At 43.3% G+C, this 273,980-nt stretch overlaps 2 protein-coding genes and 2 long non-coding RNA genes across 7 annotated transcripts; 2 read left to right on the forward strand and 2 right to left on the reverse strand.

Annotated features, from left to right (window-relative positions):
- Positions 1-43,908: 43,908 nt before the first annotated feature.
- On the reverse strand, positions 43,909-64,061 carry LOC140849640 (uncharacterized). The gene is made up of 3 exons (XR_012131768.1): positions 63,776-64,061; positions 44,355-44,380; positions 43,909-43,966 (listed from the first exon to the last, which is right to left on the reverse strand). It is a non-coding gene; the product is annotated as an uncharacterized lncRNA (long non-coding RNA).
- Positions 64,062-64,234: 173 nt separating this feature from the next.
- On the forward strand, positions 64,235-200,588 carry ANKH (ANKH inorganic pyrophosphate transport regulator). Of its 2 annotated transcripts, XM_017669359.3 has the most exons (12): positions 64,242-64,594; positions 144,442-144,658; positions 154,920-155,038; positions 158,043-158,126; positions 164,042-164,212; positions 165,940-166,074; positions 168,256-168,348; positions 172,180-172,275; positions 193,842-193,971; positions 196,215-196,338; positions 196,887-196,986; positions 198,648-200,039. In XM_017669359.3, exons 1-12 carry the CDS (start codon positions 64,499-64,501, stop codon positions 198,759-198,761), a joined length of 1,479 nt encoding a protein of 492 aa, XP_017524848.3. In that variant the 5' UTR covers positions 64,242-64,498; the 3' UTR covers positions 198,762-200,039. The 2 variants fall into 2 exon arrangements, with proteins under 2 accessions (XP_017524859.3, XP_017524848.3); XM_017669370.3 differs by lacking the exon at positions 164,042-164,212 and having other exon boundaries at positions 64,235-64,594; positions 198,648-200,588.
- LOC118973680 (uncharacterized) lies at positions 64,604-109,943 on the forward strand. Of its 2 annotated transcripts, none has more exons than XR_012131763.1 (3): positions 64,604-81,109; positions 100,288-100,398; positions 101,617-109,943. It is a non-coding gene; the product is annotated as an uncharacterized lncRNA (long non-coding RNA). The 2 variants fall into 2 exon arrangements; XR_005063176.2 differs by lacking the exon at positions 64,604-81,109 and adding an exon at positions 82,209-96,226.
- An 11,033-nt stretch (positions 200,589-211,621) lies between the features above and the next one.
- OTULIN (OTU deubiquitinase with linear linkage specificity) lies at positions 211,622-243,437 on the reverse strand. 2 transcript variants are annotated; one of them, XM_073237731.1, is made up of 7 exons: positions 243,097-243,435; positions 236,331-236,407; positions 230,810-230,904; positions 227,809-227,952; positions 221,948-222,073; positions 219,394-219,663; positions 211,622-216,955 (listed from the first exon to the last, which is right to left on the reverse strand). In XM_073237731.1, exons 1-7 carry the CDS (start codon positions 243,270-243,272, stop codon positions 216,761-216,763), a joined length of 1,083 nt encoding a protein of 360 aa, XP_073093832.1. In that variant the 5' UTR covers positions 243,273-243,435; the 3' UTR covers positions 211,622-216,760. The 2 variants fall into 2 exon arrangements, with proteins under 2 accessions (XP_073093832.1, XP_073093835.1); XM_073237734.1 differs by lacking the exon at positions 227,809-227,952 and having other exon boundaries at positions 243,097-243,437.
- Between the last annotated feature and the right edge of the window lie 30,543 nt (positions 243,438-273,980).

Below are 273,980 nucleotides of genomic sequence, written 5' to 3' on the forward strand. Positions count from 1 at the left end.
AATTAGAACCTGCCAACAACTCACAAAGTACCCAACCAAAGGCACCTCCACAGAAACCATTCTGAGAAGTGTTTGTGGGCTGAATGAGGAAAAGAAACATCACTTTTCCCATCTTTTGCACGTAAGTACAGAGGAGAGAACCGGAGAACACTAAAATAATTTTTCTGAAAAGTCATGATACAAGTGTGCTTGAGACAGAACCTTCTTGATAACTCTTTTTATGTGCTTTATACCATGAAAAGCATTTTCAAAGTAATTTCACATGTATCACACTTGATGTTCACCACCAACACCCAGGGATTCAAGTGGGACCTGTATTAACCTCCTTTAACAAATTAGGAAATTTTGATTCAGAGAGATCACATTACTTGCCCTTGTTACAGATACATCTGTGACTAGGGCTCAGGTCCCCTGATTTGTATCTCAATGCTTTTTCCATTGTCTACAGTACCTGTGGACTGGGGCTCAGTACGGCAGAGTGGAAAGGTGATGAGCTCTCAAACTACTTGTGCTTAGTACATAATAGATGTTCACAGATGATTCACATTCCTTTTGCCATTTTTCTAATAGCCATCCTTATCCTCTGTCTTCATCACAGGAATACGCAAACTCACAATCACATTGGAGAGAGATTACTAAATGTAAGGTCCTGCTGAAATCAGACAAGTCACTTTTACCAAGTTTAGCTAAACTAAATCGTTTCTGATTTTTAATCATTACCTTCAGCCTTTGACATCATAAATGACATTTGCATGATTAAGTATGTTAATATAATAGCTTTTATTATTGTGGTGATTGCCTTGCTGGGAAATTTACTCATTAGCAAAACGGCAATGAGTAAAACTATTCCAGTGAGAAGAGTTATCGTGCTCATTTGCTGCTAATCAGGAAAACAAATCTAGTTACAGCCGAATCTTAGGACTTTCCTACGTTGTGTGAGTCCTGGTGACACTGAGGTGGTCCCAGGCTGCCTTGCCTTGGAATGAAGTCTGAGGGGCCACAGAATGGTCAAAGAATCTTGGCTGAAGCCAGTTCCCCTTCACCCTGATCTCTGCATAGAGCTAGTCCACCAGGGAGCTAAGTCTTAGCCACATGTAGGAGCTAAGTCAAATAGATTTGGGCTGACTTCAGTTTAGACTCACATCACCAGGAGAGAGAAGCATATAGAAAATTTGGCTTATAGCTCTAAGGAATAAATATTTCTCTCACTACTAATTTTTTGCCATGCTAAATCAACAGTAAGAATGAGACTAAAAACACAAGTGTTCCTAATGGTTTTAGTTAGAATGACCAGCCATCTCATTTTACCCAATGCAACTCTGGTTTACACCTGTTGTCCTGGCACAATTAATAGTGCATCCCTTTCTCTAAAGGTTCCTGGTTTAGACATTAACTTATGTGGTCCCCCAAGATTTAGCTGCTTAAGAAATGGCTACCTGTTAATCAGTCTAAATATTCACTGGTAGAGCTGTAGTCAAAAAACCCACATGAAGGCTCTTGCAGAAAAAAAATAATCAAGTCCATTTTCACAGGAATGAGTTACTTTCTCTAACTCCTCCATCAGAAGTACGTGAGAGAACTCGTATCTCTCTCAAATTAGAGAGTCCCTAAATTTTATTGATAAAACCTAAAATTGTTTTATCATTTCATATAATGACTAATTTCTGTGGCACTGATGAGGAATGAGATATATAATATAAATATAAAATCCATGAAATTGAACCTATCCCTCTTTAATTTTGTGTTTAGAGAACTTTTTGTTAAATGTACTGAATGAGTTACACCAAATATAATTTTGTCTTTCATTGCTAACTAAAGGTCATAATAAAAGGGATTGATTGCATTGTGGAGGTGATGTGGTCACTGAAGTAATTAGTATTTAGCTTGACCTTTCACTGAATTCCTTCTAACTCTGTTTTTCTTCTACATTCTCCCTTGCTATTAATTGTCATTCTTTCAGGAGTCAAATGTTGGCAGTTCCCTACTCTCCTCCAACACTTTTAATTCATTATATGTTATAAACTAGGAAGAACTACAGGTTTCCAAGTACAACCCCAAGCTTACTAAATCAGTAGCTCTAATTTTAGAAATGATTCTGAGTAAATGGGCTCTCATCAGAAAGTAGATCTAGTCAAGTAAGACATACAGGTTTGTGATAGTCATTGTCTTTCTCCTAAGAGGAATGCTCCAATATTTCTGTGTTCTTAGGTATGCGCTAGATAACAAATTTTCCAGAACACCTAACCTCAGAAAAATTTGAGCATTATTAAACTTTAGTTTTATATTATGTTTTATGAATTCTAATAAATGAAAAATATTCTGCAAAATCCTTTCCCTTGAGTAGAATGTTGAATAACCATGGTGAAAATGGGCATCCTTGTCCTGTGCCCATTTTCACCACTCTTATTCAATATTATACTGGAAATCCTAGCCAAAGTAACTTGGCAAGAAAAAATAATAATAAAAGGCATCCAAATTGGAAAGGAAGAATTAAAACTGTATTTTTTAGCAGATGGTATGATTGTATATATAGAAAATCCCAAAGAATCCACCAATAAAATACAAGTGCTAATAAACAAATTCATCAAAGTTGCAGGGTACAAATGCAACAAACAAAATCTTCTATGTCTGTATACATCAGCAATGAAAAATTCAAAAGGAAAATTAAGGAAACAATTCTATTTAAGATAATGCAAAAAAAATAGAACGTAGCAATAAAGTTAACCTTGGAGGTGAAAGACTTGTACACTGAAAACTGTAAAATATACTGAAAGAAGTAAAGAAAACCTAGATAAATGAAAAGACATCCAGTGCTCAAGAATAGGAAGACAATATTGTTAACATGGCAACACACCCCAAAGCCATCTACATATTAAATGCAATCCCTATTAAAACTCCAATGGCCTTTTTTGGAGAAATGGAAAAGCCATCCTCAAATCTATATGGAATGTCAAGTGGCTCTGAAAAGCCAAAATAATAATGAAAAAGGAAAAAATAAGTTGGAAGGCTCACACATCTTGATTTCAAAACTAACTACAAAGCTACAGTAATCAAAACAGTGTAGTACTGGCATAAAGATCAGCATATAGACCAATGGAATATAATTAGTAGTCCAGAAATAAACCCAAACATCTATGGCTAACTGCTTTTTGACCAGGGTGCCAAGATCATTCAATAGAAAAAGAATAGTCTCTTCAGTAAATGACTCTGGAAAAAGTGTATAAACATCATGCAAAGAATTAAAGTTGTATGCTTACCTCACTGTATAATCAAAAATTAACTCAAAGTGGATCAATGATCTAAACGTAAAAACTAAAAATATGAGACTTTTAGAAGAAAATACAGGGGTAAATCTTCATAAGCTCAGATTTGCCAATGGATTCTTAGATCCAACAGCAAAACATGAGAAATACAAGAAAAAATAGATAAACTGCACTTCATAAACATTAGAACATTTTGTGCATCAATGGACATCATCAAGAAAGTAAAAAGACAACCTACAGAATGGGAGAAAATATTTGCAAATTATAAATCTGATTAAAGGCTTAGTATGCAGAATGTATGCAACTGTTACAACTCAACAAAAAAGACAAACCAATTAAAAACTGGGCAAAAAAACACTTAAATAAACTTTTCTCCAAACAAGGTATACAAATGGCCAACAACACATGAAATGATTTTCAACATCATTGGTTATTAAGGAAATATAAATCAAAACCACAAGGAGATACTAGTTCACACCTGCTAGGATGGCTATAATCACATAAATGAAAAATAATCACTATTGGTGAGGATGTGGAGAAACAGGACATAGGTTGCTGGTGGGATCTGAATATGTTGCTGCCACTATGAAAAAACTGTTTGGTGGCTCTTCAATAAGTAAAACACAAAATTACCATATGAATCAGCAATTCCACTCCTGAGTATATACCCTCCCCCCAAAAAAACCTGGTATTCAAATAAAAACTTGTTCACAAATGTTCATAGCAGCACTATCTGCAATAGCCAAAATGTGAAAACAACCCGACTGTCCTTGAAAGGCTCAATGGAGGAACAAATGGTGGCATATCCTTACAATGGATTATGGTTATGGTCAACCATAAAAAGGAATGAAGTGCTGGTACATACTTCAATGTAGATGGAACTTGTAAACATGCTACATGAAAAAAGCCAAGCTCAAAAGGTTACATGGTGTATGATTCTGTTTATATAAAATATCTAAAACAGGGAAATCCATAGAAGCTGAAAGTAAATCAGTGGTTCCTGGGGGTTGGCATAGAAAGGAGATGGGGACTGATTGCTTAATAGACCAGCTGTTCCTCTGAAGTGATGAAAAAGTTTTGAAACTAGAGAGATGTCATGATTACATGACATTGTAAATGCACTAAGTACCAATGAATTGTGCACTTTAAAATATCTGATTATATGGTTTGTGAATTTCACTTCAATTTTAAAAAGCATTACTTTGTTGGTAAATAATAGCATATTTCTTAACTTCTATTCCAGAGTTCCAAGTACTCATATTCTCCCACATTACATATCAACCACACTGGCTCTTTTAAAAAATCACTTTTAGGGTCAAAAAGTTTAAAAAGTGGCAAACATGTCTTTTTTAAAGTTGATGGTAAATTGTCAAAAAATGTGGACTAAAAACTGATGACAGAGACAATTCCATGCTGTTATTTTAAGAAGAAAGTTATGTTCATGATACACATATTGGCATGAGTCCAAACATGGAAAACTCTTTATTGGAGCCTAATATGCCTACTGAGTGTTTATAAGGACTAGATTGTCTCAGTCCAACAGAGAAACAAACTGTCACCCACCCCCAGCTCTCAGTGCCACCAAAGGGATGTTCTTCCATATTCTAGGAGAGCCTGAAAAGCAAGCAACGGCTGAGGTGAAACACAAAGAGGGAGGGGGAAAAAAAGAGAAATGAAGAAAGCATGAACAGGAGGTGTCCACTGGGAACTGGGTTACTTCACAGCACCTCACCTAAACTACAGATTTCTTGTCTTTGACCAAAATGCCTTTCAACTGAGTCTGGTCCAGGAAATTAAGCCAAAAAAACACCTGACACAGTTCATTGAAAAGAGGCTCCTCATAGCTTAATAGGAAATAATTTGCCCAAAAGCATTTCGGGGAGACGGGTACTGGATCAAGAGGGTAAATTATTTGAAAGTACATCTTCTTTTGAATGTTTTTCTTGTATTTGTATTTCAGGGGAACCATGGAGCAATTTGATATTTTTTTCATTGTGGTAAATACATGTAACATAAAATATTACCATTTTAAAGTGTACAATTCAGTGTCCTTTAGAACATTCATAATGTTGCACAACCATTACGACTGTCAAGTTCTTGACACTGAGTTTTTGAGCTTCATCCCCTCAAAGGAAACCCCCTACTCATGAAGCAATGACTCCCTTCCTGCTTCCTCTCAGGCCTGAGCAGCTGCAAATCTGCTTTCTGTCTCTATAGATTTGCCTGTTTGGAATAGTTCTTACTAATGGAATCATATAATGTGTGAACTTTTGTGTCTGGCTTCTCTCAGCAGAACATCATGTTTTCAAGGTGCCTCTATGCTGTAGCATGTCAGCTCAGCCTTCCTTTTCAAGAGCTAAATAATATTCCGTGGTATAGATACACCACCATCTGTGATTCTTTTACGAACTTTTGGGTTATTCCCACCTTCTGGCTATTGTGAATAGTACTACTCTGAACATTTATGTACAACTTTCTGTTTAAACATCTGCTTCCAATTTGGCAGACTATATACCTAGGAGTGGAATTGCTCATGCGGTAATTCCATGTATAACTCATTAAGGAGCCACCACAATGTTTTCCACAGTAGCTGAACCATTTTGCATTGCCATTAGCAATATATGAGTCACACTTTAATGTTTAAATTTCAGAGTCTATTTTATAGTCATTTAGAAAGGGTGTACAACCAACATGATTTTCAAATTTTGTTTTCTACCACTTACGCATGTTCTGAAACATATCATACAAAAAAATGGCAAGCAACTTACATGTTCAACTCTATGAGACTATTTAAATCAAGTATAGTATATAATGACATAGAAAACTCATTTTCATTCTTCTTATTACTGTATTTAGTTACTTTTAAATCTTAATGGAGATAAATGACAGTTTATCTCACCACTTCACAAGATCATTTGACCAATAAACACTCTTAAATCCTAACAGAAGCTAAGATAAAAAAAACTGGTTTGAGTTGCTACAAAAAATGGACCCAAATTTAATTGAGACTTGTAAACTTTTTTGGTTTTTTTAGGAAAGCAGGTGAGAGACTTTTATTTAGAGATAAAGCATAAAGTGAGAGGACAGAGCTCCTGGCTCACACCAGGAGGAGACAGCAGAGTTCCCTGTAAACTTTTTTAATAAAGAAGAAAAGAAATTGGGAAGTTCAACTTTTTGATTTTGTGGTGTGCTGCCAGAAGGAAGAATAATGTTGCTAAATCCAACCCTGATGCAAGAAGCAGCATAAATAGAAACTAATAGAAAGAGATCTCCAGGCCATTCACTCCACCCCAAACAGCGCCCTCAAACACTTTGCATTTCACCCTCAAACCCATTTTTGGAGTTATCCGCTACTGAATTTTTCATTCTGTGAATGAGAAAACCAAAGCTAAGGGAGGTCAGAGAACTTCCTCACAGTGAGAGTAAGTAGCTGGAGTCTGGATTTTAACTTACTTCATTAAACTAAATCCCAGGATCTCAATGACTATGCAGTATTCCAAGTTTGACTTGTTTTCTATGCAGTATTAAAATATGAAAACTTTAATTTCTTAGAGTTAGGTATGCTGTAACAAAGGGAGAGATGTGAACTGCTGTTGCTATAATATTTGAGTAATCATGAATTAGAGTGATTTACAATGTATAGTTTATCTTGAATAATTTTTGTAGACACCAGACTGTGATTATTAATATTTTATTTAAAGTATTCCTGTTTCAGCTCATTTATAGAAGACATAGTTTGAGTACTGCAGCATCTCACTTTTTTGCTTAAACTTCCTGTCAGTTATAAGTCTTAGAAAGTGGGTGTGAGTCATGTAATTGTTTAGTACCCGAAATGCATGGAATAACTTGACCAATATACATTGAAACTGAAAGAAAGGAGAAATGGTGCAGATCAGTGACAGTCAAAGAGAATATGCAGGTCAATATTAAGCCAATAAAAGGCTGTCTCTGTGTTACTGATGGATGGAATGTCACATGTGCTGAATTGTCATGTTCCTACATCTAATTTTTAAATACAGTTTAGAGGGTAATAAAAACATGACTAACATTTCCTTTTAGATAATAACCTATGGCATCTTCTAGAATCCAACAGGGAAATTTTGAAAGTAATCTGATTGGAGATTGATTCAGGATCCTTACAGTCCTCGCAGCATGAGAAGACATTAGCAGATGATGTGGCCGGAAAGAGTGCTCAGATGCTGCCTCTGGTTAAGGCTGGCTTTCATCTTTCATTAAACATAGTGGCTAATTCTCACACTGTAAGTGCGATTAATGGCTCTAAACTTCTGAAAGTCCTTTATTTCATTCACTACCTGCACCTTGTGGCCCCCTCTAGCAGAGTTTTCTTTGGGAAGCTCAGGAGAAGAAGGTAAGAATGTAGCTTACTTTCTGATCTTTTGGAGTAAAGAAAAAGCATGGGAAAGTGGCTTAGGCCTATTCAGAATTTAAACTAGTTATACAGAAACTTAATTCCACCTAAGTCCTGATGGAGTTGTCACAAATTGACATTATCCAGAACTAGAAGTCAATTTTCCTTCCTCCAGGTAATGAAAATACTGCAGGACAAGAGAGCCTAAAAGGAGCTGAGCAGCTCATATGGCTGGAAGAATTGACAGCCAAAAAGTACCAGTAATAATATTTTGTTTCCATGGAGCAGCTCGCAGCCAAGGAGCTCAAAGCTGAATGTAGTCAGAGATAACAGAGCCCCTCGGTGTTCTTGAGATTCATTCAAGATAGCATTTCAGGCAGCGGAAGCTCAGGGCAAGTACTGGTGTTAGGGCAGATTTGGAGGGAAGAATGCATAGAAGAAACAGTGACACGGGCCAAGGGACAGCTTGCAGCTTGCCCCCTGTGCTCTCAGCAGTGCCTCAGCCAGTGCCTCATGCCCAGAGGAAATCTTGTCACCTTATTCAACAAAAGCCCCACACCCTCGGCTCCCTCATTTAGACCATCTTCCCTAACAAGGTGGGTGTCTGACAATTTTGCACTCAGTTTGGTCAAGATGGCACTTCTCCCAAGTGTGATTGACTTGAATAGGACTTAAGGACTCCAAAGGAGGGGGTCTTCAGGAGAATCATAGCTAAGGAGGGGAGTGAGCCCAGGGGGTGGAAAGGACACAGGTGTGGAGGACAGGAAATGTGTACCCACTTAGGACTTGACTGCAAGATAGTCCATCTCCTTGGGTCAATTCCATCACCAGCAAAACAAAGAGGATGAGGGACGGCCACTAAATTCTGTTCTAATTCTAGCATCCGAAGACCCCAGGAAGATTTGACTCCTGCCCAATACTGGTGAGCCTGTGGGACACATAATGCAAAGACAGGGGATATGACTCGGTTACGAGCACAGGGTGAGTCAGCCTGGAGGTTAGGAAAGGCTGAATGGCAGGAACTCAGCCCACACTGGGTAAGGATGTGTGGGAGTAGAGAATGCTCTCTCTCACCAAACTTCTCACCGCCTGCTTTCACCTTCTTGCCATCCTCAGAGATGAGATGTAACAGCAGATAAACATTCCCAAGCTGAAGGCAGTGAGTAAGCCCTGCTCTCACAAAGGGGGCCCTATCACTCTCTCCAGGCCATCAGCTTCACCTGAGCTTCAATTTCTCTTTTATTTATTTAAGCCATTTGACTGTTTAAGGAAGCCCTGACTTCCATCCAGAGTCAAATGACTGATACACTTAAGAGGACAGGGGGCAGATTCTCAGGTAATTCTGGTTCTACTTCCTGCAAAGAAGAAAGTAAATTTTTATTTAAAAACTCAGCCTTATAGAAGCCACAGGGCATAAATCTGCAAAGAAGTAAAAAGCTAACCTTTTCAAACAATATGGCTTCTCTCTCACTTACCAACTTTACATCTCCCTGTATGTCCCCGGAAGATGACTGGTTAGCCAGAGATGGGTAAGATTCCTCAAGGGGGGAACAACCTAAGACAGGCACAGTTGCAGGGGGGCCATCAGGTGAGAAATTGGGGATCAACAGTGGTGAGGCTTAGAACCTCACACCCCGTTTTGAGAGAAATCTTCTGCATCCGGGGATGTTTTAATGCCCTTGTCTAGCTTGGATTAACACATAGTCTACAGGCACACACCTTATCATCTACAATTGCTCTCTTACAACACTAAACTATGTTTTCTACCTTTATCTTGCATCTACCTACCACTTCAGCATTTTATTAAAAAGAATAATAATAATAATAATAAAGGGAGAAATGTGGGATCCACATATAAATCAAGTATAAAAATCAAACGAATATTCATATTTGACCTGATTGTTTATAATTCATAATGCGTGATCAAAACCGAAAGTTTCTGTGATGAATGCCCTTGTACTGTTCACCATGTAAGAACTTATTCACTATGTAAGAATTCGTTCACCATGTAAGAACTTGTTCGTTATGCTTCAGAAGATTGGAGACTGACGAGAATTAGGCTTGAGATGGATTAATGATTGTGCATTGAGCACTGACCCCCCCCCATACAGAATTTTATTGTTGTTAACAACCATCTGATCAATAAATATGAGAGATGCCCTCTCAAAAAATAAAAAATAAAAAAAATAAAAACTCAGCCTTATCCATCATATACTACACACTGTCCATATGACTGAAATTTGTGTCCAACATTAGCAAAGCTCTTTGTCCTCACACCTGGTTTTAAATCCTAACTTACCAGCTAGAAGTTTATTATGTGCTTGTTTTTAATAGTCAAAGTTTATGTCAGTGGGTGAGTGTGTTTCATGATTTTTGTTCATGATAGAAGCCACAATTAGACAATTAAAGCAAGTTCAATGGGCTAACAACCTCTCCATCCTATGGTAAAATGATAGGAAGTGATTTATGTATAAACAGTCATTAATGTTAACTCAGCTAAGCAATATTGGCTCTTATCTCATTTGGTGGGCATAATTTAAAAGTCTTGACAAACTGAAATAAAAAATATAATCTCTATCTACTGTCAAACAATGAGATTTGTTTGGCCCAAAAAAGTCAAAAAATATTAAATGGGGGATTAGATATGTATATCCTTTCAAAAGATATATAACAAAGAGTTACCTCAGGTAGGTATTGGTGGCCTATGACTCAAATCTTTAGGGCATAAGCTAATTGCTAGAGAGATCAAGAAGAGCTTGACAGTAAGAAGCTAATGTTATTTTACTAATCTCTAAAAATCAGATACAGCCTACACCTGAATGCAAAACAGCCTAGCCAACAATAGCAATGAAAATTTCAATGAAACTGTAAAAATCTTACTGCCCATTTTCCAACAATTGGTTAATTCAAAGAGAAGTCACCATCTTCTTGATTTTGGCCCTGCTTTAATCCTTTCATAGAAATCCCTCTCACAAATGCTATTAGAGAATTTTGTGGCAAACCGCTAATTAAAGTGAGGTTTGTATCTTACACTAGAGGTTCTCAATTGTTCATTAATTGTCCTACGAGTCTACTCCATACCACCCTTCATTAACCAAGAAGTATTGTCTTTGCCCTGAAATAGAGTAACATATTTGAATGCCATTAGAAAAAAGTGGGTAAAAGATCATGTAATATTAACATAATCACATTAATGAAACTTAGTTGCTAAACTTATTTGAAATATAGAACATAAAATCAGCTTTCAAATGATAGTGGTCAAATAGCCACTGAAAGGAAAGGAGCGACACACAGCAGCAATTCACCGGAGAATTCCGCTTTATTAGGGAAAGGTGCTGGGTTATATAGGAAGGGGCATGAGCTGATTGAGGTGTCACTTCTACGGGGCTGGTGGCTATTGGCTAGGTGCTGGGATTGGGGGGGGAGGGGTAGGTTCGCCATCTTATGGGTGGGGGCCCTTCATTCCCCCCTTTCTCCTCTATGGGGTTGTGGACGTTGCTTTCTCTCTGACTGCTTCCTGCTGAACAGGGGCGGAGAAGGGAATGAGGGCTTGAGGATTGGGAGGAAAGGGTTGATAGGACTCCCCACAGTAAGGACAAGTAGATGTGGACTTCTTCAGGTTGGAAATCAATGAAGGTTCCCTGTAGCCATAAGTCGAGGACTTGTTGATTCTAATGGTGGTGCCAAGAGGATACGGGTGCCAGAAGCCAGGCGTCTGCGGCCATTGTTTTCAGGAACAGTTTCCAGGGGAGAGAGGGGTCCATCTCAGCGTGTGGTGAGGAGGTTACGTGAGGGTGAGGGATCTTCTGTGGCTAAAAGCTGGTCATTCCTGAGTAAAAGCTGGTTGAAAGTTTGATTAGAGATTTTTCCGACTTGGGATTTTGATGAACTTTATTATACAGGGTAAGAAGAGACAGGTGAGAAGAATAATTATTATGGGGCCTGCAATGGGCCAGACCCAGGTAAGGAGGGGGTTAGTTAGTATTGAAGAGAATGGGTTGGAATTGGAAGCAGAGTGGAGGCTGGAGGCAAGGTCAGTGAGTCTGGTAATGTCAGTTTCTACAATGCCGGATTCGTTGATGTAATAGCAGCACTCTTCTTGAAGGAAGATGCAGGTGCCGCCCTTTTCAGCTGTAAGCAGATCTAAGGCCCGCCGGTTTTGAAGGGTGACCTTAGCTAGCGAAGTGACCTGTCTTTGGAGAGAGGCCAGGGAATTGGCAGTGGATGTCAGGGCTCTCTCAAGTTTGGCGCTGAGATCTCTAATTGCCTATAGAGAGTGACCCAAGGCTCCCCTTGAAAATCTTGCCCCAATGGCTGAGGTGGCTAGGGAAATACCAACTATAATGGGAAGGAAAGCAGCCCTTCTTGTGCACAAGGGCAAAGGAGGTTGAAGCTCAAGGAATTCTGCCATGCTGTAAAGTGTAAGCTGTGGGATTACGGTGACAAGAATGCAGGGTGTGCTGGAGTTGGGAGGCAGTGAGTTGAAAAGACTGCCATTACACTAAAAGAAGTGTCCTGGTTGCGTAAAAGTCTTAGAGCCGGAGGTAGGGGTGTAGATAGAGAGGCAGTGAAGTGCACTGGAGGGGGTGGAGTTGGGCCTACACAGTGGTGGATGGTGAGATTATCTGCATATTCTGGTTCCCATAGGGGTATGTCTGCCAGGGGGCAGAGGGGTTGTCCTTCTGCATGGAAGGAGTAGTTGGAAATATTGAGGGACACGGCAGCCAGCAGTGGGCGTTATAGTGATGCGCAAAGGAAACAATTGGTGGTGTTGAGGGTGTGGTTGAGAAAGATGGTGGTGTCTTGAATGAGCTGTAACCAAGAGTAGGAGAAATTGGAAGAGGGGCAGGGATAAGAAGATGAAGAGGCGCCATCAAGAGTTTGGATAATGACTTTTTTGGAATGTCTGATATCTGATGCAACTTGAGAGATCTGGGAATGAGAGGGAACATACTTTTGAGAGTTATGAAGGGTACCGTGGGGTGTCGAGGACCCCCCCGTAGTAAACTGAGGCTGTGACTCCGGCGGCCCATTGAGAGTCCCAGGGATCTGGGATTGATAAGGAGAATGAGCCGTTGGGATATTTCATGAAACGGTTGAAGGAGTAATACTGTGGGTACCGGGAGTACCTGTGTAGTGAATGGTGCAAGACCAGTAGGGACATCCCCCATAGGTGTCTGGCCATCGCCTGCAATAGGCTTGTTTTTGGTCATAAAGGAAGCAGAGGTAGGGAGAATAAAGGTAGCTGCTAGTGGACACTTTGGTGGAGGGAGGAAAGTGGAGGTATAAAGGCTCAGAGCAGCCTTTCAGAGGGCAGTCTGATGTGGCAATGAGGGCAGTAACTTTTGTTTGATGCTGTGTGTAAGTCTGTCTGACTTTGAATCGCTATACAAAGGAGGCTGGGGTGGCAGGGAAGACAACAGGAATGAGGGAAAAAAGCGAGAGAGCAGTAAAGGAGGAAAAAGTCATGATTCGGGTATGGATGGCAAAGGGGGTGAACGGGAGATGCGGAGTTTCAAGGGGTGATTTGGTTAAGTAGGGTTTTGTCTTCAGGAGAGAGAAAAAAAGGATTGTAAAAAATGGATCAAGGATTGGGGGCTGGGATGGAACAGGTTGTGTAAGAAGCGGAAGAGAGACCCTTTGTCCTGGGAACAGAGGGTGTCTTGTGATAAGGCTAAAACCACAAGGGCAGACAGATTGTTGTCTGGTGTGTCTTCTGATAGGGCAACTGACCCGGCTACTCTGTAGGCTTTGTTGTTACCTCTTGCAATGGGGGAGTCATCCTTTTGATGTGATTTGCAGTGGACTATGCCTAGTCAGTGTGGGAGTTGTGAAGCCTCTAGAAGTTTAGTAATTAAGGCTGAATTAGTGATGGAATTTCCTTTTGAGGTGAGGAGGCCTCGTTCTTTCCATACTGCCACGTGAGACAAGAGAATGTGGAATACATATTTGGAGTCAGTGTACAGTGTGAGAGACGTGTCCTGGGCCAGAGTGCAAGCTCTGGTGGCTGCAATGAGTTCGGCCTGTTGATTGGTTGTACCGGGGGGTAGGGCTCGTGCCTCAATGACGTCTTCGAGTGAGACTACTTCGTATCCTGCGTAGTGGGTGCCCTCATGTTTAAAGGAGGACCCATCAGTAAACCAGATGAGGTCAGAGTGTGAGAAGGCTCCTTCAGAGATCGTGGAGTGGCACAGAAGGAAGTTGTGAAGGGCTTCCAGGCAATCATGTGAGGGAGTATGAGGAGAGTAGGGTAGAGGAAGAAGAGTGGCCAGATTCAGGGGCAGGCAAGGGAGGAAAGAAATGTATGGATTTTGGAGGAAAGAGTAGGACTCCTAGAGCTTGACTGGACCTCTCATGAATGCATAATGAGAAGGGCTTCGACAAATCAGGATGATGGAGAGCTGGGGCTTCCACAAGGGCTTGACGGAGCTTAATGAAGGAGTGTCGGGGTGAGGATGATAATGGTTCTTCAGGGGGGCCCTTGCTGAGGTCATACAGGGGTCTTGCCAACAGGGAGAAGTTAGGGATCCACGCTCTAAAATACCCAGCCAGGCCTAGAAAGGAAAGGATTTCTGTCTTGGTTTTGGGAATGGGCAGGTCAGAGAGGAGCCATTTTCTGTCTAAGGTAATGGACTTTCTTTGTTGAGATAGAAGGAATCCGAGGTAAGTGACAGGAGGGGAAGAGATTTGAGCTTTGACTGGGGATACCCAGTAACCTCTGGAAGCTAGAAGGTTAAGTAGGGAGGCAGTGTCAAGGTGAGACTGTTCCCACGAGGGACTTCAGAGTAGAAGATTGTCCACATATGGTAATAAGGTGGACTCGGAGTGATCATGATGAAACTGTTTGAGGTCCTGAGCTAGGATCTGTCCAAAAATATGGGGACTATCTCAGAAGACTTGTGGCAAAACTGTCCAAGTGAGTTGTTCAGAATGTCTTGTGTATGGGTCCGTCCAGGTGAAGGTGAAAAAATCTTGGGAGGAGGGGTCCAGAGGAATAGAAAAAAATGTGTCCTTGAGATCTAAGACTGAGAAGTGGGATGCCAAGGCAGGGATCTGTGATAAAAGGGTGTATGGATTTGGAACTAAGGGATGGATAGGGACAACGGCCATGTTAATGAGGCGAAGGTCTTGGACAAGGCAGAAAGATCTATTGGTTTTTTTTTTTAACAGCTAATATGGGGGTATTAAACAGGGAGTGAGTGGGTCTGAGGTAATTTTTGTTTAAGAGATCTTGGATGATGGGTTGGAGGCTTATGAGGGCTGAAGTGGTTAGGGGGTATTGGGCCTGACAGATATACTGAGAGGGGTCACGTAATTTGATAGAGGCAGGAGGACATAGAGCCACAGAGGGGCTTGTAATGTCCCAAACTTTGTGATTTACAGGGTGTATGAGGGCAGAACCGGAGCTTTCATTGGGTAGAGGGGGGTCGTCGGCTATGAGGGCCATCAGAAAGGGAGTACTGGGGGCTGTGGGAGTGGATATAGTTATGGAAACATGGAGGAGAGAAAGGATGTCCCATCCTAGTAAAGGGATGGGACACTGGGGCATAACCAGGAAGGAGTGGGAGAAAGGTATGGGATTGTCTTGGATTATGCATAAAAGAGGTGGGGGTATTTAATGGGAAAATCTGTTTACCTCCTACCCTGACTATAGGAGTAATGGCAAGCATGGTAGGGCCCCGGTATTCTCACAAGACTAAGAAGGTGGCTCCTGTATCTAGGAGGAAGGAGATGGGGCAACCGTCTACTATTAAAGTAACCCTGGGCTCCTGTTTGGTGATGGAAATGGTCGGGCAAGAAGCCCCCGGGTCCTGTCAATCTTCTTCTGCCAGCCCCACTATGGCAGGCTTAGGATGGGAGTTGTTCATCCAGCCTCCCCTTCGGGTGGTTGGGCAATCAGACCCCCAGTGGCCCTTTTTGTGGCATCTGGGGCATGGGGTGGTAGGAGATCTGGGGGAGGGGCACGCCCTTGACCATGTCCCTCTTTTCCCCACTTGAAACAAGCTCCTGGGGGGGGGGGCTTGTTTGTAGAGGGGCGCCCAGGTTGTGGTTTTATCAGCTGGGCCAACATTTGGAAATTGGCCTGATCAGCCTTTTGTTTACGGCGTTCTTTCTCCTCCTCCTGGTTATGGAAGACTTTAAAGGCCACTGTTAGGATCTCAGTCTGTGGGGTAGCAGGGCCCTGTTCTAACTTTTTGAGTTTAGCTTTAATGTCAGGGTAGCTTTGAGCTAGGAAGTATGTCATAAGGACATGTCTTCCATCAGGTGTTTCTGGGTCCAGGCTGGTATACTGCAATAGGGCTTGAGTGAGTCTGTCTAAGAACTCGGAGGGGGTTTCGTCTCTCTTTTGAATTATGTCTTGGAGCTTTTGAAAATTGACTACTTTACGAGCTGCCTTTTTCAGACCTGCTATTAAGCAGGAGGCAAAAATATCTTGAAAGCGGAGACCCACGGCAGTGTTATAATCCCAGTGTGGGTCTTGTTCGGGGACAGCAGTGGGGCCAGCAGGATAGGTGGGGTCAGTCTTGTGGGTTTCAGTAGCGTGCGTTTGGGTGAAGTTCCAAACTCGTCTATGCTCTTCAGGGAGGAGAGTATTGGCCAGGAGCATGAAAAATGTCATGATGTGTGAGGCTGTAAGACTGGAGGGTCCATTGAAATTCCCTGATGTATGTCGTGGGATCAGTGGAAAAGGAACCTAGGCATTTCTCTAGTTGGGCTAAATCTCCTAAGGAGAAAAGGACGTGCACGCTCATGATGCCTTTGGATCCTGCTACCTCCCGGAGGGGGGCGATAATTTTGGGAGGCCCTCGGGACCGAGTCTGAGAGGGACTGAAGGGTTCTGGCTCAGTCTATGGGGGAGAAACAGGTGATGAGGGCAAAGACGGAGGAGGCCTGGGGACCTAGTTAAAGGGGGGCTGAAAGGCTCAGGCTCAATCTGCGGGGGAGGGGCAGGTGAGGGGGATGAAGGTGGAGGAGGTGAGATGGGGGAGAAGATGGTGGGGGAGGAAGGGAGAAGGGCTGTTGTAGGAGAAGAAGGGGAAGGGAGTGAAGGGGAGGCTTCTGCGGGGGTGGAGGCAGCTGCCACTGGCGGGGTGGTGGTGGAGGAAGGGGGAGGGGCTGTTGTAGGAGAGGAGTGGGAAGGAGGTGGGCGGGAGGCTTCTGCGGGAGTGAGGGCTTGCAGGCTAGGAGAACTTGGGGAGAGGCGGAGGGGCGGGAGGAGGTGGCGGAAAGCTTCGATATAGGGAATCTCCTTCCATTTTTTCAGGCGCTGGCAGTAGTTAAAGAGATCGTGAGTGATGTTAGGACCAAGAGTTCCCCCTGCAGGCCATTGTCTAGGGGGTATGTCGGCCAATCTTGGGACCAGTATTTACGGAGAAGTTTTGGTTTTATATCAGGTGTCAGGGAGAGGGTAGTTAGATGCTTGAGCAGGCATTCAAGAGGTGAATCCTTAGGGAGGGATGAGGAGCCTCCCATGGCTAAAGGACAGAGAAAGAGACAAACAGGGGAAGATGGATGGAGATCTTCGGACTGGGAGCAGACCGCAAGGAGACAAAGGGCGTCCCCGATGATCCTTGGTGGTCTGCGGAAACTCGTATACGAGTCTGAATTTCTTAGGAAGTGTGGGTCGTCACCCAGACTTCTCTAAGAAGGCAGAGTGCCGGAGTCACGAGGTACCTAGTACTAGGAATTTTCGGCGGACGGAACAGATTTCGGAGGACGGAACGAAAGGAGGAGGGGGGAATAAAGGGAGCGTTCTCATCCGCAAAGGAGTCACCTCGTTTATGGCTGTTGGAGGAGGGGCCTGAGGGTCTGCCGCAGCCGTGAAGGCCTGAGGCGGGGAGAGTTCCCTCCTCGTCCCTGAGCGTCAGGGCCTTGCCGGACGATCACGGTCAATGGCGCTGTGATAGCTCGGGGAAAAGCGGCCCGCTCCAGGGGGAAAACTTACCCAAAGGCCAAAGAGGAGTGGTGAGTGTGAGGAGCACCAGCGCCGGAAAAAGAGGACAAGGCAAGCTGCTGCTGGTGTACGGGGAAGACGGGGCCCAGTTGGGGTGTCCCGTCTCCCAGGTTTCAGCACCAAAGAAAGGAAAGGAGCGACACACAACAGCAATTCACTGGAGAATTCCGCTTTATTAGGGAAAGGTGCTGGGTTATATAGGAAGGGGCATGAGCTGATTGAGGTGTCACTTCTATGGGGCTGGTGGCTATTGGCTAGGTGCTGGGATTGGGGGGGGCGAGAGGTGAGTTCGCCATCTTATGGGTGGGGGCCCTTTAGCCACCATCTTTAAGCATCAGGAAAAAAAGATGTTGAAAAATATAGCAGATGGATAAATGAATTATAATATGACAGCACTGTAGTGTATTACAGAATGAATTGGAGATATGCCAGCTGACTAGGAGGTGTAGTAAGTTCAAAAGATAAAATGCAGAAATGTGCTCTTAGTAGGATCCCATCACAAAAAAAAGGAAGAGAAAACTTGTAAATATGTTTACATATGTATGTGTCTAAATGTTTGTATGCATGTATATGATGTATACATGTCTACATGCACATTCATATATATTTGCATGTAGTTATATGGAAAAAAGTACCAAAGTATACACACCAGGTTGTTAGCAGTTTACCTAGGGAAGTAGACAGAAGGGGCAACACAGAGGGAGGGGAAAGGGTAGAAAGAAAAAGAAAGAGTAGACTGAACCAAAACAGCATGATTCTGTTGGGGTAAAATTTTACATATGTGTTCACACACTTATGAAAAAGAGATGTCTGTAGACTTAGAGGGTCAGCTTTGGAATATTTAAAGCAAAATTGCAGAGCAAAGTGCCCAGTATGATTCACTTTTGTTATTTATTTTTCAAGATGGTCTTATTTTTTTTTTAGAATAATAATACTTTCGTATCAAAATATATTAAAGAGTAGAGAAGCAGAAGGGGATAAATCAAGATTATCTATAACCCAACAATCAGCACTATGGCCATCAAGTTCTTAAAGCATATCTTCCCTGGTTTTGTTATAAAGGAAAACGTGATCATGTGTACTATACTATAATCTTCCTTCATTGGGTCAAAATGAATCATCAGTGACACTTGGTCAGGTGTATCCTCCTCGCTGGCTGTCCTTGGATCCCTGGAGGCTAGGAATCTCAAGCACTTTCTCCTTCAGCTCCTATTCTCCATGGTCCTTCCCCAGCCTCTGCTGGAAGCCCGCCTCCCCCTCACTAGGCGAGACCTGGGCTGACAGGCTGGCCTGAAACTCAGCTACTTTTTGTGTCTCCCACCCAGCCCCTAGCCCCGGGAGCAGCAAGGAAATTTTAGGCCTCATTCATGTCCCTCCAGAAGCACGATCAACTCAGCAAATGAAATCTGGGCCCACTGTGTCTCCTAGTTTACACAGGGGTGCCCCCAGGTTCATGAGGGAGCAGCTTGCAAGAGAATCTCTCCAGAGCTCCAAACGTAAACTTGGAGCAAAAGCCTCACGCTCTCAGCATCTCCTCAACTTCTCCGACACCTCTCCTTCCTCTGGATTCTCTCCAGGTGTGATCAATATGCTACAGAGAAAAGGGAGCCCTGTGCCCTCTTGGTGGGAATGTATTCTGGTGCAGCCACTATGGAAAACAGTATGGAGGTTCCACACAAAATTAAAAATAGAGCTACCATACGATCCAGCAATTCCACTTCTGAGTATATACCTCAGGGAAACGAAATCACTGTCCCAAAGAGATGTCCGTATCCCCGTGTTCAGTGCAGCATTGTTCATAATAGCCAAGATATGGAGACAACCTAAATGCCCATTGGCTGATGAATGGATAAAGAAAATGTGGTATATACATAAAATGGAATATTCTTTAGTTTTAAAAAAGAAGAAAATCCTGCCTTTTGTGACAATATGGATGACTCTAGTGAAATAAGCCAGATGCAGAAAATCAAATACTGCATGATCTCACTCACATGTGAAATCTAAAATAGAGTGGAATGGTGGTTGCCAAGAGCTGGGGAAGGGAGAAATGGGGAGGTGTTGGTCAAGGGGTACAGAGTTTAAATTATGCAAGATGAATAGGTTCTGGAGATCAAATGTACAACAATGTGACTAGTTAAAAATACTGTATTGCATATTTGAAATTTGCTAGGAGGGTAGATCTTAAATGGTCTCACCACACCCACACAAAAAGAAATTATGTGAAGTGATGGATGTGTTAATTACCTTGACTGTGATGATCATTTCACAATGTATGCATATCAAATAATCAGTTGTATGTCTTAAATATATACAAATTTTAATTGTCAATTATTCCTCAATAAAGCTAGGGGTGGGGACATGATACATATCTTATTCCCATCCTCTTCGGGCCTTTCTTCTCCCTCTTCTCCTCACAACCACTCAGGAACAAAAGGGCTCCGTTTCTAACCTTAATATGTCAGTTTGGGAATCCTCTCTCGGCAAAATCCAGCTTTCAAGCCTGTGGTTTGACATCAAGAACCTATTTTGAATGTCAGAAGGTGCAGAAGAAGAAGCACATTATTTTTATGCCCTAATATTACTTCCATTTCACAAAGAAATAGCCTTTCAGTCATGGCTAATACCTTTAACTTTCTCTAAACTTATTATCGGTTGTATTACAACCTAACAGGTAACATGGGCTACACTACAAAGTGTTATAAGCAGAAAAATAACTTCTGCCCTCCAAGAGAGAACATAGAAAGTTCCAAGTAGGCAGATACACTCCCTAAACACAGATCAGTGGGTAGAAGTTAAATCTAAAAGATGTAATCAAAGTGGTCAGGGTCATTGAATGACATTTCTGGATAAGCTGTATTTTCAAAATGATGACGGATGGGCCAATGGCTTCACAGCCACGAAGGGGCATGAAGTGGGGCAGGACAGGACCGGCAGGGGAAGGGCAGTGGCAAGCTGAAGGCCCAGGTCACCACACACGCCAGGGAGCCCAGAGCAGGCTCCAAACTGGAGCGTGGCACCCAGAGGCCTGAGCTGAGCAGTGAGGGGTAGGTCTGAACTTGGATAAGCTGAGGCCAGAAAGTCAACAGCCAAGAGTCCTAGTTAAGCAGGGTGGCAGAGGTCAGCAGAGTACATGAGGTTGGAACCGAGCACGGAGAACTGGTAAACACAAGAAGGCAGGCCCACAGTGCCCAGCACAAGGTGGGCCCTCTAAGGTGGACTGACTGTGGTCTATCCTTTACCTTGTTCAATACAACCTTCCCAGTCTGGGCTGACAAGGGCTGAGAGGCAGGTGTTACACACCATACCAAGGACAGGCCCTCAAGCTGTTAGCAACTGAAGCAAATCTCTGGTGAAATTGCTAATCTCTGGGGAAGGTTCCAGTAAGGAACTAGAGAATTCACAGGAGAGTCACAGGAACAAGTGAGAATCTGCCTTTGAAATGACATGGGGCCGGACACCAGAGATGCCCTATCCCTGCCAGAGCCTTCCTCTCCGGCAACCGTATGGATCAGGAGCAAGGGAATCATGACTGCATTTGAAGGGTCCCTCTGAGCTACAAAAGCTTTCCCTTCCTGGGACTAGAAACAAAGTTAGAGGGTAGAATGTTCCTGCAATGCAATGCTAGGGTAGTGAGAAAAGGTACAGTGATGTCACAGGTGCAAAGATTCTGAATTAAATGCCATTCCAACAGGTCTCTACTAAGTATGGAAAGAAACACACTGTAGAACCAGATGGTACTCAGAAATTCTAAGCCAGTGAATATAATGGCCATTCTAAAAAAGCTAGTTCCTAGCAATAGCTGGTGTCTGGCCAACATTCTCAGCTGGAAATTATAAACTCAATTTATTTGGAGACATCTAAGGCCTCAGGGCAGAATATGATGAGTCCAATCAGTGCTGAGATCCGTGCTACAATTATTTCCAGAATACATCACCTCCAGGCCGTTCTCACCACCTGGGCTTGCATGCAAGCCCTAAGGACCTTACCTGAGTCACTACAACAGCTCCCACATAGCCTGGCTGTGCAGAGCTCATGCCTCCACCCCCCTCTCCAGATGGGTGCCACAATGCACTCTTTGTTAATACTCCAGGAGCCACTCTGACATAGGGAACTGAACAATGGATTTGCTGGGGATTCGCTCTCCTTGTATGTCCTGGAAGCCCCTGTTGGTCCCATGTGGGTGGATCTATGTCCAAGTACTAATGCCCACCAGGGGGAGAAGGAGATGGAGAAATGCACAGAGTTTTATAGAAAACCAGATCACTTACACACCCTGCTTTGGCCTGTTGCTAACTGCCCTGGAGCTCACATTTGGCCCCAGTCAGGAGGAGAGTGTTGCAGGGGGTGTTCATTAAAGTTCCTCCCTCCCCTCCTTCATCATGCAAAAAGTTATTCATTATTTCATCCCTCTATACCTGCATCCATCCATTCACATAATAAACTCAGTGAGCACCAAATATGGTGCTGGCCCCAACCCAGAAGCTGAAGATAGAACAGTGAGTAAATACTGGAGAAACTGAATTTAACTTCAGGTCACATGACCTACACATTTCTCAGCAGAGCAAATCTCTAAACACTTTAAACACAAAAAATGTTGGAAATAGAAGGAAAGAATATTTCATACTTGACCTGCATCAAAGCCTCATATCTGCAGAATTCTCTTGAGCGAGACGTGCTGAGGGGTCTGGTTTTCAATATTGACTCTTGCCTTTGACATCACAAACTTGTCCCTGGTTTCCCCTGGTCTAACATCAGGGTCCCCTGGGAGAACCCAGGATGGGGGCCACTCACACCCTCCAGCTCTCTTGGGCAGGTCCTGGGGTTGCCTGCTCCAGAGCATTCCCTTGTTACACACAAAGTATCACCCCGGGGTCACAGCTGAGTATCACCAACTTCTACACCAGTCCTCCTGCCCCAAGGAGAGGAAAGAGCTTTGGACTTGAGCAGACCTGGGTTCTGGTCCCCATTCAGTCACTCACCAGCTGGGTGGCTTTAGATAAGTTGATTCTCATTGTTGAACCTCTGAAAAGAGCATTTAAAAAATTGTCCCTAACACATACAGTTTACCCTGCGCAAAGCACGACCTAACTTCCTCACACACATGACCTGACTCCAGGCTCACAGCAACCCCTCGAGGTGCGTGCACTTGCTGTCACCACTTTGCAGGCCAGGAGAGAGCTAAGTGGCAGGGTCAGGATGGAAACCCAGGCAGTCTTTCTCCAGAACCCTTGCTCTCACAAACTCTGATTCACTGGTGTGTCGACCAACACCAGGCTTCAGGTAAAGGACGCAAAGATACCCACCAGCATGCCTGTTTCTTGCATGCTGTCCTCTTCCGCCGCCTGCTACAGCCAGCTGACTAGCCCAAATTAACTTTCCAGGTCTGGGTCACCCTTCAGGATCAAACACATACCCAGATGTGAGTCTGAGGCACAAAATTATTGACAAATATGCCTTTATTCTTAACTTCAAACACAGAGCTTATTGCCTCTTTTATGGGACATGAAAAATAAAGATGGCCTCTTTGCCTGCTGAGTGTATTCTACTACTTTGAGACAGGTATTCAAAAGTAAGTAAAAATTATTGCTTTCATTATAAGTATTCCCTCCAGCTCCTAAACTCTATGATTCAATGCTGAGCATTGTACATGAGTGCCAGAAAGAATGGCTTCTTGCCATTTCCCCGGGTGAAAAGTTCAGTCCTAGGATCTCCCGGGGTTGTGACTGCCAGCCATTGCCGTGAAGGATTGCCTTGCAGGCTAATGTTGGCGCATTATGCCATGGCAGTGGGTAATGACACACAGTCACGCCTGAATCAGGAGAATCAGTTCCTTCAAGAAAAAAGAAACAAAAAGAGAATCAGTGGCTGCAATTGCCAGCTCAGATGAACCTCTTTAGGGTCACTCAAAATCAGGAGAGCTCAGAAAAGCCAAACGGTGAATTCTTGTATTTCCATTCAACAATCCTCTAAATGGTAGTTAGTCTACTGAGAGAGGATGGACTTTGGAATCAAAGAGAGTGGCCTCTACTCCAGGCTTTGCCCCTTACCAGGTATGAGATCCTAGGCTGGTCATTTACCTTCTCCAAGCCTGTTTCCTCATCTACAAAGTGAATATAATAAAACCCAATTCTTTGGGTTGCTGTGAGGATGAAAGGAAATAGGGTAAACGGACTACAATCGTGTCTGGAATATAGAAGACAATTGAAAGATATTTCTGAGTTTATTTAGAAAGTATAAAGCCTATCTCATGGGGTCATTTTTCTGAGTCTCTATCTTACTGGGAAATTAGCAGTGTTCAAAAGGAATTTTTATAGTAGGCACATACAGATGATTATACCCAGAGTGTAGAAAATTCGGCTGTCTGGTTTTCTATTAACCAGACTTTCCACAGATCTTTAGTAAAATTATAATTGTTACTCATAACCATGGCTCTTGAGACACAGCTGCTGACTGAAGTATATTCTGAATCATCAGAAAACAGATGGGATTATGTTTTAAATGGCACTTTTTCAAGTGCATTTTACTGTGTTAAGTTTTTAGATCCACATTTGCCAAGGAAGAGATATTCTTTACTTTCATTTGAAGAGAGTGAAAACCACCCATTTCTTGTGAATCTCTAATTAGTCAAGGATAACTCTAACAGGCAATAATGAGTTTCCCATTTATTCACCTAGTGCAGGTTGGAAAATACACAAACCTTCAGGGGAAGTTGTTTGGCCATCAGGATCACAGCAGGACACAGGTGGCACCACACACAAAACGAGAATAGTAAAGGTGTGAGCACCCACCTCCCTCCACCCGCCCTCCTGTTCTCTCCTTTGCGCCTCACTGGCTGGACCCAGCAGGAGGCCAGATGGCAGGAGAGTCATGATTCATGCAGCCCGATGAAGCCAGACTGTCGGGGCACAGAACAGGGTGGAGAAGGGAGGAGAGGATTCAGAGGGAGCAAAGAAAGATAGCACAGTGCCGTCATGCCATCATCCAGTGATATGCTGCCACCATGGGAGGAAGTCAGTTTTCTCAATTAGTTACAACATAAGAGCTTTAAATCTTCCCTGACATAAACAGACAGAAAAAAAATAAGTAATCATACCAGTATGTGGATAAGTCACTTAATGTTCTTTATTTGTTCTGTAAGTCTTTTTTCGGGTCTACTTGAAAACAGACACTGACATTTCTGCTAGATTGCAACACACACATAGCAGAACACACCTCACATTCTCAAAAATCACCCACTAATGACAGAGTTTATGTGAAAACAGGGCAGGGCAGGCAGCTCCAGTGCTACAAAACTCTGCAAAGGGAATCCTCACCAAATGGTGGGTTCCTGAGAGGTAACACCGACAGAGCAGTCAGCAGCTCAACCTGGCTGCAGGCTGCCACTGGGCTATTAAAATGGCCAGAAACAGCAGAGGGGATTGTTAGCAACACTCCAGTTAACACAGAGCTGCAGGGGGCGGATGGGCAGGGAGCGCTGAGCCGGAGAGGCCGAGGGCCATGGGCCTGGGAGGCAGCACAGTCAGACCCAGCCCAGAGCACAGAGCCTGCCTGGGTTGTCAAGGGAGGCGCCCCAGACACAGGCACTCAGTTTAATTCTCTTAAAATGCAGCCAGAGAGCTCTTGCTGCTCGGGCAGCAGCTGAGAGGAAGGCTTTCTGCCTACCTGATGAAGGTCATAATTCCATTATCCATGCTGGCGTTCCTCGCGTAGGAAAAATCACATATGAACGAGAATGTCTTCCGTATTACTACCCTGGCATTGTCTTCGCTGACTTCCTGAGAAAACAGAGTACCAAGGCCAAGCATGCCAGAGTGGAGGGAAGGGACACGAAGCTCAGAAGAAGGAACAAACGCAAGGTCGTTACCGAGAGGGCCACAGCTTCCGAAAGACGCCCTGCTCTGAGCCACTGAGAGCCAGCACACTTTGGGAGAGATGCAGAGGGGGGCTGATTTCCTCGCCAACCTCCTTGTGTCTCCTGCCCTTCATTGGTAAAGCTTACATCCCGGTGCACCGATGCCACCAGACCAGGCTGTGTCACCTCCCACCACCAGCCCGGGCAGCATCAGGGTCCAGCTGGGCAGAGTGGGCCTTGCAGCTGCCCCAGACCCGAACTCCACCCCAGGGGACCTGGGAGAAAGAGGAAGAGGAGGGGGCTGAGCAGATATGGAAAGATTCAGTACTGATATCAAAAACAAGTTTGCTGGGAGCTCATTTTTGCCCTAGAAGCTCACTTCACAGTAAAACAGACTGGACTATGATAAAAAGAACACACACCTGTCCTCCAGAAGCCATGTTTTATTAAATACATAAAACAGACACCCCCCAAGCATACCAAGACTTAGTCTCACCTGAATGACTGAGAGCCCCCCCACCACTCATCTGTGCTTCAGTGGGCACTGAAACGATTTCGGTGTGCATCTTTTCCTATCCCTCCCTGCCTAAAAGCCTTTAGTACTTCTCCAGGTCCTCATGATGGGTAAAATGCATGTGCCCTAATTTCGCACACAGGTCTTCTTTCTGGAGATTGTCCTTGTCAAGGGAATCTTTTCCTAAGCAAGGCCTGGCTGCCCTCAGTCATCTGCTCCGCACCTCTCTCTGCTCTCTGCTGCCTCGGCTCTCTCCAATGCCCCCTTCTACCCTCGAGGACCAGGGATGATGTCTGAGGTTGGGTTAAAGGAGAAAGTGGATGATACTTGTGGTGAAGAGAACCATCTCAATGTGATAATCATCTGAGGATTACCTGGAGAAATTTAACATTTGGTTTCATATAAAGGTACACAGCTTGACAGTTTCCTGTGATCCACTTAGGCTTGTCACATTCCTGCATGTAGATTTCAGGAACTTCTATCAAATAATATCATATTTTGTACAGATTCAATGTAACCCTTATCAAAAGAGCAACAGCTTTTTTTCAATGAACTAGAACAAGTGATACCGTATTTCCATGCCTTTCTGCACTCAGACACTTACTCATCAAGTGTTCCAGGATGATAGGATTAAAGATGCACCCTTATTTCTCTGAGTTAAAAAAGAAATCATACACCTATGAATATGCAAAGGGAAAAAAACAGTGACTGTGTTGTTTCCTTTTACTTCTGATTTTCTGTTTGTGTCTTTCCCAGGTGGTGATTTGTGTTACTGATGATGACAATGGCAAGAGCACCTGGTATTTAACATCTTAGCTGTTGGGTGTGAAATCCCAGGCAGGGGACTCTCCTTACGCGCTGGTGGTGGCAGCCATCTGTCCTCTGACTACTACCTTTTGCTTAACCAAGCATTTCATCAGGCAATGAGGCAAAACTGGCAGTGTGGTCCCCTCCCCATTAGGTAGGGCTTAGACATTACCGAGCATATCCTGGATTTTGAAGGACACACTCCTGCCCCATGCTTTCTCCCACAGAACTGACAGTAAGCACCCAACAAATCAGACACATAAATACCCACTTAGGCAACTAGAGTCAGTTAATGAAGCCAGTTAATGAAGGTGATATCATCAACTTAATCCCCAAAGGAGCCAGTTGCTTAAATAGAAACCATTCTGTAGACCAGCTTTTTGCCTGATTCTGTTTCTCTAAACACTAGTGTGTGACAAGACGGTAATAAGTTTTCACAGGAAAAAAAAAATGCAGGGGGGTGTCCCATGAGCAAGTAACTTTGGGAAACACAAGGCTATGCAAATAAGGAAAGGCATCTTCACTGCAGGACTTCTCAGGGCCTTATGTTACTATGTATTGTGATTCTTCCTCCATAAAGGGACTATAACATGCTGTGCTCCCTCCCTCCAGTTTTTTGTTGTTGTTTTTTTTTTTTGCTAGTGTGATGGTTAGCTTGGGGGACATTTTGGATGAAATTAACATTTAAATCAGTGAACTTTGAGTAAGGCAGATTGCCCTCCATAATATGGGTGGGCCTCATCAGGTCAGTTGAAGGCCTGAAGAAGACTGGCCTCCCAGAGCAAGAGAACATTCTCCAGCAGAAGGCCTTCAGACTTCATCTGCACCACTGGCTTTCCTCAGCTTCTAGCCTCCAGACTGGAACTGTGTCATCTGTTCTCCTGACTCTCAAGCCTGCCAGCCCACACTGAAAATACTGGACTTGTCAGCCTCCATAGTTTCATGAGCCAATTTCTTATAATAAATCTATGTGTGTGTGTGTGTGTGTGTGTGTGTGTGTGTGTGTGTGTGTGTGTGTGTGTCCTATCCGTTGTATTTCTCTGGAGAACACAAATACAGATTTGGGTACCAGAAGTGAAATGATAAGCCAGCTACCAGGTGGCAGGTGGATTACATAGGGCCACGTCTGCCATGGAAGGGGTAGCATTTTGTCCTTATTCAAATAACACTTACCCTGAATATGGATTTGCCTTCGCTGCATGCAATGCTTTTGCCAAAATTGCCATGCATGAACTTACAGAGCACCTTACCCACCATCAAGGTGTCCCACACAGCATCACCTCTGAGCAAGAACCTCGCTTGATGGCACATGTAGTACAGAAATAGGTCTGTGGTGTGTAATTAACTGGTCTTGCCATGTTCACCATCATCTTGAAACAGCTGGCTCAATGGAGTAGCAGAATGCCCTTTTGAAGTTACAGTGCCAAATAGGTGACAATACCTTGCAAGGCTGGGACAAGGTTCTCCAGGAGCTTGTATATGCTCTGCATTAGTTCCCAACATATGGCACTGTTTCTCTGATAGCCAGAAGTCACTATCCAGAAATCAAGGGGTGGAAATGGGAGTGGCCCTACTCACTATTACCCCTAGTGACCCACTTGAGAAATGTTGCTCCCTGTTCCCAGAACCTTATACTCCAGGCTTAGAGATCTTAGTTCCAAAGGGAGAACTGTTTGCACCAGGGACACAACAATAATTCCATTGAACTGGAAGTTAAGAGGGCTACTTGGTCATCTGGGGTCCCTCATGTCTCTAAATCAACAGACAAAGAAGGGAGTTCCTGACTGTAAGGGAAAAATTGGGCTGCTCTGCCACATGGAGCAAAGGAAGAGTGTGGCTCAGATACAGGAGATACCTGGCGAGTCTCTTAGTATTACTGTGCCCTTTAACTAAGGTCATTGGAAAACTGCAGGAGCCCAACCAGACAGGATGACTAATAGCCAGATCCTTCAGGAATGAGGGTTTGGGTCACCCCACCAGGTAAAGAACCATGGACAGCTGAGGTGCCTGTTGAACTGAAGGCAGAAAAAATAGAGAATGAGTGGTGGGAAAATGTAGCTATGAACACCAAGGACTACCATACAGCCAGTTACAGAAACTGGGCTGTCATTGTCTTGAGTATTTCCTCCTCATGTTGATAGGAATATGTTTGTGCATGGGTGAATTAAGTGGATATTTCTGTCTTCTCCCCCATTTATCTCTTATCAGGTAGCATGAGACATACTGACTTTATATCACAGTACGTAAATATTGCTAACTGGACATCACAGTATTTAAGTGACAGGATATCAAGAAGAGTGAACATGATCCCAGGGCTTTGTAGCCTCTTCCGGAGAAAGGGTTAGTGTGTTTGGGGTTGTACACTGAGGAGTTGTATCATGTTAGGTGAATGTATGACCTTGTCATTTTTTTAATTTGGAGATTAAGTATAGTTGAAAGAGATGCATATGGACGCCATACGGACAGGGGTGGACTTGTGATGGTTAATTTTATTTGTCTACTTGCAGGGTGATTTTTTGATGTGATTAATGTTTAAATCAGTAAATTTTTAATAAAGTAGATCCTCTCCATAATGTGGGTGAGCCTTATGCAATCAGTTGAAAGCCTGAATAGAACCAAAAGTCCAGCCTTCCCCCAGCATGAGGAAATTGTCCAGCAGAATGCCTTCAGATTTCATTTCACCATTAGCTGTCCTGGGTCTGGAGCTTGCTGGCCTACACAGCAGATTACGGACTTGCCAGCCTCCATAATTATCTGAGCCAATTCCTTACAATAAATCTCTTTCTATTTTTATAAACATCCTATCACATCTGTTCTCTGGAAAATGCTGATTAATACAGCCAGGAAAATTCTCTTTTTTGTAAAACAATGAGTATTTTGTGAGACACTGGAGTTCCAAGAATAAGCAGATAAGGAAATGCCTTCTTAGACCACAGACTTCTAGAAGATCTGCTGTTGACAAATGCAGAATACTAGGAAGAAAGGGATCTGAATAAAAGTGAAGAAACCTAGAGTAATATCACCATTGGTTGGCAAGCTTTCATATTAATGATTCATTTGCTGGATAATTTTTTATGTAACTAGTTGACTATTCAGTGACATGCCTTAAAAGAAGAAATTGCTATACAAATATAAATATGATCTCGGGAATTTTTTTAAGATTATCTTTCTGTCTGACATGCCTATATTCCATTATGTGCTTGTCACTGTTTTTCTTTAAGCATTAATTTTCAGAAATGTCAGCACCACCATCTATGATGCAATTAATGCTGACAGACATTCCATGTCAGTTCCACATGGCTGGCATGATGCATATTTGCATTCCGCACTCCTATCCCTCCTCGTGCTGAAAGATAACTTGCAAAGGAATTTTAAGATGTTCTCCTGGTTCCACTAACAACCAATTATCTCGTCAGCAGGGCAAAACATGTACCAGTTGGATAGCAATACTAAGATGAATGGGAATCTTTTGCTAAAATGCATGATAACATAAAGGACTCTGGGCATTTTCATAACACAGTTGCCATTAACTTTATTTTAATCTTAAGCAATCAGTTTTTCTGTCTAATAAAAAAGAAAACCTGTGTTTTGCCACAGCTGGGGGAAATTTTCCTTATCTATTGAAATGCGTTACTTCATTTCCCAATGCTGATATCTCAGGAAGCAAATAATTATGCATGCCTAAAATATTATTAAAATACTGGAAATCTTGCCCATGGAGGGGGAGGGGAAAATCTAATCATCGACTATTTAAAGTAAATATATATATATATTATTATTATTATTAAGTAAAAATATATCAGTTCTAGAAAGGTCCATTTTGCTTTTAATTTTAATTAAAATTTTTAAAGTTGTTATGGCAAGCCCTTACAGAAATTCCTTTCTATCTACATAGCTAATACTCTCATAGACCAGGTAGTTTTCTCACTTTACAGGTAAGACTAAAAAATGACTCACTACAAAACAGTTTTAGATATTTTAAATAAAAGATGCTAAAATTCTACAAAGTGTTATTCTGAATGATGGCGGCATTTTTGCCCAGCTAGAGTGCTATGCAAAGCATGAGTCTCCGTAGGCCTTCAGATTGCTGCCAAGGTTGGACATTCTGATGGATTAAGCAGACCTATGAACAGATAAGGTTGCAACCCTTCAAAGATGAGCTTTGCAATCTAGGTCTGTCCCCTAGATTGGGTTAAGATGCAACACGCCACCAGAGATTATGTGAGATATACCCTAAAGCTAGTGTCTTTCATGTAAGTGAAAGAAAACGGCAAATGAGAAAATGCGGCGTAAGAAACATTATCCCCACAGAGCCGAACTGAAGGAGGGGTACCTTTCAGAGAAGATAGAAAGCCTGGTCATGTTTTTATAATCTATTAGGCAGCATATGATGCTCTTCATTGGGATGCCTTTGCCTCTCCAGTTCCAGCCGGAGTAAGTATACAGCATTTCTGAAAAAGCGCTATGATAGTATCAAGATACAGGATCCTTTTTTTCTTATTACATCTGGATTTTATTAATATGGAAGCAAGGTTTAAAATAGTGGCTGTTTAACACTATATGTGAACTTGACAATGATGAAAATGGTCCTTGAATAGGAGTCTAAAATATTTTCTAAGTGTTTTGAGTCTCCAGCAATGAAAGTAACTACATAATGAGACATGTATTATTTCAATTGAAAGTCTTTTATAGGAAAGTAATGAGTTTAGAAAAATCCTTAGGGCAAATAACTTTATTCTCACAAAAATGACAAGACTCTGACAGACCTGGAGAATGACATTTCTCGTTGAACAGTTTCTACCTAAGAAATATCTCAAAGCTTGATGAGCGGTCACTCACCCATCAATTTCTATCAGCATCTGGTTAAAATAATGCAAGAAAAATTAGACTTGGGAGCACCTTGCCCTAAAACCTCATGCCCTGAAGGACTTCTGTGGTTGACCATCACCCAGGAGGCCAGCATGTGCAGGGCACCTACTCCATGGTGCTGTGGACCTGTTCGTGGCTGGCAGGGGACAGGGTGACATGGATATGCACAGACACAATGACCACTCAGATGATGTGTGTCATTGAAAACAAGGGCATTTTTGCAGTGCCTAAAAATGAAGGTGATCATGCAGAGAAGGAGGGAAAGTGGAATGATTTTATAGACTAGTTATGACAGATGAACAACTTGTCACCTGTCACTGAGATGCAAAGTTTTCATAAGGCATCAACACAGAACTAACAGCACCTAAAAACATCTTAAGCTTGTAACTTAATTCAAACATACACATGACCTTGTCATCTACAGATATTTTTCCACACATTATCTTACTTACTTCCCATCTTTGGCATAGGGAAAGACAACCATTTTTGTTTCTGCTCCGTAGCTGGAGAGACAGATAGTAAGAGCACAAAATAACTTCTTAAGATCACCACATTCAGTCAACTCCAGACTGAGGCTGGAACCCGTATTCCCTGACCTCTGAGCCTGGTCTAGTATTTACTGGGGATTTTGGCCTTTTTTGTGGAGGGGTGGTTAATTCAGAATTGCTATTTTGACTTTTCAGTAATTACAAGAAACCTGCAAATCATCCATCACTCAGTAAGACCATATTGTTGACTTCCTTGTTTAATGCCTGTTGGCACTTTGAAACACATCTGCCACAAGATAGATATGAATACAATTAAGTCATTGGAAAAGAAAAAGAACTAGATTTAGAAATCGTATCTGTACCTAATTTTTAAATATGCAAAAAATCATTTTCAAAAGAACACCTAAAACTCCAGGGAGCCATAAAACATAATATGGAAAACCCAATAGGCTATGTTGCACACAGAATTATTTTGTTAGAGGCACCCTAAAATACCAGGAAATTCCACTTTTAGGTATCACAAGGTCGTTGGCTTAGAATAATTCTCTATGACATCTATTTTTCTTGAATGCTTATAGAATCAGCCCAGCCCTCCATTAAGAATGAGAATGTTCAGTGGCTCCTCTGTGGCCCAGGAACTGCAGCTAAAAAGAAGGTGGATCTGAGGAGGGATGGCCTCACCCAACTATCCCCTAAGTCCAGGGGCTGATCCCATCTTCAATGCCTGGTGCTCACATTCCAAATTCAAGGCACTCTTCATGCAGTGAAACACCAGCTTTGATGCATACTGGCTGTGCACAGTGTATACTGGCAGCATGCTGAGCATCGGGTACACACACCAATGGATGCTTACCTAAAACAGCCTATCTGTCAGCATATGCATCTCTCTTCTGACAGAGAAAAGAAAAGCCCCTTTGTACCATTAAATTGGTTCAAAGGAAGACAAAACAAAAAATGACTATTACAAAAGCCCCTCACCCGGCACTTTTTTCTATCATGATTTCATTTATATGACATATAATGGATGTATAGTCACTGTTCCTTTTGATGTTTCCATAACCAAAGAGGAATTTCTCCATTCTACATGTATTGCACATAAAAACTGCAATATAAAGATGAACAGGATGGAGTCCCTGCTTTCAAGGAGTTTGCGGTCTCCAAGGGAAACCAGCTGTGTGCATTTCTGTCTGCAATCCAACTTGGACACATGGAATCTAGTGTTGGAGGACAAACCTGGACGTTGTGCTAAGCGAGGGCAGAGTGGAGGAGATTATTCTAGAAAGTGGAGGGGACTGAGGCTTGACTGAATAGGTAAAATTGGCAGTGAGTCAGGAACAAACCAAAAGGAAGGCTGGGAAGTTAAAATGGGATCTGACTTGGGAAAGCCTCATACCCCAGACTAAGAGGGTTGACTTTATTCTTACATGTTAACAAGAATAATGTTTTAAATGGTGATAATCCAAAGACTTAGCCAGACACTCAAAAGAGTGGGAAGAACACATATGTGACTTAGATGGATGACTCCAGTGACAGCACCTTGCTCATTTGCATTGAATCGATTTAAATTGGCCTGCTTGCAAGGAGGGAAGTGTGGTCTGTAGGAGGTGACTGCATGGGGCAAGCAAGAATGAAGGCCCAGGCCAGGGGGCAGCAGCCCTACAGTGATCTCTTAGAATAAACATGCTCCCTTGTTATTTGGTGTAAACAAAGAAAAGACAACAATAACATCCTGACCACAACAGAGAGACAGCCAAAGCAGGCCCACCAAACAGGGACTCTTCTGTAGAAAAGGAGCTGGATATTGAGTGTCAATCACCTAAGGGAGACCAGAGGCTCCCTTTCATCAGGACCACGCAGGAGACAGGGTCCCAAGCAGCTCTGGCCTCCCTGGTTTGAATTCCTCAGTTCATCTATACTATTGATGCCCATCTCATGTTCATACCATTGGGGAGGAAGAAATTTCCTCTACCTTTCGAGGTTCTAGCTAGTTTAAAAATCAAACTGACATGAGTTAAATTAACAGAAGAACAAAACAGAGTTTAATTATGTACATATGGGGAAAAATAGACATGGGTCCCAAAGACAGTCAGGGACAAGAAGGTCTGTATGTCATCCTGAACCAAGGAGAGAGGGATAGGGGTCTGAGACTTCAAAGGAAAAATGAAGCAATTCATAGGAATGTGAGAGTAAATGTTTGATAAAGTATTGATGGGCCACACAGAAACAATGAAGCACAGAGAAATTTTAACAGACTTAGCCACATCCTCCCTGTCTACCACATCTAATTTACATTGTAATATAGCTATCTCCTGTGAGAGATCTCCTCCTAGAGCAGTTCTTCCATTTAAATTCTTTTTATGCAGTTGGGGGAGTGGGGTTAAGGTGTCTTCCCAAGTCTTTCCAGCCTTGATGGTTTTTAGCTCAAAATAATCTGCATGCCACAATGGCACATCTCAGTGTGGCCTCCCCTTAGGCCCTACAACTCTATCTTAGTAATACTAGGGAGATTGAATTTATAAAGTAATTCAATGGGCCCTTTAATACCACTGGAGATATAAAATCCATAGGCTAAAATCAAGTTAACCATCTCAAAGAAAAATGATAATAATAATTGTGATATATTTAATATTAAATAAGCACCGTTTTATTGAACAATTTAGGTACCAGGCACTTAGCAATATACTTAACAGGCATTCATCTCTTTTAATACTCATAGTCATCCTTTGTGGTAGGGACTCCCAAATTTTGTCTAAATTCTAAGATGTTCTTTTTAAATTTTTTACACGTTAATATGACCAGAAATTAGATGTGTTATACAATTAATTCATGTATTCAAGGTGGAAGCAATGCTGATTTTCTTTTTTTTTATGGTTAAGTTTTTCCCACTAAAAAGTTATTTTTAAATGAAGGTCATTTTAAAGTCATTGGTGACTTAGGATAGAGGAAATGTGAAGACATTCCCATTTTTAAATCAGACTGAGGCAAAGGTAGAAACAAAGTCCCATCCTAAGCAGAAGAGAAAACCTGCCCACCTGTTTTAAAGCTTCTACTGTGAGTGACACTCTTCTGTGGCATAAGACATAGTTCATCCCCTTGCAAGAAAATTATATGCACGGATAGTCAACTACTGCACTAACCCAGCCAAATGATTAGCTGTATTATATCAGTATCCATTTATTCATTCATCAAGCACTGTTTCCGTATTTATCTGGCCCACATTGTGCTGGCAGCCACGTTATGGCAATAAGAGAAGCAGTCCCTTCCTGCATGGAGCTCCAAGCACCTAGAGCTCCAATGGGAGAGAAAGATATCAAACATTGGTCACATAGATAAATATGGAATTGCAAACTACAAAACGCCACAAGCAAAAACACAACGTGATCTGGCAACATACATCAGAGAGTCTGGAGGTAATCTGGGCCAGTGGGGACAGCCTTTCCTGAGGATGGATATTGAACTCATCTAAAAGATTCCACTAATACTGGACAAGGGATGGTCCTGGAATGGGATCTGCTGGGTCAGAAATAATTTGCATGAGCAGTCAGACTATTTCAGGCAATGGAAATGGCATGTGCAAAGGTCCTGAGGCCAGAGGGAACATGCTGTGTTTGAGTCTAGAAAGAAAGTCGAAGAGGTTTGAGATGGAGAGTTTCCACGGAACGAGACCAGACAGGCTTCTGCCTCGTGGAAAGGGTGTGGCTATTTATCCTAAAAGCACTAGGAGGCAGCTACTGTTTTACTTTAAAATGTTGAATGGATGGAAATCTTAATGGTGACAGTTGGTTATGCAAATAATTTCTGCTTTATATCGATGTAAGTTTAAAGGAATTAAGTATCACAAACCAGAAAGCTCTTTCAAAAATAGTTGGGGATTATGTGTACAAATACCCTAGAAGTAAATATGTGAGCTATAACAAACATACATTACATGTCAATTAATATGCCAGGACTAAACCTCTGGTTAGTTCTATGGAACCATATGGCACTCATGAATACCCTGTCAACTGGAATCAATTCAGATAGGGAGAGGTGTGCCCATATGAAAAGGACTTTTGCCAGTCATGGTGAACATTAGGGTTGGATTGTCGTGTTTAGAAAGGGACAGTCATTTCAGTTAAATCAGTGTTTCTGATGAGAATATTGTATCAGCTTCCTATTGATATAAAACAGCAACTACTACAAAATGGCAGGCTGTCTTTCACACGAAGGACATCTGTAGTGCATGTGCTGGCCACGGAGCAGGAGATGGTGAGCAGTAATAAGACTTCCCCAATCTAATGACAAAGTGACTGAATTCATCAGAGGAAAGAGATTGACGCTGAGGTTCCTGCAGGAGCACACATTAGGCTCTGAGGTTCTCACACCCACCTGCCCTGTCTTTCATCCAAAGCCACTCCCTTCCTGAGGTCTGAACGAACCACTGTTAGAGGAAATCCAAAAGAAAATGAGCCTGGGAGACTAGGAAAAACAAATTTTCAATAGAAGTACAATGAGTTTAGGTGTCTTATTATCTAATTAAAAGACCCTAAAATCAGCGAGCATCCCATACAGTACTAGTGGGAGTGTCAATCAGTCCAACCTTTTGGAAAACCGATTTGGCAGTGTGTGTCAATAGCCATAAAAACGCTCATACGTTTTGAACCCAAAATTCTGTTCCCAGGAATTTATCTTAAGTATATAATCAGAAATATATAATGCCCATGTCCTCATTATTTACAGCAACAAAAAGTGAGCAATGCTTAATGTATCTAGTTATGGAAAATGATAGAATAAATTGCAGTGTGTGCAGAGCTAATTTGCAGCCACTGAGCATCATGTGTTAAAACACAAAAGGCAACCAAGTAAATGTGAAGGTCTAATTGGCTTGATTAAACCATTCATAAATAGGGCAGCATCCCATCTAGTAAGTAGAAGGGAGCTCCAAAGACCTGTACAAAATGGGAAGATCTTAGGCAGAAATGAGGCCCATCAGCAAAAGAAAGGATCGTTTCAGGCAAGATCACCTTCCTTTAGAGGGAAGGAAAAGGGGTCTTACTAGACAGATTACCTCATCTTCCCTTGGAGGGGAGAGAGGGCCCACCACAGATTATCACAGGTGCTGACCAGAAGATTCTGGACTGACCAGTTAAGACTGCATTTCTGGGGGAGGTTGAAACTATAATTAAGTTAGACACTAAGCTCAAGTCTGGTGACATAGCCTAGTATAAGTGACTCCGTTTTGAGTCTGTGGTTTTCTTTTTAGCAAGTGTTTTTGAAGAATATTTAACAACATAGGAAAATGCAGTTTAAAACCAGTTTACAAAACTGAACATACAGTACAAATTTCAAATACACTTCTCCACACACATGGAAATAGCACAAAATGATGGTAAGGATTACATCTGAATGATACTTAACTTGCATCTTCTATACTTTATTTTCTAAATTTTCTACAACGGGCATGAAAAGTTTTTTTAAGAACAGGAGAAAGTACAGGGAAGTAATGGACTATGCACTCAGAGTTAACATCTGTTTTTGCTTTGGATACTTAATGAAGGACTAGAATGTGCTAGATGGAGTTCGAGTCCACTGTGCTCCTAGTCCCAGGCCTCCTCTTCCTGAGTATACATCCGTCTAGTCTCTGTCTGTATACTCTTCTGTATATTGTGCTTTCATAAACATACACATGTTTTGTTACACTGCAACTCACTATTTCACGAACATTAGATTTTGAGAGCCATTCAGGTGTCTGAGTCATTGACCCAATTCATTTATTTTAACTGCCATCAAGTATCATCAAACATATTATAATTAATTAATTCTTTCCCTTATTAATAGACATTTAGATTGCTTCCAATTTTTAGCTATTCCAACTAATGCTGCCATATAGACCCTTCATAATCAGAAAATTTTCATTAAGCATAAACAGTAGAGAAAAGACGATGGAAATATTGCTGAGCCTAGCAACAAAAAGGGTGCTCTGATTTCCATACTCCAGCATCTCACCCAGCACCCTGGAGTCCTGCAAAGACCCCCTGCCTCGGGGTTCTCTGATGCTATGAAGATGGTGCAAAGGCCCAGAGGTCCATGACTAGGCACCCTCTGTCCTAACCTGTACCTTTGCACCAGCACTTTCCACCGCTTAGACCTCTACAACCAGAACAGCTTCTCTGACATGCCTCCTCCCAGAAGTCGCAAATTGAGGAATAGTGTGTCAGGAACACCACAATCTTACCAACTTGTTTAATTCTTACAACAATTTTACAACCTAGAGCCAATGTTATTCCCATTCTTTAGTTGGGGGAAAGAGGCACAGAGAGGTTAAGTAACTTGCCCAAGATCACACAGCTAGTAAGAGGGGAAGCTGGATTCAAACTCAGGCAGTGTGACTCCAAAGTCCATGATCTTAACCTCAGTACTCCACAGCTTCCTGTAATTTTCCAAAGGGCCCACTCGTTATCTCATTCCTCTTTTTACAGCCTCACCTCTCCCATCTTTCAAGGGAGAAAAGCAAGGCGGTGCTGCTTCCCTGCAGCTGGACTCCGACTCCTCCCCTCAGTCATTACCCACACTGGTTCCCGTGCTCACAATGCTTGGCTTCATGAACTGACCCCCACCACTCCCACTCCCACCCCTGGCCAGACAAGTCTCTGTGCTTATAATTCTGGTCTTATCATCATTCATATATTTCTTGAGCCTCTCAAACCCTAAGTGTCCTGGCCCCTTTCTTCCTCCTCTGGCACTAATGTTCTGCTGCCAAAGCCCTGGGATTTAGGAAATAAACCAGTAAGGGTGCAAGCTATTCCTACTCTATCTTTATAGCGTGTCTGCATAACTAGTACAAGGAGGAACTGCCCTAACAATAAATAAACTAAAAACCGCCATCACTTGGCAAGACACCCATGCTGTGGGTTGGTTGCCCTTGTTGAGCTTGGTGCTCAAGTCAAGTTGGTAAACTTGTGTTCCTCGAATATTGTCTTATATGTAGTGATTTTTTTATCCTGCTTATTCAATCTGTTTCTGAGAGATGTATGTTGTTAAACCATATTATTGCAAAACTGGACAGCTACATGCAAGAGAATGAAAGTGGATTATTGGCTATCCCCATACACAAAAGTAAACCCGAAATGGATCAAACACCTGAATGTAAGTCATGAAACCATAAAAATCTTAGAAGAAAACATAGGCAAAAATCTCCTGAATATAAACATGAGCAACTTTTTCCTAAACACATCTCCTCGAGTGAGGGAAATGAAAGCAAAAATGAACACATGGGACTACATCAAACTAAAAAGTTTCTGTACAGCAAAGGACACCATCAACAGAACAAAAAGGCATCCTACAGTATGGGAGAATATATTTGTAAACGACATATCCGACAAGGGTTGAACATCCAAAATATGTAAAGAACTCACAATGCCTCAACAACCAAAAAGCAAATAACCCAATTAAAAAATGGGTGGGGTATATGAACAGACAGTCCTCCAAGGAAGAAATTCAGATGGCCAACAGGCACATGAAAAGATGCTCCACATCACTAATTATCAGAGAAATGCAAATAAAAACCACAGTGAGATATCACCTCACACCAGTTAGGATGGCCAGTATAGAGAAGACTAAGAACAACAAATGTTGGCAGGGATGCGTAGAAAGGGGAACCCTCCTACACTGCTGGTAGGAATGTAAGCTAGTTCAACCATTATGGAAAGCAATATGGAGGTTCCTCAAAAAACTAAAAATAGAAGCACCATTTGACCTGGGAATTCTACTCCTAGGAATTTACCCAAAGAATATAATTTCTCAGATTCAGTAACACATATGCACCCCTATATTTATTGCAGCACTACTTACAATAGCCATGATATGGAAGCAACCTAAGTGTCCATCAGTAGATGAATGGATAAAGAAGATGTGGTACATATACACAATGGAATATTACTCAGCCATATGAAAGAAACAAAATCTACCATTTGCAACAACATGGATGGAGCTGCAGGATGTTATGCTCAGTGAAAGAAATAAGCCAGGTGGAGAAAGACAAGTGCCAAATGATTTCCCTCATTTGTGGAGCATAACAATGAACCAAAACTGAAGGAACAAAACAGCAACAGACTCACAGACTCCAAGAAGGGACTAGTGATTACCAAAGGGGAGGGGTGTGGGAGGGCAGGTGGGGAGGGAGGGAGAAGGGGATCGAGGGGTATTATGGTTAATACACATTGTGTGGGTTGGGGTTCACAGGGAAGACAGTGTAGCACAGAGAAGGCAAGTAGTGACTCTGTGGCATCTTACTACACTGATGGACAGTTACTGCAATGGGGTATGGGGGGGACACAATAATATGGGTAAATGTAGTAACTACATTGTTTTTTTCACGTGAAACCTTCATTAAAGTGTATATCAATAATACCTTAACAATAAAAAAAAACATACTATTGGCTGTACACAATTAAAGACTGTTACGTGTTTCTGTTGACTAGCTTACTTTATCAGTAAGAAATGTCCCTCTTTTTTTCTGGTAGACCTTAACTGGTTTGATAGTAATAGAGCTACAACAGCCTTCTATTGGCTAGTGTTTGTCTGCTATATTATTCTACATTTTTTTACATTCAATCATTCTGTCTTTTTATGTAAAGTTTGTCTCTTATAAATAGCATATAAGTTGTCTCTCACCCAGCACAACAATGTTGGTCTATGTGTAGTTTCCTGGGACTGTAGTCACAAATTACTGCAAACCAGATGACTTAAAAGTAACAGAAATGTCTTTTCTCAAGGGTCTGGATACTAGAAATCCAAAATAAAGGTGTCAGCAGGGTCACACTTCCTTGGAAATTTTGGGGAAGAATCTTGTCTTGCCTCAGCCAACTTCTGATGGTTGTGGCCATTCTTGATGTTATGGCACATGAGTAACACCAGTCTCAGCCTCCCTTGGCCTCTGCCTCACACGGCCTGCTTCCCTACGGGTCTCCTCCGTCTCTGGGTCCAAATCCCCCCTTCTTCTAAAGACACCAGTTATTGGATCTAAGGGCCACCCCAATCCAGTGTGACCTCATCTTAACATTTTTTTCATTTCAGTTTTATTGAGATATAACTGGCAAACAGCACTGTACAAGTTTAAGGGGCACAGCAAAATGGCTCGATGTACATAAACTGTGAAAAGATTACCACAATAAGTTAACAGCATAATCTCATATAGACAACAAAGGAAAAATGAAAAGGAAGAAAGATTTTTTCTTTGCCATGGGAACTCTTGGGATTTCTTTTCTTAGATTTCACCTTAACTTGATTGCATCTGTGAAGACCCTGTTTCCAAATGATGTTGCATTTGCAGGTCCTGCGGGTTAGGCCTTCAACCCACTACAGTCTGTCTATGTTTCACATAATTACTGATACTGTAGGGGGGCAGGGAGAGGGTGGGAAGGCCTGCCAAGAGCACAGGTCAGAGCACACGGGGAGAGCCTTCTGGTGGCCGCTCTCCTTGGTTGGTACAGATCATACAGTTCTGTGGAGGAATTCAGCTGCCCGCTAGGATGAAGCAAATCAAAATAAATTGTGTTGTTATCATCCCAGAGTTGTTAGGAAGTTATCACCCTTCCAGTATTTCGTGAAGTGACATCTGTACATTTTTATATTCTAGAAGGTTTTCAGGTGTGCCCTGTTGCTTCAACACCTCACAGCCTCCACTTTGTCTTTTTGTCTCACGTCTTTCTCCCTCCTCCCCACTTTCCACCCTCCCTCTGAGTTTGTGCAAATAAAGGACTGATCAGCTCAAGCCTCATTCCTCTGGTCAAACACCTACAAAACCATTTTATGAACACCGTTGGTCTATAAAATGCAAAGTTTATGCTCAGTGTGGCTCTGTTTGCAAACAGAAAAAAAGAGTCGGTAATACCTGCCGGGTTGGCAAACAATAGTGTCAGTCTACAGCAATCCCATACAGAATAAAAACCAAACACTTCAGTCTGGTTTTCAAAGCTCTGCCATGTAGGCCCACGTTGTCTTCCAACCTGAATGTCCTCTGCTCATGGTCAGGGGCCTGCACTCCACTGCCCCAGACCACCCCCAGTGGAATAAGCCCTGTGCCCCCTACTCATGCTGTTTTGTCTTTCAGGAATACACTTGCCTGCCTACATCTTGATGTGCCCTTATCTTAATTATCAAAATATCAAATCTTTTTAAGTCCTCTTCCTAGACCCCATCCTGAAGGTGCAATGCAAATGCTCCACGGTCTCTCTGAAGCTGCCCTCCGCACCCCAGCCTGGAGGCATCTCTCCCTTCCCGCTTGTCTGTGTCTCTCTCCAGCAGGTCATCATTGTCCACCTTTGTGCACACACACACCTCATGTTCCGTTTAGGTTGTGACCTAAGAGCTGAGGCTCTACCTTACATGTCATCATGTGCCAAACCCCAGTCACTTCCCTGGGATCAGTTGTTGAGGGTATTGCCTGGACCTTTCAACAGAAAGAGCCACCCACATTCAAAAACAACCAACATATAAATCCCACCCTCGCCCACGGATCAATGAAGACATAATATATGCTTACACTCAATGTTGGGGTCATGGCTCTCATAGTGAAGAAATATTCCTGGACCACTCTTTCCGTTGCCAGCCAGAAGTCCTTGTCTCCTTATAATTATTGAAAAATTTGCAGATGTGAAATAGCACCAGATTTGATTCTTGACCACCATTAATTTCAACATTACCTGGTTCAGGGAAAAGCACTTGTACATCTGACACAATAAATCCATTACATGGCAAGAAAGTCCATTTGTTCTGATCACATCCAATCTCTCTGATGTTGCTCTAATGCTTGTTGCCTCATAAAGGTGGCTTTTTAACATTGAGCTACTCGGCAATGAGGGGTAATTTTACAATCAGGATGGTGACTTCTGTTCACTCAGAAAATATATCAGGAGTTTATTGGGTGCAGTGATTTATGACTCACCAAGCTGACAATAAAAATGAGGTCCATCACACACCAAGCCCTTTCTGGGGTCATGGTACATGCTTAACTGTGTCTTCCACTTTGTGATCTATGTTTTTTTACAGTCATAGTCTTTTTGTAGTTGTAAGGTACCCAGTAGATGCTGTTGGGTAGGGCTGAGTGTTGTGAAATACGGTAAGGGAAGGATTTTAATTACCTATATTTATCCTGCAGTCATTTTAATCTCCAGACAATGATATGCACACTGTGAAAGGGATCACCCATGAGTCTATTCTTCCTGAAACAGAGAAACTATAAGAATTCCACCAGCTCATCTGGTGCTTCCATGTGGAAACTGGCCTGTTTCTGATGATATCATGAGATTTTTGGTTTTTTGTGTTTGATTTGGGTTTTTTCTTTGAGGTAGATTAACAAGTGAACTTTGACCTCCACATTCCTGCATCTTCTCTCTGCGCTTGTTCAACATTGCTCTGGGTGTGCCCATTATTTAACGCTTGCTCAATAGCCCTATTTCCCCAATCAAACACCCCTGGCCCTCCTGGGCAGGGTCCTGCTCCCCTCTCTCTCCTCACCTCTCCTCCACCCCCTGCCCAGAAAGTCTAGCTGCCTTGATCCCAGTCTTTATTCGCCCAGGCACCATGAAGAGTGACCGTTTGGACAGAACTCTTTAAAAGAGAAAGCTTGCAACCATTTTGCTCAAATGAAAGGGTACTCCTTTCATGCACCAATCTTATTATCAAAGGCTGCTCAGAATCAGCTGAGCATTGTGGGAGAGAGGATATTTATGAGCAGGAATTTTTACTGTAATCTCAAAATCACCACTAAAGACACCTGCCTAATTGCCCTCAAACAGGGGCTCTGCTGTTGACTGCTTCTTAACATCCTCTACAGCAGTCACTCCCAGGCATTGGGATTTCACAGGACTCTAAAAAAGAAAAGAGAAAAGATTCTAACTCAGTATGGTCAGTCTATTATGCCAAGTAAGAATGTTAAAAAAAAATAACAACAACTACCAATTATTATCCCCATTGTTTTGTGAAATGAAGGTCACTTGAATATCAGAAAAGAATGGACATGATTTCATCATGAAGGCAGTTCTTTAATTGAGTAAATTTATTTCTATGTTCATATAGTCCTCAAATCAAAGGTTGTTGAGCCTTTGGTCCTGAGCTGGTGCTGGCCCATGAACCAGCATTTGGGAACCAATGCCCTGGATGTTCCGTCAGAGCAACGATCAGAACACACCTTCATTCAAGGCTTCAAGGCCCACCTCTATTACTTGACAAGTGGGTGACCTTCCGTAAGTCACTTACCTTTCTAAAAGCTTCTGTTGCTGCATCTGCAAATTAAGACACAACAAAAATTCACTGAATTGTTTGAGGATTAAGTGAGAATTAGCAAAGGGTCTTTGTTTCAACAAACTTCCTTTATATCCATAACTGTTACAAAAACGAAAGTGCCTAGTAACATGCCAGACATCATCCGAGACTTGTAAGACACAGAATTGAGAGTCATCATCTTTTCCTTCAAGGAAAACCAGGCTAAAGGAGACCCATAAAAGGGTGGCCAGATACAGTGACACCAGTGTTAGGGCGGAGGCACAGAGGAGGCCATGCAGGCATGTAGAGAGTTGAGAGCGAGGGACAGAAATGAGAACACGGTGAGGCCTCATAGGAAATGGAATCAGAGTAAAATGTTAAGGGACGACAAATTAAAACCAAACAAAGGAGAAAAAGAATTGTCGATTAGGGTTTTTGCTGAAAATTAGACTGACTTGTAGAGCTATTATCTTAAATGTGCGGATTAAAGTCTGGCAGACTAAAGTCCCTCCTGTCATCCTGGGTCAGCATGCTAAAGGATTGAGGAAGTGGCTGTCATCAAAGCGATAGTTTTCCTCGGCCTTGCTGCCTCCATGCTATTTGGGTTGCCCTGAGAAATGTCTCCTCTGCCAGTTGACTTAAAGAAGACGAGTTTTCAGTGAAAAAGGAAAGAGAAGTTAGGCTTATGGTTTTCAGGAAGCCCAGAGTGTAGATCTTTTGAGAAAACCAGAGTTTTTGTGTGACTAAATTTGGGGTATTACCTTGCCCTTTACTATTTAAAGTGTGGCCCTTCACCCAGCAGTGTGGGCAACACCTGGGAACTTTCGAGAATTTCAGGGCCTAGAGAAGAGCAGCTGAACAAAAAGTTTCACAAGATCCCCAGGGAGTTAGCAAGTACTTTAAGGTGTGAGCCCTGACCCGACCCTAACTCTTGGTAAACAATGACATCCACTGCCCCAGAAGTGACCAGCATTGAAGCCCCTCCTCCTGACCTGGCTTGACCTTACCTGGGTTTCATGGCACTCATTGCGCATCTACATACATTTAAGAGTAGTAGTTTTGGAACAGAGAGGACTCTGCCCCAAGGTGTGTGGCTTATAACTGCCCTATTATGTTACTTGCATAATACATTGAAGTTAATAACATTTACTTGCATTTACGCCCATAATCTTATTTATATTCCCAAACAACCTATAACTTCTGGGGTTTTTTTTGCACTATTGAAAACAAGTTCAGAGACAATTTGTGGGATTCACCCAGAGGTCCTCAGGTTCCAAGCCCACAGCTCCTTCCTTAAGCCAAGCAGCCAACCTTCTGTCGCAGCTCAGAAGATGGTCCTACGTGGACCAACCCCAGGGCCTGTTGCCCCTGTCTCCAGACTCTCAATCTTCATTCCCATGAGCAGCATCCCCATTCAGTCCACAGTTTCTGAACTGCCAGCCAAGCTGAGCAAGTGTTCACTGTTTTTTGCCCACAGGCAGCCACTGGAAGCCTAGCTCTGGGTCCCCACGTCAGCTAGCTCAGAAATATTTGAAAAAGTCACCAGGGCCCAATCCTGTGGGCCAGGACTACTGGATTCATCAGTGTATTCCTCCAAGCCTACTCGGAGCCTTTTGGAACTGAACTGAGTAGCTGAGATTGAACACCAGGCTTCCTAATGAACAGATGAGAAAAGCTACTCTGTTTCTGGGCAGGAGACAAAGGCAGTGAAAGAGAAAGACTGAATGAGAGAGTTGGACATGTCTTGTGGGAACAAGGAGCCTGAACAGAGGCTCAGGCTGGCAGAGGTAAGATACGAGGACCCAGGCCAGGCCCTGGGAACCCCAAGAGTACAAACTGACTGCTCAGGGATTCAGCCGTCCTGGCTCTGCATGGGGACAAGGGGACACTGACATTTATAGGATTGTCTAGGCATTGTGCTGGGGGCTTTACATGTGGCACATTTTTGATCTTCCAAGTGACACTCCAAGGTCAGTTCTATAACTCACATTTCATAAATGAAGGGACTGAAGCCAAGCTCAGTATATGGCCAAGGTCACACAGCCAGCGACTTGGCAGAGTCAGTTTCAATCCAAGTGGGTCTGATTCAGAGCACATTGTCTTCCTGTGGGACTTAGACACCTACAAGGAGGGACGGCAGTGAGCCAGCTCCTCTTCTCTCATTTGTTTCTGTAAACCACTCACATGCATTTGTTTTGTTCTCTAGAACATGGTGTTGTGCACAGACTTACAAAAGTGGACATCAGACAAAAGACTGTACCATGGGCCTCTGATTCATTCCTACCATGTTAGGGCATAACACTATTTAGAGGGTAGAAATAGTGGCCCCAAAAATCGATGTCCAAATCCTAAACCCCAGAACCTGTGACTATGACTGTCTAGGGAGAAAAGGGTCTTTGCAAACACAATTAAGAATCACAAGTTGAGGTCATCCTGGATTCAAGGACGGGGTCCTTATCAGAGAAAGGCAGAGGAACATTTGAGATACAGAGATTCGTGGAGAAGACAAAGGCAGAGATTAGATTTTTGCAGCCACAAGCCTGGGAATGCCTGTAGCCACCAGAAGCTGGAGAGGCATGGAAGGATCCCCCCCAGCACTTTCGGAGGGAGTGTGGCCCTGCTGATGCCTTGATTTCAGATGTCAGGCCTCCAGAGCCATGAGACAATAACTTGCTGCTGTTGTTTTAAGCCATCCAGTCTGTGGCAATTTGTCCTGGACAGCCCTAACATGAAACAAATTCACACTGCAATTAAGAATCTTTCATTTTGTTACTATCATCTAAAAACTGTATTGACATCTAAAGCCTATAAAACTTACCTACTCTAAACCCAGTAGATTTCTGGACTGGAAAACCCAGCTTTGAAAAATTTGTGCTCAGAGTAATATTAATTTTAAGAATATACTGTCAGAGAAAATATTAGACACCAGATAGAGCAGTGCATTATCTGCTTTTCTTTCTCAAGAAAAAAACATGTCTTTTCACCCAAAATATTTTACAGTCAATAGATATTCTTTAGGGATGAAGGTTACTTAGGCTATTCCTGTAGTGTCTTGATTAGCTTTTGTTTAATGGGCATTAGGCATAAAATAGAGAAAATGGGCTCAGACCTCCCCCGTGGACCGGTTTTGCAGCCTGCACATCTCCTACTCCACGTTTTGATATAAACACCTTTTATTTTAAACCCCTTTTCTCTCTCTCTCTCTCTCTCTCTCTCTCTCTCTCTCTCTCTCTCTCTCTAGTGCCTATAAGAAATGCTTAAAGCAATCACAAGCTTAAACCAAGGGTACGCAGTGAGGAAGCTTCCCTTAAATGCTCAACACTGTCCTCCCATGGCCTGAGTTTTGAATCATTCTCTGAGAAGATTCTGCAGTAATCTGTCCATCTCCACTTGGAGTTGCGATACGCTTCCTTCTCGGAGCACCGGTACTGTTTACCTGGGAAGTGAAGTAAAAAGCTCAGAACTCATAAACTGAAGGTAAGAAGGGGCATGTGTCTCTAGGTCCCCTGGGCACAGGGCAAGGAGCCTTGGCGTGGACCCCTTGACTCCACTCCCGACTGGGTGAGCCCAGCAAAGGTACTGAGCCTCTCTGCAGCTTCTGGCTTCCTCCTTCATGAAGTGTGGGTAATAACAGTGCCTACCACATACAGTTTTGAGATGAATGTGTTAGAGAGGAAGAAATTGCCCCTACCCCTCGAGGTTCTTCTAGCTGGTCTAAGAATCAAAGTGACATGAGACATAGTAACATAATAACAGGAGAAATAACCAAAGTTTAATTAAGTGCATACGGGGAGGCCACAGACATGCACTCCAAGGACGTGAGGGAGAAGGAGATATATATGTCTTCTTGAAACAAGGAGAAGGGCGTCAGGTCCGAGGTTTTAAAGGAAAGGGGAAGGAATTCAAAGAAATATGAAAAGAGTAAATGTTTGGTACATAAAATACTTGATGCACCACACCAAAACAATGAAGGGGCACAGAGGGGAATTTTAACAGACTCAGCCTCATCCCTCCCTGTCCACCACACCTAGTTCACATTGTCATATATCTGCCTAAGGTGAGAGCTCTCCTCTGGGAGCAGGTCCTCTATTTAAATTCTTTTTATGCAGTTGTGGGGTGGGGGGAGGTCAAAGTATTCTCCTGAATCTTTTGGGTCTTGATGGTTGTCAGTCCAAAATAATCTGCATGTCACAATGGCACATCTTGGGGGCAGCCTGCCCAGGGTCCCTACAAACAAAATACATGTTGCTGAACCCTGTGGCCACCGCCATCTTCCTCTGACCCAGCTTCTTAGTGCACTTGACAGAGTTGGCCATTGTCTTAATTTACTGCCAAAATACTCACGCTTCCCTGTTTCTTCTTCCACCTCCTGAACTGCCCCCGAGGCTGAAATGTCTTGAACCTCTATCTTCCTACTCCCTGGAAGATCTGTCTCATCAGAGGCCTGTGACCTCACATAGCACCTGCTGGCTGAGGACCCCCAAATCTGCATCTCTGGCCTCCCCTCCAAGCTACAAACTAACTGCACCACTCTGTGCTCTCTCTGACATCTCCACCTAATGTCTAATGAGCATCACGAAATTGGCATGTCCACACAGACCCCTGACCGTATCTCCAGGTGTCTTCCTCCTCCCGTGCTGCCCAAGTCTGTACATGGTCCTGCTAGTTTGGGCTACTAAAAAGAAAAACAGCCCCAACAGAGGGTCACTTCTGCTACTCCAAGTCAATAGGGCTTAATTCCTATTAACTGCAGTTTCAACCTCCCCCAGAAATGCAGTCAGTCAGAAATTTTTCAGTCATCATTGAGAGATAATGTTACTCTGCCCTCTCCATGCCACAAAGGAATTCACCAGTGAGACCCTTTTGTCCCCAGTGAAGGTGACTATGCAAAATAATCCTTTTTTCTGTTGATGACTTCCTTGCTCTGCCTTTAAAAACCTTTCTGTAGCCAGCCCTTCAGAGCATCTCTCTGCTTGGTAGAGGGGCTCCATCCCATTCATGAGTCACTTTATAAAGCCAATTAGGTCTTCAAATTTACTTGGATGGAATTTTCTTTTATAACAGGGTTCAAGTCAAACATGCCTCCTTTCTTGCTCTCACACCCAAATCCATCAGCAAATACTGCTATCATGAGTATTTCCAGAATCCACCACTTGTCCCCTCTTCCAGTTTCAGCCCACCGCTTCAGGCTATCACTGTCTCCTGTCCCAGACAATTGCAGGAGCCTCACAACTGGCCTCCCAGCTCCGACCCTTACCCCCAACCCCACCTTTTCACCACTAAGCAAGCACTGAGATTCCTTTAAAACCTGTGTCAAAGCACTTCTCTGCTCAGTAATGCCCCATGGCTTCCCCATTTCACATGGATCCCTACCTCTAGCATGGACCTAGCCTCCAACCACTCTACCCCTTGATCTTCCACATGCCAAGCCCTGCTCAGGCTCAGGGTGCTGCTAGTCCCTCTGCCTGGAAAGAAGATGCCTACTCAACAGAGCAACCTCCTTTAGCCACCCTCCGGCCCCCCTACTCCTGCGCAGATTTATTTTTCTTCTTAGCATTTGCCTACATTGCATTCTATACGCATCTGTTTGTTGCTCACTTGCTAGAAAGTGAACTGTGTGACAGCAATTACTTTGTCAAATTCATTGCTGTGGCCTTAGCACATGGAACACTGTGCTGGGGAGCAAGAAATTTCCTTTACTCCTCGAGGTTCTAGCTGGTCTAAGAATCAAATTGACATAAGACAGATGAACAGGAGAAAAAAAACTAGTTTAATTATGTATGTATGAGGAAGCTGTAGACATGGACTCCAAAGACAGTCAGGGACAATGAGGTATATATGTCATCCTGAACCAAGGAGAAGGGGGTGGGGGTCTGAGACTTCAAAGGAAAAGGGAAGCAATTCATGGGAATATGAAAGAGTAAATGTTTGATAACAATATACTTGATGGGCCACACAGAAGCAATGAGGGGCACAGACTCAGCCACATCCCTTCCCATCTACCACACCTAGTTTACATTATAATTTAGCTTCTCTGGTGACAGCTCTCCTCCAGCAAGGGCTCCTCCACTTAAATTCTTTTTATGCAGTTGTGGGGTGGGAGGCCAAAGTTTCTCTTTTGGGCCTTGATGGTTCTCAACTCTGAAATAATCTGCATGTCACAATGGCACATCTTGAGGTGGCCTGCCTTTGACCTCTACAACTGCTTGGCATGTTAATAACTATTGAACAATTGAACAAAGGCAGGCATATGCAGGCATGAATGAATGAGGGAGGTTCTCTCTATAGGTGCCAAGCCCCGTATGGCATATAACATGTGACTAATAAGTATTACCAACTGCTTGCGTGTTCTTCTTGCTATTAATTATTATTTGTCTAGATGTTTACACACGCTGTCTCTCCTCCTGGCCCTTCATCTATTTATCCCTCCCACGGCCCCACCTAGACCTCTCCGCTGGTGCCTACAGTAGTAAGAGGAGAGAAATGCAGACTGCTTCAGCCAGAAAGAAAATGCCACTGGCTAACCCTCTCCTATTGCCACAGAGTTTGGGTTGGCCAGATGCACGCAAACAGGATAGCTGGACTACACTGTCTCCAGGTATAGCCATCAAATGCCCTAGATGTGTTTTGGACTACCTGAATTCCAATAAGTGTTGTCATTTTTATATACCAGCTAAAACTTAAATATTTCTGCCTCCAAAGCACACCTCCCAGACTGACTTTGAAAAGTAGCCAGAATAGTATTTGGAGTTCAGAAAATACAAGTAATCTTACTTTTAATGACTGAGCTTTTTTAAAGACCATACAAATTTAAAGATATGGAATAGGGGTGTTGTCGGGCAGCTGAATCTGGGAGGCCTCTCCCTGTGCACTGGAGAGGTTTCTTGACTCTGAATGAGAAAGAATTCTCGAGCAGGTTGGACAAGTATAGGCAAGGAAGGAATTCATTAGAGCAAAAGTAGCAGGGAAAGGCAGCAGTCGTGCAGGCAGCAGAGAGCAAGGAAGGACGGGAGGAAAGGGAAGCTCAATGAACTCCTGCTAGGCATGAGACAAACCCCTTGCAAAATCCTAAAGCCAGGGTCACCTGGCATCCAGTGTCCACTTGAATCTGCATGGCATGGGAACTGAGTCCCTACCACCCCAGGATTTGGGGGAGCCACAGAGCATTGGATGTAGTGAGATTATGTCCTGAGAGCTTCCCAAAGGCCAAGAAAGGACATTTTCAGGCAGGCTACTAAAGAGCATGATTGTACAGCTGCAGTCCTGTCCAGGTCACCCAGGTGACAGGAACCTGCAAGCCCAAATCAGAGATCTTAACAGCCCTTCCCTACTTGTCTGAAGTAGAACAGAGTGAAGACTTGTGCTTAGGTCTAGAAAATAGAATCAAAAAGCAAAGTAACAAAGAAGGTTACCACTGGAAGAGTGCAGAGACCAAATGCATAAGTTGAGCAGTGAGAAGTCTTTATTTAAGGCAAGAACACACTCCAAGAAAGGGGAGTGTGGGCAACCTCAGAGGAGGTGTGCCTGAAGGGCTTGGGATTCTGTCTTTTAAGGCTTTCAAGAATGGGGCAAAGGGCTGTGGGGGGGTGGATGTAGGCTTGACATGGGATCTCATGATGTCTTTCTCCACTGAGAGACATTATGTCACCACCCACAGTCAGTGCTCTAGATAATTCTGTAACATAAACTTAACACAAGGAATTTATTGATCCTGTTCTCCAAGATAGTGTTTTCCCTCAAACACTGGGAACATATCAGGTAAGACTGCTTGTCTGGCCTTAAGATAGGTTGTTGGCTGATTACTAAAGAATATGTTAGGAATCTTAACCTCCTAACTCCCTGGTTTATGAAATGGAATCTTAGCCTTAAGATAGAGTCCCTTCTGTTCTTGCTATACTGTTTGTATCTTGGCATTTTTTATCATACTGCTTGTCCCATGTCCCTTCCTACCTCAGCGGGGAGGGAGAAGCTAGGTAAATTCTGGAAAAACCAACCAAATAAACTTGCACTATAATTTGCTTTGGAAACTGTTACAATAGGTCTACTTCAAATCTAACTTGTTATTGATCTACACATTTTTTTTTTTGAGCTTTTGGCTCCATGTTCTGCATGGACATGCCTAGAAGTGAGCACAGATACAACACACCATTGTAAACATGCCTTAAAAACTCATAGCAGAGTCCACGGGAACCACCAGGACAAGGGCAAGATGCTTTCCTTTCCTGCTGGGATGGAGCCTCCTCTGGCCTGGTGGGCAGACAAGCCACCCTGAGATAAGGCCTGCCATGGATGCCTGTTCTGTGCAGACACCCTGGTGATGGTCCTGATGGCGTTAGTTAGCATCAGGCTCAGGTTAGACACTCATCTTTGGCCCCAGTGCCAGGAGGGACCTGGAAAATTCCTGACCCAAAGTCACAGAGGATTTGGTCTTAGTCCAGAGCCACTTGAGCCTCCATCCACCCTAAGGGTGTAACACCCTCTTAGAGACAAACTGGCAGGATTCTTAGACATAAAGAGACAAAAATCACTGACTCAGGAAAACCAGACCCTCTCTGGAGGGGCTAAGCCTTTTAAGCCATGACCAGAACATTCTTGGGTGGGGCAGTTCACCAAAAAACAAACAATTTAGCAGTTCACATCCATCCAAAACAAGCCTGTGAGCTGCTCCAGCCACTACCTCCTGCTTGAGCCAGGCCACTCAGCTTCCTGAAACGCCAGTCTCTACCTCCGCCGTGGGGACCGCACCCTGCTATGTCCCAATTCCTGACCTGCCACAGATCCCAGCCCTAACTCACTGCAATCTGGGGCTGCCTTCGTAAGCAATCCCCAGCTCGGTCCACCTCAGGCAGCAACCCGGCACAAACCCTACATGAATATAGTCAAGCCAGAAAGAGCAGAAAAAGATAGCATCTGGGAGAACTGACTTTGGAATCAGAGACCTAAAACTCTATGTCCACCATTTTCAGGTGTGCAGACAAGCAGGCCTGCCTGATGAACAACTTTGGGTGTGTTCATGCATTTCCGTACTTGGAAGCAAGGTGGCAGGTCCATGTACCCGGTCCCGCCAAGCCACCGCTGACACTACACACAGAGAAAGGGGATGCGCCTGAATTCAACTTCCAGTGGAACAAGGAGCCCTCCAGGTCTCCAGGTGCCAGACCAGTGGCCTTTCCCAGCCATCCTCCAGCAGCTGGCACCTCAGCTCAGTGCTCCGAGGATTCTCATTGCTCTGGGCAAAGCCACCATTCCACTTCCCGGGTGTGTTCCTCTGCTGGAGCACGACCCCAGGGTGTGTGCCACTGTGCCCCAGCCCAAGAACTGCTCTCCAGCAGATTCGGAAAGAACAGGGAGCCTGGGCACACACACTGGATGTGGCAAAATTAGTAGGAAAAAAGAATGTAAAATATCTCTTTGACATTTTTACATCAATTACATGTCATAATAGTAAAATTTTGGCTACTTTCAGTTAAACAAAATATATTATTAAAATTAACTGTACTCTTCAGTTTACTTTTTTTAGTGAAGGTATATGTTGTAGGCTAAATAATGGCATCTGAGCATATATACTCCCTGGAACCTGACCTATGGCAAAAGGGTGAATACTGCCTTATATAGCACAAGGTGAGATTACCTATGAACCAAGGACCTCAGTTCTACAGAGAGTGGTTGGACATGACCTTGAGTCGTCTTCTGTTTTGGAAAGAGAATATGCATTTGCAGTTGTAACTGGAATAGTTGGACCTTGTTAGGCAGAGGCATCATTTAGAAATCGTACATATGGGGTGATGTGTGTGTATGTTGCATGGCCAAGGGGCAGGAGGCCATGTGGTAGACTCCTATCTAATTGTCTGCCAGCCCCTCCTTTCTGGGGCTCCCAGCACTCATTGTGGACAACAAGACCCCATCCCCTGACTCACTTGATTGAACCAAGGAAGGCATGTGACCCAGCCTGGCCCACTCTGGGTCTCTTTGTTGAAATATAGACCTGGGAGCAAATGGGACCTATTATGTAAGCTCAGAAGTTATGGCTGGTTATTTTTTACCCACTATCTGGACCAGAAAGGTAGACGATGACAGAAAGAGGGGTGGTGGGGCAGGGAAAGAGAGAGAGAAAGAAAGAAAAGAAAGGAAAGAAAAAAAGAAAGAAGGAGAGAGAGAGAGAGAGAGAGAGAGAGAGAGAGAGAGAGAGAGAGAGAGAGAGAAAGAAAGAAAGAAAAAAAGAAAGAAAGAAAGAAAGAAAAAAAGAAAGAAAGAAAAAAAAAAAAAAAGAAAGAAAGAAAGAAAGAAAGAAAGAAAGAAAGAAAGCAGGGAAACAGAGAAAGAAAGAAGAGAAAGAGAGAGAAGGAAAGAAAGAAAGAAAGAAGGAAAGAAAGAGAAAGAGAAAGAGAAAAAGAAAGAGAGAGAGAGAGAGAGAGAGAGAGAGAACGAAAGAGAGAAAGAGAGAGAGAGAGAGAAGAGAAAAAGTGGTTAGAGATGCAGAGAGAAGCCTAACAATAGCCTTAGACTAGTTTAAGTTTATTTCTCTTACACTCAACCAGAGGACTCAACTAATATACCGTCTCATAGATTAGTTTCAAGAAGTGAGGGAAATTTACATGAGAAGCACTCTGCACATGACACAGCACCTTAGGGAGACTAGTTGTGCAATTGTTAGGGAATCCCCAAATCCAACTGACCATGCCCAGTAAGAGAACCACCAGATTTGAATCTCTGAGTCACTAGGTTTGAAGCAGAGAAAACTTACTCTCAGAAGGGCAATGCAAGGAGGAGGCAGGGGCGTTTTCCCAAATCTGCCTTATCAGAGCCGCCAGGGGATATATACTCCTGGCAAAGGAATGTGGGGATTAGGGCAGAAACTGGAAGGGCTGTGCAGCTTTGCAGAATCATGCGCCAATCCCATCTTCCTGGAGCTGCCTGGGTGGTCTTGGCGTGGTTCATGTCAACTCCATGCTATCAACTAACGTAACCCCTGGCTCTGTAACCAGCTTCAGGGAAAAGGACAACAGTAATGATCCCCAAACAGATCCCTACACTTCCCGGTGTCTCCCTAGCCTGTGACCCAAGCCTCACTCCCACGCCGTCCCTCGCTTCCCCATCTCTGAGAACCACCACCTCCGCTGCTCTCTCTCCAGGCCCATTGCCCTTTCCTGTCTCTTTTTAAAGTAAAGCACAAGCTACACAAGTTGGACTGAATAATCTCTAAACTTCCTTGCCACCCTCCTGTTTTGTGATTCTGAGTGCCTTCTGTGGTCCTCCTGTACTGACCATGCAGCCTGGGGTAGGCGCATCATAACCCCCTGGGGTGTTACCCTTATGTTTGCATCTGACCCAGTCTCCAGGATGGGGCTGAGGTGGCATGGTAAGGGCACTATGTTTAAGAAGCCCTGGTATGGGGTAACTTTGAAGTCAGGTGTATCTGGGTTGAGTACCAACCTTGCTGCTTACTAGTCATGAGACCTTGGACAATTTGCTTAACCTTTGTATTTACGCTTCCATTGCAAAATATATAAGTAAGTGTGCATGATGGGTAATACTAGCCAATTCATAGAATTACTTTGAGGACTAAATGAATTGATGTATAAAGAATTTAGGGCAGCATCTGGCTACAGAAAAATTGCAATGAATATTAGCTATTATTAATAATACAGCAAATAGAAGACTGTACCAAATTCTAAAGCAAATTAACTGGTTTGACTTAATATTCAAACCTAAATTGCAAACTTCCTTTTCCAGTCGTTCTTTGTGATTGGAGATGGCCAGCTGTACTGTTGAATACAGTATGCAATTGCATATGTGTGTGCTTATTTAATGTCCGCTCCATGAAGAAATGGATTATGTTCTATTTTGTTTTAATATGCTTTTATTTCAAACAGGCTTATTGGAAGATATAATTTACATACATTAAAATTCAGTCTTTTTAGGTGGACAGTTCTGTGAGTTGTTTAACTATAACCACAGCCAAAATGTAGACTGTTTCCATCACCTCAAAAAGTTCCCTTATACCACTTTGCAGTCAGTCTTTTCAGTTCTTCCACCTCACCCCAGCCAGTGACACCCACTGGTCCACTTTTTGTCCCTGCAATTTTGTGTTCCCCATAATGTCATATAAATAGGGTCACGCAATGACTCAGCTTCTCTGGCTTAGAATAATGCATTTGAGATTCATTCATATTGTTGCACGTATCAGCAGTTTGTTCTTTTATTGTCTGAGTGGTATTCCACAGTAGGGTTATAACATGATTTGTTTAACCACTCACCAGCTCATGGTCTTCAGAGTTGCTTTCAATTTGGGGTCATTATGTATAAAGCTGTTATAAACATTCACATGCAGATCTTTTTGTGGATATATGTTTTTATTTCTCTTGGGTAAACACCAAGGAGTGGGATTGCTGGATTTTTTGGTAAGTGTATATTTAAGTTTACAAGAAACCATCAAACCATTTTCCAAAGTGACTGTACCACTTTGCATTCCCAACATAATGTATGAGACTCCCATTTACTCTATATCCTCACCAGCACTTGATAATGTTAGGTATTTTGCCTTTTAAGAATTTTTAGCCATTCTAATAGGTGTTTAGTGGTTTTAATACACACAAATCCCTAATAACCAATGAGGCTGAGAGTCTTTCCATGTGTTTATTAGCCTTCCTTACATCTGCTCTGGTGAAATTTTTTTTTCAAAACTTTTGCCTATGGTTTAATTGGGTTATTTGTATTTCTATCATTATGTTTTGAGACGCTATAAATATTGATATATATATATTTATATCCTTATATTCACCTATATAGTCTTGATATAAATCCTTTGTCAGATATGTATTTTGTAAATATTTCTTCCCAGTCCATGGGTAGTCTTTTAATTTCTTAACAATAGTTTTGGAAGAGTGGAGGTTTTTAATTGTGAAGTTCAATATATGATTTTGTTCTTTTTGTATGTGAGTTGTGTCTTTGATGTTATATTGAAGAAATTTCCGCCTAACCTAAGGTCAAAAAAATTTTCCCCTATGTTTTTGTCTATAAGTGCTATAATTATTACATTAAATCTATGGTCTATTTTGGGGTAATTTGTATATATGGCATGATCTATGGCTTGAGGGTCATTATTTTGTATAGAAGGATATCCAATTGTCCCACATCATTTGTTGAAAATATTATTCTTTCTCCATTTAATTACCTTGGCATTTTTGTGAAAAATCAAGTGACCATCATCTGTGAGGGTCCATTCATCACTCTGTATTCTATTTCATTGATTTGCATGTCTATTTCACCAGAGTCACATAGTGGTGATTACAGTAGCTTTTTAATAAGTCTTGAAATCTGGAAGTCTGAATCCTCCAGTTTTGTTATTTTTCAGAATTGTTTTGGCTGACCTCAGTCCTGTAGGTTTTCTCTATCCAAAGGATTTTGATTGGGATCCTATTTCATCTGTACACCGATTTGGAGAGAATTGCTATCTTAACAATATTGAGGCTTTTGATCCATTAACATATCACACCTCTCCATTTATTTAGATCTTGGAACTCCAGATGTTCTCAGTTCTCAACATGTAAGTTTGCACATTTTGTTAGATCTTTCCCTAAGCATTTCATGGCCTTTAACCCTAATGTAAATAACAGTTTTAAATTTCAATTTCTAAGTTCATATATTAGTTCTGGTAGCTTTCTTAGAGAGTCTCTCAGATTTTCTACATAAACTATATCATCATCTGTGAATGAAACACTATTTTTTCTTTCTTTTACTTGCCTGATTGCATTGACTAGAATCTCCAGTATGTTGTTGACTAAAAGTGGTGAGAGAACACATTGTTCCCAGTCTTGAGAGGATTATGTTTGTTTTGTTCTATACTGTATACCCAGTGCTTGCACCAAGCCTGGAACACAGTAGGCACTCAAAAGAAGTTGCTGAATGAATAACTCAAAGTTAGCTTATCTATATAGAGATTAAAATGACATTGGCTTCATTAACACTTTGGCCAACCAATCAATCCATTGAGTCACAGGTAAAACAATGTAATAAGTAGCAGGATACCATCTTGAAATCAGGAACATTTTAAAATATAAATATGCTCTGGTGGGGATATGAGAATGTAGGGATAAGCTATATGCTCAATGTGAAGGTCACACTGTACTGCATATTTGTCTGATGAACTAATACCTTCTCTAATTTTATTAGTAACACTGAAAAGGGAAAATAGATTTCATAAAAATGCAATAACACTAGAACTATTGTTTGTCTACCTCTTCTCTGCCATAGTAAAGCTGGAGAAGCTATAGAATCTGATTTCTGTATACTTTCAAAATGCTGAAGATGTCCAGTCATTATTAACTGTATAATGGAAAAGATAACTTGGATATTAAACATCAAAAAAATTATGGAAAATTCAATTCAAAACATGTTATTTTGTGTCTATGATTGTCCTAAGACTAGAGGTGAGAAGTGGGTGTGAAAGGAGATGGATTAGTATTTTTAATAGTTCCCAACCTCCAGAAATATAATATTTTGCAGTAGAAATCAGAGTTACATAGTAGAAATAGATTAATTCAGCTCTCAGTCTGATTGCCAAAATATAAAATGGAATAGAAAATATCAAAGTCAGCTAGAATTACACAGGAAATCTTTGTGAAACATATTTTAAAAGGGCCTTCTAAAAAAATAGACCTTGAACAGGTAGCAAGAAAAAATTTCAAGCTTTATTATTTACTTATTTTTAATTACAGGCATCTTATGTTATTCTGGTCATTAAAAAAAAAAAAGCAAAAGGAATGGTAATGGTAATGGAAGGCAGCTACATTTTAATCTCAGTTCCATCCTCCATTCCATTCCATTCATTAAAAATTGCCAGACATAAGGTTTGCAGAGCTAGGATGAATTACATATATACTTACCTGCTGTGTTTCACCTTAATGAGCCAAATAAAAGTCAGCAAATCATCAAATGTTCACCTATGCAAAGTATATCACTTCTGGAATCCTGAAAGTCAGGTGATGCTAGTGTTTCGGAGTGGCATGAGCAGAACCCATCCCAAAACTTATTTTTGTTTTTTAGGTCACTTTTCAGATATAAGAGTAAGTTAATAATTACTAATACACACTGCCATCAGGTAACATAACTGACCTGGCAAGAGGCTCCCTAAATGTTTCATTCTCTAGCAATTACAGAAAAATCAAAATTCATCCAAGTGGATAAGCCATCTATCTGTGCTCTGATTAAAGCTGTCTCAAGTTATTTTCTTAGAATAAAAGAGGAGTAAACAAGAAAAAAAATGCATGACATTTATGTCTACTGTTCATAACTTTAGATTTGATTAGATTTTGTTTTCGACATGTAAACCATTAATGTTTCCAAAGCCAAAATCAGATAACAAGGTGCATTCAGAGAAGTCCTTCTTCCGTCCCTATTCCACCCTGCTCTTTTCTTCCCCCATAGGCTGCATATCTGAATAATTTCTGGTTTATACTTCCAGTGCATCTTTTCACAAATATAAGCAAATACACAGATGCACACACCATCATATTCACATTTCTCTCCCTTTCTACCCCCAAAATGACATACCGCTGCAGAGTCTGGCACCTTGCATTCTATACTTAACAAAATATTCTGCAGATCAGCATGTAGAAGTTTCCCCCTATTCCTTTGGAAAGTACATTTTGAAAGCATCTGTGTGGTCCCTTTAAAACTATTATTAAAGAAGTCCTTAAAAGTGAGAACTGTAACTCTTGGCAGAATTTAACCAGTTCTAGTCGATCTATTGCAAATGTTCCACTGGAGGATAATTTACCTGTGTGACTCATCTTCCACTGCTGACTATTGGGATGTCCTGAGAGGGCAAAAACTGGCTTTGGTGATTAGCACAGGCAAATGGTAATATGGCTTTGAGTTGGAATGACACATTGTATTTGTATAAGAATTACTTTATAGAGTAATTCTCAGACCTGCATTGGGGGAAAAGAAACAATTTCTCTTTCTGTTCTCCAGAAGCTTGGATATGGGAAGAAGTCATGACTTCATCAAATAGAACAATATTTATGTGAACACAATTAAATTGTCTAGAATCAAAGGTTTCCCTTTACCACGTCCCCTGTGAACCATGTAGTAAAATGGCACTAAGCCCAGATGTAGACCTATTAGGTTTCTAGTCTACTCTATTTTAGGGGGCTCAATACTCATTTAAAAACTAGACAGCAACATCCAGGACTAATTCTTTCATCAAAATGATCTGTTAAATAAGTTGGTTATACCAAATACATGATTGAGGATAATTATGTGTGACCAATGTACATAACTCCATAAAGTAATTCTTATACAAATCTTTATGGCATTTGCCTCAGACCATGTCCGTTGCTACAGTTCCAATTGCTGCTATCAGCTCTTCAAATCAAGGGAATGTGAGTTAAACAGTTCTAGAACTGGATGATCTCAAACATGACCTTTTATTCTGCCCTGTGCAGCAGATGATCCCTGGAGGCGACTTGAACATATTCACTTAAGATCAATTCCACACACATATGTAACTTTTAGTTTCTTCTTCTTTTTTTTTTTTTGCATAACTTCTTCAAAAATTGGAATTAATGATTTTAAGCATCACAATAATAGTATATTGCTAGTCACTTATCAAATTATCTTGGGGAAAAGTAACTTTTCCTGTGCTCTGAAATTAATGCTAAACTTCTGAGAAGTTTTGTAAATATTTTTGTAACTTTTTCTTTCTATAAACATATATGTGCATTGTGTTAAATACAAGTATAAAAGGAAAGTAATAATCCTACACAGCTATAACTAATCACTGTTAATAGTTGAGCGTATTTTCTTCCAGTATCGTTCCTCATATGTACAGATGCTTTTTTTTTTACACAGTTTCATGTGGAGTCTGTAAATCTTGTAATGTCCTTTGGCTAAAAGCAATCAAATCTAACCTAAAGACTTTGTAAATTGAAGATAAATCTCTACCCTCCAGAAGATAACCCTTCTTAAACCTAACTTAAATGACTTTGTGATCTCTTCCTGGGTTCCAGGCAATTTAGAAAACTTCCTATTCATTATCATCACTTGTAGTCTGGCATTCTCTCTTCTAACAACTACTAAGTTAAAAAGAGGAAGAGAGAGAGAGGAACCAAAATCTCCTTTTGATATCTATTATCTGATTTTGACTATCTGACAGAAAAGAATAATTAAATGTCCCATTCACTTCCACGTTGCCATAGTGTAATTGGAATTCAGAAGCCTTTCGAATCTACATGGTGCTCTTTGACAAAATCAAAGATGACACCATTAAATCACTCATTAAAAAAATACACTTTCAAATACTCAAACAAGAATGATGACCTTTCATTGATTCACTAGAACTTTCTCACCATTCCTCCTTAAGACAGAAGGTGTGTTTGCATCAATCAGCAGCCGCAGTTTGGCGGGTCCTTGTCCAGGGACCAACCAAAGCAAGCTGGACTTCATCAGGATTGACTGAGGACCTCATCAGTCCCACCCCGGAGGCCAAGGCCAGTGTAATTAGATGGCCTTACATAAAATAAGCCCACAGAAACCTAGACTGACAGAATGGATAAACCCTGAGGTGATATTTGTTTTAGAAAAAAACTCCTTCCAAGAGAATTCCTTAAAATAACAAGCTCTCTGAGTATACTTAAAATAAGATTTGACTGGATTAAAACACACCTTTCAGGAACCTGCTTTCAGGAACCTCCTATACACAAGAACTTCCTGTTTTGCTGGCAAGTCTTTTAAATAATATTCTTTTGACACATTTAACACAAATAATTACCAAAATTTCATTTTAATTATAGGGGAATGTGATTTGAGGTTACTTCAAAGCTACTAGAGAAATGAGCTTCCGATTTCTCAAGGCCTTTTTCAGACTGTGGAATTTAAAAATGTCTCTTAAAGGGCATAAAGTATGGAAAACAATTAATAGTTTCAAATAAATTGTGAAATACTTGAAACCAGGAGCTTGAGGTCTCAAGGTCACTATTAACACAAGCTTTACAAAGCTAACTGTGAAGTAATAGGCTGATCCCTAGGTGGAAAATTATTACTTTTAATAATAAATTACTTTAATTCATTATGTTAATTAAACTTTAAAAGATGCATGTGGACTGAGGTGTACAAAGTAAGATGAGCAGGATGAGCTACATAATTTGCCACGTCCCTCCTTTGACACATCAAGAACTCTAGAGACCGTGAGATCTCCGAACTAAAGATTTTTACTGAACCTTTACAGATACAGCCAGAATAAGGATTGAGTCCTGGGACAGGAAGTTTTTGCTTCGCCAGCAGCAAGGCCAGTTCACAGACATTATTTGTCTGCCAGACTCAAGGAACAGGGCACATTTATGAGGGGTCTCAAGGAAAGAAAATTTGTTGAAATAATTCCATCCAGGCAGGTGGAGTTCCTGGTTAGGTATGGCTCATGGCTGTTGACTGATGATCTTCCCTTTTCTCTCTCCCTCATTCTCCAGCCCTTATGACATTTACTTTCGGACACTTCAGAATTTTTCCTTATCAACTTCAAAAATCACGAATTTCAAGAGGGAGACAGCAGAGCATTAAACAAACACAGGTACTTCTAAGTGCTGAGACCTTTGCCACGACTATGCACCCATGGCCCCTGCACATGAGAGTCCCTTTTTCTCTCTCTTAATAAGACTATTGTAGTTTAGAGTAGTTCTTGGTTTAGGGCACAACTGAGCAAAAGGCACATAGATTTCCCATATACCCCCTGCTTCCCAGAGCCGCTTTTCATTCACGGAGGCTGCAGCCCTTCTGTCCTAGTGCCCTGGGTGCAGAAATGGATGCTGGCTTTGCTATCACACTGTTCTTAAGTTTTAGGTAAAACACAGCACAGCTATTATTTACCTGCAGTTACGAGAGCACAGTATTATAAGGTGGAATTTTCTTTCCTTCTTTCCCCTTGTTTATTTAAGAGACTTCTCGAGTCCTTGGTTTTTCGCTTTTTATTTTTTTAATCACTGTGGTGCACTGAGGAGAATCCCAGCTCACTACTAGCACACTGCGCTGCGGGCAGGTCTGAGCCACCCAAGGGGCAGCCAGCCCAGCCAGAGCACCTGCAGGGATTGGTCCCTGAGACCTTCTGAGCATTATCCCCGAGGGACGCGCATCATCGTCGCCCCTGGACACCCTGAGTTCTGCTCCCTTTGCGACCACCTTTTCTCCATCTCTCGCGCCCGTCCAGGGAGGGGCCTCCAGCTCTCCCGGGCCCCTAGTTCCCCAGGTGCGCCAGACATAGGCCCCCAGCTCCGGGCCGGAGCTGCCCCCTCCGCAACTCCACCTGCCTTGAGGCGGCCACCAGGGGATGGGGTCCGAGCTGCCCCGCGGGGGCCTCCACACTCTCTCCCTTCGGGTCCCTGCGCGCCCGGTCCCTCCTCGTGCGTCCGCGCTCACGTCACCTGCGCCGGCTGCCACTCTTCCCCACGCCCCGGCCCTCCCCGGACTGCGCGGGGACACAGCCCCGGGTCTTCCAGGTGCCGCGAGTCACCCCACGGTTGCGCGCTGCGCATCGCCACCCAGGGCCGGCCGGGGAACCGCGGCGAGTCCCACCCAGCGCGCCCCGGGCGCGACAGGGCCGACGGCCGGCGGCCCGCAGCCCGTGCGAGCGCAGCGCCCCCGGCGGCCAGGCGGAGAGGAAGGCGCCGCCCGCCCTGCCGGCCCGGCCCCGCCCCCGCGTCGGGCCGCCGGCGGTGTCCGCGCCTCCGCGCCCGCCCCTGATTTCCTCCGCACGGCGGCGGTGGCGGCGGCGGCGGCGGCGGCGCCTCGTGCGCGCGGTTATTTATTTATTTCCGGCCCCAGAGCGCTTATAATGGAGCCGCTGTCAGCAGAACCTTCTGCCGCCGCCGCCGCCGCCGCCGCCGCCGTCCCCGTCCCTCCTCTTTTTTTTCCCGGCAGATCTCTGTTGTGTGGGAGGGCAGCGGGGATGGACTTGAGCTTGCGGAGCTCCTGCTAGAGCAGCGCGCTCGGAGAGGGCGCCCCGCCGCGAGGATCCGTCGCCGCCGCCCCAGGCCCCGCCGCCCGGCCTCCGCCCGCCCGCGCCCTGCTGGGCCCCCGCGCCCGCGCCCCCGGGAGAGTGTCCTCGCCGCGGCAGATGTGTGTGGGGTCGGCCCACGGCGGGGACTATGGTGAAATTCCCGGCGCTCACACACTACTGGCCCCTGATCCGGTTCCTCGTGCCCCTGGGCATCACCAACATAGCCATCGACTTCGGGGAGCAGGTAAGTCCCGGCCGCGCCCCCTCCCGGCCCCGGCAGCGCCGCCCCGCACCCCGAAGCCCCCGCCCGGCTCGCTCTGCCTGCGGCCTTAGACGCCCGGGCGCCAGGGATGGGGGCAGAGGGGAGTCACCTGCTCTGAGCCCCTTTTTGTCCTGGAACCTTTGGTTGGGTTTGTAGCCTGTCAAGGATGACTTTTCCAGCACTCTTATTTCCCCCTTCCCGCAATTATTCAGCAGACTTTTCCAGCTCTCTCTAGCAAATGGTAAAAGACCGAGGGTTTGAAGCCTCACCTATAGAAGGGGATTTTTGTGCACCGCAGGAGTATTATGTAATTTGTTGTTATTATTATGTAAACCTCAGGTCTGTGAGTAAAATGTAGTTTCGAATCGCTCAAGTGCTGGTTTTTTTTTTATTTGGAGGTGATGGTAATGGTGTTGGGGATGATGGGGAGATTTTGAATTGCAGTATGTCCAAGTTGATTTCCCAGGTACTTCTAATTTTTTTAAACCAGGAATGGATTGGGGTGTCCAAATGTGTCCCGGTAAGCCGACCATTGGGCTATCTCTGGTTTGGGGGTTCTTTTTTTCCTCTTGGACACACTAAAGAAGGGGACTGCATTTTTTTTTTTCTGCCTTTTCGTCCTTGTTTTCTTTTTCATGTTTTCCCGTATTTCTCACCATGTGGCGTCATTGCAAATCTAGCGCTGCAAAACTGTCCAGCAGCAGCGGAGCAGTGGTGCTCTGCACTTTGCCACTGGGGACCGTTTTTGCAGGGCATGCAGCGGGATGCAGTTGCATTTTAAAGCCAGGAAGAGGATGGGGGCAGGCAACGTCATGCCACCTGGTTGGGCAGGTGTGGGAACCGGCTAGAGCCTGTGATGAGCAATACTCCCGTGTTGTAGTTACCTTGTTTCTTTTCTTTTCCTTTAAGTCAAGAGATGCGTGTGTATATAGGAAATGTACCTATTTTGGTACATTTTTAGTTTTAAAATCCCAAACCGTTTTTCAGAGAGGGTTTGCTTAACTCTTCCATTTGCTGAGTATCTGCTTGAATTTGTCTCCCTCTGCCCAGAACTTTTGACTGATTGCCACTCTGTAGGCTCCCTAATACTTAGCCCACATTGTAAGCTACTTTCTACTTGAATTTTATTGGCTCTAAGTGTTCACAATGTAATGTAACAGGGTCTCTAGAGACCTCTATTTGTAAGCCGAATTTCCTTGGATGAAATAATGCCGTTTCTGTTGACGCTTTGCCCTGCTGGTACCTCACCAGCGTCCCCCATGTTTGCTTGTAGGAACCTTTCCTTTTGGTCCACCTTGTTCCCTTTTTGCATAATTAACTGGTGATTTCGAGTATTTCCTACAATCGGAAAGGCTCTTGACCTGAATATACTATATTGCACATTTTAGATGAAAGTGCCCTGTGTTCACCCAAACCTTCACTTTTAAGGCTTATCTTCTTGGACCTGTCGCAAAGGTTGTCAAAAAGCCCAGGCCACTCTCCTGATCACTACACAGGATTGCTTCACAGTTGCCTTGACTTAATACAAGGGTGATATAACTAAGAATTTGATTTTAGTGTAAGAGAAGGGATGTCCCGTGCTTACAAAAGGGAGGCTAGACATAAAATGCAACTATACAGATGCTTTCCTAGTGGGTCTAATAATTCAAATGTATCCTTAAACACTACTAACCTAATTATCATAGCTGACATAAACAAAATACCTGAAGAGTTGTCTTTTTGCCCAGAGGCAAGTTTTATCAACAGTTGTTTGAGGTCCTTATCCCATAAGTACCAGTGTATTTTTGAGGTTATAGGCTGCCTGGTGGTAGAGATACTTTATTAAAGTTAGGGTGGAGAGATGGGGGAGGAAATTGATAGGTTTCCAAAACCTTGTTTTGCCTTCTGATATCAGGTGGTTATTATTTTTTAAAATAGTACAGAGTGAGGAGGACAGAGCTTACTTTTTCTTAGTTTTAAATTGGAGGAAAAGAATTACCGTATGAGCTAAAGAGTGACCTTGTCATATATATGGAATGAAGTGACTTCTGAAAATATGCAGCTTTTGCAAACTGAGTTATATATCAGATTCTAGTCAGATGGACACGAGGTAGGCCTCTGCCGTTGTTCTTTAGAGAGTGGCAGGCATATCACACCTTGCCAGAGTGAACAATGCTTCCTTTTCCAGTAATTTACTAATCCTAAAGTAGGGAGTACGAATGTCAAAGCAGCCTCTGGTTTGCAAGCTTCAAGATGATTAAGAAATGGAAATTTTTTTAATGCGAAATATTAACATTGCAGTCTCTGACTTGTCAAGAACAAATGATAGTAAAGTCACTGAAAATGTTTCTTAGGTGAGTTTTTTTTTAATGATTATAAACGTTTCAGTTTGTGGTTTCTATAGAAAACGTGGACAGAACTTTTAAAATGAAAATCCAGACATATGAAACATTCCACCGAAAGTTGAATAAGTGGCACCTGTGAGGCTGTGAAAGAATTACAATTTCATTAATTATCTCAGAGTGTTAGTGTGGGTCTGGGAGGGGCTATGAAGAGGCCTATAACAATCCATTCAGGGCCTCCTGATAGTTTCTGTGAACATGAACTATTCTATATGGATTGCCTTGGAATTTTATATATAGCTCAGTCAGGGAGGAAACCTGAATATTATGGAATATTTATTCTAACAAGACTATCAAAACCTATTATCACTTTCACAATTTTGGTGGTGGCAGTTAATTTGGCATATGAGAGAAGGCTGAATTCTATACTGGGGATGATAAAAAAGCTACATGGAATAGAATGACCTGCTTTTCAGTATTAACAAAAGCACCATAGAAAAGAATGAGAATAAATCCAGTATTGCAGAAATCAAAATGATGTTTGTAGAACCTTGTAAGTGTATAGAACACTTTATAATAATTACAGTACAGCTAGAATTATCATTTTATCTCTATTTTTACAGACCGAGAGTCAAAAGTATTAATTGCTTTCACACACTGAGCGCTTAGTAGGTACTTACATCTCAGCCCATGTTATATATGAGGAAAGAATGAGAAGCCTTGGTGTGTTAGGCTGCTTCTCCAAGATCATACAGGCACTGAAGGGCAGGGCCAGGGTTCAAGCCCATATCCTCCAAGTCCTTAACCGTTCTGCTCTCTGCCTCCTCCAGCCAAGCTCACTCACTGAAATAAGCCCAGTTCTTAGAAATTTAGGAATAAATACTGGCTTTTCAGCCTAGGTTTAAATTTAATCTTAGCTGTCATATTTTGAATTTTAAAGACTCAACAGATGTAGGACAATCCTAACAAGGACTCTCGGGAAAGGGAGATTGTGACCAAGAAGTTCACATAAGAAGAGCCAAATTATCCAGATAATTAATGAAGTCAACACTGTATCTTACTTTGACAAGTTTGGCAAGCCTTTGGTTGAAAAGGAGGAACAAAGAAGTAACTTATACTTCAGAAAAAAATTATTTAGAAATCACTCAATCTTCATCATTCGAGCAGTACAGATTGCTAAGGAAGAAGAGGATGCATAAATTTTGAATGGTATATTTCTTCAGAAATATCTGCAAATGTCCATTTGGTTTGCAGTGTCCTTTGAAGGACTCATTTCTGTTTAAAACAAAACTTGGTATAAAGTCCCTTAATTCCTTAAAAATCAAGTTTACCAAATTATGTAGAACAAGTCAGTGAACTTTTTTTTTTCATGGTATTTAACAAAACAAATAGTGAAGGACAACTCTTCTATGAAGACTTTGAAAAAGAAAAGAAAGTTGAAATTGTTCTTCCTTAAGAAGAAATGTGTACTGTCTTTGGTGTGAGATAATCTACCCTTTCACACTCAAATGATAACTTCAGGTGTTTCAGATTGCCTTATATGAGTCGCTGAGTTTAATGGGGTCCAATATGATAAATCAAAGACCCAAGTTTATCTGTGAGTGGAGAGTTTTGCAATATGGATCATTAAAATTACTGTAGTAAGATGTGTAGTAGGAGTGTTGTTTCCCCAACCCCCTTTTTCTAATTTAGGAAAGCCCTTTCTAACTTAGAAATCTAGTTTAGAATTTCTAGTTAATATAAGAGGGTCCCAAATGACTAATGTCACAAAAAGGGGAAAAAAGAGTAGCCAAGGAAAAAAAAGATTCCTGAATGTTCTTGCTGTCTACTAAAGAAACACACCCACCCCAGCACCCCTATCCCTATCCCTGGGGACCAGGAGGTACAGGACCAGACCGTAGAAGGTAAATGTCCTGTATGCCATGGCCCCTCCTAGGAAGGGGATTCTTCATCCAAGGTCAGTAAGTAATGGAAGAGACCTTCCCAGGCCGAATTTGCCTTAATAACAGAAGGGTCGATGGTATGGCCCACTTTCCAAAGTTCTTACAGACAGAAATGTAAATCTCAAGCTAAGTTTCTAAGTAACTGTAGAGGGGAAACTTTTTTCCCTCCAGTCTATTCTATGTGAATAGAAAAAATTTCAAAATAACATCATTTTTTTTCAAATTCTAAATATATGCTGTTTAAAATATGGTTAAGTATTACAAAATGGAGGAAAAAAGGTAAGAATAGCTCTAATTCCACTCCAAGGAGAAAAATCTCCTTTAACACTTTGGGTATCTCCTGCCAATTTTTTTTTCAACATAAGTTAGGATATATGTATATATTTTTATATTCTTCACAGAACACCAAGGCATTTTCCCATATCATGTAAAAGTATTTAGGTACGATTTTAAATGGCACCATTATATTTGATAATATGAGCATGCCCTTGTTCCCCATGCTATATATTCCCCTGTTGTTTAAATGCTGAGGTTTTGCATTTTTTTTTTGCAATATTGAGTTCCAGTGAGCATCTGTGTAATAAGTAGAGAATGTGTCTTCTCTGACTGGCATGATTTGGTGCCTACTGCAGTTTCTCATTCATACGTAGAGTAGAAGGGTCCTCTTTTCTGGCAGTCCATATTTAGTCAAGTACACTGTGACCAACCGCCTTAGCCAAATTAATACTCACCTCTCCAACATTCTTCCCCATTTCTTCTTAAATGTACATCTTCATTTAGAGTACTTTTCTTTCATTGCACTTAAGTAAGTAAATTATTTCTAGAGCCACAAAGGTATAATCCTGCATTGGTGTCTTTACTCATTTATTTATTGGGGTGGTTTGATGACCAGCCTAAATACTGCTTTGTCAGACTACTTTCCAAGCGTATCCTTCAGAGGATGATCAAATGCTTCATACATCAAGACAATATCTAAACCTCTAGTAACACATCAAATTATTTTTAAAAGCAGTTAAAGTGTGCTGAGTAATATCGTTTATGGTACTGTCTCACTTTTTAAGATGTGATGAGCCCAAGGTCAGTAATTTGGTTTCTGTGTCTCTTCACTCTTGCTTGTCTGATGTGGGGCAGTGGGGCAGGTTGTGTTGGGATGCAAGGATCAGAGATCATGGGTGGAAAATCATTCTTTTGATATCCTATGTGAGTTGGAATAAGTAAACCTTTTTAAACTCACACCAGCATGACTTGGGTGATGTCTACGTTTAAAAAAACCAGTGTGGTATTTTTTTTACATCTGTGACTTTGTTAGTCACTGTGCAAATGAAATAGAAATTCCATCTGCTTTCTGCAGTATTATCTAGCCACGAGCTACCTACATGAATGCATTTTTTTGATAACTGAAGCTTTTCCTTTAAAATGCAAATCATTTGTTTGCCTTTTTTTTTTTTACTGTGAGAATTGTTGCTAGAAATCTGTATTGCACATTTTCCTACCTTATTAGTATGCAAAATATAATGTAGCATTTTTTGGTGGCTTCTGAATCTCTGTTGTGCTGGACAGTTGGGGATATCCCCTGACAGGTGATATTCAGAATATTTAACAAAGAGTTTGGCACTGTTGAATAAAATAAAAATAATAAGCTAATCATTAATAAAGGTAGCCAATAAATGTTGAATATTTACTTTTTAATTTTCTGCTTTGAATGTACTCTGGACCCCAGAAACTAAAATTCATTAGAATTCCATGAAAAAATGAAGAATAAATCGTTTTGGAGGCCTCCTTTGGGAAAAGACATACATACTCTGTGGCACTTGCTTACCCATCCTGCACTGATTTTCAGTCATATAAAGATTCTAGGGTCAGTGTCAAGTAAGATAAGTGACCTTTGAACAGGGGAAGTGTTGCCATATTGTACATGGCCCCTGCCCTCACATTGTTTAGATCCTGGTACAAAAAAACATACATGAAACATTTTCACAATCAGAGCAGCACAGAGCAAAATGTCTAATTGCACAGTGCAGTTTATGATAGCACATGGCAAGGTGCTCAGTAATTTTAGGAGGGCAGCCAGTCTCTGGTCATGGCAGCGAAACAGCAAGCTGCTTCAAAGTAGTTCTTCTCATCTGGATGTTGTATCCCCTGCCCCCTCCTCTGAATGCTCTTGTCACCAAAGCAGATAGCACCCATCTACAGAGATGAAAATAGTCACAAGATAGGTACATTAGCAGACTTCATGTTAAGCCGAACAGTCCCAGGTTTTGTTTTCACTTGTTTTTGCTGCTTCCATAGTTTGGAGATCATTCAGCTGCTATTCCAACCACCATATACCTACCCTTCATGATGCTGAGAACAAATAGGCTTACAATGGCAGCGGTGACAGTAACTCACTCAACTAGAAGCCTTATGCATCACAGTTCCCTGGGTCGCCTATATATATGCTTGCTTCATCATACAAAAATGTTTTGAAGTTCATTCTGGGAAGGAGAATAACTTGGTTGTCAGGACAAAGTAGGTATTTATTCACCTAAAAAGTTATTAGAAAAACAGCCTATACATGTGGTTCAAGAACTGCATGGGGTCCCTAGTGATGGACACTCTTGGTTTTTAGTTGGGGGAGTCCATTTAGGTTTGGGTTAGCTCACAGGTCCTAGCTGGTCTTCACTTAACTTTTCTGTATCCCTGCTCAGTTTTTTAAAAATAGGACATTAAGTCTTGGGAAGTACTTGAGTCGTTGACTGTCATTTTCTACTTAACAGTTCGGCTTAGGTGTGACTGTCTTATATTTTCAAAGCTGCTTTTAAGATGCTTCCTAATGATAGGAAGTTTGTATGCTCTTGAATGCTTCTCTGTAAACAACTCAGAGAGCTCTGTTGTGCACTGGGTCATGCATTTTAATAGAGGGGAATAGTAGTGTGGAGAATCTAAAATAGCAGATTACAAAAAAAAAAGAAATTTGACATCTTGAGTGCTTTAAATGGTTTGGCAGGAAGTTCACGGTGGCTGGGACACTAAGGCCTCCCACAGTGTGTGGCCTGAACTTGACATTTTATAAAGACAAACTTTGCAGAGCAGAGTAACAAATAATCATGCTTAATAAGAATGAGGTAACTTTCACCTTTTCATGATGCTCCCTGAAACCAAGGAAGAAGCAACCAGGAAGACATCTTGCATCCAGCCTGATCCAAAATGCGGGCGTCAAAGTGTCTCTCCTCGGCTCCAGGCCTCACAGCGAACTGTGGTTCCCTCGTGCTCTCTCAGACACGTTGCTTTTGCTTTAGGAAGGGTTATGGTTCTTAACTTTTCAGATACAGTGCTGCATCCCCTGGAGCGGGTGTGCAGCCAGGACTTGCTTCCCTCCGACGCCCACACAGAGGCACACCTCTCGGTATGACTTAACCACCTGGGCCTCACACCTGTTGGGCTGCTTACCAGACTCGGGCAGATTCCCTGGCATTGTCGGTAGTCAGTCCATCACCTGTCTGCCAGACTCCCCTACATGAGTCAGTGGTTCAGCGCTGAAGAGAAAGGCAGCTTCCAGAGACAATAAAGGCCAAGGGGCAGTGCACATCGGCTGAGCTGCAGAACCACCTTTGTTTTTCTAAAATTCTTTTTTACTAGAGTTTCTTTTAGGCTTAACGTGCTTCTTTCAGAGCGGAGCTGGCAAGCTGGCTTTTCGTTCCTTTTTAAACATCGAGGTATAATTTACATACAGTGAAATGTACAAATGTTATGCATACAGGTCTGTGAGTTTTGACAAATGACAAACGCAAGCCAGTGTATAATCCACACCCCAATCAAGCTGTGGAACATTTCCATCAGCCCAGAAGGTTTCCTGGTAACCCCTTCCCCAGAGGTAGTCACTATTCTGATTGCTGTGGTAAGCCTATTTAATTGCTCATGCAAAATGATAAGTGCATTTGGCCCCAGATAACTGAGTTTGAGGTCATTGATTGTTGTTATAGTGTGTAGTCCTGTTCTTCCTGCTGCAAATTCTGGCTCAGGGTTGTGGATTTTAGTGGATTTTAGGGAGATGGAGAGTTTTTTCTTTTTGTGTAAAAATAACTTTTCCCCTTAATGTGTACTATTTGGGTGTTTTTAATTCTAATGATTAGACCTCCTTCAGTTATATGAACTGCTGACCAGTACTTAAAAATTAACATGTGCTTAAAAACTAACGTCATAACACAAAACACGGTATATACATACAATGGACTGTTATTATTCAGCCTTAAAAAGGTATGAAATGATGATGTATGCTACAACACAGATGGACCTTGAAGATTCTAAGCTAAATGAAATAAGCCAGACACCAAAGGACAAGTATAGCATGATTCCACTTACATGAGGTCAAATTAGAGTAGTCAGATTCATAGAGACAGAAAGTGAATAGAGGTTGCCAGTGTGGTGTAGCGGGAGGGAGGAATGGGAGTTCGTATGTAATGGTTGCAGAGCTTCAGTTTGGTTGACAGTGTTCTGGAGATGGATGGCGGGGATGGCTGCAAAATAACAGGAATGGACTTAGTGCCACTGAACTGTACACTTAAAAATGATAAAAATGATAAATTTTATGTTATGTATATTTTATTAAAATAAAAAATTTTAACTAACATCTTAAGTGTCTAGGAAAACCTGTGGCTTTTGTAGAGGATCCTTTTGAAAAACAACGTTTATTTTATTGTTATAGATACTCATTTTCATTGTAGAAAAGGAAGAAAGTATCCAGAAGGAAGTAAGAATCATACGTAAACCCACCACCTAGAGATAAGGGCTGTATCTTATTTTAGGGCATGCTCTTCTCATCTCTTTTCTATGCACATATTTTAAAACAAAATTGTAACGTCTTTCCATTTTATGTCATAGGCAGTGTCCCTTGATTTTAAGTATTATCTAAAATGTGATGACTAATGGCTTCCTAGCATTCTCTCACATAGATATACCATAATTTATTTACTCCTGTGGTTAGATGTTCAAGTTGTTGCTGTTTCATTCTATTATAAGTAATGCTCAAAGCATTTTTGTACAGAAATCTTTATGCAAATCTGATTACTTCCCTGGATTAAGAGTAGAAATACTTCCGCACATGTGCACCTCTTCCAGCCTTGTGTTGTGTGGCACCACACATCTGTAGGAAGTTGGATGAGTCTGTGTCTCTGCCCCAAAGTGGGCATTGCCTCCCATGATGCAATTTTTTTTCCCCAGTGACATCTGCCACCAAGAGTCTGCATTCTAGTTCTTGCAAAGCCACAAGGTGCTGAATTCCTCACAAGTTTATTTTTTATGAAAAAGCACTTTTTTAATGCTGAGAGGTCAATTCAGTTTTTTATCATGTAATACTTTTTAAATGTTTGAGGACTTTTATTCTTTTCAATAAGTATATTTTGGATATACACCAAGTGCAGTTAGGCATAAGAACAGAGAGGAAAAGGATGGTGTTGGTTTTACTTGCATATGTCTAGTTTCTGCAGGTTTCATGGCAGTGGAAAGTGCTTTCTTAGGTGAGTTCAGTGATGCTCAAGAAGTTTGCGTCCCAAAACTTCCCAGTGAACATGTGGGGGAAGAGGAGAAATTTACTGACCCTCTTAGGTGTGAGGCCCTGCCCTGGGCACAGAGCATGCTCCGGGGCTCACCTTCCCCACTTTAAAAATGAATGGTTTGAGTAGCTGTGCCATGACCGTCAGCCTGTCAGCAGAGCAGCCATGCTCTTCTGACTGATGGCTCACTTTCACTCTCATAGGAGAATATTTGGTGTTGACTGTGTGTTCTAGAGAAATGCACAGCTAGAGGTATTTAGGGAACCTGGAAGAGAAAATGTTCTCTCTTTCCTACCATGCTACCAGGACTACTGCTATTTAACCTGGTATTACTATTTTGAGTCCACCTTGGAGAGTGGAAAGAGGAAATGGTTGGCACTTGTGCAGAGGTGCACTGAATTCCTGCGGCCCCTCTCTACTCCACTACTACCTCTTCACGGTCGTTTCTAGTAGTGCTGCAGGCTTACTTCTTACTGCATGGTTGAGAGGAAGACACTCACTCTGGACAGTCAGGACTCCTGGATTTGACCTCCGTTCCTTCCTCCACTGGCTCTATGACCTTGAGCAAAGAAGTTGGCCTCTGTGGGCTTCAGCTTTCCCAACTGTCATATGGGAATAAAGCGTTTACATACCCTCTTCGGGAGGTGTAGACCAGAGTGGGTACACATGCTTTGATTTGTGAAGTGCTGCGTGCATGTCAGATAGTGTTGCTAAGACTTTGCACCTCAGTTCCTGCTGTTATACACCCATTTAGTTTTACACTTTCTTGACTAGCTGACTTTCTTGCTTTGTATTGATTGATTCATTGGCTTAGAATAAGGGGATTTCTTAAATGAAAGCCAGCTGGGCTGAGTGCAAGCAGAAGCATGCATGCTAAAGGACAGATGCTGGAAACACTTGGAGTTTACAGCATGTGTGTCAGCAACACTGCTGCTGCTGTTCCTTTTTTTTTTTTTTTCCTTGCACTTTGGGGGAAAGATGTTTAAGGTTGGATTTTCTCAATAGTGTTTTTTTTTTTTTTGAGTTATCAGGATTTAGGTAATGTCCTTTTGAAACAATAGGTTAAATTTAATTTTGTTTTCATTTAGGCGGCTCTTTGACATAGGGTTGTGGGGGGGCTACATATACTACTGACCCCTTTTCCAGTCTAGATATACAAATGGAACCACGCCTTTCTCAGTTTTGTTGACAATTCTGGCAGTAACACACCAGGGTCACTAAGTTAGCAAAGTATGGTAACTGCATAATGATCTGAAAGTTGTGAACTCATTTCCCCAGGTGCTTACTGTACTATTTTGGAGTGTTTTCGCCATTAAATAATAGGGAATGTGGAACATAGAGGGCAGGAGTGTCTTCATGAATGTGTTCATTCAACAAATGCTTCTCAGACACCTGTTATGGCCCAGGTATGTTACTGGTCACTGCAGATGGGACAGATGGGAGAACTGATGCAGGCCTTGTGTGGGCAGCAGATTCCCTAGTAGTCAAGCAGACAGGCAGGCACTTCACCAAAGAATGTGTTCAGGACTGAGATAGAGGAAGAACAGGATATCTACTCTGGCATCTCCTAAGAGGAACCTTTAGCCCATCCAAGGGTCAGGGAGGCTTCCTGTCCAAGCTGAACCTAAAGGGAATAGTGTGTCCCTGTCTGGAAAGCACGTGAGTTCCAGATGAGGAATGACAGATACTTAGCATGACTTGAACAGGGAACAAGAGCAGGAAGAGTGCAGGGGAGGCAGGGCAGCAGAACCCAGGCAGACAGGATAGGTGGTTTGGCCTTGATCCTGATGGCAGTGGGGAACTGGGAAGGGTTCTGAGGAGGGGTGTGGTATGCTTGGATTTGCATATTTGAAAGATAATTTTGGTTTGAGTGGGGCTAATGAATTAGAGGCAGGAGAGAGTAGGGGCAGGGAAACTAGTTCAGAGGCTCCCATGGTAACAGGCAGAGAAGTAGCCTAGATAAGGTGCATAGAGCAGGAGAGCTGAAACAGGAAAATCATCTAGGGACCAGTGGACATGGCCACCGATCAGATGGGCGTAACGAGGATGCCACCAAACCTTAAAAGAGCTGGTTTGTAGTGAAGAGGATGAGTCCTACTTCAGTCATGTTTATTCATTAAGAGATTTAACGAAATGTTTTAAACTGCTTGCCTGAGAGAGAATACAAATTATGCTTAACAGTGGGAGCTGCAGTAAATACACAGTCATCTGGATAGCCTGCCCCCGCCTCCCTGGGTCTCCCTCGCCCCCTCTGTCCCTCCCCTTCCCTACCTGGGGCAACTTCATTGCGTTCTTTGTACAGGGGAACTTTTTGCATTTGTACCTAAATGCTAATGCTATGAATATTCATTTTTTCCTTCAAAATGCGAAAATGCTTTATTATAATATAGTCAGTTCTCAGCCGTTTTGCCTTAATGAAATAGTGATACAGAAAATTCAAAATGACTCATGAATATTTGCCATTGGACCACACTAGCACTTGGGAAGGAGCAAATTGATCTGCATCATTGTGTTCTGCTAAGGATAAAATTACCCTTGTACCAGGTGCCTGGTGACAGCAGAGAGATGCCGTCTGGAGCTAAATGCAATGAGGTTGCCCGGTTGGCTCTTTCTGTACATAAAATGTTGACTGTGTAGACGGTAGGATGAGCACAGACTTAGAGGAGTTCCTTTCATGGCTTAATGTTTGCCTACTTGATTTTTAGCCATGTCTAGAATATGGTTGTAACTCATAAAATTCATTTAGGATACATTTTGCTGTAGAAACAATATAAATTGTGGTTAGAATTCAAGGTTGAAGTTCTCTAACCCCTAATGTTATTAAAATGTCATTTGTCTGCAAAGAGGAGTAGTAAAAAACTATGCTGTTAGAATAGTAGGGATTGGGAAAAGCAGTAACAGTGAAAAATACTAATTTGTCTTAATTAACTTTAAGAACAGTTGGTTTAATAATAATGTAGGGAAGGTGATGGCAGTTGGGAGAGGAAGAGGTTGGTACCACAGACCTTAGAGATTGGATTCGTGTAAAATCACAGAGTGGGAATACAGTCAATAATACTGTTTTAACTTTGTATGGTGACAGCTTGTGATCAGTTTACAATGTATGCAAATGTCAAATGCATATCACTATGCTGTATACATGAAACTAATAGAATATTGTATGGCAGTTATACTTCAGTAAATAAATAAAATCAAAGTAACTTCTGTTGCATGTGACTCATCTGCTATGATTACTGTAATTTGAGGACTTGTATATGGGAGTGTGTCCCACCATGGTTGAGGGGATAGCTTGGCAAGACCTGGGAGAGAGAAGGATGGATGTGGAAGAGATCCCCTGGGCTGGGATTAACGGGTTGGATTGGAGTGAACGCTCCTGGGTGGACAGTGGGAGACCAAGAGACAGGGAGACGGGAGGCCCATGGCTCTGCAGACTGTAGACCCAGGACTGCTGGTGGGCTGGGGGAGGGGCTGGGGCTGGAGGAGATTCCTGTGCCTACAGCCACCTGCAAAGCAGTCACTGCCTGTGACCTGCTCCAGTCTACAGGAGAGAAGTGGTGAGCTTTCTGCTGTGGTGTGACATGAAAGGGAGTTTTCAGTGTTTCCACATGGAAAATAACCGATTTCCTTATGGGTGGAGAAATACTGTTACTGCTCGTCACAGGTAGTAGCTACCTGGACTTTAAAATTCATCTCTCCTGCCCTGTAATTTATTGTGACCTAATTGCATCTTTGTGTCCAGCTAATTTCCGGGAGCCCTGCCCCTTCCATATCATGTTTCCTTTTCCCTAATTAGTCCTTAAGCAACATTCGAATCCTATTTTAAGTGTATTATTGCTGTGTTTTCTAGTGGGTAGATTTAAAAACACTCACCTGTCTCTATTGCCTTAGGCTTACCTGTGCCTCCATCCCATTGATATCTTCTTGAAAACATAATGCAAAAAGCAGGATTTAATAATAAGAGACGCATCAGCTACAGGAAAATCAGGATTTAGATGAGAATTTGGGGAAGGGAAATGAAAATATTTTCTGTAATTGGACCATATCCATAGTGTAAAAGGAATATCTTTACTATGTCCAAACACTTTTTTTTTTTGAGAAGCAGCCATGTCACCCCTAATATAAGACAATACCTTAGACTGAGTGGGTATGGAAAACTAATACTTAACCTATTGTTTTTCTTCTAAGTTGAGCAGAAATGGCCAACCTTATTTCAGGATGCCCTTTCCCTTGCTGGCGCCCATTTCATATTCGCAGAGTTCTTCACAATTAGTAAAATATATTTTCATTAAATGTAATAGCTGTTTCATAATCCAGAGGCATGTAGGGAACCCTTGCCCAGAAGGACAGGGTGGTGCCACCAGCAGACCTCTGCAGAGGACATTCCTGGACATGGGAGCCCACCCACCTGCTGCCCTTCTCTGCCTCCTCCAAGGTGAGGTTCACATGCCTTCCGTGCCCTGGGAAGTACTTCATAGACGGGTGCCCTCAGAGTTCAGAGTATCAAGGCCAGTCTTGCAGTTACAGAAGAGTGACGTGGGGAGCAGAGAGATGGAAGGGCTTGGAGCTGCCGGAAGTCTGCCATCCAACTTGGCTCACAGAACCATAGCCAGAGGCCAGTCTGCCCTTCTCTGGGGTTCTGGGTCCTGAGCCTCGTCCCCTTCGCTGTTGGGGGCCACTCTCTGTAATGAAGAGGGCCTCTCTGTCCAGCATGGAGGTGGCCCACAGCACAGCGTGGAGGGGCTCTGTGTCACTGAAGGTTCGCTGCAGTCCTGAAATTCTGTCCTCTTGTGTGTAGCTCTCTTCTAACTTAACATTCCTGACTTCGGGCTCTGCCTTCCCAAACTCACCCTGCCCCGCCCTGCTCTCTTCTGAACTAGCCCCAGTGCCTCGAAGCCCCCTCTCCTTATCTAAGCAGCAGAGTATTGCTTTCTCAAAAATCTAATCATCAGGTGAAAAACGATCCTCAGTGTGGGCCCTGGGCTTTAATGGGCTCTGCCTTCTGGCAGACATTGCATTTTCCTTTGCTTTTCAGCACCTTTTCATTAATCAGGTATCTCTTTATAAAGATTTTTTATTCCTTCCAAGCATTCATTAATTTCAGGTTAGGTTGCCAGGGTTTCTGCTGCCGTGAGTTTCTTGCCTCCTCAAGCCAGCTGCTCCAGTAGAGGGAGCATTGCCTTCACCCGGGGTCCTGGGGGCTCCGGGGCAGCCACTGCCCCACTGTCTTCCTGCAGTGAAGCGCCTGACTACCCCCTTCCTGCCAGCCCCGGGGGCAGCACTGGGATGTGACTCCACCACCCTGCAGGCTCCAGCACTCAGTACCTTGGGGGAGGCTCAGAAGGGCTGCCATGAGATAAACGCACCCATACCTGAACGTATAGGGCACGTGACAAAAGGGACTTGATCCAGGTTGGTGCAGTTGTGCCATGTGTTTTATCAGCTGTGAAACACACCTGTCCCTCTGAATGGAGGGACAACAAGCGGCGTTCACTAGATGTCTTCTAATCACATGACCTTGTACACTGCTCGGCTCAGGGTGTGAGGCAGGCAGATGGCAGCATCTTAATGTGCAACCGAGGGGCCTCCCTGCCCCCAGAGGGTAGCAGCTCCCCTCAAATGTTGCACCTGACACCATTTCAGGTTGGGAGCTGCTAGTGCAGAGCACCTGCTATTTGGGATCATCAGCTGGTCGATTCTTCTTGTGTTTGGTTGTGACGCATTTTCTGGTGAAAGAAAACATGCCTAACATGCCTTTGTGTGAGAGGTTTTCACCTGAGGGGCAAACAGGGTGATTTGAGCACGACTCGGTGCTCCCTTGTGCAGAGGAGGTCTTGCCACTGGCAGAGCAGACGGCTCAGAGAGCTCTCATGGCAAAGGATACGGGCAGGCCCCACTGCTGGGCCTGGTTAATGGCCCTCTCCCTCAGCCCTGGGAGTCCCCAGAGAAGACCAGCTTCTCTTCAGTGCACATCCAAATGACTGTTACTGTATCTTAAACGATGACAGCCTTGTTTGATTGACAAGTAGGTAACTTCATCCATGGCAGAGGAATCACCCCATACAGCTGTGCTTAGAATCAGACTGAATAGACTCGGATAGGAAGAGCAACATTCGTGAGAGCTGTTCTGGTATTAGGTGTCACCCACCAGTAAAGAGCGTTCTGCACTTTGCTGCACTTTTGAGCATCAGAGTAGACTGTGGCCAAACCAGAAAGCCTTAATGTGCCACATTATATGTCGTAGCAATGGCAATATTACATGTCATTGCATTAGATCCAAATGGAATAACAACACTGAAGTAACAGCAATCCAATAGCTGGCAAACAGTATTGATGTTAAGCCAACCTTCCGTCCCTCCCTTCATCTAACAAGTAGCCTAGTAACTTGTAGTAATTTTCTGCATAAATAATTTCATTTATTTCAATAAATAACTTTATGGGCTATCTATATATATTTAATGTTATAAGAGAGGAAGTCCTTTGCTTTTGGATTCTGACCTTGTTACATCACATTACACAAAGGGAGAGAATACGGCCAAAAAAGAACTAGAATGTTTTTCCTCTCCAAAATCCAAATGAGAAGATGGAAGAGAAAGTGCATGTGGGACTACCTGCTGTACCAAGTTCACAATGAAGAAATCTAACCTGGAGCCTCTGCCAGTTCCTTAGCAACTGAGGTTGAGAAGTAAAGTCCAAAGGGAAAAGGTTAGAAATAAGAGTGATATGTTTTTAAAACACAACACTGCTTTGTAAACTAAAACCCTGTCCTCCTTAACCCAGCACCATGCTATGTACTTGTTTGCAAATATTTCCCTTTTGAGGTTATTAAATCATTGATTACATAACCTTGGCAACATTTTGAAGTTTTATGTTGTTTGAGGTTTCCCTTCGCATGATATGAAATATTTACAGGTTGGTTGAAATGAGCAGGATTTTTTTTTTTAATTGTATGGAGATCAGTTTAAAAGGAAAGAGAAAATTCTAGAAAGCAAAACAAGGATTTGCCAAAAAGCCGATGATTGGGCTTTGAAAATAAAGCTTCAACCCAAGAAGAATGTAGTACAATTAATCTTTTAGTGACTTCAGGCTTCAGTTTACAAATCATTGTGGTTTCCAAAAATGCAGAAATAACCTTTATATACATGTGCTGTTGTTTTTTTTCCCAGGAAGGGACAACTCTTAGGCATAAAAGCGTTTTTCTTCTTTTATCTCCATTTTGAGGTGTTTTTGCTTGTATGCTTTTTGGGGTTTTTTGGTGGGGAAAGAGGTGGGATGTGGAGGAGAATGAAGGGAGGTAAATCACTGTATTTCTTGCAATAGATCATTAAAAGTAATTTGTAACTTACCTCTCCTTACAGGAAAATACTATTTTCTTCCCTATAATTACTACTGCGCTATTGCCCATTATGCATAACAACACTTGAAGTTTTCTTCTTCATAGAACAGAGGGTAAACGTTGAAAAAGCAAATTAAAAATCCTTGAATTTTCACCTGTCATTTTCCATGGGGTCTCAGAATGAACAGTTGTTATTTGAAAGCATATAGGTCCTCCCACACTGAGTAGGAGAACCCCTCTTAAGATTGTCAGAAAGGTTGAGTCCTATCTGTAGGCACGACATAAACAGGCTCTTACACTGCCAGTCCATATTGCTTAGCAGCTTGAGCAATAGATTGTCCCTCAGCTGACACAGCCCCAAGCAGTTGTGTTTCCAAAGGACAGCTGAGATGAAAGGCTCAGCCCTGTGCAGAGGGGCTTCACAGGAATCCAGAGAAAGCCCTTGATGCACCAGCCTTGATTACCACCCTTGATTACCACCCTTTTGTTCACTTAGCTGTGAACTCACTGCTTCTCTTTGCTGAAGCAGTCAGGCTCCAGAGGACTCCAGGGCACCTGTCTTTGTTCCAGTCCGGGCGTCCCTGGGCTCAGCCGTTACACAAAGCCCTGCAGCAGCAGCCTCAGGCAAGGCGATCTCATTTCAAAACCAGTAGCAGCCCTTTATTTTCTCGATGATCTCTGTTTTCTTTTCTGGCCCTATAATCATTCATTTTCAGGTGCCTACTTTTTCTTCTATTGTCCCCCCCAGTATGAATGAAAATAATACAATAAAGATTTTGCTCTTTCCAACTAGCACTGTGCCTCCAGTGGTTCACTGGCCTGCTGCCACTCCCTGAGAGCAGTATACTGCTTCTGAGGAAGAGCCCTTTATTTTATAAGACAACCTGCAAGACTCAGTTTGAAAAGCACCAAACTTGTCTTTCTGTAGGCTAAGGACCTCTTCTAAAGTGAAGTTGGCTGCTTTTGAGCCAGTAGCCAAGAAGGTTGGCACAAGCACTGAAATATAATACATGTAGTTAGAAACACCTTAGGCCAAAAGTAAGGCCAGGGAAACTTGGCACATGAAGCCTAATTTTGAGTTTAGGAAATCAGCAAGCCTGTTTGCTTATCGTGTAGAGAAAGAATGTTCTATAGATAGAAGCATAAGACATCAGAGTTGTCCCAAGATTGCCAACCTTGGGGATATTAAAATTTTTTTAAAAGCTTTTATGTTCTACCAAAATTCAGGGGAACTAAGGCATGAGGCAGAGAGAAACAAATCCCCCAGCCCAGCTAGTAAGGTTGTTCTGGGGCCAAGAGATTCATTCACTCTACTGTGAATGTGAACTTGACTCCAGATCAGAATCTTGTGGATGATGCAAGAACATTCTGTTCATCCCTGCTTGGAGTCACAGGAGTAAGAGAGAAGTATGATGTCCATTATGAAAAGGTCACATTCAGGTATCTGAAAGAGATCATAGTTCTCTTTGGTTACGTGAGCATGCAAAATGGTGCCCGCTGCATGGGTGGTGCTGCCTGGTGGTCAGTGTGGAAGTCGGGATTTCATCAATTGCTGGTTACCTTTACTCCTCCTCTTACATGTGCATTCCTGGGTGATAGCTCACCCTTCCCCACCCACAGCACACACCAGGAGCCACGGCACACCGAAGGGGCAATGGAGGATGTCAGGATAAGGCAGAGGAGAAGCCACCTTACTTCTGAGCTTCGTTGGGTTCAGTGTGCAGCCCAGGCCTGTCAGTCTGCTCTTGTTCAGGGTTGCCTCGTTCACCTCTTCGCTCCTGTCAGATGGGCTCTTTTTGTCCCTTTTGTGCAAACCCCAGGACTTGCTGGAGGAGTGCTCATTTGTTGGGGTCTAGTGTGTTACAGAAAAATGAGAATTCACTTGGGGAACTGGGTAATCCAGGAGACAGACTCTCTGCTGCTTGGATGTAGGCAGTTACCATGCACAGAAAGCAGTATCTGAGTGTTCTAATCACCCCAGTGCTCTGGCCACAACTTAGAAGCCCCACTTGCCTTGAAGCTTCAACAAGACTTTGCTGGCTACAGTGGAACCGCCCCGAGAACAACATGCTGAGCACAGGAGACAGTTGGAAGAACAGGCGTTCTGACTAGGCATTCTCATGTGTTCTGCCTTGCATGTCCAGAACATTCTGCTCTAGGCACTGTTGCTGAGAGAAGAAAGGGAGGGAAATCACCATCCAGTGGCAACATGGCTGCTCAGTCATGGCTCACGAGCACTTGGTGAATGGAGGAGACACTCCATTGTCCAGCATGCAGACTTGGGCTAGACAGATGGGAACCTACATGCCTGCCCTGCCAGCTCTGTCTGTTTCAAGTCCAGCCTGAGCAACTTAGCTGCGGGTTTTCTCAGGATGCTGCAAACTAAAGGCATTAACACTTTGCAGGCCTGGACGATCAGTTCATTTTAGTTACCCCCATGTTTTATGCAGAGTGACATACGTAGCTGGTTCCCAAGGAAGGCCTGGGAGGGGCGGAAGTATCTATGTGACCTATAGGCCGAGCTGTGCCAGCCAAGACCAGAACTGCCCAGGACTCCATAGGACATTGCTGAGCTGTCATGGACATTCCAGGCCCATCTCTGTGCATTGTTGTCTGGTCAGAGCTTGTCTCTGTCCTTGGCCTTCATATCTGCCCGTGAGCTGAGCTTTAGATGGGGCTCACTTCTGCCTGAAACACAGCATCTTAAGGCCTGGCAGGTGAAGAAACAGTGGGCAAGACCGTTAGCCCAGTAAGAAATCACATCCCCACCCTCACACAGCTTCAGGTGACATCAGTATTATACAGAGGACACCAGTTAGCTGTCTACCATCTCTACCTTAAACAAAGGAAGCTGCGATGATATTTTAAATTTCCTCTTAGTAAATAGCTTCCTATGTATCTATTGCCGAGGAATTCATCTAATTTTAGTGGTGGCATGTATCTAGCCTTTTGCTATCTTCTAGGAGTAGAAATTGCTCAAAATTTATTATCCCTTTGTAAAGCTCTAATGCATCTTATTTCTCTTAAACTCCTTAGACCTTCAGAACTGACACCTAATTCTGGGATTTTGGGTAAAGTAAATTATCGTAAATTGACACATGCTACAACATTATGCTAAGTGAAAAAAAACGGAAAGAACAAATAATATATGACCCCACTCAAATGAGGTATTTAAAAGTAGTCAAATTTGTAGGGACCGAAAGTAGAATGGTGGGTCCCAGGGCTGAGGGAAGGAGAGAGTGAGGAGTCAGAGTATAATTTTCAGTCTTGCAAGGTGAGAAATGTTCTGGAGATGGATGGTGGTGATGGGTGCACAACACTGTGAATGTACTTAATGCCACTGAACTGTGAACACTTAGAAACGGCTAAAAATGGTGCTGGTGCATTTTACCACAATTAAAAAATAAAGTTTAAAGAAGAAGAAAAATTTTCACACATTCTATACTTTGTTTTCCCTGGGGTCCCTCGTTTGTCCAAACTGAAGAGGTCTTAAGTTTTTTCTTTGTTTTTTAACAAAACTGTGTATGTTAGCTCTTCATCCCTCTAGACCTTGTGTTTGCCCAGTTCTACCTAAGGAATGCAAAACCAGTAGTGACAGTGAATATCTTTATGCATCTCAATCATATGCATTCCCTTTCAAAACTTCTAGGACAGTTCCGGACTGTCGGGTAAGGAAGAAAACGATCGTGATTAAGTTATTAGCCTATCAAGTTATATAAAACCAACAGGCATACTGATTTGGAGCAGCTGTGAGTTCTTTTTCTGAGGCACCACTCCATAAGAACGTCCCTGTTTTCTGCTCATTTTCCATGGCCACTGACACCCTTGGAATCACCTCCCAGGATGCCTCTCGGCTGTCTCTGGTTAAATCCTAGCAGACTCTAAGTGAGGCTGCCTGGGCATCACCAGAAACCCAGAGGGAGCTTATTTAATCTGATAAATCAGTAGAATTTTGAAGCGCATTGGAAAACACAGTGGAAAACGCAGTGCTCACTGAATCAAATCATTTGTCCTTTCTAGAAACCATATTATGCAGCAAACTCATAAGGATCTATTTTTGCTTGAAACTGGCATCTACGGCAACCAACAGAATAAATGCCACTATGATAATCATACTGTGCTGTGTATGTCAATGTTGCTAAGAGTAGATCCTAAAAGTTCTCACCACAAGAAAAAGTTGGTAACTGTGTGGTGATGGGTGTTAATAAGCTTACTGTGGTAATCATTTTGCAATATATACATATATCAAGTCATTATATTGTACACCTAACACTAATATAATGTTATATGTCAGTTATGTCTCAAATTTTTTTAAGGTAATAGAAAACTTTCGGGATGCTGGATAAATTTATTATTTTGATGGTGGTGATGGCTTTGTAGTCATATATATGTCAAAACATCAAAACACTTATACGTGGTAGCTATACCTCAATAAACTTTTTAAAAAATATATTTTAAATTTAAAAAAGGAAAAGAAGCAGTGGTACATAATTTAAAAGAATAGTTGTCACAGATCAAGAAAATGCACACACAGAAAAGAAAGTACAGAGCTCAATTTGTAAGTAAACTTTAAATAAATAGAATATTAGATTCCAGTTGTAATAAATTGAGAATTTGGTTAATGTCTGAATCCAGGAAAGAATAATCCATACTTGTGATTTTTTTATTCGTGTTTAAAGGTCCCTCCTTCTAGAAAATTATAGCAGATATAACTTTCTTAATGTGGTTCTCTTAGGACAAAACAGACAATGGTGAAAACTATTCCTTGCTGGAAAAATATAATCTTCCTTCTTAAGAACCTTTGAACCATATCTTGGATACAGAAAGAGGAAAAAATAACCTACTATAAAAAAGTGTTGGGGGAATTCCTTCCCCTGGTCAGATGCTCCACTTGTTGAGAATGAAAGTGTCAGAGTCTGTCTATGAGCAAACCTGTTTCTAGGAGGTGTGCTTGGAGTGAAAGCTAGGTGTTACCACCCATCAGTTACATGGTTCAAGTTCCCCTTTGAAAGCATTTAAAAACTTCTCATATATTCTCTCCTTTATTCTCAAAAGGTTCCTGTGACATTTGTAGAGGGGTGTGGCTTAGTGTCTTGGACAGCAGAGCCAGCCTGGACATTGATTAGGTCACATCACAAAAAGGTAGATGCTGGTCATTTTCTCTGGTTCAACCCTTTGGTTACATGGTGCTTGGCAGCCAAGGCAGAGTTCCTATCTCGATGGCAAATGCTCCGTCTCCACATTCCTTCACAGGTCAAAGTAAACATGGTCTCCCAGGCATCCATGACATGCACAAAGTGTCTTATTGCATGTAAAATTAGAATATGGAGAATGAAAGGCGAAAAAGTGAGTGCTTTGGGGACTTTAATGCCTTTGTCCAATGTCTAGTATCTTCTAGGAAAATGAAAATCTAGGCCTTGGTGTTTTCTAGTCTTGATTTCAGCCTGAAGGTAATATGAGTTAGAGACTGATCAAGATCTAGCTAGACTTGAAAACAAACCCAAACAAAAGCTCTTTTTTATATGAACAAGTTTTTAAAAGAAGAATCTCTCTGGCATTTGTTCTTATCTAATAACACTCTTAAGAATTGAGGTTAGATGCTTAACCTTGACAGAACACGCTGGTATGCTGTGCTTTAAGAGGACCAGGTCAGCCAGTAAGCCAAAACCGTGTGTGTTGTCAAGTCGCAAAGTTTGGACTTATCTGTGTTAGCATCTTCTTTTTGCCTGTCTTCACCAATCTCTCTGTTAAGAATTAGAATGAAATAGCATAATCCTTTCTTTTCCAGAAATGAAAAATAAGTCTCTTCCCCCACTCAGCCCCTAGATCTAAACCTAAGTCAGGAACTGAAAACCATGAGTGCTTTGGTCGCTATGGCGGCTCCCTCATACAACTCCTGCGGGACTTTCAGGACCTCCTCCTCCTGCTGACTTGACCTGGCACTAGCTGAAAGTGCTAGAAGTGAAATCAAGAGCTCTTTGATTAACTAGGTCAAAGATCACTTTAAGGATCTTTGTTCAGATGTTTATAAAGCATTTTTCACTTGGCTTATTGTTCAGAGAGATGCTCACGTTGGTTTCCGACAGTGCTCAGACCTCTGGTGCTCCTTGTCTTCACATGGATAAGGATTCTGTTCCAGGGCCTTTCCACGTGCACTGGAGGGCCGGCAGGGATTGGCTGGGGGTTGCCTTGGGCACACCTGCGGTTTGTATACACTGGCAGAAAAATTCACACCATGGAGGGTTTTGTTATGTTCATTAAGTGATTAAAAAAATAAACTGTTTCTAAACTTTCCTTTATCAGAAAGTGTGCAAAGAGTCATCTGCCAAATAACATAATCCCATTGGAATTAAGCAAACAGCCGCCCCGGGACCAGCTGTTTGTGCTGGAGCTTCTCTGCCTTTCTCCTGCCCATCACCCTGGCCGGGCCTCCGTCCCTCCCGCCCCCTGCAGCAGAGCCAACTCGGCCTTGCCCGTGGGCACTTGTGGTTGTCTGGAGATGGACAGGACTACCCCGGGTGTCATTCTGTCAGGAGACAAAGAAGGTGACTGGTTAAGCAGAAAGACAAACAGGCAAAGTGTAGTTCGTAGCCAGCAGGAGCGTCGGCCAGAATCTTACAAGCCAAAAATGCATAGTAACACTGTATTTTTGTTTCTGGAAATTCCAAAGGCTGTAAGTGGTGTTAAGCAGGATGCGATGCCTGTTAGGATAGTGTTTTTTTATTTTCAAATTCAAAAAATGCTGGACCTGAGAAGCATTTCAACATGTGCGAAGCCAGCTGTGGGCACTGACAGCCAGGTCTTTCTGTTTACTTTTACAACGGGACAGATTCCTCCCAGAGACAAATTATTTTAACCATTAACCAGAGGTGTATGTGCATCTCTTTCATCAGTATTAAGCTCTTTTTGCCTCAAAAAAATTAAAAATACATATGGAAGCACTTTAAAGTTTGACAAGCTGTGTACAGATCCAGAATTATATATATATTTTTACAAACCTTATGAAGATATCACCATTAAAATTAAAGTTAATTGTACTAGCATCAAAAGTAATGATTAATCCTGCTTGATTCATTAATGTGAGTTAAATAAACAAGCCTTTGTTTCCTACTTTGGGTAACAACTGTGCTTTAGTCTTAATGATGGTAATATTAACAGATAGTTATGTAGCTCTGACTAGTTTCAGACCTGCTGTCAGTGCTTTATGTATATTAGCTCATCAACCTACTAAAGTAACCCTACGAAGCAGCTACAATCCTGATTCTTTTTCTCCAAATGAGGAAACTGAGGAGATGGGTAAGGGACTAAGACCACACAAGACCTTTGCATAATTTTTTTTAAGAATCTCAGGAAATCCTCTAGTAAGCTAGCAGTATATACTGTTCCCTGAAGAGTATTGTTTTCTCTCTATTCTTGGAGCATGCTTGCCTTCACTGTAATTAGCAGTAGTAATCAAAATAGCCTGTACTACTGATGGAAGGCTTATTACTCTAGACCATGCACAGACCGAGCATTTTAAACAGGTGCTTCCCCTGTGACATGCTTCTGTTACTACTCCACTTTACAGATGGGGACACAGAAGTCGCAGGCTGCAGATAACTCGTCCAGGGTCAGACGGCAGGACTGTTGTCTGTGCCGCCAGGCCAGCAGTAGAACTCACATTCTTTGCCCTGTCGTCATCCCTTCTGTTCTTGCATCTAAAAGTGTATATAAAATTACCATAGTCGGTCTCCACACTTGAAAGATGTTTGTAAACTTTGTGGAAGGGGTGCCCGCTCTGAGGCTGGGTCGGTGCACATGGGAATGCGTGTCAGCAGGAGCCACTTGCACAGCCACCCCACGCTGCTGGTGTCAGTCACCTACTTCCTTCCTGCTGTCAGCTCAGGTGGCATGTTACTGAAAAGAGTTCAAGGTAGAAGTTGTTGGAAGACTGCAGAGCCCTGCTGTCAGCTCAGGTGGCATGTTACTGAAAAGAGTTTAAGGTAGAATATTGTTGGAAGACTGCAGAGCCCACAGTAGTTCTTTGCATGTAAATAATTCTGTTCCATGAACCCAGGAATGATCCACCAGAAGATGTAATTGTGCACCAGCTCTTTTCTTCTTGCATAATTTGATGAGCTGGGTGGGGCCAGGGTCAGTGTGGCTCATTCCCCTCAAGCTCAACAGAGGCCTGCCCCCAAAGGGTAGTATCTTGGTATTTTTAAAGTTTTCTGTCAAGTTTCACCATTTGCTTTTAAGGTTGTGCCAGAGGCTTTTTGATCCTGAGTGATTTAAGGTGATCCTCGCCCTTTTTTTACTCCTGTAGCCTTGGGAATCAATCCCTGGACCACACCCACACCAGGAAAAGAGCAAGCAGGAATCTTGTTTCAGCCTCTCTCCCTCCAGGTTTTTCTGACAGCCCAGCAAGCCATTAGGGTTGGTAGGTGAGAGCTTTGGCTAGTCTGTTACCCATTACCATGTGGAGCTACACCCTCCTCTGTGCATGATCCCTTTTTGAGACCTGAGCTTTCAAGAGCAGAGCCTGTCAGATATCAAGACAGAGAGCTCATTTTTAATGAGCATAGCAAGCTAATGCTTATTTTAGTCCTCTTTCTCTGGTAGAGCTTCCCATATACATGGCTACACTATGATTTAGGTACAGAGTGAGTATTTAGCTGCCTCTGGGACATCTGAAGATATAACCCATCCTGAATCTTAACATGAGTGGGAGGAAAGCCAGTGACCTTGTGGTGGCTCTGCTTGCTGCCTGACTGATCCATCTGAAATGCAGGGACAAAAATGCAGGGGCTGGAGCCTCTCCACCAACTTGGCCAACAGGGGCCCGCGAAAGCATCCGCATGGTTGCATCGAGAGATTGAAAACATTACGCACCAGAAATTGTCTTGGCTACTCATTTATTTGCTTGTAGGTGAATGTTTTAATTGTCAGTTGAAAGTAGGCTGGGCATAATTTTTGTGAATCAGTTCAACTTCTCCTCATTTCAGAAAGGTTAGGTAGATGTTGGTGTGGTTTCCAGTATCTCAATAGTCATATTCTTCCCAGATTTTTCATAGAACAGTAGAAATTTGTTCTGGGAGAATAGAGATCCTTATCCCCTTTTTAAACCTATGAAACCAAAGCACAAATAGTAAGTAAATTTACTTTAACCTTTGTTGGAAACTGACCTTCTCCAACCAACTCCTCTTGCAGCAGTTTTAAATAAATATTAGAATTTATTTTTAATTCTCATGCTGTCTTTAGATGACTTGAACAGTTCTGTAAACCTGCTTGCTTACTGCATATCGTCTGTTTATTTTGACTTTTCCCCTGTGATTAGAATCATTAACTAGCAAATTGATAATTGACTTTGCTTATTGAGTTTTTTAGAAGGGATACTGCCTGTTTATAAACCTAGAAATTTATTTTTCCTCATTTCAACTATTTTAGTACCTTATAACAAAGTGCAATAGGGAAAATAATATTTACTTACATGTGGAAAGCTGTCAGAATTTCCAGTGAGACAATAAATTTATGCCTGTGGCAGCCACCTTTTAATAACTTGAAATACTTTTTGTAATGTTTTTAGTTGTTGAGTGATGTTCTGTTTTGAAAAGGTAACTGCTTAAAGACTGACTTCTTAGAGTGGTTTTTAGACCAGGAAATATGTTTTTTAAACCTGTATTTGGAGATTATTCATCTAAAAATTGCTTTACTTGTAAGGAGGCTACCAGGAAATTCATTACATTTTGAGTGGAGATGTGGACCCCTGGTATTATGAGCTATTGAGAAATACTAGTAGGGAATTGGATATTTCACTGGGCAAGGATTTTTCCCCTCAAAATTTAGGGTTATTTTAAAAGGCAAAATATCATTTATAAGCTATTAAGCTTTGCCCCTTAAAAGTTAACCTTCTTCCTTATCTGTCATAATAATTTAATTTGGTGATGAAAAAGATTAGACTGTGGAAACTAGTCTATAGTTTGGTAACTGCTTTCCCTCAATTAGCAAGATTAATATGCTAGTTGCATAAAAGATACTGTTTGTTTTCAATTCTGTTCAATTTCTGTTGAGTAAATTTCAAAATATGCTGCAGGATAATAACAAGTCTCAGGGAAAATTGGACCCTATAGTTAAGTACATTTGGGCACTGTTGGTTGACTGTAATAAGATAGCTTCCTAAAGTGTAGGCTTTCTCAGGAGAGGATGGCATGCCGGGCTGGCCTCAGGCATTTGACCCTAGACCCCCTGTGCATCTTGGTAAGCATGGCTATACAGACTGTGAAGGCGTTCTGAATGGGAGAGGGGATTGTGGAAATGTCTTAGAGACACACTTTGGCTTTTGTCGTTCTAGTGCCTTGGGTCGGCAGTGAGTGAGCTCAACCTCACCGAAATGTGGAGATAGAAGAAGCAAGAAAAGTCATTTTTTATTCGACATCTATGTACATCATACTTAGGGGCTGTGATACCAGTCATGGCAAATGAGGGTATCTTTAGGCAGCTTTTCATTTAATTAGCTACTCATACAAATGTTCATGATTGAATATGCACTGAAATCTTAAACTTTTAAAACCCTCCCATGAACAGTGCTGTTCCAGAGGATTGGTCACCAGTCAGACTCTGGCACTGGGTAGTTGTCACTCTCCTTTGGAGCTCCCCCTGTCTTTGCAAGGTCTCCGACTTGGGCATCACAGCCCCAGCCTGGTGGAAAGCTGTGCTTTCAGCCCAGCCAGGAACTGTGCAGGAGGAACTAACTTCGTCCCATTCCCCCAAACCCAAGAGGAAGCATGTCCAGGTGGGGATCTCACTTTGGAACTGAAATATTTTCAAAGATTGTTTGCCGATCCCTGGCCTTTGCAAATGATTAGCGTATGTTTAAACACCCTTTGAAAGAAGTAGGCCTCTATGACATTTTCAAAATCAGCAATAATGATAAAGCCTCACACTGTGTCTCCAGAAGCCCAAAGAAGTAGATTGAAAGTGGAGTGAAAGTTCTATGTTGCTAGATAGTAACCACACAAGGGGGTGAGCATTTAATCAGGTGGGGTAACTGTTGCACCACTGTGCTGTACATTTGAAACCAACATAAGATTGTATATCAACAATACTTGAATTTAAAAAAAAAAAAAGAAAGCGGAGTGAGGAACACCATCAGACAGGAAGCCTGCTGGGGACAGTGAGCACCCAGTGTGGCAACCCCCGGATGCTGCAGCATCCCAGCACTTGGCTGTGACATGGGCCACGCCGTTGGCCAACCAGATCTAGGAGGCTGTGCCCTGTACCTTTTCCTGCCCCCACTACTGGAGTCTTGATCATTGAGCGTTTGCCTCTCCCTTGAGAGAGCAAGTGAAGCAAATTGGAAGTTGGCATTTTATGGAGGAGAATGGAGAAGGGACAGAGACAAAGATTGATAAAAGGAAATGGGATTGGGGTTTAGCCGTGGGTTCTGCTGGCCCCTCTCGTCCCCTTGCTGGGAGCAGAGTTCCACCTGGGAGGCTACAGCCTGGCTCAGAGGCTTCCCAGTCCTTTGTAACTACACCTTGTAAAACTGTGTGTAAATTTGAGTTGAAAGAACATTGCTTTGAAATATACCATCAGTAATACTATTAAATAGTATATCTTAAGCAAAATACACAAGCGATTGCCTTATATGACTTTAAAAACAGCCTTTTGTATGTTTGAATTTATTGCCTTATGTGTGGTCCAGCATTTGGGATAGTCAAAATTGCAGTTTCTATTGAGTTATATTCTATTTATCAGCAAACAGTCACTTCACCTGAAAGTATGTCCTTCAAAAGAAAAAAATAGATACACTTGCACCACCTGTCCATTAGGCATACTGAGAAACAGATGCAACAGGAGATACCATCCAAGTGACGAGCTGGCCCAGTTTGCCCAGGACCAAGGGCTTCCCAGGGACCCGAGACTGTCAGTGTCAAACCAGGTGAGTCCCAGGCAAACCACAACGGCTGGTGCCTTCTGGGTGCCGGGTGCCAGGTCAGAGGTAGGACGAAGTGGTGAGTCATATCCTGGTCTTTATAGGCAGGGCCATCCTTCCTGGACAGAGTTTGTGAAAATGGTCAGTGGGGAGGCAGTTTGGGAAATAGACCTACAGCCTTGGGCTCACTAACGTACCTGCAGTCATGGGGCAGCGCTTCCCTACTTGCCTATTCGTGCTGCCAGCACCTTGGATTACCATGGCGCCTGCAGTGTGCCCAGGCAGAGGCAGCACCAGCCCTGGGGGTGAGCCACCTTGCTACTACCTCTCAGTGCAGTGCTGCGGTGAGCCCAGCACAGAGGTTCTGAGGGTTTAGAAGGGCAGCTTCCAGTGCAGAAGACTCCCATCTAACAATTTGCTTACGACATCCACTTTTACAATCATGTTTAGTAGTTGTCTGTATTTATGTATTCAGCCTGTCATGGTGATTTTAGTGTGTCATTTAATAAGGTGTTTTTCAACTTGACACACTGTACTTTCCCAACCTTAATTCATCCTTCCATTCATCTTAAGGTAAAAAATAGATGGGTAACAAATTCCAAAATTGCAAAACCAGGATCAAGCATTAATAAGTCCCTTATTTATATATATGGTGTTAATATTGTAAGGGACCATTTTAGAGGCTAGGTAGATGTTTTCCTTGCTGAAATTATTGTTCAGGTCAGAAGGAATTGATGACCTTTGATGAAGACACAGGACTTATGTATGTAGTACATCTTTAAATATGCTAAGGATGCGGAAAACAACCTGTATATGTCTTGGGTCGCTGCCTAAAACACAAGATATGTGCAACAACTCTTTTAAGGTGACTTGATTTTATGAGGAGGTTTTTTCAAAGATTGATGCTTACGATGCATATGATGTGTAATGGTTGAGTAGCAGTGGGCTGGCAGAAGTGAGTTCTAGATCACATGTTGGGCATTCTTGTTTGATTTGCCTGTTTGAGAACAGGCAACGTGCCCAAATGCATTCTTCCTAAGCATTTGGTATTTATTTATAAAGTAGGGATTTGACACTTTCCTCTTGTACTTCTGAGAGGAGGCTGTATTATTTGTAGAACTTTGATGTTTTCTGGTAGACCTGAATTCTGACCATATTGTTTGTTGAGCTTCTGATTGATTGATCAGGTTATTTCTAGAAATCTGACCACCAAGACTGAGGAAGAACAGTTACCTCAGGCATCTGTATATCAAAACTAAGTGTTTCTGGTAACATACAGTATGGGAGTGGTCAGAAATACCCATGAATTAAACCAAGTTCAAGTACTGGCGTTGCCACTTACTAATGATATGACCTTGGTTAAGTCACTGAACCCCTCCCAGCCTGCTGACTTCTCTGTAAAAAGCTGATAGTATACAACGTATTTCATAAGGTCATAAATAAAACATGGAGTGCTCAGCACAGACCCTGATGCTAAATAAGTTCCAAGTTCTATTATTTCTCTTCTTTATTACGTGCAATAAGAATCATCGATTAACTAGCGCTGTAATAAAGGGCTATACTTTGAAATTGTTTCTTCTGAATGATTTCCCTATAAGAATTCCCTTGGGTAATTCAGATGTCTGACTTGGGCAAAGTATTTGCTAGCTTGTTCTTCTACCTCTGACTTAAGTACAGTACAAGGGGGTATACCTTCTTTTGATGAACTGATGTTTTCCTATATCATGGCTAGAGTCAGGCTATGAAATACTTTCACAAGTAAATTTCTCCTATAATTAGATCCTTGTTAGAGGGCATATTACTGGTGGGTTTTATTCCATGGTACAGGCCCAAAAATTGCACTGCAGTAAAAACAAGCTTGTTTTTAATGATAGAAGATATCTTTGGATGGTACCCAAGCCAACCTGTCATGGACAGCTTTATGTATGACTGTATGGTGAGATTACCATGGTTCCTTTTTTAAAATAGCATCAAATAGATGGTAGTGCTTACAGTAGGAGGGTTTTGCAGCCACAGCCTAGAAACAAGAGGACAGGTCTTAACGGTTTGTCTGTAGTTAATGTGCTTTATCCTGTGTTAGTATGGGCACCACATGGTATGATCTGGGTTGCCCCTTTATTCAACAGATATGACTCCCACACCACCTGGAGATGTCAGAAACTGTCAGCAACCAAATGACGCTTTCAGATGACGGCATTGTCCCTTGAAGACCTCTGTTGAAATCTTTGTTGCCTTGAAAAGATAATGTGAGGGAAGGAGAACACTGACTAATGTATCAAATTGCAGAGAGATTAACTCTTGGTGACCAAGATCCCAAGAGAAGTCAGTCTTAGGACAGAGCAGTTTTGATATAAGGAAAGAGAAAACAAAGGTCAGAGAATTTATGGGATGTGCCCTGATAGGATCCTTAAGTTGGGAGCCCTGAGAAGCCGAAGGAATGATGAGACACCCACTTTACTGAGGAAGTGGGGTGTGCTATGAAAGAGTGCTTCAGGACCTTCCCTGACAACCAGCCTCCTCCTCAGCTGTGCCTGGACTCACCCTGTGTGATACCAGGTGAATAATCCCAAAGGTGTGTGTATTATGTGTGTGCATTTACACTTAAAAGGCGGTGTAGACTAGGGGTTGAGGATACTGACTCTAGGGCTGGACTGCTGTTTGCACCCATCCATCATCCTACCTTGGCTGTTTATCTTATGTAAATTATTAACTCTTCATGCTTCACTCTGCTTATCTGAAAAAAAAAGCCTGGCCTTTATGGTCACTGAGAGAATTTAAAGGCTAATGTGTTTGAAGCATTTAGAACAGTGGTTGGTACATGGTAGAAGTATTAGCTGTTATTGTTACTGAAATATGTTAGAGTCATGCCTTCCACATGGAAGGAAAATTCGTGGATTAGGGCTACTAACTGCCTGACCAAGCAAGCCTGATGTCTCTGGCACGTGGCATATGAAAGTTTCTTTCTTGTTTGTGCCACAACCCATGTCAATGAGGTGGCTCTGCTCCATGCAGACATTCAGGAATCTAGGTTCCTTGTACATAACAGTGTTGCCATATTCTAGGGCCTCTGAGTTCTTCATGGATTTTCAGCATGCAACTGGCAGGTAAGGGAAGAGAAGGATTTTGCTAAGAGCATGAAGGGGCCAGACCTTGTCCCACATCCCACACCTCCCACATTATATTTGACACATGACCTTGTCTAACTACAGAGGAAACTGGGAAATATAGTTTAGTTGTGTGCCCAGGCAGCAGAGAAGAACATGGATATTGATTCAAACATGGGTAAATCAATAGCATATGGATGATTTTGACTTTGGCTTATGGTTTCCTTATGACACACAGCATTATTTGGTTTAAGTTTAAGAATTAATGGGAAAATCTACCCACCTGTTTGTCATGGAACACTTAAATTCTATAGTTCATGCAGAAAGTCAACTATGTTACCATTTCGGAATAAAATAGTAAGAACTAACATCGATGGAGAATTTAGAGTGGATACCAAGATACCAAACACTTTATATGTCTATTTTTCCTTATTTAATGAAATGAAATTAATCCCCACCACAGCCTTTATGAGGTAAGTACCAGAATTGCCCACATTTGATGTGCAAAGCAACAATTACAGAGAAGCCATTAATCCAAGTGAAAAAATATGTACATCTATGAAGAGATAAAGAATCACAGGATTAATAGAGATTGACAAAATTGCTAGTGTGTCTTTTCCTCTATCCCTTTAATCTATAACCTGACAAAATTTGGTAGATAGTGAACTTGTAGTTATTAACTTAGGAAGTTAATAACTTTCTACTTAGGGAGACCAAATCCAGATACACAGCAGAAGAGACTTTATCCAATATGGGGTGTTCACTCTACCTGATACAGCATCCATTAATTTGTCATGAGCTGGATGGCTTGTCAAGAAAACCTAATACATGTGTGCGTGGAAAAACACACATCAGCTTATGCTTTATCCTTTGGTTTACTTTATTTGCTTAGCTAAACGTGCTGGTTAAACCATGCATGCACTGCATTAGTCTGGAAAAGTTCCATGAGGGTCTGAACCTCTGATATCTGTGCAGATACTCCTTGAAATATCAGTTAGGTTCCTGAATTGTGTTTTATCTGTAGGCAATATTTTAATCAAAGAGGGTAAATAACCTAATGTCACTGGTGTGTGCTTTAGTGTTTTGAGCATGACATCACAGAGAAAAAAGATAAAAATACCATTCTGTCCACCCCTATAGGGGACAGTGTAAAGACCAATCTTTGTGTAAGGCACTTATTATTCTTACAAGATTCTACATGATCAGTTAAAATGAGTCAGCTCATTGCCATCTTTATCAATTCCAGAGACTTCAAGTCCCTCTGTGGAGCTAACAAGTTTATAAAAGCCCTGAGAAGTTGAGACTTAAACAGATGTCAGATGGAAACAGCAGATGTGTAATAGCACAAAGGGGTTTGATAGGCCGTGGAATAGCTGAGTAATTAGAATGTCTGTGTGCTGGCATATCTACTTACACACTCTTGGCCAAGCTACAAGATAGTTGGATGTTTGCCCACTTGCTTGTGGCCTCATCTGCCTTTTGAAAAGTGTCAGCTTGGCAGCCAGACGAGGAAAGCACCTACTCCTGAATATTGGGCTCTGTTGCCGTGGGCTTTTTCTTTTACATGGTGCCTTGTTTTGGTTTTACAAAACGAGGAGATAATTGAGGATAACCATCAATCTGTGCGTTACTAACAGGTGAGAGTCCAATGCTTTTCACCTCTAGATTTCAAAGTATTTTCCACTGTGCAAAGTTATAATATTCCTTATCACATTTGTTCTTAAAAGTAATTTTCATTGAGTTGAGAAAGTGACACTTGCTCACCTTACAGGGTGTGTGACCAGAGCCATGGGTCACTGAGGTGACAGCTCAAGTCAGGGGCCAGGCAGAAAACGGAAGTATCCAGGGCCAACTTCTTGGGCTGTTACACTGGTGATTTAGACGGGACTCTGGACTTGGGGCCTCATTCTTGAGGGCCAGGGACTCTTTATAATATGTCAGGAAGCGAGTGCTGGCAATCGCTCCTATCAGCTGATTAAATGATCTCACACACTGCAGGACTCTCATTGTATTTATAGCTGGCATAGTTTGGAAATGACTGCCTATTTTTATTTGGAATAACATAACATGGTTTTCTCATTCCCTGAGCTCTTATTGAGGGTATTTGGGGTTCTGGCCACATTGGCCTGCTGTGTATGGAGTTCATGACCATGGCCATATGCATTATCATTCTTTTCCTGATCCAATCACAGCTCCATTTTAACATTAAAAAAGAAACCACTTCTTAGTTTATCTGTTATTCAAGGACAAATCACTCAGTCACTATTGCCACTTCTCCAATTTGGGCTTTGATTTCTAAACAAGAATAGGTCGTGTGCAGTGGATGAATCATATGTAGGCTAAATCTGTTTGGCTTTAGTTCTTCCCCCCTAAGAAATCTGGAGGGAAAAATCAATTTTCCATCACTTTTTTTTTCCTGTTTGTATTTCACCAGATCCTATTTATTTCCTCTTTCAAGGATCCTGTTTATTTCCATCTGGAAATAGATGGTTTCAGCCTTTATATTTGTGTAGGCAAAATGTAATGGAGATGGTGTTTTTCTTCAGTCAAGGCTGTCTGAGATTCTGCAGACTCTTCGTCAGTATAAGATATTCTTGATACCACCTACTTGTTCAGTGGTTTCTGTCTGCTGCCTGTTTATCTGGGCAACAGCACCACAGGAAGAAAGGAAATTTTAAATGTGGAAATGACTTGTTATGCGTCAGAGGCTGTGAACTTGAAAGTCATTTATTAGTTTTGATCTCTAGTTGGCTTGAAAACAGCCCACTTTTTCTCTCTCTGTCTCCCAGTATTGAATTGTCAGAGGATCACCCACTTAAACTCCATGCTATGATTTAAAAACATGAAACATTATAAATTGTTTATTTCCACAGCACATTGTTCATTTCATAAGCCGTATCTCTCTTCTTTTCTAAAATTTTATTTTTTCATTATTGCTGTTGTTATTCCTGATATTCTGAGAGACATAGTGACATTTAAATGAAATAGTTCAAAGCACCCAGGACCAATAAAATAAGTTAACTAAAGTTATTTTCTTATAATATAGGTATAAAATAGTATGCATTCAGCTCTGAATCTCTGAAGTTCATACTTTGCCCTTTGCAACACATAGAGTCAATGTCAGATGTGTAGTTGGAAGTTTGGTTTCATTTAGTGTTGTAAAATTTCCTAATGGAATATCACCAAGCTCACATAACCTCAAATTAATACAGTATTAGTGGTCTTTAATGGAAGATACATAGGGCACAAGAAAAGGGCAAAAGTGGTTTTCATGTATTTCTTGGATTTGCAGATTTGTAGTCATGAAATTTCTGTTATGTACTGACAGAGTTTTACTATTGTGGTTAGCATTGCTTCTGAATACATACTGTATATCATGAAAAGTGAAAGCCACTCCCTTTTTATTTATAGTAAAAGAGGTTATATAACAGAGTTAAAATAGTATCCGCAGATGGGCCCATTGTAGGGTCATTATGTGATTTTGCTGGTGTGCTATTTCTGAAGTGTGAAATATTCATTCTGTTCCAAGGACTAGGAAACACAGCGTCCCCCAAAGCACGGTCGATGCAGCCCTGTCCAACACAAATGTAACAGGAGTCGCACATGCAATTTAAAATCTTCTCATAGCTGCATTTAAAAGGTAAAAACAAAAGTAGGTGAAAATAATTTTTGTTCTCTATTTTATTTAACCTAATATACTCCAATTTTTCTCATTTCAACATGTAATTAAAATAAAATAATTAATGAACTGTGATTCTCATTTTGTACTAAATCTTTGAAATGTGGTATGTATTTTACACTTACAGCACATCTCACTCCAGACTGGCCACCTTTCAAAAACTCAGTAGCCAGTGTGGCCAGCAGTTGCCACACTGGACAGCCCAGGTCTGGTGTTTTCATGAAGTAAATCTATTATTAATGGTTTGATGGCAGCTTCAAGTCAGAAGAAGAAAGGATCATGTGAAATGTCTGCTCATTGGCAGAAAGTGAAATGTCAGTTCTCAAAAAGGAAAATGTTGACAAGACTTTCTGGAAAATATAACTTTATTTTTGAATTGTTTTAATACAGGTCGAATGCTGCTCGATAGCAGAATGGACTTTATTTTCATGGTAGAAACAAAGAAACAAACAAAATCCCAGATCTAATGTTAGTCATTTCTTAAAGGAAATTAAAATTCAACATCATAGAGCCTTAATGTAAAGGATCCTTTTTTCACTCATTTATCTGGGTCTGCTGTTGCCGTGATTACATGGATGTAATACAGTCGAAGTTAAAGATTCCAGTTATAGTCAAAGTGCTTTATTTAGTTATTATATTATTTTCAACTGATGGCTGCTCTTATTATATTGGGTTTCCTGCCTCTCACAGCAGCTAACCAAAACCAGTTTGTTTTAACTCAAAACTAGAAGCAGTCAGAGAGCATTATTTGTGGTGAATTTCCTCCCTTGGTGCGTCCTCTGGAGCGCGGGCTGTTTTACTCCATTCCGTTTTCAGAGTGAAAGAGCTGTTACTATAATCCTGTGAGGTGATAACATGCTCTTGGTGGCCAATTAAAAGAGTTCTTGCCAACCAGATGGCCCTCCTTCTGAAGAAGCTCTGACCTTTGAGCTTATTACTGTTGATTGGCGATAGAGGTTTTGTTAGATGATTACCCTCAAGGGATTAGTAATGGAAGCATGTGCTTGGAATGAACTTGGAGTGTCTCTGCAAACCCACGAATCTATCATCCTCTTGATGTTGGCTACCATATGGTCTTTGCACATTTTTGAAGTTTAATAACTTACATTTTTTGTATGGTAGAAATTGACCACGATTCCTCTCCTTAACCAAATTTTTGTTAACCTTCTTGTCTACCAGGCTCCAGCCTTAGCCTTATCAGGCCTGCCTTTAGCAAGAATCCTGCTGTCAGTTTGGAGAGAATTTCTCACCCTCAAGATACCTAATCACCCTTGATAACTTCTCACATTCCCCACCCACCACCCTTGATGTATAAGTTGTTAGCCTGCCATTAGCAAGAATCTCCCTCCCCTTAATGTCTCCTCTTAGTAACTTTTCAGCCGCTGACCCCCTCACTCTGCTCACTGACAATAGAAAGCCCCACTCGTCCTTGGTGTATTCGGAGTTGAGCTTGATTTCTTTCTTACCATTTTGATCGTGTTGACTCCCTATTGCCAAAGTCCTAAATAAAATCTTCCTTACTGCTTTAACAAGCATCAGAATCGTTTTTTCTTTAAGAAAATAATAAATTGCATAAAAAGGCCATGTATTAAAACTTAAGACAATTTTATTTTATAATGATACATAGTAAATTCTTACTTCATCCCTACTGAAAAAAAACACTAGGCAGTCTGTGGTTAGAGTTGAAGTTCATATTTATTCAGATAATTTATCGTTCATTACCATTAGTGGATATTTTATTTCACCTTATAACCAAAGTGTAAAATCTGGCCTAAAACCTTATAAAAAGCTTATTTATAAAATATTGGATTTCTGTGCTCTTAACTGTTTCTATAGGGCTCAGGTGTTCTTAATTGATACCAGTGTTTGGCCCAAAATACATGGGAATGTCTCTGCCAGCAGTGTTCTCTCCTGAATTGCGAAGGTTACAGATAGGTTTAATTTATTTATGTTAACCCATTTGCAAGAGATCAATGAAAAAGTCACATGGGAAAGAGACTCTTTCTATGGCAAAAATAAGTATACTGAAGTGAAGGTGATCAAGAATCACATTGTAACTTCAGAACAGATTTCACTGCAGAGAGAAGTCCGTGTATAAATGCTGGTCCCCACTGGGAGGGCTTTTTCATTAGCAAGTCCACATCCCTGTTCCAGGCTTTCCTGATGGCATTCCATCCAGGTAGCCCATGGAAGATATGGAGGCAGAAGTTTGTGTATCTATCCATTTCCTGCCAGAATGTCATTCCTCCATGTTTAATTACAAGTTATGCAAAAGAAAAAGGAAGACAGCAGAGTAATAGGTAGTTTCATTTCATTTTTCTGAAGATAAGTGTGGAAACTCCCCAAAGAGTTACTTTTCAGGAGTAGATTATCTCTTCCAGGGCACCGGCCTGCAGTTCCCCCTGTGACAGACAAGCTCATGACAGCAGCCTGACCATTAATGCCCTAGTCAGAGTTGAGCCTCAGAGTGAAACCGCTTTCAGTCTCTTTGTTAAAACCTCAGTAAACTTCTGTTTGTGTTTAGAATAATGCATTTCATGATTTTTTTTAAACTTGGCTTTTTTCAAAAGTAGCTCTTTAGAAGCAGTGAAATGTAAGTTCTTTGGGAAGGCTTCCCTAAATGTCCACTGTGTGCATGTTTCAAAAAGTCATAGACTGGACCCATAGCACTTCAGTGAAGCTTTTACTTCTTTGTGAAAGGAGACAGGGCAGAATTCCTACTTTCCCACTTGAAAAGAGGCAACTGTGAGCCTTGGAGGGCTGGGGAGTGGGTAGCCTGGTGGCAGATGGAAGCCACTTGTTTAGAGGCAAGTACCCACATGAATATGATCCTTTTCTGCTTCTGCCTTATTAAAGAAAAAAAAAAAAAGAAGAGCTGAAACAGCCCCGGGAGGAGTAGGTTGTCATGGTCAGAGAGGCCAACTTTCTCCCCCTGATGGTTCTCCTCCAGAACAGCAGTGACCTAAAACATGGAGTGTGGACAAAACCTGGGCTTCCGTGTGGAATAAAGTAGGTGAGAGAGAAAAGCTAAAGGTTTCATCAGGGTACATGATGAATCATTACAGTTATGGGGAGATTAATTGGATAGGTTAACAAAATGTGCCTAGCTATTGGTTTCTTTAAATCTTGCCCTTTTTGCATCTACTTATTTTAAAAAATTTTAAATTTTCCTGCTTTTATTTCAACAAACTTTATTTTTTACAGTGGAAGTGTGGACGTCACTTTGATCCAGGTAGAGCCCACCTTATGCTGAATGCTGGTGTTACAGATGTGCAGCCATGTCTGAGATGTGGTTGCCACCTGGAAACGATTCTCTAGACAAAACACCCTAAGGAAATTAGCAGCTTTTGTATTCCTCGAACCTGTGAACCTAAACACAGAGAGTGAAGGCAGGTGTCACACTTCCTAAAGCCAAGTCTGTCCCCTTGACTGTTTTTACGTGGGATAATTACAGTGGGAAGGTAGAGGAGCAAGAAGAAGGCTGGTTGGTTATTCCATCCGGTGGTAGTTTGGAAATATCTATGCTCTTTCTTAGGTTCATGTGGCTCTTTGTTTTTTCGTTCATTCCCATTTTCCTCTTGTTTCCGTCCTTGAGTTTCACCCACTTCCCTTGTGTTGAACAGTTTGCATCATTTCTTCCTGCTTCTTAGCATCACACACAGAATTTTACACCATCCATCATGCAGCATCATGCAGGCAGACAGCCTTCGACACATGCATTCCAGGCTGCCGGAATGCACAGCCAAACAGAATCCTTAAGCTTTGATTCATCATTTCTACCCGACGGTGTCCAATCCTAGATTCTTACATAATGCATCCTTTCCATCTGCCTATTTGGCAAAAACAACAGAAAAATGAGAGCCCATGTCTGAAGGAATTGAAGGATTTTATCCAGTGAAATATTCAAATGTAGGAAATACCATGCCATAGAATCATCAAAGCAGAGTTTATGTGGTTTCTTAACTAAAAAAAGAAAAAAAAATGTATCCAACAGAAATGCAAGGTCCATAGAAAGATAAAAGCACGTGTTCCTGGCGTGTGGCCCATTCTTGTTTTACATCCCAAACGAGTGTTTTTCTTTTCCCTGTGGGAGAGTTTGTTTTGCCATCACATTGAATATTGGCCAAAGCTAGTGGCTGGTAGTGTTGTCTGCCCTGCCTCTTGGTTGGGTGAATTTTTGAGAAGCTTTTCTTGGTGCCAGACCAGCCTGCTACAGAGGCGCCACTGAGGAATAGCCAGGTGTACTTGACATTCATGTTCCAAGAAAGACGTTGGTACCTCATGAAAATATTGACACATGCATAAAAACCTTTTGTGAGAGGGTAGACCTAGAGAAACGAGTCATCGCCTAGTCTCCCACACCCCTGGTGAGATGGTTGTGACTTGTTCTCACTTCTCAGTGGGACAGGTTCACATCTGAGCCATTCCCTCCCTGTCGTGCTGGGTCCTGTTCCTTTCTCATGCTGCAAATCCCTCTCTGGATTGCAGTCAGATGGTTGGGAGGGAAAGCATTGTGAGAAAAAAAATCACCAGAGCAGCTATTCCAGGTTTAGAAGAAATAAACTTAGACCCATTTAAAGTAACTCCTTTCTTTTTTTTTTTTTACATAGAAGGAAACTGAGGCCCAAAGAGGAGATTTGTCCAAGGTAACGTGCTCGAGTAGGAAAGACCAAGAAGTTAGAATGTCCTCTCCTCAGATCACCACCTCCTTTTTAACAGTTTTAGGTCAACCAAGTAAAATGTTTTTAGGTTGGGAAAAGAAAGATACTCGGCATCGTATGCTCTCCACGTTAGTGTAACAACCTGGGGACATTTTGTAAGTCAGGACTACTTTTTTGCCAGCTTATCTTTAGTGCTTTGTGAAACTGGTTTGCCAAAAATACCTTTAGCTGGAAACTAGCTTTGGGGAGTCAAATGAATGCATATGTGAACAGAACAATGTTGGGACCAGAACTTAGAATTGGCCATTTGCAACAAAAACCCATCCACTTTGGACCGCGACTAGCTTCCTGGCTGGAGCCCTTGATCTTTACCTTAAGAGTCTGAGCAAATTGGTATTTTGAGTCATTCAACTCAAGCAGGCAACACTCTGAATACTTTCCATCTTTTAGCACTGTGTCTGTGTGGTGCCTGTGTTCTTTGACACTCTGGCCATGGTTTCTGTCTGCCTTTTGGCCCCTGTCTCTGTATATACATTTGGTGTTCCTCTTTCTGTTTGTCTGGAATGGCCAGACTGTGGTCATTATCTTATAAAGAATACTCCTTGATAGGGGCTAATAATACTTTGGCATCTGTAAGAATGAGTCAGGCACAAGAAACCAAGAATTGGAACTTCTCTAGGAAAATGTGGAACCCTGGAAATCATATGGACTGGGAGTCATATGGAAAATCAAAGTCTTTCCTGTTTTTATAATGATCCATGGGAGGAAAGGAAGGACATAGTGAAATAGGTAAGACTACAAATGGCAAGAATGACCATCAGTGAGACATTTCAAGGCTGTGGCAGTGTTCTTATTATACATCTGCATGTGCACATATACATACATGCATACAGATGAGCTTCAGTCTGGGCACCTATGAACTAGTGACTCTGGGAGGGTTGGGGGACCCCTTTGATTACATCCCAGTGGACATCAATTTCTGAATCTGCTTATGCAGGGCTACCCAGGAGATTTGTAATCTCTCTTGAACACAGCAGCCTAGAGGTCCTGCTACAGCTCAGCCTTAATATCATTAAGTGGAGGATCTTGTCTAGGAAGCAACAGACCTAGATGACTGAGCATAGTTCATGTAGAATTATAGAATTTCCAGAAAGAGCCAAGTGAAATGTTCAAAAGGATAGCATCGAGGAGCTGGAGTGTAGGAGCATGCCTCAAACCTGAGGATTCTTCAGACCGGAGTGGCAAAAAGCTCTGTTAGATACCCCAACTCTGTTTTTAAGTATGAGTAGAGCAAAAATGGCCTTGTTTAGTAAACACTGGCATTCTGGTCTTAGAGCTCCCCTACCCACCTAGTGAAATTTGAAGGAACTTAAATTTTATTTAGGGAGGAAGAGAAAGAACAAGAGTGGGTGACTATTAGTGAACTTAATGACCCAGGAGATGTAGGTTGAAAATACAAGCTGTTCAGATAAATTCTTAGATGGGTAGGTCTGAGGTGTAGCCTTGAGTCTGAGTCAAGGAATGCCATTAAAATGCACCCTGACGTGGGAAACAGACCACTAAGCTTTAAAAAAGGATCTGACTTAATCCATCCACTTGGGGGTCCATTCCTTTACATTTTTAGGTACCTGATCTTTGCCAGAAGCTGGGCCCAGAACACTAACTGCCCACTCATACACACACACACATGCAGTCTTGTGCCCTCATGTCATATATGATCTAGGCGAGCAGGCAAGCATGTAAGTAACTAACTTTACAAAGCTACAGAGGAATGAAATAAATATCATGCAGGGACTAACAATTGGCTGTGGAAACAACACTGAAAACGGTTGACTGTGCTGTGAGAAATGGGAGTGGCATCTCAAGAACCTTAGCACCTGAGCTGTAGGCCACATTTGTGGGGCTGGGGTAAGGGGGGAATGGAAAAGGCGGGGTGTCTGGCCTAAGGAATCAATCCAAGTGAGGCAGAGGGCCAGCATGATGCCCAGGGACCCATGAGAGCTGCGTCATGGCACGCAGGGAAGACGTGGGAAGAGAAGCAGGGGGTCTATCTTCAGGATCAAATGATTAGAGGTCTCTAGTTGAGAATTTTATAGAGAGAAACATTTGGAGAGAAGGAAGACAGGACTATTAGGGGACCAAGAACTGAACTAGAAAAACATCACTTTCTACATTCAAACTTGATAAAGAGCTTCAAAAGAGCCACAGTGAAGCCATGTACTTTTCCTGTTGGTCTCAGACCTGAAGGACTAAGAATTGAAGAAGAAATTGAGTAGGACAGAGAACATCAAGCACAGACGCTTTATGAAAAACCAAATGAGATATTCTGGCCTGAGGGTCTTGTTGCCATGGGCTGATTTCATTATTTAATGTGGAAATGGGTTCTTTGCAGTCAAGAACTTATTTAGCAGAAAGAGGAACTTAACAGAACGTAGTAAATATTCCTCTGAGTTAGACCATCAGAGTACACAGTAAACTAAAAATTCAGTGGGTTGAAAATCAAAGTTTCAATATTCTTTTTATTGTTGTTTTATCACATAGGGTTAATTGTTTGCTTGCATTTGGGGATAGTGTGCAGCCTAATCAGAATGCCCCTAAGCTATTAGTTCCAACAGCACACACCCACAAAGCAATTCAGAAGGACCTACAATGTACTGGGGCTTTGGTGAGCTGAAACCAGCAGTCCTGCCTCCCACTGACCGCAGTTGCACATGGGAGCTGCTGCTTCTAGAAGGTGCAGTGTGTCAGTCTGACTGGCCAGTGGAACAGTCAGAAGAGTCCGAGCACCTAAGTCTGCAGGTTTCTTCTATTTTTCCCTTCCCTGTCTCTGGGCTGTAGCAACTGGTCAGCCCTGTCCTTTTCTTTTGTATGAGTAAGGACATGAGGTGTTTGAGCTAATTTCATCGGCAGAGCTGAGACTTCTGAAAGCTGAGTACCTGTTTTGTAACCAGCCCAAGTAGAGTGTTCAGAATGCAGTGTGTGGGCTCTGGCAATGGGAATTCACTCATGCAGGTGGCTGTGTGAGCTCTGCTGGAGGGAACATGAGCTATATATGCAGGAACATGATTTATCTTTTGCTTTTAATAGTCCATTCATATCCCACCTACTTTCTTCACCCCACACCCCACAGTGCTCTGTTGAAGTCATAATTCTCTGTTAAATGACATTTTGTCCCATGGAAATGATACCATCCTATAGTCTAGGTACAGAAGAGGTAAAAGATGACCTGGACAGTGAGTCACAGGGTTTGATCTCCAGTAAATCTTTTTTTCTTTTGCTGACTTGTTAATTTAGAAACAAAAAGTTCACCATGGAATAAGTCAGGGAGCCAAGGATGAGTAGTGGCTTCTCAGGGCACAGAAAGTAGAAGTTAAACAGCAAAGCAGTTGAATTAAACAATTGTCTCTTCAGTTTCTTAATGTTGCAAGAGAGTCCTGAGACCTAAAAATGCTGGAATAAATGGCCAGGCACTGAATTCATGGTTAATGTAATTAGTCATGTCACTTGGGTACTTTAAACTTAAAATCAGTGGAAGCTAACCCTGGACTGACCTATCAGTGCAAATGAGCATGAACATGGTCATCAGTATTCCGCATAATATTTTAAAAGTTAATAGTGTGCGTGCTTTCATAAGGTACTCTCCTCTCTCATCAAACTCAGAATTGCATCTTGCATCTTCCCAGCCTTGAGTGGGATTCAGTTGCTGTTGGGGGATGCACAGCCCCTGAGAAGTCAGGATAACTGGCAGCAAGCCAGCAGAGGACGAAACCCAAGCCCACGGCGGTGGCTGCAATTCGGCTGGCCCCAGACACTAGCTTCCTGTTTAGGCTCCTTTGTGAGCAGCAGCTTGGTTTCAGATCTTAATTCTGTCTTGGCTTCAGGAGCCCAGTGCCCACTCTAGGATCACACTGAGGCTGGGCTGACTCAGAGGAAGAAGCCCTCCTGGTGAGTCATCCGCCCTACTTCCTGTGGGGCCAGAGTTTTCTTTGGAGTTTTCTCATCCAAGTGGTCCCTGGCCTCAGCCTGGAAGGTCCGGGAAGCTCAGGAGGAGGAGAACTGAACTTCTGCAGGTCTTACTCCTGCATTTCATCACTAATGAAAGGCCTCATGTCATTCCATGAACAGTTTATTTCAAGGAAAAACAGGAAACTGGTGGGTAGAGAATCAGAGTTTTCTGTTGTGAATACACATCTCATCAAAGCACTCAAACGCTCCCCCTCATCTGTGTTACTTTGGGGGCATATAGACTTACTGTAGGGGACACAGTGCCTCTGTTTCAGAGATTTATAATCTAAAACACATGACCCTAGTCCAGATTGTATGTGTGTGTGTAAAGACACATAGACAAAAACTGGAAATATTGTAATAGGCTTACCTTTCTCCTTGCTGGCTCAGGTTAAGATTGGTACCTAAGGAAACGATGCTCAAGAAGTTTTACAATCTTTAACTCATGAACTCAGTGTGTGGACTCAATAACACAGGAAGGACTAGCCTGGCATACCCTGAAGGGTAACTGTTAAATAATGCTGAGCTAGGAAGAAAGAGGCACAAGAAACATTTCATCACATGAAAAAGGAAAATAAGAGATGAGTTTTTTTGTTTTTTTTTTTCAAGTTTTTACTATCTGGCTTTTTTTTTTTTTTTTTTTGAGAGGGCATCTCTCATATTTATTGATCAAATGGTTGTTAACAACAATAAAATTCAGTATAGGGGGGTCAACGCTCAATGTACAATCATTAATCCATCTCAAGCCTAATTCTCGTCAGTCTCCAATCTTCTGAAGCATAACAAACAAGTTCTTACATGGTGAATGAATTCTTACATAGTGAATAAATTCTTACATGGTGAACAGTACAAGGGCATTCATCACAGAAACTTTCGGTTTTGATCATGCATTATGACCTATAAACAATCAGGTCAAATATGAATATTCGTTTGATTTTTGTACTTGATTTATATGTTGATCCCACATTTCTCCTATTATTATTATTATTTTTATTTTTAATAAAATGCTGAAGTGGTAGGTAGATGCAAGATAAAGGTAGAAAACATAGTTTAGTGCTGTAAGAAGGCAAATGTAGATGATCAGATGATCAGGTGTGTGCCTATGGACTAAGTATTAATCCAGGCTAGACAAGGGCAGCAAGACATCCACGGATGCAGAAGATTTCTCTCAAAGCAGGGGGGGTGAGGTTCTGAGCCTCACCTCTGTTGATCCCCAATTTCTCACCTGATAGTCCCCCTGCGACTGTGCCTGTCTTAGGTTGTTCCTCCCTTGAGGAATCTTACCCGTCTCTGGCTAACCAGTCATCTTCCGGAGCCATACAGGGAAATGTAAAGTTGGTAAGTGAGAGAGAAGCCATATTGTTTGCAAAGGTTAGCTTTTTACTTCTTTGCAGATTTATGCCCTGTGGCTTCTATGCCCAGCACTTGTCTCGAGGTATCTTTACCACCTGGAGGAATTATGATACTCGGTAAATTCGATATGAGGCACGAATTCTATTTAAGGGTTGTAATTAGGAAGGAAGAAGAAAAGCTATAGATGTAGCATATGAAGGAAACATGGGAGGATTATTTCTTTGACATATCTTCTTGTATAGTACCTTAAGTATGTATAGGTTTTAAACTACTAACTAATTTGCACACACATATTAACATAATAGGAATACGGTGACATAAACAAAGCAAATCTATAATTACCATCCAAGGAGATGAGTTTTTTAAGAAGAACTGTATTTTTTGAACTCCCGACAACCAGTATTATACAGAATTTTATATCCACAGTAGCACGGGCTTCCTAAAGTGGAGAATTCAGCAGTGCAGGGGTACCTGAGGCCATGTTTCTTTCCTTTGTCACGTTATCAGGTATCAGCTCAGGGATTCACTGTCTCCCGCATTTCCTTTTTATACTTAACAAGAAGTCACAGGAGGACAGTTAACACTGATGATGCTCACAGATAGAGCCCATCTGAGAGAAGAGCTGCCTCAGCCCCGCCATTAGAAGGACCTCCAAGAACAGCATACAGAGGACCTGCCCTGCTGTCCCTGCATCTACTGAGTCTTCCCTGCCTTCCCAGCAGGAGGTCGACCTTCCCCCACTGACACAGATACTTCCCCCACCTCCTAAGAGAAGCATTCGTAGCATGAATGTCAATAAAATAGCAAACGCTCATGAGATACTGCCAGACAGGGAGGGTCCTAGTGGGCTCCAAGGTAATAATTATTAAATGGTAATTATTACAATATGGTTTGCATTCCACTTAAAACATTAAAGTCTCTTGTTTTAACCCTTTTCAAGTAATAGGCTTATGTAGATGGGTTTTTTTTTTCCTCACCCAAATATATTTTATGGTAGGATGTTTAGTGTTTGGTGTTTTGGGGGAAGTTGGAGTGGGGTGGGGGGAAAGGGGGCTACAAGAGGGATACAGGCTGGGGAGCCTGCCAGCCTCTGCAGTGTGACCAGCTCAGCCCACCTGATTAATGAATTTATTTTTTTTAACAACTGTTGAATTAAGGAGCTTGTACCTTTAGAGGTTTCCAAACGTGTTGAAAGGGCAGAAGTGTGGAAGAATTGAAGCTTACAAACTACACAGGTACTTGTATAAGTTTTGTAAATTTACCTCATCTCCCCACCTAGATTGTAAACAAGTCAGAAAATAGCTATTAATTGTGTTATGTGTCTTCTCAAAACCCCTAGCCCAGGGCTGGTCAGAACTCTTAGAAGCACAGACCTTCGGAACTAGAAGGCGGTCATAGCCACCCCTGGTCAGGGAGGGAGCCAGTTTTGCCTACCTAAGCAGCAAGGAGCAGGTGCTGTCCAGGGACAGGCTGTCTGAACTTCCTGTGGGAAGGGAAGCGGAATATTTTTGCATTTGTTTGGAACCATCTGCAAAGTTGTTACACATTCAACTTGATAAACGTATGTCACCTAATCGAATACGAGCTGTCGAGTACAGAAAAGAAATGTGTGGATTAGGTCTTTAGGCAACAATGAGGTAATTAATTAAGGTCAAGCCGGCTCCATGCCAACTATATACCCCAGAATAAATACCTAAAGCAAGAAGGCTGAACTAACTTTCAAAAGAGTTGAATCTGGGTAATGTTCAACGTCATGGGCTATCAGACATATATATTGGGAATCACACAGTTGGAGGACTTCAGAGGCCATCAGATCACACAGTGTGTCCCAGTGACTTCGCCACCATCCCAGAGCCAGTTTTGCCAGAGAAGGAACTAGAGCCTAGTAAACCTGCTGATTCTCCACCTACTCTTCCTCATAGCATCACCTTCTTTGAACCATCACTGAGCACAGATGAGTTTTTATTTTCCTTTTCCAAAACCATCCTATACTATTTATTTCCTCTACTGTATGTGCACATCTAGCAAGAGTGTATCATATTTAGAAAAATCAGCAGTGTGACTGCATCTCAGAAACCGGGCTCTGTGGGCAAAAACATTTGGTAAACTCGCTATGCATTGTCTCTTGGAGATTTAGAACACACATTGGCATAGAAGGTCTTTGAGAATTTTGCAGTTTAAAAAAAGTTTAACTTTGTATCAAATTATTTGCATGCCTCATGCTTCTTAATACATAGTATCTATTAACATCTGGAAGAAACCACACTCCTAGGACATATTCAGAAACACCAGTGAGCTCATTAATTTCCAAACCTCGGATATTTCAGAGCAAGCGTTGGTAATCACCGGGTTAAATATGGAGAGGGTGGAAGCAGTGGTATTTGTTTGGGGAGGGTCATAGAGAATTGAAAGATTTAAAGAAGGCATCTCATAGAATTCTATATAAAGAAAGATAGGAGGTAAATGAAACAACCTTTTTTTAAAAAAAAGAAAACCTTTTATTCTAGTAATTCTGTTAAATCAGTTAATGTGTGTGCATTAGATTGTACTCAGAAGTCACATAAAAATTTCTTTGTAAAAATACCACAAGGAGATTAAAGATGGTGGCATGAGAGAGTGTATATCAAATGATACCTTAATAAAAAAATTTTTTTTAAAAGATGGTGTCATGGAAGTGAGACAGAAACCTCCTCCCAAAACCGCATATAATACAAAAATACAGCACATACAACTTACCCTGAAATTGTGACTGGAAAGAAGCCTGTGACAGACTGCTTACATCTGGGGAAAACAGAAGACCTCCCGGAAAAAGAAAAGCAACAGCCAATGCTCAGATTCACTTGGAACTGCAAGGGCCCCAAGTAGACAAAACAATCTTGAAAAAGAAGAAAGTTGAAGGACTCATACTCCTCATTTGAAAACTTACTATAAACCTGCAATGACTAAAGCGGTTTGGTACTGGCATTAAGGACGGACATATAGACCAATGGAATGGGACTGAGAGTCCAGAAATAAACCTTCAGCTATGTAACTGAGTTTTGACAAGCTTGCCAAGTCCACTCAATGGGGGAAAGGTAAGTCATTTTAACAGATGGTGCTGGAATAACTGGATTGTCACGTGCAAAAGAATGGAGTCGGATACCTAACCCGCTATTTACAAAAATTTACTCAAAATGGATTAACACCTAAATATAAGAGCTACAACCATAAAACTCTTAGAAGAAAATGTAGGGCAAATCTTTACAAGCTTGGATTTGCAATGGATCTTAGATACGACATCAAAAGCTTGTTCAACAAAAGAAAAAAACTGTATTTCATCAAAATTAAAAATTTTTTGTATATAAAAGAACATTGCCAAGAAAGTGAAAAGAAAAACTATAGCAGGAGAGAAAATACAGCCAATCTCATAACTGGCAGTAGTTATGTTCTTTTATGGATGCTCTTTGTGTATAAAGTCACCAAACACTGAATTAGTGATACTGAACAAATGCTCCTAGGATTAAGATTCTGGAAGCTTCTGGTTGTAACATTTTCATCAATTGATCAGTTGTTTAATAATTATAAAATGATTATGATTATAAAGCCATAAAAAATTGATTAAATATTTAAGCTGCATTATGAAAAAAAAATACCACAACAGAAAGATAGAATTTTTTCCGCTTTGATCCACCCCAACAATCTGAAAGATGTGTCTGATAGAATGTTAACTATAAAAGGCTTCAAGGAACAGAGCACTAATAAGGTGTCACGTTGCAAAAGGAATAATTAACCAGTCCCCCCACAGTCTCTGGGATCATCTCAGGATATTTGCTTTTATATATTTTGTGCTACAGTCTCCTTTTTCAACATTCTTTATACAGTTCTCATTAGAAAAAGGTGAGAGCTTGCTTAAAAAAATCCAACATTGTCCTTCTTGGGTTTTTCTTATCTCCTTAATCAATCTCACGTGATTCTGGACTTATTTTCACTTAAAGTGAGTTTAAGAACCACAAAGTATTGCTAAGGGATTTCTTCTGGTTTAGGAGAAAAGCTATGTCTGGTTTTGTTTTGTTTTGTTTTCAAATGCAGAATATACTGCCTGTTCAAATAGTGAACAAGGCAGTTGAGTAGGATTTTACTATCATTAAAGATTGATTTTTTCCACCCTCTGATTGCTGACTGCATTTTGATATTTGATGATAGAGGCTCCAAATTAGTGACCAGATTTTGTAGTACCATTAGCATGTCACAGAGGAAATCATAAATGTTTTGTGCACAAATATGAAAAATCCAGCTTCAGAGAAGAGTACCTGCTTACAGTGCATGTGATGAGTGAGGGGCGGGGGTGGCTGAGATTTGGACCAGACGTGGGTCCAGGCACTTGTGTATCACAGAGCACATCTTGTTTCTGTATGCCACGTTCCAGTTCCATTACCTCAGAAAATATACAGCAGGTGACAAAGGACGACTCAAGTGTGAACCTCCTATGGCACAAAAGGAATCTGTCTCCTATTGCCTCAATTTGTACTGAAGCGAATGCAGTTTGTATTTCTTCGAAGTCGTAGGACAATATAGTGCTTAATGCAACCTTAACCCAATTCCAAGAAAAGAGGACCAGTCAGTTCCAAACTGTGGTGTACAAATCTTATGGCCAGGGCTGTTAAAAAGCAAGCTTATTATATGATTTGTAGCAAGCTCTACTATTTGGGGATTATGTCGATCACCTCCCTGGGAAAAGCAATTAAACTGTACCTCAAGGAGAGATCTGCCTGTGGGGGTCAGCTTTTAACCACAGCCCATTTACAAATTCCAGCAGTTAGCAAACCTGGGAAAATTTATCTTTAAACTGATCTAACAAGTAAGCAAAGGGATTTTCTGCAGGAGGAGAACTATTAAGTAATTAAGGTGTGAAAGAAAGGAGAGGGACAAAAAAAGCTTTTAATTGGAACATCCCCCAAAGCCTGAAGCTGTCTCCTGTGCTGCACTGGCTGGCTCTAGTTGGTTGGAAGGGCCAGTCTCTGCAACTCCACCTGCTCTTTTCTGTGTATCTCCACTGCAGCTACACCTCCGATTCAGAGCAGGGGTGGGGTGGGGGCGCACAGAAAGCTAGCTGCAGGTTACACTTCCAGCCTGAAGAATTCCACTTTTTCCAGATCTCCACTGAGCTAAAATAAGAATCCTTTGAAAATGGGCTCAGGTGCCTCAGAACAGGCTGGTTTTGCCAGCATACATCCTGGCAATGCTTTCCTGCCCCAAACTGCCAGGACTTCCCAGACTCCACACACTGTGTTCTCCTGTGCTTAAGAGAATAGAGCTCTGCAATCGCATTCACTCCCTGTGCACCCCGTGGGATTTGGATTTGGTTCACACCAGGGTAAACAGATCCCAGTGATGTTTTTGTTTATCCCAACAGAAGTTTGCCATCAGATAAGTCTTAGTTTAGCAAACACATTTGCTTTGCAGACCCAGTGCTCACTGGTTAGCATGGCTTCTTGCACTTAGAGACACATTTTCCCCGCTTTGGGCCGTTAACCCACTCATTATTCAGCCGTCAGCAGCAAAGAAGAGCAATGATCACGAAGGAAGAGGCCAAGCACCTACGGCGCCACTTGAGAGGAAACAGGCTGGGAAACTGCACCTGCCAGGGTCTTGCCTGCTGCCCTCCTGAGCCACTAGCTGAGCCACTAGGTCTCTCTGCAAACTTACAGGGTAAAACCCTCAGGGGACTGGGTTTCTCAATAAGGAGCTGAAGGCCCGAGAAGCAATGGGGTCCCTTCTTGTCACCTGTCCTGCCATCCTACTGTGTCCCCCAGTCCTGCGAAGCTCCTAGTCCAGGCTGCCTGGCCCTTTGCCTGTTTATTCTGCCTCTTCATGCACCATGCGTCTTAGACCACCTGCCTGCTGTGTCTTTGGGATTTGTGCTGCTGGCTGTCTGGTGGTCTCACTGGCCCCCATGCCCTACAGTCCTTACAGGCTGCCAGTTCCGTGTGGACACAACCCTAAGGACTGAAAGAAATTCCCGTGCGTTACCAGGCAAAGCCACCAGAGGCAGGGGGTGCTTAGGGGTAGGGCTGTGGTCATGCATGGTCCACGAGTAAAGGGAGTCCTGTGAGCTATCACTGCACGCAACGTGGAGTCAGTATGTGACTGAGTGAGTGACAGGGCTAAGTCCTTGTCACACCTGCAGCAACTCACAGCATCCCCATAGGTACTTTTCATACCCAGCAGCCTTAGATGTCAGGGCCAAGGCTGACAGTCTAGGACAACCTGGCTCTGGCCAAACATCTTTCCCTATAGATTATATCCCTCTTTAAACTTAGGCAAGAACACCTGCCTCTCTTTTACTTTAGGCTCTGTTATAACAAAGTATTATTGCTTTATTCTGCATGATGAGGAGAATGGAGAGTCCTTTGTTGTGTCAGTGTGTGCTCAGTACCCAGCTTCAGGCAGGGATGCTCTTGCTGCCCCAAACCCTCCAAGCATCCTTCACTTCACCAGTGCTGACTGACATCCGAGACACAGGCCCCACCCTCAGGGAGACGGACACTGGGTGGGGGTACTCCAGGCACAGGAGAGGTGCAGCTTGCTGCTCAGGGGGACGGACACAGGGTGGGGGTGCTCCAGGCAGAGGAGAGGTGCAGCTTGCTGCTCAGGGGGATGGACACAGGGTGGGGTGCTCCAAGCAGAGGAGAGGCACAGCTTGCTGCTCAGGGGGATGGACCCAGGGTGGGGGTGCTCCAGGCAGAGGAGAGGCGCAGCTTGCTGCTTCCGCCAAAAGCAATGTCGGTTCCATCCTCCTTTCCCACCGCCAGTGCCTGGGTCCTGGGCTCCTCATCTCTCCTTGGGGTACTTGTCACAATAGTGGTAAGAGGTGGTTTTCTGTTTTCTTACCTTTTTAGTCCATTACCCACCTTCTTACCAGATCAGTCTTCATGAACTCCACCCTGGAGCTCTGGGTCTCTCCAGTTGCCTAGCACATCCAATCTAAAGTCACCTGCCTGGGGTCTTGGAACCCCACCTGTGCTTTCCTCCACTCCGCAGCACCCCACCTCTTCTGGGCCCAGAGCGGGCAGCACTCAGTCAGCCCCTATGCCCCACCCACTCAAGGCCCTCTGCCCTCCTCACTGCCAGCCCAGGGCCCTCACCAGCCTTCTCAGCACGCACAGCTTGCTGTCTCCTGTCTAGTCGGAGTCACTGCCGATTCGGCCTGCACCACCACAGCGTTCCCGTCACTCTGCTTGCTCCGCATCAGCGTGACCTCCTTGCGGGCAGGCCCCTCATGGTGCATCTCCTTGGAATGCCCTAAGGCTCTGGGTACATCCTAGCTACTGAACAAATACTTCATCAAAATCTCACCCAAAGCTGCTGTTGGGCATGTAAAACCAGCACTTTGTGGCACCCACTGCACATTTCCTTCTAAAGCCGTCAGATTAAGGAGGATAAGTACTGAGTAATTAGGAACTACTTCATTGCATCCATATCTTTGCATTTTTTATGAAAATCACAAAGCAGCCCCCACAGTTACTCTTCTTGCTGCCTCTTCCCCACCAGCTGGGAGTTGTGAAACCTCAGCACGGTCACTTCTGGGAGACTGAGCTCACCCACCTGCCCAGAGTTAGGGTCCTTCACAGACCACACCAGCCCAAGGGGCTCTGTGGGTGTGACCTAGTGGACCAAGGAAGTGACTATTGGCCTGAATCTCTCTACAGTTTTGGCTGTTCTAAAAGGCAGGTGAATTTCAGAAGATACTTAGACCAGCCACAGGTCTTCAGGACCAAATTTTTAGTCTAATTTTTCACCCTGAACTAAAACTGCTCCCTGGGTCCCACAGGGGCCACAGCCTCTCGTTTAGGCCATGGTGTCTCCAAGACTTTTATATGGGAGAAGAGGAGAGGGTCAGTGATTTGCCTTTTTTGATACAAAACAGTGTCAGGGACATGATCTCAGTTAATCCTAAAATCGGTACTTAAGGGGACAGATTTGGGTGAGCATTATTATTTTACTAAAGACACCGAATCTCAGGTAATATCATGTGCCAAGATAAGACAACACTAATTCAGATCTAAATTGATGGTCCACATGCTTTATAGCTTACTCTGCTGGATTTAGAGGCCAAAGTCTGAGTTCTGCAACTAATCTCTTTATGACTGTGGGTAAATTATTTTTCCCATGAGCCTCAGTCTCCCCACTTTCACGAGACCTAAGACTCCCTTACCTTGCTGGGTTTTCAGGAAGATTAAGTGAAATGTGGTAAGTTATGAGACAATGCCCAGCCCAGACCCCGGTACACACTTACGAAGGGTGCTTGGCACCATGCAATTCTGCTAATTTATACAGGGATGAATGTTAAGATCATTTTAGATTTCTGTTTAGCAGCTCCTTTAAAATATATTTTACAAAAGGAAAGAACCAGTGCAAAAGGGACTTGAGTCTCAGTCCAGATATATTTTAAGGTTCTATTCCTTTTCAAAATTGGCAGCCAATGTCAACAAATACTTAGTTTGTATAATTTTTCTGTGGTTTGCATAGAAGGTGGGTTGAGTGTTTTTCAAAGTTGGGACTTCCTGTTTTTCCCTGATGACTGTTTTTCTCATTGAATTCTTCAATTTTTTGCAGCAGCCAAGAAAACCCATAGTTCAATCATATGGGGCTAGTCTTTGAGGTTCATCTGTGTTTGAGAGGATTAGAAAGTAGATGACATAATTGTTTATGTTATATTTTATCTGTGTAGTGTACATTCATCTTCACATGGAAGTAAGTAATCATAGAGAAACATATTTTTTGTTCCATAGAAATAATCTTGTAGAAAGACTGAGGGGAAAATCTTAGTGCATTGTAACTTGTAAAGAAACATGATGTTCTATACTGAGCAATTGAAAGGCATCATAAAGCTTACTTTAAAAGAGATTAAAATATTCAGTCACAGTAATTAATTTTACACAATGGAAAAATCTATTTACTACTCAAAGTCATTGTTTTTATCCTTAAGGTACAATTTAAAAATTCTGCTCGTTGCCATGTAGAAACAGTCAACCTTGAGAGAGCCCTTTTTACTCTAAGCAAAATAGGAGGAAATGTTTGCTTTGGTTTATTCCTTAGCATTAAGGAAAAATTATCAAGCCCAAATACTGAACACTTCAAAGAAGTTCTGGAAAAGGGGCTTAGGTTTTTCATCACTACCACTCTGGAAACATAGAGTTCAGAGTAGTTTACAGGACCTAACTGTGTTGGGAGAAAATGAACTTTGCTTTCCCCAAAAATGCATGTAAGTGCAAAGGAAGCTCAAGAGTGGTAAAACAATTCTAACATGGAAATTGAAACGGTTCTTAAATTCTTATATAAAGACTCTGATGTATAATAGCCAGTGAGTTTAGATGTCTTTATACCTGAAGAATCCAAGCTCTGTTTTTATTCTTTTGCACAGCTATTTAGGGCACATTCCATATACTTCTGTTCCAGAAAGTTCCCTTTTCAACTTATTTTGATCAGTGAGGGCTATCATCCTGTCTGTGGGGCATGTGTCGCTGTCCTGGGTACTGCAGCCATGGCTTAGCCCTCGCCTCAGCACTAATCCCTCTGCATGTATCTCTCGCAGCCTTTACACCCTCTTCCCCCACCGCTCTTCCCACCTTCAGCTCCTTGAGTCTATTCCGCTTGTCCTACCAAAGTGCCCTAATCCTTGCAGTTAGTGATTAACTGTTCATACAAGCCCCTAGTTCTAAGGCTTGTGAGGGACATAAAAAAGATTCAAATATACTTAACTATGGCATAGATGCCTGGCACCATGCTGTTTATTGATCAGCGTGCATGACATGGTGGCTATAAAAGGCTAACAGTCTGAACACGACATCATGTAGATTGGTCAATAAAGAACATGGTGCCAGGCACACACACCACACTCACTAAGTGTATGTGATGAATGAAATACTTCTATGAATAAATAAACAATGATAATGCCTGTGCTAGGAGCAATCATGTGGCTAAAACTCATTAAAGAAGGATTTGTAAGGGAAGAAACAATTAACCCTGATCTCAGAGGATGGGCAGAAAGTAGGAGGGAGACATTGGCATTTCAGCTGGCAGTAAGAGATGGCATAGCAAGTAAATTCAAGGGTTGGGGCCTTACCAAGGGGAGCATTAAAAGCCTGTTGAGTTTATAGGAGTCCAAGAGCTTTCTCTGACCCTGCAGACTAAGTAAATGCCTTTTTTTTTTTTTTTTTTTTTTTTTTTTTTTATTTATTTATTTATTTATTTATTTTTTTTTTTTTGAGAGGGCGTCTCTCATATTTATTGATCAAATGGTTGTTAACAACAATAAAATTCAGTATAGGGGGGTCAATGCTCAATGTACAATCATTAATCCATCTCAAGCCTAATTCTCGTCAGTCTCCAATCTTCTGAAGCATAACGAACAAGTTCTTACATGGTGAACGAATTCTTACAGAGTGAATAAATTCTTACATGGTGAACAGTACAAGGGCAGTCATCACAGAAACTTTCGGTTTTGATCATGCAATATGACCTATAAACCATCAGGTCAAATATGAATATTCATTTGATTTTTGTACTTGATTTATATGTTGATCCCACATTTCTCCTATTATTATTATTATTTTTATTTTTAATAAAATGCTGAAGTGGTAGGTAGATGCAAGATAAAGGTAGAAAACATAGTTTAGTGCTGTAAGAAGGCAAATGTAGATGATCAGATGATCAGGTGTGTGCCTATGGACTAAGTATTAATCCAGGCTAGACAAGGGCAGCAAGACATCCACGGATGCAGAAGATTTCTCTCAAAGCAGGGGGGGTGAGGTTCTGAGCCTCACCTCTGTTGATCCCCAAATTCTCACCTGATGGCCCCCCTGCGACTGTGCCTGTCTTAGGTTGTTCCTCCCTTGAGGAATCTTACCCGTCTCTGGCTAACCAGTCATCTTCCGGGGCCATACAGGGAAATGTAAAGTTGGTAAGTGAGAGAGAAGCCATATTGTTTGCAAAGGTTAGCTTTTTACTTCTTTGCAGATTTATGCACTGTGGCTTCTATGCCCAGCACTTGTCTCGAGGTATCTTTACCACCTGGAGGAATTATGATACTCGGTAAATTCGATATGAGGCACGAATTCTATTTAAAGTTTGTAATTAGGAAGGAAGAAGAAAAGCTATAGATGTAGCATATGAAGGAAACTTGGGAGGATTGATTATTTCTTTGACATATCTTCTTGTATAGTACCTTAAGTATGTATAGGTTTTAAACTACTAACTAATTTGCACACACATATTGACATAATAGGAATACGGTGACATAAACAAAGCAAATCTATAATTACCAGCCATCTCCAGTGAAGCCAAGAAAACCATTTAGGCACCCTAGGCATTTGTGAAAATTTATCTATGATATGATGGATATTTTCGAACTGTACTTGAACCATCAGACAAATTAAAGCAGCCCATTTCTGGGATCTGTTCACATCCCATATGTTCTTTTAACCATAGATAGTCTATAGTCATGAGATTTTGGGGTGCTACAACTTGCACCCCTCCCAACTCCTGGTTGAGTTCCAACAGTACAGATCCAGTCAAATTCGTTGTCTCACTGTATGCACATGCCAGCCTAGACATCTCCCTCCTCCTTCTCATGGCAAGTCCAGGAGATGGTGGGCTGGATGCAGCCACAACCGCAGCATCGTCCGGATCCCAAAAAGCCGTGGAGGCTTTTTGATGATCATCCCCCGGCACGAGTCCTCCAGAGAGTGCTGATGCCGGAAGCTCCTCCTCATATCGTATCTTAGTTCATTTTCTGGGTATCCAAGCTAGGCCTTGATCTTCTGCGTAGAAACAAACAGACCCTTTGCCCACACTTTGACATGCCCTCTATACCACTGTGCAGAACTCATTGGAGGTCAGCACACAGGAACTGCTTTTTTTTTTTTTTTTTTTAATTAAGAGAAAGGAATATTATCAGAAAAGAGTACCTCCATAGCTGATCATCTGACACCCTTTAAGTGATCAACATTAAGGATATTTAAAGCATGCGTTGATCTTTGATTTACCAATAGTTTTATCCTGTTAAGGAGTAATCCCCCTTTTCTTTCTTTCTTTCTTTTTTTTTTTTTAAATTTTTAATCTACACTTACCTGAAGAATACTATGTTTACTATGCTCTCCCCTATATCAGGTCCCCCCTAACAACCACATTACGGTTACTGTCCATCAGCTTAGCAAAATGTTGTAGAGTCACTACTTGTCCTCTCTGTGTTGTGCAGCCCACCCTCCCCTTTCTCCCTCCCCCCCATGCATGCTAATCTTAATACCCCCCTTCTTCTTCCCCCCCCTTATCCCTCCCTGCCCACCCATCCTCCCCAGTTCCTTTCCCTTTGGTACCTGTTAGTCCATTTTTGGGTTCTGTAATTCTGCTGCTGTTTTGTTCCTTCAGTTTTTCCTTTGTTCCTATACTCCTCAGATGAGTGAAATCATTTGGTATTTCTCTTTCTCCGCTTGGCTTATTTCACTGAGCATAATACTCTCCAGCTCCATCCATGTTGCTGCAAATGGTTGGATTTTTCCACTTCTTATGGCTGAGTAGTATTCCATTGTGTATATGTACCACATCTTCTTTATCCATTCATCTACAGATGGACATTTAGGTTGCTTCCAATTCTTGGCTATTGTAAATAGTGCTGCGATAAACATAGGAGTGCATCTGTCTTTCTCAAACTTGATTGCTGCGTTCTTAGGGTAAATTCCTAGGAGTGGAATTCCTGGGTCAAATGGTAGGTCTGTTTTGAGCATTTTGATGCACCTCCATACTGCTTTCCACAATGGTTGAACTAATTTACATTCCCACCAGCAGTGTAGGAGGGTTCCCCTTTCTCCACAGCCTCGCCAACATTTGTTGTTGTTTGTCTTTTGGATGGCAGCTATCCTTACTGGTGTGAGGTGATACCTCATTGTAGTTTTAATTTGCATTTCTCTGATAATTAGCGATGTGGAGCATCTTTTCATGTGTCTCTTGGCCATCTGTATTTCTTTTTTGGAGAACTGTCTGTTCAGTTCCTCTGCCCATTTTTTAATTGGGTTATTTGTTTTTTGTTTGTTGAGGCGTGTGAGCTCTTTATATATTCTGGACGTCAAGCCTTTATCAGATCTGTCATTTTCAAATATATTCTCCCATACTGTAGGGTTCCTTTTTGTTCTATTGATGGTGTCTTTCGCTGTACAGAAGCTTTTCAGCTTAATGTAGTCCCACTTGCTCATTTTTGCTGTTGTTTTCCTTGCCCGGGGAGATATGTTCAAGAAGAGATCACTCATGTTTATGTCTAAGAGGTTTTTGCCTATGTTTTTTTCCAAGAGTTTAATGGTTTCGTGACTTACATTCAGGTCTTTGATCCATTTTGAGTTTACCTTTGTATATGGGGTTAGACAATGGTCCAGTTTCATTCTCCTACATGTAGCTGTCCAGTTTTGCCAGCACCATCTGTTGAAGAGACTGTCATTTTGCCATTGTATGTCCATGGCTCCTTTATCAAATATTAATTGACCATATATGTTTGGGTTAATTTCTGGGGTCTCTAATCTGTTCCACTGGTCTGTGGCTCTGTTCTTGTGCCAGTACCAAATTGTCTTGATTACTATGGCTTTGTAGTAGAGCTTGAAGTTGGGGAGTGAGATCCCCCCTACTTTATTCTTCTTTTTCAGGATTGCTTTGGCTATTCGGGGTCTTTGGTGTTTCCATATGAATTTTTGAATTATTTGTTCCAATTCATTGAAGAATGTTGCTGGTAATTTGAGAGGGATTGCATCAAATTTGTATATTGCTTTGGGCAGGATGGCCATTTTGACGATATTAATTCTTCCTAGCCATGAGCATGGGATGAGTTTCCATTTATTAGTGTCCCCTTTAATTTCTCTTAAGAGTGACTTGTAGTTTTCAGAGTATAAGTCTTTCACTTCCTTGGTTAGGTTTATTCCTAGGTATTTTATTCTTTTTGATGCAATGGTGAATGGAATTGTTTTCCTGATTTCTCTTTCTATTGATTCGTTGTTAGTGTATAGGAAAGCTACAGATTTCTGTGTGTTGATTTTGTATCCTGCAACTTTGCTGTATTCCGATATCAGTTCTAGTAGTTTTGGAGTGGAGTCTTTAGGGTTTTTTATGTACAGTATCATATCATCTGCAAATAGTGACAGTTTAACTTCTTCTTTACCAATCTGGATTCCTTGTATTTCTTTGTTTTGTCTGATTGCCGTGGCTAGGACCTCCAGTACTATGTTAAATAACAGTGGGGAGAGTGGGCATCCCTGTCTGGTTCCCGATCTCAGTGGAAATGCTTTCAGCTTCTCGCTGTTCAGTATAATGCTGGCTGTGGGTTTATCATATATGGCCTTTATTATGTTGAGGTACTTGCCCTCTATTCCCATTTTGCTGAGAGTTTTTATCATGAATGGATGTTGAATTTTGTCAAATGCTTTTTCAGCATCTATGGAGATGATCATGTGGTTTTTGTCTTTCTTTTTGTTGATGTGGTGGATGATGTTGATGGATTTTCGAATGTTGTACCATCCTTGCATCCCTGGGATGAACCCCACTTGGTCATGGTGTATGATCCTTTTGATATACTGTTGAATTCTGTTTGCTAATATTTTATTGAGTATTTTTGCATCTACGTTCATCAGGGATATTGGTCTGTAATTTTCTTTTTTGGTGGGGTCTTTGCCTGGTTTTGGTATTAGGGTGATGTTGGCTTCATAGAATGAGTTTGGGAGTATTCCCTCTTCTTCTATTTTGTGGAACACTTTAAGGAGAATGGGTATTATGTCTTCTCTGTGTGTCTGATAAAATTCCGAGGTAAATCCGTCCGGCCCCGGGGTTTTGTTCTTGGGTAGTTTTTTGATTACTGTTTCAATTTCTTTGCTTGTAATTGGTTTGTTTAACTTTTGTGTTTCTTCCTTGGTCAGTCTTGGGAGGTTGTATTTTTCTAGGAAGTTGTCCATTTCTTCTAGGTTTTCCAGCTTGTTGGCATATAGGTTTTCATAGTAGTCTTTAATAATTCTTTGTATTTCTGTGGAGTCTGTCGTGATTTTTCCATTCTCATTTCTGATTATGTTGATTTGTGTTGACTCTCTTTTTCTCTTAATAAGTTGGGCTAGAGGCTTATCTATTTTGTTTATTTTCTCAAAGAACCAGCTCTTGGTTTCGTTGATTTTTGCTATTGTTTTATTCTTCTCAATTTTGTTTATTTCTTCTCTGATCTTTATTATGTCCCTCCTTCTGCTGACTTTAGGCCTCATTTGTTCTTCTTTTTCCAGTTTTAATAATTGTGATGTTAGACTATTCATTTGGGATTGTTCTTCCTTCTTCAAGTGTGCCTGGATTGCTATATACTTTCCTCTTAAGACTGCTTTCGCTGCATCCCACAGAAGTTGGGGCTTAGTGTTGTTGTTGTCATTTGTTTCTATATATTCCTTGATCTCTATTTTGATTTGTTCATTGATCCATTGATTATTTAGTAGCATGTTGTTAAGCCTCCATGTGTTTGTGAGCCTTTTTGTTTTCTTTGTAGAATTTATTTCTACTTTCATACCTTTGTGGTCTGAAAAATTGGTTGGTAGAATTTCAATATTGTGGAATTTACTGAGGCTCTTTTTGTGAGCTAGTATGTGGTCTATTCTGGAGAATGTTCCATGTGCACTTGAGAAGAATGTATATCCTGTTGCTTTTGGATGTAAAGTTCTATAGATGTCTATTAGGTCCATCTGTTCTAGTGTGTTGTTCAGTGCCTGTGTGTCTTTACTTATTTTCTGCCCGGTGGATCTATCCTTTGGGGTGAGTGGTGTGTTGAAGTCTCCTACAATGAATGCATTGCAGTCTATTTCCCTCTTTAGTTCTGTTAGTATTTGCTTCACATATGCTGGTGCTCCTGTATTGGGTGCATATATATTTAGAATGGTTATATCCTCTTGTTGGACTAAGCCCTTTATCATTATGTAGTGGCCTTCTTTATCTCTTGTTACTTTCTTTGTTTTGAAGTCTATTTTGTCTGATATTAGTACTGCAACCCCTGCTTTCTTCTCACTGTTGTTTGCCTGAAATATGTTTTTCCATCCCTTGACTTTTAGTCTATGCTTATCTTTGGGTTTAAGGTGAGTTTCTTGTAAGCAGCATATAGATGGGTCTTGCTTTTTTATCCATTCTATTACTCTATGTCTTTTGATTGGTGCATTAAGTCCATTTACATTTAGGGTGACTATTGAAAGATATGTACTTATTGCCATTGCAGGCTTTAGATTCGTGGTTACCAAAGGTTCAAGGTTAGCTTCTTTAGTATCTTACTGCCTAACTTAGCTCACTTATTGAGCTGTTATATACACTGTCTGGAGAGTCTTTTCTTCTCTCCCTTCTTATTCCTCCTCCTCCCTTCTTCATATGTTGTGTGTTTTGTTCTGTGCTCTTTTTAGGGGTGCTCCCATCTAGAGCAGTCCCTGTAGGATGCCCTGTAGAGGTGGTTTGTGGGAAGCAAATTCCCTCAGCTTTTGCTTGTCTGGGAATTGTTTGATCCCACCATCATATTTAAATGATAGTCGTGCTGGATACCGTATCCTTGGTTCAAGGCCCTTCTGTTTCATTGCATTAAGTATATCATGCCATTCTCTTCTGGCCTGTAGGGTTTCTGTTGAGAAGTCTGATGTTAGCCTGATTGGTTTTCCTTTATAGGTGACCTTTTTCTCTCTAGCTGCCTTTAAAACTCTTTCCTTGTCCTTGATCCTTGCCATTTTAATTATTATGTGTCTTGGTGTTGTCCTCCTTGGATCCTTTCTGTTGGGGGTTCTGTATAATTCCATGGTCTGTTCGATTATTTCCTCCCCCAGTTTGGGGAAGTTTTCAGCAATTATTTCTTCAAAGACACTTTCTATCCCTTTTCCTCTTTCTTCCTCTTCTGGTATCCCTATAATACGAATGTTTTTCCTTTTGTATTGGTCACATAGTTCTCTTAGTGTTGTTTCATTCCTGGAGATCCTTTTATCTCTCTCTATGTCAGCTTCTATACGTTCCTGTTCTCTGGCTTCTATTCCTTCAATGGCCTCTTGCATCTTATCCATTCTGCTTATAAATCCTTCCAGGGATTGTTTCACTTCTGTGATCTCTTTCCTGACATCTGTGATCTCCTTCCGGACTTCATCCCACTGCTCTTGCATTTTTCTCTGCATCTCATCCCACTGCTCTTGCATTTTTCTCTGCATCTCATCCCATTGCTCTTGCATTTTTTTCTGCATCTCTGTCAGCATGTTCATGATTTTTATTTTGAATTCTTTTTCAGGAGGACTAGTTAGGTCTGTCTCCTTCTCAGGTGTTGTCTCTGTGATCTTTGTCTGCCTGTAGTTTTGCCTTTTCATGGTGATAGAGATAGTCTGCAGAGCTGGTACAAGTGACCGCTGGAAGAGCTTCCCTTCTTGTTGGTTTGTAGCCTTTTCCTGGGAGAATAGCGACCTCTAGTGGCTTGTGCTGGGCAGCTGTGCGCAGACAGGGCTTCTGCTTCCTGCCCAGTTGCTTTGGGGTTTATCTCCACTGTTGCTGTGGGCTTGGCCTGGCTGGGGCTGTTCCTCCAAAATGGTGGAGCCCCGTTAGAGGGGGAGCAGCCAGGAGACTATTTATCTCTGTAAGGGGCCTCTGTGCTCCCTGCTGCCCAGGGGGTTAGAGTGCCCAGAGATCCCCAGATTCCCTGCTTCTGGTCTAAGTGACCTGTCCTGCCCCTTTAAGATTTCCAAAAAGCACTCTCCAAACCAAAACAACAACAGCAACAATGAGAGAGGGAACAGAAAGGAAAAAAAAAAGAAAAAACACGCGATTTTTTTTTTTTTTTCCTCAGGTGCCGGTCCCAGGCACCCGCGCACTGGTCCTGCTGCCCTGTCTCCCTAGCACCAGGGTCCCTGTCCTTTCAAGGCTTCCAAAAAGCACCCACCCACCGGTCCCGCAGGGAAGGAACGCTCAGTATTCTTGGTCCTCAGGCACTGGTCCCACGCACCCGCTCACCAGTCCCGCCGCCCTGCCTCCCTAGCACCGGGGTCCCTGTCCCTTCAAGGCTTCCAAAAAGCACTTGGCAAAAAGAGAGAAAAAAAAAGGGGAAAAACGCGCGATTTCTTCCGTCCTCAGGTGCTGGTCTCAGGCACCCACCCACCGGTCCCACAGGGAAAAATGCGGGATATTCTTTGTCCTCAGGTGCCGGTCCCAGGCACCCGCTCACCAGTCCCGCCGCCCTGCCTCCCTAGCACCGGGGTCCCTGTCCCTTTTAGGCTTCCAAAAAGCACTCGCAGAAAAGAGAAAAAAAAAAGGGGAAAAACGCGCGATTTCCTCTGTCCTCAAGTGCCGGTCTCAGGCACCCGCCCACCGGTCCCGCAGGGAAAAACGGGGGATATTCTTTGTCCTCAGGCGCCGGTCCCAGCCACCCGCTCACCAGTCCCGCCACCGTGCCTCCCTAGCACTGGGGTCCCCGTCCCTTCAAGGCTTCCAAAAAGCGCTTGCCAAAAAGAGAAAAAAAAAAAAAAAGGGGAAAAACGCGCGACCTCCTCCGTCCTCAGGCACCGGTCCCAGGCACCCGCCCCCAGGTCTCGCAGGGAGAAACGCGGGATATTCTTTGTCCTCCAGCGCCGTTCCCAGGCACCTCCTCACCGGTCCCGCCACCCTGCCTCCCCAGCAACGGGGGCCCGTCCCTCTAAGGCTTCCAAAAAGCGCTCGCCAAAAAAAAAACTGCTCCGGTTTCTCTCCACCCGCCGGGAGCCGGGGGGAGGGGCGCTCGGGTCCCGCCGGGCTGGGGCTTGTATCTTACCCCCTTCACAAGGCGCTGGGTTCTTGCAGGTGTGGATGTGGTCTGGATGTTGTCCTGTGTCCTGTGGTCTCTATTTTAGGAAGATTTTTCTTTGTTATATTTTCATAGCTCTATGTGTTTTTGGGAGGAGATTTCCACTGCTCTACTCACGCCGCCATCTTGGCTCCCGCCCAGTAAATGCCTTTATGATCTAGTCAGACTGGATTACAGTTGTTGTTTTCCCTATTTGTAAACAAATGGTGCTTGACATGCTAAAGTCAGAAAAGGTGGGACTAGGTCACAAAGGGCTCAAATAGGCCGTAGCAGGAGGGTGAATTAAAGAGAAGATTGCTCTTTTCTTATGTCCAAAGGTCTAGATTTTGGAGACTTGCAACAGTCTTTTGGTCAGCATACAGTTTACGGTATTCAGCCTCATGTTTAAAACTGTCAGAAATCATGGCATTTTTCAAGCTAGATGAACAAGGGGAATTCTTCTGAGAGCTGTCATCACAGATGATCATAAAAAGTATGCCAGTAGCATGTCAACATTTTGGTTACCTGGCTTTGCACCCTAAGATTAGGCATTTCACTCATTTTGTGTGCACTGATGAAGTTGCGCTTTTTTTTCTTTCATTTTAAACTGTAAAAGTAACATGCTTTTTGTCGTAAGTAAAACAATACAGATGTGTGGGTAAAGTTGATCATTTCCCCCTTCTGGCCATCCACTGAATCCCACCTCCCCTAAAATAACCAGTATTAACAGTTTGGTATATGTTATTCTCCAACTTTCTCTCTGCTCATACAGAATATTTACATGTTTTTGAGGGTCTTTTTTGTTGTTGTTTTAATGGACTGAGAATATACTATATTGCTGAAGCTAACAATGTATTCTCAAGTAGAACTCACTGGTATTTCTGCTTCATGCTTTGTGATGGCTGTGCAACATTCCCCAAGGTGAATATACCATCATTATTTAGCCTTTCCCATAATGCTAGACAGATTATTGTCACCTGTCTGCTGTTACAAAGAATGTTTTAATGAATGCCTTTGTATGTATGGCATTATGTACTAGTACCTTTATTTTGTTTGTGTAGATTTCTAAGGGGGCATTACTAAATCAAAGATTGGTTACATTTTTAATTTTAACCCCTCTTGACATATTCCATTGCCACAAGATTATAGCAGTTTACACTGCAGCCAATACTATATGAAGTTTCCCTATGTGCCATATCTTCACCAGCTCTGGATTTTATTAGTCATTTACATTTTTTTAAGTGTGCTGGCAGTCTTGTTTCTGTTTTTACCTCCCTGACTACTATTGTGGTAGAGCATCTTTTCATGGGTATATGTTCCATTAGCATTTCTTCTTCTGGCAGTTGCCTTCCCTCTAATAAATCTGAGTATCTGATAGGGGAAACAACCCTCACTAGACATCTTTATCCTGTTTTCTTGGTTACCCTTCCATATGAAGTTGAATATCATTTTGCCCAGATCCAAATGAAACACAAATCACTGAAATTTTGATTGAAACTCCATTAAACTTACAGATGAATTCATAGAAAGCTCTGATACATTATAACATTATATCTTCTCACCAAGAACAGAGCTTGTCTTTCCATTTATTCAGTTCTTGTTTTATGAACCTGAAAAAAATTACTATGGTTTTCTTCATTTCGAAACTATACTCCTTGATGAATTTATTCCCAAGCATTTTATGGTTTTGTCTCTTTGATAATGGGAGAGACAGTTTTTTAGTCTAATACGGGTCTAATAAATTTCTTAATCTAAGAAGATACAGACTGTGTCATCAGAAACTAAGAAAACAGGCTTTTCTCTTTTTTCTTGACACAGTATTTTAAAATAATATATAGTAAGAAGTTTTATGAGAGTTATTCTCATACCATTTATATCAATATTTTCCAAAATGATGCTTTAAAATAACAATTTCCATTTCAAATGGTAAGATTTAGTACTTGTACTATGTATTCGTCCTTTCTGCTTTGGAGTCTCTACCACAGGTGGAACTCTCACAGGACTCACAAAGGCCTAAATAACCCCATTTGGTCTGGGATTTGGGGAGAACTTGACTGTTGGCTCTCAGTTTGCATGAAGACAATGGCATTAGCCTTCAGCCTTCAGAAGGATGAGCAGAAGCTAAGGGAAAGGCCAGACCCACCACACACACAAGGTTTCTCGAGCTATCCTGGAGGGCAGGGCGGGACCAGCAGGCCTCTCTGGAATCAGGTGGTGCCAGAGCTTCTGGCCCATTGTCAGAGGGGGAAACAAACCTTTGCTGTTCATAATCATTGGGGCCTTGATGGGGGTGGTACTGCTTTAACCATCGCCTTCCCAGGCGCTCACAGGGATCTGTGTCCCTGGAGGCTTTGGTCCAGGGAACCTTCCCACGTGGCGTGTCCCGTAGGACTCCTTTGTACCCACTGCAGGGCAGAGGCTGACCAGGCCTGCCTGCTCCACCACTTCCAGCGGCATGGCTGGGTACTGGGAGCCTGCTCTGCACTCCTCTCCCAGGGAAAAGCCCCAAGAACTCATGACTCAACATAACATGCCTTTTTTATAAGAGCTCTCCAGTTCCCCAAACGAAATAGCCATTTCAGAAAAAAATAACGATTTCCTTTAGGCATAATTATTTCAGTACTTTAATGTCTGGCCAGGTCACAAGGACACAGACACCCCCTTCCCTTGCTCGCTGAGAGTGGAGGTGTTCATCCCGCCCCACCCCACCCCTCCGCTGTCTTCGGCCTAGCCTTGAAGGACCAAAGAGCACCACTAGTGGTCTCACTGGCTTCTGCTTTGGGCTGCACTGTGTATTTACCATGAACCTCAGGCCGGTCATGGAACCTCAGAGCCTTGGTATCCTTTTCTGCAAAATGAAAATTTTCCATTCCTCTCCTGTTGTAACACTGGTAGATAAGACCAGGAAGAGAATGTGTGGAGGCACATACAATACTTCGCCATAGTGCCTACGTAAGAGGCCGTTGTTCTTCATGTGACTCATAAACGTTTCTTGAATCAGTTACTGTACACCAGCAACAGCTGTGCCCCTGTGGCAGCAGCATTCACCCGGGGCTCTGAGGGCCACGTGGAGAGGGGTACACATGTCTCCTTTCACTGGGTCACCTCCACCCGTCATCTGCTTCGGGAAGAGGGCTGGAGCAAGGCAGCTCTTCAAGCTGCTGATTGTCAAAGGCACAAAGCCTGAATTACAGTGAGTCTGGATTTACGGAGTGGAGCCCGGCGTGTGCAGTTGCTAGCTTATCTATTATTAGTAAGTGATAGAAATGTGTTCCTTGTTCTCTCTTTGGTCTAGACATTTTCAAAGCACTTTAATCTTACCCACATTATTCTATAGCTTATTACTTTATCATATCACTTTCCTTGGTGGAGAACATTAGGCATAAAACATAGTTATAGTACTAAGGACAAAATAACTTCAGGATAGTATATAATTCTTAAATCCCTGCTACATTAATGACACCACTTGCCTCTCCCCTGATGTGCTTGTGCTGCAGTGACAGGCTTTGTCCTCTATTGAATTGTGTCCTAACACTTACTCAGTGAGATGATTTTACTTCACCTAGAATACCATAAATTGGGTCAATAATTTAATAATAGCAGTGGGGACATGGGAAGGTAATGACAAATCTGTTGGGACCCAACAGAGCAAACACTGCAGATGGGTTTGTCACAGTCAAACATTGTCTGTTTTGGTGTTGGGATTCCTTTCTTAGTGTGTGTGTGTCTGTATGTGCATGTGTAGGGGGGGACACTGTTATAGACCATCCATGAGCTGAGTGGATGAATGTGTTTAATGACTAATTTTAACTCTCACACACCTCCTAAAAACAATCAGATCAAAGCCCAGAACCTTAGAAATCTTTCAGAAACCTTGGCATATGCCCCCGTATAAATACCAGCAATGAGTCATAGCTGAACCCCATGTGGAAGTAAATGAATCCTGCAGCTGAGAAGCTAATGGAAACCTTGGACAAGTTAAAGATACAGGGATGATGCATTATCCACCACATAAAAGAAGCTGTAAACATTCTTGCCCACGTCTGTAGAAGGCCGTGGAAGGGAGCCTCTTGGCATTTCTACCACACCAGTGGGGTGGTGGGGGAGGTGTCAGCTCCGTAACACAGCCCATGTGGCGCTAAGCTCACAGGCTTCCTTCCAGTCCCCGCCATGCTGCGCAGTGCCTCTTGCAGACCATAGGTGACCTGATTTCATTTGTCCATGGCTGATTTAGTTTGTACCTGGCATGGCTCATGTACAGGATGACTTCTGTCTCAGCCTGTTCATCCCCCACATGTACACGTGAAGTACTTGCCATACGTTACTGTTTAAAAAATAATCTTTACTGAACGGTCTTTGGAATTTTTCATTAAAATAGTCTTTGTCCAAAAGTTCTCTCTGATTTGGTCAGCTAATTCTCTCTGTTTAAATTAAGCGTTTGGCACCAATGGCAATTATCTAATTCAGAAAGGAAGGAGGGCATTGGTTTCAGTGTGATAGAGAGATGGTCAGGAGCTCAAGCTGTCCGGACTCTTCTCCCAGCCCTTTGTCACCCTGGACAGGCGACTTAGCCTCTCCATGTACTAGTTTCCTCACCAATCAGCTGGGAAATGATAGTACCTCCTCACAAAGCTGTCAGGAGAAGTTAATGCTCTTAGATTAACAACTGTCAAAAAGCGAGTGCTCAGTAGATGTTAGCTGCTGAAATACCTTTCATCATCATTGTGTGGGCAATGGGTTTCACATGTTCCGAATGCAAATAAGCATTCCTGTTTTCTTCTCTTGGAATAAATGCCTTTACATATGACAGTGGAAAGGCAGTGGATGACCCCTCTGAATGTTGCACTTGAATTAGGAAAAGGAATAGAGTTTCTGAGCTGCTCGAGGTCCACAGACAAATTGAAGGTGCCAGAGTCATCAAGAATAAAATCTTGAAAAGACTGGAAATAGCTAATGCCAGCAAGGATGCTGTTGGGAATGTAAGCTAGTTCAACCATTGTGGAAAGCAATATGGAGGTTCCTCAAAATACTAAAAATAGATATACCATTTAGCCTGGGAATTCCACTCCTAGGAATTTACCCAAAGACAACAACTTCTCAGATTCAAAAAGACATATGCACCCCATGTGGAAGTAAATGAATCCTGCAGCTGAGAAGCTAATGGAAACCTTGGACAAGTTAAAGATACAGGGATGATGCATTATCCACCACATAAAAGAAGCTGTAAACATTCTTGCCCACGTCTGTAGAAGGCCGTGGAAGGGAGCCTCTTGGCATTTCTATGTTTATCGCAGCACTATTTACAATAGCCAAGATATGGAAGCAACCTAAGTGTCCATCAATAGATGAATGGATAAAGAAGATGTGGTACATATACACAATGGAATACTATTCAGGTATAAGAAAGAAACATATCCTACCATTTGCAACAACATGGATGGAGCTAGAGGGTATCATGCTCAGTAAAATAAGTCAGGTGGAGAAAGACAAGTACCAAATGATTTCCCTCATTTTTGGAATATCACAACAAAGCAAAACTGAAGGAACAAAATAGCAGCAGACTCACAGACTCCAAGAAGTGACTAGTGGTTACCAAAGGAGGGTGGGTGGGGAGGAAGGGAGAAGCGGTTTGTGGGGTATCATGATTGGTGCACATGGTGTGTGTGAGGTCACAGGGAAGACAGTGTAGCTCAGAGAAGACAAATAGGGACTCTGTGGCATCTTACTACACTGATGAACAGTGACTGCAATGGGGTATGGGGTGAATTTAACAACCACATTGTTTTTCTTGTGAAACCTTCATAAGAGTACATATCAATGACACTGTAATAAAAAATAAAATAAAATCTTAGCAGCAAGAGAGTATGTATGTAGGCAGGGAGGGAGTAAATATTTAAGTATGTAACTATGTAGGCAAAGAAAAAGCATGAAAAGCTGGTGAAAAGACTTCAGATCTCAAGAGTTAATCTTCTATTCCAGACTACTGTTGATGGAATGTGTAGTTTTGTTTTGTTTTTTTTTTTTGCATTTTAATAATATCTTTATTCAGTCATTTGAAAATCAACTTTCCTGTTTTTCTGGCTGGAAATTCACATATGCTAATCATGAAAAATGCAAATAATACAGAATATACCAAGTATAGACACATATAGGAAATAGAATGTGTAGTTTTTTTAACTATAAAAATAATTTAAACTCAGTTCTGTAGTGGAATGACTATAATCTTGAGATATTAACCAAGAAATATCATCATGTGGGGACCATATTAACTGTATAGTATTTAAAAAATGAATAGGAAATATAGGAATTCCAGTAGTACTAAAGATAAGAGATCAAGGTGAGGAGTAGATAAAGATCTGTAACTGGTACAGGAAGCCTTGTTTTGTAAAGTACACTAAAATACCATAGTGATATTTCTTCCTTGTCAAGCCTCCCACTGTCTTGTATTAAAGTTAAATTTGGGTGAATAAGCTTCATATGTTAAATGAAAAATGAAGAGGATTTGAGGAGAGTCCATAACACTAAATAGCTATTGTCCTTTAGTGAATTACTTCCTGAATAAGAAGCCAAAAGTACAATGTTTGTATGTCCCCTGAAATGTTGAGGAAACCAACATGAAGTGACAAGAGCTAGTCAGACTCCCCACCTGTTCGGTAGTTTATCTCTATTCTTTATAGAAACTCTCTGCAGGTGTAGGAAGTGACAGAAAAGGTCAGTGCCATATTTTGGATGTGCCCCAGGTTGCCTCCAGGTTTCGGTAAACACTAAATATGGGCAGCACTGCCTGGAACAGTGACTTTGCTGCGGCCACCGGGCTTCATTTTACTGCTATCCCTCCACCTCGTGTGTGGGCGTCAAGTTCTTGGCTAGTGCTCCAGCTAAACAGGGCGAGGGTGTCTCATTTACAGAGGTATAGATCTTGGGAGAAAATAAAACGTGGCTGGAAAATTACTGGGAAGACAAATGATCTAATTTAACCCAAACCACTTTTTAAAATACAGACGAACAGAACAATAACAGTGGAAAATTACAGGAACCCAGATTCCTGGCAAGGATTGAAACCTGAGGATGCTGATTATCCATGTCACTGGAAGAAGCTAGTCCCACAGGTAGCCTCGCCTACATGTGTACTTCTGAATTTTCCCCACTTCCTCGAACATCAATTTTCTGAGGACCTGGGGTGTGAGAAAGGTTTTTAAGCTGTATTTCTTTGGCAACAATAGTGAGATTGCTTCATGTCAAAAAAAGGGAAAAGGATCGTTGAAACTGTTGGTGGAGGGGCAGTCTCATGTATCAGAGATTAGACGACGGTCCAGCAAGGGAGAATCATTACCTCGCCCCATGTCCCATCAGCTCTTCTAATCCAGGATGAGGCAAATAAAGGAAGTATTTGTCTGACTAAACATAAAAAAAATGAGATCTTCAGCATTTCATATAATCATCTCTTGCTATTTTTAGGGAACAATACCAGTTTCCAAATCAACACCTTTTTGCAGAAGAATTTGAAAAACCAGATCTATGTGAGCAACATGACCGTGTTTATACTGTGGGGCCGGAATGGCTGTTACAAGATCAGGATCCCTCAGCCCTTGGCATTTCCTGAACTGCGAGGCCATCCCTCTTGATGCCCTGTTGCCCTGACAAGCACCTGTCTTTTAAAATTTGGAGATTACCTCCCTCGTTGTCTGTCAGTGACATACTTGGCTCTTAGCAGGGTTCTTTCGGCTCCTCCAGGGTCTGAATAGACAGATTCTCTTATCTCATCTCTAAACTTGGGATTTTCTTCTCACAACACCTAACTTCTGTTACAGGATCCGGCTCCATAGGGGAACAGTTTGTCCTGTATCCCAGTTGAGATCCAAAGGACATGGAAGAAAAGGGAGCCAGGAAAAATCTTTGCTTAAACTTTACATTTAAGAGGCTAATTATGTGGCCCAGGGTTGCATTCTATTTACATCCTTGTATCCACAGTTGAGCAGCCTACTTTTATCTGATACCTATGGGGTGTGTGGTGTATAGTATGGTTTAGTAGAAACAGCAGTGGAAGCCCCTGCCTGCCTCTTGAGAAAATACCAGAATTTCAAGAATGTGCACAGTGCTATGGCCATTGCTTTGCATATTTTAAGTACATAGATTCTACCCAAAATAGATTTATTTACCCAGAAAACCAAGCCTGCAGCTGGAGGGTTTTGTTTATGAATGACCTGATATAAGCTGTATGTGACAGTTAATACATTCATTTGTTCACATGTTGGTTTTCAGCTATGTATGAGGCATTGTGCTCAGTAGATGTAGGAAAACCACGGACAAGTAAGGCCAATCCCTGCCTCAAGTAGCCTGGTGAGATGTGTGGTCAAGGGAACAGGAGCCACAGTACAACCTGCGACTGAGTAGAGGGGCCACCGCCTGTGCAGGCTGCTGTAGGGCTCAGAGGGGGGCGGATGAGGAGACGGCTTCCCAGGAGATATGGCTCCTAAGCTGATGAAGAGTTTACCAGGTGAATGGGGTGGGGATGAGGTCAAAGCAATTCTTTGTAGAGAAGAGTTTAAGCAGAGGCCTTTAGGTGGTATATCCAGACCACTGCAAATGGTTTGGACCTGATACAGTGCAAGGGCACATGGAGAGTTGAGACCAGAGAGATGAGCGAGGTCAGACCTTGAATGGCCTTTACAATCATTCACTCATTGCACAGATATGTATTGGCTGTGCTGGACACTGATACAGGCACTTTGAGAACATTTGCAGAGCACACGGTCCGTAAACAGATTGCAGCCCTGAAGCCCCTTGGATGCACTTTCAGCAATTTGGATTTTTGCAATCTGACCACAGGGTGGAGGGTTGGAGGAGGGCTTGGCATCAGGAAGGCCCCTGGTGACCTGCCCCAAGGCGTGATGGTGGGGCTGGAACTGGACAGATTCAAGAGTACCCAGAAATCCATGGGTGTGAGGGATAAAAGGCATCCAAGGCGATAGTCACCTTTCTGGGTGGGAAACCTGGATGCATTCATCCAGACAGGAAGCCCCAGAGGAAGGCGCTGTCTGCCAGAATCCAGCTAGCCCAGTAGATGGAGAACTCCGTTTGGGAAATGTAGAGTGTGTGTGACCAGTGGGACATTCAGATGGAGATTTCTGGGTTTGGAGCTTAAGAGAAGTCTCAAGAGAGACATCTGAGAATCCTGAGCAGACTGAGTAGTTGAAGGTGTGGGGGGAAGATCACTGAGCGAGGGGGGAGAGTGAGCAGAGGGGGTGGCCTCATATTGAACCCTAGAAACCCCAATAGTTAAGAGACCAAGAGAGAGAAAGTGTCAAGGAGAAAGAGCTGAAGCCGAAAACCTCAATGTCATTGGAGCCGAGGGGAAAGAAGTGTTTCAAAGGGGGAGTGGCCAACAGAGTCAGATCTGCTGAGGGGTCGGAGGGATGAGGATAGAGACGTGCCCATTTGGTTTAGCAGGAAGAGCGTGCAGGGAGGGGATGGCAGAGGCCAGGACCCAGTGGGTGCATTCGACAAATTGCTGTTTGTTGATCACCTGTCCTATGACCAGACCATGTTATGGCTGTAGTTCTGGGGATACAGGTAAGATCCCTGCACTTTTGGAGCTGTTGTTCTAACAGGCCAAGGAGTAAATGGGAAGAACAAAAGTAGAAATAATGAGAACAGGTAACACTTTGTAGAAATGATCTAGGAAAGGAAGCTGAGAAAGAAGGAGGTTAACTAAAGGAAGAGAGGAGTCAAGAGATTTAATTGGTTACCTTCTGAGTAAGAGGGAGTGAGGCAACCCAGGAGGGGGTAGTGGGAGGGACGGGAGACTGACGGAGCCCAGATGAGGGGGGAGACGAGCATCATGCTGTGCAGTGGATTCCAGCCACTCTCAGAGCCCAAGTAGAAGTCTGTAAATATAGATAGGAGTGAGCAGGTAAATAATTCAATGAATCCAAGGTCAGAGATTTGCAGACAGTGAGTTGCAGATATTGCCAAAGGTGTGGTTAAAGTGATGACCGTGAAATGTAGGGCAGAGTAAGGAAGGGCAGGTGGGGGAAGCCAAGGAAGGTAGAGGCGTCAGAGAGTGACAATTTAATGAAGTATAGAATTGATAGAGTGGTAGAAATGGGGAGAGCCTCCAGGTTTCCATGCGGCAGCTCCCCTCAGGGAGGAGGCGTCCCCTCCTGGGCCCGTCCCCAGGGGATGCTAGGGCATTGCTGCCTGCCAGCCAGGACGCTTGCTGTTAACACCGGCAGGGAGAGATCAGCACGACGGGGTAGGGGGGCAGGTGCAGAAGGACCTCGGTCTGCAATCCACAGGTGTTTCTGGTCTCTAGACCTCAAGTTTAAAATGTCAGGGTCTCTTTTAGGGTTTAACCCTCTAAGACCATTCACTCCAGGGAGAGCATGTGGGATTTGTGAACCCTTTCCCTGGAAGTTGTGTTTCTTTACTTTTTAATATCCTATAGCTTTGCTTAACTTTCTGGAGGGGAAAGTCAGGCACCAGAACACTGTGAGCCTGGCAGATGCTCAGAGATACTGAGGCAGGCAGGGCCCACTAAATGCCTTCTGGACCCGGACATGTTTTTGCATCTGATGTTCCACATTGCTGAGCAGCCACAGCATGAAAGGGTGATCTGAGGTGTGGGGAAGGCCCAAGGCCATGCCCCGTGGGCCCAGAGGCAGGCTGGGATTGATGGGCAGCTGCCCATTCACCACAGTTGGAATATGGGTGGGTCTTGCTCTAATCTGAAGTAAAGGGGCTTTAGTTTGGAAAGCTCATGAATGTCTAGACACTTACCTTTAATCAGCAGGTGGACCTCTGGCTGGCTATCTCAGGACAGAATTCTGGCTCTGCTTAATTCATCATGCAGACATCTCAGACATTTAGTTAGCTGAGTTTCAAGACCATGGCTATGCCACTTTACCTGCCTCAACAGCCGCTCTTCCAGGACTTGGCTACAGTTGCCACAGTGCCCAGCAGTGATAGGGCCAGAACAGTTGTAGCTAGCCAGTTGCATGAACCACAGCGGTCAGAACATGGGAGGCTGGGCCCGTGACTCAAGCCAAAGCACCCAGCAGTCAGCTTTGATTTCTCCCTTTTCCTCTTGCTCAGCATGTAGTCCTTCACCAGATCTATTTATTTTGTCCCCAGAAAGCTCTCAAATCTACTTCTCTCCACCCCCGCTGTCCCACCCCAGTCTGCCATACCATCTTCTCTTACCTGGACTGCCTACAGCAGGTGGATCCCCCTTGGCACCCTGTGCCTGCCCTGCCCTCTCCAGGCCACCCTCCCACCCCCACCGCTAGTATGAGCCAGATGTTTTAATTGCCCCCTGCTACTCTTAGAGCAAAGCCCATACTCCTCCCTGTGACCTGGAATGGCTCAGCATGGCCTACTTTTCCAAGCTGACCTTCCACCTCTCCTTAGTTCTCTTACTGACTTCCCTTCTGTTCCTTAAAACCTCAAGCCCTCCTGCAGGACTCTGCCTTCCTCCCACACACATGCCACTGGCTCCTTCTTGTTCTTTGGTCTCACCCCAGCTGTCACCTACTTGGAGAGGTTTCTTTGTCCAGCCCCTCTGAATAAACTCCTCCAAGGAGTCCCCAGCTCATTAGCATATGCCATTTCTTCAGTACCTACCACAATAAATGTTTATGGTGTTTGTGTACATTTTCCTTCATTCTTTTAAATAAATACCAATCACCTATCCTTGGACCCCCTAGTATGTGGTAGGCCTGGGATGTAGCATGAACCAAAGCTCTCTGTGCCCTGGAGCTTACATTCAAATGGAGAAGATTAGACACTAAGACAAATAAGTAAACAGACAATGTAATGTCAAGAAACAAACATGGCATGAAGAAAAACGGTCAGCAAATTGAGACAGATGATGCAAATAGTAGATGTCTGAAGACACGTAAGAACTAATCACTCACAAGAAAACATCACAGATAAATGGGTGATGGGTGTTCGATTGAAATTGGTTTTAAAGAAAACTATTGTAAGAAAATTAATTTTAAGCCATATCTCATAGCTTAAGTTCCAGGAGAATTAAAAAGTTAAGTGCGCAAACGAAACAATGAACTAGAACAAAACCTTACCTATGGTTGCCGAAGAATGGCAAAGTCCAAAGGATGGAAATGAACCCCGTGAAATCATTGCTGAACTGGATAGTAACTTACTGTTTCTGCTGTCAAAAGAAAATCATGAAATTAAGGAGGGAACAAATTGGGGGAGATACTTGCTGTAAATGGGAATAATAAAAAGGCCAATAATATAGCATGTGTCCTCAGTTCTAAAGCTCGCTTTCCTTGCATTTTGATGTCTCTTGAAATTGGGATATGCTTTTCAATCACTGTGTACATTTAATATGGTCATTAAAAATGTTAAATCAGTGGTGTATCTTACAAGTAGTAACATCTTACGATCAAAATGTGACCTTTTAAAAGAAATTTTCTCTGAGCACCTGGAGATGGATGCGCTGACCAGTCCCGGGATTCTGGGTGGGACACCAACAGAATATACTACTACAGAAGTAGTGTATTAAAAAAGGAAATTAATTCAGAAGATAATCAAGAGATAGGTTTTGACATATATTGAACACAGGATTTATTACCAAGGGCTTCTTGATTTTTATTTTGCTTCAGGGTTAAGGTGTTAGATCAGTTTTGGTAGAAGGAATATTTGCTCCTATGAAAGTCATCATGGCAGGTTTGCTCTGCAAAGGCTGTAAAGGTTCTTTTGGAAATTTTTAAGTTTTTATTGGAAAAAAAGGAGAAGAGAATTAGAGATGTAATTGGAAATAATTACCAAGAATGAGGTTTTATAATATCAACTTTGTCAAAAGAATGATCATTCCTACAGCTCTCATGCACTTTCATTCTAGATCTTCCTAAAATCATTTTACCCACTGGTATTTTCCTATAAATAAATACATTTTTTGCTAACAGTGCTTTGCATAGAATGTTCAATTATATAATGGTTGAATGTGTGTCATTTGTCAAAACCCAAGCATGTTCAACACCAAGAACAAACCGGAATGTAACCTGTAGGCTTTGCGTGATAATGGTGTGTGACTGGGGGCTCATCTGCCCCACTGAGGGGTGGGATGCTGATGGGGGAAGGGGGGTGTTGTATGTGCACTGGGGTAGAGGGAATATGGTACCTCTCTGGACATGCTGCTACATTTTGCTGTGAACCTAAAACTGCCCTGAAATGTAAAGTCTAGCACTGTGCTGGTCTCAGCCTATCAGTAGTATCACTGTCAGCTAGAAGTGCCTCACCCAGGCCCCAAGGAGCTTGTGCAGATATCTCCCCTTTCAAAGCCAGTATGAAGACTGGACCAGCCCTTGTGGTTCTTATTATGATAGCGTGACACTCTTCAGCAATAACCATCAGGAAACTGAAAAAGTAAACGTTTATTACAAGAAAAATGGAAATTACACAGCACATCTGGGGCTACCCAGCAAGGGGGGAGAGAGAGCACGGGCAGGGGCTGCTGGGGTGGGGTGTCTGCTTTTATTGGGATTCGTTGGGGGAGCCTGGGGCTTCAAAGACTTATTCTTTATTGGTAAATTTAAAACATAAGAGGAGGAATTTAAAGCATGGTGAAGAGAAAAGATGTGGTCCGAATGGTCATTTACCAGAATCAACCAAGATCTCTAAAACAAAGGAGCCCGAATATGGGGAGGTGGCCTGGCTCGTTATCAGGCTGGCGATGTTTGTTCTGCAGTGGCCCTCTTTAAAGTGGATGCCTCTTCAGCAGTCAGAGCTTACTGTGAGGGCTGACACTACATCTGTTTTAGAAAATATAAGTTACACAGAAAGCTGACTCCCCTGCTTGGTCCTGGTGCCTGTCCCCAAAGATAGAGGTGACATCTGGTGCAAATAATGTTCTCTTCAACTGGACATCCAGTCCCACCATCTCCAGCATGATTTATTTGTTCAGTGGGAAAGGAGGTTTGGAGATGTCATCTTGACAAGGCTGCCAGCACCTCTCAGAGGGGGTCCTTCATGGAGAAGAGTTAAAATAATCTGAGTATTCTATGACACCCATGTTCTTGAGCAAGCAGCATCCGAAACAGTGTATTTCATGGTGGAATATTACTCAGCCATAGAAAATAATGAAATCTTGCCATTCTCAACAACAACATACATGGACCTAGAGGGTATTATACTAAATGAAATAAGAGAAAGTCAAGCACTGTATGATTTCACCTATATGTGGAATCTAAGAAACACAAAAAAGCAAGACAAAATACGAATAACAGACTCATAAACACAGAGAATTAGTGGCTGCCAGAGGCAAGGAGAGTGAGGATGGGCGAAGCAGGCAAAGGGGCTAAGAGGTACAATCTTGCACTCAGAAAATAAAAGTACAGGTTGGGGAGTATAGTCAATAATAATGTATTAACTTTGTATGATGACAGAAAGTAACTATATCTATTGCAGTGAGCATTTCATCATATAAATATTTAATCATCATGTTGTACACCTAAAACTAATATAATACTATGTTAACCAAAATAGTTTTTTTTTTAAATCAGTGTATTTTGTTTGAAGGTTTTCTTTTCATACTTGTCTGCACAGAGCTCAGGGAAATATTTCAAGTTAAAATACAGTAAGAATCCAGTGATAGCATCCATTGATGATACATTTCTTCAATGCCTTTTTTCATAGCATAGAATTCCCTCTGTGGTATGAAGGATACTTACATAGCACACACACGGGGTTTCAGATTATGAGGGCGCACACATGTGGGCGTGCACATGCGCACACACGCACAGCACCTTCCTTAAAGGAATAAAACCATCACCCACTCCCTACAAAGTGGTTGACTCATTTCCACAATGCCTGTTGCTATTATGCAGATTCAGCCTAAAATAAAATTTAACATGCTAAGCTTTTAACCATTGGAGTTATTTTCTGATAGTAACATAAAAAATTCTTTTTGGGTTTTTTTTCTGTTCCTTCACCCTAATGGGCAGGTACCTCCCTTCAAGAAGATATTTCAAATTGAAGCTAATATGGATGAAAATGAAAACTAAAAGCCTTTATCAAATTACAGTGAGATTTACCCTATAAGCTGCTTAGCGTTTCTATAAGAACGTGACCTGCTGAGTGTTTCTTAGAAGTGTGACTCCCTGGAGATGAGAAGACATTTAATTCTGTGTATGGCTTGTCTTTTCCCCTCTGCAGGCCTTGAACCGGGGCATTGCTGCTGTCAAGGAAGATGCCGTGGAGATGCTGGCCAGCTACGGGCTGGCATACTCCCTCATGAAGTTCTTCACGGGCCCCATGAGTGACTTTAAAAATGTAGGCCTGGTGTTTGTGAACAGTAAGCGAGACAGGACCAAAGCCGTCCTGTGCATGGTGGTGGCCGGGGCCATCGCCGCCATCTTTCACACCCTCATAGGTAAGGCTGCTGACCGTCACTTAAGGACCTAGCTTTGGAAAGGTCTTACTCCGTTTAGTTTACCTAAATGTGTCTATTGTAATATGCGATTTCTTGTGTAATCGTTCCATACTTCTCATGAAAATTTCAAGAGACTGAAGGAGTGGAGATTGTGCTCCTACCTCGCTCAAGAAAAGATGTGTTTTGGTTCTCTGATTCCTAAACCCTGTGTCACAGAGGGAGGGATTTCGTTAGTTGGTTATTGGATCTAGGATTAGCATTTGGTAGGCAGGTGCTTTTGTGAGAGACATACCTGATTGTACAGACTCAATCTTAGGAATGATTGTTATTTAGGATTAATGCTTATCAGCAGTGAGAACAAATAACAGCTTGTTATATTAAAATTAGCTTAGGGCTTCATTCTGTTTCATTCAAATACAAGTAAATACTCTTGGCATAACACTCTTTCTGTGGAAAAGTAAGAAAGCTGTATCATACATACAGTGACCAGCCCACGTGTTCACCAAGACCTTAGAAAAGCACCTCCTTTAGAGACCAGGGTTTTTCTTCTGCTGCCTAGGGTGGAGATAAAACCCTAAGGGCATGATTTCAGAACTTCTTGGCTTTAAAATAGATTGGCTTACCTGGCACAAACACTGAATTGCACATCTGTTGTCCCCAGTTGCATAAAACCTGTGAAGGGCACTTCATACACCCACTGTGGGCCTAAAGGTGGCCTTGGTTGTATGAGACCCACGAATGTCAATGGGGAATAAAGAGAATCAACCCAGGCCATTTACATGTGTTCAGATGGCAGCTAACATTTGCTCATGTAACTGTGAATCTCAAAATAGAGACCTTGGTGGTTTTCCCTTTTAATAGAGTGTAGGATTTTGTGGTAAGAACTGTATGGAAGACAGGATGCCAGTCGTGGTGCAAATATTCAGAGTGCTGATCCTGGTCATTTAACTGGGGCTCAGAGCTTCCGGGTGTGGGGTGGAGAAATGATGCCCTTCTTTCCCTCAATTCATACCCTGAATACTAATTTGTGGACTGAGTTTTGAAGAAAACTTCTGCAGCTAGATTTGATCTGGGCCATTTTCAAAGGTGGTCTGTATATTTGAGAAAATTCCATAAATGAAAGGAATAGATCTAAGTACATTTTCATCTAAATAGGTCCATTAGTTCTGTATTGCTGCTAGTCTTTTCGTTTGAATTTCTAAGTAAATGTAACATTTCCTGTTTTGTCATGGTTGAATAAGACTTCTGGGACTAATAGCTAATTACTGAATTAGCTGTCAGTAATTACTGAAGAGAAAAGTGAGTGCACTGTGAGGAGCATGGAATCACTGAGATGAAAATGAAGATCATTTTCCAAGTCCAATCTCAGGTTTTCAATTTTAAAATACAGTCGTAAGATCCTAACTTTGAACACAAGTGATGCTACCTCATACCTATTAAACAATGGTTTTTCATCACTTTCAGTGTTTTCACAATTATACCTTTTTCCCTTGCAGCAAACAAATGCTCCCCACAATTGGTAAAAAAGAAAAGCACTTGTCAACTTCTTTCGCACACTTACCACTCAGATTTTAATGACTGGCCCTCTTATCTGTCCACCTCATTGCAGCTTTCAGCCTGTCTCTGACGGCCCTCTTGCCTATGCTCTGCGCCTTCCCTCCTCCTACGTTTTGTAATCCTGTAAGCTTTTCTATACCCAATCTTTGCCTGTTCTTTGTTTCCCATAATCTTAACCACCAGCTCCAGAGGGAATGGTGCTCTCTGGCCATGTCCCACCTTTTCCAGCATGATTTTCCTCCCATCAGTAAACACTCCCTTCAGTCTGTTTCTACTTTATGTGTCACATACACTAAACACCTACGCCCATTTTCACATCTTGGTAATGCTAAAAACAGCTACTTACGTTGCTACTTCAGTAGTCAGCTCTCGGACAGCTGTGGTTGCAACCAAGGAACAGTGATGCATATTTTTAAAAAAGCTACTATTCCAAATATTTTTTACTGGAGGAGCCATGGTACGCTCCCCAGCAGGCTTCCTGATAGCATTTACTTGGACCCATATTGAAATGGGCATATATTCCCTACATGAACAGCTCCAAGGAGGACCTAAAATAGGTCCAAGCAGCCGTTTGCTCTCCATTCATCATGCTTAACTCACAGAGTGGAAATGTGAGCCAGAAGAATCTAGGCTGGAAGCATAATTTCTCCATATTCTTTTGCTCAGGAAAAACTAGTCTAACTACCTTAAACTTTATTTCTTTTGTCAAGACCTGGTGCTCGTTCCCCATTGCCTGAATAACTATTTCTTTTGTCAAGACCTGATTTTCAGTGGCATTTAATATAAGGACCAATAAGAACACAGAGGAGGGATTGGTTCTGAAAATCTTAGGGATTGGTCCTGAAATCCCACAGAGCAGGTCATCTCCTAACTGGCTCTCAGGGTGTGAGTTGTATTTTCAGCACAACTGTAATGTTTCTCTTATCTTTAATACAAGATAGAATTTGACCTGGTCCTCTAAATTAATATTTTGCTGTAGCCACAGAAAAGTACAAATGGCCGCTCTCCTTGCCTGTTACATTTCTGTTCATTCCATCTGGCCTCAGGCCTGTGGTGTTAGCCACGCTGCGGTGCTCCGCACTTCTGCAGTACCATGGCCAACTCCTTGTACCATCTGGCTGCCTGGGCTTCATGTAGCCCCTGCTCAGGATCTGTTCACGTAGGGAATACACACTCATTTCACTATCAGTCCAGGCAAATGCAATCAGGAAGCTTGCTGGAGAGCATACCATGGCTTCTCCAGTAAAAAGTATTTGGAATAGTTGCTTTTTTAAATCTACATCCCTGTTCCTTGGTCACAAGCATAGCTGTCCTAGAGCTGACCATTAAGGTGGAAATGTAAGTAGCTGTTTTCAGCATTACCAAGATGTGAAAGTGGGTGTAAGTGGTTCCTTTTTGCCTTGTTTCCTATTGACCTGTTTATGATATTGGTTCCTTTTCCCAGCATGATGTCTTCTGTTCATTTAATGAATATATTTATCTTTCTTAAGATTATTCTCAAACAATGATAAAATTCATCCATCTTCCCTTATGATGTTAGGATAAATGTAAACTGTAAAGAGATCCACCAGTATTAGTTGGCTTTGACTAAAGAAGAGAGAGAATAATTATTGACCTTTAACTCCCATTTAAAATCATCTGGTCCCCGTGTAGCCTAGCAGTGGTCTGACAAAGTATTTATTGAAGAAAATCGTCTGTGCATGTCATCCCAGGTCTAATTGATCAAAAGTTGGGAACAGAGGTGAGGTGGGATAAAAAGATAAAGTGGCCAGGTACACCTTCTCAAGTAGACGTAGTTGACAGAAGAGTGTGTGTGTTCACCGATTTCTAGAAGAATGCTGGCCAAAGCTGTTGTTGGCATGGTACAGGTAAACCAAAGTCAAAGTGGGGGTAGTTAAGAACCACCCCTGGCCTTGGGAGAGGAGAGTGACAGCAAGAAAACACAAGAGAGGGGGCTCTTAGCAAGGAAAAGAGTGGGAGGCACATCGTAGCCATGTGTTTTCTGAACTGGGGGGAAATGAAGCAAGAAAGAGTTCAGTGTAACCAGGTGAAGGAAGCTTGGCACCTGAGAGTACAGTGGAGCTCAGTAGACAACTGGACAGCACAGGGGAGGGGAGGAAGAGAAAAAGGGAAGGGTGCAGGACAGTGCAAAGTAGACAGAGGAACCCGCCAGGGAGGGTGTTGTGCAGTGAGCTCTACGCTGTGTCTGAGTGACCTGGAGATACTTGGACGCCAGTGGGCATTTCTGTGACATCTCAGGGACAACCATATTGAATACAGCAGATTTATTCATATCAGTGTGTTTAATACAGCTTTAACCAAGGAAGAGATGTATGTCCTGCATATTTGCTGCTTTATAACCTCATGGTCCCTGAAGAAATTTTGAATATTTAGAAAAACTTGATCATTCTGCATAATCTCGTTGGCTATGAACAAATGCCTTGTTTAGGTACTCTAAGATATTTGTTTCTTTCAATGATTGTGTGTTCCCTGAGGCTTCCAGTCATTGGAGAACCCTGATTCCTAGTATGGTGTCACTCTCTCTCCCAATCTGGATGAACTTCCACACTCCATACTTTTCAGTGGCTAATAATCTACCAATCACTGGAGGATCTTCACTTACAAGGGATTGCAGTGCAGCTGTGAGCTATCTCTAGCTTTGAAAAACCTGCTTCTGATGTGGCTCCTGACCTTCACTAACCTGGTGTCATCTCTGGACGTCAATTAAGGGTCACAGAAGGACATTAAGGGTAGACAACTACAGTGTATGGGTTCATCTGTGAGACACCATTTTTTAAAATTTCAGGGCATGGGGTTTGCTACCACCAGACCTTAATTTAGGCCAATGGTCAAAAGAGGAAAACTCGCTAACCTTGTATTTGGTCTCATTTGGGTCCAAATTAATTTTCCCTGCATGGAAATTAGTTTTGCCTGACCTCCTACTTCACATCGATGCAGAAACCACTGCTGTGGGTTTTTACTTTCTTGCACATTTGTTCTCTGCAGTGGCCTGTGAGGCCTCGTCTGTGTTCCGAAGCATCCTGGGCAGTCAGCAGAGCTCAGAGGGGCAGGACTTTACAGGTTCCCCTGCTCCTACAGTGAGCAACTGTGATCCTTTCTAGAGTGGTTCCAGTTGTCAGCCTTCCCCCATCAACAAACTTTGCCATTATTCATGGATTATATACCAGCCCTGTGAAGGAGGAATTGGTACAGTTTGACATAATTTTAACCAGCAAGGGTTCTAGGAATAAACAGGCAGTTTCAGTATAGTCTCACAGCTTTGTCACTGTGTAACCAGTCACTCCACTCCTCAGTGACTCAGAACCCAGCATTTATTCCCGCTCACCAGACCGTGGGTGGGCTGGGTGGTGCTTCTGGATCAGGCCATGCTTCTGTCTTCTGTGGTCAGCTGAGAGGCAGGAGAGACTCTGCTGCCCTGAAGGCGGGTCCAGATGCTTCTGCTGTTTCGCTGAGCTCTCTTCCACAGTCTTTCATCCTCCACCCCTGAGCTTGTTGAGACGGTTGTGACCATACTCCAGGGGAGAAGATGGGGCACACAAGGCCTCTCAAGGCCAGGAATCCAAAGAGGCCCATCATCACTGCCACCGCACACTGCTGGCTGAGACGAATCACAGGCCAGTCCAGATCCAAGGAGTAGGGAAGCAGGTCCACCCTTTGACTGGAAGAACCACACAGTCTCATTACAGAGTAAGGATATAAGGAGGACAGAACTGGGAACATTCTTGCAGTCAGTCCACCCCCGTCACTTTTGGGGGATTGTGGATTCATACGTTTATTCAATATATATTGAACACCTGCTGTGTGGCAAATCCTGGACTAGCTCCTGGGAATTCAGACATGAATAAGGAATATTCTCTGCAGAGAAGCAGATACCCTACAATGTATTATTCCAAACTCCACTCTATGATAGTCTTCATACCAGTGAGATAGAATTTATGTTTTTGTGTTAAATTTTCACATTTACTTTACTTTATGCATGTGTTTATGATATCTAAGGCCTAGACAGTGTTTGTACCTCACATCCCCATACCTTCCAGGTACGTGTTGCATGGTGCAGACTATAGATGAATATGTCATATGTCTGTCCTCATGCAGGTAACCAGTGAGTTGGTGCAGTGCCTGGTATGTATGAGTCATTGAACCATGTTTGTTGAAGTGATTGAAATATCAGCCATACAAACACACGCACTTTGGAAATAACACAGGGGTGGTGTTACTTGCTCTGTGAAAAGCCTAGTAAACAGAACATAGTGGGCCAACCAATCGTACTAGTGAGACTTTTAAGCATGGACACTTGTCACTTGAATTCGAATAAGGTTTCTCACATTTGCCTGTTAGAGATACACATAGTATCCTGTTACTAAAATAGAAGGAGGGCTTGCTTCTCAATCCCCATGGGAAAATACAGGTATATAGAAGGCTTTTGATGAATATTACTATTTTGTGGCATTTTGCAGCAAGTGCTATTAACTATTGGATAGATGAACTTGAGAACCACTGATTCTGGAAAGGGTCCACCACCTGGTGAGCAGAGGTCCGAGGAGCTGGGATTTGAATGGCCCTTCCGGTTTCCTCTCACTTGGGCGGGTTCAGACTGTCCACCTGTAAATAGGCCAAGTGAGTGTCCTGCCACTGCACCCACATCGTGGAATCCATTTGCATCTGTTCAAAAGCCTTGTTTAATTTTCCCTTTTAATGTTATGCTCTTCATAAGAAATACAGGCTGCTTCAAACAATCTTGGCGAAGCAGTTTATAGAAGTTGAAGGTTACTAAGTGCTGTTAAGGCAGCTAGCCTGGTAATTATGGACTCAATGCAAAGCACTTTAAACAAATTACCCCCAGCCAACAACTCCAGCCAGAAACAGCTCAGGGCACAGGAGGGGAGGGAGGGGACTGGGTGAAAACTGGGTTTTACATGCCCAGCTCACAAGGTGGAAACAACCTTTGTAGTTTTAATCACTCTCCCTCTACTGTGTGGAAGAGGAGTAGAAGGAAAGGAAAGAGAACAGGGAGAGAAAGCTGATTCCCCTGACCTCCAAATTTTTCCTCTAGTTGCTAAAAGAGGACAAGAGGTAAAAAGAAGCCAGAGCAGCCTTGGGCCATCTGTCCCAAAGTACCCAGGTGGCTGGGGCCCCAGGAGAGCCCTGCAGGGGCTGTGCAAGCTGAAGAAAGCAAGTGGGGGACCAGGGGACACATCCTGGCAGAGTCAGTGTGGCCGTCATTGCCAGCCATCCCTCAGCCCCTGTTAGACTTGAATTGTTTACCCCTCATTACTCTGCATAAAGGCACTGTTTTTGATGTTTTAGTTAGAATATTTAATAAGTAGGCATATTTACAAAGGGTAGAGAAGCTTATCTGTACTGATCTCTACCCTCCCAGGCCACCGCAGCAAACAGCATGCCCTGCTCCACTGCTCCAACCCGCCCACCCCGGAGTTGCACGGGAAAGTATTTCTCTCTGCCGTTTTCAGAAGCCACCTGCATGGGTTGGCTACAGCTGTCCTAACAGAGTACCACAGTCTGGGTGGCTCAGACAGCCACAGCGTACTGTCCCATAGTCCTGGAGGCTGGGAGGCTGGAAGATCAAGGTGCGGGCAGGGCTGGCTCCTCTGAGGGTCATGAGGGGGATCCTGGCCCAGGCCCCTCTCTCAGCATCTGGTGGTTTGCTGGCCATTTGTGTCGCCCCTTGGCTGGTAGAGGCATCGCCCTATCCCTGCGGTCATGCTCATGGGGCGGCCCCCTTGGGCACGTCTGCCTGTGTCTGAGTTTCCCCCTTTTAGGACATCAGTCACATTGGGTGTGGTGCTCACTCTACTCCAGTGTGACCTCATCTTAACTACTTTTATCTGCAGTGACCCTGTTGCCAAATAAGGTCACATTCTGAGGTGCTGGGGACCTGGACTCAACATACGAGTCTTGAGGGGACACAGCTTAACCCACAGCACTGCCTCTAGTTCTGTCTTTCACCAGTGCAAGGTCCTGGCTTTGACCACACAGTCAAGTCCGCTCAGCTGCTGTGTGATATCAGCTCTAACCTTTACCAGAGAATTTTAGCCCATGAGCTATTCATAGCCCTCCCTGCACATGGCTTCGCATTGCCCTGCTCACCCAGCATGGCTGCTGCCACCATTCCAGCAGCCTCTGCCAGGGGACAGTGGTGCTGGAGGGGCAGGGCCATCTCCTTGTAGGTCCCAGCGCAGTAAATGTTTCCTGACCAAGTGACAATGAGTGTACAAGTAAACTCAACAGCAGTAAACGTGGAGACAGAATTTCCAAGCTTGGGCACTCAAACCGTTCTGTGTGGTTGAATAACATCTCCATCCTCGCTTCGTGTTTCCCTCGGCCTGTCTCAGGTCTCGCTTGCACTTCTAACCTCTTTCCTCCCTGCCTTCCCGGGTCAGGTCAAGCCGCCTCTCATCCGCTCTCCTCTGCATGCCTCTGGATCTCAACAGGACATCGCAGCTGTCTCCCTCCTCGTCCCTTTGCCTTCCCTAGTCTCCTCGGCCATGGGACACCCTCCCCCTGGATTCCTCTTCTGGCTGCCTCGGTGGCTCTGCTGGCCCCGCCACACCCCACACTGACATGTCTGCTCACCTGGCAGCACTGGGCCTCTCGTCTGGCATTGGCCTTCCCTGACCCTGCCATGTTCCCTGGGCCACTCCAGCCCTTGAAGTCACTTCCTTGCAGCCTCTACCCCCGCTGCGATTCCCACATGTGCGTTTAAATATCTTTGATATCATCTGGAAGACCTCACTTCATTCAAAAGTCCCGTGATGCAAGACTAATCCCTAAAAAGAATAGCAGCGTATTTCTTTTTGCCCGTTAATATAATACTAAGTAATCCCTCAAACTTTGAAATGGGGGGAGGGATTTTTATTATTTCATGTAAAGTGAGACTCCTCCTCCGTTCTACCTCCTTTCTGATTGTGGAGCGTCTGTGGCTGTCAAGTATTCATATTTATGAAAGAATGAAAGCAGCAGGAACGCTACTGTTAAAGCACTATGAAAAACAGGTTATTGTTTTCCTATATAGCCTAAACATGCTTTAATGAGATAGAAAAACGCTTAATATTTTATTTAACCTTTACTAATAATATCTGCCAGAATGCCGAGGTGATACATTAAGAAGACCTCCCTCTTCCTTCCTTTATAACTGTTGGGCACCTGTGCATTCATTCTGCCTGCACTGGTTAAGTGCCCATTATGTTCCAGTCCCACACCAGTCACAGATCCTGATGGCGGAGGGACTTGGGAAGCCCCTCACTCTTCCACTGGGGGGAATGGTTGCCACCTTCCTCCAAAAAAATGAAACAAAAGGCATGACACGTGGTGAAAGTTGGCTTTAAAATTTTTTACTGAAAAGGCATATTAACATTTAGAAATTTTCCATTAGTGAATAATTAAGAACACATATAAACATTTAGCTTCCAGTGTATCCATCAAGCATTCTTTATTTTTAATAATATCAAAATAATGTAAACCTAAATGTACAATTATAGAAGATTGAGGAAACTTTAGCTCACGAGTAAACCTACAAAAGGACTTCAGTGCAACCACTAAAATGTAGAAGGATATCATGAAAGATGTTCATGGTTTACAGAGTATATACACACACACACACACACAAACAGTAAGATCCTATTTCTGATGTAAATTTTTATATTAAAACACATGCATACCCCCCACACATACTCCCCCCACACACCCATACAAGCACTGGGCAATCAGAACCCAGAGTGTTGTTAACCATGACCCTCTCTGGGTAGAGGTGTGGGATTATAGATGATTTTCTTTCATTCGCTCATCTAAATTTTCTAATTTTTTGTCTCCAAAAAAACAAATATTACACTTAAAATTGCTTTTAAGAAGTAAAAAGCTAACCTTTTCAAAGAATACTTCTTCTCTCTCACTAACAACTTTACATTTCCCTGTATGGCCCCGGAAGATAACTGGTTAGCCAGAGACGGGTAAGATTCCTCAAGGGAGGAACAACCTAAGACAGGCACAGTCGCAGGGGGGCCATCAGGTGAGAAATTGGGGATCAACAGAGGTGAGGCTTAGAACCTCACCCCCCCTGTTTTGAGAGAAATCTTCTGCATCCGTGGATGTTTTGTTGCCCTTGTCTAGCTTGGATTAACACATAGTCTACAGGCACACACCTGATCATCTACATTTGCCCTCTTACAGCACTAAATTATGTTTTCTACCTTTATCTTGCATCTACCTACCACTTCAGCATTTTATTAAAAAAATAATAATAATAATAACAAGGGAGAAGTGTGGGATTCACATATAAATCAAGTATAAAAATCAAACGAATAATCATATTTGACCTGATTGTTCTATAGTTCATGATGCATGATTAAAACCAAAAGTTTCTGTGATATGACTGCCCTTGCACTGTTCACCATTTAAGAACTTACTATGTAAGAACTTGTTCACCATGTAAGAATTGTTCATTATGCTTCAGAAGATTGGAGACTGTTGAGAATTAGGCTTGAGGTTGATTAATGATTGTGCATTGAGTCCCCTATACAGAATTTTATTGTTGTTAACAACTATTTGATCAATAAATTTGAGATGCCCTCTCAAAAAAAAAATTGCTTTTAAACTTTCGAGAGAAAAGCCTTATAAAGGTAACTTTTTCTAAATATTGCCATGTGTGCTTTTTGACCCTTTGCAGCGTACAGTGACTTAGGCTACTACATCATCAATAAACTGCACCATGTGGATGAGTCCGTGGGGAACAAAACGAGAAGGGCCTTCCTGTATCTTGCTGCCTTCCCTTTTATGGATGCAATGGTAAGTAGAGAAGATTGTTGGCATTTTTTTCTTTAATGATGGTGAAATATAATGAAAGATTTGCCATTTCAACCATTTTCATGTGTACAACTCAGTGGCATGCAGTAAATTAACACAGTGTGAATCCTCAGAACTGTTCTCATCTCATGAAACTACTGTCCCCATTAAACATAACTTGCATTTTCTCCCACCCCCCCAGCCCCTGACAACACCATTCTGCTGTCTCTTATGAATTTGACTTCTCTAGGGACCTCATAGGAGTGGAGTCACACAGCATTTTTCCTTTTGTGTCTAGTTTATTTCGCTTAGTAAAATGTCCTCAGGGTTCATCCATACTTGCAGCATGTGTCAGAATGCCCTTCCTTTTTAAGGTTGAGTAATATTCCATTGCATGTAGAGGCCACATTTTGCCTATCCATCCGTCAGTGGACACCGGGTTTCCTTCCACCTTTTGGCTATTATGAATAATGCTGCTGTGAACACGAGTATACAAATATCTCTGAATCCCAGCTTTAACTCTCTCAGGTATATACCTGCAAGTGCAGTTGCTAGATCATATGATATTTCTATTTTTAACTTTGTGAGGAATCCTCACACTGATTTCCCTGGCAGCGGTTCCATTTCGCATCTCCACCAGCAGTGCAGAAGGGTTCCAGTTGACCATTGGCTTTTAACCTGTCCATCTCGACAGTTTATTTTATGAGAATTGTTTGTATTTGCCACAGGTGCTGGCAGGAGGCAAGGAAACCCATTTGAAGATTTAATTCAGATACCAAGTTCTTTTCTGATTCTTTCAAGATCAAAGTATCAGGATAACCTTCTGATAAACTTACCACTTGTATGGCAAACGCACCCATAGCTTTTAAAGATAAGAATCTCTTGAATATATTGATAGGATTTCAGTGCTTTAATAACCAGCTTTACCACATCAGCTAAGGGCAGCTCACTTCCATAGATTAAATCCTTTATCACGATACTGAAGAGAATGTTTTTTCCCTGTTCGTCTATGTTATAGATATAAAAGAGACTTACCAAAAAAAAAAAATTTCCAATAATGTCCCATGCTAGAAAATAAACTCTTTCTTTGGGCCCCATTTTAAATTAGCCTTGGAAGGAGACTTAAAAATATGTTAATCTGTATAGTTTTTTAGCACCCCTTACCTCAGGTTTTATATACATCAGCTGTGTGAGGCAAGCGTCCACCTGTAAGGAGTCAGGCAGCGGCCCTAAATCCTAATCCTAAAATACAGGCGGTCCATCTTCTCAAATGTTACCAGAAGCCTTCGCTGGCCTGTGGTTAGGTTCCTGGTGCCATCTTACTGAGTCTCTGATAGCTTCCTACAGTTGGTGTTGTAGCCTTAAATATTAACTCTAAGCTATGATGCAAAGGTTCTGATTCTCAATTGTGGTGATGTCACTTTAGGTTGGAGAATTTGACCATCAGAACACCTGTACCTGGATTTTCTCTTTCTTATCATTAGGTGTATTTACTAGTTAAACATACTTCCCCCACCACATACACCACACACACACACACACACACACACACAGAGGCAAAGGGGTCAGAGTCTGTAAAGCCAGATCCCCGGGGACACACATACACACACACACACACACACACACACAGGCAAAGGGGTCAGAGTCTGTAAAGCCAGATCCCCGGGGACACACACACACACACACACACACACACACACACACACACACACAGGCAAAGGGGTCAGAGTCTGTAAAGCCAGATCCCCGGGGACACACACACACACACACACACACACACACACACACACACAGGCAAAGGGGTCAGAGTCTGTAAAGCCAGATCCCCGGGGACACACACACACACACACACACACACACACACACACACACACAGGCAAAGGGGTCAGAGTCTGTAAAGCCAGATCCCCGGGAACACACACACACACATAGGCAAAGGGGTCAGAGTCTGTAAAGCCAGATCCCCGGGGACACACACACACACACACACACACACACACACACACAAGTAAAGGGGTCAGAGTCTCTAAAGCTAGATCCCCGGGGACACACACACACACACACACACACACACACACACACGCACGCACACACGGCAGCATGGCCCTCATAATATTGATAGGAGAGATAATATTTGAATACCACAAAGCTTATCATCCAGATGGCTTATGGTCAACAAAGATAGCCCACCAGCCACTATTTGCAAATGTTATCTACAGTTTGCCTTTCTTTTCATATTTGGCACGTTGGGACTTAGGCACTGAGGAAGGGAGTGGGTGGAGCAGCTGCAATAGGAAGTCTCGACAAAGACCTAGGGAATAGACCATATTTGTCTTGTGTTTAGTTCACATGAAATGTTATTTCTGTGTCATTCCAGATTATGTGCAGGTTAGAAGCATGATCCTTAAACAGATCCTATCTTGAACTTAAAACTTTCTCCAAACCTGACATCCCTTGAATTTTTCAGTCATGCTCCCTTCCTTATAGGACTTTCCTGCTAGTTTCCCTCCAAGGCACCAAGTGGCAAACCAGACCCTGCCCGACCCTGAGCCGCAAGGAGCAGTGGAGCCCTAATCAGTCAGTGAGAACCTGTAATGACTGAAATAACTCAGAACCAAATAGACTCCTCATGCCTATGTGGTTCATATAAGGAGAGAGCTGCTGCTCTGTGGCTCCCACTGCTCAGAGAGAGAGGGACTGTGTTCTCTCCGTTCTCGGTATTCACCCGGCTTCCCTGCCAGGCACGTGAGCCTATCCAGTGTGCCAGTCTTCATATAAATGGTTCTCAGTAAATACTGTGCAGTCACTGATGCCCCGTAAAAATTGAATGTGGATCTAGCCACCAGACCAAATTATAGTCATTTTACCAGCCAAAGATTTATCAAACCTGTGCTACTGAGGTTTGGGGGTATAAAGTCTGTTTCAGGAATGCCCAGTAAATCATAGCACCCAGAAATAATACAGTCCTGATGGTTTACCTCATGCCAAATTCTTTTCTTTCTGGCAGGCATGGACCCATGCTGGCATTCTCTTAAAACACAAATACAGTTTCCTGGTGGGATGTGCCTCAATCTCAGATGTCATAGCTCAGGTAAATATGGTCTGTGTGTCAGCTAAGCTTACCCAGAGCCCTTTTGTGGTGAGTGCCAGAACCACCTGATGTCTCGTGTACATTCATTCACTCTGCGGTGAGCTCCTGTTCTACTCAAGTCAAATGTGGACCTCGATCAAGGTTTGTTAAATGAATGAGAAAATGAAACCTGGAATACACATATATATAATCTTATTACAATGAGGGTTGTAGGAATTTAAATTCAGTATCAAAGGTTTGGGCCTTTATTTTTAAAGAGCTTGCCTGTAAAATGGCTGTAATTCACAGCTAACCCATGTTTGAGTGGCCATGGGGTCCCTGTGCCCTCAGCCAGGTGTGCACGTGGCCCTCTGTGTGGCCCAACAGTGCATCGCCAATTACTCAGTTCTAGGGAATACTCTTAGGAATTATTCTTAAATGTTGTTTCCCTTGTTCCTGCATAGGGCTGCCATTCACACCTCATTTCCCCACATTTGAAAAGAGCCAGGCAGGCCCACATTGCCCTTTCTGTTGAGTCCAGTTCCCTGGGGCCTGGCACCAGCCCTGGATTTCCATTCTCCTTCCTTTCTTCTTCCATGAAGGGTACCACATGAGAAATTCAGCAGGAAGTCAGAGTTAACTGCTATAATCTATATCTTAGTCTTAGTTGCTACAGTCAGGAATTGGGGAGAATGATTTCTTCTTGGAGGAAGAAGTTAGACTGATTTCTAAGCTCCCTTCCTGTTTCTCAATTCCATTCTATAAACATGTGCCTTTCTTCCTCATTTTTCCCTAGTGTACATGCTATTCTTTCAGCCACCTTTTTGAAATAATCTACCCTTAAACTGTTAGGACCTCCCTAAAGACCAAGAATTAAATTTCCAAATTAATTGCATTTATCCCACTGATCACTATGAGAAGTAATTTACATTAATTCCTGCTAACACTGTGTTTGTGCATGTGTCAAGCGTGTGCATACGTGAACACTAGCTAACGTGCTTCCTTGCTGTTTATCTTTTGTTAATTTTCTTTGGGAGTTATTAGAGAATTTTGTCCTGGTCTTATTTTAAATTCATCGTCCGAGAGGTAGACTAAATTCCTTTATTCTCTCTAATCACTAAATTTGAAATTAAAGAAACACCTCTCATTTTCAATACTGGCATCGGCAACTCGGTGAGCATTTGTAAATGTGTGTTTTCTGAAGGGTAAAAAAACCTAAAAAACTTAACTTTGCATAAGATAAATATAGTAAGCATCCAGGAGTAGAAGAAAACATATCCCTGAAAAAGGCTTTGCCAGTTCACGCCTACAGCCCTTTTCCTTCTCAGTTTTAAACCTGGTCCTTGCCTGCAGAGAGGGCTTGCAAATTGCAAATAAACACATCTGGTTAGGTAGGAGATGGAAGCCGGATTCAGATGCCATCTGTCCCTGGGCTATTCCTGGTGAAGTAGTTATTTTAAACCTTGCAGTTTGAGTGCCTACTGCAATGTGGTTGGTTGAGGGGCTAAATTTGACTTGTGCTCCTAAGTCCTTTACCTCCACCCCGTACTCCCAGTAAATTCCTCTCATCACTTGGAATTAATTAATGTGGTAGCAAGTAAACCCATCCTAGGCAGTCATTTGAAATACCACCTTGGCATAGATAGATAATGAGTAATCAATGACAGAATGAAGATAGTTGATAACGCCCTGAATTTCAGTGGCAACTCCCATTTTTAAAAAACTTGACTTAAGATAATTGACTTCATACAGTAACACAAAAAAGCTCGTGGTTTGCCCCAAACGTGAGATGTTTTTTTGTGCCATGATGATTATAACAGTTTTATGTTCCGATCGCATTGCCAAGGGTTCTATGAAAAATACTGCTGTTTCTGTTTTATTTCATGACCACCTGGCACTTCTTCGCTTGCTCAATATCAAAACAAGATTTCTCTGAGGCTGTTGGACCTTCCGAGGACCTCCAGTCCTGTCCCTTGCCTTCTGAGATCGGCTGAGAGCCCTCAGATGGGACCCCAGGACCCCAGCTCAGGAATCAGGCTGCACTGCTATAAATGCCATTGCCTCCTGCCTTTTCATGTCAGCCACTGGCGAGATCTCCGTCCCCACCCACTTTAGATGTGCACCTTCCAGCCCCTGCAGAAAGTTACACCACAGGGCAAACTAACCAAACTGCAACTTCAGTGTCAGCGCCTCGCTCAGCTGCCCCCAGGAGCGAGGTCAGAGGGCCTCTACCCACCTCCGTCTTCCCAACAGATGACCTCATGTCACCCTTTGCTGAGCAAACTGAAGCAACTGAATTCCTCAACGTCTGGCCACCAAATTACAAGCCTACTTCAGAGCCTTGCCTCCTGTCTGCTTTCCCCGCTTAAGGGAGAGGAGGGATCCCTCCTCTGTCCAGGACTGCATCTGCCACCTGGGCCCTGCATCCTGTCCCGTCCTCCTTTCTCAGGAACCTTACTCAGTTATCCGTGCTCTATCCTCTGTCCCCTGGATCACTGCTCTTGACATGTGAACATGATCAAATACCTGCTTCTTAAGACAACAGGAAGCTTTTTCTGGCTCCCATGTACCTCTGTAGCTACAGTTCTCTCTCTATATATAGTACCTAGTAGCCAAACCTTGCAGAAGGGTGGTTTCTACCCACGTTTACTCCCTCTCATCCTTCTATGTACTCCAGGCTGACTTCCACCCCGCAGTCCACCCAGACAGTTCTCACTAATGACTTTGTGCCGTCACCCCAGTGACACGCCAGTTACCTTCCTGGATGTCTCAGCCACTCCTCACTCCACTGATGGCTCCCTCCTCCCTGGGGCGATCACATTGCCAAGGGTTTTATGAAAAATACTGCTGTTTCTGTTTTTTACATGACCACCTGGCCCTTTTTAGCTTGCTTAATATCAAAACAAGATTTCTCTGAGGCCGTTGCACCTTCCCGGCTCTCACCACCACAGTCCGGTGGTTCTACTTCTGAAGCTCACGTGATTGTCATGGAAACATTGATGTTCCTCAAGACCCTCCTCTCTACTCACCCTGAATTCTTTTCATGAAAAACCAAGCCCATACCCTGGGTTTATACTGTCTGTAACATGACTGATGGTCCCCAAATAGACATCTGCAGCCCAGCCCTCTCCTCCGGACTTGAGGCAAGGTATCTAAGTGTCTCTGTGACACCTGCACCCAGCTCCCTCAGAGGGCCCCTAAGCTCACACCTTCTATATCAATGGCACTACCTCGTGGGCACCCCCCTTGGCGCACCCCTCTTCATCACTGAGCCTTTTCCATTTCAATCCTAGAGGTTCCGTTTATCTGTCCTCGTGTCCCATCGCTGCTGCCCTTGCCCCATCCAGGGCTCACCGCTCCCAGCCGGACTACCTGCCAGGCCACTCCACATGTTCTCTGGCTCGCCTCCGTCCTTCCCCACTGCAGCCACAGTGACCTGTCCTTACTGAAGTTCTGGCCATCACACCCTCTGCTTAAAACCTACTTTTAAAATTGCTTGCAAGTGTTCATGCAATAAAAACCCAAATCCTGGTGTGGCCGACAAGGCCCTGAAGCCCCGTGGACCTTGCGCCCTCTCCAGCCTGGCACTCCCCACTCCCCACCTCCCCACCCCCGTGCTCTGCTCTCCAGCCACAGGACCTTGGGTGGCCTCCCTGGGGGTCTTTGCCAGGACCCTTCTGCCCATAAGGAAATAGTGCCCTCAGTTCTTCCCCCCACCACCAACCCCTGCCCACCAGCTACCTCCTCCTGAGGCTGGAGGTCTCAGCTCAGACAGCCCCCTGGCGTGGGGCACCTCCCTCCCGCCATGGCCTGGCTCTGTCCTTCATGGACATCGCCAGCAGTCAGGGGCTGGCAGCATGGTGTGTCCCGGCCTCCTGCACTGACATCAGCTCCTGGGGAGTGGAGTCTGAGACTACCTTATCTGTCACGAATCCCCAGCACCAGCTTCGGGCCAGCACCTAACAGGTTCTCACTGGGAGAATCCTCCCCACTGAGACAGGAGGTTCCCCTCAGAAAATAAGCCGAATTTTTGATGTCTTTATCAGATTCCAAATCCTAACTCTGGGTGGAAATGCCGGAGGCCCCAGTGTTACCTTAAACTGATAAACAATACCATCTACAGTGAAGATGTAAGCTTTATGACAGGTGTTGGGCCCCATGGCATCAAACTACTAAAAATAGGAGGGAGGCTGGCAAAATCTGCCCTCTGGCTGAGCAAGATCTGACCAGTGCACCTCGCCTCCCTCTGTCCTTGGGGCCCGCTGCCCCTCAGGCTGCTTCCTCACCATCCACACTGACTTCCCCCCTGATCACATCTCCCTTTCCTTCATGTCCAGATCCTTTCTGGTCCTGCTTTCAGACCTTGTCTTGTAAGGCCATCCATACAGCCTGGGAGCCTTCCTGGACTTGGCAGGGGAGGGGTTGCTCCCTTACGTAATCATTCTTCGTACAATGAGTTTTCAGTGTCTGCACACGAGCATCTTGGTTTACACTCTAGGTTTGGTACGTGGCAGATGTTCCCCTGGCTGCAGACATACTCGTCTGAGTTTGCGTGGCGGGGCTCCTTAGAGGCATCTGATTCATCAGAGAAACGCATGGGCCTCTTGGCCCCATCACAGAACCTCCAGCCTTCTCCAAACGCAGTGCGTCCTCAGCCAGCCTTCCCCAGCTGGTGTTCACGTCCTTGTTAACACATTAGTCATTCCACTTGGAAGCCATAGGTGTGGAGACCATCACATGCATCATTACCTCCGTCCCTGGGCTCTGCTGTGTCCTAGGTGTGTGTGAGCTCATGCCTGTGCCGCAGGCAGCAGTCGTGCCCACCAGTACCTCTGTCCTGTGTATTCCCGAGGCCCAGTGACCAAGCCTGTCTCACTGACTGGCTTTGAGAATGACAGTGGGCATGTGTGTCAGTCCATGCTGTAAGCAAACTGCCTTGAGCGTCTGATACTTTTACTGCATTTAGAAGTGTTTCTGGGGAGCACCCAGCTCTTCTGTGTTCCCTGCAGCAATTGAATGCGTCCTCCAAGGAATCACACTCAGCCTGCAGCTGCTTTAAACCTTCTGTCATCACTGATACCTTGACGATGCCATGATCAGGATCCTTAGGCGATGACACAGTTGACAGGCCTACAGTTTCTCAGGTGTCTGGCTACCAAGGCCGGTGTAGCTCAGGAATGGTCCCCCTCACAGTTACTTTATTCTTGCCCTCGCCTGCCTCCGCAGTCCTCTGAATGTGCAAATCCCTGAGGACTCTGGACAGAGGCTGAGCTGCTGCTCTGCTGTCAGCAGAGTGGGAGGTTAAATACCTTATGCAATTTGCTTCAGAGACTAAACAGTCGGTAAAGATGAGCACTTCATTACTATTCCAGTCCTTCTTTGCTCTTTTTTTTCCATCTATGCAAAGAAGTTAGTATTTTCGATTTTGATTTAGCTTATCTTACAGTAATTAACAGCCATGATTTTTGCAGCACTTCCAGTGAAATTCATCCTGTACGTGTTAAGGTCTGTTTTTCTGTATGCACCATTGATCACCACTGTTTTTCCCTTGTGGGCTTAGGTCCCAGGTGTGGATTATGCAAGTATCCAGCCTCGGGAGGGAAAAGCTCTGTGGCATCTTCTGGGAGGCCGAAGGGAGCAATGTGCCTAGATATTTTCTAGCAGTAACCTTAACCTGGTGTGCAGCTCCCCTAAAAGAATCTTGGTGGTGCACAGAGCTAAATGATTGTGTGCTCTTCTGGTGAACCCCAGATACCTGACCCTGAATCCTACGAGAGCAGCCCTGAACTCTAGCCCGGGTTTCTCCTCTCTTCCTGGCCAACATTAAGGAAGGCACTCAGAGATCTGTCTCCTCCAGTGCCAGAGGTCGGACACACTTGTGTTGACTTGATTCCATCTAATCCCCTCTGCCATGTTCTTGTTTTCCCATCTCCCAGGTCGTTTTTGTAGCCATTTTACTTCACAGTCACCTGGAATGCAGAGAGCCTCTGCTCATCCCGATCCTCTCCCTGTACATGGGCGCCCTGGTGCGCTGCACCACCCTGTGCCTGGGCTACTACAGGAACATCCACGACATCATCCCCGACAGGAGTGGACCAGAGTTGGGGGTACGTCCTAGGAGCCAGCGGCCTGTCTGTGCGTTTGGTGGAATACAGTTCTCCCCACCCCATATGAAATGAGAACTCATGAGCATGTGCACTGAGATGTCAAGTAGGAAGGAGTGTCCACAGGGAGAGATGGATGGAGAATTAATGAGCTCTGGAGAGGGGAGAGATCTCAGAGGTCACTGTCCACCTCCCTGGCCCCAGAGGAGACTGGGGCTCCAGGAGCCGTGTCAGGCCAAGGAGCAGATACATGAATGAGTTCTTCTTACTCTGTTGTCAAAAACTCATTCTGTAAGACAACAAAGATTTCAGGACCCATGGCACCTTTGACCTCACATTTGATTATTTCTAATTTCACAGCAGAGTTACAGGCTTCATTCATACTTTCTGTACCATCCAGTAACAACTACTCACCCACGTGCCTTCTGTGGAGTGAACAGAGCATTTCCTGACCATAAGGTGACACAGGAAATTTAAAATATGGTCTCTACCCTCAAACTTTACGTTCCACTTGACACATGAGACCAACACAGAAGCAACAGTCAGACTGAATTCAAGACAGCACACAGCCTGCACAGATCAAACGAGCGCCACCAAAGTGGGAGGAAGGCAGACAGCAGCGTGGTCTAAGAAGCCTCCTTGATGGAGGCAGAGATTGACCTGTGCACAGAAGTTGAATAAGATACAAGCAAGGTGTAATCTTACACGAGGGCCCAAAGCATTCTTTTCATTATAAGTATGCTCAGTATCTGGTTGATATGTATATTAATCTTTTCCACCCATAGGTATTAGACATCATTTGGGTTTGTTTCCATCTAGCTATAAGGCAGATATGCATGATTATATACAGCCCTGAATAAATCATCACACTCCGCCCCCTGATCCCGCCTTTGACCCCATGTCACCTTCATCATATCAGAACAATAATTGTATTGACTTCTTGCCTTGATCTGAAATCATGCCCTCAATAAAACCCAATCTAGTTCTTTCCATAGTAGGACAGCTACATCAGCTTGGTCTTGATGGTGACAAGCCATCTCTTAACATGCAGCCATCAGCAAAGGGAAATGAATTAAAGTGGTTGAGATGGCTCCATGATGTAACTCTTACCCTCATGAAGAATCAAGACCAAAGTTAAATAAGGAGATCTAGGATTTAAAGGTAGCACACATCTTTGCTGTAGAATTCTTAATGAATTGCCTTTTCTTCACCATTCTTTTATTTTGTATCTGCCTCTGGACATTCTCATGGCTCTGTCAGAGCTTTGAGAAGGACAGCCTCTGTAGTGGATTTAGACACTGCCCAAATAATTAGGCACCTTTGTGAGCTAATTGATTCCAAACCAAATTGTAACGATTTTACATTGAGAGTTACTTCTTAGTGACATGGCTTCTGGCCAGTCAGTATGATGATTTAAACAAAAACTAATTTCCAACCTGTTTCTCAGGCCGTGGAGCTGGGTGCTGCTTGGGTCACAGTCGCCCTGTTTGGAAAAGAGTGGTTTGCATTCATCAAGCTTAAGTGTGTTTTGATTTCACTTTCCAACTGTCTTCTAATAAAACTACTTTTTATTTTAATTCAGCTGGGCTTGTCTACAGAGGCTCTTCCTTGTATTATTTTTTAGGATGGTGAAATGACATCAAAAGGAAAGTTTTTGGCTCTGAATTTTTTTTTTTTCCATTCTGCTTCTAGAGTTTCGTCAACTTTTTTATCTCCATTTCTTGATGCAGGGAGATGCAACAATAAGAAAGATGTTGAGCTTCTGGTGGCCTTTGGCTCTCATCTTGGCCACACAGAGAATCAGCAGGCCTATTGTCAACCTCTTTGTTTCCCGGGACCTTGGCGGCAGTTCTGCAGCTACAGAGGTAGGCCAGCTCCTGGGCCTGTGGACATGCATAGTCACCTTGTGAAGCATGGGGTGGGGACAGTGAATGGCAAACCTGCTACCCGGTCATCTTGAGAACCCACACATGTGGCATGAAATTATGTGACACACAATGGGGAAGCTATGAGGATCTTATAATCATGTAATTCTGTGTTTTTACAAGTATGGAAATGTCTCCTTCATCCATCTCATTGGCCATTATGAGGAAACCGAGGCAGGGACAAGGTTAACGACACAAAACTAGCAAGTAGCTGGGCTAGTATTAGAATGCAGACTTTTGGACTCCTGCCCCATGGCCTTTCCATTTCTCATGGAGTCAGCATGATGCCACTTCACTGTAGCTGCAGAGGACGGTGGACTATGCCATCCACAGCAGAAGCAGTGGAGATCCCGAGACAGTGGAGGGCTGATGCCTCCATTGTGACCAAGCCTAGTTGCACCTGCCTTTTCTCCTCCCTCCTGCACACCCCACCCCGTCATCCTGGCCTCCTGTGCTCCTTGGCAGCCTGCCCTTCCCCAAATGAGGATCACCGTTATTTACTCACTCACAGCTCAAGAAATTTACCTGGAAACTGGCAGCTGCTCCATAGAAAGAGTGCAGTCATTTTTTCCATCTTTCAGGTGTGGTACAAACAAACAGAATCGCTTCATTTGTTTCATCCTCCTCCGCCTTCTGGAGAATTAATTCTGTCTCTGGAACTGCTGATCCCTCAGGAAGGTTGGTGGCTGCTCAGTAGGGCCTGCTGTTTACACAGTGCCCCTGAATGCGCTGTCAGCATGTCTCTGCCTGGGGTCTCCTGCCAGTTTTCCATGCCTGGCAAGCAGCTCATGTTGGCTTGACAGAGAAGCACATAAATCACAAGTGGAACACTTTCTCTTGCCTCAATTTGTCCCTAGATTTTATGTTTTGAGTCATGGATGTCATCTTGGGTGGCTCCCGTTACACACAGCAGATTTTTTACTTAACTACATCAGTTTAAGCTTCCCTGTACAGACACTGTGTGTGATCCCCATCACCTGGATGCTAGAATTCCATCTTCTCCTTAAAAAAAAACACAAGTCAAATGGTATGTTAGAGCCGCTTCTAAATTGGCCCCAGTGCATAGACACACAGCATGTAGGGTACAGGGCTGACATTTATTGGTCATCAGCTTATATGTCCGCATTATGCACATTTTATCGATCCCAACAGCCGTGGGTGGTGCGGGTTGTCATTGTCACGGTGCTGCTGGGGGAACGGAAAGGGAGGCCTGAGTCGGTTCCTGCTCCTCCCAGCTGGTGGGTGATGGAGTGGGCATTTGTGTCTGGGTCCGCCCAGTTCCAGGGCTCTGTTTGGTCCTTTGTATCGCTGCTCCCTGCAGTTTCTTCACCCAGCTGGCAACTCACCTCGGGCTCCTGGCACTGCTGTTAATCCAAATAGAGGAAGCCTGTACTCCCCCTTCACTAGCTAGTTAGAGGGTTGATCTCTGCCAGAGTGTAGGGTTTGATGCTCTGTTTCCATGTTCCTTCCTTTTCATTCGCATAAGAAAAGAAACTCTCATTTTCATGGAAGAACATGTTTGGCTTCCTGTAAGAAGAATTTATTTAGTTTTCTTAAATTAAAAAATAAAATTGAGCTCTCCTGGCCAAATAGATTGGAAATGAGTTGAGTCACAGGAGAGTTTCAGAAAGCCATCAGCAAACCCACACCGTCAGCTGTCCTGAAGGTCTGGATGGAGACATAGGGGTGGATCCAGAGCAAAGATTCTCTGGGGAGTGGAGAAGGCTCAAAATTGCCTTCTCAGACGTAAGAACTGGGCTAGACTGGAATGTTCCATTTGGCTCAATGGAGTGGGCGGATTCTGGAGTCTGGTGGACTTGGGCTGCAATCTTGGTTTCTCAAGGCAGCCATCTGGATGTGTGTGCCATTGGATTCATGTAAAACAAGACCTGTCCTGGTCTCACTGCACTCCTTGGGCCCCCTCATGCCCCTCCCAGGGACACCGTGGAGTGCCCACCGCACCGTCACTCCCTGGGCCTCCCGTGGCTGGCCAGTGCTTATCACCCACTGTGGAGCGATGCGTCTGCGGTGGCTGGCTGCTCTGCCACGTGGCAGACAGCAGCTACTGGTGATGCCCTCTGCAGGTGCCGATGCTAACTTTGCTGGCTCTTCCTCTTGCAGGCAGTGGCAATTTTGACAGCCACGTACCCTGTGGGTCACATGCCATATGGCTGGTTGACGGAAATCCGTGCTGTCTACCCTGCTTTTGACAAGGTGAGAACCTGTGTGGCATGGTGTCGGAAATACACTCCTTGAAATTAGCATTTGATAGACAGGGATCTCTGATGAGGGACACTCCGCTATTTCTCCATCTCATCCCCTCCTGTAAGGTGAATGTGGTGTTGAGAATGTCGAGGTAAATGTGGAGAATTTCCCTTAGAAAGTAACAGAGGCAAATTTAAGCTTGCAGGGATGCTGATGACATAATGCCTCACCAAACTCATACTCACTGTTAGTTTATTCCTACTGAGAAAGAATTCGTTTACACAAGGGAAATACTCTCAAAAAAATTTAATATATTGGGTTTTGTTTCTGTTTTTTGTTTTTTTATTAAATTAATCCTTTGCTGACCTCCTAGCCGAGGGGAAGGTTTAGACAGGAAGTTGTGTGCTTGAGCTCACAAGCTCATGCGTCTCTTCAGGGCCATGCACGCCACAGCCACACCGTGGCAGGCGCAGGCCCAGGGTGGTTTGGCCCCGGCAGGCTCACTCCAGCTGAAGACTCATGCAGACAGTAGCTCCGTCCCCCCGCCGCTGTGACGCAACCTTGGTCTTGGATTCTGTGGCTTGGTCAGGACTGCCCTGCCAATCATTCAACATATGTCTGCTTCATTAAAGCTTAATTATTTGAACCTGTAGACTTTTATCCTAAAACCAAAGACTAGAAAACATACCCCCCAAAAGACAGTGTGCAGTGCTTTACAGTGAAAAATAGGAACAAAGCACACGAGCAGCCTTTATGCTCTTAATAGTGACATTCTGCCCCCAGTTTCGAGAGAGCTAGCTCAGAGCACTGGCAGCACCATTTTATCTCACCCCGCGAGAGCCCTGGGCAGTGAGGAGAGAAGCGTCTCTGTCCGGGGTCCCCAGCAAGGTAACTGTAGGCACAGGCTGTTTGGGTTCTGGCTGGTTGTGGCTGGGTTTCCTCCTTCCTTTTGCCCCACGCACATGGCTCGCAGGACCTCTGTGGGCATAGGAAACCCTGGGAAGCCACACGAGGCAAGGCAAGGCCACGGGCTACAAGCTTACCTCTTCCTTTGTGTAGCCACCAGCTTCTGCTGGGCTCCTGGGAGGTGGCAAGACCTGGGGAGTAGGAGGTGGGGAGAAGTTTCCTCTCCATCTCACACCCTGACCCAAGGGTACCCCCCAAGCATCTCTGACAGCGATAAGGCAGGATAGGGGAGGATCAAGTCTGGAAAGTATTCAGTCACTGTGGGGCCACCTCCTTGGCGCCTGTGGCCCACAGGAAGAATTTCCCTTTTGGTGCATGTTCGTGCACACACACACACACACACACACACACACACATGCGTGCCCCTGTCTGCTCCCACAGCCCCGTCCATGGCATCCTTCCACACTACACAAGCCCCTGCTCTTCCTGTCACCATCACCTTTCCCTATTTCCACGCCGAGTCTAAACTATGAATAGCAACTTGGGTTGTAACACTTCAGGGATTCCCACCATGCAGCCGAACCAGGCACAGAGTAGTAGTGTTGCCCAGAATTCTGGGTTCCAGGTGTGGAACCTCCCCAGGAGGCTATTAGTTGCGCCCACCACCTATTTCAAACATTCGCTGCAACATCAGGATACAGAATGTCTCCTAAAAATTGCATTTGATCTGTGCTTCACATGCATTTGAGTGACTTCAGCAGGTCTTAGTCCCATGCAGGAGACTGCTGACATCCCTGTTTGCATGGTTGCATGGGTTTAATCCAAACTATTGATAGACATCATTGTTTTCAAGGAACATGCTTATAGAAGTAAATCCTAGAAAACCAAAGTGAATATAGGTCATTTTGCTAAATTTTCTAGCTCCTGGAGAATAAGATTATATAATAAGACGATGAGAATAGCAGGTACTAAGTGTTAGGAAACACTTGAAAGTCTCATCTGAAATTGTTTTTGGCTACCTTGAAATCGTCAGACTTCACAGTGATCTTGCTAGGAGCATCCAAGGAAAACATTGTTCTATTTATGATCACAGAGGTTAGGCGCTATGAGAAAATTCCTTTAATGAGCAGACTTCTAGCCAAAAACTGGAGTTACTCAGAATCCTTTTGAAACCTCACCCATTGTTTACAAGCATTCCAGCGAGCTCCACCAAGCCATTTGTGTGAATGCTGCCTATTCACGCACATCTCAGACACCTCTGTGTGGACTTCCAGAATTTGCTGTATTGACAGTTGAAATCCTTAGCCTCTTTGTGTTTCCAGAATAAGAGATTTTACATTTCTCGCATAACTTCTGATGCCTCTAGCTAAATATTAAACTGGGAGAGGTTTCCACGAGTACAAAATCTCTCCAGTGTTCAGTTATCATCTGCTAAAGAGGACATTTCTAAGCAGACGGGGCCAACAAAATGAACCACAGATGCTGATCGAATGATACGTGCTAGTTTATTGTCACCATTTACAGAAATGTTTGCTGTTTTAAAAATAAAAGTACACCTGAAGGACACATTGCTGTCACCATGGGTAATGTGCACATTTTGAGGTCACCTAATTCTTTCCAGTGTGCCCAGGAGGGCACCCCTTCTCTCAGGTCCCGGGGATGCATGGGGAGGGAGAGTTCTCCTACCCACTAGGACTTGTATTTTGCTATGGCAGCTGTCTGTTACTCAGAAAAGCAGATACATTGTAAAGACTGGAATTAAGAAAATGTAAACCTCCTCCAGAGGTTTGTGCTGGTCACATCTGCAAAGGAAAGGGATTCAAGAGATTGCTTCAGCCTTGGAAGGAGAGGAAACATCAAAAGCTCTTTTCCAAGGGCAACCCACAATAGCTCTGCTTATGTGTCTTTCATTCAGCTGCATAGAGGAGCCAGGTGCTGGGGATTTGTTTTTGTTAGTCAGCTCTGGGACTAATTGGATTCATAATGAGATGGGGTGTATTTTTCTCTGCTGATTTTCAAGGTCAGGGGCCAGGCATTTGTTTTGATTCGGGTGACTAGCGGCCCTTGTGTGGTGGGCCTTGGGGATGTGTACTCGGACAGCTGAGCCAACGGTGTGGTTTGCTTAGAGTTCAGTGTAACAAAGGCTTTTGAGCGCCTTCCTTACTCAGGCAAGGTTGTTCTAATTAGAGGAGCTAAGGAGATGGATGGAACACCCAGTCTGGGGGTCTCAGAAAGCAAGTGCTCACCTCCCAGGGCTTTGACAAATGTCCTGAGTGTGGGCTGGGCCGACCAGCCTGCAGAGAGCTCCAGGGCCCTCTGGCTGTTCAGGAAGTGGGGCCCAGAGGCAGTTGGGAGGTAAAAGATCAGAGAGGTTTTTAAGAACAGATGGGCTGTAAAGACGATGGCCCTTAAAGAGAGCTGTGTTTTCGAAAATCAAAAGATCCCACAAGAGAAAGAAGAAGAAAATCACAGACATGGAAGACATGTTAAGGGACGAACACAAGGTTCCATTTGGAATACAGGTGGAGAAGGAAGCCTGGGGCAGGGTTAGGCAGGCCCTTGAATGTCCAGTTGAGCTGAGAGTCCCTTGGTGGAGATGAGAGGGCCCCAAAGGTCAGTGAGCAGGGCCATGGCTTCAGAGATGCCCGTGGTGGCCAGGAGGGCACACAAGCCAGGGCCCTGGACTAGGCTAGGTGGGCGCCAAGGGGAGGCGGCTGATTCAGGAGCTACCACCAGGCGTCCAGTCTGAAACTCCCTCTGGTTGATGTTCACATCCAGAAACCTGACAGCTGTCTGAGAGAGACGCAAAGTAGCAGCTGTCTCCCAAGCTGTCACTTGACCTCTGTGCTTCAGACACGTCAAAGAAAAGCAGAGATGAGATGCTCTTGAAGATGCAGTCCGCCAAGGTTAACTGAGGCCTCTCTTTGTCCCTAGAACAACCCCAGCAATAAACTGGTGAGCACGAGCAGCACGGTCACGGCCGCCCACATCAAGAAGTTCACATTTGTCTGCATGGCCTTGTCGCTGACGGTAAGGAGAGGCCAGCACCTCCGCCCACTCTGGCTTTGTTTTTGGAAAGGGAGAGATTGCCATTTGACAGCTATCCTGGTGTGATGTTACATGAGATTAATTAACAACCTCTTCAAAACATTTTTGCCCCAATATAGGCATGGTTGTTATTCAAGGAGGTCATTTTATCTAGGAGTAAAGGGTCCACTCCTGGCATTTCTGGGACTTACATGCTGAAGAAAGACTTTCCCTTTAATTTTAATAATACTCTTGTCTTACTGAATATTTTCTAGCCCCATTCTAAACACCCAGAGTCAATCGTTATAACCATCCCTGTCCTTTTTCCAAATTTAACTGGTGGTATTTCAGTGTCCCCGATAGAATTTCCTTGGCTAATTACATTTGTACAATGTATCCTACTTATTTCTTCATCATTCAACACATACTTACCAAGTGCCTGCGGATCCCAAGCCCTGTGCCATGTTGGGGACACACCCATGAGCGAGCCTGTGGGTGACCGTATGCACAGCCTCAGCACAGCACACAGACTCCCTTTATCAACTCCCATGGGTGATTCACACATAGAAGATAATGTTCAAAAAACATGGAAAATAAACTTACATGCTATATCATGCAAAGCACACACAAAAAAGCCCATAACATTTATAAACAGACTTATATTGTAGACTGTGTTCTTTGGGTTCAAAAGAGAAGGGAAGATGGTAAAAAGAAATAGAGGTCTTTTGAAATCTGTTTGGCTTCCCCTGTTTGTTGTCATGGCTTGCATTTTCCTATCAAGTCCCAAGAAGATTCTCTATTTTATAGAACAGTGTAAGTAATGTGTGACAGAAATGCCTGGTGTGTGCGGTCCTCACGACTGACCGATGTCGGGACCCAAGGCAGTCAGTCAGTCTCGGGTCGGGTTACGCTGACGACAGGATACAGTGACTACTGTCCCTCTAAACCATTATCACAAGGACCAGTCAGCCTGGTGAGTCCTGGTAGAAGTCCTTTAAAAACAAGCCCTACACATATTATAACCTTTAATGGATATTGTTTCAAAGCCCGCAACTTAGTATTTGCTCCTCTGACTGAACACCTGAATAGATTGTAACAAGGGTAACAGGACACAAAGAGCCCATCACCTAATACCTCTGACCCCAAGTCATGACCTTGTCAGCCGCCCCCTCACCCCAGCCCAGCCCCTCCTGCCAGTCCATCCCTGCTGAAACTGGGGGCAGAGAGGTGTCAGAAACATATCCCAGTGCCACCTCCCCAAGGAATAATTTCTGATAGCATGCCTGTTTGCACCAGGACAGGTTACCCTGGACAACCCTGCTCCCTGTTTGCTTTAATTCTCTCTATGGCATGGAAATCTTTCCATAGTTGCCTAAAATATTAGGAAAATACTGAACAACCTTGAAACTGTTTAAAAGAGTATTTTAGGAAGAAACAGAGAAGGCTTCTATTCCAAGAACAGACCTCAGCTTTGCAAGACTGTTTAAAATGATGGGAAATCAAGAGTTGATTCAGATGTGTGACTCGGACCTCATCCAGAATAGAAAGCTAGACACGCTTGGTTGTCAGGCTCTGCGACCCGCAGCCTGACATCTACCTCCTTCACTCTGTGTAGACTTCTTCCCAGAGCTCCAGCTGAGTCTTGCCAGATTGGGTTTGAGGATAGTCCTTTCCTTAGTTCACAGGCAGTAATCGGCACTTCTGAAACAAGGGCAACACATTGATTTTGAAATGATAACTACTCAAGATCTAGAAGAATGCTTTTGTTTTCCATGTAAAATGTTTCTTTATCTGATTATTCTAATCCTACAATCTGTAACTGGAAGTAAAGCAGGATATTTTTTCACCATAGAAATAGAAACTCAGAATCCTTCATTGGAGATGAACGAGTCAAACCAATAATTTTTTAAAAAGGATATGACTCAGAGAGGATAAGTGACTTACTCAAGACCACAGTAAGAGAACCAGCTAGAAGCCAGCTTCCAGGCCCATTCTCTTTTGGGGGGTGCCCTTTCCCCAGTACTGCACTGTTTCCAGCAAATAGGAACAGATATCTGACCCTGCGGCTCCAAACTGGGGCGCTTGCCGTCTCAGTGCCAAGGTGGCTACCCCAACGCAAAAAGCCGGTACAATTGGAGTTGGCAGCTTACGAAGGTACTCACATACATTATCCTGACAATGATTCAAGCTATTGTTCCAACATGTTGGCTGGAGGAATTTCATGAAAAGACACATAGAAAAAAAATGTAAGCATCTTTTTTCCTAAATTAAATGTTAAGCTGCCACTCTAATATGCATGTAGCTTTTTATAGACCTACCATATTCCTTCCTTATGTCTGTTACTCCTCATAGGCTCTGAACTTCCCACAGCAGGGTCTGTGACTTCATCACCTTTTATCCTTGGGACCTAACAACCTGCCTGACAGAGAATGTGAACACTAAGTGGTTAATAAACACCTGACCAATTAATACTTACCTGTGAGATAAGGTCAGAAACGTACTGATGACCCCTGCCCCTAGGGAGGGACAATCTCCTGATTTATATTCAGCTTATCCTATTTTTAAAAGAAGTGTGTAGGGTAGAAAAGCAGGAGGATTTTCCTATAAGCATCTTGCCTTCACTCCTTCAGAGCTGCCTTCAGGAATGCCCAGCGAAGTGCTGATTGGTTTCTTTAGACCATCTGATAGCAGTGAGGTTGAGGAAAGGCGGAGCTGTAGTTGATCCAAAATATTAGCTACAACAATGGTAGAACCATCATATAAAAAGGAGTCCTCTCAATAGCAACAACGGAGCCGACATAATGCAAGCACAGGCTAGCAAGGTGACTGTGGACTGACAAGCTGCCGTTTGGGGCGAGGGAGCACATGGTTCGAAAACGCATTCTGTTTAAATCGATTTGGAACAGCGGCTTCAAATGGTGTGCTGCCCTGTGGTGCAGGGTGGCAGCCACCCAGAGGCGAAAGCATTGCCTGGCAGGGTCAGAGCCGCGCCGGGAAGGCTGACCCCGGGGAGCACGGCTGTAACCGGTGCGGCCTCAGTAGCACCAGGCCCTCTGGTAGAGCCGCGGTCTCCGTGGCTGTACGACGGACCGGAAGCACGGTGATAATTAGTATGCTCTAAAAGGCTGCACGTCTCTGGTGGACAGCTGTGGGGATTGCAGACGGAGGATGACGGCCATAAGCTTGTGATAAGAAAGCTGGATCGGCATTCCTTCCTCTGGGGGAAAGAAACTGCTTACGCTAAACTTACAGGAGCTCAGCCTCTTGCAAGCCCCTTGGAATTCCTTCCTGAAGCCGAGACTGGGGGTGAAATAGGAGCCACTAACCAGGGTGGGATGTGTCTGTCTCCTCAACAGTCCTTTTAGTGAGGTAGGAGAGTCCCGAAAAGGTGACAGGCTGGGGCTGGTTCGGTAAAGTCCGTGGATCAGCTCACTAAATTTACCGAACTTGCCAGTTTAGACCAAACTTTTTTTTTAATTCTTTGTGAAGTTCATAGCAAATCATATTAAACAGGGAAGTTCTAACATCTTTGGATGATTTCAGTCGACCATTTTGCATTTTGACTTCACAATGTCATTTTAGGAACATTTGGTATTTTCTTAAGCTCCCTGCTGCTCTCGCTTTGGGGAGCTGGTGCCAAGAGGGGGCCACTGTGCCACAAGGGAGCGGGAGAAGAATTCATGCCGAGCACAGGCTTGGCTGCTGCTAAAGCCTCCCCACCCCCTTTTTACAAAATGGAAACAGGCACCCATCCAGACAGATCTTGGCAAGCAGAGCTAGCAAGGCACTTTTGTGCAGTGAACGACCTACACAGTCATACCCTGCACCCCCTGGATGCTAAATCTGAGAAGGTCAGGAGGGGAAGGTGAGTGACTGAATGTCAGGGAGCTACAGGAGAGTACAGTCCGGAGGAGAGGGAGAGAGACCAAGGGCCAGAGAAAGAAGGGGGTGGCTGGCTGAGAGTCAGAAAGATGGAGGAGAAGAACAGAGAAGGGGGTGCAGGCAGATGGGGAGACTGTGAAGGGAGGGCCCTCAGCCCTCCAGGGCCCTGCCAGTCCTTCCAGGACAAATTGCTATAAACCGTGGAAGGGTTGAAAAGAAGTTTTAGGAAAGAGTAAGAAAAGAGGCAAGTCAGTAAATTGGGCACATTGTCAGGTGGGTTGATTTTGGTGAACTTACCCATTTCCAGCAGGCAGGGGATTCTCACCAGGTCTCCAGAGGCGTCTTCATGGCCCCAGACTCGGATTATGCCCAGGTCATGGGGCTGTGCCAACTGCACCCCGCTGGCCACCTCATTTTATCACTGGCCCCCTCAACTTCAACAAACGGAGGCTTCTTGGAGTGGTCACTTAGAAGGGAGCCACCTCTGCAGCCTGCACAGAGGTGTCTGAGGCCAGCGGCCGTTGCTAGTAAAGGACCTTGTTCTTTTAGAAAGTTGAAGTAGGTTTTTACTCTGAATCCTCCTGAACCTCGCTTTTTAAACTCAGTGGTGATAAAAGGGGAAATGTGAATCTGCCCTCAACCCTGACTCTTCTGTTCTAACTGGTATGGGTTGCAATGTGTCCACCAAAAATTCCTGTGCTGAAGTCCTAACCCCCAGTACCTCTGAATGTGGCCTTTGATGGAAAGAGGGCCTTGTTGACCCCTTGGCCTCCAAGACTGCAGACGAAAATTTTCTGTTGCTCTGAGCCGCCTGGTTTGTGACACTTGGTTACAGGAGCCCTCGCACCTCGTACGCTGATGTTTCTAAAGAAGGGAGTCGTCTTCTTGTCATTTAAGGCCACATGCACTGATTAGCCAGACTTACTCAACTCACTTACTTGCTTTTTAAATTCTCCATTTACTGTTTGCAGAAGATACCTCTACTCTTTTATTTCTAAGTTCTCCCTCCATGAGAATCTGAGTACAGGATTTGCTTAGAAATATTTTCATGCAGTTTGGCACTGGTTCCAAATTTATGTGTTTAATATGTCTTTGCTGGTGTTTTTTTTTGTTTGTTGGTTGGTTTGGTTTTCTTGTTTGTTTTTGGTGAGTGGTGGCAGGTGTTGCTGGCATCATAGAATCTAATAGAAGGGCCACTGTTAGGCTTAGGCTACTTTGCATCTGGGTCTCATTTTGCTTTCCATTAATTGAATATCCAGTGCATCTCAACCAAGCCCTTGCAGAACCCGTGAGTAACACTGAAAAGTCAAAACATGTTCCCAATTTTCAGGGAACAAATTAAATTTCTAATATGGTTCCCAGTTGTATTTATCCTCCCAAATTATCTCAAAACCTGATCGCCTTCCCACTTGAACCTCATAAATGGTATCTGATTTGGCACAAAATTATAAAAATCACATCATTTCAGTTTAATGGATCCACACACACCTGTGTGCTACAACAAACACGTGCAGGCCTGCTGCCTGACGGGTTTGGGAACCACAGGGAGATGCTGAAGGCTCCCAGCTGGCCCGTGGATCCTGCATATGCCAAGTGCTGCCTGGCAGACCCCATTTTCTTGTCCAAGGTGTGGTTCCAAGGCTCCATCCCCAGGCTTTTCTGGTGCAAAAGCAGATGAATTGGAGGGACATGGCAGTCACAAACTGTTCACACAATGGCAAAACAACCCAGTGGGGATTAACTCACAGACTTCCAGGAATTATATTTTATGACTGTGTGGATTTTTTGGAACCATTTTTATTAGTCCCAAAAACACAACCATTCTGGGGAACATTTTTCTTATTCCGTGGGCATGTTACAGGTGGTAGAACCCAGACTTCAGCTTGATCAGATGCACAGCCCAGACCATCTTGTCAATAATTCATGATAAAATGTGTGAGCAAAACAAGGCTGTGGGATTCGTGGCTTCTCAGTTTTCCGATTTCAGCACCTGCTTACCACCCCTAGGTGCTTTGAGCTCTGAACATGAGCACGTTCCTGAAACTCTCAATTGATTCACGTTGTACAACATCAAGGAAGTCAGTGAAGCCCATGTAAAATATCTCAAAACATTTTTGTGTATTCTCAAGAAACACAAAGTAGACTTAATTTGTATCAAGCAGCGTGTGAAATGAGCTCAGTGAGGACATAAAACACAGGTAGATAATGCTGAATGGTCATTGTGTGTGTTTAATGAAGCCAGGAACAAAAGGAACCCATCAAAACCACTCTGGTCATGCAGAGGTGTTTCACTGGCTTCCCCAGATGCCTGGGTGTCTCCCGGACCTACAGGCAGCCTTAGAAAGTGACCTGAGAAATAACATCGCATTTAGCTAACTAATCCGTGGCCTTTACTCAAAACGTTCTTTATTTTATCTCAAAGGGTTTAATACTGCATTTCCTGCCCAAGGTCAGACAGCCCCCCTGTTTAGGCACGGTGAGGTAAACATGACTGAGTTGCGCCAGCAGATTATCCTGGGGGTCCTTGCGTACCTTCTGAGCCCAGAGCAACTCTCAGAGGAGCACAACGTGATGCTGAGAAAAAGCACATGTGGAAATAATAGTGCCTGGAAAACCTGCTCACCACGAATCAGGTACCCCATGGTTTTTAGGGTCTGTCCTTAATCCTACCTGAGAGATGGCTCTGAACTCACATGGCTTGAAGAACAAATTAGACCTTATCCAGCCAAAATATCCACCGGCCGATTCTAGGGGGCCATGGTGCGCACCCCAGAGCCTGCACCTCCGACCTGCAGACCCATGCAGACACGGGGCTGCGGGGCACGCTGGAGGGCCCTCCTGGGGTGCACGTGGCATTCAATGGCCCTCTTTGCGGTTTTTGATTTAAAAGGGGTGGGGTAGAGGGATTTAAGTCAAGCTTGATTGTGTTTATGGATATGAGCCCTGAAGCCCCAAGGCCTGGGTTCAAATCCCAGGTCCACCACTCACCAGTTAGGTGGCTTTGGAAAGCTTACTTAAAGCCATAAGCTTCAGCTTCCACAGCTTCCATTTGGGCACGATAAGAATACCTATCTTGTGAGGCTTTCAGCTTAGCACAGTGCCTGGCGTGCCATAAGCAAAGAATGCCAGCTCTTATCATCAGTAAATTCCCAAACACATGGGATTCCAAGTGAGCAAAAGATAGCTGTATATATGGCTATTGGTATATTTGATGCCAATGAATAACTTTATAATTTTTTTCTAGTATATATAATACTCTTCCAAATTTCTGTGGGACTTTTTTCTTTTTTAGTGTTTAAAAAAAAATCAGTCTCTTGATAGAGTTACACATATCTTCTACAGAAGGACCTCATGCAGACCCAAAGGACATGTGCACCATGTTTCTCCCTAAGGTTTGGGAAGCTTTTCACATGTCCCGCTTCCTGTTCATAGCCTCCAGTCCCAGGGGCAAGACAGTGCTCACTCCAGCCAGTGATCATCCTGTTAATTCATAAATGTCATTTACCCACAAGATGCTGTGGCCACAGAAAGAGAAATGGATGTGTTTAGACCTCTGGCTTAGAAGTTTGGTAGATCTGTAGACAGCAACCAAATATTAAAAATGCCAGGAAAGAAAGATTTTAAGCCATACATGTATGCATTGCCAAAATTATCTAAAGCCCAGGCAGTGGGCAGAACACTTTGAGTGGGGATGGAAGAGGATTAAAGATTCTCTCTTGGTCACAGCTATCCAGGGAAAAATCACATGTTTATTCATGCAGTCATTCCACAAATGCCTGGGCCCCTGTTTTTTACCAACCAGGCCCTGGGACTACCACAAAAACAAACACAGTCTCTTCTCTTAGAGAATCTATAATCTCATTGAGAAGACAGGCAATAAACATATACTATGGTGTTGGGTAGTGTATTAGTTTCCTGTGGCTGCTGATGGCTTCAACCACAGACCTGATGGCTTCAAACAGAAATTTATTCTTAGTTCTGCAGGCCAGATGTCAAAATTCCATTCTCTGGGCTGAAATCAAGGTGTGAAGAGGGCAGGCTTTCTCCCCCGCATTGTGTTTAGCTGCTTGCCTCCCCCAGCTCCTGGCCACGTCCGTCCGAGCTCCGTCTCTGTCTGTACATCCAGGCAGCCTCTGGGTGCCTGCCTCAGATCTCCCTTTGCCTCACTCTGACCTTATAAGGACACTTGTGATGGTGATTAGGGCTCACCCCAGACATTCCCAGATAATCTTATCTCAAGATCCCATCTGTGACTATATAATCAATGCTTACTAGTTGTGGGAATTAATTAGGGAGTGGCTGTATTTTGGGGTGGCCATTATGGAGCCTGCTACAGTAGTCACAGGTGCTTTGCAGAAAACTAAAGTAAAAGGGAAGAGAGTGACAGAGATGCCATTTTGGATGGGACAGTCGGGGAAGGTCCCAATAGGAGACACATTTATGCGTAAGCAGAATGTCTAGCAGGCCAGCTGTTGACACGCACACTCCGGGAGTGAGGGGCAGCCTGGTGCGCATCCCCCACACTGCTTCAACTGTCCTTTCTGCTCAGGGACCCTATCTCTGTTCCTGACTCTCACCTGCATCAGCATCTCCCACCTCACCCCCTACTGCCTACATACAAATATGCTCAAAGCTCCCAACCTTAAATCAAAGAAGAAAATTAAAATGCTGTCTTTATCCAGTCTTTATCCTGTCTTTCTCCTCTCCTTGGTTCCAAACTTCTTGAGAGAGTTCCCTGAAAGCACCCTTGGTGCACCTTCCTGCTCCCGTTCACACACCCGCCCGCACCGCCACCCCCACAGTGTGCGTGCCTCTGCTCGCAGGGAGTGAGGGGGCCCTGCTTCCCTCCCAGATGCCTCTCTTGATCGGCGTTCTTGCCAGGACACCTGTTTCCTCCTTGAAGAGCCTGCTGAGCACCCCCACCCGACCCCAGCTCATTGCCCCAACTCCAGTGGGCCCCGTCCAGTTCTCAGCTTATGTGTTTGGTACAGTGACTTCTCCATCCTTGGTTCATGTCCCTTGGCCTCTGTGACACTCTCCTCGGCTGGCTTTCCTTCTTCCTTCTGGATCATTCCCTCGCAAGCTCCTTGGTGGAAGGCACCTCTTCCTCACATGAGTGGGCCTCCAAATCCTGTCCTAGCTGCCTGCCTATCTCCCTCCTGACACCCTGTCTCTGCAGGCTCGTGACTTCATTTGACATCTTGGCTGATTCCCAGATCAATAGCTTTGACTCAGATGCCCTCCTGAGCTCCAGGCCCAAACAGCGAACTCCCTTCCACACACATGCACTTTCGCATGGGCACGTCCCAAATGCAGCTCCTGACCTGCAGCCCCCAGGCTCTTTCTCCTGTTGTCCCCATTTCAGAGCCAAGCCCACCTGCCTGGTGTTGCCAGAGCCAGCAGCCCGGCGTCATCCTTCCCTCAACTGTTTTTCACCCAAGTGCACACTCAGTGGCAAAGCCCTAGTTTAGCTCCTTCCTGAATCCCGCCATCATGTCCCTATTTTCCACTCATGTGTTTCCCCCATTGGTTGGTGCCGCAGCCCCTCATGTCTCCACGCCTCCCATATAGCACAGCCAGGGTGCCAGACCCGGCACTGGCTCTCTGCGCCAGCACAGACCCAAACCCCGAGCCAGCAGCACAAAGCCCCTGTCAGGTGCCCTCCTCTACCCGCCACACCAAGGCTGGAGCTGAGGGGCCGTTTGGTGGCTTTTCTCGGCCCAGGCCTTTGCTCACGCTGTCCCTTCTATCCGAAACCCTCTCCCTGCCCTCCTAGTCCAGCACATATGGCTCCCACTTTCAGATACTGACTTAGATGTTGCCTGCTGGCTTCCCGCAGCCTCCCATCCCTGCTGCCCCCGCCAGACCCTGTAGTAAGGGGGTCTGTGAAGACAGGTGTCATCTCTGCTGTGTTTGCCATGGTATACCCAGCATCTGGCATGGTGCTGGCATGGGACAGGTGCCCAAAAATTAATTTTTGAAAGGATATATTTATAGAGCACATTGTTATAATCATAGACAAATAACTGAGTGCTACAGCAACCTGAGTAGGTCACTGTAGCTTCCAACTATAGAACAGTTAAAATCGGGCTGGCTGGGAGAGGTGCAGGAGGTTTTCAGGGTGGAAGGTGAGCTCTCACAGACACGGGGATGGTGGGGCAGTCTCCTCATCTCTGCCCTTTGCTCCAGTCAGTCGAATCCCTCTTCCCCACAGCAACCTTTTGAAGAGCCAAAGCCCATTTTCACACCGTCTTACTAGCCTGGCTTCCAGACCTTGTGGGGTCTTGGTCCTGCTCCCTAAAATTGTCCCGACTTGTCAGTGCCTCTCTGGGAACATGGAGCACAAACTCCAAATGACGGCTGGTGCAGGTGCAGTCTCATGGACTAGCACTGTCCAGTTTTGACTTCATAATTCTCGTTCATGCAGCCTGAGGCTACATTGGCTTTTTAAATTAGCTCCATTGCACTGCTATTAGGTGAAACACAAGACCCAGTCAGGTGCAGATGGCCATACCCTTGTGGCAGTCGGGCTGGCCCCTTCCAGAATCTGCCTGTAGGACATTTGCCAACCTCGAGCTGACATCTGCCTCGTTCTCTGTGCATGCTCAGCCCCTCCTGTGAGGAGCTCACCAGGGTGTGATCTGAGGCCCCCACACGTGGAGAGCTTTAACAGGAGGCTCGGCTCCAGTCCTCAGTTTCAGCCTTCAGATCACTCTCGGCCATGTCTGCTTGCCCACCGAGTATAAGGCCTCTGGCGGAGAAGTAGGTGTCGGGGTGCTCGGAACTGAGCCCTGGCTCCTTGCACTTCTTTCCTTTTCCTCTTCCTACTTGGAGCATATATTTTTAAAACTCTTTTCCTTGATCTGAGCACTTTTACTCAGTTGGCATCTTTGGGCTTTTGCCTTCCTGGTCTTACTCATCCTTGACATTTCAAGCCTTTGAAGACAGCTGTTCTTGGACTTTATCTGGGCCCACCGCCTGGGAAGACATGGGTGCGCAGCAGGTGAAGGTGGGGAGGGCACCTCTGCTCCCTTGCACACCCAGCACGCCCCTCTCCGACCTGAGCTCTGGGAGCAGCCTGGGGAGCCTCCGGCTGCCTTCTGTCCCCTCCTCCTTCCTGGTTGTAAGAGGCAATTTCTCTTCCAAGAGCGTCAGCCTCCTTTCAGAATCTCTTGTGCTATTAGATCTTACTCACCTCACTTCCACAAATTCTGAAATGTCTTCTTTAATTTTTTTTTTTTTAAGTTTCCCTGCTTACCGTGACCTCGAGGGGGGGGATCTGGTCACTCTCTCCCACATGAGCGGCCATCTCCTCCTGGATGGTCAGAATCCCATCCATCTGTTCTCCCAGGCTGGATGGTCTCATCCGTCCAGAATCCCCGGCTGTCCTCCATCCTGGCCCCCCAGTTGCCCGAGATGAGCCTTGGCTGGAGGGATCAGGCGGGGGGCTGGGAGAGCAGAGGGTGGCGGAGCGCTCTGAGCAGTCAGCCATGGCATCGGACGCTTCCAAAGCACTTGCCCACCAGAGCCCTCCAAGTCCAGGGAAAATATGTGTCATCAGGGAGCTGGGGCCACTGGAGAATTTAAAGTAAAGCTATTGGGTATTTAAAACCCCTTAGTCCTAAAACCTCAGAATTTCAGGTCCCAGAGAGTTCCTCCCAGGAGGGAAAGAAAGCAAAGAGCAGCAGCTGAGAAGAAAGCAGACAGAAAAGTCCACACCAGCAGGTTCCTCTGATGCAGCAGGATCATCCCTTTCACTGAGGCTCAGTGATCCTAAAACCTTTTTTATGCTGATCACACTAGATAAGCCCTCAGAAGCACAAATCCCAAAGATAGAAACAGGAGCTCCCCTGGGCTCCGCCCCGGCACCCCAGAGCCAGCTGCCCTTAAAGACAGTGAGGGCAGGGACCCAGGGGGTATTTATAGAGCCCCTGATCCCCACCAGCGCCAGGCTCCCACCACCTGCTCTTTGCCAGGCTTGAGGTGCTGCTGACAGACAAATGTCTCAGGGAAGGAAAACGCCCTGCCTGCAAGTGGCAGGCATGCAAGCTGATCCAGCACCACCCATGCAGCCTCAGTTTCCCCAGTTAGGAGTCCAAGCTGAGCTCCTCCATGCCCATTCCCAGCCTGGGATTCTGGATGGATGAAAATAAGGTCTCAGATACTCAGGGTGGCAGCTTCACAGGCTAGCCTACTTCAGTATCCCAGAAGAGAGCGCATCAAGGATCCTTATTGTAGTTACATCCAGTCATTCGGAGCTGTGTCTCGGTAAAGCACTGCTTTTGTCCTGCAGTTGTGTGCTAGAAGGCTGCAAATCCAAGCTGATAAATAGTAAAAGCCACCATCCCACAGGGCCTTGTCTGGTCAACCCTGTTTTCAGAGCTAAAAGTCTGGTTCGTGAGAATGACCCAGTCTCACCTTCCTGTTGCTGAACTTAGCCACGCGCTGTCATTCAGCCATCGGGCAGCGGACACTGCAGGCCTTATTCCCCCTGTGGTACCATGCTGACCCTGTGTCTCCAGCAAGGACGGCCTGTTTGGGGCTTTGTTTCTGCCAGGCTGCCCCACCCCCTCTCCCTGAGACTGCCTTCTCATTGTTCACATTATCCAGAAGAAAATGACCCTGTTGTGCGTGGGGGAGGACAGAAAGGACCAAAGGTAAATAAATAAATAAAAATAGATAGATGAATTTAAAGCTTTCTCACTTGGCACCCCCCAGAGTGCCTGTGTGCTTTGTACTAATGGGCCCTTTCGGCCCTTTAGGCATTCCAGAAATACAGTGGCAGCAAAGCCTGTTAGTACCCAAGGCCGAGTCCGTTTTCCAACAGGGTGCTGGGGGCACGTCACATGGCCCCCTCTAGGACCTCGTGTCTTCCTTGGTAGAGGAGCAAAAAATTACCTGAATATCCCAGGATTGTTACAAGGATTTAACAAAATAACCTGCGGAAAGCCCTTGCTGTACAGTAAGTCACGGAGGAGCGTTAGCTCCTTCCCACCAAGCCTCCCCGACCCCCCCACATCTCTCCAAAGCTTCCATAGTCTGGCTTTTGTTTCTTAAGACATCGTGTGTTGCAGATTTGAGGGGTTCACTGGTTTGTCTGGGGGAACTCAGTGGAGATTAAAACAATTAAGACTTGACCCCCAGAGTTAAAATCCACAAGTGCGTTCTTAAAACAATTAGCCAATAAGGAAGCATATTGTGTTCTTATGAGCAGGTTCTGATTTTCAAAATAATTTTTTTAATTGTGGTAAAATACACCTACCATAGAAGTTAGCATCTTAGCTACTTTGAAGGGTACAGGTGACTACCGTCACATCGTCATGCGGCCACCACTGTCCCCAGGTCTCTCTCCATCTGGCAAAACTGAAACTCTGAAACCATTGAAACACTACCTCCCCAGGCCCCCAGCCCCAAGCAAGTTCCAGTTTGACTGTTAACAGTCGAGAAAAAGTAAAAGTTAAACAGAAGCTGGGGCTGGAACTTTCTAAATATTCTTCAAATCGGGCAGCAAAGAACAGGAAAGAATTGAACATTCTGCAGATACATGGAATGGGCTAAAGTTTGACAGCCGGAGCGCCCTCTGCAGGCTTGGTGCATGGTGCCCCCTGCTGTTTGAAATACTGTTTCTTTTAATTAATACTTCACCTTCCTAAGAATTCAGATAGACTCTTAGATCCGAAAGAAGCACTGAGAACTCTGTGTATTTGGCAGTTCCATTAAATCTAAACGATAGTAGAGATGTATTAATGTTCATATTCTTTTAAAAATAAAACCCTGATTTTAAAAACTACATCTGAAAATGTTAACTTTTTACCATGAATCTACTTGAGTGGATGATTGCATTAATCCCTTATGAAAGTAACGTAAGTGTGACTATCAACAAGCTGCACAGAGGACACTAGGTACGCAGACACTTGGTAACGTGCCTCCCCAAGCGCCCTGTCCTGGCCGAAAACCAAGCTGTTTCTGTGTAACAGACACAGTTTGCTCCTGCAGGGGAGCCTGACAGAATGTCAATCTGATCACCTCACTGCTCTACCTACACATCCTCACAGCTCCCACCTCTCAGAATGAAAGCCACATGACCCACAAAACCCTTCGTGAACTCCCCCACCCCACCCCCCACCATGTACATACTGCCAATGCAATTTGATGCTAAGAATCAGAAGGCCAAGTGTTGCTCCTTAGGTCTACGCCAGCTCTCCCTGAAAATTCAAGTAAGATAGGCATGTGTGTTCTCTGAGAGGGGGGCCCTTCCCCCAAAAGGACTTCAGATCAGTGCGCCATCCACATGGAGTGACATGGGTCACACTCTCCCAAGACACTGGTTGTGAAAACCGAGTTGTCAGCCACCTTCTGAAAACTGCTCTTCCCTCTGAAACAACTTCTCACATGCACAAGCACATATTAAGATTTCTTGCTCTGTGAAGACAGATATAGGGGTCCTTTTTATTCTAAAATATTTTGCTGATAAGATTTTTTTGTGTGCGAAACAAGAAAAAGTACACAGAGGAAAATGATATCAGTCCTAGTCTCTCCACCTACAGATGACTCCACAGTTAACTTTTATTGCAAGTCCCAGGAAACCTTTTACGATAATGATAATAACCAAGGTGGACTGACCCCATCCACCATGCCTGGCACTGGTAGAAGCATTCTGTGCAGATCACAGGCTCCTCAGCAGGGGACCACAGACATCCTGGGGGTCTGGTTGCCTGAAACAGTCTCAGTAGCTGGCACCAGCACATAAACCAACTTACTTACCACACAGTCCTGAGCCAGGCTCGTAACCACCTCTTTGTGTGGTATCATTGATGGGTGACCACTGGTTTAGCCACTGGAGACTGAAACCCAATTAAACATATATTGAGCCTTTCTAAGTGAAAGCTCCAAATAAAAATTATGTCCTGGGCTACTTTAACGCAAAACAGCTGCCTGTATTTTACTTTCCCTAACTGGGGTGGGGCGGTGGGGGCAGACAGGTAAGAGAATCTCTGACTGACCTAATCCTGATTATTCAGGGGAGTGGAGACAGCTTTGTGAGTTCTTCACAAGCATCGTCAATGGCTTCCAGAAATTAGGTCAAAACGAGAGTTCTTGGCATGTTCCCTTGTGGAGTGGCATCCTCTCAGGACGTTCAGAAATGGCTGTCTCACTGTGGCTGGATTTGCGTGTTCTCTGAATTCAAATCTCAATTCCAGATTCTTAGGAAAGAGACTCAGATGGTCCCAGGGCAGGTCAGGGATGACTGTGGGTGAGGAAGCAGGTCTTGAGAAAGATACCCCTTCTGTAGTTCTAGTCACGTTGACTAAGACTGCAAGACTGCAGTATCTTAGACATGACCATGTGTTGGCACATCTGTAAGGCTTAGGGCTTCCTTTGTCCTTTCCACACACTGTAATCCTGGGGGTAGGGGGTGGTCTTACATGGTAAAACTTTATCATGACTAGCTCATCATTATGTGGGTTTAGAAATGTGTAGAGAAAAATCAAAGTTCCCATGTCCAGGATTCTCACCTGACCTGGTTGGCTTGCTCACTACACACGTGTGGGCAATACATTACTGACTCTATAATAAAGAGCTCCGCCCAGTGCTCCGGGCTGCACGGCTGCAGGAGAGCAGAGGCTGGAGTGGTGACAGCGCCAAAGACAGAGGCTGAGATGGCTGTGGGGGTGGACAAGCCCAGAGGCAGAGAGGCCCGGAAGCAGAGACTGGCTTGCTGCCTGCAGACTCACTCTGAGTGGACGGGATGCTAGTGATGGACCTGCCACCGTGGGAATAAAGCTGGTATAAACCCTTTCACCCGAAGAACTCTCCATTGTCATTTTCAGTCTCACTAAATCAAGAGTGAACTTGCCCAGGCCTGAAACCTTTTGGCGAGACAAAATGAAAGGTTAAACACTGCCCCCAGCACAGAACGACTGCATACAGGAAAAGCCTGCTTAAAGGATCACCTCTAAGGAAGATGTCAAATTACCCATTAACCTGCCCAAACAAACCATCATTAGACACTGTGAGAGAGGCTCACACACTAACCCGAAACTGCATGTTACACTTGTGAGTAAAAGGGCCGTGGCACAACCGTGGTTAGTTTCTAAGAGGCTGAGACAGTTAAAGAGGCAAAGAAGCCAGCAATCACAAAGGCGGAAGGCTGGTCTGGACTGGTCTGCACTCTATGACAGAGGAATATTTCTTGAAGTACAAATAAGCATTTCAAAGTTCAAAGTGAAAATTTCATAATCAGCTCCTGGTCCTCGGAAAAATCACAGTCTGTCAAACAAAAGAGGAGTGGGTCATCGGTCTTCTCCTTTTTAAATAACCTTTCTGTTTCAGAGCGATTTTAGAGTTACAGAAACATTGCGAGACAGCTCGGAGAGCTCCCACAGACGCGGGCTCACCGGGGCCGCACGGGTCCCAGGGAAGGAGCGGACGTGTCCACGAGCTGAACTCCATAGTTCATTCAGATCCCACTGGCTTTACCGCGGTCCTTTTTCTCTTAGCATGCCATTCACGTGACATATTGCAGCCAGGCAGCTCCTCCTTGGCCTCCTCTGGCCTGAGAGTTTCTCCAACTTGGCTTGTTTTTGTGACCTCGATGATTTTGAGGACTGCTGGGCAGGTGTTGTGTAGACTGCTCTTCAGTTTGGGTTTGTCTGAGGTTTTTCTCATGGTGAATCTGGGCTTATAGATCCTGGTGGGGAGGCCACAGAGGTATAAAGCTACTCTCATTACACTTACCAGGAGCACATGCTGCCAGCATGACTTGCCCTTGTTGATGACCTTGATCACCTGGCCAGAGGATGTTGGCCAGGCTTCTCCACTGCGGAGGTACTTCTTTCCCTTTTCGTACTGTAGTCTTTGTAAGGAAGTCACTACACTCAGCCCAGCCTTCAAGAATGGGAGGTATGCTTTATCAAGCATGAAGGGGGATATGTGCGTACATTAATCGGAATTCTGTGCAGATGTGTCCCTGCCTGTTTATAGCAGTATGGAACCATGGGTATTTATTGTACCCTGTGTGTCCTAATTCAGTGCTACAGTGTTTATTTTGTTGCTCAGAATGTTCCATTTGTTTGGCCATTGGGAGCTCTTCCTGCTGGGCTCCTCTGTCCTTTGACACATTACCCCAGGCTGATCATCTTGCGTACTTCCTGCCCTAGTCCTAGAATGAGCCATTTCTCCAAGAAGCCCTGGTCCCTTTTATTGGAGAATAAATAGAAAAACCAAGATCTGGGCACTGAGTGGGTTGTTCTGTTTTGCTGGCTGCTTCCTAATGAGATAATATTGACAGCAAGCTTTGCAGCAGAAAACCCAACCCTGCAGCTGCTCTGAGAACAAATCATGTTCATTGTCAGTAGTTTATTAGGTTTGTGTTCTGGCTTGGAAAAGTCAATGTCATTAGGCTCTGCAAATATTTGAGGAACACAGCATGTCATGGTCAACTGGGAGGGCATGTTCCGAGCCCAGACCACTGTGGATGAACTCCTTCGATGGCACTTTTCCTAAAATATCTTTGTTAGATTAACTTCTTAGGTAAAATTTCTCATTTTCTGAAGTAGACTGGTTAAATTTGTTGGGATCATTATGCTAGAGCCCAGTACCTTTCTTAGGGGAAGTGAGCCTGCAGCTGGGTATTGCAGCCTTTAGCCAACACCATACCTGCTGCTAAGTGACATGTATTCCTTTCCGGGCAGTGCAGGAACCTGCCTGAAGGTGATGAGCACTTTCATACTGGAAACATGGCAAAGGCAAAGGGTTGAATTCAGAGACTTCAGGGAGAAAAAGAAAGGAGGCTTCCCTACATGCTGTCTTCCTTCCCTTTTAAGTTACCTGTTGCTCGAGCACCAGAGCAGACTTGACAGGTTCAGTTCTGCTGTTCTAGAAGACCCACTGTAGGCTCTAGGTGTGTGTGGCTGGAAACCCTGAAGAAGCATCTCAGTGGCATGGGAATTTAAGGGATGCATAGCACAGAGAGATACCAGATGGAGAATGGAGTGGTTTAGTGGTGCCAAATTAAGTCCTACCATAGAGGTTTATGAATGGAGTATCGAGGCACCCTTCTGGGGGCTCTAGTAGCAAACCATGAAACCATAAGGTTCTGTTTTCAAAGGACCAGAAATGTTGTCACCCGCCTGGGTTACTTGATGTTTCTGTAAATGTCTCAGTGACTTGGATGTGCTCAACTCTCCTTCTGTCCTCAAATTAGCCTCCCCCTGCAAAGGTTACTGATCATCTCCTCCAAGGCAATGAAAAACCTTCAGAGGAACACTATGCATGCAGAGAAGCCAGAGGGAGCAATCACTTGGCTTTGCCCCATTCTCTCGGAGATGCAGTTACCTCACCCCCATTTTCCTTCTCTGTTATAACTTAAAAGCCACTTTACAGTGATGTTGCAAAGCACAAAGAGATTGCAACATGAGGCATTATTTCACATTCAGATAATCACTGGGTACAAAATAAATACAGCATGTCAGTGGTTCTCCTGGAAGCCTGTTTATAGCAGAATATGGCCTAGGTATCTATCTCACCCCAGACATTGAGAAAACACAGAATGGCTTGCCCACCATAGACGCTAAGATACAAATCAAGTCCAGGCTTGGGGCAGTGCCCACTCTCTTAATTCCTTACAGTCTTGCTGCTATGGAAAACATCTGGCAGGAGGGATAACGCATCTATTTGTCAAGGAGATGAATTGCATCCCAACACCATGCTCAACGTCCTTTGGAAGCTGTAGTATGAAATTGCCACCATACCAGGGCTGTAGGCATGAGTCATCTCACAGCATTTCGGGCTGGCAGCTTTACAGAGGGAAAAGATGATAAGACCACTCCAGGCCACTAGGTAATAAGGTCTCTGAGCTCCGAGTAGCTAGATCTAAGGAGGTATTTTCCCTTCATGTCAAAAATGGGGTGTGAGTACCAGCACCAGCCACTAAGGATTCAATGATGGTATGTCTGTCATTTTTGAAAACCACTGGGATATTCTTCCCCGATGCTTAAAAATGCATGATAGGATAAAAGCTCCCTTGCATTTGTAAAGTGAAACATTTATAATAGATCCTCTGAGGTATTTGAAAAAATATTTCAACATGCATCAGAAATAGGACCAGCTTAATTCCATGGAGCTTAAGTTACCTACAGCCTAAAGGATGTTATATTCTAAAATGTCAGTGTTCTGTTGCTACACAACTGCAATTCATTTTATAATGTATTCACCTCCATTTTAGAGAAAAATCACTTGCAATTTTAAGAAAGGGAGAGAAATATTTGATGGAACTGGCATGTTTGTGACATTCTTCTCCAAGATCATATTGTTAAATTTTTTAATACAGGTTTTTTAAATCAATTATACACACAAAGTTTAAAGTCAGTTCTCTAAGGATTGTTGCCAAAAAGAGCCATTCTCCCAACCTGCCCTCTCCCCTTTTTCTACTGCCAAAATCACCCCCCACCACATCAGCTCTTTTGATGGATTCTGACTCTGATGATAGACTGATTCTGATTTTTATGATAGACTCTGATAACTGAGGCCTGGTTCCCTTCCTTTCTTAAAAAACTTCAGTTTTTCCTGGACTTAATCACTGTTTTAATTACAGTTTTTCTTAGTTTCCTGTTCACTTACCATTAATTATTCCCACATTTTCCCTTCACTGCGGAAATCCCCCTTCATGTGTTCAAACATGTTTTAGTATCTTATTCCGACCAGTTCTAGTGTGGTCAGCTGATCTGTGGGCCTGTCTCCCCCTCCTGGGCTCTCCCCTTAACCCCATCGCAGGGATTCCCATGCTTTGTTCTCCCGATGAATCCTGTATCTTTCTTTTTCTTCATCTGTGACTCCCTTGCTCTGGCAGAGAATACCCCTAATGGCTTCTTGAAAAAGTGTGCGTGGGAGGAAAAGTTTTTGAGGCCTCGAACATCTAAAGATGTCCTTCTGCTAAATTGATTGACAGTTTGGTTTTGAGGTGTAGGAAAGAAGTCATTTGCCCTCCTAACTTACTGCTGTGCCCTCTCTCAGTGCCAGCTTTCCCACTTTCTGAAGCTAGAAGCTCTTGGAATTTTGTTTCTGCCCCCGGCGTAGTCCAGGGCCCTGCCTGGCGGGTCCTTTTTTATCCTTGATGCTACGTCCACACAATGGATCCTTTCGGTCTTAAGATTCTGCCTTCCAGCTATTGGATTTGCAGTGTTCTCTCTTTCTGGAGCTCCTATTACTTGAATGTTGGACCTCCTATTCTGGTCCTTTACTGATGTTTTTTAAACCCATTCTTGTGCACATCCCATATCTTTGTCTTTCTGCTCCATCTTTGTTGTAGAGTCCCTCCACTTACTCTCATTGAGTGAACTTTGCATTTCTTGATTTCACGTTTTAATTCCCAGAAATACTTTCTTTTTCTCTAAGTGTATTTTTAAGTGATGTTTCCATTCAGTTCTTACTTCATGGATATTCTCCATCACTCTGAGAATACCAGGGAGAAGCTCACTTGCTCTCCACTGTCTCTGTTTCCTCCAGGTTTTTTTCTCTTTGTTTTAGCCTCTTTGTCTTAAAGGCCTTCCTCAGAGTGCGGGGATCCCTGGCTGTCTCCTCACTTCTGTAGCAGGGGCACTGGAAGCAATGGCAGCCATTTACATGCACTTGGGGCTTTTCCTCTCTGTGGGCCTCACTGATGGCCGGTCTGGTGGGGCTGCCTCTCTGAAAGCCCTCCATTTCTGGAACTTTAGGTCCTCTTTCCTGAGCTGGTCAGATTCTTCAGAGACAGTCTGGGTCTCCCACCTCAGGGGGAACTCAGGCCATGACCTTTGCCATGTTATCCTTCCCTAACTGCCCCTGCTCCCTATTTTCTGTGCAGTAACCCTGTCCTTGACTCTGTATGTTTTACTTTAGGCAGAAGCTGCGCTCTGGCACCCTGCCAAGTTAGGGAGGCACTGTCACCAGCTGTTGCAAGGAGAACAGTGGACTAGCTGCTTGCTAACTAGACGTTCCACCACCCTGGTTCTGGCCCTGCCTTCACACACATGCCACCCGTCCCCAGTCCCTCCCCACCCCAGGTCAGGAAGGGCCTGTCACCACTTTTCCTGATCTGTGGGGAAGGGAGAGATGGGAGGCAGCTCCAGTTCCCCCTGTAAGGTTAAGATTCCCTTTTGCTGGGTCTGTTACATCAGTTTTCCACTTGCCCTTCTGCTTTCCAAAGTTACAAATTTTTTGCCTGTTGTCTCTTACTCTTAACTAGACCTTGAGAAGTTTCTAGGCCTGTAATGAATCTAAGTATTACTATTTCCTTTTTCGTTAGGTGTGCTGACTCATTGTGGTTCTGCATTCATTCAGATGCTTTCAGGTCACTTTTTATTATTTGTTTAAGCTGTAAAAATTGCATGAATAAATATGCTCATTTTGGACTGTGCTGTTTAGACTATAATTAAGCCTTCCACAAGAACATACTGGTCTCCCTCATGGCCCAGTTACCCACTCAGATCTGTGCCAATCTGCCCTGTTGCTGGGGTCCCTTTGGGGCAGATGGGGCAAATGGCCAGAGGCCTGGTTTGGAACTATCCAGTAGGTGGAAAGTTCAAGAAAGCAGGTCGGTGGCAAATTGGGGACCAGTGTGCTTGAGGACATCTTTGTCACGCCTGACTTACTTGTTTCATCTGTGTGTGCCTTTTCCAAACCTTGCTGACTGCCTTTTTTACGCGCAGCTCTGTTTTGTGATGTTCTGGACACCCAACGTTTCCGAGAAGATTTTGATAGACATCATCGGGGTGGACTTCGCCTTTGCAGAGCTCTGTGTTGTCCCTTTGCGCATCTTCTCCTTCTTCCCGGTCCCAGGTAAAGAGAAACAGAGAAGGAAAGAAAAATTCCTACTTATACTCCTGCCTAATTCTGTCTTCTTTCTTTGGAGATGTTTGCAGTCATGTCCCAAACAAAAATGTAAAATCTCAGTGGGTGGGGAAGGTACTAAGACATTATCCAGTAGGTGGAAAGTTCAAGAAATGAATCAAACAAGCATAATTGTTTCTTAAAGGACAGCACTTCCAAACCTCAGGAAAAAGAAAGTGGCCATGAAGGGACAGCATGAGAGATTTGGGGGCAGCAGCACTCTTCTGTCTCCTAACTGGTGGTTGGTACACAAATCTGTGCATGTATTACAATTCTTAGAACTGTATACTCAAAAGTCAATTTTATGGAACATTTAAAAGTATGATGAAGAGAAGAAAGGAAGTAGACTGCTAAGATCTGGACATGTGCAAGGAAAGAGGATGCATCTAGGGGCAGAAATGAGGCCAGGTGGCATATGGCCAGAATGAAAAAGGCCCAAAGCCAAAATATAAGCCCGTTTGAAAGTTCTCAAGCTGATTCAGTAGTTGGAAGTGTACTACATACAGGAATGAGGTAGTTCTGTATGAAATGAGAAAAGCAGGCTGCAGAAGGGGTCGTTAGTACACTACCTTTTATGTAACCAGTGTGTCACATGTATACATGTGTCTGCAGGTATGTTTGCGGTAAGTGCTTTCATGTCTACACACTGTTTCTAGAAGTAATTCACCAAATTGGTAACAGTGATTACCTCTGGGAGGCAGGGCAAAGACCTGTAAGTCAGGACTGGGAGGAAACCTTTGTACTATATTAGTCCCTTTAGTACCTTTTAAAGTCTGTACCAAGTGTATGTCATTACCTATTCAAAATGTATTGCCAAAACACCCACCTAAATTATTCAGGTGAGAAGCCAAAGCCACAATTAGATTAAGGAATGGACTATGGGGCCACTTGAGTCCAGGACCGATGGCACACTCGATAGCCCTGTGCTGTCCCTGAATCAGGCCACAAGCAGCCCCTGCTATTACATGCCAAGCATCCCTGGAGGCTAGGTGTCTCCTTCCTGGCTTTGGGGAGCCAACTTTGAAAAGGTGACCCCACCTAGAGGAGGCTTCCCCCCTGGAGATTAAGGCACATGTTTCCCCGGCTCCACTGGAGGAGGGGCTGGAGGTCCCAGAGGACTCCAGGTGGGCACGGAGTGGGGACTCATCTTTAATCTCCTCCCCACTCCACTTTCCCGCCTGTGGGATTAAAGGCTCCTGACAGCCAGCCATCAGGCCCCATCTGGTTTTGCAACCTGCTGGGTTTGGGCCAACCAGATCAGCATTCCACCTGAGCACCCTCACCTCCTTTGGCCAAACCCGAGTGTGCATCTGTGCCTCATAAATATAATGCTTCCACCCTGGGGCAGGCAGGGCATGGTTAGACCAAGGAGACAGCATGTTCTTCCTCCAAATGCACCCTGGTCCCAAGCATTTACCCTGGGAGTGTGCACATCCTCCCCTCCGAAGGCCTTTGCCTGGTACCTCCCCACCCAGGATAAAGGACAAGGCCTTACACATCCTGAAACCCTTTCCAGTTGCAGAGCAGACCTGAACAGGGTGCTGCTTGCTGTAAGGGTGCCCATGCCCTGCAAAACCAGAGTCAGTAACTCACAGGTCTGGATGGGGAGACAGGTGCAGGGAGCATGCCGGGAGTGGGGGTGGGGGGTCCTGTCAAGTGCCCACATACCAAATGAGGGGGTGCTGCCGGCAAGGAAAGGGGAGATGACCGGCTCCAGCATCCAGGGCAGCGGGGAGGGAATGAGGGAGGGGCTGTGAGAGCTCCCCACCTGAAGTCCCCATGCACCCCAGGTTGTCACAGCTGGTCCAGCACCTCCTCACCCACAAACTCCATCACCCGCAAGTTGCCACTTTTCTCTGTGGTTTCTGGTCTAGAGAGCAGAGCTCAGAGCTCAAAGTGGCCCAGGGTGGACAGGGCTGCCCAGGAGCAGGCGGTCACAGTGGAGAAAGGAAGCTGTCTGGGCACTAAAGGCTTCTATGAGGCAGGAGGAGCCCGGCTGGAAGCCAGAGCAGGGATCAGGAGCCTGGGCCGGCAGATGAGGGGTTCAGCCCAGCCCAGGACGACAGCAGTAAGGCCTCGGTCCTCACCAGCCACCCCAGGACCTCACATGTGCAGCCCAGGTTTCAGGGTCTGGGGCTGCAGGACCAACTAGAGAAGCTGCCACTGCTGACGAGTCCTTTGCTCTCCCTCAGTCACTGTGAGGGCCCATCTCACTGGATGGCTGATGACGCTGAAGAAGACATTTGTCCTGGCCCCCAGCTCCGTGCTGCGGATCATCGTCCTCATCACCAGCCTCGTGGTCCTGCCCTACCTGGGGTACGTCCCGGGCACTGGGAGCAGTGGGCCCTGCTGCCACTCAGAGAGTCCTACAGAGGTTTACGTCTGCATTTTCGGGTGAAATCCCCAAGCTTATCTAGAATTAGAAATAGAGATGTCTTGCTTCTCTGCCCAGGTGGGCACTAGGCAGGAAACTGTTGAGATGCGTTCTAGAAAATTCTGCTGGAGGCCAGGCCCAGGCACCATAACCGTTAGTGGCAGGTCCGGTAGGGTGGAAGACCAAAGGGAGGAAGGGCATCTCCCTTGGCCTCTGGAGTCTAGTCTTGTGGGGAAGGGACATTCAGGCCCCCCCATCTGGAAGCCGTGGTGTGCAGAGGGGACGTGCCACGTGGGCTCGCAGCTGAGGGGTCGAGGCAGCCAGTATGTGCCCCCCAAGGGCCCCCGAGTGGTGCAGCCCTCACCTGAAGGCCTTACGTGCTCCTCTGGGCCCTCTGTCAGCTCCACTTTCCTGGGCTGCTGCTGGATTTGGACCCTATCTGTGCCATGGCATGGCTCTAATGGACAAATGCGTTTGGTTCTCATCTCAGGGTACATGGAGCCACCCTGGGTGTGGGCTCCCTCCTGGCGGGGTTTGTGGGTGAGTCCACCATGGTCGCCATAGCAGCCTGCTACGTCTACCGGAAACAGGTGAGCGGTGGCCCCACAACCATCCCCTGCGGTGCCTGCGGAGCCTCCTCCCAGGTGTAGGGAGACCCGAGCCGCTGGTTCCCTGAGGGTCCGCAGCAGAAGGCGGCCATGGTGACCCGACAGGCATCCCAGACCTCGGCTGGACCCACAGTGCTCACCAGCACACCAGGGCCCATCTGCGCCAGCAGCCCTCACAGCCTGTCACTCAGCCCCAGTCAGGTGTAGTAACAAGGGGGGGTACCTTGTTTTGTAGGTTAGTCCTATGCCCTGCCTGTTTCAAAAGGCAGCCATACTTCTCCGGAGAGATAGCTGAAAGGATACAGGTCTACAAAAATGATGGTTTTGACCATGCAGGAAAATCTTGAAAAGATGATTCTCCTTGAACCCAATCCCTCCCCTCAGCCCTTGTGTTAAGGAGTGCCCAGTCTAGGAAGTGTTGGGAGCCCAGATCTCCTCCCCTACTCTTCACTTCTACAAATCCTTTCCCGTCTTCACTTCCAGCTTCCACCCACAGGTCTTTCCCAATCCACACATATGGACACACACAGGAACACACACAGTATTTACATTCTCTAAACCTTTTAGCACATAATTCGCTTGCCCTGTGGGGTTGTCTAATTATTTAGTAGTCTATTTATTTCCTTTCTACAATTATGAATACTCAGGGAGCAGCCTCATCTGACCTTCTTCATTCAGCAGAGATGGGATGAGATAAGCCAGGGAACAGATAGAGGCAGAGAAGAGGAAGGATCCATGGGCATCTCTGGGTGCACCAGTGTGGGCTCCCCGGCCGTGGCAGCTAGCTGGTGGTGAGAGCTGCAACTGGTCCAGATTTGGACTTAACCACAGCCAGCGTTTTGCCTCGCAGATGCGATTCAGGAAAAGAGGGGCAAGGAAGTTATAATTATTGAGCATTTCAATTAAAGATGAGAATGGGGAGGGGATAAGAAGGTCCATGGATTGTGGGGCAGGGTCCTGGAGGGAGGGTCTGACGGCAGTGGGAGGTGAAGGATGGTGTCCTTGAAGTTGGCCCTTCCATGGTGCTAAAGGTGTCAGTGATGACAGGGTCTCCAGTGAGCCCACGAATGGTGCAGTAGCACTGGGGACCCTCCTTGATCCCCGAGAAGAGGTCAGGGCATCACAAGGCCATCTGCTGCAAGGTGGACAACATGGCAGTGCAGTCACCAGGAATTAGGACAGGCAATGAGTGGGGCAGAGGAGAATGGCAGCCAACCCGGGGCTGTTCCCAGCAGGAGGAATGCTCCAGGAGCAAGAAATCCAAGCTCATCCCAAGGAATAACGGTCTGCACGTGGCCATGAGGAGGAGGCTGGGGAGGGCAGCCACCATTGGAAAAGTTTCTGCAGAGCCAGGATTCCATCAGCTGACCGTGCATTCCCTGGGCACCCAGGAGGGGTGTCCGGGTAGGGAGGTGGGAGACAGGATCCCCCAAAGTGCACAGTACCAGACAGCCTGCACCCTGGGAACCCAACGGGAAGGAGTGTGCCGAACTGAGTGCAGCCTCACTGAGGCCATCCCATCCATAACTGAGATCTGGTCTGCAGTTGAGGGGCTCTGAGACCCTGGTGCTCCCTCCCTGACCGCGCTTTGCTAGGATGTGTCCCTGTCACCACCCCTTGCTGATGAGTCTTCTTTGGTCTAGAAAAAGAAAATGGAGAATGAGTCAGCTGCAGAGGGGGAGGATTCAGCGATGACAGACATGCCTCCAGCCGAGGAGGGGACGGACGTCGTGGAGATGCGAGAGGAGGACGAATGAGCGCAGCACCGTGGAGGCAGTCCAGCCGACCCTTCACACCATCTCCTCTCCCATCGTGTTCTGTCCTTCGGTTTTGGCCTTGATTTAAAGGTTTCATGTCAACTCTCTGGCATACTGGGTATGCTCACACTGATGTGGGGACCTAAATGGTCTGTGCCATTGCTTTGTAAAAACAAAACAATTGGCTTCATGCCCTTGCTTCACAAAAACCCAAAAGACAGCTGCCTCATAGCCCAAGGTGTGTCCTCCTCCCTCGGACAATCTCTGCTCGGAACCAAAGGACCGCGGCTCTGCCATCCATCGCCCCTCCACGACCACGCCCAGCAGGCCACACTTCACCCTGTCCCTTTGCATCTCTCCTAAGAACCAAGGGTCACAACCGGGCTTTCTTTGATTGGTTGCCCAGTAACACAGCTGTACCCAGAGATGTAACCCTGGTGGCCTTCCACTATGGGGTCATAAACTGCTGCCCACGAGCAGAGGGTCAGCAGCAGGCTGCAGCCTGGAGTGACCGTTCCCACTGAGGACTGGATTTGCGAATGCGCTGGATGGACAGACGGAAATAATCTCCTGTAGGAAGGTTTGAGGTGCCACAGGAGTAGTGAATGATAGCATTTCATCTTGTATTTTCCTAGGTTTGAGTGAACTCCATATACATACATGAACTAAATGTTTTTAAGTTGTCACAAATGCGCATCTGCAAATTTCAGCGTCCACAGGCATGACTCCCTGAAGGCTTGTTTTTCACTCACCTTTCCTGAAGATGGCACTAGAGCAAGTGAAATGGAGCGTACTAACTTTACATTTTAGTTTTTAAAGTGAACTGAAGCTTTAAGTCATAATCTAGCATTTTAATGCCAGGTTGCTATATCATACCTTTTGAAATAGTTCATTACCTGGTTCTGCCATTCTTAGACATAACCACATGGTACAAGTGATTCAGAGTGTCCTTTGGTACTCCCCTCTCACGCCACACGATAAAGCAAGACATTTTATAAACGATAGCAAAGTCACTATGTGATATTCCCTGAAAAGACACATTTGAAATCCATTAGTGCAGTATATTTTTCTAAGTTTTGGAAAGCGGGTTTTTTCTTTAAAAAAAATTGTGGACACTGTTCACTAAATTCTTGATTTAGTCAAAATTCCTAGGCAGAAAGAACCTAAACACAAAAATATTTTAAAGATAAAAATATATACTGTATATGTTATGTAATTTATTTTAGGCTATAATACATTTCCTATTTTCGCATTTTCAATAAAATGTCTCTAATACAATACGGTGATTGTTTATGTGCTCAGCATACCTGCAGTTGAAACGTATTGTATCAACGAACATTGTGTCTTATTTGCAGCAGGTTTACAAATGTCATTTGTATATAAATGTAAGGATCAGTACATGACAAGAGAACTATTTTTCATTATGGGTAAGGGGTATAAATGAATCAGCTGGTGTAAACAGTGGGGATGGAAATACACACTGGAAGGGCAGAAAAGGAAAAGCCAAGCCTTTGTGTTTATTGTTTTCAGTGATGTCCGACCACATTGTTCCTCAAAGAAAAAAGAATGTGACAGCATAAGTCTGCCATGAACATCACAGGGCTGTATCCACATTTCTGGACACCCAGTGATCCTCAGGTGTGCCCACCGTGGAGACAATTCTCACGGGCTTCCTCTGAGCGGTTTCTCCTTCATATATAAGTGCTGTGCTGAAAATTAAGGTGCATAATTTTGGGGTGGTTTCCAAGGTAAGGTGGGGGAAAAAATCTCATTGTATCAGCTTTTTAAAAGCACCTGACTAGAAAATTAAACAGCAGTATTTTTTAACATGTGTGACTATTTCATGCTTGTGGAGTTGGAGCTTAAAGATTCATTCATTAAAAAGCCAATTATTTTCCTCTAAATCAGGGTAAAATCAACTGGACTCTTCATCATACAACTAAAACAGGTCATTGTAACAGACACCTTTGGCAATAGAGTCACAGGGCACAGTACTCTGTTAGAGGTTTCAGGGAATACAGGGAACATCGCCAGATCCAGACCATGCTGGCAGCACTGCAATTGGGATGTGCCCAAAATCTTTTGCCTTGATGCACACGGTTCCTCCATTCGACTGCTTACATCACAGCTGAACAGCTGCACACCTTAACTTCTAAAACAAAACGTCTTGCTAGCAGACCTTTCTGCCTCTGATCTCACCAGCACAGGTGGGTGGGGTGGTTAAACCAGAGACGGGAGACACTTCTCCCCACTTTTCGGAGTAAGAGGGACACACCTTTGATTTTGCTGACCAAAGAAACATTTCCCCAACGCAGACTTTTTTATTGCAAGTGGCTCAGCTGACAGATTCATTCTGTAAGGCACTGAGCTTGTGAGAACCACACATCAAGGACTGTGGGAAGACCAGGTGTGGCTTTCGCAATGTTGAATGATTGCTTGCAGGCAAACAGAATCTAAATGTACAGCAGACTAAAGCCATTTTTAATTTGAATGCTGAGAATTGAGTTTGGGCTGCTCAGAGCTCTTTCTGTATTGAGGGTTGTTCGTGGCCTCTCTGCCTTAAAGAAGCATATGTGAGGTCATTCTAAACATGCAGCTGCCGTGACTCTGCCCCCAATAGGTGAGACCTTGGTGGGCACTGGTGTGACACCCGAGAATGGAGCAGAACCAGGCATGGCCACTCTGGGAGTCACAGGAGGGCAGAACCTGGCAAGCCCGCAGCTCAGGGTATGGCGAGAGGTTTACACATGGGCCAGAACCCCTCACCTGTTTGGGAATAATCTGGGCTTGGAAGGCCATTGGCTACATCCCTGGGTGAGAGCCAGGCACCCCTCACTGCCTGCCTTGGCTTGTCCAAGCTGGAGGCCGCCTCTGGCTATGTGTTTCGTACTTTAGCTCAGGCAGGTGGTTTGACTTTGGAAATCCACATGGATGGTCAATACCCTCAGAAATGGAAGCTTCTCACAGTGGTTTGTTATATACTACATGGGACCAGGTAAAGCTTTGTACAGTAGTAAACGCACTTGACTTTTCACTCCCCATGTCCTCCCAGTACATTGGGAGGCACAGAGGGCAGGAGGCTCATAAGGAGGCAGCCCAGGGGCTCCACCGAAGACCAGCTCCAGGGGGCTGGACGTCCTCCAGACCCAACCAGGGCCCAGCTCCATGAGGATGAGCAGCATTTTCTGCATCTCTGTTGGGGGTTGGGATAGTCATTACATCCCCCCAAATCAGGAAGGGCATCTAATGATATCTTAGAGTAAAACTGAACAAAGTCACCAGCTCCCCACCCTCCTCATGGTTTGTTCTTTGGGGAGTCTTATGAGAAGGAAGGGGCAGAGGGAAAGTAACTCGTTTTGTACCTTTAGTTTCTAGAAACAACTATTTGAAGACAGTAGTTCTCTAAATGGATGCTCTCTTCTTACTTTAATTAAACTGAAAGAGAGGAAGAAGCTGTGTTGCAAAATAGGAGGTATTTCTATTGTTGTAATTAAACCTTAAGAAATATTTTCTTGTATTTAAAAATCTTTTAACTTCAGGAAATCTCTAAGTAAGCCAGTGCCCAGCACAGCATGTGCTGTGTGTAGAACCAGCCGTGGTTTCTGGCCTCTTACTTTGCGGGTAAGCTGACCTCAAAACTTAGGATGGAGTTTTCAACCAAAGCGATGCACGGTCCAGGAAAAGGGGTATTTAATGTTCTAAGTCCTGCCCTCTTTTTTTTCTTTCTCAGAACCAAAAGGGGCAGGGGGGGCGGGCAGGGCTTTATAAGGCTGGCGATTTCTAAGTGTTGAGCCATCTGCATTGCACATACAACCGACTCCCTAAAACCAGCCACTCCTGCCTGCCTTCTGTAGACGGCCACCCTGTGGCTCTTCCATAAAAAGCATTTGAACCATAGAAAAGCATGTTTTTGAGCAACGTGTTTGGTAAACATTCAAGATGCCCCTCTGTGCAGTTATTTTGAGTATTTCTGTCATTTGAAGCAGCAAAACATCACATGATTTATCAGCTGATCTAACCACACATGAAACAGGATGTAGAGAAAACCTGAAGGCAAACTACAAAAGACCCGGTTGCCTGCGCCTTTAAAGGCTAGCCGTCTAAAATTAGCTACACTAATGTTCAAAATGATAGGAGTTTTACTTTGTGACCAAAATAACCCAAACCCCACTCCGAAGTGAGAAAAGGTGTGACAAATTATACAGTTTACTGTCTGATCTCAAGAGGGAAGAATAATGAAGACAAGATGGTGAAATCTTGTTTTAAGTTGATTTCATTTTCAAGAGGTTAGAGGTCTCAGCTGTTGCAGTCTCTGCTAAGAGAAGCACCCAAAGGGGGCCTACGAAGTCATTTTTTTAAAGCTCATCTTTGCCAAGTCCAAGAGGTTCTAGAAGAATTTTTTTTTTCCTGCTTCACTTGTACTCAAGCAGGGTCTCTCAAAGGCTTGGTAAGATTACGCACTTTCACAGATGGCTGTCAGCTACATATGGACCCAGCATGTTTCTTATATGTTACCTCTTTTAAGTTGGGTTATGAAACTTAAATTGCACTTTACCAACAAGACTTGGCCTGGCTTCTCCAGTCTGTGTTGTAGACAAAGCGCACAAGAACTAGGCACTCCTTCTCTCTGCAGAAGCAGGAGTGGCTTCCTCATATTAGAGAAGGGGGCAGGTGGAGACCAACGGGCTGTGAATGGCTGTACCACTGTCTGGCGTCGTGGAGATTCAGGGACGTGGAGACCAGTCATTACTGTAAGGTGCAGAAGCAGATGTTCACCTATGAACCAGGGACAGGAAGTGGCCCCTTGGAGTTGGTGAGCATCATAGGCAGGTAGACTCCATCCCTCGAGCAGGGGGGACCTGCAGTTTGGATGAACCAGCCCGGCCGAATAAAGGAGGTACAGGGCACACAGCATCGCCAGTCCCCCAGCACAGACCGGTCACCACGAAGCAGGATCACTCTTCAGGGGTGCCGCGTCCATAAGCCCATGGGGGCAAAGACACAGCTTCTTGGACCTGTGACATATGCACTTTGCTTAGTGCTGTATTCAGGGGGCAAATACTAAAGCTGGAATGACCAAGGAGCTAGTTGTAAGGCTTCAGAAATCTTTGACAGAGCCCCACACAAGATCCTGTTCACTACAAACAAGCCTGTGCTCACCCATCCAAGGAGAGCTGTGTTGGAGGCCGTGGGCTCAGCACAACCTTCCAGTTCACTCTCCTCTGATCACATGAGGGAGTTTATCACTAAAGCTCCTTCCTGGGCCAACATTTTATGAATGATCTAGGAATTAGACCACACAGTACAGGATCCTATGATAGAAAGATAAAATTACCTCATTCCTCATTTCAGGTCTGAACATTAGCAGTGATCCAGAATTTTTATTTTAAACAAAATTAAGCTTACTGGGAGTCATTATTCCACATGCGCTGTGGCTTTTCAGTTTCACAACAAAACTGTGGGTTTAGTTTAAACTGCTGAAACTATCACATTAAAATATTTGTGCAGCCTTTGATTAAAATTGATTACAGAGGTCCACATAAAATATGTCACATTTAAACAAGTGCTGTGTATGTATTTAACAGATGTAAGTTTTTGCATTAAGACCATTTATATATGCTTTTGTTTTTTGGTGGGGGGTGGATTTATGCTCATATATTGTCAAATAGCCTTCATACTCTAAGTAAAGCTTCAACAGTTGGCATACAATTGAGATTGTTTTTAGTTTCTTGATTTTATTCTCACCATACACACCTCAAATGACATGATTTCCTAATTCTGACTAGGATTTTCCTTTTTGTCAAACATACATGAGATACTAACATTTCGCCCTTTGCTCTGGTAGCTAAAACCTCTAACCACTGGGGTATTTCTCTAAACTCCCAGTCTTATTTAAATATGACCCATTTCTTCAAATTTTATTCTATATGAAAATGAGTTTTTACTTCCCGTAACTTTAGTAATACTGAAAGTGCTCCTCTGAAGCCTGACTTCTCTACCCACCTCTAGAATGGGGATCCCAAACTTAGGTGTTAGAAGAGTGAGAGGCGTAAACCTGAAAACCCCTCCTGCCCACATCTAAGAGATCCTTCTTATCAGTTTTTATATGAAAAGAATCATTCTTCTTTAAAACGTAATGTCTTAACCTCAAAGAATGATGGCTCTTCATTTTTAACTTCCCGTGAGAGAGGGTTTATTAAGTCCCTGTGATCCACAAAGGTGAAGCATTCTCTGGCAGCTTGAGACTGCACCTTATCTCCTGTCCTGCTTTATTAAGGTCTTGGAGTTAAAAATCCCAGACCTCAGCACTACCTCTGCCTCTTTTACATCCCTTTTACTGCTTGCTTCTTACTGGTTATGTTTCCATATGGTACCTGGGATGTGGCACGGTTTCCTGCCTAACTACAATGCAGGATATGGAGCTGTGCTGGCCAAGCACTGTTAATTTTCCCCATGGGGAGCAGAATGCCACAGGGAGCAAATCTGACCCCTCCCATGCCTGCTTTGACATCCCTGATGAATCACATTACCATCCACCCCATCACCTACTCCATGACACCCCCACCCACCAGTGGGGGCCCGCTAGCCCTGGTATCTCTCACTTCCAGCCCCCCTTCCAGCCTCTTTAATTCCACTGGCTTGGCTCAGATGCTCCTGGTCACCTAGGGTGTGGGTGCTACAGGAGCTTCCAAATGGTATTCCTTCTCCAGGCTCGTGTGTGCCCTGGACTACAATGTGAATGACACCTCCTAAGAGCTTTGCAGTGCACAATCATTCCCAGAAGCCTGCCCACCTCTTCCCACCCCACTCTAGCTCACACACTACAAAGGACTTGTAGTGTTCATACTTAGCTTCATTTATAAGGGCTGATGGCTTTCAACCAACAGGGTGTTAAAATAAACCATGAGCTGGTTCATAGTTTTGAAACACCTGCCTGTAATCTCTTTTCCTATCTATACATTCTCTCAAACCACCCATACCCACAATGGTAGCAAACTTCCAAAAGGCTTACCCTTGTGATAGGCAGTTTGGATATATTCATAGACACAAGCTAAGGTAATTTTAGGTAAAATCAAGGAGAAAACTATTCCCTCGTGTTTTTCTTTTTCAAAGCTATTAAAGGCAACACTGGGGTGGATGAAAGCCTGGCTTTGCCTTTATTTTTCATTCTGCCCCCAACAAGCTTCAGGTTTCTTTCCTGAACAATGCAAGCCAGTAAATACTATTCCAGTTTCACAGTGCAATGCACTGGTCTTTGCATGAAAGGAAGAAAACCCAGGACTCAGAGTCCTCTTTCCATCTCTGCTGCTTGTTAGCTATGAGTTGGGCAAGTTGTTGGATGCCTCTGCATCAGCCTCCTCTGCTGAAACAAGATCTTTTGTAGTTCTAATCCACTGCAACATCAGGATTTGCAGAGCATGATGGATGGCAGAGCAGGAAGATGGAGTGCATGCCTGCTAGGTTTCCAGTTGGCATGGGACTGCCTCAGCCAGTCTGTCTGTAGGCATACTGCCAGCCTGCTTTCAACAAAGACAAACTACTTGAACTTTTATGAAATGAAGGCCAATCTTAGGTTCAGATGCTCTTGAATCCAAAGACCAAAATAGAATGAATACAGTAATTATTACCCAACTTTATATTACAGAACACACCTAAAATTCTTTCATCTGATTCATGTAAAAAGTTCTCTTGATCTAAGGGCAAGTGGCTGAGGAAAAGCTGGTTGTGGTCAGCTACGGCCTCGGCCCTGTTAGGACATATACAAGTTCATGCATGACAGATTCCCCACCATGCTTGGCAATGCTGTGTCCTAACTCAGCTCTGCCTGCCTTTGCCCCAGATGCTGCCGCGGCTCAAATTTCAGTAGCCATTCTCACCCTATGTTTCTCAATGCCATTGAATTCTACCTTCTTTGGAAAAAAATTAAAATCGCCCCCATGGCCCAGGCCCCAGGCCTGCTCCCTCCTTAGCTGGGAATGCAGTTCTACATATTCCCAGGTCATCTAATCTGGGCCTGTTTCCTGTTCCAAATACACACTGATGATCCCCAGGGCTGTTTTTCCAGACTTGACTTATTCCTGAGCTTCAGACCAGTCACCTCCCAATATCTCTTCAGAGGGGCCCCAGGGGGTCTTGGCCTTTAGCCCCTCCCTGCATGCTTGCCCACCTTTTCCATGCTTTCTCCTGACTTCTCCATCTGATTGATCACATTACCACCTGACCAGAAACCTACTGGAGGCCCCACCCCTCCCTCAATCAAGTCCCTAACCCCACTGGTTCTTTCTCCTGGTACCTCTCACTTCCTTCCCTCCCTCACCATCCTCTTTAGTCTCACTAGATTGGCTCAGGTGTTCCTGGTCACCTAGGGCCTGGATGCTATAGGAGCCTCCAAAATAATGTTTCCTTCCCCAAACTAATTCTTCCCCTGGACTATAATGTGAATGACATCTCTTAGAGTTTGCAGTGCACAACCTGCACAACCATTCCCAGCACGCAGACCAACCTCACAGTGCTTTTCTAGGCTAGCCCTTCCTGTCGCTCTAGGTGCTAGGTTGTTACAAGGAGGTCTCCACATGTACATGGGTGGGCACCAGGCTGAACCTGGGCTACATGTAATAACCAGGGCCCAGCCCAAAAGTAGGAGGGTGCTGACACCCTATGAAAAGCAGCAACACAAAATGGGGGCTCCTGCTGATGCCTGGCATCCTGCTGAAGCAGGTGTTAGTGGGACACAGCCAAATAAGAGTTCAAGCCCCCTGTAAGTGTCAAGGCCCCAGTAAGTTGCAGTCAGGAGGGACCTAGGGACAAGGCTTCGCAGTAAACAAGAAGCCACAACGTGGACATCTGGAAAATTCAGCCTGAAAAATAACAGTTGTTTTTTTGTACCCAGCTCTTGACCCTAGCAACAAGCCCCCAGTCATGTAAATTTATCCATGCTTATAAATCCTAGACACGGCAGCCCAACATCTCCCTTGGAGCCCCTCCTGATTCGCAGAATCCCTTCTCTTTCCACTCCTCATTAAAAGCTTTGCTGGTTGCTCTGTACTCCTGTCTGCTGGCCTCGTTCTTTGTCACCTCCAAACAGCATCTCAGCCAGTAGCACTGCTCCAGATGCCTTAACACCTGGCTCCATTTTGAAATTTGTTCCCTCTTTTGTCCCTCACCCACCATAAAAGGACCTGGAGGAGGTATTCAAACAGAGTTGGTAGAGATGGATTCTTGGTGAGGAGCCCCTTCCCCTCAGGGGTGGGTGCTTATGAGGACGGAGGACGGGGGAAGGGTCCCTCAACACCTTCAGCCTAGTGACAGGGCTCTTCAGGAGACACTCAGGGAGCTTGAAATGGGCCCCGCAGTGGCCAGGACTTGGTGTTTGGGCATCTCACTTTCCTGTCAAATACCACAGAAGACAGAATCGGAGGAAAGGGCATGGGCTGGCTGGCAGGTGCCAAGTCTGACAGGGCAGGAAGTGCAAAGGTCTTTCCCATGAGCCAGACCTGAGCCACACAGATCAACAAGTTCACCTGTGATCACTGTAGGTCCTGAGGAGGTGAACAGGGTCTGAAGAAAGAAGCTGGAGTTAACACTGGATTCCTAGGAGCTGCAAAGGAGTGGTGGGTCAGAGGAGAGAGCATTAGCCACATCAAGGGGTCTGCCAATCAGAGCCCTGAGCTGGGGACAGGACGTGGGGGCAGAGAGGTCTGCAAAGATCCCCAAACGTACTCCATGCAAGATCACAAGAACAAGAACTATATCCCTGCCAGGCCCAAGGAGTGAAGCCAGTTTAGGACAGCAGCCACCCAGAGTGACCTTTGTTCCCCTGCTCTCCTGCCTCACCTCCTTCCTCCGGCTCCAACTCCAGGGTGATGAGTCAGCTTCGACTCTCACATGAGATGGACTATTCCAGTTTCTGAATCAGAATAGTATTTGCAGGTTAAAATGACTGTAAGATCTCTTTTATCATCCAAAGGTGTTCAGGAAAGCCATGGGATGCCCCAGGTTGAGTTTCCGTCCAGGAGCAGGGGAAGTTCTCCTGTTTAGTTCCTCTCCAGGTGGAAGACAAAGTCACTTTGTTTTTCACCCCTGGACCTGCCAGTTCAGCTCACCTGTTACAGATGCACATGAGCTGTGTGAAGGCTGGGCTGAGCCAGAGGTCCTGGGAGAGACACGGAGGGGAAGGTTGGATCAGCTCATTCTTGCATCTGGAGCTGGAACTGTGCCTGCCCAGAGTAGGCGCTCTTTGGTGAAAGAATGAGGGTGTTCACATCATCCTCTCCAGGACACATGCACAACACCCTTCTTTCTGTAGCCGCCTCATCTCCAGCCCCCTCTTCTTGATGATGAAGGCCAAGCCCTCCACGAGCTACAATAACCTGAACCAGTTCTTATCATCTACAACCAAAACGGCTCAACATGGGTCCCTGATCAACCTTTTGTTGGCCGGCCTTCCCTTCTTGGTGCTCTCACCCCTAAATCTCTGTAAAACAGAGGGGAAAACCAAAAGCTTTCTCACATATGAAATATAGTCAGAAGCTGTAATAGATGGCCAAAAGCCATGAGCTCCCAGAAAATGACCCATGAATAGCTTCTGCAAATGAAAGCAGGCTCAGCCTTGCTCAAGTAAGGTAAAGGGATGCAAATTCAAAGTCCAAGTATCAGCTCAGCAAAGATCAAGAGTTTGATGGAGCCCAGAGTTGACAAGGGCCTGTGGAAACTGGTACTCAGGCTGTCCAGTGGGAATGTTAAGTGATGGGATCTCTTAAGAGGACAGTTTGGCAAAATGTTTCCAGCATACACTCAACTAGGGAGAGATTAACACCATGGGCAAACATGAACAGGCAATGCAGAAAAGAAAGAAAGTGACGAGTAAATATCCAGGAAAAATGCCCACCAGTACCAGAACCAAAAGACAATTCAATGTCTTTCTCTTTCCTTTTTTATTCTTGCCAAATTGTCAAAGTTAAAAATGAAACCATACCTAGTATCTTGTGGACAAGGAAGCAGGCTCTCAGGTACCTGCTAGTTAGGGTGAAAATTCCTACAACTTCTCTTGGAAGGTAGATTGGAAATAGGTTTCAAAAGTCTAAAACATGTTTAATTTATAGATACCTAAAAAAATCCATGAATAAGAAGGCTCATTGTAGCACTAATAATTGTGAAAACTGGAAATAGTCAATGGCACTATTTAATGTTGTCAAAAAGGTGTTTTTAAAACCTCATAGTACATCATGCTTCTCAAGACCTAGCATATAAACAGGATATGATCTCCACATACATAAGCCAACAACTACCCTAATGTGCTTGCTTTTTATTTTCTCAGCATTCTAACATTTTGAGGGGTGCCATCTCCTAAATGACAGCAAATCATGACAGCATTTTATCTGCTCTAAACTGCATTGTAGCTCCTGATGTGGGTGACGGCACAAGGGGAGTACTTGGAAGGCACTGTCCTAGGCTATAACAAATATAAATTCAATAAATACTCTAAATTATAATGATGACTGTAAAGTAGAGCACCACTGCCACCAAACTTCTTACAAGGGCCGAGGGCTGGTCACTGGGGTCATGGGGCGGAGGGCGGGGCAGGAAAATCCCCAAGCAGCTGCAGAACACAGAGAGGGGAGTCACCCAGGACTCTCCCACCCCAAGGGCCAAAACTGTTCTGCCTCTCTGGGTACTGGGGGCTAAAGTCCAGAATCAACCCTTCAGACCAAAGCCAGAAGTTCATTACTAGGCCACTCACACTGAGCTCAGACAAGAGGCAGGTAAGGGGTGGGAAAGGAAGACAAACAATTTAGAGAACCTGCAGAAAGAATGCCAGGAAGGTTTCAAGCAAGATGGAGATGGCAAGTGGAAATGTACTGTATAAATACTCATTTTAAACACACATAATACAGTTGGTAATTTACCATTTGATGGTTGTAAAAATATTCCTAAGGGCTTCCCTGGGACCCACAACCTGGATCCCTTTTTTTTCCTACACTTGCAGGGGGGAGGCACAGGTGAGGGAAATGGAGGAGAAACGCCAGAAACACTGCCCCCAGAATTGACAACACCATAATTCAGTAAGTGGAGAGGAAAGCATATTTATATCGGACATTCAGTTTATTAACCCGGTAGAATGGGACAGTAGAGGAGGAAAATCTGTTGCTGTGTTTATCACAGGTAGGCCCCTGCTACCCATTACCAGCCTGGCACTGCTTCTGGGTGGATACCCCACCCCAGAACCAATGGGTTCTTCAGAAGCCCAGCACCATTGTGCCAAGACTCCCAGGCTCAACTGACTAACAGGAAGGCAGGTCTCCACAGGCTCAAGTTTCATTCTTGATCCCCAGGAATACCTCTGAAAGCCAGCTGACTGCTTCTTCAGCTGGTTAACTTCCTTCAGCGGCAATCTCACTGATGTGCATGCACGCAAGGTCCTGTTGAGACTCTCGGCATGTCTGCATCAGTCTGAATGGCTGAACACCTAAGAGCACTGCACACGTGGTGGGCTTCTCAGAAGACAAGCAGGCTGGGTCTGGATTGTGGCTGCAGCCCTGCTCTGCAGGCCAAGGGGTCTTCCTCGGGGCCTCTGTGAAGTGCCTGCCACCCACAGCACCCCACCACCACCCAAGACAGGCCGTGTAACAGAGACAGAGGGAGGCAAAGGAACAGGCCCCAGCTCACCCCAAGGGCAGGTGATGGCGCCAGTGCTGAGTCCAGACCCAAGCCCAGAACTATGCACCTAATGTTTCCAGAGCACTTATTCTGGGTTAGGACTGTGAGTCATCAGGTGTTACGTGTCTGTCTTGAAAGTTAAAGCATTGAACCAAAATCTCCCCAAATTCTCAAAAGCAGGCATTTAACCACAGCAACACAGCCAGGCTTCTGCATTTTTATTTTCTAAGTTTATTTTTAGTTATTTATTTTTACAGTCCTCAGCAGCCAGATTTGTTACGGGGGATCAACAGCAAACCCCAAGTGGCTTGGCCTTTGACTGTGAAGACAGGAGCCTCAACAAGTCACAGGGGAACCCCCACCCCCAAGAGGCAGGCACCTGGCCATGGCTCCAAGAGGGAAGCAAGGCCCCACACTGACCAGAACCTTGGGAGACAGTTTTTCAGATTAGGAGTTTTTGACAAATGCTGACATTTTACAGTGTAAACAGAGGAGATTTTGCTAAACAAGCCAGGACAAGTGGGGCCAGGTTCACACTGAGTTCCCCGCCACCCTCCCTTCACCACCCAGCCCAGGGCAGAGAAAAACAACCGCCACAGGTGGAAGTCGGGTTGCTAGCCTCCCCAAAGTTAGAAGCTGCCAAAATGCAGGTAACGGTAACAAAACATTTTTACAAAAACAATGGAAATGAGAACGGAGCTCATTAAATACATTCATTTTGGCTTTGTTCCCACACTGAAATACTCTGCAGTAATTGTTACCAAGGATTGCTATGGCTCCTGCAAGGGGTTCCATATTTTAGCACCATTTCTGTGAATACAGAGCAAGGCATTTTTCAATAGATAAAAGCTCTTAAAATTAACACAAAAATTATTTTCAAGTTCAGAATTAAGCTCAACCACCCCTGGCCTGGTTACTGGGAAGACAACTGCCAAGCCATGGATATTTCAAGCCCCATATGCTTTCTTTGTATTACTCATGCTCCAGTGAGTGATATCATCACACTTCATTCCTGATCGAGACTTACACCCAAGAATCAACAGGACTGAGCTAAAACTCCAGTTGGTGCTCTTCACCAGTAACAGCTCTATTAATAAGCACTGAAAATATTTAAATACAGGAGTTGCCATAAAAGGCCTGGGAACAGATATGTAATAAATGGTTTGTTGATATGACATTTCAGTATAACTAATATATCTATATAATGGCCACTCTGATAGTTTAATTATATGTATTAACCCATTCCACAATTCCCAGTAAGAAATTTCAATTTACCATGAAAAAAATATAAATGGGACAGCTCGCCTTCACCCTCCCAAATGCTGCTGGGCTCCACACTGTGGGACCTCAATACCCAAAGTCACTATGTGACTGCAGACCAGCACACACACACTTGCATTCATGTACGTACACACGCCCTCCTGGCATGGCCGAGCCCACCTTGCCCCTACGGCAGCTGCCACCAGGGGTGGCAGGCAGCCAAACCAGTTTAGTGCTGCAATTTCATGGCTCCAAGCTAGAAACTGAATTACAGAAGCAGAAATAACCAGTCACCCATCTTTACTGCCTGCACAACTCAGCACTGGCTCCCTAGTGTCTCTCCCTCCTCAGAAGAGATCACCAATGAGGTTTCCTAAAAGATTTAAGCATAAAATATTATACTTCTGTTGTGTAGGGGACTTAATACACTTCAGAAAAAGGAATTTTCAGAATCCATGTGCAGAATCTTTCCATTCAGATTTTTATCCTTTTACAACTTAAGTCCAGGAGGTCTGTCACATGTCTGCTGTTTTGTTTTTAAGTGGCATCTTTAATTTAGAACCAGTTCCTTCTCCTGCAGTTCAGTTTCTCAGGCCATTTTAAAATTACTTGACACTGTGCCCTGCATGACTATTTGGGGATTCTATGCCTTTTATACACATTTCAGATTCACTTCACAAGCATTGGTGACATTCCTTTTTATTGCTTAAGTACTCACAGATATTTTTTAAAAGGCACTTATTTTTTATGCATGCCTACAAGTAAGATTTCCTGGAGGTCAATATTTCTGAAAATACTTTGTCTCTCAAGGGGGAGTACCTGCAAAGTACTGCTTAACAAAGAGCGAGGGGAAAATAACCAAACTTTAACATCAAAAAGGAGACATATACAGAAGTCTATTTGAGTCCTATGTATACACATAGGATGGTAAAAGAGCTAGGTCATTAATGGCAATACAGCACTTTGCAGTTGTTATCTGGAAGGTCTTCAAAAGGCAGACTACAAACTCCCAGGTTAAAATAGCACCTCAGGGTGACAAGGAGGGCAGGAGAATAACATAGCCTCTTACAGCAAGTATATGAAAATTCACAAGTTGTTTCTTCCAACAGAGGTGTCAAGACTCGTGTAGTATGAGATTCTACCAAATGAGCGCTAGAATTGGAGGGCGAAAATAATGAAAGGATACAAAAGCAATATCTGTTTTCCTTAATGAAAGAACAATTTCATCAAACATCAACTGAGTATGTAACAGTGTAAGAAAAGTATAAATGGCTAGATACAAAATGCACGGTCAATACTATTCTGTGCCTTTACAACACTGTCAGATATGCCATATTCTGAGGAAGAGGAACTGCAAACATTTCAGATCAAATCCCACCTATGCCCAGATCATGTGGGAGAGACCTCACACTGGCCTCCTATTCTAAACTGCCGCCATCACTGTTCCATGGGTATGAGGGAAACCAATGGGTGCTGGATGTGCAGAATAGCTAAGCAGGTGAGGAGGGCAATCGGAAAAAGTTCTGAAGAAGCAATGTTAACTCCATGGAACCTGTTACAGGGCAATTCTTTTAGGTTCAAATGCACCTTAAATGAGTTCAAAGGCCTAATCTGCTGCCTCCTTAAGGTGAAAATAATCTTTTTGCCAAGACCATAGGTCCAAAACTTCTGAACTCTTGCAATAAAAAAGCACAGTGTAGTTCCTCTTACCTGCCCTTTTTCTAGAATCATTTTAGAGATGCCTCTAAGGAGATAACCTTCCTGAATCCATTTTGGTCTCAATTCAATTTCTATTCTGCTGCTGTCACCCAACCAGCTCAAGACCAAGAATGAGAAGTGGAATTAAGACTCTGGGCAACTGAAATTGCATGTTGCAACAAAAAAAATTGTTGTTTTCAAAGTTGGCTAATCATTTCTATTTCCTGAAGTAGTATATTTTTGAAAGCTTTGCTTCTCTGATGATGTGATCCCACTAAGCCTGCATGACAGTTTGAGAGCAGAGTCTAATAAGGCGTCAAACAGAAAGCAACTTAACTTCATCCTTTCAAATTTTTATCAATGTGGTGGTGAAAACCACAATTTCTGCACACACACACTCTAATAATATCACACATAGGAACAAGAAAAGCATGAATGCAAACAATTAAGTTGCCCAGAAGTCCAGTTCAAGTTAAGATTAGAACATTTTCAAAATGCAAAATTAGATGACCATGAGTATTATCCTGAGTTATTTTAAATTCAATAGCAGATATGAACCAACAGTCAGATTCAACACACCCAGGAAGGTCACAGACCCTGATTGCCTTGGGCAATCTAAACATTTGAGGTTGTGCTTTAAAAAACTGTCCTGTAATGAATGGTGTGCACTTCCTGTTGTGCAGCTGCACATAAGGTGAAGCATGAAAGCCAACAAGGAGCCATTATTGTTACTTTAATTTGGCTTCTGGGTACCACCTTAGGAGAGGCACCACTAGGCTTCACAGTGAAAAACACAAAGCCTCTCCAGCATATTCACACACATTTACAACATAACTCGATTCAAACACTAGTGAATAAACACCTACCAGAATGTGGTGAATATTACTGATGAGGTAATGGGGAAAAGAGTCTAACAGTCTGCATAGTTCTGTGTATCCTCTGAGTTTTCTCAACTAAGAATTTTAATTTTTAAGTGAAAGCAAAACTTGAATATTCCAAAAATCTTTGCCCCTCCCCCAAAAAGATTGATAGCTTATCAACTATATTAAATTGGACCAAATAGAGATGTTAATTACTATAAAATAAGGCTCGGTGCTTCAGGGTCATGGCACCTCCATGGACGTTGAAGCAATTCCGGAGGCTGATACATCCCTAGAGTGGTGCGCTCGTTCCTGGGATCCATGCCCACAGTCCACGCCCCAGGTGGGCGAGTCAGGACTAATGCAGACCATGCCCAGCCAGGCTGCCCATCCTGTCCCATCCCCTCCCGCAGTCACCACCCTGGCCTGTGGCAGGTGCAGGATAGCTCCTGACCAGGACAGCTGCCACCTTCAGCTTCCCAAATCAAACCAAGGGCAGATGCAGCTTGGCCCAGCTTCTGCACTCAGTTTTAGTATAGCCCTCAGCTTGAACCTATGCATGAAATCTCTTATGCATTGTTACTCGTCCCCAGCCACAGAAGGGCTACAGGAACTTGGCAATGGAAGCATCCCCAAAGACACAGCAGGCAGAGGGGCACAGGAGGACCTGGGATCCAGCTCATCCCCACCTCTGAACTCAGGTGAGTGCCTGAAGCCCTTTGGCCCTGGTCCCTCCTCTAAAGCAGCAGGTGGATCCACGCTATGCTCTGACTATAAAACAGTGAGTTGATGGACTGGAGAAAAAGGAGCAGCTTGACACTGGGGCTGAGCTACAACCTCACCCAGCTGGCAGGGGCCCACCTGCAACCAACACCAGACCCAGTACATCTGCCACCTCAGGCCCCTGTCACAACTCGTGGTGCAAGGAGTTCCAGGTGCCATCGCCACCCTCCTGCAGCTCCTTCTCCAGCCTCCAAATAACTCAAGTTTGGACCCAACTTTTACGCTTCTATGAGACAATCTGCTTAAAAGAGCTTAATATGCAACCCAAACCACTGCTCAACAAGACTATCAGAGGCTGTATGACTGTACCATTAACTGAGTTATACCCAGTAAGCAGACTGCACAGGGAGGGCATGACAGAGACCCACTGCCACCAAAACAAAAAAAATTTCTACCTTAAAAGTAACTGAAAACTGATTTACTGTTTAGAGGGAGTTTTGATTTGAGATATAAAGAGCATATTCCTCTCCTCCTCTGATACAAAAGATTTGTTTTACGGAGAAGATGTAGTTTGTACCTTCTAACAGGTGTGCTCTGAAGGCCCCACTGCAACACACTGCATCACAGATGCAGGATAACACTTGGTTAATTGTCATCAGAACCTAATCCTCGGGACATCGCACTCTGCGTGGCTCCCAGGGCGCACGAGTTCCTCTCGGTCATTCCAAGAGGCCTGCAGCCCAGGCCGAGGAGCTGCCTGTGCACCCAGCCTCATCGCCAGGCCGTCCAGGCTCACATCTCTCATAGACTTGTCTCCTCGCACACTCGGACGGGGATGTTGTAGTGCCGATCATCCTCAGCGATCAAGGTCACCACCGGCCAGCCCATGGGTGGGTCAGTGGGGTAGACCGTGATGAACTCTTCAGTGCTGTACTTGGAGAGCCGGTACACCTGGATGGTGTGGCTTACAGCATAGGCAAGAAGGAACATTTCAACCTGGGGAAAAGATCAAATGGGTATGTGGAGGGAAGCCACACTGAGGGAGGTGGTGTACCCCCACTCCATCCCAAGTATCCCAGACTGTGTGTGGCCTGGCTAAGCTGCAACTTTCCTCCTCTTCTATATGGTCGTTATAAACAAGCAGGTCACCAAGAATGGACTCCATGTCTAACAAGGGATTTGTATCCAGAGGATATAAAGAACTCCTACAGCTCATCAGTAAAAAAGCAAACAACAGGCTTAAAAATTGGGCAAAGGATTTGAATAGACATTCCTCTAAGAAGATATACAAACGGCCAATAAGTAAATAACAATCAGGGAAATGCAAGGCAAAACCACAGTGAGATGCCTCTTCACAGCCGCTAGGAAGGCTATATATATATAATGAAAAAGACAACTGACAACAGGGAGTGACTACTTAAGAGGTACAGGTTTTCTTTCATAGGATGAATGAAAATGTTTTGGAACTTGATACAGGTGGTGGTCACACATTTAAATGTACTAAAAGCCACTGAGTTAATATACAACAGCCAAGATATGGAAGCAACCTAAGTGTCCATCAATAGATGAATGAAGAAGAGATGGTACATATGCACAATGGGATATTATTCAGCCATAAAAAGAAAAAGAAATCCTACCATTTGTAACAACATGGATGGAGCTAAAGGGTGTTATGCTCAGTGAAATAAGCCAGGCAGTGAAAGACAAGGACCAAATGACTTCCCTTATTTGTGGAGTATAACAAAGCAAAACTGAAGAAACAAAACAGCAGCAGATCCAGACTCAGAGAAGGGAGCAGTGGTTCTCAAGAGGGAGGGCTGGGGGATTAAGGGGAACTACAGTTACCACATGATATTAGCAGGTCACAGGGAAGGCAGTACAGCACGGAGAAGACCTGTAATGACTCTACAGCATCTTACCACACAGACTGTGACTGCAATGGGGGGGACTTGATAATATGGGTGAATGTTGAAACCACAAAATTGTTCACGTGAAACCTTAACAAGATTGTATATCAATGATACTTAAATAAAAAATAAATAAAAGCTACTGAGTTATACACTTATTGTGAACCTCACCAAAAAAATAAAAATAAAAAGAGGGAAGAAGAAGAGGAAGTGGTAGTGTTGGTAATACGTGTAAGAACAATTTGGCATTCCTCATAATTTTAAACATAGAATTACCATATGACCTGGCAATTCCATGCCTAGGTATAAACCCAAAAGGCAGGAAAACATGTGGCCACACAAAAAACCTTATATATGAATCTTCATAGAATTATTCATAATAGCAAAAAAGTGGAAGCAACCCGAATGCCTATCAACACCACACGAAGGCATGAATGTGATATATCCATACAATGAAATACATGGCAACGAAAAGGCATGGAGTGGCAGATACATTCTGCAGTACAGATGAGTCCATCATATAGGCAGGAAGGTAGCACTTGGATGGGCAGCCTTAATGCTATTTTAGTATTAGACTTAGGCAATGGACACACCAAAGACAGATAGTGCAAGATGTGGTGAGTCAACTGTTGGCTTATGGGACAGTATTGCACTAGGTCTCTGTAAAGCTCCAAACTTGTGATACCTGTAAAAGATCCAAGGGTAGGCTGGTCACTACTGGCTAAGGTGGCTCCACTTCTTCTTTTTTTTTTTTTTTTAGGAGAGCAAGGTACAGGCTTTTATTTAGAGATAAAGTGAAGGGACAGAGCTCCTGGCTCATGCCAGGAGGGAACAAGAGAGTCCCATTCCACTTCTATTTTTAAAGGATGCTATCTAATACAGCTACAACTGCGAAGTTTAAATAAGACCCTTCAGATGGCTCATCCAAACGCTTCTCTTATTTGTAGCCTACCAGAGCCAACAGTTCTGATCCCATACAGAAGAAAGCCAGGCTGAGCTGACCATGAAGGTTATAAAACAGATTCACAATTCTCTGGCATGCCTCACTTGGAAAGGTGGAACCTCATGCTCTCCCCTTGAGTGTGAGATGGATTTAGCAACTTGCTTTTAACAAACAGAATATGATGCAAATGATGGTTTGTCCCTTCCAAGATGAGACGATAAAAGGCATTATATTGTGGCTTCCTCCTTCCTCTCTTCTTGGACCACTTTCTAAGAAGACAGCTGCTATGTCCTGAGGACACTGGAAAGGCCCCTGTGGAAAGGACCTGAACCCTCCTGCTGACTATCAACAAGGCCTCCTGCCAATAGCCAGGTGAGTGGGCCATGTTAGAAGTGTATCCTCCAGCCCCAACTGAGTCCTCAGACGACTGCAGCCTCCTGAGAACTTGAGCTAGAACCACCCAATTAAGCTACAACCACCCAATTAAGCTGCTCCTGAATTCCTGACCCATAAAAACTATGAGATAATATTTGATGGTTAAAGCTACTGTTTTGGGCTAATACACTCCCAAAGGTACAACTCACCTGTTCAAGGCCACCTGTGTGTCCCACCTGGTTTAGATGGTTCTTCAGCAGCTGTCCAGGGTCACTCGATGTGTCCCGAGCAAACAGAAGCACAGAAAAAAATGGTACTTCCTTTCCCTTCTCTTTATCATCATATAGTTCAATGGCTCTGTTTAGCATTAGAAATTTTACAGCTTCATAGAGGCTATATTCCTCTTCTTCATTTGAGAACAGTTCATCACAAGCCATCTGCCTTGCTTCAGCAGAGTTCAGTTCAGCCAAGCCTGCCCACTACAATAAGAAATTTACGTAATAATTAAATTTTTGTTCTATAAATCCCTGGTATATTTCCATACTGTGAGCACAAAACTGTTTTCAAAAGTAGGCGACCATGGGTCACCAATGCTCACAACACTCAAGTTTTCAGCTCAAACAATGGTAGTCTTTACACCACACAAATTCCTTGTGCAGTTTTACCCAATTTGCTAAAGGAGAATGCACTAAGGAGAAGCCCTGGGGCTACGGAGTGGAACTGTCAACTCCACGAATTTCCCAGGCAATGAGATTGAACAAGGCAATCAGAAAATCTTACAGAGGAGCTTCGGGGCACCTGTGAGGGCTGTGTGTGCAGCTGTGAGGAGTGTGAAGCTACAATTACTCCTCCCCTCCAGGGGCTTATAGAACAGTTACCACCTGGAAACACCAAAACAACCTTCAAAATGAAGATGAGCAAAGAAGTGAGGCTTCCTGAATGTTAATATTACATTAGGGATGAACTTACCCTTCTAACCTCTTAAAAATATGTATGAGCTTCACATGAACAAATCCATGTAGGAAATTCATATTGACTCCTGATTAAGAATAAAGCAGAGAGCTAGGTATTCAGACATAGGGAAATTATTTAAGTGAACAAGAAAACCCTATAAACATCTGTACTTTTAAGTTGAAAGAATGAGTGTAAGAGATACCAGCATAAAACAGTCCTTATGAATAACCAGTTAACTACTGCTCCTCTCAAAAATCATTACAATTCTGAATTCGAAAATGAATTTGAATGGTAATGACTGAACCACAGGATTCTCTCCAATAATGAGGCTGAAAGCTGGAATAGATCCTATTTTCCAGAAGCAGACCAAGTTGGCAGTCAAGAGCTTGGCTTTTGAGTCACAGAGTCTGGGTGGAATGCAGGCCTGGTCACCAAGCAGCTGGTGACTTTTGCCGGGCATTAACAGTCCTCTGGGCCTTGGTCTCCTCATCTGTAAAACGATGACCACAGCAACATCTTGGTGGTTGTGAGAATTAAGTTACACAGGAAGTCCTTACTGTACAGCCTGGCACATAAGAAGCTTTAGTCATAATGCCGGCTCATATTATTAATGAGTAATCATAATGTTGTAAATTGGAATTACTTAATGAGGATCTAGTTACAGAAGACACACCAAATAAAGCAAAAAATTACAATTTCACAAGACCTCAGAAGAGAGGAAAAGGAAATTGTCACCAACAGCTCAACTAAGGTGGCTTCCTGTTCACTCACACAGAGTCAGAGGCCTGCCCCATTTCTTTATCACTAGACTTCCTTTGATGGTGTATTTTGCATTAAGCAATCTTTATGTTATAAATAAAAACTAGGTTTCAGGAAGTCAGGGCCCTCAGTTCATTCACTGCACAAAATTTAATTAACCAAATGGCCATTATGTGTCATGCTGGGTGCTTGGCACCAGGTATACCGGAATGAGCAGGACAGTCTTGCCTGGAGCTGAAAGTGTAATGGGGACAGCAGACAATATCTGAGTGAACAGATCAACAACTAGGGTAAGTGCTAGAAGGACACTTGAAAGCCAGTGTTGGATGCCTCCTTACCAGCCTCCCTCCCATCTACAAAGCCTGGAGCCATCAATAGACCCTAGACTCAGGTGTATGGCGAGGAGAGCTTCAAGCTTTCAATGGCAAGCAACACAGTGGTCAGTGTGGGCCAGTGTGCAAGCAGGACACCCAAACCCCATGAAACCATCTGGAAAGGGAACATCTTAACTACCAAATCTGTAGGAATTAGCAGGCCACATTCTCTGATTCTGTTCCACAATTCTGTTTCAGAGAAACCCTCAGGACAGTGTTCAAAAGACAAGTTACTAAATTACTCACAGGACAATCATCAGGATTGAAAATGAGTAGGATAAATATGGATAGAATCTTAAAATATGAACTTAATTGGAAAGAATTTAATAAATGTGAATTCGTATCATTGATATTAACTAGAAGAAATATGGCCTAAATAATATCCCTGAAACTTGTCAGTATGGCTTAGAACAAAGACTACATTTGTTAAGGTTTCCTTTTAAGAAAATTAAACATTTCATTAAACATATCATTTCCTCTGAGAATATATGATATTGATACTTCTCAATTCTACCAAAGACTCCATAGGAAGTTTGTGTTCATTTAAATTATTTTGCCTAAAAACCAGACAAGAGCACTCGGCAACCCACTGTGTGAGGACTGAGCAGTAGTCCGCTGAGGCAGTCAGGAGTGACAGCTTGCACTTATCAGATAAGGAAAGCTCTATGTTCCAAACCTTCTTCCTGAGCAGAGTGAGGGACTTCTTAATTCTATCAACCAGGTCCTCGCTCTTCCCCTCAAATTTCAGCCCAAGTTTCCACTGCTTGATCCAGTTGTATTTGCTTATGAGTTTTTCCGGTAACTAAAGTATCAAGAAACAGAGAGAGACAAAGAGGTGTTAACATTCCAAGAAGACCATCACAGTATCTTTTAAGAAACCACGAAGCCTACAAAACCTACCTTCATTTCCAGAATTAATTCCTGCCCATCTGTCTGGGTTTTCAGGATGGAGACCCTAAATCTAGAAGTCATGAACTCAGAAAGCAGCCGCTGAGGAGGGGTATGTGAATGAAATGGTGGTTCTGGTTGAGATACAAGGGCACAGTCTACCTCGCTGGGCTCCAAGCATGGCCAGGAACATTCCACAGCACTTTGTAAGGGTCTGTTCAGGCAGTGTCCACACCACAACCACCCCGGTACTGCTGGGCTGACGGGCAGCATCACTAGCACTCCCCAACGCCTGACGCAGGAAGGCGCCTGGGGCTCGAGATGGACCACAATAAAGGCAGAGTAACAAACCTGCTCCCTTCCTGACTGGAAAATTAAACCTAACTTCTGCCAGTTTTAACATTCAAGGAACAGTATCGTAACTAATTTAACTGTCTAATCAATATAATAAGATAAAAAATACAAGTGGGAATAAGAGGCAAGGAAGGGTGAATGAAGGGAGCTGTAATGGCCTGGCTCATTAAATTGACAGCTGAACTACTAAGTGGCCCATTTCCATTTTTTTTCCTAGTGCATCTGGTATTTTGATTTCCCCTAATCACCAACAGAATCTGGAATTTGAAAGGCAAGCTGGGACACAACTTGATGAATGACAGCTCAGACTCCCCCAACAGGCTTGGGTGTGTCCAGAGAAACTCCACAGTTCAGCTGGGCATGGGCATGTCACTCCACTGCTATGAAACTGCAGAAAAAAAACTTCCCCTCCAAGTCAAGATAAAGAATAATGAATTCCTACAACATCCTCTGAGGAACCTGAGCTTGTTTAATACTTATAAATATAGTTTTAAATGGGGCCTTATGTTCAGTCTCCTGGAATCCAAGACTCTAAAGACACTTTCATGAATGGTGATTCCAGCTTTACCTTCTCACTCTATAGCAATCACATGAAACAAAGGTGGTTTCATTTCTGCAAAAACAAAACCACAACAGGGATGTAAACTCCTCTACAGGTCACGCTGCCAGGGTGATTGCACGCTGCAATCACTAAGGCAGGGACCAGCTGGGTTCTCCTCACCTTGTGATGACCAGCGACATCCTCTCAGGAGCTGCCCAGCTCCGTGCCCTCACTGTCCTGTACTGCAGGGACAACCGCGGGCAGTTCTGCTGCAAACCTTCCATTCAGGTTCTCAGGTTTATCACCAGAGCTGACAATGACCCCAAGTGGCAACAAGCTGAAATCACAGCCAGGCACAAAGGTGAAACTGAGCAGAAAACACTGGCTACACAGATGTGAGCAGGGGAGCTGGGACAACCGGGAGGAAGCCCAGAGGACCATCTGAGCGTTGCCTGACACTGCACAGGTACCTAAAAATCAGACTTAGTACTCAAGTGAATGACTCAGGAGACCCCAAAGTTCCATCTACACACAGGGAAACTAGAAGTCCAATTGCTCATTCCTTCCATGCATTGGTCAGGCTGTTGCTAGTGTAATTTATCCAGCTCAGCATTGTATATTTCTGCGAGTTGTGGAGATCTTGGAGAAAGTCCAAAGATGGAAGTGTGAAAAAGGAACTCTGAGGAAAGAATAATGGAGTTGGAACTATTTATTCAGAAGAAAAAAGTAGATATAACTTCATATACTTACTGGACATATGGAACACACACAGAAATAGCCATTCTTTGCTACCATACACAAAGACTGGGCTTCTGTGAGAATAAGGGAGATGTAAGCAAGAAACAAGACTTAAACAAGAAACTATGACCGGAAATATTTAAGAATAAAGTAAGTACTCAGCTTAGATGTGATTTCATTTGTGACTGAACTATAAAAAAGCCTGTTTTCTATAGTGAGTGACTATAATTCTTGAAATCACCATGATTAAAGGGAAAGCTAATAACAAAGATATGTCATACCCCAAAACTAACTCTTCATAAAAAGAACGGTCAGTCTATCCCATTCTAAGCAAATAATGTGACAAGTCCCAGCTGTACAGAGATTTCCCAAGATTTCGTGAACTTGGAAACCAAAGGAACCCTGCCCTGAAGAACACCCGGTCTCATAGACCATGGTGCTGCCCCAAGTGTAAGAATAGCCAGACCCAACACCTCCAAGGTCAGATGATCTGACTGCAGTCAAACATGAAGACTGGCAACTGAGCAGGAACACCATGCAGGGAGCCTAGGCAGAACAATGGGCAGAGGGGAACTGAATTGTCAAAGGGGAAGCCAGGGCAAAGCTCAACTTCCCAGGCTGGGAAAAGAGCAAGACCAAAGGAGCTGAGCATCAATTGAAAGGAAAGTCTGGGGTCTCTGCCACTGAGCTCAGATGAAGGGGAGGATCTCTCCAAATAGCTCTCCTGTTTCCCTTTAATGTTCCCTTTAATGTTCCAGGAGAGAAGGATGATGGCAGAGTGCTCCAGAGAACATCTCTCAATCTGTAAACGGAAGCAGATACAGCCCATTAAAGGACACATGTCCTTTGGTGACAAAATATTCCTTCTCTGGGCTCACCCAAATTCTCAATGATATGAACAGTGAGGTCAAGAGATGTTAGCACAGCACGTGGCAAGCAGGCCATGTAACCAGGCTGGTTCTGGGCCTAGAGATTCAAGTACAAACTTAGGTGTCCCAGAACCTGTATGATCTCAAAAGCGGAAGAGGTGGGTCAGTGAACAGCCAGTGCAGTTCAGGAGAACCGAGTAATGTTCTTGAAACTAGATTCCCTCCGTCCTGCCTGCTCAGAGTAGCTTTGCTGAATCCCCAGAAGTGGTCAGTGCTACCAGGACTTCTAAAAACCCCAAGGACACACAATGACCAGAGGTGCTTGTGCACGGAACCAACCAGGACATATGACTATCACTGTACATAGGGTGGCAGTCAGTGGCATTTCAAACGACCAAGGATCAGGGTAAAATGAGACAAACCTGCTCACTGTCAGAAGGGTTCCTATGGGTCTGGCCCAAGTGTCTGTAAGAGCAAGCCTATCGCTTTTTTAACACACTTTATACAGTGTTTTAACAACAATTGGGGTTTTGACTTCATGTGACAAGATGCAAGTTCTTCTAGTGCATCAGGAAGATGGGTAGGAAATGACTTCCATACCAAAATTCCTGTAACATCTTTTTGTTCTGTAGTAATAAAGTTCTTAGTATCACTTGACTTGCCTGTCTTAAGCATGTGTGTAAACAAATAAGTATTTTACATGAGCAGTATCTGGAGATGAAGACCCCACTCCTGAGGCGAGGTAGTCATGTGCACAGACGGCTTCCAAAGGCCTCTCACCACCCGACTTCTTCCAGTCACACTCCGCCACCCACTCACTCACTCACTCACTCAACAAGGCCCATGTTAGAGTGGACTTTCCTAAGACTGGTGGAGGGACCAGGATGAGAACAGAAATGGCAGGCCTCCACAGCAGGGACCAGGGGAAAACAAGGCGGCTACAGCCAGTGTGGGCCAGCACATTGGACAAGTCTTGTGAGCCCTCTTGCTTACACTGGCCCCTCAAAAATGAAGCATGCGCTGCATCTGTCACCTGCACCAGCCTTGCAAGTGATGTGACAAAACAGACAATATAAAGAAAGTGCTCAAACCACAGACAGTTGGTGAGGGCTGGAAAGTCAACACCAGGACAAGTCCAGTTGGATGACAAAAGAAAAGAACAAGGTCTTCTTCAGCTGACATTTAGCAGAAGCAAAGTTTAATAAATTTAAATACTAAGCTCAACAGGCAGGTAGGATGTGCTTTTTCTCTTTGACACAAGCCTCTTGGCATCCAGTAAAGGTTAGAAGACAAAAATAATACCACTGTGACCAACTGATTAGATTATTGTCCCAAGAGAAAAACTGTATTTGTTGGCTAATGCACAGAAAAGGGAAGAAATTGGAACGAGTGCTTGAGAATTAAAAAACTATTATCACACAACTCATAGTAAGGCAAGAAGACCACTTTAAAATCCTGTAACCCATATATACTCTGCTACTGATCGGAAAGTGAGCACTATTTACCTTGACCAGTTTCACTATGGCAGATGGTATTACCCAAAGGTATCCTGCTAGTCAAATGGTAAAATAAATAATAAAATGTAAAAGGGTAAAATAAAAAGGACATCATGCTTTATCTTATAGGGTGCATTTCATATGCTTATATAGAACACTACTTTCACCAGTTTCTTGGAAAATATAAAATTTGAACTCATTATGTCAAGTCCATAAATCTAAACAGCTCCATAAAGGTAAAGGCTCAAAAGGAAAACTCAGCCTAAAATTGAGGAGGGTTTTATGTCCTAATGTGTAAGTTAGTTATGCTTGACAAATTCGGAAATATTTCATTAATAAATTTGCAAAGGAAAAAATAGCCCAGTGTACTTTTTCTTTTATATCAAAAAATAAGCCACTACTGAGAAATCTGCTGAAGATAACATACATCTGTGCTTTGAGGAAAGAATCTTTCACAGTTAGCATTCAGATGGTTCATACAGGTGTGTGATAAATAGATAAACACAGGACAGAAAGGTGGTATCCTCCACCTAGTGGCCCTGGTTTTGTCCCCTGAGGTCATATGCTCCCTTGTCTAACAAACTTCTGACTAGCTCAGCTGGTAACCAGTTTCCTCCAAAAGTCTTCTTTATTCTAGGCAAACACCCCAGCCCTGTCAACCATTCTGCAAATGAGATCAGTCACCTTGGTCACACCCCACCTGCACTGAAGATACAGGCACAGGGCTGCACTTGGTCCCTGAGATGGGATCAGACCAGCCCAGTTCAAGACGGACTATCACTGCCTGTGTTTCAGAAGCATTCCCTCTAAAGCTGGGCTTTGTAGCCACCACTGGTGACCACATGTCACATGGGCTCACATGGGGCTTGCAGTCAATCAAAAGTCTACAGTCTTTTTTTTCGTTTCATAACTTGCTGTTAAGAAAGATCTCCCATAGCTTGCACTATTCAGTTTCGTTTTGTTTTACTTTTAATTTAAGCACAGGACTTCTGATTTTCTCCCAATCAATGTCTTGTTATCAGTTCTGGCCAATCATTCCTGCCCACCAAACTATTCTGGGATATTCTACTATCCAACCCATTACATGACCTCACCTGAAGTGCATCAAACACATGACACACAGGCACATAACTTACTATCACCACCATGCTGCAGACTTAAAACACTCAACAGGGCCAGGCCTGGGACAGCCTCTGGCCCTCACTTCCCCCAGGAAACCTCTCCCAGGGTGACATTACTCATTTCTGTTATAATCCTCCTAACATTATTCAGAGGATGCTAATTTCTTGACTTGGAGCTGGAACTACAGAAATGTGTTTCAACCCCAGCAGGCTCAGTACAACAGACGGGCCTCTTAAGGCAGACACCAACACTGAAGTCAAGTTGCCGCTAAGGACTTCTTACACACTATGGACACTGCTAATTCAGCTAAATTGTTCAAGTAAATTGTATTATTTTTCTCTTCTGGGAAATACCCATTACTCTTGGTCGCAGTACTATCTATGAAAAATAATCCCAGCCGCACACTGGATAAACGCACATACTGACGTCATACTGCAGACGCTGCTAGCACACAGCACTGGCGGCAAAGGGGGGTCTTCCTCACAGAAACACCTGGAAACGCTGCGGACTCAAACCTGCAGCAGCGTACCAGCATGAGCTCCGGGTCCTGCAGCCAAGGGGGCGGCACCGCCTGCTGGCTCATGGCCTGGAACAGCGTGGCCCTCAGCGCACAGTAATTATCTCCACGGACTCGCCTTATGGATGTGAATTTCTGAGACACCTCCTCGTAGCCCTGGGTGAAAGCATCAAAGAATTCAAAATGGTCATTACTGGCTTCAGACAGGACAGTGAGTTTTATTCCTGTGGGGGAAAAAACATGTCCCTGATCACTGGGGAATGAAACAAGACTGGCTGAGTCCTTCATGTAAGACTTCCTAATTTCTATTTTATTCATCAAAAGGAATTAACAATTCTGGTACTGTATAAAACATTGCAATATGTAATAGGTGAAACACACCAGAACATATAAAATATACCAAGTACTTTGAAAACACTACCTAGCTACACCTAAAGTTGGAGTTTTTCATCTATTGTAAGCAACTGTTGTAACACTCAGTGATATTCAACGTTCTGAAGGGTTTAATCTCTGTTTAGACTGATTCACAACTCTTTATAGAGAAGATAGGAAACTAAAGAGAGGTACTAAGTTTATATCTCTGTATTTTAAAAAACACAAAAATCCCAAGTTTTCACACTAAACTTTAAAAGTCTACATGCTAGGAGATGTCTTCAGACTTTTTTAAAAAGTGAATTTAAGTATCACTCTTGTTCAGTCTGGAAGTGAAACAAGCAAACGAAAATGTTTAATGACACGCTCAGTCACTCAAAAACAGCCATCCACACTGTAAAGCACACCCCAAAAAAGGCCACCATAAAATCCTAGTGACCTGGCCCACAGGCACCCAGATGACCAGATTTCTCCAGCTGGACACTGCTCAGGCATTCATATTGACTTTGCCACCTCCCCAATCTCCAGGCCCCATCCTGTGGGACCTTTTGCTCATCCTGTTCTACCTTGTCACTCTAAATCCTGCTTCCTACCCTGCATTCACACGAAGGAGTGTCAGCCTCCTCATGGGGTGGACCACCACATGGTCAGTCATGCTGTGTCCACGTACCAAACCTTCATTATTAGTTGTTTTCAAGGTTCAAGTCATAGGATGATGTTCTAAGTGGAATGAAAGCATTTCTTTCCATAATAAAAGTTTGAGAGCTTCATTTTTATTCAATGGTCCAATCACTGCAACATGCAAGGACCCATCAAGCAGACTTACACTCATTTGCACATTCTTCCTGGGGAGGATTCCCAGTTACCCCAGGAGAACTCAGGACACTACTGCAAATGTAACTATACCTTTCCAGAAGTGTAAATTGCTCATGGTATTTCAAAGGTGAATCACACTTCTTAAATTAAATTTGGGTTTATACATACTTACTTCCAAAAGAATACCTAAAACAAAGATAAATCATCAGATAAACAAAGACTAAAAAATAAGTGAAATCCAAACTGTTAATCAGGCCCCTGGGAGGCTCTAATTACTGCCGCAGATCCCAGTGTGACGCTTTTCTACCTCATGTGCCTTTGTTTAATTAGTCACTGAGCCCAACACAAGGCCAATCTTTCCCTCATGCTGAAAATCACAAAAGTACGATTTTAGCACAAGTCCCAAAATATGGAACACTTGGATAACTTAATAGATAATATCTTCAAAACAGATCCTTTAAAGAGTCCAAAGTCATAAAATAAAATTGCAAGTCACTGAGAGCATTTCTGGGGAAGATAAGAAGATACAGTTTAGGTACCCAGCCCTCCAGTGATCTAGTCTGATACTGAGCTGAAAGTTTCAAAACTTACAAGCAGTGAATGCGTATATTCAGCAAAGGGCCTCACAAATCGAAAACATGTTTAATCTCCCAGAGGAACCAAGAGTTCCAGCTATTTCATGACTGAGTTCTCTACTAAGTGCCTGGGACAAGAGGAGTCTACAACTCAGACTTGCAGGGAGCAGGGCTGACATGGGCCCCGCAGAGCTTTAAAAGCTGCAGCTTTGTTCTGAGGTAGGCCAGTCTGTTTCAGAGTAGGCATGGGCAGCACAGGGGCATGTGAAAGATGCACAGTATTTTCTACAAAAACAAGCTCTGAGGAAAAGAACAAATGTATTCAAATATTTTAAAATTTTAAATCTTTAACAATATAGTTCTAAACAAAAGATATTTCTATCATATATGACATGTCAATATGTCTAACTTACAAGAAGTGCCATCAAATTTGTAATATAAAAATAATCCGAAGAGAAAAATGAGCAAAGAATAAAACCCAGAAGTTACAAAAGGTGGTGGAAGTTTTAGATTAAAAGTCCATTTTTGTAGCTCAGAAACAGTTAAATGGTAGCAATTTCCGCAAGGTTCAACCTACTAAAGAATGCTGGATTCAGGATACATTTGAGGGGAGAGCCAATATTGTGTGGTGTTCAACTGACTGTACAGTGGGAGTCAGCCAAGGAGTCTGACCACATCAATGACCCAGCCCAGTCACAGCAGGACCATGTCATGGGAATACCCAGTGTCCCACAGCCTTCAAGGCTACTGAAGGGTCACTGATCTATGTAATGGCACTGGAAGCAGCAGCTCCCAGTACACCCTGAATGAAGGGAGAAATGACAGAGCCCTCTGCATAGACAGCACAGGAGGGCCTAGGCCCCTCAGACTAGAGAGCATGAAGCCAGACCTACGTGGTGCTGGCAGGAGGTATGGCATCTGCCAGTCCCATCCTAGGGGCTTTCACCACACCACCAGGAAAACACTCCCGAATGACTGCAAGAGAACAACCAGTGGCTGGCCCAACTCCTTTTCTGTGTTTTTCAAAGAAATCAAGTTACTAAATAAATGATGCTGATACCATATTAATACTGTGACTCAAAACAAGTCCCTTATCTTTGGAGTATGTTTCATCTCTAAAATTAGAACACCAGTATTTACATAGTCTAATAGCAGTTGTCAAAACTAACATCTAAAAATGTAAAAAGACATACTAAATAATGGCTTAGACTATTCAAAAGACTTGAAATATGTGAATTTAGGTGCCATACCTTTTTCATACATATTGCTTTTTGCGTATTTCCCCTCCATTCCTTCTTGCAGTAGTCCATGATATCCATTTCAGGGGCTACACTTAATCTGGGTTCTGTTAAAGAATAAACAAAAAAGCAAGGGTTGGGAGAAGACAGTGAAACCGAGCATAGTCAGAGTAACCATCCTGTTTTACTTTACTTGAGGGTTGCTTTTTCTCTCACCTCATTCCAGAAAACCAGAATCGCACCACTGCTTAGCCCCACGTCCAGACTACCATCACCCCACCTCTTGGTAACCAAAGTTCTCCCAGTGGGTCTCTGCTGTCACCACACCCTACCAACCATTCTCTGCACGGTGGCCAGAGCAATGCACTTAAACCTTAAGTCAGACAGTATCCATCACTCCTGAGCTCCAAGAGCCCCAAGGCCTTCCATTTCACTCAGAGTGGTATCGATGTCTTCACCACCTGCAAGTGCCCTGGCCTGGTCCCAATGCGTCTCTGGCCTCTGCTCCCACAGCTCCCCACACGGACTGCACTAGCCCCACCTGTACTCCTCCAGCACACCTGGTTCATTGGCTCCACCCCAACTACATGTGCGGCTCCCTCACTCCATGCAGGTCTCTGTTCAAATGTCACCCAACGCCCCTATAGCATGTCACACACATTCCTTCAGTCTATTCCCCTTATACTGTCCTGTGTGTCCTTTTTCTTCTTGGCACTGGTAAACACCTAACCTATTTTCTTTTCTGCACCGTGCACCCACAGTAAGGCATGAGCTCCTTGAGGGTGGGGACTTGTTTCATGCTGTACCTGTGTCCCCAGCACCTGGAGCTGCCCTGACACAGGTATCATGAGTGCTGTCTTCATCGAATTAACATGCAACAGTCTGAACTATGAGAAAAAAGTCTAAAGATTTGAAATCAGTTTTTCATATCCATTTTATAAAAATGTAACACCTACTATAACAAAAATTATATGTAAATGTCTGTATTTATATCCTGCCTTGGTCCCAAAAGGCTCACAAGCTGTCAGTAATACACCAGAAACTAACAGAGCTCTCATATTAGTTGAACTACAGACTTCATCTGACCCAGAACACATCCCCTCAAAATTAAAAATACAACTCACAATCAGACAACTGATATAATAAAAAATGGCCTTTAGATGTTCCCTGTTTAACATCTGAGGTCTGGGGCTTGGTTCTGTGATATATGTGTATGTAAACACATGCATATCTGTGTGTGTGTGTGTGTTACAGATGAAGTAAGGTAATTCTCAGGCAAAGCTTGACTTCTTCTTTAAATTATTGAAGAAGTAGATGTTAGCAAAGAGATTAGGATATAGATACAGAAGTAGCTTAGAACATACTCCTGAGGAAGTGGTACCTAAATTTTTTTAAATGTTATATTCAAATCAATTCAACAAATATTTACTGAGTATCTAATATGTGCCAAGCACTAAGCTAGGGACTAGGGATACGAAGGTGATGACGATGCAGATTCTGTCCAGAATGGGTTTATAGGCTACTGAAGAAGAAAAGACAACCTGCATTCACAGCCAGGGTGTTATGGATACTGGGATGAGTAAGGAGCACAAAACAGGGCCTTCTTGCAGTGCAGGTAAATCAGTTTTTTGTCTTACCCAAAACCTAAAAGTTGCCTATTTTGAAAAATCTCATGGTGAATACTTTTATGAAGAAATACAACTTTGACATAACAGGGAAAATAACACATACACAGGTAACAGATACAGTGATCTGTGGTGTAAGTCAGGATTGGCTTAAAGTGAAACAGACCCCTGAAGCACAATAAACAGAGACCATGAATACCAGTGCTGCACAGCCAACCCTCAAATAAAGACTCTTCTTACTGTTGCCAGAAATTAATATTTCTAATGGCAAAACAAAACAAAACAACAAAAGGAGATCCTAACCAGGAGCTGAAAAACCCAAGAGATCTGGTCCTTAACCACAATATGGTGACGAATACAAGGAGTTAGACTGTCAGAAGCTGGGATGTTAAAACTGAACCCCTCAGAAAGCTGGGACTCTCAATCAGAGGGTGGCCTAGGATACGAATCATATACTTTTTCTATAATGGGCTAAAGAGCAAATAATGTAGGCTTTGAGAACCATCAGGTATCTCAACTTTACTATGTGTAAAAGCCACCTCAGACAATATATAGAATCAGAAATTTCAGTAGAACTTACAAAATGAGATGGCACATCAAATTTAGCCAGGGAACCAGAGTTTGCCGACCCTGGGACATTTAAACTCAAGAAACATCTTTTGAGTGTCTAGTCAGTCAAGGGAAGAGTCCCAGGGATCTGCCTTCCCACTCACCTCCCCACAAAGCACAAGGAACCAGGTAGGAGTGTGAGCATGAAGGGAGGGCATACTTCCCATGCAGGAGGGGCCTCGTGGGAACAAAGTCCAGCCTCCCTGCTTTCCTGGCCTGCAGCCCTCACTCCAGTCCTCCTGGTCGCCCACTTCAAGGTGAGACCTGGTCCCTGGGCAGAGCGGAACAGGAGGAAAGGAGGCAGTAGGGCTCACCTGGCTAAGAGGCTAAACCAGAGGCCACAATCCTGTGCTGAATCAGAAGTCCGTGTGAGGTAGCGAGGGTGGGGAAATGGGGTCCTCATACAGCCGCTAGCATCAATATAACCTGCATTTAATTCCCACCCTGCTGCTGTTCTTTGAGAGCTGGGCTCCAACAGCAACTACATGCCACCCTCTATGCTGGGCACTGGAGGCACAGGACAGGCAGTGCCTGGCCTCAAACAGTTTAGAGTGGCAACAGCTCCCTTCTTTGTGTAATTGCAGACTACATAGACTCTTCTTACTGTTGCCAGAAATTAATATTTCTAATGCCAAAACAAAACAAAACAACAAAAGGAGATCCTAACCAGGAGCTGAAAAACCCAAGAGATCTGGTCCTTAACCACAATATGGTGACGAATACAAGGAGTTAGACTGTCAGAAGCTGGGATGTTAAAACTGAACCCCTCAGAAAGCTGGGACTCTCAATCAGAGGGTAGCCTAGGATACGAATCATATACTTTTTCTATAATGGGCTAAAGAGCAAATAATGTAGGCTTTGAGAACCATCAGGTATCTCAACTTTACTATGTGTAAAAGCCACCTCAGACAATATATAGAATCAGAAATTTCAGTAGAACTTACAAAATGAGATGGCACATCAAATTTAGCCAGGGAACCAGAGTTTGCCGACCCTGGGACTAGATGATAAAAATCCTTTCACTAACAAAACATAGGAAAACTTTCTGCCTTGACCTCGGTTCTGGCTTGGGGTAAGAGGAAGTCTCCCCTGAGAATTCATAACTGCAGGCTAGCTCTCATGCAGGAACAGGACATGAATTCAGACTCCAAGACCCTGGAGACTCAAGTCCAGAAATTAACATAAAGTGGACCAAGGTAGGTGACACTCAGGGTGCCTGTCAGAAACAAGGTCAAATTTTCTTGTATTCAGGAGAGATTGTACAAACTCTACAAAGATATACAAAAGCTAAGCTTACAATTCAAAATTTTAAGAAACAAGAAATAAACAACAGCAACTGGCATAATTAGGCCTACCAGGATTTTCAGAGAATGGAATTATCAGAACTGGGGAGTATGTTTTAAATGCTTAAAGAATTAAAAGAAGGAATAAAAAATATGAGCAAAGAGCAATAAATAATCAAAAAAGGCCAGGCAAATTTGGAGGGAAAACAGAACTTCTTCAAAAAAGAAAGAAAGGAAAAGAAAGATCTGAAAACACTGTCCAGAATAAACAGAAGCAACAAGATAAAAAATATATATGGAAAGGTGTGTAACTAAGAGTCTTGGATGACTGGATGAGGACTAGCAAATGTCTAATTAGAATTCTGGAAGAAGTAGAGAGAACAGGAAAAAAGCAATATTCAAAAAGATAATGACTAAGAATTCTCCTGACTTGATGAAAACTAGGCATCCAGGGATTCAAAAAGAAAAAAAACACAGGCAATATGTTTATAAGAAAAAATATCCACATATAAAAGGCATCAAGGAAAAACCCACATCACACCAAAACCAAAGAGGAGACAAGGGAGGAGACAGAATATCTACCAAGGATTAATCTGACTGCCATATTTTCAACTACCACAGAAATGAGAAGGCAATGGAATCAAATTTTCAAAAAGATTAAACAGAACAACTGCTCATCTAGAATTATGCAAAGAAGAAAGTAAAATAGAGAAATTTCAAACACAGCTTTCCACCAACAGACCATTACAGAGTCACTTCCAAAGGATGTTATTTCAGGAAGGGCAATGAAGCCAGAAGGACTGAGATTGCAGGAAGGAGCGTAAAGGGATCCATTCTAATCTCAGACGAAAGCAACAAGCCCACTGAAGGGTACACCGCCTGCAGCAGTTATATGGTAGAGAGAATCATGACTGAGAGCCTGCAGACAGAGAGAAAAAGCAACAGACCTCTGCAAATGTGGCAAGAATAAATGATGGCCCAAGAAGCACCTTCTCCTCAGGAACATGACTAAAAAGGACTCTACATCTGAAGTGAATTTTGTGCAGCTGTGGCAGTAGAAACATCTTCTGAAGTTTTATGGGAGACCCGAACACTGTGGCCCAGGAACAATTTGACTGGGCCTACAAAGAACAGCAATGGCTACCTCAGTGAAGAGTTTTACCAATACCTGGTGAGGAAGACTTGAAAATTATCATCAAAAACCCCACTTTGTAACTTCTGTTCTAATTGCACATATAATATTTTTCTTAACCATAAAGTAAACAAAGCTAGTTCTCAAAACAAACCAACAGAACATGCACATTATACAGGTAATGAGAGAGAAAAGGCCATTTGGGCATCACTTACGGCACACCCCTACTCAGCTCCCGCGCGGGATAGCTGGGGAGGTAGGGAGGTGCTTCTTCACCACACCCTGGCCAACCATGCCCACAGTGAAGGAGAATGGGAGTAAGGCCTCACCCTAAACAGTTGGGGTCCATGGGGCCTGGTGGGAGTGAGGAGAGCAGGTATGACTAAGCAGAAACCAGGACACAAAATCACAGAATAAAGAAAGAGTTTGTGCTGTTAACCCCATGACCATTCCTTCTTACAAGTCAACCAAATTCACATGGCCATTTGCATGCAAAGACACACATGGCCAATATCTCAATAAGTCCTACCACTTGAAAGGGAAAATGCATTTCAAATCCAAAGCCTCTCTCTAAGAAAATAAGAAATCGAGAACTGAGAGAGGGTAGGGTCAAGAGAGTAAACAAATCCCCACAGTTGCAAAAATGGTATGAATGTCAGGAGCACAAGAAAAACACTTGCAATAACATTTTTAAACCTCAGGAAATAGTATTTCCCGAACATACTTAAGTAAAATGAATAATCAGGCATAGATAAGACCATATGTATAAGAATGTTTCCTTATGAAGTACATCTCAATATTTTATAAAAATGGATATACAGATTTAATTGCATTTTCTACTACCAACAGTAAGAACTTTATAAATAAAACAATTCCAAACATACCTGATGACACTCTTTCATGTATAAGTAATTCTTTCTCCTTTTCTATTTCATCCGCGTCACGATACATGTCCTCCTCACTGAAATCACACCAAATTAGACATTTCAAAAAATTTTGGCACTGACATTTTCCTTATCACAATACGCAGCTGCTTAAAAAAATTTTATATAAGACACTGCAAGTTTTTGTTTTCACATTACATGACAGCAATTTGATAATATATGGGTCTTATAAACTTAGATGCTCACATTTCTATCATTTCACTTTAGGGTTTCCTACTTTAAATGAGGCATTTTATGTTACTCCACTGGCTACAGCAATGTGAGACCATTTTCACTGTAAATTCTAGTAATGCCTCAACTGCACTTGTAAGCTCCTTAGCATGTGTCTGCTCACTGAAACCCTGCTGTTTTACCAAGTTCCAAGAGTGGTGATAGTGCCACATCAGTATTCATAAAGGAGTGCAGGCCAATTGCCAACTTCAGTATGTCACAAGCAGATTCTACAATAGTTACACTAAAAATAAGAGTAGGAGAGTATCAATTATTACAAGACCCCAAAGCTAAAAAACTTCCCTGGAGCTCCTGCTGTGCCAGATCCCATGTACAAGCAGCCACCCACATCTGTTGAGCATTTTCCTACTGGCCCACATGCTTTAGTTGTTGCCACTACTACTGACTTGTACTAAATAAATAGAACAGCACCCTGAAGAGTCCCTAGACTCACTTACTGGGCTACAAGAACCTACCAAGCACAAGAAAGGGAGAAAAACCATGGGGTGCTAGACAAGATGAAGAACAGGACTTCTGGTTTTAAGATGCCTCCTTCTCCCCCCAAGGTACACCACAACGAGACAATGATGGGCAACAGAAGCACCAACTAGATGTATCTCTGCTGAAACCACAAGACATATAAAAGCCCAAATAGTCCAAAAGCAGACCAAGAGTGGTAAATGCCAGAAGACAGGGAAGCCTCTATGCCAGTGGAGGGGCATCGGCCAGAAGGTACCATGAATGGCAAATGCTACAGAACCCCAGAGAGGCTCAGGAACTGGAGGTGCCAAGTAGCTTGGAGGGCACGGGACACACCCAGAGCTGAGAACAAGGACACTGGCTGACAGACACATAAGGGGAGTGATCAGACCCCCAACTCCCATCCACCCTCCCGATGAGAGCACAATCCCTTTCCTCACACAAGACAGGTGGCTCCCTGCACAACGGACGCAGGAAGGAGCCCATGAGGTTAATAAAGAATAGGGAAGTAAGTGAACAACTCAAGAACTCCATCCCCAACTCCCTTTGCACCCCAGCTCCTAGTACAGGCTGACAGCCCTGGAGGAAGGAAAAGCAGTGAGAGGGAACATGAGGCAGGTGAAGAAGGGGTGCTGACAAAGGCAGACTAAGGCAGGAACTCCCATACCCCACCTACCCCCAGCATGCCGAAATCCTTCAATGGCTCCCAAATCAGCAGGTAAGTCTAAATCTGGCCCTTCCCCACCACCCTGGCCTGCATCCTGTGACTCCCCCACCCCACGCCTACGCTTCAGGGTCCCAATGTCTGATCAGCACCAGCCTGCACTTTCACACCTGGGACCAGTTCACTGCCTGCCACATCAGGACACCTGCAGTGTGACCCCCTGTAGAGTGCCATGGCTGGAGTGGGGCCCCAGAGTTACACTGGCAGGATGTACGCACTCCTCATTCAGCTTTTATCAGCACATGACCATGGATCTAAAGAAATCACACTTCTCAGTGCCTAACCTTAACCACTGGTAACAAGGCCAATACGAGTACTTCCCCTCAAAGGACCACTGTGAAAACAGACACATGTACAATAGTTAGCACTCAGAAGGTTAGCTATTCTTATCCTCACACTATAGCCACTGGTGCAGAGTATTCAGACACTTCACCCAATGACCATGTCTTATTCCTTTTATTCTAAATAAAGGTGATGGTGTGTGTGTTTCTTAATGGTGTGGGGTTGAGGGGACCGAGTAGGGAAAAGGTACTTTCCATGTGCTCTGACTTCAAGATTTCAAGTAAAAGGTGTGACGTCACCCACAGAGCCTGTGCCAGAGTTAAAAACAAACAGAAACCAGATTCACGGGGACTATATATCAAATACCTAAAATAAAAAGTGACTAAATGTCTTAGTTATTCTTTCAATAATCCAGTGGTACCTTTCATCCTCCTTTCTAGCTTTAGGAAATAGGAAAGCAATTCTGATCCTATCAAACAAGCACTGAAGTGAATCATTTCCACAATATCATTACCAGAAGCACGCCTCTAGGCAAGCCACTTCTCTAAACTTGGCCTCAGCTTTCTCATCTTCAAGATGAGAAGACTGGACAAGAGCTACGTGATCTACACAGTTCCTCTTCCAGGTCTCAACTCAGTTCTAACAGACTATGAATCTCTTTGTTGCTGAAACTGTAATTCAGGCAAATTCTGTAGCTACACTGTACGTACACGGGCTACGCTTTTGTCCTCTTCCTTTTGAATCTACAAAATAACCACCACCAGTGTCCAGCGGAGGTTCTCTAAACAAGCATCTCTCTGTACAGTCACAAACACAAAATCCCACAAAGGCCAACAGGGGAGGAACAAAAAAACATCAACAGGAGAACGAAGTGCAAAAGGAAGACAGAGCAGAAAGGGAGATTATTGGGGAAAAAAGCAGTGATTCAAGATATATAAAAGAAGCAAAGCAGAGGTTGATGAATGGGAGGTCAAGAGTCCATTCAAATTACTTAAGCCACAGTTAGATTTCATTCAGAGCGTGTGCACAACTGTTTGCTAACTTCCACAGCCACCAAGAAAATTGTGATAAAGCCCTTAAAGGCCTGCTTGAAAATGATCCTAAAGCTGTATTCCTTGGAGAAAGGATAAATTTTAATTTAAGCAACAAAGCTCAATCAATACGGTCAGAAATACGACATTTAACAGCCAAATGAAATATTCATCCAAAATAAGGACAATGAACTGGAAAGAGAGATGTGTGAGAGCAAGAAAAATAAAAATAATGTTAATACTTCACTCAATAAACCTTTGCTTTAATTTTTTTAAGTATCAAAATATTAAAGCTTTGAAAATAACAACAATGAAATTATTTTAAGTTGGGGATCTAAAACAGCTAGAAGTTTGACTTTTTGTTATGGGAAAGGAAGGTAGTGAAACAATGAAAGGAAAAGGGATATTACATGGTAAGATAAAATCATCAATGCTGAGCAGTTTCAGAAATATGGCGATCTTTTATGTCAAGTTGGGGGGTGCTGGTGTCCACCATTTGGCACAAAAGAGGCCACTGATGTCCACAGACTTAAATGATTACCCCAGCAAATAGCTTCCTTCTAGAAAACATGCAGACCATTAGAAAAGTAAAATCTTAAATGTGACTTGATTTCTTGGGGACCATAGCATGTGAGTCATGCTCACTTAACAGTTACATTTTAAAACCAAAATGCTAATAATTTCAACTTAGAAAATTCTTAGTTTTGCACCATAATGTTATTTCAAAGAGTGTATTTTCAAGCTCCTGTTTTCTCTTAAGGCAGAGATGAAATATTTTATTCCTAATATTAAAGCAATATACACCATTGTTACATGGCATTGCATACTAGATTATAACCTTCTTCCTCAGTTCAAAGACCTGCCCAAGAGTTTCTGAAAACTTTTAATTTGAAAATGCTTACTACATATACATAAAATTATACTATTCCCAAGAACAAAAGCTATAAGCTAAAAATACAGAGCTCAGTGAAGCAAAAGACATTTCTGTGACGTCAGTAGTTTAATTTTTTATATAAATATTGTACAAAAGTCAATTCTAACATACATGCAAAGCCAAAAAGACAGCATGTTATCACTCACCATTATGAACATTTGCACCAGGTTCCCCTTGGTTGCCTAAAAAAACTAAACTGAGTATGATTTTGTTCAGCCCTCTGGATTTGAACGCTACAGTTCATGCTTAATTTGGGCTGTCCTAGAAGACTAATGGCCCAGGCCAGGCAGTGCTGATGAGACAGTAACCACCATGACACCAAAGCACCTGCCCACACAGGCACAGGAAAAGCAAAGACCACTAAACCAAGCCTTTCTCCACTTAGCGGTTGTAGACATGGGTGAACAACACATCAAATGCAGGAAAGTACCGGCACCCAGGCCAAAATTCCACCTCCCTCTTGCAAGTGGACTTTCCATGACCGCTCATGCTACTCCATGTGACTTCCAGAGGTAATCTGGGAACAACCCAGACACCCTCAACAATCAGGTTTGATTCTCAGAGACATTCCGGCTCTGGACCCTAAAGCAGGCTCTACATCCCGATGGCGGAAAGGGCAAGAGGGAGTAGCTGTTACCCCATCAAACATACCCCCGAGGAGCTGCTGCTAAGGTGTAAGGTGGGTGGGAAAACACATTCACACAGTATTTCACAGCACCCCAAAACAATGGTTTTAGCAATTTGCTGTTGTTTACAGCCCTTTTGAGAAATCACAGCTTTCATCAGAATCCCAGTACAGAAAAAAATACACATGAAACTTGGTCTTCAATTTCTGAGGTGTTCACAGACATTATGTTCCCTATCACACACAGCCAGCCTGTGGACTCCAGATTCAAACTCTGTCCCACCATCAGACAGATAGGAAAGGGCCATGGAGTAGTCTTGCTTCTAAATTCCCTAAGTATGGCCTGGCCACCAACCATGTCCAAGGGCCATTTTAGTCCTCAGGGACTGTAGTACAGATTAGCTTAGCTAGGAGCAAGAGTAGAAGTTTCAAATGTAGGGGTGGATTGAGCAAGGAATAGAGCTTAGGAGACCTGCTGACAGAACCAGTGAGAAAGCTTCAAGAAAAGTCAACTAACACTGGTCTAACCTAAGACTTCTTCAAAAAGGACCCTAAGACACCTTGGGAGCCAACCTTAAGGCCTGTCCAGGGGATCCAGTCAACCACAGCACTCAAAGAGCTAGGAGAGGGGAGGAGAGGGGAGGAGAGGGTCATTATAAATCATGTTCTTCTGCCTGGTTTTGCTGAGGAAGACAGAGATGGGGGGACCTTCTTCCCCAGGCATCAGGGAACTTGGCCTGAAAACATACTCTCAAGTAGCATTTATGGAATCTGCAACTCAGTTTCCTAATATGTAGAATGATAAACGCAGGCTGGGGTTTTTAGATTCCTTTCGGCTGTAAATCCATACCTGTACTGACAGCAGACATGAGGCACCTGTGCCACAAAACCTTCTCATCAGGAAAGAGTGCTCTTTCCCACAGTGCCTATTCCCCCAGGTTCTCAGGAAACCACAGGCAGCAGAAAAACTTGCCAAATAACTATGCGTACTTCTGGGAACTTACTTTTTGGCTTCAAAGTTTCTGCATCTCTTGGGGCATGAAACTGCTAAGGCTGAGTGACAGGGTCTCTAAGTGGGGCACAGACCTGACCACCAGGGCCAACCAACTAGCAGCAGCAGCCAGGCTGGCAGCAGTTAGGAACCAGGACAGGCTGTGGAAGGCCAGAAGCAGAAGATCCCCATACTTTACCCTCTTCAGGCTGAGGTAGATCTCTAATCCATAGAGCAAACTTGCAGCCACAGGCCACATAAGCTCACACAAGGGCCTGCACAGTGGTTTCCATTAAAAAATATAATGCTATTTAAAAATCAGGACATTTCATTAAAAAGTGAGGGTATTTGAAAATCCGGCAACTATAGATTAGAACTTAGTGGACTCTGCCCCCAACAGAGATGGGCAAAGCTCTCCACGCATCCACCGTCCACACCTGGCCAGCCTCACTGAAGTTACTGGCCTAGCTCCTGAGGGCAGGAGTTTGAGACCTCCTACTTCCCAGTGGCCATTAACCCATCAAGCCTGCGTAATGCCACCCCAAAAGGTTTGGGTGCTCAATACATGAGACTATCAAAGCCTCTGGCAAAGACCCATGCAAATAAGAGTTATTATAACACACTGTCCGCATAACAGACCTGGGAAGGACCCCTTTTAAGGAAATAGGAGGGGGAGGGCAGGGAAGGCACCTTACAACCCAACTTCCCAGCCAATCAATCTATCAAACTGGTTGTCAATTTTGGAATCCAAAGGCATTTATATATGCCTAGAGCTAAGAAGTGTATAAAAAGTTTCAGCCTAAAAGTTTGTTTTCTGCTTCCATCCCAGACCCAGGCCGAAACTATAAACGCTTCCGATCAATGCCATCTTCTGTACAGTTCTGTAAATAATCGATCTAACCAGCACTGCCCTTCGTATTTAAAACTAAAGGGGGTGGGGGTGGGGATGTCAAGCTAAGCTGTTAACCAGCGAAAGAGAACTGGGTCAGGCTCCATCCAAAGTCTAATAGATGGATCGCTCATCAGGCGGCGACTTGCCTTTCAAGAACAAACATGTCGTGTGGCTCGGTTTCCCTGTGACTGTGACAGTCGCAACCTTTCTTCCCGAGAAAGATCCAAAGGGAATTAGTTGTAACAAAATATGCTTCTCGGGTTTGTTTTCCAAGTTTCTGAAGCTCTTTAACTTTAGAGCTATGCAGATGTCAAAAAAAAAAATGGGGACGGGGGGCACTGGGTCACTACAATTGTGAGACGGGCCCTCCGGGAGAACATTTGTAGTCGGACACCGGATACAAGTGTCTTTAAATTCCTCTTGTCGCCGACGACCTCACCCAGAACCAAGGGAGCGAAGGGTCCCCCCGCCGGCTCGTCCCCAGCCCACCCCGCGCCCAGCTTTCGCGAGGCCGCCGCGCCGCGCCCTGACACTCACTGCTCCGCCGGGCACCGCACCGCGGCTCGCGGCTGCCCGCCGGCCGCCGCCTTCCCGCCCTCCCGCGCCGCGGCTCTTGAGGGGCCCGGGGACGCGGCCCCCGCCTCCCGGGTGAGCTGCTCCGCTCCGCTCGCTCCCGGCCACGCTCCGGGCTGCGGCATGGTGCCCCGACTCATGGGGCCGCCCGTGGCGGTAGAACCGCAGGAGTCCAGCCGCCTCTGAGCGATCCGCGACCCCTCCACCTGGGGGGCCCGGCCGAGGCCGCCGCCGCCGCCGCCGCCGATCTTCAGGCCGCCAGCTTCCGCGGATGCACAAGGCTCTTCCGCGCGCGTCACCGCCGCCCGCCCCACGGCCTCTGACCCGCACCTAGGGGGCGTAGCCCGCGGGGGCGGGGAGTCCGGCCACGAGGCGTGTGCGCCTGCGCGAGCTGAGCCGCAGGCAAGGAGTGGGCGTTGGGGGCAGACGCGCGGCCACTGCGCATGCTCCGCCTCCGCGCGCCGCGCGGGAGAGTCCCTGGCGACTTCCTCGGCCTAACGCTGAGGGGGGAGAAGGGGGAGGGGGAGGAGGGAGGGGGAGGAGGTGGAGGTGGTGGTCCTGGGTGTGAGGGGCGCTGACGTATTTGGGCGCCTAACAATGCTACTCCGGGCTTCCGAGCGTCGCTCTATACCGGGCGGGATTTCCTCAACCGTGAAGCGAGGGATGTGGGCTGTGCGGCCAGTCCGGCTTTCCCCGGGTGACAGTTCCGTCACCACCCGCCCCCAAGCCCGGAGCGCTTTGGTCTTCGTGGGGGATCAGGCTGGTCGCTCCAGGGCTGGCAGTCACGGTCCTTCCCCTCCATGAGGGCGGAAAGGGCGAACTGGTTCTGCTCTGCGGTTGAACAAGGGCAGCACAATGTATGTTCTTGGACTGTAGTCTTTAAAATAGGAAACTTGATTTAAGAGAAACAAGAGCAAAGGGAAATAAATCAACAGACTTCAGAGATCAGAAGGCGGCAGAAGGTGTCATCTCTGGGAAGAGAACAGAGGAGTAGCCTCTAAAGATGAGCAGCGTTGAGGGGCGCAATGGGAGTTACCCAAGCAGAGTGAGGTCCAGCGAATGGAGGGAGCGAGCGGTGTGGGCAGTTCGGAAAACTGCCTGTCAGGGGCAGAAGAGGTAGCAGGAGAATTTATTAAAAGATGAAACTGGGAGAAGGTTGCAGAAGATCAGTTAAAGAAAAGCCACCAGGCAACTAGAGAGCACCTGCTTGATCTTCACTGAAGATTGGAAAGAGATTATTATTTTGAACCATCACTTGGCAGTGAGAGAAAAAATTGGAAAAAACCTGAACTGGGAGGCCAGCATAGGGAGATTAAATAGTGGGCATCAAAGGGAGAAATCGGAAGGAAAGAATATTTCTTCCTCCAAGAATATTGGAGAAAGGTGATGAAAAGGTACACACTTCCAGTTATAAATAAGCACTAAGGATGTCATGTGCCAAGGTGATGACTATATAAGAAAGCTGTTCTGACAGTAGATCCTAAGAGTTCTCATAACAAGAATTTCCTTTTCATTGTATCTGTATAATGATGAATGTTAAGTAAACCTACTGTGGTAATATTTCACAATATGTCTAAATCAAACCATTATGCTGTACACCTTGAACTTATAATGTATACCAATTTCTCAAATGGGAAAAAAAGAATATTCGTGTTTGGAGGCAAAGAACTCGGAGGGTTTTTTCCTTTATTTGAAAAAAGAATATGCTAAAAAAATACAGAGCACACAAAAGAATATGCAAATTATATTTCTTATGGATATTATGGGTATGGGATTATACTGGATTGAATAGTGCCCCTCGAAATTCACGTCCACCTGCAATCCCATGTGACCTTATTTGGAAATAGGGTCTTTGACTAGAGTGGGCCCTAAATCCAATGACTGGTGTTGTTATGAGAGGGAGCAGAGATGTATACACACAGAGGAAATAAGGACAGAGGCAGAGATTGGAATGATGCAGCTACTCCAAAGAAATGCTGGGAGCCGCTAGTAGCTAGGAAAAGGCAAGGAAAGATTATTCCAGAGAGCCTTCAGAAGAAGCATGACCCTGCTGACAACCTGATTTCAGACATCCAGGCTCCAGAACTGGGAGAGAATAAATTTCTGTTTTAAGCCACTCTGTTTGTGATACTTACTATGGCAGCCCTAGGAAACTCATACAGGGATCAGATGAAGGATTGAAAATTCTTTCAGGCCAAATTTAATTGATATGGGCCCACTAAACAGATATTCTAGATACAACATTTTGCCTCTAAGGGTTTGAAAAAGCTTAACAGTTTGATTGGCTGCTGAGTGTGTTTTTCCTATTCAAGTGGAACAGGGAGAATAATGACAAGGTGGGTTTAGAGACCCACTGGGCCCACTGTGAGGAGGACTGGAGCAAAAACTACACTGACCATTTGACTTCCATCCTCCCAAAAGTGCCTACACCGAGTGAAATGCCAGAACTGCCTAGGATACTATAGAGGAAGATATCCAAAGGCTAGAGGAGACTGAAACGTTGGTGTGGATTATCATGTAAGACCTGCCTGCCCAACCCAAGAAGGTCCAGTGGACACGACCCTTCACTGTGACTGTGAGAAGGAAATTTGTGATGGGAGCCCCAGCATGCTTAAAGAGAGCTAAGATCGTCCTTCTCTGTAGTCAGATATACCTCACAGTAGGGACTACTACCATCAAACAGTGGGGCTAATGAGATCCTAGAGTAGTAGGGACCTGGGGTTGAGGGTGGGGGTACCTAACTGCCAAAAACTAGGTGGAGGTGGAGGTGGCTACTGTAATTGACAGCTGAACCAAAGCAGTCATCAGAATCGTCTGACTTGCAGGGATTATAGCATTGGTCAGTTGATCATGGGGTCCCTATGAAAAAAGGGGGGGCAATCTACTAAATTACTTAATCTCCATAAGCAAAAGAGTTCTAGGTCTACTGAACAGAGTCCTGATTTGCATCACCCAAGCAGAAAGTCACAGCCCCTCAATCAGTTCCCAGACTTGAGCCAGTTTATACCCAGAACTCTGAATGAAGGGGAGGCCAGGTCCTCATGAAGCAAGACCCTGCTTCACTGCCAGAATGCATATTATTAATCTTTTCCCCAGCCTTCCCCACAGGGTCCCATGATATCCTGCCAGGGTGATTTTCCATTTGAGGGAAAAGAATCAGATTTCAGGGGCATTAGCAGGCAATGGCTCTAACCTGACACGAATTCATGGAAATCCAAAACATCATTGTGTCTGTCAGAGTAGGGGCTTATGGAGGTCAAGTGATCAATGGAGTTTTAGTGAAGATTCTTCACATTACACTCCCTGTGATTATTTCCCCAGTTCCAGAAAGCATAATTAAAATAGACATGCCCAGCAACTAACAAACGCCCCACATTGGTCTCCTGACCTGTAGAGTGAAGGCTTTTATGGTAGGAAAAGCGAAATGGAAGCCACTAGAACTGTTTATACCTATAAAAATGTAAACCGAAAACAATACCACATTCTTGGAAGGATCGCAAAGATCAACACCACCACCAAGGACTTGAAAGTTGCTGAGGTTGTGAAGCCACCACATCCCTTTTCAACCTGCCTATCTGGCACGTGCAGAAGACAGATGGTTTCTGGGGAAAAAACAGTGGATTTTCATATATCCAGTTATGAAATGATTCCACTTGCTCTGCTATTCCAGGTGTGTTTTCATTGGCTGAACCAATCAATATATTTCTTAGTACCAAGTAATCAGCTATTGATCTGGCAAATGCTTTTCCCAACTCTATCTGTTGAAAAAGACTACTAGAAGGAATTTGCTTTAAACCGGCAAGACCAGCAATATACCTTCACTGACCTACCACAGGATATATCAGCCCTTCAGCCCTTTGTCATGATTTAGTCTGCAGGTACCTTCATCTTCCTGTTACACAGAAAAATCATGCTGGCCCATCACATTGATGATAATATGATGATTGGGCCTGGTAGGCAGGAAGTAGCAACTACTATACACAAATTGGTAAGATATTTGCATGTCAGAGGATAGAAAATAAATCCCCAAAACCCAGGGGCCTTCTACTTCAGAGCAGTTTCTGGGGTCCATCAAGATATCACTTGTAAGGTGAAGGATAAGTGCTTACATCTGGCTCCTTCTCCATGAAAAACAGAAGCACAACACCCAGTTAAGAGGAGAGAGGGGAGGACTTTGCAACACGGTCAGCTGTTGTGCCTGTTGCTCCACCACTTGGTCGTATGATCCAGGAGATGTAATGGTGCTTGAAGTGGCAGTGGCAGTGGCAGGTGGAGATGTTGTAGGAAGACTCTAGTGAGCGCCTGTAAGTGAATCACGTTGCAAACCCTTCAGATTTTGGAGCCCCACCATCCTCTAATACTCCCTTTTTAAGAGCCAATGTTTGGCTTGCTGCTGGACCTTAGGTCACAAGCTACCATGTGACCCGAGCTCACTGATACATCATGTTGCCAGCCTGTGACCTTGATATGATCTAATGAAAATGGCGCTCCACTTCTGTGATCTTCCAAAAGCCCCTGGCTCCAGTCTAATTAGAAGAAAACTATCAGACAACTTACAAATTCCATCAGAGAGGTGTCATATGAAATATTTGACTAGTACTCTTCAAAACTGCCATAGTCATCAAAAATAAGAAAAGTCTTAGAACCCATCACAGTTAAGAGGAACCTAAGGGGTTGTGACAATTAAGTGTAATGTGGTACCATGGATAGGATCCTGGGACAGGATAAGAATTTAGGTTAAATAAAGGAAGTCTCCCAAGTGCTGGGCATAGAAGCCACAGGGCATAAATCTGCAAAGAAGTAAAAAGCTAACCTTTTCAAACAATATGGCTTCTCTCTCACTTACCAACTTTACATTTCCCTGTATGGCCCCAGAAGATGACTTGTTAGCCAGAGACGGGTAAGATTCCTCAAGGGAGGAACAACCTAAGACAGGCACAGTCGCAGGGGGGCCATCAGGTGAGAAATTGGGGAACAACAGTGGTGAAGCTTAGAACCTCACCACCCCCTGTGTTGAGAGAAAGCTTCTGCATCCATGGATGTTTTATTGCCCTCGTCTAGCTCGGATTAGCACGTAGTCTACAGGGGCACACATCTGATCATCTACAATTGCTCTCTTACAACACTAAACTATGTTTTCTACCTTTATCTTGCATCTACCTACCACTTCAGCAGTTTATTAAAAATAAAAATAATAATAATAATAAAGGGAGAAATGTGGGATCCACTTATAAATCAAGTATAAAAATCAAATGAATATTCATATTTGACCTGATTGTTTATAGTTCATAATGCGTGATCAAAACCGAAAGTTTCTGTGATGAATGCCCTTGTACTGTTCACCATGTAAGAACTTACACACTATGTAAGAATTCGTTCACCATGTAAGAACTTGTTCGTTATGCTTCAGAAGACTGGAGACTGAAGAGAACTAGGCTTGAGATGGATTAATGACTGTGCATTGAGCATTGACCCCCCTATACAGAATTTTATTGTTGTTAACAACCATTTGATCAATAAATATGAGAGATGCCCTCTCAAAAAAAAATAAAAAAATAAAAAAATAAAGGAAGTCTCCATAAACTATGGACTTTAGTTAATAATGTACAATATTAGTTCATTAATTGTAAAAAATGTTACCATAGTAAGTAACATCTTAGTAATAGTGGAAATTGGGTACATGATATACAGGAACTTTTCACTATCCTCTCCATTTTTCTGTAAATCTAAAACTGTTTTTAAAATATTCTATTTTAGAAAAAAATCAAATTCAAATCACCATGTCACAACATATTAAACCAAGACTTTCCAAAATAATGAAGAATATTTAGCACATTGATCTTATTTGGTACTATATTTGTAAAGTAGAAAAAGTTTAATGTTAATATTTCATCTTTATCTAAAATTCCTATTGTGTATATGTTTTATAGTAGACATAATACAAACACACAGAGGTACATGTGTGCATTTGTAATATTTATGTGCATACAGAGAATGTGTTAAAGTTTTAAATTGACATTATAGAACTAAATTGTTAGATAGCAAGTATATTAAAGTAAATAATTCAAAAATTAGAGTTTCCTAGAGGAAGTTGTGAGAAGCCCATGAACTGCGATGTAATTTTTTTTGTATCATTAATGTACAATTACATGAGCAACATTGTGGTTACTAGATTTCCCCCCATTATCAAATCGCCACCCCATACCCCATTACAGTCACTGTCCATCAGTGTAGTAAGATGCTACAGAATCACTACTTGTCTTCTCTGTGCTATACTGCCTTCCCCATGCCCCCCCCAACATAATGCGTGCTAATCGTAATGCCCCTTTTTCCCCTTATCCCTCCCTCCCCACCCATCCTCCCCAGTCCCTTTCCCTTCTGTAACTGTTAGTTCATTCTTGGATTCTGTGAGTCTGCTGCTGTTTTGCTCCTTCAGTTTTTTCTTTGTTCTTATATTCCACAGATGAGTGAAATCATTTGATAATTGTCTTTCTCCACCTGGCTTATTTCACTGAGCATAATACCCTCTAGCTCCATCCATGTTGTTGCAAATGGTAGAATTTATTTTCTTCTTATGGCTGAATAATATTCCATTGTGTATATGTACCACATCTTCTTTATCCATTCATCTACTGATGGACACTGAGGTTGCTTCCATTTCTTGGCTATTGTAAATAGTGCTGTGATAAACATAGGGGTACATGTGTCTTTTTGAAACTGGACTCCTGCATTCTTAGGGTAAATTCCTAGGAGTGGAATTTCTGGGTCAGAGGATATTTCTATTTTAGGTTTTTTGAGGAACCTCCATACCGCTTTCCACAATGGTTGAACTAATTTACAGGAGTGTAGGAGGGTTCCCGTTTCTCCACATCCTCACCAACATTTGTTGTTTGTTTTTTGGATGGTGGCCAACCTAGCTGGTGTGAGGTGATATCTCAGTGTAGTTTTAATTTGCATTTCTGATGATTAGTGATGTGGAACATCTGTTCATGTGCCTGTTGGCCATCTGAATTTCTTCTTTAGAGAAGTGTCTGTTCAGCTCCTCTGCCCATTTTTTAATTGGATTATTTGTTTTTTGTTTGTTGAGGTATGTGAGCTCTGTATATTTTGGATGTCAACCCCTTATCAGATATGTCATTTATGAATATATTCTTCCATACTGTAAGATGCCTTTTTGTTCTACTGATGGCGTCCTTTTCCTGTACAGAAGCTTTTTAGTTTGATATAGTTCCACTTGTTCATTTTTGCTTTTGTTTCCCTTGCCCATGGAGATATGTTCATGAAGAAGTTGTTCATGTTTATATTCAAGAGAGTTTTGCCTATGTTTTCTTCTAAGAGTTTTATGGTTTCATGACTTACATTTAGGTCTTTGATGCATTTCAAGTTTACTTTTGTGTATGGAGTTAGATAGTAATCCAGTTTCATTCTCTTACATGTAGCTGTCCAGTTTTGCCAACACCAGCTGTTGAAGAAGCTGTCATTTCCCCATTGTATATCCATGGCTCCTTTATCATATATTAATTGACCATATATGCTCTGGTTAATATCTGGAGTCTTTATTCTGTTCCACTGGCCTATGGGTCTGTTCTTGTGCCAGTACCAAATTGTCTTGATTACTGTGGCTTTGTAGTAGAGCTTGAAGTTGGGAAGCAAGATCCCCCCTGCTTTACTCTTCACTCTCAGGATTGCTTTGGCTATTCAGGGTCTTTTGTTATTCCATGTGAATTTTAGAACTATTTGTTCCAGTTTGTTGAAGAATGCTGTCAGTATTTTGATAGGACTGTATTGAATCTGTAGATTACTTTAGGCAGGATGGCCATTTTGACAATATTAATTCTTCCTACCCAAGAGCATAGGATGAATTTCCATTTATTAGTGTCTTCTTTAATTTCTCTTAAGAGTGTCTTGTAGTTCTAAGGGTATAGGTCTTTCACTTCCTTGGTTAGGTTTATTCCTAGGAATTTTATTCTTTTTGATGCCATTGTAAATGGAATTGTTTTCCTGATTTCTCTTTCTGCTAGTTCATCGTTAGTGTATAGGAATGCAACAGATTTCTGTGTATTAATTTTGTACCCTGCAACTTTGCTTAATTCATATATTAGATCTAGTAGTTTTGAAGTGGATTCTTTATGGTTTTTTTATGTACAGTATCATGTCATCTGCAAACAGTGACAGTTTGACTTCTTCCTTACCAATCTGGATGCCTTTTATTTCTTTGTGTTGTCTGATTGCCATGGCTAGGACCTCCAGTACTATGTTGAATAAAAGCAGGTATAGTGGGCATTCTTGTCTTGTTCCCATTCTTAGAGGAAAAGCTTTCAACTTCTCACTGTTAAGTATAATATTGACCATGGGTTTGTCATATATGGCATTTATTATGTTGAGGTACTTGCCCTCTATACCCATTTTGTTGAGAGTTTTTTATAATGAATGGATATTGAATTTTGTCAAATGTTTTTTCAGCATCTATGGAAATGATCATATGGTTTTTGTCCTTTTCTGTGATGTAATTGTAACAATTAGCCATTTCTTTTGTCAATATAAATTTTAAAATAATAAAAAATCTATAAGCTTACATAAAACCTACATAATAACATTACTAGAAACAATTCCAGTTAGTTTCCAGCTTCCCCTTAGATTCAAACATCCCTAAATTAGATTAACAAAGTTATAGGATAGCATTATAATTTATAAGTCCTTTGACTTGGTAACTTATATTTTGAATCACCTTGAATTAATGTAATTACTTCCTCAGTCACCTTGCCTAAAATAGTTAATGCATGAAAGACTCCAAACTCCTCTTCTTTGAACACTCCAGCCTTTACTTGCAATCACTGTACACAGAGAACACTCCTAAGCCATTACAGTGTTTGTTTGCTTGATTTTTTAATTCTCTGTAAGTACAAGTTGAATACATATCCTCCCTTTTTACTAACATGAACTCGTATTTTACAGCAGATTTAAAACACCTCCTATTTTTACTCTATGGAATTCCCCAATGCCACAGCAATAAAAAATAGATTTCAAGTGTATTCTGTACATCAATTTCAAAAGTATTAACAGAAAAGGTACTTTTTAGTTTGTTCTAGTTTCAAAGGTTCATGCAGTGTATTTAAGCTTGGAAGGAAGTATTGTCAGTCTCATTTAGAAATTACCTACTCTAAGAATACCCAAGGATTTATTTGAAGACCCTTTTTTCCCAGCATACCTCTTGATTGTGGAATACTCATTATTTTTAAACAGGATTGGGTTGGGGGGTGGGGAGCACTACTGTGTCTTCATACTTCTGAGAACAGAATAACTATATAGAGGGAAAAAAATGGGAGAAATAGTCCACTACAAAAACTATCTTACAGTAGAATTAGTTTACCTGGATACCTCCAAAACTGTCCCCAAGAGTTTTTCTTTGGAGATGTATAGGTCATACATAAATTTATTCTATATGAAAATGAAACCATTTCATGCATAAGGAGATGACAGAGAATGACTTGGAATGCTGGAAAATATTAAACCAGACATTGGCCTCTGGCTAAATAGAATTTCCTTTTAAATAAATCATCCAGGCAGATGATAATCTTATCTGGAGAGCTTCTGAAATGGAATCCATACTCTTTAAGTACCTTATATCTGCTATGAAGGAATTGTATCCCCCATAAGAGTCATAGGCGGAAGTCTCCCTCCCCCAAGGATGGTATTAGGAGGTGGGGGCCTTTGGGAGGCAATTCATTAAATGCGGTCAGAAGGAGAGCATCCTCATGAGTGAGACTTTTGTGCTTGTAAGAAACATGAGAGAGTTTGCTCCCCCTCTCTGCTCTCCGTCAGGAGAAGTCAGAAGTATGCAAACAAGATGAGAGCTCCACCAGCACTGGGCCACCCTGGCACTCTGATTGAAGAGTGCCAGCCTCCAGAACTGTGAGAAATAGATTTCTGTTGTTTAAGCCATGCAGTGTATGGTGCTGTTATAGCAGTCCAAACGGACTAAGATGTTTGGAGTGCTGGCCTGTAAGGAGATGGTAAAGATTCCATGAGGTCACAGGGTAGGGACTTAATCCGATAAGGCTGGTGCCCTTTTAAGAAGAGGAAGAGATAACAGAACTCCCTCTGCCATGTGAGGACACAGAAGGCAGCTGTCTGCAAGCCAGGAAGAGGGCTCTCACCGGAAACCAAATCAGTCAGCACTTTGATTTTGGACTTCCAGCCTCCAGAACTGTGAGGAAATAAGTTTCTGTTGTTTAAGTCACCCAGTCTATAGTGTTTGTCATGGCAGCCCAAACAGACTAAGATAGCATTACAAAGTATTTCTTCAAATTTACCTTTTAGGACAAGCATATGGGTTTCTTTGGAAAGAGAGCCCATCATTCATACTGCACCCTGGAACACAGAAAGAACTAAAGGGCCTATTGTAAAAGTTTCCTAAGAAAATAAGGTGGGGAAGATATTCTTTGTCACTTCTGTGCCATAACACAGAAAACCTCTTCCTGAGGTAGTCTGATGTTAGGTTATGATCTCACATAACCCCATCTTATCTCCATGACAATCAGAGAGGAAAGGATCACCCTACAACTGAAAACTCTCTACTTGTGATAAGGTACGTTATCAATCTTATCTTAAAAATCATACCAGGATATTGCTGACAAAGTAGCAAGGATTTTCTATATCTTCTGCTAAGATTTTGTCTCATAAATTTTTCTTTTTACTTGGTCCAGAATTTTAGGATAGTTGACTAGATCTTCTCCAGAAGATAAGGATGTTTAATTCATCATCAGTGCATACTCCCAAACAACATGGCAACTGGGATCCACCTCAAAATAGTGGTCTTCAGACTGTGGTACTGCACCTCTGAGGGTGTACTAGGGTCATTTCACACAGTTGTGCAAGCCGTGGGGTAAAAGACACCTTTCACAGCTGTATGAGGGCATGGATCAGACCCATTCTCCTTTCCCACCATTTCCTCCCTGATCACCATATTCTTACTCTACCAAAACAAGTGACACCTCTCACCCATCCCAAATCTTACTGCAGTGTGTTTGTTCCTCAAGGGCTTGTGCTGTGCAGCAGCCACTGTTAAGTACCTGAAATATAGCTGGTCAGAATTAAGATTTGCTATTTGTATAAAATACTACAGTATTTCAAGGACTTAGTATCAAAAACTAAAGAATGTAAAATGTTTAATTTTTTTATATTGATTGGAAACAAATTATAATATTTTGGAAATATTGCATTGTTTACAATATTAATTTTACCTTTTTTACTTTTTAAGTATGGTGCTAGAAAATTTTAAGTTACATATGTGGCTCTCATTGTATTTCTATTGAATGGTGCTATAGAGCATCAAAACGATTTAAATATTGCTTGCGGAGGAGCCTCCAATATGAGGCACCAAAAGCTTGCATTCTGGTTTCGTGTTTCCTTTTCTTCTCTTAAGTGGGTATTTTGGTATTTCAATGGAGTATTTTGACCAGTATGTTAATTCAGACATTCATTTAGACTAGGTTTATAAAAGTGTTGATAATTTCTCTAAAAAAAAGCTTTGCTCCTCAGGGAGAGTCTTAAGAGAACAAAGTACAGAACATTGGTAAGAAATGTGGTAGCATCCCACATCATCCTGGTGACAAACTCACGGCAAGGACTGTCTTAGAATGAGTGTTTATGAGATGGAACTTCCCAGAAAGCAGAAGGTGATTGATTCTAATGACTGGATAACCAATCCTTTTGTAATTCAGGGGGTTTCTAATCCTTTGCTTTCACTAAATTTGAAGGAGAACCTAAAATTGCTGGCTGATGATTTAAAATATTTCATCAGAGATTGCTATGATATTTTTGGCCTGCAATTCAGAAGGTAAAAGAATTGAATGATCTTGTTATAACAAAACTCCATTTTCATCTATTTATGAGAACAGTGTTTTTCGGTGCTTATAACAGTGAAACTCCAAAAGTAGGAATAGAATTGAAATTAAATCCTCTCTCTTCCTAACAATAAATAACATTTATCAATACATTTTGAAGAGATGTATCCAAGAGAATTCTACTAATTATGTTATAATTATCAAAGTTTATAATATATTGTTTTGATCTAGATTTTATTACTAATAATTACAATCATAAATAAAACTTTCAAGTAATTTTAAGTAAAAAAGACTTTCAAACATAAAGGTATGTTTCAGAATAAAATTCTGGAAAAGGAAAATGGAGTGAAAATAATATTTCAAGGAGATAAAAGGTTGATATGAAATTGCAGTTAATAAATATGTTAGACAACATTCAAGTTTCTCTCAGAAACTTAAGTCATGTGATGGTTTTATTTTAAAATGTTAATACCAATTTAAATCACAATAGAAAATTCATCCTTTAAAGCTAAATTTGTAATGGAAAATTCTAGATGTCAACTTTTTTTTTTTTTGGAGTATCATTGATTAGATGGCAACTTTCAACTGTGGAAAGAGTTTCATAGTTTTTCAAAACTTTTATGGGGGAAGGTGAGCAAAAATATTCAGATGACTGCCTTAGATGGAACTTAGTCAAAACCACCTCATTTCGTAGATGTGGCAGCTAAGGACCACAAGTTCTGTTCTGCACCAGAACCCAAGGCCACACTCAGTCACCAGCCCTGCAACACTCTCAAACCTCCCACGCACAGAAGGTGCACTGGGTTCTGTGAGAAAGTCCGTGTTTATCAATGACGGGAGGCCTCTAGCTAAAAGGTCATCTCTCTGAATTGTATCTGGGTTTAGAGCTGCTGTCTGGCATCTGTGGTAGTCTGTCACCACTAACCAGCCTCACACATTGCCAGCAATCATTTAGGAGTGGTAAGTTGTTGCTGCGGGAGGAGGTGGTTCCCGAACCCAGGTTAAGTTCCCAATGAATTCGGTCAGACAGAATAAAGACAAGGGCAAGAAGGTGGAGGCTTCAACAGGGCTTCATACCACGTTTATTCTCACGGGAGTAGGTCTCAGTCTCTCCTGGCTCCGGCGCTGCTCCCTCCTGCTCCCCAGCTTGGGCTTAACCCTCTCCTAGTACGTGGACTGCACGATTCCCTCCACCAGCCTCCGTTCCCTCCTAGGTCTCCCTCCAGGCTTCCCTTCTCTGTTCTCTACTTGCCCTTTCCTAACACCAAAAGCAACTCTGTGGGCGGGTCTCTGGTGACTGGCAGGTGCCTGGCCAATTATGTACCAGAACTGAGGAGAGGAGAGAATGGGTGTTTCCTCTCCACCCCTCCCCTGCGCCTGTACTCCAGTGACTGACCAGCTTCTCCGTCCCTAGTAAACATCCCATGAATGTGCAAACAAGCTGTTGTGTGTGTGTGTACACACACACACACACATAATGGGAGCTATTAAGGTCAGGCAGGAATCCTGGTCAGAAATTTCCATTTTCTCCACAGAGTTCACCAGGGAACTTGTGGTATTCACGAATATGTCATAGCAAGTTCGATTGTAATTGATTCCCTAACCAAGGTGGAAGCAACCTGAGGGAAGTACATAGTCATTGTCTAAGTTAGCTTGCGCTAGGCTGCCAAAACAAAATAGCATAGACTGAGAGGCTTAAACGACAGAAATTTATTTTCTCACAGTTGTGGAAACCAAGATCAGAGGCGTGGCTGGGTTCTGGTGTGGGCGCTCTCCGCACTTGCAGACAACAGCCTCCTCTCTATGCCTGCCCACGGGGTCGGGGTGGGAGGGTGTTCTGGTCTCTCTTCCTCTTTTTACAGGGACACTAATCCTTTCAGGTTGGACCTGTTATGACATACAACCCTAATCAGTTCCATTAAGGCACTATCTCCAAATACAGTTACATTAGGGGTTAGGGCTTCAACGTGTAAATTTTGGGGGCATACATTTCAGCCCGTAACACTCATAAAGCTTTATATACCTTGTCCCTAATCCAATGGATGGTACCAGTGATGATTAAAACATTTTCTAAATGATTTACTATTAGTTCCTTGTATCTATCATAGTGGAAATGTAGTATAGGAAAGAGAAAACTAGCTATCTGACCTTGGGCAAGTCATGTAACCTCTGGGAACCTCCGTTTCTTCAGATGTAAAACCTAGATAGTAATTCATACAGATATGTTATGAGGATTAGAAGGGAGGTGTGTGATGGGTCTGGACTAGTGTTTGTGAAATAATAGATACATCTAATCCTTTTGCTTAGCACTTTATAGTTTATGAAGCACCTTTGTATATACACCATCCCACCGAGTCAAGACCTGAATGCCTCAGACACTTCTTATGCCAAGTCTAGTGACCTTTTCACTATACTAGGTGATCCAAGACCTTATAGAAAGTGTTAATTTTAAGATAACCTTGGACTTTACTAGGTCATAATTTCTATTTTGTGGAATAAAGTAATTGACTGGCTTGGCCTAGCCTTCAGGGTAATCAAGAGGCCAGGTTAAGAAATCTGCCCAGTTAGGATTAATATTAGGTGTTTTTAATAGCAATTCTCTTGCACAGTTAAGCAGTTACTTACCATTTCCTTAAATATATATTCCAGAATATGTATAGCCAAAGCTTTGTGGCTATGTCCACTCACGGACTCTAGGTGGCACCATAAGAACCTCTCCTGGACCAGTTTCGGACAACCTAACAGCTCTTCACCATATACAGCCTGGAGATTTTTATTAGCACAGGGCCTGGGATGAAGAATACTTCGTGAAATGTTCTTCCTTGTCTATTGAAAGTCTGTAAGTTTTCTTTCTAAGGAGTCAATCTCCTACTGTGAATGGCATGGAGAGGAATAAGGCTATCCCAGCAAACCACAGCCATCATGGACCAGGTCAGGAGAACTGATTGGAGTCCCAGTGCTGACTCTTAACAGCTGGTTTTCTTGGAGAAAGTCTATTTCCTGCCCTGCGTGCATCTCATCAGACTGGTGGGCAGTCAATACAAAGTCATGTATGAGAATTGACATGTGCTTAAAAACCAAGGTTCTTGCCACCTGTACAGCACCCTTCTTCCTGGAAGGCTCTTGCCTTGCTCCAGCAATGGGCCTCTAATACCGTGGCATCTGGGACCTTGCTTGCCCAGGAGAGACTGCCCCCCCCAAGGGCTAGCTAATTCCTAGGGAGAGCAAACTACTCCCTGTGAGCTCACTTTTCGAGGGTAAACTAAGCAATCCAAAGCCCATACCCAGCTCCCCACCACACCCTTTCTCAGGCACTGGTGGGGTTCTTACACTTTGGGCCAATATTTCCCTGTGTTAATTACGCCAGGACCAGATACTGAACAGCCTGGGTCAGCCCCTACACTGTGGAGCCTGCTGAAATTATTTGAACTAGCCAATCCTAAACCTGGCTGCCCTCCCCTGCCTGTTCATTTCCGTGGAAACCACAGTACAGGCTCTCCGGTGCCTTCCCCTCACTCCCGGCTCCCCAGGTGGCCCGTGTGGCATGGCATGCCCCTGCCCTCGGGAACAAACCATCCTTTCAGTGAGAGTCATCTCCTGATCTGTTGGCCTACCCCTACCTAAATAATAATAAAACCTACATTTTAAAACAGGACCTCAGTGAACTTCTGTTCATGTGGGTTCTATATATTGATTTTTACTGTTTTAGATAATAAACTGGGAATTTAAAAAATATGTACTAATTCTTTTAAAATAATAAACCCAATATAACACCTTAATGAAAAAAAATGTATTTCCCAAAAAAATAAAAATGGTGAGAAGAGGAGCACTGTTTCAATTTTTGCAAATCTCTGGATTAACGGAATGAAGCTGGATTTTCAGGTTTGCTTCTGCATTCAAACAGCTGCAATATCACACTCTAAAAAAACTCCACAATATATTTGCAAAAGATTGAGAATGAAAAGGCAAGTAACATTTTAGTATTTAATCATCGATTTTGAAGTTGATTTTGACCTCACAGAGCCATTGAATGGGTCACCAGACCACACTTTGAGAATGCTGACCTGGACAATAGTGATTACTACAGACAAGTTTTTAATCTCTTAAGCATTGTGCACTAAAAGGGAATTTATTGATTAAAAGTCTAAGTTAAGATTGTCATCTACTTTATTTTATGATCATAGCCTTAAAGCAGGTCCTCAAGAAAGCAGAACATTATATTTGATTTGGGAAATGTATTAGTCTTAGGTTGCCATAATAGTATACAACAGTTTGAGTGGCTCAAACAATAGAAATGTATTTCCTCACAGTTCTGGAGTCTGGAAACCCAAGGTCAAGGTGCTGATAAGGTTGATTTCTGGTGAGAGCTCTCTTCCCTCGCAGGTGGCTGCAGGTAACTGCCTTCTCGCTATGTCTCCACGTGACCTTTGCTCTGTGCACACGTGGAGAGAGTTCTCTGGTGTTTCTTCCTCATCTTAGAAGGCCACCAATCCTAATAGACTTTATAACCACCTTTATAACCTCGTTTAACCTTAACTATTTCTCTTAAAGTCCTGTCTCCAAATTCAGCCACATTGGGTATAGATCTTCCACCTATGAATTTTGGGGAGGACATAATTCAGTCCATTAAAAAGAGGTAAAAACCCTATACAATGAGTGTGAGGGAAAAAAATAACCAAGGTAAAGAAAGAGATGGAACAAAGTGATAGGTGTTACCATTCTGGGTACCAATTCATAAAAAAACTTCAAAGGAAAAAATAAATCCGGTCAATGCTTAGTGCACTGGACTCTTCCAGAATGGCTGCAAGAAAGAACTGCATGTCAGATTATTCCATGAGAGTAAGACAGGACCTGCCCACCCCCACGTGCCCTGCCTCTCTCCCCCACCATCTCCTAGCTCGTTAGTCAAGGTTCATGCCACACAAAGCCAACTTATCCACACTGCTGGGTGTCAGCATCAAGCCCATTGTGCAAGGTGCACCTTTCATCCAAGCCCAGAACTGGGCTAGAGGGAGGTGACACAGCATGTCAGACATCAGCCTGGACCTTCAACTCAGACTTCAGCCAATCTGACAAATGCAGAAGTGGGGAAGGGGGCACTCAGCTGGTGAGTGGTGCCTTTAGAAGGAAGGAGGCAAGGGAGGCAGTCAGAGGGTGTCTGATAACAGTGATTGTTTGACATTCACAGAAGGTTCAGAACTACTTCCACTCTAAGTACAAAGTTAGCTGTCCTGAAGTGGCAGTTTTCCCTGAAAGGAGCATTACTGATGAAGGGCATTGGAAAAGTATATTTTGATAGTCATATAACAACAATCACATTTTAAGTGAAATGTGATGAAAATATTTAGTAACTGAATTCACCCAATTTGAGACTTGACAGGTTAAGTCTTAGATTATATCAAATAATTTGAGACTATAACAAATATAATGTATGATACTCACTGTATCCAACTTTCAATGCTATTTAATACACTACCACTCTAATTTGCTTAAAAACCAGTGGAGTCAGTTATACTCTCATTTTTCTTATGAACCATGTGAAATGTATCAAATCACTGTGAAAAGTAGAACTCAATATATATTCATAATGGCAGTCAATTTGAGAGCTGTCTTATCTCATTAAGTAATTTTTAACTAAAAGTGACATTGGGAAATGCCTTGAGAAGGGAGCTGACATGGGTTATGCTTACTACAACACCATTATGCTCTTGTTATGTTAACGAACAAAAACATATTAGTTCTACTGGTTGACATTTGATAACAAGGAATGTCATTGCTGCCTGCTATAGTCTTAAATATTGAACTGTGGGACAGCGTCAATTCCACTGAGTCATTTTTGAGTTTTCAAAGTACTCTTCTTTATATATTCATTGTTAGTTTCCAGGTTTATCACGATTTGTCACAGATGCGTTTGCATCTGTGTGTGTGTGTGTGTTGTGTTAAGGGAGTAGTTATTTCAAGTGGCTTATAAAAGAGCAAACATGCTCAGCGGACAATAAAACTGTCCAAAGGATTGAAAGTGTATATGTAAGTTGTCACCTCCAAAGTAAACTAGAGTCATTCACAATACAAGGGATAGCCAGGCAGGTGTGTATTAGGCACAGTCGCGGGAATGGCATTTCCCAAGCGCTTAACAGCTATAAAGCATTACTTCCTGTGAAGCAAAGGCAGATAATGAAAAAGACAGTTCTGATGGACAAAAGTCACACAGAACTCTGAGAGCTACACACAGGATGCCATGTGTCTTTGCTGAGAAATTCATTCCTTTACTAGCACCGAAGCACCCGGTGACTTCCAAATGTTAATCTCCAGCCCTCTTTCCTCTACCAAGTTCCAGACCATATATTCACAGAGACGCCTCAAAATCATCATGCTTCAAACTGAATCCATCTCCAATTCTCACAAACCTACCTTTCCTTCTGTATTTCCTATTTTAGTTGATTATATTGAAAACCATTTAGTCTCTTAAGTTATTCATTCATCCCTTCAAAAGTACTTTTTGTGGTAGGGTCTGGGAATACAACAGTACACACAGCAATGTCCCTTTCCTCATTGATCTTACTTTCTACTAGTGAAATGGATATAGCTAGTGTGTGTGCATGTGTGTGTGTTAATGGCAAGTGCTATGAAAAAAAATTGAGCAAAGTAAAGGGGTAGTGAATGACAAGACAAACTATTTTACATGGGTTATCAGAAAAAGCCTAGTTATATTAAATTCCTCTCTCATTTGCCTCCTATGTCCACCAGTCACTAAGCCCTCCCATTGGTCTCCCTGCCTCTGGTGTTCCTCCTCCATCTCATCCATTTTCCAAGCCATTCTTTTAAAATTCAAATAACTATTCTCCATTGACTATTACCGGTGCAACATTCCAGGTTCTTCACAATTTGATCCAGCTTACCTTTTAAACTATAACTTTTATCATTCTCGAATTGCCTATGAGAATTCATTTCTCCATCTCCATAGGTTCCGAATGTAGCTAGGTTTAAACAGCTTCATCAGTATTTGTTTACCATTAGTTTCTCCATTATAATGTCATCAATCTCCTTGGGTAAAAACTATACCATCCTTCTTTGTGTCCCCACAGCTTAGGACCAGTTCCTGGCACACTACAAGTAACAAGTAAATATCCGCTTGGTTCATTTGAAGTAAAAAACTCTTGAAATTTTTCTCATTCCTTTAAAAGAAGTTGGCTCTGGCAGAATTTCAGTGTCCACTTATTAACTGATTCTCCAATACTTTATGATTGGTGCCCTGGAGACATCCAGCAGAGTGATGTTATTTAGACCACTAGGTGACAGGACTTTTTATTCCCCAGGTGTCATAAAAATTCCTGGTGAGTCCTTCCCAAAATTCAGCTTTGTGAACTCTAGATGGACTTTATCAGTTCTGTACCTGCTCTGAAATTTTGGCAAACAAGAGGGTGGAGGTTGACGGAGCCCAGGCTCTCATCTCTCTGACATTACATAGGTCAGGGTAATGACCAAAGAGATGTCTTGACTGAGAGGACTCTTATTTCAAGGTTTTGTTGTAGACTGTGAACTCTCCACAGCCCAGCAGTGAGCAATCGTTAAAAAACAAACAAAAAACCCAAAGCAAAACAAACAAAAAACTCTTGCTTTACCGTAATTCTGGTGACACTACCAGAGAAAATTTCAAAGCCAATTTTACTTAATCATGCATGTAGCATCCTCAAATGATGGTAAATTAAAGCAGCAGTTCCCTATCTTCTAGAGATCACAGTGACATAAAAAACAGAACTCAGGTCTTGTGGCTTACACTATGTATTTATTTTAAGAAGTAAATCTACATAGGAATTATTTGGATAAAAGATAAAAAGTACTTCAGATGACCCTAACTGTTATGACCTTAAGATACTAGGCTGAACATTATTAAATTAAGTGAGAATTTCAGCTATTCATAAATTGAACTATTATATCACTCCCATTTCTATCCAAAAAAATAAGCATTTAAAACATAAATATTAATAAATATCATTTACCCTTATGAACAAATTACACTTCAGATGTCTAAATGATTCTTCAGTTATATTGGTAACAATTATTTTAGCAGGAGGAAGAACATTCCCTTACCTTAAGCACTTAATGGAGAACTTCCAATATAGGAGACAAATAGCTTCAGTTCAGGGCTATGAGAGTTAGAGATTTTTCAACTCAGTGTAAGTGTTGGATACATATGGCATTTGGGACTTTCTAAGAGAATAAAACTTATTTCAGTTAATTCTCTAGATTCTTTTTCTTATTCTGCTTTCTACTAAGGGAGGAAAAACTCCTGCAGAAGGTAATATTTTCCAATTAAGAAATACTTTAATTTCTTTTACTGTGTAAGAGGAACATATTTTCTTGCCAAAGAATAGAATCTGAAAACAGGAGCTTAACCCTTGTCAGGATAGAAAACAGTTCTATGCTTCCCTTTATTTTTTTTTTCCTGGCTATTATTTTCAAGCAAAGTTTGTTTTATTGGAAGGAGAATAGCCCCAGCATAATGAGGAAAGTACCACATTTTAGGCGTGCCTGTTCTGCAGGGAACAGATGTCACGTTTACTGCATCATCCAGTTTCATAAACAAGTCTTTTACCAGAGAACGACTAACATTTTCTTTCATGTGGTATTTCCCAACAGATATGTTGTAAATGACTTCTCTGCTTCGTAATGAGCTTAGAGCAGAGATATTGCAATTCTTACTACTTTTTATTAATAAACCCTTGGGAAAGGTGCTGGGGGAAAGATTGGAAAGAACCAGAGAAGAAAGAATCCCTGTGTCGAAAATAGTCCTCTACACCATCAAGGAAGTGAAAAGACAACCCATGAAGTGAGAGAAAATATTTGCAAATGATGTATTTAATAAGGGACTTGTATCCAGAATAGATTAACAACTATTTCACCTCAACAATAAAAAAATCACCCAACTTTTAAAAAATGAGCAAAAGATTTGAATAGATATTCCTCCAAAGAAAATAACAAATGGCTAATAAGTACATGGAGATACTCAATACTATTAGTCGTTAGGGAAATACAAGTCAAAACCACAATGAGATAAATTTCATTCCCACAAGGATGAATGAAATAAAAAAGACAGATGATAAGTGTTGGCAAGGATGTGGAGAAATCGGAGTCCTCATGCATTCCTGCTGGGAATGTAAAATAGTGCAGCTGCTTTGGAAAGGTATTTGGCAGTTCTTCAAAATATTAAAAAGACCATATAACCCAGCAATTCTACTCCTAGGAATACACAAGAGAACTGAAAGCATATATCTATACAAAAACAGTTGTACATGGATGTTCATAGCAGCACAGCCAAAAAGCAGAAACAATTTAAATGTTTATCTGTTGATGAATAGATAAATAAAATGTGATATACCCTTACAGTGGGTGTTGTCATAAAAACTAATGAAGTACTGATACATCTTACAACATGGGTAGTGTTTGAAAACATTGTTATGTGAAGGAAGCCAATCATAAAAGGCAGCATATTGTATGACTCCATTTATATGAAACATCCACAGGAGACAACTCTATAGAGACAGGAAATAGATTTCTGGTTCCCAGCGGCTGAGGGAATGGGTTTCTTTTTGCAGTAATAAAAATCTTACAAAATTAGGTAGTGGTGATATCTCCACAACTTTGTGAATATAATAAAATCTATTGAATTGTACACTTTAAAAAGGTAAATTTAATGGTATGTAAATAACTCACAAAGCTGTTTTAAAAGTCCTTAAAATGTTTCAAAAGCAAAATTACATATATACATATATATGTATATATATATGTGTGTGTGCAGATATAGATATATACATATATAGTTAATAGTTTTGTCATTGGTAATAGAAGCCCCGAAGAAAATATGCACAAAAATTAGTGAAGGCCACCTTCTGACCTGTTCAAATCATGGCACCTTCAGCACCAGGGACAGCTCCCTGCAAACGCTCTTTTCAAAGGTAGTGTGCAAAAGGCTACTTAGCTCGTGCAGAAGTTTTCTAAAAGTAACATACCTATTATATTTCCCTTCTTTCCAACATTATTATATATTATGGCAGCCATGATTGCTTTTATATATACATTTTGTGAGCACTTTACCAGGAGGCAAAAGATCTGCTCTACTTCATGAATACATAAAGCAAAAAATGTAATTGTTATGTGCCCAGCACTCACTTGGCATGAGATCTTACTTAGACAAGTCACTTGCTCTATTAGCTTCATTTCCTTATCCAGAACTTGTTAATAACTACACATGCATGATAAACTAAGACAGTATTTGTGAAATGACTGTATGGCTTGTTTTCATGAAAGATATTTTTATTACTGAATTCTTAACCAAGTTATCCCATTGCATTATCAAGCAGTTTATTTTATTCTAGGAGCACATATTATCCAGTGGCACTAAGAGCCGAGTCTAGTGCTCAGACTTAAGATTAATTCTAGTAAGAGCCTTCATGGCAAGAATTGCCCTCCTAAGCATGCTTCAGATGGGCACAAATTTCTAAGAATAGGCCTGGATCTGATCTAGAAATGGGCCCATTTTGAAGGAAGAGGAAAGGATTAAAAGCTATGTATCTAATCCTTCACCTTTTTATGTTTACTCCAAAGATGAACTTTAGCACATAATTGCAGATATATGTCCCCTACACATATTTCTATATTATCAATCTTGTAATAACAGAAATTACCTATAAGATGGATGTTAATTCTAGTCCCATATTAACACTGTAAAGAGGAATTCTGTAAGATTTCACACTTCAAAATAATAAATTATGTAGAAAAGTCCCACAAATTTTTGTACAGCAAAATTGTGTCAGTCTGTGTAAACTGCAGTGGGGCTGGTAGACAAGACGATCTACAAAGAACTAAAAGTGTATAGTTACTTCCACTGTTTTTCATGACTGTCATTCTTACTCAAATGATTCAACTTCTAGTTGCCATTTACCAATATTACTCATATTTAAATATCAAAATAACTAGCACAGAATGCTTAATTCTGAGAAATTCTATAAAGCCAGATGCTGCCTCCTTAGTAAGAAAAAAAAAACCTAAAAATAATTATTGATTTTTAAAGGGAACAGAGTGGAAGGCAGCCATTTGATCTCCCAATGTCCATTATTTCCTTTGTTCTGGCTTAAGTAAAAATGTTGGGTAAGCGGTTAGGGGTCATTTCCATGAGAGCCCTGGGGTTCATCAACACAAAAGTCGTAAGTAGTACCTCTCTTTGTGGGGAAAGTGTATCATTCTGAGAAAGCACACACAGGAGCCCGTAATATTCCAAGAAGTTAGGAGATGGATCCTGAATCTAAATGTTTCAAAAAGCAAAAGCTTCCTATTTCCATTCCATAATGGTTCTTTAATTTAAACCTTAGCTTTTCCTTCAGTGACTGACTTTTATTGCTTTTGTCAATTATAAGCCCACCTGAAAGACAACTTTTCTCCTTTTGTGGTGCACAGAAGCTCAAAGTCTGCTATTTCTCCTTAACAATTCCCCCAACTTGCCCAGCTGCCTATACTCTTCTCCAATACTTAAACATGTCATATCATTTCATATGAACATGTTACATTTCTGGTCAGTTCAGTGCCCCATCAGACAAAAAAAAAAAAGCCCATAATAACTAATATATACCAATGAGAAGACTTGAGAGAAAACACTTGAAAATGGTCTTTTTCTATTAACTCTTTTTTCTCCTGGTTATGGGTCACATTTTCCTGATATTTGGATGCTGAACACTGAGTTGTTAGATCAAGTATCTGAACTTTGCTATCTTCCTTTAAAGAGCATTGATTTTGTTCTGGAAGGCAAGTAAGTTACTGTAAGATAAGATTGGTTTTGATTCTTTCATGGCTTCTTTTTAATCTGTTTACAGGTAGGTCTGGAGTAGCTTCTACTCTGTACTAGTTTAGCCCTACTACTAAGGTGTGACCCCCCTGGGTGTTTTAGAACAGGCACTTTGGAAGCTGGTTCTCTTGAAAGCATAATGTGGAAGATCCCTGGCTGACTTCAGCAAGAGATTCATAAAATACTCTCTCCACAATAGTAAAGCTTGAGACCAAAGAGCTGTTGTGAGGAAATGTGGACTGTGATGTTGTTGCAGTTGCACAGAAGGACCAGACATATGGCTGGATGCTGAGAAACTATTAGGATGCTCCTGTAAAGAAAAGTAGCAGCCAGACAGTCAATCATTAATCACAAGGTCAGAAATTCAGTGGGATACTTGATTCTCTCTATATACACAAGGGAAGGATTTGACAGCCTACTTGGCCTGCCACATAGATGATGCCAAGCTTCCTGTTGGGATACAATGGCCTTTAAGATTGCATTAATCTAACAAGGGCCATCAGCCTACAAATAGGAACTTGAAGGCATGGTTACAATTTTGAAGAGTTTGTCATGTGCCATATGCTCACATTCCTGAACTTTATTTATCTCTTTAAATGGTTTTATGTAGAAAGATTCCTTTTCAGTTAATATTTGAAGAAGCCTATTTTGTTTTGTCAATTTGAAAACTACTTTGGTTACAATTTTTCATCACTGCCCCTTGTTCAACACAAAAACTGACTTTGCATTATCTGGTGGTGGTTTAGGAGTAAAGTAAGGGAGATGGCTTTGGAACCATTGGAAATCATTTCACCTTATTTACTTCTTTTCCTGAGCTGAAGTAAGTAACTGTGGGTACATAATAAGTAACTATGAGCATAGCACCAACAAAAACTATTTTACATGGTACTTGCTTCTTCCTACATGGATACTCAGCTTGGTGACTGAGGTTATTAGAATGGGGCTTTACACTGACTACTTTTGTTACTGTAATTTTTTAGCATTGTTCAACACATTTACCCATTCCATTAGGTCTTGCAGATCATTAGCTTGTAAGAAGTATTTCCTCTTCTCTGTAATTTTTTTAAAGGCAAAATTTCCCTTGGCTTAGTTTAGTTGCATTAACCTTTGAAATGTAGTTGTTTAATGTCTTCAAAACAGGTTGGTCCAGATAGAGATTTAGTGGGTTATCCATTTATAATACCAAGCCATCTTTTCTGAGCTCCACCATGAGGTTCTACAAAGATTTCTTATTGTTATTTACTTACTGGCAAGAAAGCCAGAAATGTGATCTTGACCAATGAGAAAAACTACCAGACCTTCTCAGGGTATGACTACTCTGCTCTGTTCCCTGGCCCCACACTGTATCTTAACAAACATAATATCCTGTACAAGTCATAACATGCATAGGGAAAACAATATCTCATTACAGTAAACATAAAACTAACCTGTGACAGAACTGTTGGGAATCCCATGCACGAGGTTCCTGACAATCAGATTTGACCTTTATGCTCATTCTTAAGACTGGAGGAGCCAATTTCCATTGCCAGTAAGAACTTACAACCCGTGGCACAAAGAGAACAACAAATCAAGGAAGTTGTCACAGAACCTGGAAGCAGCAGACAATGCCAAGTCCCACCTTGGCAACATGAAGTTCAAGTACTGGAGCCAAAAGGCTTTACAAAGCTCACCAACTACAGGCTAAAAGTGTGGCTGAAAACATGCCTAGGTAAGGTTTAGAGGACAAAGAACTGTAATCCACTTTCCATCAAAACATTGCAGGAAAGCTCACAGGACTTGGGTCTACATTTTAAAAACAGCATGTTTATCTTTCCAGCTACTTAAACAGATCAACAGGAATAAACCTGCACAGGATGGTAATTACTTTAGGTACTTGTAGCTTTTTCTTCTGTCTTCTACCCTGACCCCTGAGTAAACTACTCTACAGGGACAGCTTGCGAGACTGCTATCCTAAGACTTTGGTACCACCAGGCATTTGTCTGTTCCTCTCCAATTAACTCATTAACATTTCTGTGAGGATGCTAATTGCATGATTACCAATCTTAATTATGTAGTAATCTGAACTAGATTCTTCCACCATCACCAGAGGTAACTGAGGTGGCCTTGAGCTGTGAAAATCTCCATTTGTATTAGATAGGGTTTGAAGCATACATTGTTCACCCCTGCTTCTCAGAAACTTGGAATCTACATGCACCCGGCCGGTTGGCCTGGCCACAGATGACTGGATGAGTTGGGCCATAGTTGGGGCTGAGCCAATCAGATTCTACATCTCAGGAATTTGAACTGGAGAACTAAGATGCAGTTCCCTTCAGTGGCAGAGCAGCCTTATGGGCCAGGAGGATGAAGAGTGGAGGATAGAGGTGGAGAGACACAGAATAAGAGGAAGAGAAAAAACACACACAGGGAGAGGCAGGGAAATCTTGAACAATGAGACCCTCTCTCACGTGAGCCATGAGATGCAACTGGAAATTTTAATTTTTGAATCTCCAGGTTCCAGGAAACTCCCAGGACTGGCTGTACTTCCTGCCATGTTGCTCTGTGGGATTCCATCAAATTTACTTAAGTAGTTTTCTTAGAACCTAAACTGCTCAAACAGACCCCAAAGTAATGCTAGAAACTAGTATTTCTTTGAATTTCTAGCAAAAATGACTTCAGCTCAATTATTTCGTACTAATCATTAAACAAAATGTAACTCATGAAGATTTATCATTCACAATTAAAACCCACACAGCACTGGAATTCATGGATTTGCTATAGCTCTTCCCTGTTGCAACATTTAGCCTGTGCTCACCTCAGCCCACCATCTACGAGGCCTGCAAGGACAAAGCATTTGTCTTTCAGAGCTGTGATGACTGTCAGGAACAAGTATGATGCCTGTGTCTGGCTTAACAGCCTGGTGGAGGAGAGCCCATGACAGCCACTTGTCTTTAAGAACTTTAAGCTTATCTAGGCCTTGATTTTTCCTAAATTCAGCCCTGCACTTTGAGTCTGTCCTGTTTTTGACTTTGATAAATACCCAAGATGAACTTAAGTGTTCCTGCCATGGCTTTGTGAGTTCAGTCTGTCCATGCCCTTGCTTCCTGTTAACCATGCCAGCCTGACCCTACGTCACTGTCTCCAACCTGGGACCTGCAAGCCCAGGCCGGGGTCAGGCCTCTTCTCTAGGCCAGGGAACACGGCGTGTGTTCACCGGACATCTTAAGGTTCTGCTCATTCTTAGGTGTTTGTGACCCCTCTAAACAATATGCTTTCATGAGCCATATTTGTTTAAGAACCTGTGTCTGGGTGAACTCAATGTCCTTGGTTAATTTTAACCTCACTAGGAGAAACTGCTAGCAAACCTTGGTTTGACCTCTAATGCCTCTTGTAGCCATTCCGTAGATTACACTGAGCTGATGACGGTATCATAAACTTCAGAAAGCTTCTCTCCGCAGGACTACATTAAAAAATGGCTGCCTCAGGTTCTGGATCAATAAAAAAGTTTATCAGGGGAAAATAATCATACTGTTAGATTCTTTGCTTGTTTAAGAAGTTAATACCTGAGCTTGGCTCTCATTAATTTGTAATTCAGAATTCATTTGATATGTACATGAACACTATTCTAGGTCACAATGATGTAAGACAAAAATCATTCCCACAGGAGTTTGAAATATAGTGAAGAAATAAAATGTAATAATAGAGACTTTTGTTGAGCAAAAAGCACTGAAATAAAAATGAGGTTCTTGCTGATTTCTGCTAGAGAAGGTAGAAACCTATGAAAGTTTCACAAAAAAGTGAATGCAGATGTAAGTGGGACTACCTGATGGTTGATCCAAGGACCTCTGCCAAGCAGGCCTTTATGCAAGTTAGGAAAAGGTGCCCCACTGGTGAGGACTTGGCCAGTGAACTGAGCCTTGCTGGTAGAAAAAGGAACCCCTTCCTCTGTGGCAACTGATATCCCTTCCTTCAAGGGCCATCGCTGGAGGGGAGATGCCAGCCCCCACTCACTTCCTCAGTCAGGAGCCCTGAGCAAGGTGCCCATCGCCCAACTCCATGCAGTCGTCTTGGCTGGACAGGTAATAGCAGAGGGGGAAAAAAAGCACTTCCTTTCCACTCTGGACAAAGTTCCAACCCTCCAGAATAACCTCAGAATCTATTCATTCTTGCCAGAAACTTGTATTTCAGTGGTACTAAAATGCTCTCCATAGACCAGTATCATATGGTAAACTCTTTGTTGCTAGTCTCCAAGAATACTACAGAAATTGAGAGGAACTTTTATGGCAATTTGATCTTGGTCCAACACTTTCATTGTTTTTTACAAAAGTGTCAGTCTGCAAAGGATTGGAAATTTTAAAAACTTGTCCATCACCATGGATACTTTGAAAAGCACTGCTTCTGCCACAATTTTCAAAGGGAAAAAGTCACTTTACTTCCTGCTCTAAAAGGAGAATTATGTGTTTCCTTTTCCTGTACAGTACATTGAGTAACTTTCAATTTGCTTGCATTTATAATAAATACACACAGAAGGGAGAGCTGAAACTACTACTAGTAATATAACTGATCTCACAAGCTGATTGAAGTGTTCCACTATTACTTTGTGAATATAAGCCAAGTAAAAAAAAATAATTTTTCTCATTTACTATTTGCTGATAAATGAATTAAACATAGATCACATACATACCAGCACTGAATTTTTTAGTCTACTCAGCATGTTTAATTGTAAAGGTGGCTTCTGATGGGACACAAATAGTTCTTTCCTATTTACCTGTATCACCTCATCTGTGCTCCTTCATTTAAGGGAGGCATAAATGTGTCTATTTGGAATCCCATTCTGAAAGTTCTAGAACAATCAAGCAGCTCCTCAGGTATTTGCCTGGCTGTCAGTTTGTGCCAGCTGCTTCTCTCCATCTAACCCTGAGGTCCTTCCCATAAAGCGCAGTCCCACAGAGATGCCAGCACCCAAAGGAAGTCTGCATTCATGCTGAGCAGTGGACAAAACCAAGACATGATAGATACCTGAGTTAATTCCCAAGTTGTTTCCTAGATTTTGTCTTTGGGGATGGGAGTGATAAAAAGAAATGGGTCCAGGAAAGTCTCCAGCTTCTGTGTTTGCACTTTTAAATTTGTTGATAAGACCCAATGAAGTTAAGTTATACACTGTCCATGAAGCTTTCAAGCTTTGACCCCTCATTCCATCTTTTTACTTAAACTTGTGAGTGAACAAAACAAAACTATAAGATGCTATACTGATGCTTTGACTACTTCCCTCTAGATGTTCCATCTGTTTTTTATGTTAGGAACAAGAAAATATTCTTTGTTTACAAGTAGGCTATCTCAATAGAAAAAATATTTTTGTTCTTCAGGAATGCTTCTTAGAACACATTCCTAGCCTGCATAAACCACTTGTACAGAAATGGGTGTACAACCCATTTAGACTAAGCTGAAAATACTTAAAACAAGCATTTTTTTAACTTTAGAAAATTCTCTTGACTGAACTTTCTGAGGATCATTAAATATGTTACATTGGTGACAGAAAAATGACTTAACAATCAAGACCAGCTTAACACTGACTGTAAGGACCAAGAGCTCAAATACATAGTTGGCCCTGAACAATACAGAGTCAAAAGAAAACTTCTAAATCCCCAAAACTTAACTACTAACAGCCTACTGTTGAGAGGAACCCTTACCGGTAACTTACCCAATCAATAAATACATATTTTACATGTTACATGTATTCTTACAGTAAACTAAAGAAAAATGTCTTTTCAAATTGTTGCAAATCTCCAAAAGCTTTTCCAATATATTTCTTGAAATAATTCATGTTTACATGGATCCAAACAGTACAAACCCATATTGTTCAAGGGCCAACTGCGTACAGAAATTTGATGTTTTAAACAGAATGGCATTTTTTCCAGAGCACCAGCTAGAAATATAACTTTTAATGTCTCACACACAACCTACTCTTCCACACTGGCTTTGAGCCTCTCATTCCACACAGCTCTCATTTCCTCAAACACATTCTATGATCTGCGAGAGCAGATACATGGCTTATACTTCTGGCTGTTACACAGAGCGCTCTGGTCTAGGGGCTGTTGAAAATGTGAGTGAATGGTTTTTCCATTATTTATAAACCATGTTGATATTAAGCATAAATGTAATCCAAATAAGCTTTCATTTTCTTGGCCTCCAGGAGTATAACAGGATTAAAATCAAAGTGAATTAAGAGAACTCAGCTATTTCAAACAAATAACACAGAAGTGATTGTACAATTCAGTCCCATTAGTTTTGTATTTGACTGTAAAACATTGTGACAAAAATAGGGTTTTTTAAATAGAATATTGAATGGGTACACAGAGAAGTATACCTAAATATAGTTAATGCTAAGGTAATGAAACAATTTCAACTTATGACAAGCAACCCAATAGACTGTTAAAATTTTAGATCCATAAAAAAATATTTTTAAATTTTACACAGTAAATAGTCTTAAGCAGTGTGTAACAATCTTCTTGTAAAATGAATTACACAGCTCTCAAAATTTGCAATTTAAGAGAAACATGACACTAATTCTAAATTAGTCATCCATTCATATTTGTATGTTTTCACATATCAGGTTAGTTATCAATTTAAACATTTACCTTTTTTAACATGGAATTCACAACATTTTCAGAGTAGTCAGAGTTGGTTTTTTTTTTCCTGGTCAAAACCAGGTTGGACATAATTAGAATGGTCTTCCTTTGTTCTCACTAAAATAAGAAAAAGTCATCTAATATATAACAAATATTTCCATCCAAAATTCATTTGCAGAAAAGTCCTTGGAAAATTAATGTGAATGCCCCTGATCTCGGCTATGTCACACTAGCTTGGTCTGGGGCTTTCCCATCCACTGGAGAAGGCCCTGAGGCTTTTCCCTGGCTCTCCCACGGGTGGAAATGACTTTCGTTCAAAATGTAAAGGCCCACATCCAAAAAATTCAGTTCACCAGGGTGGCCCTGAATTCATAGTTTTCTTGGACACCTTACAAATGACAGCATTCCTAGGATGAAATCAGAAGCTACCCCCATAGTTATTTCTTTACTTTGGAGATGAAGTAAAACATCATTTGCCTGATCCATTTGGTCACTTAAGCCTCCTTACATTGGAATTCCACACTGACAATCTTTCAAGCCTGGAGGAAATATGGAGAT

The sequence above is a fragment of the Manis javanica genome, chromosome 1 (assembly GCF_040802235.1).
Source record: "Manis javanica isolate MJ-LG chromosome 1, MJ_LKY, whole genome shotgun sequence".
In the NCBI taxonomy this organism is placed as follows: domain Eukaryota; kingdom Metazoa; phylum Chordata; class Mammalia; order Pholidota; family Manidae; genus Manis; species Manis javanica.

Excerpts from the sequence above, each read along its gene's own strand:
- ANKH (XM_017669359.3), top strand. The coding sequence starts at position 64,499 with ATGGTGAAATTCCCGGCGCTCACACACTACTGGCCCCTGATCCGGTTC. Across the intron at positions 164,213-165,939 it reads GGAGTGGACCAGAGTTGGGG|GGAGATGCAACAATAAGAAA; the intron begins GTACGTCCTAGG and ends TTCTTGATGCAG. Across the intron at positions 193,972-196,214 it reads CTCCTTCTTCCCGGTCCCAG|TCACTGTGAGGGCCCATCTC; the intron begins GTAAAGAGAAAC and ends GCTCTCCCTCAG.
- OTULIN (XM_073237731.1), bottom strand. The coding sequence starts at position 243,272 with ATGAGTCGGGGCACCATGCCGCAGCCCGGAGCGTGGCCGGGAGCGAGC. Across the intron at positions 236,408-243,096 it reads GTGCGGTGCCCGGCGGAGCA|TGAGGAGGACATGTATCGTG; the intron begins GTGAGTGTCAGG and ends GTGTGATTTCAG. Across the intron at positions 227,953-230,809 it reads AAGCAATATGTATGAAAAAG|GGCTACGAGGAGGTGTCTCA; the intron begins GTATGGCACCTA and ends GCTTTCACCCAG.